A 260,183-nucleotide genomic window follows, 5' to 3' on the forward strand; every position below is an offset into this window, starting at 1 on the left:
ACAATTCCGCTGCGGAGCATAGGCTGCGGAGCGGAATTTGGTGTCCGCAGCATGCTCTGTCTGTTGCGGAGCAGTGGCGGACTGGTTGCGGACTCATGGCGGAATTTCTCCATTGACTTCAATGGAGAGTCAAAATTCCGCAATGAAGTCCGCAGATCTTATGTGTGCTGCGGAGCATATTGTTTTTACTACCATGACATTTCTTCATTCTGGCTGGACCTATGTATTTCTAGGTCTACAGCCAGACTGAGGAAGTCAATGGGGCTCCCGTAATGACGGGAGCGTTGCTAGGAGACGTCTGTAAATAGTCACTGTCCAGGGTGCTGAAAGAGTTACGCGATCGGCAGTAACTGTTTCTGCACCCGGGACAGTGACTACCGATCTCAATATACATGTATCTGTAAAAAAAAATATAAGTTCATACTTACCGAGAACTCCCTGCGTCTGTCTCCAGTCCGGCCTCCCAGGATGACGTTTCAGTGTAAGTGACGGCTGCAGCCAATCACAGGCCAAGCACAGGCTGCAGCGGTCACATGGACTGGAGCGTCATCCAGGGAGGTCGGGCCGGATGCCGAAAGAGGGACGCGTCACCAAGACAACGGGCGGTAAGTATGAATTTCTTTGACTTTCACTAGGGAAAGTGCTGTCCCTTCTCTCTATCCTGCACTGAATAGGGAGAAGAGAAGCACTTTTCCTGCAGTCCGCAGCGGCCAGTCCGCATCAATTTTCTGCACATTTTGTGCAGATCCGCTGCAGAATCTGCAACGCAGATTCTGTGCGGCATTGATGCGGACAGTTGCGGAGGAATTCCGCCATGTGTGGTCATGCCCTAACAACTTTTTTAAAAACTTTTGACATGTCAGAAGTTTTGATCAGTGGGGTCCGAGCACTGAGACCCTCCACTAGTCGCTAAAACGAAGCAACAGAAGTGCTCGGGTGAGCGGTGTGCCGCTTCAATTCTGTTTGGCTTTCCTTGGAGCAGTGTACGGGCTCAATAGAAAGTCTAGGAGTCCGTACACCGCTCACTCGGCTGAAAGTCGATCATAAATGAAGCGGCACAGCGCTCACCCGAGCACTTCTGCTGCTTCGTTTTAGCGATCGGTGGGGGCCTCAGTGCTCGGTCCCCCACCGATGAAAACTTCAGACATGTAACTATGATATATAAAGATATCTATTACTGCGATTGGTGCAAGTTTTAATTACTTTTTATTGAAAATGATTTGTACTTTTTGAGATACAGCTGCTTTGTATCCTGTATACAGAGCAGCTGTATATAGCGCTGAGACCTGAATCCATTAAGTCGCCTATTACCGATCACATCTAAGTTATGAACTTAGATGTGGTTGGTAACAGCTCAATCCTGCAGGACCCGCTGACCTGACGGATACAGGATACAGCGCTATATACATTATATAATATATTTATTTTAATTAGCGGGGGCAGGTTTATGGGGAAGGATTAGGGCCTGTTCACATCAGCGTTGGCTTTCCGTTTCGGGGTTCCGTGGGAGGTTTCCGTCGGGTGAACCCTGCAACGGAAAGTCAAACTGAAACCACAGCTTCCGTTTCAGTCACCATTGAAATCAATGGTGACGGAAACATTGCTAATGGTTTCCGTTCGTCACCATTCCGGCAGGTTTCCGTTTTTGTGACAGAATCAATAGCGCAGTCGACTGCGCTAATGGTGACGGAAACGGAAGCTGTGGTTTCAGTTTGACTTTCCGTTGCGGGGTTACCTCCAACGGAACGCCAGAACGGAAAGCCAACGCTGATGTGAACAGGCCCTAAGGCTTCTTTCACACTAGCATTAATATACGTTTACCTCTCTTCGGTCAGAGGAAGAGAGGATCGATACGTTAAACGGAAAGCAACGGTTCCATTAGAATTACCATTGCTTTCAATGGTAATTCTTTTGTATCAGTTGCTTTCCGTTTGTCTCCGTTCGCTAAGTTTCCGTTTTTTTTTTAACCCCTTCCCGACATTTGCCGTACATGTACGTCATGGAAAGTACTGACTTCCCGCATCTTGCCGTACATGTACGCCAAATGTTTGGGACCGGCTCAGAAGCTGAGCCGGTCCCATCATCACCGGATCTCAGCTGTATCTTACAGCTGACATCCGGCTGTAACGGCGGGGACCGAAATTAGCTTCGATCCCCGCCATTAACCCCTTAAGTGCAGCGCTCAAACGCGATCGCTGCACTTAAGGTGTTTGCAGCTCATCGGAACCCCAGTAATGAAATTGCCGGGGTTCCGGTGGCTGCAATGGCAACCGGAGGCCTAATACTGGCCTCCCGGTCTGCCTAGCACCGAAGCCGGTCAAGATCCGCCCGGCGGCGGAGCCTGATCGGCTTCCGTAGCTGCCGGCAAGATGGCGCCGGGTCAGGAGCTGATCCGGCGTCATCAGCGGTGGAAGTCAGCTGTACTGTACAGCAGACATCCACCTGTAACGGCAGGAACCGGAGCTAGCTCCGATCCCTGCCATTAACCCCTTCGATGCAGCAATCGAAAGCGATTGCTGCATCGTAGCGGTTACTAGCAGATCGCCAGCCCTGACAGGCAATCGGGACTGGCGACTGCTGTTATGGCAACAGGAGACACAATGGTCTCCTGCTCTGCCATTACGGAAGCCGATTTAGGCCCCGCCGGGAGGCGAAGCCTAATCGGCTTGCTGTCAGTGAATGACTGACAGATCTAATACATTGCACTACATAGGTAGTGCAATGTATTAGAAAAAAAAAATCTGACCGTTGGAACTTCAAGTCCCCTAGTGGGACTTGAGAAAAAGTGTAAAAAAAGTATAAAAAAGTGTAAAAAAAAGTGCACAAAATAAAAGTTTGAAAACAGTAAAAGTTTCAAGTAATCAAATAAAACACAATCCCCCTTTTACTCTTATCAAGTCCTTTATTATTGAAAAATAATAATAAACCATATGTATTTGGTATCGCCACGACCGTAACGACTGGAGGTATCAAAATATTATATTATTTATTGCACGCGGTGAACAGCGTAAAAAAAAACGTAAAAAACGTTACCAGAGTTTCTGTTTTTTGGTCACTTTGCCCTACAAATATTAGAATAAAAAGTGATCAAAAAGTCGCACGTATCCAAAAATGGTACCTATAAAAACTATAGCTCGTCCCGCAAAAAACAAGCCCTCATACACCTCCGTCGACAAAAAAATTAAAAAATTATGGTTCTCACAACTTGGCGACAGAAAAAATACATTCTTTTTACAAAAGTAATTTTATTGTGCAAAAAGTTGTAAAACATGAAAAAGTTCTATAAATTAGGTATCGCCGGAATCGTACTGACCCGCAGAATAAAGTTAACATGTAATTTATAACGCATGGTGAACGCTGTATAAAAAAAAACCGAAAAAAGCTGTGCCAGAATTGCGTTTTTTTGTTTACCTGGCATCCCAAAAAATAGGATAAAAGGTGATCAAGAAGTCGCATGTACCACAAAATGGTACCAATAATAACTACAGCTCGTCCCGCAACAAACCAGCCCTCATACCGCTACGTCTATGAAAAATAAAATTAGTTATGGCTCCAATAAGTCAGGAAATAAAAAAATATGCAGTTGTGCCCGAGGGGAACATTTCTTCTGTTTGAAGAGGCGATTTTTCAAGGACCTAAAATTAGGGAACCAGGAAAGGGAGGGCCCAAACATATCTGCTGGAAGCGACGGTGCCTGTATTATACCAGGACAACACTTTCCCAGCAAAATTCCCCAAACTACAAAGGTGCGGAGTGTGGACCAAAAGGGGGATAAGAAATGACACCATTTATCAGTGCGACACTGGCCTGTGCAGAAAGGATTGCTTCACAGCGTAACACACATCTATGGATTATTTTATTGTTTTTTTTTTACCCCGTTATTATACCACCTGACTATGCCCCTTATATACTCCGCCCGGCTTACATATACCCCCACATTATAAACGGAAACACCAGTAAGACTCCAAACAAAACTACTACCAAGCAAAATCCACGCTCCAAAAGCCAAATTGCATTTCCTCCCATCTGAACCCTACAGCGTGCCCAAACAGCAGTTTCCTTCCACATATATGGCATCGTCATACCCGGGAGAACCCTTTTAGCAATTTTTGGGGTGTGTGTCTCCAGTGGCATAAGCTGGGCACGACATATTTGCCACTGAATGGCATATCTAGGGAAAAATATAAATTTTTAATTTGCACCATCCACAGCGCATTCATTTATGGAAAAGATCTGTGGGGTGAAAATGCTCACTACACCCCTTAATAAATGCCTTGAGGGGTGCAGTTTCCATAGTGGGGGTCACTTCCCAGGGGTTTATTTTTATTATTTCACATCTGAGCCTCTGCAGTTGTGAACCAATACTTTGTAAATCGCCAAATTAGGCCTCAATTTTACATGGTACGCTTTCACTCCTGAGCCTGGTCGACTGTCCAGGCAAGAGATTAGGGCCACATGTAGGGTGTTTCTAAAACCAGGAAACCCAGCATAATAATTAGAGAGCTGTCTTGTTATGGTGGCACAAGCTGGGCACCACATATTGTCCACATATCTGTGGAAAAAATCCCATTTTCACTCTGCAACATCGAGTTCACACTAATTTCTACAAAACACCTGCAGGGTTAACATGCTCACTACACCCGTAGGTAAATGCATTGAGGGGTGTAGTTTCCAAAATGGGGTCACTTCTGGGGGGTTTCCACTGTTTTGGGCCCACAGGCGCCCAGAAACCAATCCAGAAACATCTGCACTCCAAATGGCGGTCCTTCCCTTCTGAGCCCTGCCGTGTGCCCAAACAGCAGCTTATGACCACATATGGGGTATTGCCGTACTCGGTAGAAATTGCTTTACAAATGTTGGGTTCTTTTTTTCCTTTATTTGTTGCGAAAATGAAAAAATTTGCGCTAAAGCTACGTCTTATTGAAGAAAAAGGATTGTTTTTATTTTCACTGCCCAATTCTAATAAATTCTATGAAACATCTGTGGGGTCAAAATGCTCACTACGCCCCTAGATGAATTCCTCAAGAGGTGTAGTTTCCTAAATGGTGTAACTTTTTGGGCGTTTTCATCGTTTTTTCCCCTCAGGGGCTTTGCAAATGTGACATGGCCGCCGCAAACCATTCCTGCTCAATGTGATCTCCAAAAGCCAAATAGCGCTCTTTCCCTTGTAAGCCAAGCCGTGTCTCCAAACAGCCGTTTATTACCACATGTGGGGCATTGTTTTACTCGGGAGAAATTGCTTTACAAATTTTGTGGTGCTTTTTCTCCTTCAGTCCTTGTGGAAATGAGTAAAAATAAGCTAAACCTACATTTTCTTTGAAAAAATGTTGATTTTTATTTTCAGGGCCTACTTCCAATAATTTCTGCAAAAAACCTGTGGGGTCAAAGAGCTCACTATACCCCTAGATAATTTCCTCAATGGGTGTAGTCTCCAAAATGGGGTCACTTGTGGGGGGTTTCCACTGTTTTGTCTCCTCAGGGACTTTGTAAATGTGACATGGCCTCCGCAAACCATTCCTGCTAAACTTGAGCTCCAAAAGCCAAAAAGCGCTCTTTCCCTTCTCAGCCCTGCCGTGTCTCCAAACAACCGTTTATTACCACATGTGGGGCATTGTTTTACTCGGGAGAGATTGGTTTACAAATTTTACGGTGCTTTTTCTCCTTCAGTCCTTGTGGAAATGAGAAAAAATTAGCTAAACCTACATTTTCTTTGAAAAAATTTAGATTGTCATTTTCAGGGCCTATTTCCAATAATTTATGCAAAAAACCTGTTGGGTCAAAACGCTCACTATACCCCTAGATAATTTCCTCAATGGGAGTAGTTTCCAAAATGGGGTCACCTGTGGGGGGTTTCCACTGTTTTGTCCCCTCAGGGGCTTCGTAAATGTGACATGGCCTCCACAAACCATTCCTGCTAAACTTGAGCTCCAAAAGCCAAATAGCGCTCTTTCCCTTCTCAGCCTCGCCGTGTCTCCAAACAACCGTTTATTACCACATGTGGGGTATTGTTTTACTCGGGAGAAATTGCTTTACAAATTTTACGGTGCTTTTTCTCCTTTAGTCTTTGTGAAAATGAGAAAAAAAATCGCTAAACCTACATTTTCTTTGAAGAAATGTTGATTTTCATTTTCACGGCCTACTTCTAATAATTTCTGTAAAAAAGCTGTGCGGTCAAAATGCTCACTGTACCCCTAGATAATTTCTTTGAGGTGTGTAGTTTCCCAGATGGGGTCACTTTTGGGGGATTTTGACTGTTTTGGCACCGCAAGAGCCCTTCAAACCTGACATGGTGCCTAAAATTTATTCTAACAAAAATAAGGCCCTAAAATCCACCAGGTGCTCCTTTGCTTCTGAGGCCGATGCTTCAGTCCAGTAGCACGCTACGGCCACATGTGGGATATTTCCTAAAACTGCAGAAACTGGGCAACAAATATTGAGTTGCATTTCTCTGGTAAAACCTTCTGTGTTATAAAAAAAATTGTACTAAAAATTTATTTCTGCAAAAAAATATGAAATTTGTAAATTTCACCTCTACTTTGCTTTAATTCCTGTGACATGTGTAAAGGGTTAAGACATTTTCTAAATGCTGTTTTGAATACTTTGAGGGGTGAAGTTTTTAAAATGGGGTGACTTTTTGGGGGTTTCTAATATATAAGGCCCTCAAAGCCACTTCACAACTGAACTGGCCCCTGTAAAAATGGCCTTTTGAAATTTTCTTGAAAATGTGAGAAATTGCTGCTAAAGTTCTAAGCCTTGTGAGGTCATAGAAAAATAAAAGGATGTTCAAAAAACGATGCCAATCTAAAGTAGACATATGGGTGATGTTAATTAGCAACAATTTTGGGTGGTATAACTGCCTGTCTTACAAGCAGATACATTTAAATTGAGAAAAATGCTAATTTTTGCAATTTTTCGCTAAATTTTGGTGTTTTTCACAATTAAATACTGAACATATCGAGCAAATTTTGCCAGTAACATAAAGTCCAATGTGTCACGAGAAAACAATCTCAGAATCGCTTGGATAGGTGAAAGCATTCCGGAGTTATTACCACATAAAGTGACACATGTCAGATTTGAAAAATGAGGCTCGGTCAGGAAGGTCAAAAGTGGCTAAAGAGGGAAGGGGTTAAAGGAAACAAAAGTGCAGTCTGCAGAACTTTTATTTCCGTTCAAAAGAACGGAAACCTAGTGAACGGAGATGGCTGGAGGTAATGTATATTCATAGTCAGGACACTGCAGTAATGTTATAGTGTGTTTATGTGGCTGCACATAACGATATAGATATATCGCTATGTGCAGTGTAAATGAATGGAGAGAAGTGTATGACGCTGATTGGTCACTGATTGGTCAGCGTCATACACTTCTCTCCCCAACACCCACTTGGTCAAAAAGTAAAGCACGCCCAGTTGTCCATTGAGAAACTCATTAGCATAAAGCTAAAATAGGTCATAACTCCGTAAAAAATTATCATTTTTCTAAATAAAAAACACTGATGTAATCTACATTACAGCGCCGATCATATCATGTACAATATAGGGCACTTATAATGTGGTGACAGAGCCTCTTTAACCCCTTCCCGCTCCTGGACGTACTATTAGGTCATGGCAGCTGTATCGTTCACGCTCCATGACCTAATAGTACGTCTCGGCCGTCCTCCCGACACATACAGGAGCTGTGACAGCTGCTGTCTTGTTCAGCAGCTGTCACAGCTCCTACAGCGGGGACCGATCGCTGTGTCCCGCTGATTAACCCTTTAAAAGCCGCGTTCTATATAGATCGCGGCTTTTTAGGGGTTAAGCTGCCATCGCCGGCCTGCTACGCGATAGCGGCCGGCGATGGTGACTATGGCAACCGGACACCAAACAATGGCGTCCGGCTATGCCATAGACGGAAGCCTAGTGGGTCCTGACAACGATTGGACCCACTATGCTTGCTGTCAGTGAGTAGCTGACAGCTCTAATACACTGCACTACGCATGTAGTGCAGTGTATTAGAATAGCGATCAGGGCCTCCTGCCCTCAAGTCCCCTAGTGGGACAAAGTAATACAGTAAAAAAAAAGTTAAAAAAAGATGTGTAAAAATAAGAAAATAAAAGTTTTAAAAGTATTAAAAGTAAAAATACCCCTTTTCCCTTATCAGTCATTTATTATTAATAAAAATATATAAACAAACAAATAAACTATACATAATTGGTATCGCCGTGTCCGTAACGGCCTGAACTACAAAATTATTTCGTTATTTATCCCGCACGGTGAACGCCGTAAAAGAAAATAATAATAAACCGAACCACAATCACAATTATTTGGTCACTTTACCTCCCAAAAAATGGAATAAAAAGAGATCAAAAAGTCGCATGTACCGAAAAATGGTACTGATCGAAACTACAGTTCGTTACGCAAAAAATAAGTCCTCGCACGGCTATATTGATTGAAAAATAAAAACGTTATGGCTCTTAGAATAAGGTAACACAAAAAGTGAATGATTGTTTACAAAACGTATTTTATTGTGCAAACGCCATAAGACATAAAAAAAAAACTATAAACATATGGTATCGCCGTAATCGCATCGCCACGCAGAATAAAGTGAATATGTCATTTATAGCGCACGGTGCACGCAGTAAAAAAAAAAAGAATAAAAAAACAATAGTAGAATTGTTGTTTTTTAGTCACCACGCCACCTAAAAATAGAATAAAAACTGATCAAAAAGCTGCATACACCCCAAGAAAACGACAATGGATTCCTCAAGGGGTCTAGTTTCCAAATTTTGGTCACTTTTGCGGGGTTCCCAATGTTTTGGCACCAAAAGACCTCTTCAAACCGGACATGGTGCCTAATAAAAAAGAAGCCTCAAAATCCACTAGGTGCTCCTTTGCTTCGGAGGCCGGTGCTTCAGTCCATTACGGCACTAGGGCCACATGTGGGATATTTCTCCAAAACTGCAGAATCTGGGCAATAAGTATTAAGTTGCGTTTCTCTGATAAATCCTTTTGTGTTATAAAAAAAATGGTATAAAGAGGATTTTCTGACAAAAAAAAAAATTTAAATTTCACCTCTACTTTGCTCTAAATTTCTGTGAAACACCTAAAGGGTTCATAAACTTTCTAAATGCTGTTGTGAATACTTTGAGGGGTCTAGTTTCTAAAATGGGGTATTTGATAGGGGTTTCTAATATATGGGCCCCTCAAAGCAACTTCAGAACTGAACTGGAACCTAAAAAAATAAATAAATGAGGCAAAACTTCACTTCTTACATTATACTGATAATGAGCCGTGCCCACCCCGAGATGACCCCAGTTTTGACCGTTTGTATAAACGGAGACCCCTATTAGACCGTTCCAGTGCCCGGTTTTCCCAAGCATTCACCCCCGAGAAGTGTATTTCTATTGATGAGTCCCTGGTACATTTTAAAGGGAGGGTTCAATTCCGCGAGCACCTGCCGGGTAAGAGGGCAAGGTATGGCGTGAAGATGTATAAGCTGCGAGAGTGCATCCGGGTATACCTACAGGTTTAGGATATATGAAGGAAAGGCCACCCCCAAACCAGACTGCATCCTGGACTACAATAGGTACATGGGAGGGATGGACCTGTAAGATCAAATCCTGAAGCCCTACAGCGCCATGCGGTGTGGTATAAGAAGCTGGCCGTGCACATCATACAGATGGCTTTGTACAATTCGTACGTGCTACGTCGATGTGCAGGCCAGAGGGGAACTTTCCTGGAATTTCAAGAGGTGATTATCAAGAACCTAATCTTTAGGGACCAAGAAGGGGGGGCACCCAGTACTTCTGGAAGCGGGGCCACACGCATCGTACCAAGGCGGCAACACTTTCCAGGAGAAGTTCCCCAAACTGGCAAGAAGGGAAAAAGTCAAAAGAGGTGCAAAGTCTGCTATAAGAGGGCGATAAGGGATGACACAATATATCAATGTGACACGTGTCCCGAATAACCAGAGCTCTGTATGAAAGTCAGTTTTAAAATTTATCATACATCCCTTGGTTTATAATTTACCCCAATTGTACTTACCCTGATGCACTCCGCACAGCTTATTCCCCCTCGTCTTTCCCCTCTGAGCCCTGCTGTGTGTCCAGGCAGCTGATAACAGCCACATGTAGGGTATTGCCATACCCGGGAGAACCCACATTACAGTTTATGGGGTGTAGGTCTCTGGTCAAAATGCTCACTACACCTCTAGATGAATGCCTTAAGGGTGTAGTTATTAAAACGGGGTCACTTCTTGCGGGTTTCAACTGTACTCTACCTCAGGTGCTTCTGCATACATGACTTCGCACTAGAAAATCCCCAGTAGGCCAAATGGTGGTCCTTTCCTTCTGAGCCCTCCCATGGGCCCAAACGACAGTTTATCACCACAAATGGGGTATTGCCGCACTCAGGACAAATTGGGCAACAAAATAGAGTATTTTATTTCTTGTGAAAATAAGAATTTTTGAGCTAAAATGACATATTATTGGAAAAAATATAGATTTTTTTAATTCCCAGCCCAATTCAAATAAGTTCTGTGAAGAAACTATGGGGTCTAAATGGTCACATTACCCATAAATGAATTCCTTGAGGGGTGTAGTTTCCAAAATGGGGTCACTTCTGGTGGGTTTCCATTGCTTTGATACCTCTGGGGCTCTGCAAATGCGACATGGCACCCGAAAACCAAACCAGCAAAATCTGTACTCCAAAGAACACACAGCGCTCCTTCCCTTCTGAGGCCTCCCATGGGCCCAAACGGAAGTTTATTGCCACAAATGGGGTATTGCTGCACTCAGGAGAAATTGGGCAACAAAATTGAGTATTTTGTTCCTTGTGAAAATAAGAAATTTTGATAAAAAATTACATCTTATTGGAAAAAATGTCATTTTTTTAATGTCACAGCCCAATTGAAATAGGTGCTGTGAAAAAACTGTGTGGTCAAAATGCTAACAACAACCATAAATGAATTCCTTGAGGGGTGTAGTTTCCAAAATGGGGTCACTATTGGGGGATTCCTACTGTTTTGGCACCTCAACACCTCTTCAAACCTGGCATGCTGCCTAAAATATATTCTAATAAAAAAGAGGACTCAAAATGCACTAGGTGCTTCTTTGCTTCTAGGGCTTGTGTTTTAGTCCTCGAGCGCAGTAGGGCCAGATGTGGGACATTTCTAAAAACTGCAGAATCTGGACAATACATATTTAGTAGTGTTTCTCTGGTAAAACCTTCTGTGTTACAGAAAAAAAAATGAATAAAATTGAAATTCAGCAAGAAAAATGAAATTTGCAAATTTCACCTCTACTTTGCTTTAATTCCTGTGAAATGCCTGAAGGGTTAAAAAACTTTCTAAATGCTGTTTTTAATAATTTGAGGGGTCTAGTTTTTAAAATGGGATGTTTTATCAGGGTTTCTAATACATAGGCCCCACAAAGCCACTTCAGAACTGAAGAGGTACCTTAAAAAAAAGGCTTTTGAAATTTTCTTAAAAATATGAGAAATTGCTGTTTATGTTCTAAGCCTTGTAACGTCCAAGAAAAATAAAAGAATGTTCAAAAAATGATGCCAATCTAAAGTAGACATATGGGAAATGTGAACTAGTAACTATTTTGGGTGGTATAACCGTCTGTTTTACAAGCAGATGCATTTCAATTCTGAAAAATGCAATTTTTTCAAAATTTTCTCAAAATGTTGAAATTTTTCACCAATAAACACTGTATATATCGACCAAATTTTACCACAAACATGAAGCCCAATGTGTCACGAGAAAACAATCTCAGAATTGCTTGGGTAGGTTTAAGCATTCCGACGTTATTACCACATAAAGTGAAATATGTCAGATTTGAAAAATGGGCTCTGAGCCTTAAAGGAACAGTGTCACCACAAATATTTTTTTAATATGTTAAAGATGTTAGTGCTTTATTAAAAACGTTTGGATTAATTTGTGTGTTTGTGTGTTACTTTTTCTTATTTTTACACTTTTTCTTCCCTATGGGGGCTGCCATTTTTTTTTCCATTTCTGTATGTGTCGATTAACGACACATACAGACATGGAATACGGCAGCTCCAGTCCCATAGGGACTGCGAACGGGGCCCGTTCCATCCACTATCATGTACGCCGCTGTGTGGGAACGGCGCATGCGCCGCTCCCACACAGTTCAATTTGAAATGCGCGCCGTCCGGCGCCATTTTCCTGGGGACCGGAAGTCGCGGCCGGACAGTAATATTACTACTTCCGGTCGCGGCTTCCGGACTTGTGCACATGGAGCAGAGGCAGCAGACGGAGCGGATGGACCGGAGGGAGCGGCGGCGACTGGAGCAGGTAAGGGATTTCTATGTATGTTTGTGTTTCAGTGTGTGTTTACTACTGTATGTAAACCTACTACACTGTGTGTTAGCTCAAAAAATGGCGACACACAGTGTAGGAGGTTAGACCGTTCAAACCCCTCGTTTCTCCCGGCACTAGCCAGGATAAAGGAGGGGGGGATTCTGAGAGCTCACTAGAGCGAGGGATTTTTACCCAATTTTGCAGCATAAAGCAATGTGGTTGCTTTACCACATGCAATGCTGCAATTTTGGGAATGGCTCCATCTAGTGACCAGCAATGGGAAATATTATAAATTAGAATCCAATTGAATCCAATTTATAATATTTCCTGACTCGTGAAAAAAAATAAAAAAATTAGAACAATGTTTAATCACCTACACACTAATTGTTTAACTAAAAAAAAAAACATGTTTTGCTGGCAACACATTCCCTTTAAGGCCAAAACTAGGCTGCGTCCTTAAGGGGTTAAGGCTCTACTTGTGCCAATTTATGTGTATATTTATTCCCCTACTTCACTTATCACATTATTTAGATCATACATAGATCATACCAACTTCTGTGGATGTATGCATTTTATATTATTACATCTTTTTTCCTCAATTACCATATACTAATGTTTATGTACACTCTGTGAACAGGCTGACACAATTTTTCTGCATTGTATGACTCATTTTTAATAATTTTTTAGTAAAAAAATGTTGTATATATTGTTCAATAAAGTGAGGTTTTTTTCAATTTTTTCTCTTTTCAATTTTCATGACATTTGTGCATTAATTGACCTCTTTTTGTAGGCATTTATTTTGTTTAAGTAATAGCATAATATGTGACTTATTCGAAGTTATTAAATTGCCTATAAAAAAAATATTCGAACCCCGGTCTTGCAAAATCTGTTGATAAAATGGATTAAAACCAGTTGTCCCTAAGCCTTGTACCCTGCATTGTTTCTTATGTACCTGGTGATACCTTCCTAGTACCAAGTCATATAAAAATATAGAGAAATTTGAGAGGCAACAGCCCCATTGGCAGTTTTGAGATGGAGTTGTCCAATCCTGCACCCAGTGGCGTAGCTATAGGGGTCGCAGCGGTCGCAATTGCGACCGGACCCCGAAGCCAGGGGGCCCGCGGCCCCCCACACCACATCAATAGAAAGTTACTATAGTAACTCGGGCAGCGGGCCCCTGTTACTATAGTAACTGACAGTACTTACCTTCCTGGTTCCGGAGCGCAGCGGAGGTCCTGACGTCACAGTGCTGTGCGCAGCGCATGCCGTCACAGCGCTATGCGCCGTGCACAACATTGTGATCCCGGATAGAGTCAGGACAGAACTTCCGCCGCGGCTGAAGAGGAGGGTAAGATTAATATCCCTGTCTGCTGAAGCTGATTGGCGGGGTCCGGGAGCCGGCCAATCAGCTGTATTGAAGGGGCCGCAGCACTCGTACGAGAGCTGCTTCCTCTTCATTCTGGTCACTTGCTCACACTGAATCCATGTCGGCGATTCACAGTCTGAGCGAGTAAGGTAAATGACAGAGAAACAGCTCTCGTACGAGTACAGCGGCACCTTCAAAACAGCTGATTAGCGGGCTCCCGGGAGAGGGACCCTGACACATCAGCTATTGATGGCCTATCCTGAGGATAGGCCATCAATGTTTAGGGACTGGACAACCCATTTAAGCCTTCGATGTAGCAGGCTTAGAAGGCCCATGAGACAGGATCACAGATTGTTTGATGCCGTCTGCTGGGCCCTGTATCTAAGCCAATCACATGGTAGGCTTAGCTACATGACCCATGTGTGATCCTATCTGATGGGCCCTGTATATAAGCCTATCACACGGTAGGTTTAGATACAGGGCCCCAGCACACAGTAATCTCATACTGTATAAGATTACTGTCTGCTGGACCCTGTATCTAAGCCTACCTTGTGGTAGGCTTAGATACAGGGTTCCACAGACTGTATCACACATGGGTCCTGTATCGAAGCCTAACACATGTGTTACTAATAGTTTTTTGTGGTTTTTCTTACAGGTTCGGTCGTTGGACTACGTCGGATTCGAGGACTACTTCGTTGACGGCTTTTTTTTTATTATTAATAAAATGGTTAAAGAGGGTTGTGTGGGTTTTTTTATTTCAATAAAATATTTTTTATATGTCTTTGTGTTTTTTTTTCAAACTATATTACTACCGCCTTAGTAATGGCCGCCGGCTGATTGACAGCGTCCATTGCTAAGGCGGGTCTTAGTGTTAGCCGGTGCAGAGGCTAACACTAACCCCCATTATTACTCCGGTAACCATCGCCACCAGGGGTGCTGGGAAGAGCCGGGTACGATCCAGTAACTGACCATCTGTAGTGATGGTCGGGCAATGGGGTGGCTGCAGGCTGGTATTATCAGGCTGGGAAAGGCCAGAAATAGTGGCCCTTCCCACCCTGGTAATGCTGCCTGCTGTTGCTTTATTGTATCTGGCTGGTTATGAAAAATGGGGGGTACCTCACGTCATTTTAAAAAAATAAAATAAAAAATAATTGGAAAGAACGATGTGGGGTCCCCCCCAATATTCATAACCAGCCAGATACAACACAGCAGCAGGCTAGAATTACCAGGGTGGGAAGCGCCACTGTGTTTGGCCTTCCCCAGCCTAATACTACCAGCCTGCGGCCACTCTGGTGCATGACCGTCACTACAGATGGTCGGGGACTGGTTCGTACCCGGCTCTTCCCAGTACCCCTGGTGGCCAGTGTTAGCGTCTGCACCTGCTAACATTAAGCCCCGCCTTAGTAATGGAGGTTGTCAATCAGCCAGTGGCCATTACTAATAAAGTTTGAACTTGTAAAAAAAACACAAACACAAAAATAATTAGTAACACATAAAGAAGCAAAACAATTATTATTCTTACCTTTCCTGGGTCCAGCGCTGGAGTCGCAATGTCAGCAAGCTGGACCCCATATCTAATCCAATCATGTGTGATACTGTCTGCTGAGCCACTGTATCTAATCCTATCATGTGTGATACTGTGTGCTGAGCCACTGTATCTAATCCTATCATGTGTGATACTGTCTGCTGAGCTACTGTATCTAATCCCATCATGTGTGATACTGTCTGCTGGGCTTTATATCTAATCCTATCATGTGTGATACTGTCTGCTGAGCCACTGTATCTAATCCTATCATGTGTGATACTGTCTGCTGGGCCACTGTATCTAATCCTATCATGTGTGATACTGTCTGCTGAGCCAATGTATCTAATCCTATCATGTGTGATACTGTGTGCTGAGCCACTGTATCTAATCCTATCATGTGTGATACTGTCTTCTGAGCTACTGTATCTAATCCCATCATGTGTGATACTGTCTGCTGGGCTTTATATCTAATCCTATCATGTGTGATACTGTCTGCTGAGCCACTGTATCTAATCCTATCATGTGTTATACTGTCTACTGGGCCACTGTATCTAATCCTATCATGTGTGATACTGTCTGCTGAGCCAATGTATCTAATCCTATCCATAGTTTATAGGGTCGCAGTGCTATAGATATGCTATGCTGTCTCCTATACACACACACACATATTTTTTTGGGGGCGGACACATATGTATTGAGGCTATTTCCCCTGACATTTTACGTCCTTAGTGACGCCCCTGGCTGCTAGTACTGCACTGTTGGGCCACTTAGGAGACCCAGCGATGCAGCTGAAAGCTGCGGACCGTCGACCATGAAAAGTTTGCGGGGGGGGGGGGGCAATGAGAACTTTTGCAACGGGGCCCATGAGCCTTTAGCTACGCCCCTGCCTGCACCTCATGTTTCCTGTTGTGGCTGGGCCCATCTGATGATTTTCTATTCTTCTGGTGGTGGGTCAGACCTACTCTGATTACAGTACATCTTAAAAACAGAAGATGGTCAAATATATTCTAGGTACCGATCAGAACAGCAGTAAGATCCAATAATATCTTGCCATTTTTGGCTGTTTAGTAGAGAAGCATTGTCAGGCTGTTTTAATGTTTCCCTTGTACAATATAAGGCCAGCAGTTCTTCCACCTTTAACCCCTTCCCGCCGGATCACGTATATATACGTCATTAAAATCGGTGGCTTACCGCATTTTCACGTAAATATACGTCATGGAGATGAAGCTGGCTCAGGAGCTGAGCCAGCGACATCACCACCGGGTGACAGCTGTATGTTACAGCTGGCACCCTAAGGTATCGGCCAGGACCGGAGCTAGCCTCCGATCGGACCGATTAACCCCTCACATGCTGCGTTCAATAGAGATCGCAGCATGTGAGGAGTTTATAGCCACCGGCACCCCAGCAACGTGATCGCTGGGTTGCCGGTGGCTGCAAAGGCGATCGGAGGGCTAATGCTTACCTCCCGATCAGCCTGTAACGGAATCCTCTTATGCCCCGTCGTCGGCGGGGCCCAGGAGGCTTCCGGTAACATCGGCAAGATGGCGCCGGCTCAGCTTCCGGCTCAGAAGCTGAGCCGGCGTCATCAGCAGTGGGTGTCCGCTGTATGTTACAGCGGACACCCCGATCTATCGCCAGGAACCGGAGCTAGCTCCGATTCCTGGCATTAACCCCTTCGATGCAGCGATCCATTGTGATCGCTGCATCCTAGAGGTTTGTAGAAAATCGGCAGCCTTGCCATGCGATGGCAAGGCTGGCGACTGCTACCATGGCAACAGGAGCCCTAACAATGGACTCCTGTCTGCCATTACGTAAGCTGATTAGGCCCCGCCCAGAGGCGGAGCCTGATCGGCTTGCTGTCAGTGAACAACTGACAGTTCCAATACATTGCACTACATAGGTAGTGCAATGTATTAGAACATCAAACAAATAGTTGGACATTCAAGTCCCCTAGTGGGACTAAAGAAAAGTGTAAAAAAAAGTGTAAAAAAAGTAAAAATAAAAGTTGGAAAACATACAATAAAAGTTTCAAATAATAACACAAAACACAATCGCCCTTTTTCCCTTATAAGTCATTTATTATTGAAAAAAATAATAAAGCCATACATATTTGGTATCGCAGCGACCGTAACGACCTGAACTATAAAATTATTATGTTATTTATCCAGCGCAGTGAACGCCGTAAAAAAAAACCTCAAAAACACTGCCATAATTACTGTTTTTTTGGTCACTGTCTTCCAAAAATTGAAATAAAAAGTGATCAAAAAGTCGCATGTATCCAAAAATGGTACCGATAAAATCTATACCTCGTCTCGCAAAAAAAAACAAGCCCTCACACAGCTCCATCGATGAGAAAATGTAAAAGTTATGGCTCTCACAACTTGGCGACAGAAAAAATACATTCTCTTTCCAAAAGTAATTTTATTGTGCAAAAAGTTATAAAAAAGTTCTATAAATTTGGTATCGCCGGAATCGTACTGACCCGCAGAATAAAGGTAACATGTAGTTTATAACGTACGGTGAACGGTGTATATAAAAAAAAAAGTGGCACAAGCTGGGCATGACATTTGACACTGAATTGGCATATCTAGGGAAACTATTTAATTTGTACCTTCCGCAGCGCAATCATTTATGGAAAAGATACGTGGGGTGAAAATGCTCACTACACCTCTTAATAAATGCCTTGAGGGGTGCAGTTTCCAAAATGGGGTCACTTCTCAGGGGTTTCTTTTATTATTTCACATCAAAGCCTCTGCAATTGTGAACCAATACTTTATAAGTCGCCAAATTAGGCCTCAATTTTACATGGTACTCTTTCACTCCTGAGCCCTGTCGAATGTCCAGGCAAAAGATTAGGGCCACATGTAGGGTGATTCTAAAACAGGGAAACACCGCATAATAATTGAGAGCTGTCTTGTTATGGTGGCACAAGCCGGGCACCACATATTGGCGTATCTAAGGAAAAATTCCCATTTTCATTCTCCCACATCGTGTGCACACGAATTTCTGCAAAACACCTGTGGGGTTAACATGCTCACTACACCCCTAGGTGAATACCTTGAGGGTGTTGTTTCCAAAATGGGGTCACTTCTGGGGGGGATCCACTGTTTTGGTCCCACATGGACTTTGCAAATGCAACATAGCGGATAAAACAGATAAAAACAAGGACATTTATGCAAAAACACCGAAAAAGGCCATACTTACAAATGGACACAGCCAGGACCTGGCTGTGTCCATTTGTAAGTATGGCCTTTTTCGGTGTTAATGCAACATAGCGACCAGAAACCAAATGCAGCAAAATCTGTACACCAAAAGCAAATGGCGCTCCTTCCCTTCTGAGCCCTGCCGTGTGCCCAAACAGCATTTTACGACCACGTGTGGGGTATTGCCGTACTCCAGAGAAGTTGCTTTACAAGCGTTGGGGTTCTTTTTTTCCTTTATTTGTTGAGAAAATTAAAAATTTGGAGCTAAAGCTACGTCTTATTGAAGAAAAAGGATTTTTTTTATTTTCACTGCCCAATTCTAATAAAATCTATGAAACACCTGTGGGGGCAAAATGCTCACTACACCCCTAGATGGATTCCTCAAGGGGTGTAGTTTTCTCAATGGAGTCACTTTTTTGGTGTTTTCACTGTTTTGGTCCCTCAGGGGCTTTGCAAATGCGACATGGCCGCCGCAAACCATTCCTGCTAAATTTGAGCTCCAAAAGCCAAATGGCGCTCTTTCCCTTCTAAGCTCCGCCGTGTGTCCAAACATCCGTTTATTACCACATGTGAGGTATTGTTTTACTCGGGAGAAATTGCTTTACAAATGTTGTGGTGCTTTTTCTCCTTTAGTCCTCGTGGAAATTAGAAAAAATTAGCTAAACCTACATAATCTTTGAAAGAATGACGATTTTTATTTTCACGGCCTACTTCCAATAATTTCTGCAAAAAACCTGCGGGGTCAAAATGCTCACTATACCCCTAGATAATTTCCTCAAGGGGTGTAGTTTCCAAAATGGGGTCACTTTTGGTGGATTTCCACTGTTTTGGCACCGAAAGAGCCCTTGAAACCTGACATGGAGCCTAAAATATTTTCTAATAAAAAGGAGGCCCAAAATCCACTGGGTGCTCCTTTGCTTCTGAGGCCGGTGCTTCAGTCCATTACCACACTAGGGCCACATGTGGGATATTTCTAAAAACTGCAGAATCTGGGCAATAAATATTGAGTTGCGTTTCTCTGGTAAAAACTTCTGTGTTACAAAAAAAATAGAATAAAAATGAATTTCTGCAAAAAAAAATGAAATTTGAAAATTTCACCTCTACGTTGCTTTAATTCCTGTGAAACGTTTAAAGGGTTAAGAAACTTTCTAAATGCTGTTTTGAATACTTTGAGGGGTGAAGATTTTAAAATGGGGTGACTTTTTGGCGGTTTCTAATATATAAGGCCCTAAAAGCCGCTTCACAACTGAACTGGCCCCTGTAAAAATAGCCTTTTGAAATTTTCTTGAAAATGTGAGAAATTGCTGCTAAAGTTCTAAGCCTTGTGATGTCATAGAACAATAAAAGGATGTTCAAAAAACGATGCCAATCTAAAGTAGACATATGGGGGATGTTAATTAGCAACAATTTTGTGTGGTATAACTGCCTGTCTTACAAGCAGATACATTTACATTTAGAAAAATGCAAATTTTTGCAATTTTTCACCAAATTTTGGTGTTTTTCACTGGTAAATATTGAATTTATCGACCACATTTTTCCACTATCATAAAGTCCAATGTGTCACGAGAAAACAATCTCAGAATCACTTTGATAGGTAAAAGCGTTCCGGAGTTATTACCACATAAAGTGAAATATGTCAGATTTGAAAAAATGGGTCTGGTCCTGAAGGCCAAAATGAGCTTGGTCCTGAAGGGGTTAAATAATAACATTTTGCTGGTTACAGATTATCCAGCAATAGGCACAAGCCACTGTCATTGAGCCGTCACATTTCATCAAATATAAAATTCATCTCAATTACAGTTTTCTAGGCAATGATAATGAGGGCAAATAGAAGAGTGGCATAGGGCAATGACAGGGAGAGCACATCACAGGAGAGCCGAGTGTTGTTGCTCATATTGCAGATGGTCACTATTTTATACAAAAAAAACTTTCTCATATCCTATAGCCATATTATGCATAGATTAGATCTGTGATTTGGGCTGTGATCACATCCAAGAGAATATAGTGTAGCTTTATAAGTAGTTAGAAGTACGGTATATTCTAATAGGCTGACGATTAGAGGATACCATGATCTTATACCTTTTTTTTAGAATCCCCTTGATCAACAACTAAGTGAGCCATCTGCTGAAGAGCTACTTCTGCACCATCCGCTTTAGATAATCCTTACTTTTTAGAAAGGTCCCTTGACAATAAGCTGATCATAACGCGTTCCCCTGCTGGGATTCCAAGCAATCAACTAAAATCTGTAGGGGAAACAAGGCGGTAAGTGTCCAATTTCCCTGCAGCGCCACCACAGGGAAAATTGAGCATTACACAGTGCCTATTTAAATAGTTTGGTTCTCTGGTCCTCCAGAACTAGAGATGCTCTTTGTATACCCTCTCTACTCAGGACAAGAGAAGGGGATCCTGAACAGGAACCCCTATATCAACTCAGATTTACCTAATAGGGTATATGAAATTGGGAGTTCGTAACTAGACAACCCCTTTAATGCCTTCGGTAATTTATCATTACTTTCTCCATCCTGGAGAGCCCCTCTAGACGTTTTTGTATGTATAATTTTTATTATAATTGCTTTATCATATTTTTATTATTCAACACCTCTAGCCCTAGGACCCAGCACAGAGATACGAGGGGCAGGTCAAGCAGTAGTTGGTGCTGAAAGCATGTGTGTTTGAGTCTGTTTTCTTCCTGTCTATTTTAAGACTCCTCTTAGTCAGGAGAATAGAAGCCACTGACTGCTCCTGTTGCTGCAATGACACCAGTCTCTCCGGGGAGTTCAGGAGAGAATTGATCTTGGGGAACACCTCAGCACCCCACAGAAGAACTGCCCAAAGAAGAATGGAAAGCTTGTGCCCTGCTGAGTCTGATAGGGCTTCTGAAGTCTCCTTCTGTCTAGAGGAGGATGTCTCTCCTGAAACTGTCCTCAGCAGTGAAGAAGCCAAGGATCTCACACAGAGGTACGCTGGCCCCAAAATATGCACTTGGATGTGGGGAGCACTGCACCTGTCATAGTAGCACCACTAAACCTTATAAATCCTCTAAACAAACAGTTGCCTGGGTGTGAACTCTGTTACTTCAGAGCTTGTTCTGTCTGTGCAAAGGTTTTTTTTCTATTTAAAGATGCATCTGAAGTGACAGCTGGGGAATATTTGCCTGCCCCTCCCCTGCCATTCTGGAAGCTGATCAAATAAGGATCCTATGCTATCATCTGTGATGTGCCAGTGGTGTAATGCCCGCAGCTGAGATTTTGGTGACATAATTTGCACTATACACATATCCGGCATTGTGTCATAGTTTATGTATTTGACCTTTCAGCTTCTGCACTGATCGATCTATCTATCTATCTATCTATCTATCTATCTATCTATCTATCTATCTATCTATCTATCTATCTATCTATCTATCTATCTATCTATCTATCTATCTATCTATCTATCTATCTCTATTTGTCTATCTCAGGGGTCTCAAACTTGGGCGGGTAAATGGGCCGCACATAGAAAAAATGTGAAGTTGACGGGCCGCATTACTTTCAAATTTGATACAATACAAAATTATTGTTAATCACTTAGTTATTTGAACAACTATAACAATGCTACATTACTATAATATGACTACATTACTATAACAATACCACATTACTATAATACTACATTACTATAATACTACATTACTATAATATGACTACATTACTATAAGAATACTACATTACTATAATAATACTACATTACTATAATAACAATGCTACATTACTATAACAATGCTACAGTACTATAATAATACTACTTTACTATAACAATACTACATTACTATAACAATACTACATTACTATAATAATGCTACATTACGATAATATTACATTACTATAACAATGCTAAATTACTATAATACTACATTACTATAATACTACTACTACATTACTATAACAATACTACATTACTATAGTAGTACTACATTACTATAATAACAATACTATATTACTGTATTAATACTACATTACTATAGCAATAATAATACTGCATTACTATAACACTACTACATTACTATAACTACTACACTTCTATAATAATACTACATTACTATAATAATAATAATACTACATTACTATAACAATACTACATTACTATACTAATACTACATTACTATAACTACTACACTTCTATAATAATACTACATTACTATAATAATAATAATACTACATTACTATAACAATACTACATTACTATACTAATACTACATTACTATAATAATACTACATTACTATACTAATACTACATTACTATAATAATACTACATTACTATAATAACAATACTACATTACTGTATTAATACTACATTACTATAGCAATAATAATACTGCATTACTATAACACTACTACATTACTATAACTACTACACTTCTATAATAATACTACATTACTATAATAATAATAATACTACATTACTATAACAATACTACATTACTATAATAATACTACATTACTATAACAATACTACATTACTATAATAATAGCGCTAGGTTTAAACTCACCGGAAATTTGTGAGTTACTCCATGTGCTTATTTTAACAATCCAGTTTTCCCGTTTAAGTGTCACTAAATGCAGTCTGGCTGCTCAGTTGGCAGCGTTTGGCAGACAAGAATGTCAATATTGGGCAGCCCCTGCAACAGTGCCCTCTGTAGATACTGCTACAGTGCCCTCTAGATAATGCCACAGTGCCCTCTGTAGATACTGCTACAGAGCCCTCTAGATAATGACACAGTGCCCTCTGTAGATACTGCTACAGAGCCCTCTAGATAATGCCACAGTGCCCTCTGTAGATAATGGCACACACCTACCTGTAGATAATGCCACAATGCCCTCTAGATAATGCTACACACCTACCTGTAGATACTGCCACGGTGCCCTCTGTAGATACTGCCACGGTGCCCTCTGTAGATACTGCCACAGTGCCCTCTGTAGATATTGCCACACATCCACCTGTAGATAATGTCACAGTGCCCTCTGTAGCTGCCACACACCTACCTGTAGATAATGCCACAGTGCCCTTTGTAGATACTGCCACAGTGCCCTCTGTAGATACTGCCATAAAACCCCTTCGTAGATATTGCCACACACACAACTCATTGTCTATGTTGTTTGTCCTCAGATATGGGTATGTGTTATATGGTTTGAAAGGGAATCCATCACAGGCTTTATGCTGCACTATCTGAGGGCGCCATAAAGTAGTACCAGAGGCCCTGAATCCAACAATTTACTATTTACTTGTCAGTAATCCATAGATAGTTTTTGTAAACTAGCTGTAGCTCATGAATACAAGCTGCACGAGAAAAAAAGATTTTTACAAAAACTACGGATCGTTGACAGGTATTCCTATTTGTATAAAAATTTAATTCATTAATACAATTATAAGAAATTATTTTTCCTCTCATCATCACTATCTTAAATTTTCACATTGACTTTGTTCCAGTTTAAAGGAAGCTGTAAACACTGAGGAAGTGAAACCCAAGCTCCAATGCCTCATGTCAAATCCAGCCTTCTCTATGGTCACAGTTCAGTGTGAAGACAGTGGGATACATTGGGAGACCAGCTCAAGTCGATGTTCCACACCATGGGCATCAGAAGCCAGCACCACCTCAGATGTCTACAGCATGGAAAGTTCATCTGCTGGAACCCCTCCTGGCAAGGTTATCTTCATTATGGATGAGGGCAAGATACGGAGAAAGAGAGTCAGACCTTCAACCTCAGCAAAGTTTGCCCGCCAGTCAGCGCATCATAAAAAGAGCGCTGAAAATCCCAAAACATCTGCTGATAATATGGGGGAATCTTTCAAGCAAGCCCTGGAAAAAGCCAAACGTCACCTGTCCACCCACACAGAAGAAGCTGGCACTGCTGATTGTTCTACAAAGGATACTGAAGACAGTACAAGAGAAACCACCAATGTACCAGAAGAAGACTCAAGTTCAGAAAATAAACCACCAGAAGAGAAAACAGAACCTGCCGCAGCTGAAGCCTACAACATCTTACCAGACAAGCTATCAGAAGAACCCACACGTACTATCCCAGGTAAAGGCCAAAACTGAAACTTAATTTTCTAATATCATCCATTAATATCTGATTTAGAAAAACATATGGGGTGAACATAAATAACATGGTAAATGATCTGTCAAAGCAGAAAGACACTATCTTGTCTAATCTCATTAATCAAGTGAAGAAGTAAACAGTTCAGCCTTTTTATGAAAGACTGCAAATTGCATGTCAGACCAAGTAAGGTTTCATTTTTCATATTTTCTTGTAACACCAGACTAATAGCCGATCCGTTCCATATACGCCTGACATCTCATGCAATGCCATATAAATCACATATTATGTTATCAGTGCAAAATGACATTAGACCAAGAAAAAACTGCAAATAATATTTATAATGGTCATTCATTTCAAAGTTCTGGATGAACAAATACTTGCACTTAAAGACTCTTAATCCTTATATACTGTGTGTATATATATGTATATGTATAAAATTTTTTTTATTGTTCCTTAGTTTTATTCAGATGTTAGAAGACAGTAGTGCCAGTTACATTAATGAAATTATATTATATTATATGGGCTCACCAGCAATAATACCTACCTTAATTATCGCACTGTGCAATCACGATAGATGGCCAGATAAATGGCCATGTACATAATCACTTTTGAGTCCTGGTATTAGGGTATATTCTCACGATGAGGCTTAGGTGCAGCAGAGAGCCACAACGCAGCTAAACCACACCACATCTGCATGCCGGTACAGTTTTACCACAATCACGGTTTTTCTCAAATCACTAAACAAATGTGAGTGATTATTATGGGGCGTTCACAAGTCTGCTACATTCTCAAAAACTAAGAGGCAAAACAGTATGTGGTTCTGCTGTGAATTACTGTGCTTTATAGGCGAAACATGTTAAAGACCAGTGAAAACTGTGCAGCAATAAAATACACTGAAAAACCATCATAATTCGCTGTAAAACCTCACGCGGCAATTTATTGCTGTGTGTGAATACACGCTAAGATATGACTGCAGCAGTGTATGGATGTTTTATTACTATAGTACTATGAATATACAGTAGGTGAGTAATTTAGGTGAAAACAGTTGAAAAGTTTACATTGTGTTTTGATGATCACACTGATGAAAAGACTCCTAGTTTGGTCGGATTATACACCCAATCCATTATTATTATTGTCCATCAATGGCTTATGTGTAGAAAACCCAATTAGCTATATTGTACCAATGCCTTTTTCCAGGCACTTTGTACAGAGGTCAGCCTATTTGCAGCATACCTTACACACAGGCTCATATTTGGAGCCATACTGTAACGACGGGGGTAGGGAAATGAACAAGTGAGCCCTAATCTACCCGCCACTCTGTCCCTGCCTACTTGCAACGACCCGCCCTAGGCGACGGGGTACAACTGGGCGGCGGTCCCTACGCTCAGTAAGTGCACGAGACAAACATACAAGGGAATACAAAGCAAAGGGAAAGGGGCAGTTCCCCACGGCAACACCGTGAGCAACCAGAGTGGTGAACGTGCCAAGTCAAACCAGGAGAGCACGAGGTACCAAACGCAGAGCAGGAGAGTAGTCAATAAGCCAGGGTCAGTATGGAGCAGGATCAAATAGTTGGAGCTGTAGCTGGGCCAGGAAACCACACGGAAAGAATCACAAGCAAGGAGGAACAGGAAAGGCAGGTATAAATAGACAGAGGGCGGGAGCTAGCTGAGTCTGGCCCGGCTGCGATAGGCTCTCCCACTCCTAAGCCTGACAGCCTGAGTGGTGGAAGCTGGAGTCAGTCTCAGAGACATAGACTCAGGTGAAGACTGATTATCTATGGGCATTAACCCCGAAGCTGTGCCTGGCAGATCCTTTACAGTACCCCCCCTTTTATGAGGGGCCACCGGACCCTTTCTAAGTGGACCTGGTTTATTGGGGAAATGAAGGTGGAACTTCCTGACCAATACCCCAGCGTGAACATCCCGGGCGGGTATCCAAGTCCTCTCCTCAGGCCTGTATCCTCTCCAATGGACCAGGTACTGGAGGGAGCCTTGGACCATCTTGCTGTCCACAATCTTGGCCACCTCGAATTCCACCCCCTCAGGGGTGAGAAAGGGAACAGGAGGTTTCCTCGAGGGAGCCAAGGACGGGGAGCAGCGTTTAAGGAGGGAGGCATGAAACACGTCGTGTATACGAAAAGATGGGGGTAACTCCAGCCGGAAGGAGACAGGATTGAGGACTTCAATGACCTTATACGGCCCAATAAACCGGGGAGCAAACTTCTTGGACGGGACCTTAAGATGCAAGTTCCTAGACGATAACCACACCAGATCCCCGACCATAAAAAAGGGGTTAGCAGAACGTTTTCTATCAGCCTGAGTTTTTTGTACGCTCTGGGACGCCTCTAGGTTCTTCTGAACCTGGGCCCAGACTGCACAGTTCCCGATGAACGACCTCTACCTCGGGATTGTTGGAACTACCAGGTGAAACGGAGGAGAACCGTGGATTAAACCCAAAATTACAGAAAAAGGGGGAGACCCCTGACGAGTTACTGACCCGGTTATTAAGGGAAAATTCAGCGAGGGGAATGAATGAGACCCAATCATATTGACAGTCAGAGATAAAACACCTTAAATATTGTTCTAGAGATTGATTAGTCCTCTCGGTTTGGCCATTGGTTTCAGGATGGAAGGCAGAGGAGAAGGACAGATCAATCTCCAACTTTTTACAGAAGGCTCTCCAAAATAAAGAAACAATATTGACAGGGACCCCATGGAGACGCAGGATGTGTTTGACAAACAAGGTAGCTAACGTCTTGGCGTTGGGTAGTTTCTTGAGGGGCACAAAGTGGCACATCTTACTGAAGCAGTCTACTACCACCCACACCACCGACTTGCCTTGGGGTGGAGGAAAATCGGTGATAAAATCCATGGAGATATGTGTCCAGGGTCTCTGGGGAATGGGCAACGAACGTAGTAAGCCCGCTGGTCGGGACCTGGGAGTTTTAGACCTAGCACAAACCTCACAAGCGGCGACGTAGGCCTTAACGTCTTTAGGCAACCCAGGCCACCAATAGTTTCTGGCAATGAGGTGTTTGGTACCCAGTATGACTGGATGAACAGATAGTGCGGAGTCATGATTTTCCCTAAGTACCCTTAGCCGGTATTGCAGGGGAACAAACAGCTTGTCCTCAGGATGGTTCCCGGGAGCTGAACCTTGATCAGCCGCAATTTCAGAGACTAAATCAGAATCAATAGAAGAAATGATTATACCGGGAGGCAAAATACAAGCAGGATCTTCCTCCGAAGGAGGGCTGGCCATGAAGCTACGCAACAGTGCATCGGCCTTAATATTTTTAGACCCAGCCCTATAGGTAACCAAAGAGTTGAATCTGGTAAAAAATAGCGCCCATCGAGCTTGTCTCGGGTTTAGCCTCCGGGCAGATTCTAGGAAAACCAGATTCTTGTGGTCGGTAAGGACCGTTACCTGGTGCCTAGCCCCCTCCAGGAAGTGGCGCCACTCTTCAAATGCCCATTTAATGGCTAAGAGTTCGCGGTTGCCAATATCATAGTTACTCTCAGTGGGCGAAAACTTCCTGGAGAAGTAGGCACAGGGGCGGAGATGGATGAGGGACCTGGTACCCTGGGACAAGACAGCCCCCACTCCCACCTCGGATGCGTCAACTTCCACGATAAATGGCTCCATTTGGTTGGGCTGAACCAGCACCGGGGCCGAGATAAAGCACTTCTTAAGGACCTCAAAAGCCTGGACAGCCTCTGGAGGCCAGTGGAGGAGATCAGCACCTTTGCGAGTGAGGTCCGTAAGAGGCTTAGCGATGACCGAGAAGTTAGCAATAAATCTCCTGTAATAATTAGCGAACCCCAAAAAACACTGTAACGCCTTCAGGGAGGCAGGTTGGACCCATTCCACCACAGCCTGAACCTTGGCGGGGTCCATGCGGAATTCATGAGGAGTGAGGATTTGACCCAAAAATGGTATCTCCTGTACCCCAAACACACATTTTTCGGTTTTTGCAAACAGTTTGTTTTCCCGAAGGACCTGGAGCACCTTCCTGACATGCTCAATGTGGGAGGACCAGTCCTTGGAAAACACCAGTATGTCATCAAGGTACACTACAAGAAATATCCCCAGGTAATCTCTCAAAATCTCATTTATGAAATTCTGGAAGACCGCCGGAGCATTACACAACCCAAAGGGCATGACGAGGTATTCGAAATGACCTTCGGGCGTGTTAAACGCAGTCTTCCACTCATCCCCCTCTTTGATGCGGATAAGGTTATACGCCCCCCGTAGATCAAACTTAGAGAACCATTGGGCCCCCTGAACCTGATTAAAGAGATCAGGAATCAAAGGAAGGGGATACTGGTTCCTTACAGTGACCTTATTCAGGTTACGGTAGTCAATGCATGGCCTAAGACCACCATCCTTCTTCCCTACGAAGAAGAAGCCAGCACCTACCGGAGAAGTAGAGGGGCGAATGTAACCCTTGGCCAGGCATTCCTGGATATACTCTCTCATGGCTTCACGTTCGGGACAAGAAAGATTAAATATCCTACCCTTAGGAAGCTTAGCTCCTGGTACCAATTCGATAGCGCAATCGTATTCTCTATGAGGAGGTAACACTTCGGAGGCCTCCTTAGAGAAAACATCAGCGAAGTCCTGAACAAACTCAGGTAGCGTGTTCACCTCCTCAGGGGGAGAAATAGAATTAACAGAAAAACATGACGTCAAACATTCATTACCCCATTTGCTAAGATCCCCAGTATTCCAGTCAAACGTGGGATTATGCAACTGCAACCAGGGAAGGCCTAAAACCAAATCGGACGATAATCCCTGCATCAACAGTACAGAGCACTGCTCCAAATGCATGGAGCCAACAAGGAGTTCAAAAACAGGGGTATGCTGTGTAAAATGACCATTAGCAAGAGGAGTGGAGTCGATACCCACTACCGGGACAGGTTTAGGCAAATCAATCAAAGGCATAGCTAGAGACATAGCAAATTCCACAGACATGATATTAGCAGACGACCCTGAATCCACTAAGGCACTGCCGGTAGCAGACCTACCACCAAAAGAGACCTGAAAGGGATGCAAGATTTTATTACGTTTCATATTTACGGGAAATACCTGTGCGCCCAAGTGACCTCCCCGATGATCACTTAGGCGCGGAAGTTCTACGGCTGCATTCTTACGCTTAGGACAGTTGTTCACTTGATGCTTGTCATCCCCACAATAGAAGCAGAGACCATTCTTCCTGCGGAACTCTCTACGTTGACGGGGGGACACGGAGGCCCCGAGTTGCATAGGTACCTCTGAGTCTTCCGGGGAGGAACGAAGCAACGGAACCTCGGAAGGCATCATGGGGGAGTCGGAGGAGAAAACACATAAACGTTCACGTTGTCGTTCCCTGAGACGTCGGTCAAGTCGTACCGCTAAAGCCATAACCTGGTCTAGGGAGTCAGAAGAGGGATAGCTAACTAGCAGGTCTTTCAGGGCATTCGACAGACCCAACCTAAACTGGCACCTTAAGGCAGGGTCATTCCACCGAGAAGCTGCGCACCACTTCCTAAAGTCAGAACAATACTCCTCAACAGGTCTCTTACCCTGACGTAAAGTCACCAGCTGACTCTCGGCAAAGGCAGTCCTGTCGGTCTCGTCATAAATGAGTCCGAGAGCAGAAAAGAAACGATCAACGGAGGAAAGTTCAGGGGCGTCAGGAGCCAAGGAGAAGGCCCACTCTTGGGGCCCTTCCTGGAGCCGGGACATAATTATACCCACCCGCTGGTTCTCAGAACCTGAGGAATGAGGCTTTAAGCGAAAGTAAAGCCTACAACTCTCCCGAAAGGAGAGAAAAGCCCCCCGGTCCCCTGAGAACCGGTCGGGCAACTTGAGGTGGGGTTCAAGAGGTGAGGTGAGGGGGACTACCATGGTAGCATCAGGCTGGTTGACCCTCTGAGCCAGGGCCTGGACCTGTAGGGAGAGACACTGCATTTGCTGAGCCAGGGTCTCAAGGGGGTCCATAGTAGTGACAGGGACCAGGGTAGACTAGGTATGGGCTTGTGATTAAGTAACGACGGGGGTAGGGAAACGAACAAGTGAGCCCTAATCTACCCGCCACTCTGTCCCTGCCTACTTGCAACGACCCGCCCTAGGCGACGGGGTACAACTGGGCGGCGGTCCCTATGCTCAGTAAGTGCACGAGACAAACATACAAGGGAATACAAAGCAAAAGGAAAGGGGCAGTTGCCCACGGCAACACCGTGAGCAACCAGAGTGGTGAACGAGCCAAGTCAAACCAGGAGAGCACGAGGTACCAAACGCAGAGCAGGAGAGTAGTCAGTAAGCCAGGGTCAGTATGGAGCAGGATCAAATAGTAGGAGCTGTAGCTGGGCCAGGAAACCACACGGAAAGAATCACAAGCAAGGAGGAACAGGAAAGGCAGGTATAAATAGACAGAGGGCGGGAGCTAGCTGAGTCTGGCCCGGCTGCGATAGGCTCTCCCACTCCTAAGCCTGCCAGCCTGAGTGGTGGAAGCTGGAGTCAGTCTCAGAGACATAGACTCAGGTGAAGACTGATTATCTATGGGCGTTAACCCCGAAGCTGTGCCTGGCAGATCCTTTACACATACACTGCACAAAAAGAGGTAAAAATCTAAATATCAGTTATATTGGTATTTTCAAGCAAATGTATGAATACAGCAAACCCTTCTATGGTATTTTAATCTTTTCATGATAACTCTCGCACCTATAACTAGTGGCAGACTGACAATTTTGGCATTAGGACAGTGCCCAAGAGTCATGTCTAGAAGTGGCCCATATTCCCTTAGTTATTTAGAACATTTATTAAAGGTTAAGTGTCAGGTCGGGGGAAAATCAAAATAGAAATTCAAGTAAATAAGTGCTTTTAAAATGCATTTTATTTACCCAAATTAAGTGTACAATGGCTACAAATGTTGAAATATTTCACTTTACTCATAAAGTGTTAAATACACCGTGGCAGGAAACTTTTTCTTGAATTTTTCGAATGCTTTTCATTGTCTTTTGTAGTGTGATATCACGCTGAAACAAGTTATCAGAGTCAAGTCAAACTTTTCTGCATTTGTATAAGGGTTAATAAGGGACCCATGACCTAAATCCCTCTTAGTCAACCCCTGTCTATAAGTTGCCAAGGTATTAGGTTCAATGGTTTAGTTTCTTAATGCAGAAGTAACCTAGAGTGAACTTGGTTGTAATGGAAATGAGGAGAGGGGGTGCCATCAGAATTGGTATTTTTTACCAGTAAACATTCATTCCACTTCCATGTTTCATTTCCAAACATTGTAGGAGAGAAACAAGTCCTGGTCCTCATACATTTCTCCATACATGCACCAGTGGCCTGTTAATCAGGCAGAATGGCATTTTTTCTAACAACTGATCATAAGATTTGCCGGACATTAATCAACCACCATGCCAATATAGAGTTTTCTAAGTCATTAGCAGCCCCGTAGTTATATTGAGTCCAAAATATCTAAGAAATCTGCTCAAGAAAAGGACAGCATGGTGTCACTTGCATTTATGCTTATAAATTCTTTATTACTGTATTATATTCCAGAGTCTGACAGTACGTCCAAGCCAACTGAATTAAACAGTGACCTTGGTGGATCATCCATGGGCCCAACAAAGAGTGTACCAGAAAAGCAATCCGTGCCAGAGCCAGTGAAGCAACTTACACAGAAAAACACCACCCGCATCACAAAACCAAACGGACGTTTCCCACAATCATTAGCTGAAAATAGAACTGAAATGATATCAAGTAAGCATGATATTGACAGCTACCCGCCATATGTCCTCATAGATTTAAGCACTGTTTTAGAAAACATAGATAAATTATGTAATCCCCAAAAAGATGCTTCACAACAAAACGAAAATGACCCTCCTAACACACAATCAAACGTGTTTAGTATCGTTTCAGATGGGTCAGAAATATTAAACATCTTGGCCCCGGATCTTATATCTTCTATAGACCAGGAGGCCAGCAAAGAGATGGAAGATAAACTAGAGTACTTGGAGGAAAACCCCTTCCTCATACCTAAACAGCCCTGTACTGAGGATGTGTCATCACCTTATACTTATGAGGAAACTGCTCAAAACGTTAATGAGACAGCACAAGTAGAAAATATACAAAATAAACAACTAAATAAAGCTGTCAATGATATGGATTACTTTGAAAAATTTACTTTAGTTGACACCAAGATACCGATAGATCCTTCCTTTAAAAACTCAAGTCAAGATCGTGAAGATATTAAACTTAAAGGAGAACAACATGGTCCTTCCATTGAAAATGAATCATCCATGGAGGATGACTATTACCTACTGCAAAGTTTGGATGAATCATTCTATGGTGTATCTTTAGACGAGAATGCCATCATACTACAAGAGGCTGCTAATCCAGAAAAAGCTATTAAAGGTGAACATATGGAAAAAAAAGATAAAGAAATGAAGACAAATGGGGTATCGTTATTTAGTTCTGAAGAAGGGGTATTGACCAAGTCATTTTTTTTCCCAACTTCTTACCCAGTGAACGCAGAGCTACTAGAAGAACCGCCTGCCTTGGCTTTTCTTTATACAGATCTTTATGAACAAGCAAGAGGATGTAAAATGAAAGAGGAACTTGACCGATCAGATGCAGAAAGTACCAGTTCTGTAAAAACTTTCCATAGCCGAACTTCAGATGATGATGGCACAGGAATATATTTTGAAAAATTTAACCTCAAGGATGAGATCCCAGCGGGAGGTGAAAAATCAGATGAAGATGACTTCTATAGCGACGAAGGCAGTGAAGAGGAACAGTATTTAAGTTACGAAGCTTTGTCGCAAGGGTCACTTGATAAGGACACAAATCAGAAAGAAATATTCCTTGAAGACAATAAAGTACCTTCACTACCGGAAAGTGTAGGTGATGTGCAAAATGTTAATGTGGCTCTGAAAACATCCTATGGTCTTCAGCAAAAAGTGAAGATAGAAAATCAATATGAACACAGAGAAATTAAATCATTGCACAAAGACGAAGTCTGGCTGGATGACCAATCTAACTTGGTCAATAATACTAATAAAGTTCCACCAACAGATAACGGGCCAGTATCCGTGACTACAGAACAGAAGTGTTTAGGAGATGAGGAAAATATTGAGGATTTAGATTATGTAATTGTGTCCCCAGATGATCTTGATGAAGATGACATTTCCTTAAAGGATATAACGTTTGAAGATCAAGAATCTTTGGGACAGGAAAGTAATTTATTTTTGGATGCTGTACAACATGTCACACCTGAACATGAAGAATCTGGTTTTGACATAATGGAAGATGAGAAAAAATCAGAAGATGTGTTGTTAGAAACCCCTCAATCTGAGGACAGAAGGGCGCAGATTGATACATATTGCAACACATGTAAAATGCCAATAGTTGCCATTGATAAGGTCTTTGGCGACCACAAGAACCATGATGTCAATACATTAGACACGACGGTAAATGAAATGACGGTGAGTTTTTTTTACCTATCTATATATCTATTATAATTTTGATATGATTGACTAAACATTTTTCTTTTGCAGTTTGTTTTGATAAACGAGGCCATATTTGTATTTTTCTCATTCTACTTTTTTGTTATATTGGAGTTCACAATATATTACCCTATTTTATATACATATGTATATATATATATACACTAGAGCCAATTTCATACGAATTCATTATCCTATCAGTATGTATTTGGAGTGTGAAAGGAAACCAGAGAACCTAGAGGAAACCCACAAAAACATGGGGAGAACATACAAACTCCATGCCTGTGTAGAGCATCACACCACATCACTCCCTAACTTATACTCTATATTTTCCTACGTGCCTATGGCAGAGACAGCATTATAAAGCACAATCTAAACTGAACTGTATCTTATACAGATAACACTTGTGACAGAGGAGGAAGTGGGAAACGAACAGAGGCAGTATTAAGTGCGTCTATGGCTTTTTGTAGGCAAGAAGAAGGAATGCACGTTATAACATAAATGACCACTGGTTTAGTACATGTTCTGGAGTGATGGTCACCTTTGAGTCACATGACTGGATAGTGTTATACCCGGATTGACATAAGAGCAACAAGTTTCTATATGTTGTTGAATGTTAATAGTACAATACCCTTTGATGGTGCTATCATCTAGAGAAATACGGCAACATTTTTGGGTCCATATTACGGCTTCAACACCTGGACCCTGTGCTGTTCTGCAGAACCAAACTTAGATCACCAAAGACTCTTATGGTGATCTAAGTTCAGTTCTGTAGAATTGTGGAGGGTTCGGGTGTTGCAGTTGTAATTAAAAACCTAAAATTCATCTGTACTACATCCATCCAAAAAAGGCCTCACTTAAATTATATCAGCTATATTATGTTACTTGTTACACCCTTGCAAGCTCCCACATCTCTTGCAAAAAAACTAGTGGGCCAGTCGACGTTTCTTGTGAAAGTGTATGTCTATTTACTGTCTCTATTGTACCTGAGACTGTAATATGGACATTTCTTTTTTTTTTTTACTACTTCTTATGACAACTTTGTGTTTTAAATACATCATAAGAGTGGTAAAGCATGTATAAGCCTATGATTACTTAGGTGAACAGATATTCTTGATGTTGCCTTGTCCTGATTCTATTGGCACGCATAGTGAAGCCTGAAACCAACATTGTATTTTTAATAAGTGAATGATTTATTTGCAGAGTCATCTAGAGGATCTCCTGGAGAAACTGCAGGAAAGCTCACTGAAGACAGAAGATTTTGTTACTAGAGTAGAGGCATTGTTTAATGAGGTTGAAGTAAGTATGTATCTTACATTATTTTCACTGTTCTGAAGGTCAATGAACCTTTCGTGTAGTGCAAGAAACGGGTGACGGGTGCAAAACAACAGAAAACTTTTGTGTTGTCCATCTTTCATTACTCATACAATGCCACTATAATAACGGATTTATGTTATGGGCTATGAGATATTGTACAGTGTTCTGGCATTTCACTGCAGAAAAAAATACATTTACACTCAACTGAAGATACTAAAACATCATCTACATCCTTAGCACAATGTTTCGATATCTCCTGCAGATTGTTACATTTATAACAGTCCTACCTCTGCCCCCCAATCCATACACAGGATGCCGGCAGGACTGTAATTCACCTTCTATCGGCTGAGTTTAAATAAGACGTCCCCCTTAATATGTTCAAATACTACAGAGAGTGACCACATTTCATTACAATTACACACTAGTGACTTTTTCTGCTTCTTTTAGATGACTAAGATGGTACAGCTCTGAAAACTTTCCATACTTTGTTAAAGGAAGCTTGTCAGGAAAGTTTTTTTTTAATGAATTGACATGGACTGTGATATTTCAAGTAATGACTTTGTGCAGTGGCGTAGCTAGGTGGGGCAGGCAGGGCGCAACTACGATGTAGTGAAGGGGGGGGCGCCACAGAGCAGCCGTATCAAAACAGCTGATCGTTGCTGTAGCTGCCCGGCATACAGGGCGCCTATCAGTAGCGATCAGCTGTTTTGATACAGCTGCTCTGCCACAGTCCCATTTTCTCAGGGCCCCCTACTGCTATGGGGCCTGTGCTGTCCCCCACATTCTATTTATGGGGGCCCCGATGCTAGCGACTGCCACATTCAATTGTATCTGCGTCCTCAGGATGCAGATACAATTGAATACTATGGCGGAGCAGCTCCTTGCTTCGCCATCTCTAGGCTACAGGCTATATTAGGCCTGTAGCCTATAAGACGCAGGCTGGCGTGATGACGGTACTTGATCACGCTGGCCTACGCAATGGTCTCGGACCAGGGAACGGGGCTAGGTAAGTCATTTGTTTTAATTTCTTTCTACATGGGGGGGGCATCCACAGGGGGGCTGTGTAACACCATCTACAGGGGGGGCTGTGTGGCACCATCTACAGGGGGCTGTGTGGTACCATCTACAAGGGGGGGCTGTGTGGTACCATCTACAGGTAACGGGGCTAGGTAAGTCATTTTTTTTAATTTTATTTCTACATGGGGGGCTGTGTGACACCATTTACAGGGGGTTATGTGGCACCATCTGCAAGGGGGCTGTGTGGCACCATCTACAAGGGAGGGCTGTGTGGAACCATCAGTTCAGCTCCAATGATTCCAATGAAACATAAAGTGTCTCCTTTAATGGATTGGAAGCCGAGTTTATTAGCCAAGTGGGCCAACAAAATAGACATTTGTTCTTCAACATAACATAATATTAATTTTATTATAAACATTGTTATATAGTTTATCTCTATGTTAACCTAAACATTGATTTCAATAAAATGTTTCTATTGGAAAATGCCATTAGTTGGTTTCATGAAGCCACTGTACCGCAGATTTCAATTGTTTTTGGTGGTCTGCTGCACTATTCTACCTACTAAACCCTGGTTGGTCTCATCCTCTTTGCTATTATTGGGGGGTGAGAACCTATGCAGGAATCCTATCTCCAAACAAGGGACTGAAGAAATTGCTAAAATATCTTGTGATTCCACATGGAAGGTGAAACAAACACTAGGCCCTTCTGGGTATTTTTATTTTTTTTATTTATTTATTTATTTTTTTCTGGTTTGCTAGAGTTTTGCAATGTACATACCGATTATGAAAAGTTCTCGAAAAAACAGATTCCTTTGTTTTTCGAATAATTTTTTTGCCAAGCCATCCACTGTCACTTACTTTCTTCCAACTAAATTCTAAGAGTACAGCAATTGACATAATCTGTATTATCTAAATAGAAAAACTGTTCAGAAGCTGAGAAATATTTGGCAGCCGAAAATGAAAAAATGGTTCAAAAAGTGATTGACCAGCATAAAGAGAAGAGGGAAGGTTTTGAGGAAGTGAAGAAGATGAAGATGGATTACTTATATGATCAGATGGTCAGTTTCCAGCAGAGTGTCGATTCAGCAAAGGAAAATCTGGAGAAAGTATCTAAGGAGCTTGATGAGCTGGATCCTGTCATATTTTTGAGTGTAAGTCCAGCCCATATGTATGGTGTTTGCTGTAGCAATTTTACAATTATACATTAACATAATCCTTAAATTATACGTGTGCTATACCATACTGAATCCCACCTTCCATATATTATATATAAAAGCCACTTCAGCATATGTGTAAAATATGTACAACTAGTTCCTGTATGAGATATTACCAAATGACATCATGTTACAAGACCTCATGTAATAAGGACTTCTGTGCCTATGCACTAATGAAAACATTTACTCCCTTGCATTATTTTTGTCATATGAATATTGCTTAGGCCCAAATCTTCATCCTTATCATTGTTCGCAACCCATGTTACAATATTCAAGGCTGTTGATGTAGTGGGAAACTTTGGATCCGCTCAGTATCCCTATCACAACATTGAACCCGCAAAGCACAGACAGGGCAGAATTGCCATTAGGACTCTGGCATAGACGTGCTGCATTCACCATGGCTGTTACTCACAGAACGACTTTAAAGGCTGTGTACGTGTTTCAGCCATTTTTTTTTTTTTTATCGCTCCAATGCATCTGAAATAAAAAAAAATGTGCAAATAGTCTTGATTCAAAATATCCTACCATTTTGTATATATAGTTCTTATAGTAGGTCAGATCCTGCAGTCACGTTCTTCTCCCGTCTATTTGCCCCCCCTCCTCTATTGTCTGTACATTAACAAGAAGCAGGGGGCAGATGGAAGGGTGTAGCACATGACTGCAGGATCCGACTACACAGGGTTTGTTTGTAGTCTGTAATCATGGAGACACACAGGTCTGCATAGGAGCTGTATACTCAAAATGGGAGGGTATTTTAATAAAGACTATTTGCAAGTTGTTTATTTTTTTTATTTTAGATACATTCAAGGAGTAAAATCTTTTTTTGCAAAAGTGGATATAGCCTTGAGGAACAATTTAAAAAAATGATCGATAACTTTTTTCCTTGAAAGAAGAATATGTCACTGGAGAACAATTTCTACTTTTTTGGAGGTTACATTTCTTGTGATTTGTTTCAAGACTGCTGACTCTCGCTAAGTGTACCATCAGTAGTCTGGGGATAATAACTAGCCGTGCCCCTCTGCTCTGAGCGACGGCTCTAGCGGTCTCCTGATTGGCCGCTATTATTTTTTGGTGACTGGTCTGATTACAGTATCAGTTAATATAGATACAATAAAAGTTATACTTACTATGTTCATGGCCAACTATTTTATAATAAGTGTGCATTAATGAGGATCGGGTCTTCTCAACCTTTTTCTACTGGGGCCCCACCAGCCAAAACATAGAGATGTATGTTGCTCAAGTGGTTAAAGTCAATGCCTAATTTACCAAGTCCCCACGCTCACATATTTGCACACAGCATTGATATATGTAATATTATTAATATTGGACCATATTTAACACGTCCGTCTTTTCTTAATTTACTGTACATTGTATACACAACTTTACCCCATCCTAATAGAAACATATGTAGAGTATTTGTAGAAATACAATTAATATATGTTTGATTCATAAATCTTTTCCATATTTTTATCTTTCTAGACTCATGATGATATCAATGGAAGGTACGGTTACTCTTGTTTGTACTGTTTGAAGAATTTTGTTTTCAGAACCTAAGGGTATGTTCAAACGGTAACGCAAAATACGTCTGAAATTACGGAGCTGTACTAGTTTTTCGCGGCGTCCATTACGGATGTAATTGGAGCTCTTTTTCAATGGAGTCAATGAAAAACGGCTCCAATTATGTCCCAAGAAGTGACATGCACTTCTTTGACGCTGGCGTCTTTTTACGCGCCGTCTTTTGACAGTGACGCGTAAAAATACACCTCGTCTGCACAGAACATCGCAAAACCCATTGAAATCAATGGGCAGATGTTTGCAGACGTATTGGAGCCGTTTTTTCAGGCGTAAATCGAGACGTTAAACGCCCGAATTACGTCTGAAAATAGGCCGTGTGAACATACCCTAAGACTAAACTTTAGGCTGGAATCACACACGCAGTTTTTGTGGCAGTTTTTTTTTTAGCCAAACAGGAAACGATAAAGAGAAAAGGAAACATGTAAAGGACACATTTTTCCACGCACACATTTCTTTTCCGCATTTTAAAAAGCATTTTAAAAAACATCGTGTTTTAATGGAGTTTTTTTTTGCATGCGTTTTTGGGGGCTTTTTTTTATATTTTGTAGATGTGTTTTTAAAGTTCTAAAGAGAAGCCTATGGAAAAAAATACCATAAAAAAATGCCATACCTAGCGCATGCTGCGTTTTGAAAAAAATACCAAAAATGTTACAAAAACTTCACAAATCAAAACGTTGTGTGTGTGGCCATATATATTCTCTTATTTTATTATAGACTTTAAAGTAACAGCTGGCCGCAGCATTTCTAGGCAAAAAAAAACGTGGAAATAGCGCAGAGAAAAACCAAACTAAAAAAGCGAATAAGCGCTGTGTGTGAATTAAGCCAAAGTTAAAGGGGTTGTCCGGTTCCACCAAATTAATATAATTTTTTTTTATAATTAAAAGCTGTACAATTTTTTTTTATAGAATTTTTGTTTTAATTCCTCCCAGTTTTCAAGATATCTGCTTGTTGTTATTCCGTGGTAACATTTATTGTGCATGGTCATGTAATGGACACACAGGTAAACGGCTCATTACAGTTAAGTCGGACTCACACGGCTGTGTTTGGTTCGTGATATACGGACCGTATGTTGGCCGTATTTCCCGGACCGACCACAGTTCAGGGAACCGGGCTTCTTCTATGATGCTAGGAGTCACTGCCTCAAACATGATTACAGTACGGGACAGTATTCCCGCGGAGAGGCAGGGACTCTTAGCATCATCGCTAACTACAGTATGATGCTAGGAGCCCGGCTTCCTGAACTGTGGCCGGTCCGGGACATATGGCGAGCATATGGTCCTTATATGAGTATGTGTATTAGAGCTGTGTCATCTAACTATCCCAGGACCTATGTCAATCACATGACCATGGACAGAATTTTATCCACTGGAAGTAAACAATGAATGTTCCTACTGGATAACAACAAGCAGAGATCTTGAAAACCACGAGGAATAATTACAGAAAGTATATTGGAAAATTTTATAACTTTTAATAACACATTTGCTGAAACCGGACAACCCCTTTAAGCAGTGGCGGACACAGACTGCAAAAGGCCCCTGTGCAGATAATGTGCCAGGGCCCCCCCCCCCCCACCCCGCAAACTTCTCATGGCCGACGGTCCGCTTTCAGCTGCATCGCTGGGTCTCCTAAGTGACCCAACAATGCAGCACTAGCAGCCGGGGCGTCACTAAGGCTGGGTTCACACACACACTATTTACGGACGTAATTTGGGCGTTTTAGCATTGAATTACATCCGAAAATGCGGCTCAAAAGCGTCGGAAAACATCTGCCCATTCATTTGAATGGGTCTTACGATGTTCTGTGCCGATGGTCATTTTTTTTTACGCGCCGCTGTCGAAAGGCGGCGCGTAAAAAACTGCCTGTCACTTCTTCAGATGTAAATGGAGCCGTTTTCCATGGACTCCATGGAAAACCAGCTTCAATTACTTCCGTAGTGGACGCAGCAAAAGACGCCTGCACATGCCATTACGGCTGAAATTACGGTGCTGTTTTCTCCTGAAAACAGCACAGTAATTTCAGCCGTAACAGACGCTGCCGTGTGAACATACCCTCAGGGCTTAAAATGTCCGGGAAATAGCCCCAATACATATGTGTCCGCCCCAAAAAAAAGTGTGTGTATAGGAGACAGCATAGCATATCTATAGCACTACGACCCTATAAACTATGGATAGGATTAGATACAGTGGCTGAGCAGACAGTATCACACATGATAGGATTAGATACAGTGGCTCAGAAGGCAGTATCACACATGATAGGATTAGATACACAGCTCAGCAGACAGTATCACACATGATAGGATTAGATACAGTGGCCCAGCAGACAGTATCACACATGATAGGATTAGATACAGTGGCTCAGCAGACAGTACCACACATGATAGGATTAGATACAGTGGCTCAGCAGACAGTACCACACATGATAGGATTAGATACAGTGGCTCAGCAGACAGTATCACACATGATAGGATTAGATACAGTGGCTCAGCAGACAGTACCACACATTATAGGATTAGATACAGTGGCTCAGCAGACAGTATCACACATGATAGGATTAGATACAGTGGCTCAGCAGACAGTATCACACATGATCGGATTAGATATAGGGCCCAGCACAGTATCATACATGATTGGATTAGATACACAGCTCAGCAGACTGTATCACACATGATAGGATTAGATACAGGGCCCAGCTCGCTGACATTGCGGCTCCAGCGCTGGACCCAGGAAAGGTAAGAATAATAATTTTGCTTCTTTATGTGTTACTGATTATTTTTGTGTGTTTGTGTTTTTTTTACAGGTTCGGTTGTTGGACTTCGGATACGAGGACTTCAATGACGGCGTTTTTTTTATTCTCAATAAAATGGTTAATGAGGGTTGTGTTTTTATTTCAATAAAAAAAAATTCTATGTGCTTGTATCTTTTTAAACTTTATTATCACCGCCTTAGTAATGGCCGCTGGCTGATTGACAACCTCCATTACTAAGGCGAGGCTTAATGTTAGCCGGTGCAGAGTCTACACTAACCCCCATTATTACCCCGGTACCCACCGCCACCAGGGGTACTGGGAAGAGCCGGGTACAAACCAGTACCCGACCAGCTGTAGTGACGGGCAGGCACCGGGGTGGCCGCAGGCTGGTAGTATTAGGCTGGGGAAGGCCAAAAACAGTGGCCCTTCCCACCCTTGTAATGCTGCCTGCTGCTGCTGTGTTGTATCTGGCTGGTTATGAAAATTGGGGGGGACCCGACATCGTTCTTTCCAATTATTTTTTAAATGACGTGGCGTCCCCCCCATTTTCATAACCAGCCAGATACAATAAAGCAGCAGCAGCCTAGCATCACCAGGGTAGGAAGGGCCACTGTATCTGGCCTTTCCCCTCCTGATAATACCAGCCTGCGGCCACCCCAGTGGCCGACCATCACTACAGATGGTCAGGTACTGGATCGTACCCGGCTCTTCCCAGCACCCCTGGTGGCGGTGGGTACCGGGGTAATAAAGGGGGTTAGTGTTAGCCTCTGCACCGGCTAACACTAAGCCCTGCCTTAGCAATGGATGCTGTCAATCAGCCGGCGGCCATTACTAAGGCGGTAGTAATATAGTTAAAAAAAAACCACAAAGACATAGAAAAAATATTTTATTGAAATAAAAAAAAAAAACACAACCCTCATTAACCATTTTATTAATAAAAAAAAAAGCTGTCATCGAAGTAGTCCTGGAATCCGCCGTAGTCCAACGACCGAACCTGTAAGAAAACACACAAAAAATGATTAGTAACACATGTGTTAGGGTATGTGCACACACACTAATTACGTCCGGAATTGACGGACGTATTTCGGCCGCAAGTACCGGACCGAACACACTGCAGGGAGCCGGGCTCCTAGCATCATAGTTATGTACGACGCTAGGAGTCCCTGCCTCGCTGCCGGACAACTGTCCGGTACTGAAAACATGATTACAGTACAGGACAGTTGTCCCACAGCGAGGCAGGGACTCCTAGCGTCGTACATAAGTACGACGCTAGGAGCCCGGCTCCCTGCAGTGTGTTCGGTCCGGTACTTGCGGCCGAAATACATCCGTCACTTACGGACGTAATTAGTGTCTGTGCACATACCCTAAGGCTTAGATACAGGGCCCATGTGTGATACTGTCTGTGGGACCCTGTATCTAAGCCTACCACAAGGTAGGCTTAGATACAGGGTCCAGCAGACAGTAATCTTATACAGTATAAGATTACTGTGTGCTGGGGCCCTGTATCTAAACCTACAGTGTGGTAGGCTTAGATACAGGGCCCAGCAGACAGGATCACGCATGGGCCATGTATCTAAGCCTACCATGTGATTGGCTTAGATACAGGGCCCAGCAGACAGCATCACACAATCTGTGATCCTGTCTCATGGGCCCCCTAAGCCTGCTACATCGTAGGCTTAGGGGTTGTGCAGTCCCTAAACATTGATGGCCTATCCTCAGGATAGGCCATCAATAGCTGATGTGTCGCCCGGGACCCGCAAATCAGCTGTTTTGAAGGGGCCGCAGCACTCGTACGAGAGCTGCTTCCCCTTCATTTCACTACTCGCCCACACTGTGAATCGCCGAAACCGATTCACAGTGTGACCGGAATGAAGTGACAGGAATGAAGGGGAGCAGCTCTCGTACGAGTGCTGCGGCCCCTTCAAAACAGCTGATTGGCGGGTCCCAGGAGTCGGACCCCGCCAGTCAGGGCTATCTTACCTTCCTCTTCGGCCGCGGCGGGAGTTCTGTCGTCTCGATGCTGTGCGCGGCGCATAGCGCTGTGACGTCATGTGCTGCGCACAGCGCCTGACGTCAGGACCTCCGCTGCGATCCGGAACCAGGAAGGTAAGTAAAGTATGTTACTATAGTAACAGGGGCCCGCGGCCCGAGTTACTATAGTAACTTTTTATTGATGTGGTGCGGGGGGCCGTGGGCCCCCCTGGCTTCGGGGCCCGGTCGCAATTGCGACCGCTGCGACCCCTATAGCTACGCCAGTGGTCCACGGGCCTCTGTCTCAGTCCTCAGCATCGCGCAGCTGAGAACTGAGTCGGCCAGCAGAGGAACGGGCCCCCTTCCCACGCGGGGCCCTTGTGCAGCTGCACCGGCTGCACATGCGGTATGTCCGCCCCTGCCTTTAAGACTTAGGGTATGTTCACACGCACTGTTTTCAGACGTAAATCGGGCGTTTTATGCCTCGAATTACGGCTGAAAAAACGGCTCCATTACGCCTACAAACATCTGCCCACTGCTTTCAATGGGTTTTACGATGTTCTGTTCCCACGGGGTGTAATTTTACACGTCGCTGTCAAAATACGGCGTGTAAAAAGACGCTCGCGTCAAAGAAGTGCATGTCACTTCTTGGGACGTTTTTGGAGCCGTTTTTCATTGTCTCCATTGAAAAACAGCTCTAATAACGTCCGTAAAATACGCGGTGAAAAACGTGAGTTGTTAAAAAACGTCTGAAAATCAGGAGCTGTTTTCAGGCGAAAACAGCTCCATAATTTCAGACATATTTTTCTACTGCGTGTGAACATACCCTAATATGTCTCCTCTCTTTATTTCAATTCCTGTATTTGCTAAAGAAAAAAAAATGCCACAAAAGCTGCATGTGTGATTCCAGCCTTAGCTTTCACATGTGGCAGATTTCGTGCAGATATGTCTGCGACTGTTCCATAAATCCATGCACACGCTGTAGAAACAGCCATATTAAGGGCCAGTTCACACAGAGTTTTTTTACGTGTTTTTTCACGCAGAAACCACTTTGGAAAACACGCCAAAAAACGGCTGAAAATGCCTCTTATTGATTTCAATTTGAGGGGGAGGCTGTTTTTTCCCACGATCGGAAAAACCGTCTCCCGGGAAAAAGAAGCGACATGCCCTATCTTCGGGTGCTTACGTCTCTGACCTCCCTTTGATATCAACGGGAGGCAGAGAAAGCGTATTTCGCTGCGTATTTTGCCCGCGACGATCAATGGCCGGGGCGAAAACCGCAGTGAAAAACGCGGCAAACGGCATGCAGGCAGATCAAAATCTGCCTCAAAATTCTGTCTGCCTGCAAAAAACTCTGTGTGAACATAGCCTAACATGTACGGGAAAGATTTAAAAAATTTTAAGTTGCAGAAATTTAAATCTGGTGCATAAGAACATATCCTTCCAGGAGTCTGCACAATGGAGTAAGTGTACTATTTCACTGTTAGGGCATGTTAGTGTTCTACTTCACTGTTAGGGTATGTTCACACATAGCACATATGCTGCGTAAAGTACACAGCGTATCCTCCCTGGCGGTAGCAGTGGACTTTCAGGCCGAAAAACTGCACCAAATTGTGGTGCGGTTTTTCGGCCTGAAAGTCCACTGCGGAAAACTGCACGTTAAAAAAAACAAAAAGCACATACTTACCTTCTGACATCCTGAAGCCCGGCCTTCTGGGATGCCGCTTTATCCCATGTGACCGCTGCAGCCTGTGATTGGCTGCAGCGGTCACATGGGATGAAACGTTATCCCAGGAGGAAGAAGCACAGAATTGCTGCTACTGAAGTATGCTGCGGATTTTCCGCAACTAAATCAATTGTGGAAAATCTGCAGTATTTACGCGACATGTGAACTTACCCTTAGGGTAAGTTCACGTGCGTCAGATTTGCGGCGGAAAACTCTGCAGCAAATCCAACCCAGATACCGCCGGCAATTTCAGCCGAAAGTCAGCACCAAATTGTGTTTGATTTGGTGCAGATTTTCGTCCAGAATTGCCGCTGTGGCGGCGAAGAGGGGATTAGAAAAAAGACCACACTCACCTCCCCTGGTGTTCCCATAGCGACGCCTCACTGCTCCCTCGTCTGGTCTCTGGTCTCTGTCATCCCATGTGACCTCTGCAGCCAGTTAGTGTTGCAGCTATGGTAATACGCTGCAGATTTTCCGCAGCAATTACACTACGTGTGAACGTAGCCTAATGAGTATGTAGGTTTTGATCAGGTTTTTTTTAATGCCGTTTTTGAAACCAAAATCAGGCATGGATCATAAAGAGAGAGAAAGTATAAAGGACAGATAATATTTCTCCTCTTATTTGAATCCATTGTGGCTTCAAAAACTGCATAAAAAAACCTGATGAAAACCTGCACGCGTGAATACACCCTAATATTCGCTCTATAGTAAAAATAAAAATCTATATAGCTACTGAACTGTTTATTACTTCACCCCATATTTGTATCATTAACTAACCATAAAACACAATAGGGGTAATTTATTAAAGGCTTTACGGCAGTTTTTTGGTGATAAAAAGTCGCAAATTATGATGCACACATAATTGCGCAATGATTTGTGGCATAGAATTTGCACAGATAGCCGAAGATGTGACAAATTTATTAGGAGGCGTGCTCAAATTTCGAATTTCTATTGTATTTCTGTAGATGCAGGATATCTAGTAAAATTGTCTAACTGGTGAATTAGAATTCATTAATGGTTGGAAAATTTTGGGGATTCAGATATTTTTTTACTAGCTTTTATTCATAGTTGGTCCCAAATTCCTTATGGGAGTAGACAAGTCAGAGACAGGCATTCTATGGGGCAGATTTGCTATTCAAATTGAGACAGAATCCTGGCACACATGCCATGCACCACATTTCTTACCCATTTGGGTGACCTCACACATAGCAGATTTGTTGTAGATTTTTCGCAGCATTTCCCCCTTCTACATTAAAAAGGATAAAATCTGCAGGGAGCATCCAGAACAGAATGAGCATGCTCGGATTTGAAAATCTGCAGTTTGCCTGCAAGTCTTCCGCTTCAGATTTTAAGCCCGCAAATCCGGATAGACACTCCGCTACCTGTGCAGAGGATCTGATTTTTACAAGGTGGATATGGCTTGGGCAAACAGGGTGCGTGACTTAAATGCGTGGCAAAAGTTTGCGCGCAAAAAAACTAGCATGAACTAAGCTAACCAAGAGGTGGAGGAAGAGAAACGTGTCTAACATGTCTAGAAAGACGCACCAAATTTATTATACATCGTGCACCACTGTGATAAATTTGTCGCATCTTACACTGTCTAAATCTTATACAGTATTAGTAAGTTTGTCCCTATAAGTGATGAATATATAAGGTGAATATGATGAATATATAAAGATGAATATATACGGTGAATATGATGGAATATATAGGGATGGATGGAGGGGGAACTGGGAATAACAGTTCTTTCCTAATACTAGATGACAGACAATCCACGAGAAATTGGCACATTGGCGAGTGATTTTCTCAAGTCTTGAGAGAGGTGTTCTATGATGAGCCCTTCAGCAAATTAGCTGTTGGGGAGCAAGGGGTCCATTTACTAATCTGGCAAGAGGGCCTCTGTTATCTGCGTCTACCTATGTGCCAGACAGTTTATCTGGAGGAAGGAAAACTGTCCATGAATTTCTGCAAGCCCCTTTTAGATGAATGGAACAGTTGCAGAAATTCTGCAACAAATCTGCCATGTGTGAACATACCCTAAGGCCAGGATCACACAAGGAGTTGTGATGCTGTTTTTGTGGCAATTTTTAGCTCACTCTTTTGAACCAAAGCCAGAAGTGGATCCAAAAAGACGGAAAGGTATAAAGAAAAGACTGATGCATTTTTTTTTTCTTTTGTCCACACCTGTGTTTTGCTCAAAAAACGGATCCAAAAACTGCCACAAATATTACATGCAAAATATGTGTGTGATCCTGGCCTAAAAGTCTCCAATGAGTAGACTCCTGTGCATGCATAATTAATAGCAGAATGTGTATTAGTCTTTTAGATTTTTGGATAAGCTTTTAATAGTGTCTGAGGATTTGATCATAGTTCAGTAAAATTCCTTTGAATCTGGCCGCTACAGGACCTTATAGGTTGCCGATTTTCAAATATTACTAATAATTAGATGGTCATAGAAATTATATATAATTTATTTTTAAGGGTAAAGAACCTTCAGAAAGACAGGCATAAATGCTAATATTCAATATGACACTATTCCTGTTGATAAGAAAAAAATCTCCTACTTATCTGCTAAATTTTGTAGTTCTGTGTGCGATTTCAGAATTTTTTGACTATTTGACACCATATCAAAGGAATTTTACTGTATCGGTTTTGTACTATCTGAAAATAACTAGTACAGTCCAACTATTTAACTATTTAATGGGGAATCTCAGCTATTGTGTGTTTAGCTATATATATATATAAAAAGATATCTGTGTTTAATCATATAGGTTACTTAAAGCGATAGAGAACACAGTGTCACTAGACAAGATGCCCAGCGCATTCTCTCTCTTTGATCATATTGCCACTAAGTCCTCGAAGGCCAATCTGAAGAAAGTCAAACATTTGCCAGGTATGAACTGTACTTGACTTATTGCCATACATTGAATATAAATTACTGTGTTATATATGCATCATATAAGAAATGGGGTAAAGATCCCATGGTGTCCAGGTTGTGTATGCTAGCAGCTATGAAGCATATAAGAGAGGACATCTGTCAGTTGTGACATGACTCCAGGACTTGTCACTTTGAAACCATGAGCTTCTTAGCAGACTTCACATTCTAATTCTAGAAGCCCGATATGTAAGATAACCTGTTTGGAGTCACAAGATATTGGCCGGTGCAGCTGAAACACATTTATCGAGCACACTTTGTTCAGTGTGTTTCACATGGTGAAGATTTGTTGAGAGGGGAGAACTTATTACAACGCTGTCTATTCTAACCAGTTACTCCTTAATCTCCTTTTCTTAGTACAGAACATGACTATAAGAGACTTTGTGCAGTTATTATTAAAACTAGATCCAAATGCTAAAAATTCCATAACCGATTTTCAATCCCCACCAATAAGACAATATATGACAATATATTTGGATGTATACCAGCCACCATACCGTCCAGGTTTCTGACAGTGAGAAGAAGTGTGTTGTCTGCTGAGTCCTGCAATCTAGTAAATCTTATATTTATATATGTATATATTGCGACATTGCTCTGATAAATTGTGCGCATATTGCTTGAAAATAGCCATACTACAGCTATTTAATGCATATAGTGCCAAGTTTGTGCCACGTGTTGTCCAGAGAAATAGAGCATACAGTGCACAGTTAGTAATATTCATGTCTCAGATACATAGTATATACTATGCTGCCCAGAAAGTGTTATACACAGTCGAGTCACGTTATTATGACCATCTCCTACATTCGACGTTGCCAGCACGTAGCCCATGAAGGAAGTAATGTGTTGTGGACTGGATTAGTGGGTATACAGGGGTAGGATTCAAATTTTTAACAACAGGTTCCCTGTTTTGCAGACAAAGATATACGCGTGTGTGGGGGGGGTCACAGTGTTTTGCGGTGTATCGCGCCATGGAAAATTATTCTAATAATAAAATAAAACAATTACAATATTCCAAATACGCCCTATATTAAAGTGGACTCTATATAAAGAAATTCGCTGTCCAGAATGTTGGTATAGACCTATATACGCACATTCAATATCCTAAGAGTGCTCAGACCATTTAGTTAGGCTATGGACTGTGAGAAGGGTGGAGGAGAGTGCGGCGTGCGCAGTAAGCCGTAAGTACTCTCCCGGCTAATGCACAGATACGGTTCCAGGAGCAGGCTCAGTACATATATATAGCACCAGAACCAAGCTAGCTCAGTACATATATACAGCACCAGAACAAAGCCAAGTACATAAATACAACACCAGAAAAAAGCTCAGTACATATATACAATACCAGAACCAAGCTCAGTACATAGATATCCAAGAAGAGAGAACATGAAGCAGCACTCAAAAAGAGGAAATTTATTTATCCAACATAGGACCGCAACGTTTCAACGTTTTCAACGTTTCAACGTTTTCAAGCAATGTGTTAGGAATACATATGTATAAATAGAGGGCACAGCCCAAACAATCAGTGCAATAAATCAGTATGTGATAGTACAATAATTACAATTTTTGTTAACATCCAATCATATAAAGTGATCAGTGACATAAAAATATGTGATATTAGAAATAAGACATGGTATGGCATATTCCTTTTCATAAAATATAACATCCACTGTTAGGGATCTGCCAGGTACTACGTCTAGGTATACTCCTGGGATTAATCAATCCACACCTGAGGCCAGACCTCTTAGACTGACACCGGCTCCCACCAACCAGGGTGGCAGGCTCAGGAGTGGGAGAGCCTATCGCGGCCTGGTCAGTCGGAGTTAGCTCCGCCCCCTGTCCATTATTACCTGCCGTGTTCTCTTCCTCAGTGCTTGTAATTCTTCTGGATTCCTGGCCCCACTGCTGCTTGCTCCAGCCTGCTTCTGCCGTGCTTCTGCCTTGCTGCAGTTCCACTTAACCTGCTTCGCTTTGCCCCTGGCTTGCTTCCTTCTCCGTGCTCACGTTGGTATACTCCACTTCATCCTGGTCCTGACTACTCATTCACCGCTCCGTTTCCTCGCGGCGTTCCGTGGGCTACTGCCCCTTTCCTTGCGTGTTCCCTGTTTGTTCTCCCGTGCACTTAGACAGCGTAGGGACCGCCGCCCAGTTGTACCCCGTCGCCTAGGGCGGGTCGTTGCAAGTAGGCAGGGACAGGGCGGTGGGTAGATTAGGGCTCACTTTCCCTTCACCTCCTTCCTGCCATTACATCCACGTTGCACAAAAGGTGTTTAAAAATTAATTGAATATAAACAATGTGATTATTAAAAACACAGACAGCTGGCACTCACCAATCTAGAAAAAAGGGAAATCTTTATGGCTGGACTCATATGTGTTGCATATCTTCCATTATCGGCATTCTAAACCTCAAACTGTGCATGCCTCTATCTAACCCACCGATTGGGTCAAAGTGCACATGTGATCAATGGTCGTCAAGACAACAACGTCAGTACATATATACAGCACCAGAACAAAGCTCAGTACATATATACAGCAGCAGAACCAAGCTCAGTACATATATACAGCACCAAAACAAAGCCAAGTACATAAGTACAACACCAGAACCAAGCTCAGTACATATATACAGCACCAGAACAAAGCTCAGTACATAAATACAATACCAGAACCAAGCTCAGTACATATAAAGTGCACCAGAACCAAGCTCAGCATATAAATACAGCACCAGAACAAAGCTCAATACATATATACAGTACCAAAACCAAGCTCAGCATATAACTACAGCACCAGAACCAAGCTCAGTACATATATACAGTACCAAAACAAAGCTCAGCATATAAATACAGCACCAGAACCAAGCTCAGTACATATATACAGCACCAGAACAAAGCTCAGTACATATATATTCTCACCAGAACCAAGCTCAGTACATAAATACATCACCAAAACCAAGCTCAGTACTGTATTTATGTACTGAGTTTTGTTCTGGTGCTGTATATATGTACTGAGTTTTGTTCTGGTGTATATATGTACTGAGCTCTATTCTGGTGCTGTATATATGTACTGAGCTTGGTTCTGGTGTTGTATATATGTACTGATCTTGGTTCTGGAGTTGCATATATGTTATGAGCTTCTCTTTGGTGGTGTTTATATGTATTGAGCTTGGTTGTTATGATGTCTATATCGCGAGAACCAAGCTCAGTACATATATACAGCACTAGAACCAAGCTCAGTACATATATACAGCATCAGAACTAAGCTCCGTTCATAAATACAGCACAAGCACAAATGCAGCTCAGTACAGAGATCATTTGAAAATTCAGTTTAACCCCTGTCATATAAGTTTGTACGGCATAAAACTACAGCTCCCAGTATAGCCAGAAGGATGGTAAGGATATTCCAGGGTGTTGTTGTTTCACAAAAAAGAACCCGATAGTACTAATCAGTCACAGGGAGAATAAACATTTACATTTAATGACTCACCAGTGACGACTTCTCAGATTGGAGTCGTTCTTTTTCTCTTTTCTTTGGTTCTCTATGATGACTTCTCCAGGCCACGACCCATTTCTGTAGTTTGCCGCTCAGATGTCTTCAGCTTCTCACTTTTCCAACATTTCCGCACCTATGAACGGAGATAAACATCTCATGGTGCCGCACTCTATGCTCCTAAATATAATAGTATCATACACTGTGCTCCTAAATATAATAGTATCATATACTGTGCACCTGAACATAATAGTACTATACACTGTACTCCTGAATATAATAGTACTATACACTGCACTCCTGAATATAATAGTACTATACACTGTACTCCTGAATATAATAGCACCATACATTGTATTCCTGAAAATAATAGTGCTACACACGATGCTGTGTATATAATAGTACTATACACCGTGCCCAAGAATATAATAGTACTATACTGTAAAGGATCTGCCAGACACAGCTTCTGTGTAGACGCCCGTGGTTAATCAGTCTGCACCTGCTCCTAAGTCTGATAGAGTGACTCGATCTGCTACCACTCAGGCTGGTAGGCTCAGGAGTGGGAGAACCTATCACAGCCTGGCCAGACGGTTCTAGCTCCCGCCCTCGGTCTATTTATACCTTCATTTCCTGCTTGTCTCTGCCTGTGACTCTTTCCTGTTTCCTGGCTCTGCTGCTCCTGCTATCATTATTGACCTTGCTTCATTTTGACCCTGGCTTTACTGACTACGCTCCTGCTCTGCGTTTGGTACCTCGTACACTCCTAGTTTGACTCGGCTCGTTCACTACTCTTGTTGCTCACGGTCTTGCCGTGGGCAACTGCCCCATTTCCCTTAGCTTCTGTGTACCCCTGTCTATTTGTCTGTCGTGCACATATTGAGCGTAGGGACCGTCGCCCAGTTGTACGCCGTCGCTTAGGATGGGCCGTGCAAGTAGGCAGGGACTGAGTGGCGGGTAGATTAGGGCTCACCTTTCTGTCTCCCTACCCCGTCATTACATATACACTGTGTCCATGAATAAAATTGTGTCAAACACTGTAAAGTAATTCACCACACACAGGGCCTTTTACACCTGCCGATATTCAGCCGATGCAGCGAGCGCCGATCAACGATACATAGTTTGCTCCTGTCACACGGTGCTATGGATGGGGACGAGTGGTCATTACTCTGAACACTCTTCCCCATACATTACCATCATGTCGTGAGCGCGTCTCCCTGTTTACACAAGGAGATGTGCTGCCGACAACGATAATGTTTTATTTTTTTAAGACGATATGACCAGCAGATGATCGAGCATTTGATCGTTCATCTGCTGATCGCTGCCCTGTTTACACAGGGCAATTTTCGGCAAAGAACATTCTAAGAACGCTGCACTGCCCGATAGTTGCCCAGTGTAAAACCCCCTATAGTGCCTCTCATAGAGCCCCCTGTAGATAGTGCTCCCCATAGTGTCCTCTGTAGATAGTAGCGTTCCCTGTAGTTAGTGCCCCCTATATAGTCCTCCCCTCTAGTTAGTGCCCCCTATATAGTCCTCCCCTGTAGTTAGTGCCCCCTACATTGCTCTCCTGTAGTTGTTTTCCCCTATATAGTCCTCTCCTGAAGTTTGTGCCCATATATAGTCCTCCCCTGTAGTTATTGTCCTCTATATAGTCCTCCCCTGTAGTTATTGTCCCCTATGTAGTCCTCCCCTGTAGTTCGTGCCCCCTATATAGTCCTCCCCTGTAGTTTGTGCCCCCTACAGTGCTCTCCTGTAGTTTTTGTCCCCTATATTGTCCTTTCCTGTAGTTCGTGCCCCCTATATAGTCCTCCCCTGTAGTTATTGTCCTTTATATAGTCCTCTCCTGTAGTTATTGTCCCCTATATAGTGCTCTCCTGTAGTTGGTGCTACCTATATAGTCCTCCCCTGTAGTTGTTGTCCCCTATATAGTCTTCCCCTGTGGTTAGTGTCCCCTATATAGTCCTTCCCCTGTAGTTATTATCCCCTATATAGTCCACCACTGTAGTTATTGTCCCCTATAGTTAAGGCACCACAATAAAAGGAAAAAAAATATTATATGCTTACCTGTCCTGTTGCCGCGCCATCCTCCAGTGACGCAAGTCCTTCAGCGGAACGACGCAGTGGCACGATGAGGTCGCAAATACAATTCCCGTTGTTCCCGTGCCCTGCTACCTGCATCCTGTATTCCGTGTTGTAGTTGTTTCTGTGCCCGCTATAGTGTTTAACTCGAGTTCTGCCATGTCTGCTGTGTTACACCACGTCTGGTGTCATCTGTCTCCTCTGCATCACCTGCTGTCAAGATCCCATCTGTGCCTAGCCGTTGCTACTGTCTGGTCTATCACAGGTACCCTTGTGCTTGGACTATATATAATAACTTGGTACACTGTAATTTGGCCAGCTGCCATCCCGCTACAGTGGTGCGGCCCAGTGGGTCCACGCACCCACAGATCGTGACAGTACGCTCAGGCCATGGACCCCGCTGGTCAACCCAAGACCATGACGACATCACAAGCCATTGAGGCAGACATACGAGGCCTTTGATCACAACAGGACCAACTCCTCCTGCCGGTGAATTCCATTGCACATCAGCTGGATGTGCAAGCTGCAACTGCTACAGCACCTGCTCTTGTTGCTCCGGCTGTTCCACCTGCTACACCGCCTGTCAGTGCAGGTGCCGACTTCTGATTCTCGCTACCACTACCCCCTTGCTCTGATGGAGACGCGAGGTCCTGCAGGGGATTTCTAAACCAGTGCCAGATCCACTTCAGCCTACATGCCGGAGCATTTCCTTTCGATGGTGTTAGGATTGCATTCATAGTCTCTCCTGGCTGGCAAAGCCCTGGCATGGGCGAATCCCATCTGGGAACGTCAAGGACCAGAGACCCGTGACTTACAGTGCTTCCTATAAACTTTCGACACAGTATTTGAGGGACCTAGACGAGTCTCTTCAGCAGCTGCATCCCTGCTGACCCTGCACCAAAGAGACACCTCTGTGGGCGAGTACTTGATTCAGTTCCGTACCCTGGCGGCAGATTTGATCTGGAACATCGACGCCTTTTTGGCCACATTCTGGCAGGGTCTATCCTCTAAAATCAAAGACGAGCTTGCCGCTTGAAACCTGCCCTCTACCCTAGATGAACTCATTCTTCTAGCAACCCGGATTCAGGAACAGTCTCAAGAGGTACGCCGGTCCAGAAGACTTCCTAGGCTGGCTCCTACATTTCAGCAACCCGTGTTGCCCTCATTCGCTACTCCACCTGAGGAGCCCATGCAAGTAGACTGCCTCAAATTGCAGCCTCGGAGGCCATTTTGTACGTCTGTGTCCCCAAAAAACAAAAAACTCCAGTGCCTAGGTTTGGTTGGAGAGACAACCCTAGGCGGAAGGGCGCTAAGTAAAAGACTCTCCCAAATTGTCCATCCCGCTGACGATAGTGTCTGGCGAAAAGACGCATCGGGTCTCTGCCTATCTGGACTCAGGATCCGCAGCAAACTACATTCCAGCAAGATCTAATGGATCATCTCCAGTTGCCCACTATTCCTCTGGAGACCTCTTTGGCTGTTGCCTCGGTGAATGGTCTTCCTCTGCCCGATCCGATCGTGTCTGAGACCAAGCCACTGAAACTCCAAGTTGGAGCTCTTCACATGGAACTTATTACATTCCTTGTCTTGCCTAAAGCCATCAATCCTGTTTTGCTGGGTCTGCCTTGGCTCCAGTTGCATGCTCCAGTCTGGGATTGGAATTCAGGAGAAGTTCTCTACTATGCTGTGTTACCGTAGGGTGTGCGAGCACTCTCGCGCCGGGCCCTAAAGGGCACATGTAAAACATCATTAATTAGCCCATGATCACCCTGGACTATAACAAGGGCCCTGCCCCTTTGCTCATTGCCTGAGCGTTGTTCGTATCCCTCTGTTAGTCTTGCAAATGGTCCCTTATTGTTATCCTGTTCCCGTGCCCTGCTACCTGTATCCTGTATCCCATGTTGTAGTTATTTCTGTGCCGGGTATAGTTTTGAACTCAAGTTCTGCCATGTCTGCTGTGTTACACCACGTCTGGTGTAATCTGTCTCCTCTGCATCACCTGCTGTCAAGATCCCATCAGTGCATAGCCGTTGCTACTGTCTGGACTATCACAGGTACCCTTGTGCTTGGACTATATATATTAACTTGGTACACTGTAGTTTGGCCAGCTGCCATCCCGCTACGGCTGTGCGGCCCAGTGGGTCCACACACCCATACCCGCTATGCATCCCCTCACCACATTTTTCCACCAACTCCAAGGACTCCCCCCGCCCATTCAATTCCCTCAAGCAAAGCCAAACACCAAATATCCACCCCGACATCATTCAGGTGAACTCCATCCTTCCAACAGACAGCACCCTCACCAGCCTCCGGGTCCAAATGCTGCATGCAGATAGCATCATTACGGGTGACAAATCCTGAACACCTCATAGCTGACTTTTAAGCTGGCTTTTTAAACACTCTTAACCGATCGAGCAACCCACCAAGTCTTACGTGGTACTATGTCAGACCAAACCATGATGACATCAAGGTGCAGGGACCACAGATGCAACAGATCCTGCTTCAAGTCCCTGACAATTTCACAGAATGGTCGGTCCCTGAGATTGTTACCCCCAACGTGCAGGACAAGCATGCTGGAAGCTCGGTCCAGCAAGGAATAGGCCTGAAACCCGGGCAGAACCCTACCCCAAGCCATGCCACGGAAACCAAGCCACCGAGTCATAGCGCTATGCGAAAAACCTAGCTGTCACCCGTTATGCCATAATCCGCCCGGATGGCACCCCAATTAATGTAGGTGTGCCCCATGATCCCAATGAGGCATGGGAAAACAGTATAACCAAAAAATAAAAAGACATCCCGCCACCTCTCAGCGAAAGAAAAAGGAAAAAACAACACATCCAGAAAAGAATCGCAACGATTCCCAACAACCAGTCCGCCGCACCCCAGCCTCATCCAACCCCCACCGAACTGCCTCAGGAGCCGCGCTAATACGATACGAGTGAGAAGAAAAATTTGTCGCTTCTATTCACCCAAATTCCAATCACCGCTTGAAAACTGAACCAAACTGATATCTGGAAAGGATAGGGCCATCTGCATGCCGCAAGAGAGTTACCTGAACCACGCATCCAAACATCAAACTCACGGAGACAACTGACCAGGCAAACATCCACCCTCGGTACCGCAAAGAGCTCAACCCTCCTACCTCATCCAAGCTGATCCATTTTTGAACGGCACAGACAAAATTCAACACGGACGGTATAAAGGTCCTGCAATCAACCCCCAAAACGTTTTGTGCTTGAAGATACCAGCTCACCCAACCGGAGGGCACCAAAAAATGCAAGAGAGAAGGCCAAATGAAAAAGCCGAACCTCATATGGAGAACGGCAAACTGATCCCAACAACCCACCCAATTGTAGAAGCAAGTGGAAATAAACAGGGTGCCTGCGATCCTGACACGCCCTACCCTTACGAACACAACTTCAAAGCCTGCCCAACAAGGAAATCCTTTGTGACATCTCTGCATCTGTTAAGCTTGAAGCCGAAAGTGAGAGCGGCCACAAAACGATTAATACGGGACACGGACAAACCTGTCTCAGCCCCGTGACCCATTAGGAACAATAAAGCCCACCAACCTGTCCTCATCCGAGGTAACATCTCCAAGCTACCGAACCCATTCCTCCCAGAAGAACAGACAACAAAAATTCATTTTTATATATATATATATATACACTAGAAAAAGTACCCGGCGCTGCCCGGGTCTAACGTGTCGGTCTGTCTGTTTGTGTGTTCATTGGATTTGTTCCAAGGGTGCCCAGGAGGCCAATCCATGCTCTCATATTTTCTTGTTTTACTGGGAAATCGCTAGTAGCCCTATATACCCCGGCAGTTACATACTCTTTATTTAAATGTTAACTTCCTAAATTCCTAACAGCTAAACTGATAGGAAATGGAGTCATAAGACTTTGACCGAGCCTGTTGATTAACAACATTGGCAGTTTTATTACAAGTTGGCCATAGACTATGGTTGGATCATTATTGAAAACAGCATCATGCATGAAAGCCCACTCATTAGCACGCTGAACATGATGTGCTCTATCAGCTTGCTGACTGGCCTGGGTTCGGGCAGGAGTCTCTGCGCTTCTGAAAGCCACCTGTCTGACCTGTTGCTGAGGAGTTTCAGAAGCCCGAACAGCAGTATGGCGCATTTGATCAGCTTGCAGTTGGGCAAGAGGAGTCTCTGCAGCTAGTAATGCATTTTTTCTCCTGGGCATCAGTAATCTAATTGGTTGCTATGGGTAACCACTCCCCTGTACCTTCCCATCTAGGATTATCTTGTAAAGTGCACTACCTGCTACTGCCAGATAAAAACATCTTTATTATAAAAGCAAATGTCTGTATTCGCTTTTATAGTATTGGATCGTGATCATGTGATAATAGCTGATAACAGAGAACAACAGCAAAGTCGGGACCTTTAAGAAAACCTTCCTGAACACCCAATGTACCTACAGTATGTGCCAAATTTGGGGTCAGATAGTTCAGGTGTTTGGATGCCTATAGAGGACAAACAGACATTGACTTTTATAATATAGAATAGCAGAGTTACCCGGCTCCACACCTTCCCGGACACCCGATGTACCTATGTTCCAAATTTAGGGTCAAATGGTTCAGGTGTTTGGATGCCTATAGAGGATAAACAGACATTGACTTTTAATATAGAATAGCAGAGTAACCCGGCTTCACACTGGTCCATTTGTTTGTTGTTTGTGTGTGTGATTAAAAACGTTATTTCCTACTGATTTGAAGCCAACATATCCAATAAAGTCCAAGTGTAGGGTTCCTTTTTGGAGGAATGACTGGTCTGAAAGGGGTTCAATTTCTGAGAATGCTGAAAGCCACGGGCTTGGTTCTGTTGAGAGATTTCAGCAGCACAGGCAGCAGCCATGTGCTTTGCCACAGGCGTCTTTCGTCTAAGTGCAGGGTTCCTTTTTGGAGGCACGACTGGTATGAAAGGGTTTCAATTTATGAGAATTCTCAAATCCAGTATAGGTACAGTTCCTTTACAGCGGGTAACACGTTGAGTAAGAAAAATGGCTTGGTTGTTATGGAAACATGGTCTAAAATTGTGTGTATGTGAGTGAGGCTAAGAATGAAGGACCTGCGAGCTTCTATTGGCTAATACAGGTCATCTGATGTGATATGAAGGTTCGTGATGTGGAAGCAAGTGGTGCCATATTTGCTTTCATGAATATGTAGAGAACGGTAGGTCCTAGAGAGCTGAAACCTTTAGAAGCGCGTGATTTACTTATGTGCCAAGTTTGGTGCAGATTTGTCTAGTCGTTTCGCCATGCATAAAGAACAGACATCAGACAACAGAAATCCATATTTTTATATATATATATATATATATATATATATATATATATATATATATATATATATATATAAAGAAAGAAAATTTGCAGCACTCCAATGTGAAAAAAGTGGTGGTTTATGCAATCCAAGAACAACAGCTGTTCTTGGATTGAATAAACCACCACTTTTTTCACATTGGAGTGCTGCAAATTTTCTTTCTTTATATACTACTACACGTCCGAGGATCGGGACGTTTTTGCTAGGCACCTGATCGATCGATTCTGTGTGAGTGCTGCTGCTTTCTTGTTTGCTATATATATATATATATATATATATATATATATAGAGAGAGAGAGAGAGAGAGAGAGAGAGAGAGAGAGAGAGAGAGAGAGAGAGAGAGAGAGAGAAAAATATAAGAGAGGTTCTCTCTTAAAACACTGATAGGTAACACTGCACAGAGGGCCAAACTGTGTCCAAATAGTGCCAGAGATACCAAGATCCAGTGGCGTAACTACCGCTGTAGCAGCCATAGCGGCTGCTACGGGGCCCACGGCATGAGAGGCCCGTGCTGCCAGCCGGCACGGGCCCCCCATGCCTGGAGACTCCGCTAGCAGCCGCTATGGCTGCTACAGTGGTAGCGACGTCACATTCAATAGTGTCTGCGTCCTTTGGACGCAGATGCTATTGAACAATATGACAGAGCAAGGAGTATCTCCCTGCTCTGCCATAGGCTACTGTGGCGTAGCTCTAGGGGTCGCAACGGTCGCAACTGCAACCAGGGCTCCACAGGGCCACCGTAGCCACACAGCGCTGACCGCGCTAGTCCTAAATCCTGAATGCTGGAGCAAGGAGCTAAAGGCCCCTTGCTCCAGCATTCACTCTGCTGTGAGCGGCTCAGCGCAGGCAGACGCGATGTTGTGACGTTGTCGCACCTGTATGCGCCGAGTTACTCACAGCACAGACCGAAGGAGAAGGATCCTCCACCCATTGTGGGAACGGGGATAGGTATGTAATTATGTTATTATTTTTGTATTAGGCACTATGGGGCATTAAACTGGGTAGGGAAGGGGGGCTGATATGATGGCAGCTATAGGAGCATTTTACTATATGAGGGGCAATATACTGTATGGGTGGCATTATACTGTGGGGGCATTATACTGTGAGGGCAGCTATGGGGGCATTATATTGTGGGGGCAGCTATGGGTGGCATTATATTGTGGGGGCAGCTATGGATGGCATTATACTGTGGGGGCAGCTATAAGGGGCATTATATTGTGTGGGAAGCTATGGGTGGCATTATACTGTGTGGGCATTATACTGTGGGGGCAGCTATGGGGGCATTATACTGTGGGGACAGCTATGGGGGGCAATATATTGTGGGGCAGCTATGGCTGGGCATTATACTGTGTGGGGCAGCTATGGGGGGCATTATACTATGTGGGGCATTATACTGTGGGGATTGCTATAGGGGGCAATATACTGTGGGGGCAGCTATGGGAGGCATTATACTGTGTGGGGGAAGCTATGGGAGGCATTATACTGACTGGGGGCAGCTATGGAGAGCATTATACTGTGTGGGGGCAGCTATGGGAGTATTATACTGTGTGGGGGCAGCTATGGGGGGCATTATACTGTGTGAGGCAGCTATGGGGAGCATTATACTGTGGGGGCAGCTAAGGGGGTATTATGCTGCATGGAGGCAGCTATGGGGAATTATGCTGTAGGGGGGAATTTGTTTGGGCATTGTACTGCATGGGGGCATCTGTGTGGGCATTATACTGTATGGTGGCAGCTATGGGGGCATTATACTGTGTGGGCTGAACCGGGTGTATATGGGCAGGGATTGGGTGGGATTAGAGGCGTGGCTTAAAAATGTTCCCACTGCGCGCCGCATCGATTCTCACTATTTGTGATACTTGAAAGTGTAGAACTGTCCACAGGGGGGAGGGGGTTTGTATAGCACTGTATGGGAAGGCTATATAGCCCTGTCTACAGGGAAGGGCTGTATAGCACTGTCTACAGGAGGGGGCTGTATGGCACTATTTACAGGGGGCACTATCTACAAGGGCGGACTGTGTGTGGCACCCAGGGGAGGGGGGCTCAGTCAAAAGTTTTCTATGGGGCCCATTGTTTCCTAGTTATGCCCCTGCCAAGAACAGTCCAATTTAGACCTATTAACTCCCTATGGACACTTGTAACAAATCCTCATTAACCCTTTCATGACCAAGGGTCATTGATGCCCTTGTGTCCAGGTAAAATTTTCCATTTTTGATATGTACTACTTTAAACGATAATATCTTTTGCAACCTCGTTGAATATCACAACTATTTTTACTTTGTTTTTTACAAGACTTATGAGGCTTTCATTTTCTAGATTTAGTTTAATTAATTCCATGTTTAAAATTATTATTATGAGCAGACAAATCACTAAAAATGTTAAATAAAACTATTTTTGATTTTTTTTTCTATATATTTGTCTATATTATATGTAGTGCCTATTTGCCCATGTAGTACACAGTGCCCATTTAGATATCGCACAGTAGGTAAGTAGTGCCCATATAGTGCCACAGTGCCCATGTAGATAGTGCAAACACCTCCTGTGGATATAGCACTTGTCACGGTGGGTGTGTGGACCCACTGGGCCATACCACCATAGCGGGACAGCAGCTGGCCAAACAGGATACCAAGGCAAAGTCAATAGTTCGAATAAGGGTACCTGTGGCAATAAAGACAGTAGAAATGGCAGGCTTGAATGGGACCTTGGCAGCAGGCAGAAACCAGGCGCGGTGAAATACAGCAGGCGTGGTATACGACACAACACGACTCCAATTCTCTACGGCACAGGAACAAGGTAGCATGGGATACAGGATACAGGTAGCAGGAATGGGAACACTGGGAACTGGAAAACACTAAGGGACCATTTGCAAAGACTAACACGGGTAAACACAACAAAGCTCAGGCAATAAAGGGAAGGGCAGGGCCCTTCTTATAGTCCAGGGTGATCATGGGAACAATCAGTCAATCTAAAACATGTATGTGCTCTGGCCCATTAAGGCCGGGAATGAGCTCGAGCGCACACCCTATTGGTCACTGCAGGACAGGACGGCCACATGGGCTGACATCTCTAGGGAGGAAGACGTCTGCAGGATGATAAATGTCTGCGGTCTGCGACTTCGGACATTACAGTATCCCCCCTCTTACGCACCCTCTTCTTGGGGCCAGAAAGAGAGAGGAACTTCTTAATGAGGGAAGGAGCCTTGACGTTCTCCTCTGGCTCCCAGGACCTCTCTTTTGGACCAAACCCCTTCCAAACCAACAAGTAAAAGGCTCCTCTTATCCTCTTGAATTCCAAGATCTCCTTGACCTTGAATACATCGGCAGAACCGCTGGGGGCAGCTGCAGGGCTAAGAGTCTTAGATTAGCGGTTTAGGACCACAGGCTTCAGAAGAGACACGTGAAAGGAGTTGGGGATTCTGAGGGTACCGGGCAGTCAAAGCTTAAAAGACACCAGGTTGATACCCTGGAGGATCTCAAAGGTTCTCAGGAACCTGGGAGCGAATTTGCACGACGGCACCCTCAGCCGGATATTCCTTGAGGACAGCCAGTCAGCTGCAGGCACCTGGGACGTAGCGGACACAGGGAGAGGAATTCGTGGATGTTGGCCATAGACAATAAAGAACGGTGTAGAAGCAGTTGACTCACTTGTGTGGTTGTTATAGGAGAACTCGGCCCAAGGAAGAAGCTGCATCCAGTCATCATGCTGCCTGGAGATGAAGCGTCGTAGATAGTTCTCCATGATTTGGTTGATCCTCTCGACTTGGCCATTGGACTGGGGATGGTAGACTGAGGAAAAGTCCAACTTTACATCAAGGAGTTTGCAGAGGGCTCTCCAAAATTTTGAGGTGAACTGAACAACCCGATCCAACACAATACGCAGAGGTAAGCCATGCAGGCGAAAGATGTGTTGGATGAAGAGGTTGGCCAGTTGAGAAGCAGATGGTAGACGGTTAGCCAAACAAAATGAGCCGTCTTCGAGAATCGGTCCACCACCACCCAGGTTGCACTTCATCCAGCAGAGGGAGGCAGGTCCGTGACAAAGTCCATTGCGATATGCTGCCAGCGAGCATTGGGCAGATGCAGCGGCTGGAGCAGGCTTGGAGTGAGTAACCTTGTTAACCGTGCACACCGTACAGGATGACACAAAGTCCATGATGTCTTTGGGCAGCGTGGGCCACCAGAAATGACGTGCAATCAGGTCTCAGGTCTTACGGGCACCCGCGTGACCTGCCAGTCTGGAGCTGTGTTCCCAGCGGAGGATTCTCTTTCTGTCTGCCAAGCGCACTAAAGTCCTCCCTGGAGGGATGTCTCTTACTTGCAGGGGGTTGACCGAGATAATGCAGTACGGATCAATGATATTTGTGGAGACTCCATGGTGTCCTCTGTGTCGAATGACCTGGACAAGGCATCAGCCCTCTTGTCATTACGGCGGTAGTGGAGCTCAAACTGGAACCAGGCAAAGAACAGCAACCACTTGGCTTGACGGGGGTTCAGTCGTTGGGCCGTCTGGAGATAGGTGAGGTTCTTGAATTTCAGTAAATATCAGGATGGGATGAACTGTGCTCTCTAGTAGATGTCTCCACTCCTCCAGGGCCAATTTGATGGCCAGTAACTCCCGATCCCCAATCGAGTAGTTGCGCTCTGCAGAAGAGAAAAGTTTAGAGTAATAGCCACATACCACTGCCTTGCCCTTGGGACCTCTCTGGAACAGAAGTGCGCCAACACCAACAGAGGCCTCCTCCAACGAAAACTGTTGAGATACATCAGGATGATGGAGGGTAGTGGCTGAAGGGAAGGTACTTTTCAGGCTATTAAATGCCGATTCCGCTTCTCGAGTCCACACCTTGGCGTTCATGCCTTTTTTGGTGAGGGTGGAGATGGAAGCTGTCAGTGAGGATAAGTTTGGGATGAACTGCCGGTAGAAAAAGGCGAATTCCAGGAAACGCTGTATGGACCTTAAGCCTTGAGGACGTGGCCATTCCAGGACGGCCTTCACCTTCTCAGGATCCATCTTGATGCCTTGATCCGAGATGATGTAGCCCAGGAAGGGTAGAGCATTTCTCTCAAACACGCACTTCTCCAGCTTGGCATACAGGAGATTCTCCCTTAATCTCAGCAAAACTTGACGCACACGTCGATGATGAGTCGTTGGGTCTGGAGAAAAAATTAAGATGTCATCGAGATTTTCCACAACACAGACATAGAGGAGGTCACGGAAGATGTCATTAACGAACTCTTGGAAGACCGCGCGAGCGTTACACAGACCGAAGGGCATAACCAGGTATTCATAGTACCCGTCTAGGGTGTTAAATTCCGTCCTCCATTCGTCACCCTGACGAATCCGGATTAGGTTGTAAGCCCCACGCAGGTCTAGCTTAGAAAAAATCTTGGTTCCTCGTATGCGGTCAAAAAGTTTAGTTAGCAACGGATATCTATTTTTGAACGTGATCTGGTTGAGACCCCGGTAGTCGATGCAGGGTCGAAGAGATCCGTCATTCTTTTTGACGAAGAAGAACCCGGGGAGGAGGATTTTTCGTATGAAGCCCCTCTCCAAATTCTCCTTAATATAGACGGACATACACTGAGTCTCTGGCAAGGAGAGAGGGTATACCCTTCCACGGGGAAGGGTTGCATCAGGAATCACTTCAATAGGGCAGTCATACACCCGGTGTGGGGGCAGCGTCTCCGCCTCCTCCTTGCTGAAAACATCCGCAAACTGTGAATAGTGAGAAGGCAATCCTGCCAATGACTTAGACTGGGGAGGCTGGGCCGGATGAATCTGCCCCAGGCAGCGGTTGAGGCACTTGGAACCCCACTGGAGAACCTCTCCAGAATTCCAGTCCAGAACTGGGGTGTCACAAGGGGTCTGTGGACCCACTGGGCCGTACCGCCATGGCGGTAAGGCAGCTGGCCAACAGGGTGCAGGTGAAAGTCTATAGTTCGTATAGGTACCTGTGGCAGCTCAGACAGCAGCAGGGCAGGCTCGGCTAGGACTAGGCAGCAGGTAGACGTCAGGCAAGGTAAAGCAGGTCAGACGTGGAATACAGCACAACGCGACTTTGGCACAGAACAGTGCTCGACCAGGATGGTATGGAATGCAAGGAACAGGAACAGGTACAGGAAACAGGAAACACACTAGGAGGCCATCACATAGACAAACTAGGAAACATCAACAACGCTCAGGCATAGAAGCAGGGGGCTGGACCCCTCTTATAGTCCAGGTACTCACGGGTCAAATTTCATCAAGAAGTCCGATACGCGCGCTGCCCCTTTAAGAGTGGGCATGAGCGTGCGCGTGCACCCTACGGGATCCGGCTGAGGTGAGTGGAAACGAGCGCTGACGTCTCCTGAGGAGGAGGCTGGGGCCAGCGCTTGCCAACTCGTGGCTGCGGCTGTCAGGAGGGGATTGGAGCTGACAGCCCGCAGCCAGGGACATTTCAGTTTCCCCCTCGTACGCCCCCTCTTCTTGGGACCAGAGCGAGAGAGAAATTTCTTCAGAAGAGCAGGAGCATTGAGGTTCTCCTCTGGCTCTAAAGACCTTTCTTCAAGATCAAACCCCCTCCAATCCACCAAATAAAAGGTCTTTCCTCTCACTTTTTTGTTGTCCAGGATCACCCGAACCTCAAAAGGTGTCTGAAGGGCCAACGGAGGCAACCACAGGGCTAGGAGTCTTGGTGTAGAGGTTCAGAACCACTGGCTTCAGGAGGGAGACATGGAAGGAGTTGGGGATCTTGAGGGTAGGAGGCAGCCAAAGCTTATATGCGACAGGGTTGATCTGCTGTAGGATCTTGAAGGGTCCGAGGAACCTGGGAGCAAATTTGCATGATGGCACCCTTAGTCGGATATTCCTGGAAGACAGCCAGACCCTTGTGCCAGGAAGAAACTGAGGAGGTTCTCTTCTTCTTGTGTTAGCAATCCATTTCTTGCGGTCGACTGCCATTAGGATGGAGGATCAAGTCTGCTGCCAGATCTTTAGGAAGTCTCTAAAAGCGGAGTCAGCCTCTGGAACCTCTGAAGTATCGGGCACTGGGAGAGGAATTAGTGGGTGCTGGCTGTAAACAATGAAGAACGGCGTATTCCTTGTGGACTCGCTGGTGTGATTATTGTAGGAGAATTCTGCCCATGGGAGCAACTGCACCCAGTCATCATGCTGCTTGGAAATTAAGTGGCATAGGTAGTCCTCCAAGATCTGATTGATCCTCTTGACCTGACCATTGGACTGAGGATGGTAGGCTGATGAAAAGTCCAATTTCACACTGAGAAGTCCGCAGAGGGCTCTCCAGGACTTCGAGGTAAACTGAACCCCCGATCAGACACAATATGCTGCGGCAAGCCGTGCAGGCGAAAGATGTGTTGGATGAACAGCTTGGCCAGCTGAGGAGCAGAAGGAAGACCGGTCAGAGGAACGATGTGGGCCATCTTCTAAAATCGGTCCACCATCACCCAGACAGTACTGCATCCAGCAGAGAGAGGCAGGTTCGTAATAAAGTCCATAGCTATATGCTGCCAGGGAGCATTGGGTACAGGCAATGGCTGGAGCAGACCAGCAGGTCTGGAGTGAGCGGCCTGGTTGCTGCACACACAGAACAGGAAGAAACGAAGTCCATAATGTCCTTGTGCAGCGTGGGCCACCAGAAATGACGAGCAATCAGATCCTGGGTCTTACGGACCCCCGCGTGACCTGCCAGTCTAGAGGAGTGTCCCCAGCGGAGGATTCTTCCACGATCAGGAATGTCCGCAACTTGCAGGGGATTGACAGAGATAATGCAAGATGGATCAATAATATTCTGTGGACTCTCCAAGGTGTCTTCCGTCTCGAAAGACCTGGACAAGGCATCGGCCCTCAGTCTTGTCGGCCGGGCGATGATGGAGCTCAAACTAGAACTGTAAAGGATCTGCCAGGCACGGCTTCGGGGTTAACTCCCTTAATTAATCAGTCAGCACCTGAATCTACATCCCTGAGACTGACTCCAGCTTCCACCACTCAAGCTGGCAGGCTTAGGAGTGGGAGAGCCTATTGCAACCTAGCCAGACTCAGCTAGCTCCCGCCCTCGGTCTATTTAAGCCTGCCTTTCCTGTTCCTCCAGTGCTTGTGATTCTTTTTCGTGTGGTTTCCTGGCCCAGCTACAGCTCCTTCTATTTTTGATCCTGCTCCATACAGACCCTGGCTTACCGACTACTCTTCTGCTCTTCGTTTTGTACCTCGCACACTCCTGGCTTGACTCGGCTCGTTCACCACTCTGGTTGCTCACGGTGTTGCCGTGGGCAACTGCCCCTTTCCCTTGCTTGTGTTCCCTTGTATGTTTGTCGTGTTTGTCGTGCACTTACTGAGTGCAGGGACCGCCGCCCAGTTGTACCCCGTCACCTAGGGCGGGTCGTTGCAAGTAGGCAGGGACAGAGTGGCGGGTAGATTAGGGCTCACTTGTCCGTTTCCCTACCCCCCGGTCATTACATAATCACAAGCCCATACCTAGTCTACCCTGGTCCCTGACACCACTATGGACCCCCGTGAGACCCTGGCTCAGCAAATGCAAGGTCTCTCCCTACAGGTCCAGGCCCTGGCTCAGAGGGTCAACCAGCCTGATGCTACCTTGGTAGTTCCCCCCACCGCACCTCTTGAACCCCACCTCAAGTTGCCCGACCGGTTCTCAGGGGACCGGAGGGCTTTTCTCTCCTTTCGGGAGAGTTGTAGGCTTTACTTTCGTTTAAAGCCTCATTCCTCAGGTTCTGAGAGCCAGCGGGTGGGTATAATTATGTCCCGGCTCCAGGAAGGGCCCCAAGAGTGGGCCTTCTCCTTGGCTCCTGACGCCCCTGAACTTTCCTCCGTTGAGTGTTTCTTTTCTGCTCTCAGACTTATTTATGACGAGACTGACAGGACTGCCTTTGCCGAGAGTCAGCTGGTGACCTTACGTCAGGGTAAGAGACCTGTTGAGGAGTATTTCTCTGACTTTAGGAAGTGGTGCGTAGCTTCTCGGTGGAATGACCCTGCCTTAAGGTGCCAGTTTAGGTTGGGTCTGTCGAATGCCCTGAAAGACCTGCTAGTTAGCTATCCCTCTTCTGACTCCCTAGACCAGGCTATGGCTTTAGCGGTACGACTTGACCGACGTCTCAGGGAACGACAACATGAACGTTTATGTGTTTTCTCCTCCGACTCCCCCATGATGCCTCCCGAAGTTCCGTTGCTTCGTTCCTCCCCAAAAGACTCAGAGATACCTATGCAACTCGGGGCCTCAGTGTCCCCCCAACAACGTAGAGAATTCCACAGGAAGAATGGTCTCTGCTTCTACTGTGGGGATGACAAGCATCAAGTGAACAACTGTCCTAAGCGTAAGAATGCAGCCAGAGAACTTCCGCGCCTAAGTGATCATCGGGGAGGTCACTTGGGCGCACAGGTATTTCCAGTAAATAGGAAACGTACTAAGATCTTGCTTCCCTTTCAGGTCTCTTTTGGTGGTAGGTCTGCTACCGGCAGTGCCTTCGTGGATTCAGGGTCCTCTACTAATATTATGTCTGTGGAATTTGCTATGTCTCTTGCTATGCCTCTGATTGATTTGCCTAAACCTGTCCCGGTAGTGGGTATCGACTCCACTCCTCTTGCTAATGGTTATTTTACACAGCATACCCCTGTTTTTGAACTCCTTGTTGGCTCCATGCATTTGGAGCAATGCTCTGTACTGTTGATGTAATGGCAGGAAGGAGGTGAAGGGAAAGTGAGCCCTAATCTACCCACCGCCCTGTCCCTGCCTACTTGCAACGACCCGCCCTAGGCGACGAGGTACAACTGGGCGGCGGTCCCTACGCTGGCTAAGTGCACAGGAAGACAAACAGGGAACACGCAAGGGAAGGGGCAGTAGCCACGGAACGCCACGAGGAAACGGGGCGGCGAACGAACAGTCAGGACCAGGACGAAGTGAGTACACCCGAGCGGACACGGAGACAGAAGCAAGCCAGGGCAAGCAAAGCAGGTCAAGCAGAACTGCAGCAAGGCAGAAGCACGGCAGAAGCAGGCTGGAGCAAGCAGCAGTGGGGCCAGGAATCCAAAAGAATTACAAGCACTGAGGGAGAGCACAGGGCAGGTAATAAAGGGCAGGGGGCGGAGCTAACTCCGAGAGACCAGGCCGCGATAGGCTCTCCCACTCCTGAGCCTGCCACCCTGGTTGGTGGGAGAAGGTGTCAGTCGAACAGGTCTGGCCTCAGGTGTGGATTGATTAATCCCAGGAGTGTAGCTAGATGAAGTACCTGGCAGATCCCTAACAGTACTCCCCCTTTTATGAAGGGCCACCGGACCCTTACTAAGGGGACCCGGTTTAGTGGGGAAGAGGAGGTGGAACCTCCTGATCAATACCCCAGCGTGAACATCACGGGCAGGTACCCAAGTCCTCTCCTCCGGCCCGTATCCTCTCCAATGGACCAGGTACTGGAGGGAGCCCTGGACCATCCTACTGTCCATAACCTTGGCCACCTCGAATTCCACCCCCTCAGGGGTGAGAACGGGAACAGGAGGAATCCTCGAGGGGGACCAGGACGGGGAGCAGCGTTTAAGGAGGGAGGCATGGAAGACGTCATGTATGCGAAAGGATGGGGGGAGCTCCAGACGGAAGGATACAGGGTTGAGGACTTCAATGATCTTATAAGGTCCAATAAATCGGGGAGCAAACTTCCTGGACGGGACCTTAAGGCGCAAGTTCCTGGACGACAACCAGACCAAATCCCCGACGACAAACCGGGGGTTAGCAGAACGTCTACTATCCGCCTGAATCTTTTGTGCGCTCTGGGACGCCTCTAGGTTCTTCTGAACCTGGGCCCAGACAGTGCACAGTTCCCGATGAACCTCCTCTACCTCAGGATTATTGGAACAACCAGGGGAGACGGAGGAGAACCTAGGGTTAAACCCGAAATTACAGAAAAACGGGGAGACCCCTGACGAGTTACTGACCCGGTTATTCAGGGAAAATTCAGCAAGGGGAAGGAATGAGACCCAATCGAATTGACAGTCAGAGATGAAACACCTTAAATATTGTTCCAGGGATTGGTTGGTCCTTTCCGTTTGGCCATTGGTTTCGGGATGGAAGGCGGAAGAGAAGGACAGATCAATCTCCAACTTTTTACAAAAAGCTCTCCAAAATAAGGAAACAAATTGTACCCCTCTGTCAGAAACGATATTGACTGGGGCCCCATGGAGACGCAGGATGTGTTTCACAAACAAAGAAGCTAACGTCTTGGCGTTAGGTAGCTTCTTAAGGGGCACAAAGTGGCACATCTTGCTGAAGCGGTCGACTACCACCCACACCACCGACTTGCCCTGAGATGGAGGCAAATCGGTGATAAAATCCATGGAGATATGGGTCCAAGGTCTCTGGGGAATGGGCAAGGAACGTAGTAGGCCCGCAGGTATTTTTGATCCTGCCCCATACAGACCCTGGCTTACCGACTACTCTTCTGCTCTTCGTTTTGTACCTCGCACACTCCTGGCTTGACTCGGCACGTTCACCACTCTGGTTGCTCACGGTGTTGCCGTGGGCAACTGCCCCTTTCCCTTGCTTGTGTTCCCTTGTATGTTTGTCGTGTTTGTCGTGCACTTACTGAGTGCAGGGACCGCCGCCCAGTTGTACCCCGTCGCCTAGGGCGGGTCGTTGCAAGTAGGCAGGGACAGAGTGGCGGGTAGATTAGGGCTCACTTGTCCGTTTCCCTACCCCCCGGTCATTACAAGAACCTTGTAAGGAACAGTGACCACCTGGCCTGACGAGGGTTCAGCCGTTGGGCCGTCTGGAGGTAGGTCAGATTCTTGTGGTCTGTAAAAATCAGGATCGGATGAGCTGTGCCCTCTAGTAGATGTCTCCATTCTTCCAGGGCCAATTTGATGGCCAGTAACTCCCGATCCCCAATCCAGTAGTTGCGTTCTGCGGAAGAGAAGAGCTTAGAAAAATATCCACATACCCTTGACTTGCCCTTGGGACTTTTCTGGAACAGGAGTGCACCAGCACCGACAGAGGATGCGTCCACCTCCAAAAAGAACTGCAGAGAGACATCCGGATGATGGAGGATAGAGGCTGACGTGAAGGCACTCTTCAGGCTATTGAATGCGGACTCTGCCTCGGGAGTCCACACCTTGGTGTTCATACCCTTCTTAGTAAGGTTAGAGATGGGAGAAGTCAGTGAGGAAAAGTTTGGAATAAACCGCCTGTAAAAATTAGCGAATCCCAAAAAGCGCTGTATGGCCCTCAAGCCCTTAGGACGTGGCCACTCCAGGACAGACTTTACCTTCTCAGGATCCATCTCAAGATCTCGATTCGAGACGATGTAGCCCAGGAAGGGTAGAGCATCTTTTTCAAACATGCACTTCTCCAACTTGGCGTACAGACGATTCTCCCTTAACCGTAGCAGAACTTGACGGACATGTCTCTGGTGCGTCATAGGATCTGGAGAAAAAAATCAAGATGTCATCAAGGTAGACTACTACACAAACATAGAGGAGGTCACGGAATGTCATTCACAAACTCCTGGAAGACCACGGGAGCATTATACAGGCCGAAGGGAATTACTAGATACTCATAGTGTCCATCACGGGTGTTAAATGCAGTCTTCAATTCATCAACCTGGCGAATACGGACTAGGTAGTAAGCCCCACGCAGGTCTAGTTTAGAAAAAATCTTGGCATCACGTATATGATCAAACAGTTCAGAGATCAATGACAAGGGATATTTATTCTTCACCGTGATATGGTTGAGACCTCGGTAGTCGATATAAGGACGAAGAGAGACAACTTTCTTTTTGACAAAGAAGAACCCGGCTCCTGCCGGGGAGGAAGACTTTCGTATGAAGCCCCTCTCAAAGTTCTCTTTCACATAGGCGGACATGGACATAGTCTCTGGCAAGGAAAGAGGATATACCCTACCACGGGGAAGGGATGCACCAGGGATCAGTTCGATAGGGCAGTCATATGCCCGATGTGGAGGCAATGTCTCCACCTCACTCTTGCTGAAGACGTCCGAAAATGCAGCATAATGACTCGGCAATCCTGCCAATGACTGAGGCAGTGAAGGCTGAGCCGAACTAATCTTCACCACGCAACGACCTTGACACTCAGGTCCCCACTGGAGAACCTCTGCAGAATTCAAGTCCAGGACTGGGGCATGTAATCGTAGCCAAGGCAGGCCCAGCAACACAGGGTTAACAGCTTTGGATAGCACAAAGAAAGGCAGAAGTTCGGAGTGAAGGGCTCCCACTTGGAGCCTCAGCGGCTTGGTTACAGCTATAACTGGGTCTGGCAGAGGTAGTTCATTCACTGAAGCAACTGTCAACGGGTTCTCCAGAGGGGTGGTGGGTAATTGCAGAAGGTTCACCAAGTCTCACGGATGAAATTAGCAGCAGATCCAGAGTCCAGATACGCAGAGACCTGATGCGTTTTCTCGCCAGACACTATGGTCACAGGTATGGACAATCTAGACGGAAGTCCATTCTTACCCAAGTTTGTCACTCCTAGCAACCCTAGGTTTTGGGATCTTTGGGGACACAGGCACACGAGATGGCCACCGAGGCCGCCAATAAAGACAGAGTCCAGACGTGCGTCTGCGTTGTCTCTCCTGGTTGGATAACTTACACTGGTCCATTATTACCGACTCCTTAGGAGGATCGACATCTGAGGACGGCAAGGGTTGCTGCAAAGTAGAGGCCAGACTGGGAAGAACTCCCTCCCGTCGAACCTCTTGGAGGCGTTCACGGATCCGTATATCAATCCGGGCAGACAGAATGATGAGGTCATCCAGGGTAGATGGCAGATCCCGAGCGGCAAGTTCGTCCTTAATTCTAGAAGCCAGTCCATGCCAGAATGCAGCCACCAGAGCCTCATTGTTCCATAACAGCTCTCCCGCCAGGGTGCGGAAGTGGATGGCGTTCTCACTCACGGAGGTGTCTCCTTGGTGTAGGTTAATCAAAGAGGCCGCTGCAGATGAGACCCGTCCAGGCTCCTCAAACACCATGCGAAAAGTCCGGAGGAAGGCGTGGAAGTCACGGGTGTCTGGTCCTTGTCTCTCCCAGATGGGGTTCGCCCATGCAAGAGCCTTGCCGGTGAGGAGAGAGATGATGAAAGGTACCCTTGCGCCATCAGACGAAAATGGCCTATTATACAGGCTGAAGTGGATCTGGCACTAATTCAAAAATCCATGACAGGTACTTGCTTCTCCATCATAGCGGTCAGGAAGTGGCAAAGAAACACGCGGGTCAACACTGCCAAGAGGTATAGTCTGAGGATCAACACTGCCAGGAGGTGTAGTAGGAGGAACAGCAGCTTGTGCCTCCTGCCGACATGCAAGAATGTTCAACGCCTGGAGGAGTTGGTCCTGTCGAGATCGGAGGTCCAGCATATCCGCTCGCATCTCCTGTGACGTCGTCATGGTCTTGAATCGGCCAGATGGGTCCATGTCACGAGGGGTCTGTGGACCCACTGGGCCTTACCGCCTTGACGGTAAGGCAGCTGGCCAACAAGGCGCAGGTGAAAGTCTATAGTTCGTATAGGTACCTGTGGCAGCTCAGACAGCAGCAGGGCAGGCTCGACTAGGACTAGGCAGCAGGTAGACATCAGGCGAGGTGAATCAGGTCAGACGTGGCATACAGCACGACACGACTTTGGCACAGCACAGTGCTCGACCAGGATGGTATGGAATGCAAGGAACAGGAACTGGAACAGGTACAGGTACAGGAAACAGGAAACACACTAGGAGGCCATCACATAGACAAACTAGGAAACATCAACAACGCTCAGATATAGAAGCAGGGGGCTGGACCCCTCTTATAGTCCAGGGTACTCACGGGTTAAAGTTTATCATGAAGTCCGGTATGCGCGCTGCCCCTTTAAGAGCGGGCATGAGCGCGCGCCCTACGGGACCCGGCTGAGGTGAGTGGAAGCGAGCGCTGGTGTCTCCTGAGGAGGAGGCTCGGGCCAGCGCTTGTCGACTCGTGGCTGCGGCTGTCAGGAGGGGATTGGAGCTGACAGCCTGCAGCCACGGACATTACATGGGGCATGTAGTCGGAGCCAGGGCAGGCCCAGCAGCACAGGGTTAATGGCCTTGGACAGGACAAAACACTAGATGAGCTTGGAATGAAGGGCTCCCACTTGGAGCCTCAGTGGTTTAGTCACAGCCACAATTGGTTCTGGCAGAGGCAGTCCATTCACCGAGGCAACGATCAAAGGCCTCTTCAGGTGGGTTGTGGGCAACTGGAGAAGATCCACCAGGTCTCTCTGAATGAAGTTAGCTGCAGAGCCAGAGTCCCGATAGGCAGAGACCCGATGCGTCCTTTGGCCGGACACTATGATCACGGGGATGGACAATTTAGAAGACAGTCCTTCTTCACCCAGAGTTGTCTCTCCAACCAACCCTAGGCTCTGGGGCTTTTGGGGACACAGATGCACAAGATGGCATTCAAGGCCGCAATACAGACAGAGTCCCGAGGTGCGTCTGCGTTGTCTCTCCTGGGTAGACAGCTTGAGATGGTCCATCTTCAAAGACTCCTTTGGAGGAACAGCTGATCATGGCAGCAGGGTTTGCTGCAATGTAGGAGTCGGACTAGGGAGTCCTCCCTCCCAATGAGCCTCTTGGAGCCGTTCCCCGAATCCTTATGTCGATCCGGGCGACCAGAAGGATGAGGTCAACCAGGGTAGATGGCAGATCTCGGGCGGCAAACTCATCCTTAATCTCAGGGGACAGTCCCTGCCAGAATGTTGCCACCAAGGCCTCATTGTTCCATAACAACTCTCCCTCCAGGGCGCGGAAGTGAATGGCGCCCATGGAAGTGTCTCCCTGGCGAAGGTTCAGCAGGGTGGCAGCTGCCGACGAGACTCGTCCAGGCTCCTCAAACACTGTGCGAAATGTCCGTAGGAACCACTGGAAGTCACGGGTCTCTGGTCCTTGTTGTTTCCAGATAGGGTTCACCCATGCTAGGGCCCTGCCAGTGAGGAGAGAGACGATAAAAGCGACACTTGCGCCGTCCGTAGAAAATGCTCTGGCGTACCGACTGTAGTGGATCTAGCACTTGTTCAGAAATCCCCTGCAGGTCCCCGCGTCTCCGTCATAGTGATTAGGTAGTGGCAGAGAAAATCGGGGGTCAGCACTGCCAGGAGGTGTAGTAGGAGGAACAGCAGATGCAGAGGCAATAGGAGCAGGTGCTGGGGGAACTGCAGCTTGCATATCCAGCTAATGTGCAATAATGTTCAACACCTGGAGGAGTTGGTCCTGTCGAGATCGGAAGACTAGCATATCCGCTCGCATCACTTGTGACATCGTCATGGTCTTGGATTGACCAGCAGGGTCCATGGCCTGAGCTTACTGTCATGGTGGGAGTGAGAACACTAAGGGACCATTTGCAAAGACTAACACGGGTAAACACAACAAAGCTCAGGCAATGAAGGAAGGGGCAGGGCATTGTCCTGGGTGATCATGGGAGCAATCAGTCAATCTAAAACATGTGTGTGCTCTGGCCCATTAAGGCCGGGAATGAGCTCAAGGGCGCACCATAGTGGTCACTGTATGACAGGACAGCCGCATGGGCTGGCATCTCTGGGGAGGAAGACGTCTGCAGGATGATAGGAGTCTGCGGTCTGCGACCGTGGACGTTACAGCAGTACACCCACATGTAGATAGCACCACACCCCCTGTAGATAGCACTACCCCCTGTAGATAGCACTACCCCCTGTAGACAACACCCCCTGTAGATAGTGCCATCCACCTTCAGATAGCGCCACCCCCTGTAGACAGAACCAACCCCCCTGTAGCTAGCACCATCCCCCCTGTAGATAGCACCAGACCACCCCCTGTAGATACCGCCACCTAAGCTTCCTCTAGAAACGGAATCCCCGGTCAGAGTGAATATATGGACAGTGACGTTAGGGGTTCCCTCTAGGAGTAGAGTGCCCGGCCAGAGTGTTGCCGACACCGGGAATCCATGCTATCTACAGGGGGAGTGCTATCTACAGGAGGGGTGATGCTATATGCAGGGGGGGTGACACTATCTTCAGGGGGGATGGTGCTATTTACAGGGTGGATGGAGAGACGTCGGGGGTTCCCTCTAGGCATGGAATCCCCAGCCAGAGCGCTTTGACCAGCAATTCTGCTCCTAAAGGGAGATTAGGTGGCGCTATCTACACCGGGGTTTGCGCTATCTACAGTGGGGTTTTGTGGGGTGCTATCTACATGGTGGATGAATTCCAGGGATCTCATAGCCCCGGCAGACATGAGAGTGCAGCGCTGCTTAAGGGTATGTTCACACGGCAGCGTCCGTAACGGCTGAAATTACGGGGCTGTTTTCAGGAGAAAACAGCTCCGTAATTTCAGCCGTAATGGCATGTTGAGGCGCTTTTTGCTGCGTCCATTACGGACGTTAAATGGAGCTGGTTTTCCATGGAGTCCATGGAAAATGGCTCCATTTACGTCTGAAGAAGTGACAGGCACTTCTTTGACGCGGGCGTCTTTTTTACGCCCCTCCTTTTGACAGCGGGCCGTAAAAAAAATGACCGTGTGCACAGAACATCGTAAGACCCATTCTAATGAATGGGCAGATGTTTGCCGACGCTATCGAGGCACATTTTTGGACGTAAATCGAGGCGTAAAACGCCCGAATTACGTCCGTAAATAAGCCGTGTGAACATACCGTTACACTGAAGCTGCACTGCACACATTAAACCGCGTTACAGACTGCCAACGTTTATATATGTGACAACTGCACGGGGCATCGGCAGTTGGAACATATATAGCTGTATGGTTGTTGCGGAGAGGTTAATATTATTATTATTATTTTTTTTTTTTTTGTGATTCTACATACACTAGTTATTGTCTTGCTAACCATAGTTTTACTAATGGTGACTCCGGAAAGATTTTTATAAATTGAAGGATCACTGCATTGAGATATTGTAAAGCTTCTTGAGGACCCTGATATCCTTTGGTTTCTTAATTTTATCACTCTCTTATCAGGTCCCAGGAGTACGTCCAGCTTGTATTCCTGGGTAATATCTTGTATGGCCTCATTAACAGAGGCTACTGGTATTACTGGTCATATTTTGCTGTTCTTTTACCTGTTTACTCAGCAGTTACCCACAAGTGTAATAGATATTATCCATAATACTTGTACGTCGTGGCTCTGTATTGCTGACAGCTCGAGTTTTTCAGCTGCATTCCATGTATCACAGATCCCCAGACTATTAGTTTATTGTAATATCCTTGGCCAGAACGCTTTTATAAATCCCCACTGTGATGTGACATTTGTTAAATAATTGTATATATGAACTTTACAGCACTTTCTTGATGGCAGCGGCACCGGCAGCATCTATTTACCCCGTGTCCTTTCATCTTTACTAGACAGCTATAAAGCTTTATCTTCCCTTATTACTAGGATTTTTGGGCTAAGGGCACCCCTGTGCCCAGTTCAAGTGTTGTGATAAGCAGAATGTGTATTATATTATTAGAATAACAAGTATCTAACCTGCCTTTTATCTGAATGTGAGGTAAAATTAAATAAATATAAAGGCTTTATAAAGGACACAACTTCAGAGTAATTTCAATATAGTTTCAACTTTAATATATTTATATTATATCCAAGGGTGCACATACCACAGATGCAGACCATGCAGCTACTATAGGGCCCCTGGAGAGAGGGAGCCTAGTCCAGGTCGGTTGCATCCCTTATTTTAATGTGTGGTGAGAACATTAGATACCTTCTGGAAAGGCCCTACAAACAATGATGTGGGGAATTAACCCAAGGGTCATGGAAAGGAGATGGGATAAAATTAAAACACAGCCCATCTGTCCTAGATGATGACGACAATATTTAATAATTGTTATGTGACAGTCTCACCCTTTAGTACATTCCTGATCTTATTCATTCTGATAATAGAAAAATGCATTTACCCGAGATGTTGATTTGTGTTTTTCATTTAAATTGAAAGGATAACACAACTGAATCGCCCTCCAGAACTATTGGGGGCAAGATGACTGGAATAGCTGCATCCTAATAGTAGGATTCGTTGAAACATAAAATATATGCACAAAAGTATTGGGACACCTACACATTACACCTACAGGAGCTTTTATGACATCCCAATATAAATCCACAGGCATTAATATATAGTTGGTCTCCAAACCCCCCCCCCCCCCCCCCATTACCTGTAAAACATCTTCCACTCTTCTGGGAAGGCTTTCTACAATATTTCGGAGCGTCTCTGAGAATTTTTGGCCATTCATTCAGAAGAGAATTTGTGAGGTCAGGACTAGGCAAACTCCTGAAAAACAGCTCCATAGCATTATCCCCCCTCCACCAAACTTTACAGTTGGCACAATGCAGGTAACGTTGTCCTGGCATTCACCAAAACCAGACTAGTCCATCAGACTGCCAGATAGAGAAGCGTGATTCATCACTCCACAGAACACGTTTCCACCTCCCCAGAGTCCAGTGCGGCGTGCTTTACACCACCCCATCCGACGCTTGGCATTCTGTTTGGTGATGTAAGGCTTGTATGCAGCTGCTCTGCCCTGGAAACCCATGGCATGGAGCTCCCGGAACGCAGTTTTTGTACTGATGTTAATGCCAGAGGAGGTTTTACTCTGCAGTTATTGAGTTAGCTGAGCATTGGCGACTTTTATGCACTATGTGCCTCAGCACTCGGCGACCCCGCTCTGTAATTTTACGTGGTCTGCCACTTAGAAGCTGAGTTGTTGTGGCTCCTGAATGCTTCCACTTTCAATGCTGTACTATGCAGTGATTAGTATGTAAGTGGAGGAAGTATTCTCACCCATGGTCACAGCCATACCCTCTTATTTGAGGGACACCAAGGACACCAAGATCCAGGAGATCTCTGTCACACCTACCACAATGATAGCGAGTATCGATGTAGAGTCCTTATATAATAACATTAAGCACGATCTTGGTGTGGTGGCCATTCATATTGTCAGTCAGAGATAAAACACCTTAAATATTGTTCTAGAGACTGATTAGTCCTCTAAGTTTGGCCATTAGTTTCAGGATGGAAGGCCGAGGAGAAGGACAGATCAATCTCCAACTTTTTACAGAAAGCTCTCCAAAACAATGAAACAAATTTTACCCCTCTGTCAGAAACAATATTGACAGGGACCCCATGGAGACGCAGGATGTGTTTGACAAACAAGGTCTTAGCATTGTGTCGTTTCTTGAGGGGCACAAAGTGGCACATCTTATTGAAGCGGTCTATGGAGGCAGATCGGTGATAAAATCCATGGAGATATGGGTCCAAGGTCTCTGGGGAATGTGCAAAGAACATAGTAAGCCCGCTGGTCGGGAGCTGGGAGTCTTGGACCTAGCACAAATTTGACAAGCGGCGACGTAGGCCTTAAGGACTTTAGGCAACCCAGGCCACCAATAGTTTCTGGTAATGAGTTGCTTGGTACCCAGGATGCCTGGATGGCCAGATAGTGCAGAGTCATGATTTTCCCTGAGTACCCTTAGCCGGAATTGCAGGGGAACAATCAACTTGTTCTCAGGAAGGTTCCCGGGAGCTAAACCTTGATCAGCCGCAATTTCGGAGACTAAGTCAGAATCAACAGAGGAAATGATTATACCTGGGGGCAAAACACAAGCACGATCTTCCTCTGAAGGAGGGCTGGCCATGAAGCTACGCAACAGTGCGTCAGCCTTAATATTTTTAGACCCAGCCCTATAGGTGACCAAAAAGTTGAATCTAGTAAAAAACAACGCCCATCGAGCTTGTCTCGGGTTTAGCCTCTGGGCAGATTCTAGGAAAACCGTTACCTGGTGCCTAGCCCCCTCCAGGAAGTGGCGCCACTCTTCAAATACCCATTTAATGGCTAAGAGTTCACGGTTGCCAATGTCATAGTTACTCTCAGTGGGCGAGAACTTCCTGGAGAAGTAGGCACAGGGACGGAGATGGGTGAGGGACCTGGTACCCTGGGACAAGACAGCATCCACTCCCACCTCAGAGGCGTCAACCTCCACGATGAATGGCTCCATTTGGTTGGGCTGAATCAGCACTGGGGCCGAGATAAAGTACTTCTTAAGGACCTCAAAAGCCTGGACCGCCTCTGGAGGCCAGTGGAGGAGATCAGCACCTTTGCGAGTAAGATCCATAAGAGGCTTAGTGATGACCGAGAAGTTAGCAATAAATCTCCTGTAATAATTAGCAAACCCCAGGAAGCACTGTAACGCCTTCAGGGAGGCAGGTTGGACCCATTCAGCCACAGCCTGAACCTTGGCAGGGTCCATGTGGAATTCATGAGGAGTGAGGATTTGACCCAAAAATGGTATCTCCTGCACCCCAAACACAAATTTTTTGGTTTTAGCAAAGAGTTTGTTTTCCCAAAGGCCCTGGAGCACCTTCCTGACATGCTCAATGTGGGAGGACCAGTCCTTGGAAAACACAAGTATGTCATCAAGGTACACTACAAGAAATTCCCCCAGGTAGTCTCTTAAAATCTCATTTATGAAATTCGGGAAGACCGCGGGAGCATTACACAACCCAAAGGGCGTGACGAGGTATTCGAAATGACCTTCGGGCGTGTTAAACACAGTCTTCCACTCATCCCCCTCTCTGATGCGCATAAGGTTATAAGCCCCCGAAGATCAAACTTAGAGAACCATTGGGCCCCCTGAACCTGATTGAAGAGATCAGGAATCAAAGGAAGGGAATACTAGTTCCTTACAGTGACCTTATTCAAGTTTCGGTAATCGATGCACAGCCTAAGACCACCATCCTTCTTCCGTACGAAGAAGAAGCCAGCACCTACCGGAGAAGTAGAGGGGCGAATGTAACCCCTGGCCAGGCATTCCTGGATATACTCTCTCATGGCTTCACGTTCGGGACAAGAGAGATTAAATATCCTACCCTTAGGGAGCTTAGCTCCTGGTATCAAATCGATTGCGCAATCGTATTCTCTATGAGGAGGTAACACTTCGGAGGTCTTTTTAGAAAAAACATCAGCGAAGTCCTGAATAAACTCAGGTAGAGTGTTCACCTCTTCAGGGAGAGAAATAAAATTAACAGAAAAACATGACGTCATGCATTCATTACCCCATTTGGTAAGATCCCCAGTATTCCAGTTAAACGTGGGATTATGCATCTGCAACCAGGGAAGGCCTAAAACCAAATCGGACGATAATCCCTGCATCACCAGTACAGAGCACTGCTCCAAATGCATGAAGCCAACAAGGAGTTCAAAAACAGGGGTATGCTGTGTAAAATAACCATTAGCAATTGGAGTGGAGTCAATTAGGTTTAGGCAAATCAATCAATGGCATAACTAGAGACATAGCAAATTCCACAGACATAATATTAGCAGAAGACCCTGAATCCACGAAGGCACTGCCGGTAGCAGACCTACCCTCAAAAGAGACCTGAAACGGAAGCAAGATCTTATTAGGTTTCATATTTACGGGAAATACCTGTGCGCCCAAGTGACCTCCCCGATGATCACTTAGGCGTGGAAGTTCTTCCGGCTGCTTATTCTGATGCCTAGAACAGTTGTTCACTTGATGCTTGTCATCCCCACAGTAGAAGCAGAGACCATTCTTCCTGCGGAGCTCTCTACGTTGTTGGGGAGACACGGAGGCCCCGAGTTGCATTGGTTCATCCAAGTTTTCCGTGGAAGAACGAAGCAATGGAACCTCGGGAGCCATCATGGGGGAGCCAGAGGAGAAAGCACAAAAATGTTCAAGTCGTCGTTCCCTGAGACGTCGGTCAAGACGTACCGCTAAAGCCATAATCTGATCTAGAGAGTCAGAAGAGGGATAGCTAACTAACAGGTCTTTCAGGGCGTTCGACAGACCCAATCTAAACTGGCACCTCAAGGCAGGGTCATTCCACCGAGAAGCTACACACCACTTCCTAAAGTCAGAACAGTACTCCTCAACGGGTCTCTTACCCTGATGTAAGGTCACCAGCTGACTCTCGGCAAAGGCAGTCCTGTCAGTCTCGTCATATATGAGCCCGAGAGCAGAAAAAAAAAGATCAACAGAGGAAAGTTTAGGGGCGTCAGTAGCCAAGGAGAAGGCCCATTCTTGGGGCCCGTCCTGGGGCCGGGACATAATTATACCCACTCGCTGGCTCTCAGAACCTGAGGAGTGGGGCCTTAGACGGAAATAGAGCCTACAACTCTCCCAAAAGGAGAAAAAAGTCTTCCGGTTCCCTGAGAACTGGTCAGGCAACTTGAGGTGGGGTTCAAGAGGTGAGGTGGGGGGCACTACCAGGGTATCACGCTGGTTGCCCCTCTGAGCCAGGGCTTGGACCTGTAGGGAGAGGCCCTGTATTTGCTGAGCCAGGGTCTCAAGGGGGTCCATAGTTGTGTCAGGGACCAGGGTAGAAAAGGTATATGGGCCTGTGATTATGTAATGACGGGGTAGGGAGACAGACAGGTGAGCCCTAATCTACCCACCACTCAGTCCCTGCCTACATGCACGGCCCGTCCTAGGTGACGGCGTACAACTGGGCGACGGTCCCTACGCTCAATATGTGCACAACAGACAAACAGACAAGGGTACACAGAAGCTAAGGGAAATGGGGCAGTTGCCCAAGAGTAGTGAACGAGCCGAGTCAAACCAGGAGTGTACGAGGTACCAAAAGCAGAGCAGGAGCGTAGTCAGTAAAGCCAGGGTCAAAATGAAGCAAGGTCAATAATGATAGCAGGAGCAGCAGAGCCAGGAAACAGGAAAGAATCACAGGCAGAGACAAGCAGGAAATGAAGGTAAAAATAGACCGAGGGTGGGAGCTAGAACCGTCTGGCCAGGCTGTGATAGGTTCTCCCACTCCTGAGCCTACCAGCCTGAGTGGTAGCAGATCGAGTCACTCTATCAGACTTAGGAGTAGGTGCAGACTGATTAACCACAGGCGTCGACACAGAAGCTGTGTCTGGCAGATCCTTTACAACACTTTTCTCAGATTTTATGGAGATTCTGAATATCAATACCATAGGGATGAAATTCACTCATGAAATACATGGGAATGAAATCCGTTTTCTCGATTTAAGGGTCTCCTTGGACCCTGGTGGCAGTGTCCATACTAATATATTCCGCAAGGCTACAGCTACGAATAGCTTTCTACACTGGGAGAGTTTCCATCCACGTGTACTGAAGAAAGGTATCCCGATAGGGCAGTAACTTAGAGCGAGGAGGAACTGCTTTGATGAATATACTTTCCAATCTGAGTGCGATACTCTTTATCATAAATTTCTTGCACATGGTTACCCAAAAAAAACTTTACATAGAGCCTATGCCAGGGCTATGGTACTACAAGAAGTTAGCTACTGTATGGTAAAGGCAGAGGATCTAACAAATCTTAAACCTTTATCAGGTGCATAGGGAATTTTGATGTTTGTTCCCCCAAAATTTTTAACGTTCTACAAAAACATTGGCCCATTCTGAAAGCCGATCCTAATTTAAGAGATGCTATAACTATCATCCTGAATATTACATACTGAATAGGAAAATACCTTAGAGAATTTTTGGCACATAGTCACTATTCTAAACCATCCATTTCGCTGAGCACTTGGCTCCCTTCTACTATAAAGGGGTCCCCCCTTGTGGTAGATGCTCCTTCTGTGCTTTGATGCCTACCACTAAGAGATTCTGTAATCCTCTCGATGGGAAATCTTATATTATCAAACAATTCATAAACTGAAAGAGCAGTGCAGTTGCGTACACTGCTAAGTGCCCATGTCTGAAATTATACATGGGTAAGACTATACAGCAACTGAGAAGAAGGATCTCTAAGCATATCAGTACCATTAATAATAAAGAAGACACTCCAGTACCCAGGCATATGAGATGCATACATGATGGGAATTTTAAAACCCTCCAATTCTGGGGTATTACCCAACTCAAATTGGGCCGCAGAGCTGGAAATTTGGACAAAAAACTTTTGCAGGAGGAAGCTCATTGGATCCATAGGCTCAGTTACATAGTTACATAGTTAGTACGGTTGAAAAAAAGACACATGTCCATCAAGTTCAACCAAGGGATGGGATAAGGGAAGGTAAAAAAAATTCTATACATAGGAGCTAATATTTTTTGGTTCTAGGAAATGATCTAAGACTTTTTTAAAGCCATCTACTGTCCCTGCTGTGACCAGCTCTTGCGGTAGACTATTCCATAGATTCACAGTTCTCACAGTAAAGAAGGCTTGTTGCCTCTGCAGGTTGAAACTTTTTTTCTCCAGACGGAGGGAGTGCCCCCTTGTTTTTTGAGGGGGTTTTACATGGAACAAGTTCCTTGAGCCCAAATGGCCTCAATGAGGGTTTCACCTTTATAGCCTTTCTTTAAGCAGATAGCTATAACATACTCTACTAATATAGTATTACTAATATTCGTGACCCTCTACCATTCCTTTTACATATCCTCCTGGTTGTCACTCACTGATTATAATACTGATTTTAATATACATACATTATAGATCTTAGTTATTTCCATATGACTATTATCTTTAGCTGTGTATGCTTAACTTAAATTCATAACCACCTTTCCATTTATTCTTCCTTCTCCTACTTTCCCCATTAACCTCCTTGCTTGATAATTCATTTTCACTCGGAGCTTGACTCTACACTATTAGTCTTAGTCCATATTCTTGGGAATAATCTGTAAGTACTTCGACATGCGCATTACCAATGCTTATATGTAACTCCGTTGCACTTTCTATTTTAAGTCTATTGACATGCGTAAGAGACACTTACCTAATATATTTAATTATTCTGACATGCGCATTAAGGGTATTTTGATACCTATATTCTAGAGTCTAGACGCTTTTTTCTATATTAGCACCCTATCGCATGATACTCCATTTTGATTAGCGAGATGTAGAGCCCTGTCTGTTATTCTGATATTTTTAAGTGTCCTGAAATGCGCAGTAACAGCATTTCGGTACTTATGTTTTGGACACGTTTGCTTTGCATTAATACGCAGGCGCACGGCTCTCTTCATCGATTGGCTAAACTCAGAGCTTTTCTGATTGGACAGATGACCTGCCTGTCTTTTTGCTTATGGGCTTGTCCCTATACTACCTTTGTCATTGGCTCACACCCACTAATACATCATTTGGAGGTTGTATAAGGGGTCGGACTGGAGCACGCCCCATTAGCCCCATTCAAACCTCTGAAGACGCTACGTTGATAGCGAAGCATGTCGCGGGGGCTTTTCTTTTCATTTTAATTTCAACGCTTAGCTGATAGCTAGACAGAAATTAATATATATAGAGTCAGCGGTAGCACAACGTTCCGCAGCCGCTGTCCTAACACTCGCACACCAGGTCATTTCCAACCAAGTGTATTTTGGCAACATGCCATACTAACTCGTTACTGTCAGCTAGCGTTGGCTACTTTTAATCGTGTGGTTATTGTTAGTTTATAAGTATCCAATAAAAGTTATATTTTATTACCAACCTTATTTAGGTAGCCGGAAAACCGGGTTACTTTTTGCCTAATGGTAAATTAGTAATTTTTTGAATAATTGCAATGCCTGCCAGCTGCTAGGGCCTTTCCCTTTTTCCACTTTGCAATAATAACACTCACAGTTGATCGTGGAATATCTAGAAGGGAAGAATTTTCACGAACTGACTTGTTACAATGGTGGCATCCTATTACATTACGACGCTCCAATTTAAAGAACTCTTTAGAATGACCCATTCTTTCACAAATGTTTGTAAAGGTAGACTGTAGGGCTAGGTACTGGATATTATACACCTGTGGCAATGGGACAGAATAAAACACCTGAATTTAATCATTAAGAAGAGGTGTGTCCAAATACTTTTGTCCATATATTGTATGTGGGTGTCAATGCCTTTTTTACTTAGATGTTATGACTGTAAGAATAAAGCTCTCCTTAGGGGGTATCATAATATTTTTACATTTTTATACTTCAGTTCCTCAGACACCAAAGTTAAAATCCCAGGAGCCCAATTCTGCAAACAGCAGTTCTATTACTGTGTACTGGACAATGAGCGAGGAAGACATCATTGACTGTTTTCAGGTGTACTGCATGGAGGAGCCTCAAGGGAAAGGTGATGATAACGGTAAGCTAGAAAAGTGTTATCATTAATCATCAGTCGGATGGTTGTCACTATTCATGGCAGTTGTTCGATTTTAAGGGTAGCAAAGTAAAATATGGATGCATGGAAGACTGAAATTATCCAGAAGAATTAGTCTGTTGGGTGTGTTTTTAATGTATGCTCTTCTACTTTATATACATATCTCCTATCTATCTATCTATCTATCTATCTATCTATCTATCTATCTATCTAATATCTCAAAATTAAGCAATAAATTAATGGTGGAAAAAAATAGGACCAATGTAACGGCGCTTCTGAAAATGTAAAAGATTTATTAATATAATAGGCTACTCATTTAGACTCAGGACATGTGTCTTCATCAGGCCAAGAACATGCACTAATAGCAATGACAACTTATATACACAAGGGCAGAAAAAAACAATCAATGAAAAAAAAAGGGGGGGCAGGAAAGTTCAAGGAACTATTAGTGCATGTTCTTGGCCTGATGAAGACGCATGTCCATTGTGTAAAAACACGTAGCCTATTATATTAATAAATCCTTTACATGTTCAGCAGTGCCGTTACATTGGTCCTATCTTTTCACCATTAATTTATTGTTTGATATCTGGCGGTAACCTTTCGTTTACTGGTTCGGACCCTGGCAGCAGCTGATTTTCCTGTTCCAAAATAACCTGCACGCAATTTAGTTGTGTCTGCACAAGCACTTCTATTGCAGTGGAAATTGCTACGTGGCTGGAAATTGTTTCAATACCTGCATCAGTGTTGTGCCTGCAATTGCACAACCATTCAAGGTGAGCATACTGACTTTTTTTGCCCTCCTTGACTTTTTTATCCTTGGGTCATCTGCACGATGTGGCGCCTTGTGTTGTCTCTTTCTCTTTGCTTTTATATCTCCAAATTTTCCAACCTGGCTGATCACATTTTCTACAGATAGAAGGCTGCTTTCAGCTATTGAGAACGATTGTTTGTGTTAATTTTACAAGCAATGGTCGGCCGAAATGCCCAAAATTGCCCATTTTGGATGAATTTTCTCTTATGTGTATGGCCAGCTTTAATGTAATATACTGTAAATGCTTAATCCAACATCTTTTTACATTCCACGGCACTGTATGAGGCTCTGCTGTAGCTCGATGGTTAGAACTGTCGCTGTGCGCCAGAACCACATTTTGACAATTTGTAAATCAATTCTCAATCTGCCTGCTTTTAGAATACATTACATCTATTACTTCCCTTCCCCCGCTCCATTCTTCCCCTCTGGTACTATATGGTTGAGGATTGGAGAATTAAGTATATGAATTTGGCAATTCTTGAAGTATAGGTTCGAAATTGACGAGGTTTCTCTGGTTTCCTTACACACACCAACTAAAGTACTGATTGACGTTACAATAAACCTTGACTTCCAAAATTCCACCCTGCATCTTCACACAGAGGAAAAAAAAGAAAAATACATGACCTCATATAGTCCTTATATGTAATGTTTACCTGGAATCCTGTGAAACACAATCCATTTACTTGTGCTGTAATTCTGTATAAATAGCAGTGAGATTTATAGTTGTCTGTTGTATCATCTTATAACTCTAGGTCTACTGGAGGAGTACAGAGTCACAGTGAAGGAAAGTTTCTGCAACTTGGAGGACCTTGAGCCAGATAAATGTTACAGTGTCTGGGTTATGGCTGTGAATTACACTGGCTGCAGCATACCCAGCGACAAGTCAATATTCAGGACTGGTATGTGCAACACTGATCCTATTAACACTTAGGAACATTGCTAGAAGGAATGGAATACCAATTAGATCTTTAGAGATAAGACTCTTGATAAATTGTATACGTTTTGCAGATGTAATTTCTACAGCAGTAATTACACTAGTTGCATGTCTTGAACATGGGTTCCTTGCAATCCCGCATGATTAAAAGGGAAATTATGGGAGGATATGAGCATGCACAGAAAAATTTAAATAATTTGGCATGTGGGTGCTGGATTATCAAATTTGTAAGGCTGTTAATCTGATTTTAAAGGAATACTTCAGGCAGAACGGATTCACTGTGTTATGTCTTGTGCAAAGCCTGAGTGGACGGTGCGTGACATAGGGATTTACAGAACACCTAAGATAGAATCCCCATGTTATGCATCACCCCCTTAGGCCCTGCACTAGACATGACACCACGCATCTCTTTTGCTTGAAGTTCAGTCACTTTTCACACTCCGTCCCAGTGCTCATAGATTGTCTGTGATGGCAGTGGCATAACTACCGCTATAGCAGACATAGTGGCTGCTATGGGGCCCGCGGCATTAGGGGCCCATGCCACCCAGCCTCACACATAACATTATGGGGTATGTGGCACTATCTACAAAGTGGAGGTATGTGGCACTATCTACAAGGAGAGGTATGTGGCACTATCTACAAGGAGGCGTATGTGGCACTATCTACAAGGAGGTGTATGTGGCACTATATACAAGGGGTGTCTGTGGAACTATCTCCAAGAGGGGTTGCGTGTGGCACTATCTACAAGGAGGGTATGTGGCACTATCCACAAGGAGGTGTATGTGGCACTTTCTACAAGAAGGGTTGCGTGTGGCACTATCTACAAGGGGGTTTGTGGCACTATCCACAAAGAGGGGTATGTGGCTTTATCTACAAGAGGAGTTGTATGTGGCACTATCTACAAGAGGGGGTATGTGGCACTATCTACAAGTGGGAGTATTTGGCACTGTCTACAAGGGGACATGTGCACTCTCTACAAGACGGGTTGTGTGTGTCACTACCTACAAGAGGGGTTGTGTGTGGCACTATCTTCAAGGGGGGTATGTGTTACTATCTACAAGAGGGGTTGTGTGTGGCACTATCTGCAAGGGGGTATGTGGCACCATATACAAGGGGGGGTTTATGGCACTATCTGCAAGGAGTGGTATGTGGCACTATCTACAAGGGCGTATGTGGCACTATCTACAGGGGTTTGTGTGTGGCACTATCTATGCGGAATTATGTGTGACACTATCTACAAGAGGGGTTGTGTGTGGCACTATCTAGAAGGGGTGTTGTCTGTGGCACTATCTACAAGGGGTGTTGTCTGTGGCACTATCTACAAGGGGGTATGTGGCACCATCTACAAGGGGGTGTATGTGGCGCTTTCTGCAAGGAGGGGTATGTGGTACTATCTACAAGGGGGGTATGATGCACTATCTACAAGGGGCATGTGGCACTATCTACAGGGGGTTGTGTGTGGCACTATCTATGGGGAGTTATGTGTGGCACTATCTACAAGAGGGGTTGTGTGTGGCACTATCTACAAGGGGTGTTGTGTGTGGCACTATCTATGGGGGGCTTGTGTGTGGCACTGTCTACAAGGGAGTTGTGTGTCGCACTATTTACAAGGGGGGTTGTGTGTGGCACTATCTACAAGGGGGGTTTTGTGTGGCACTATCTACAAGGGGGGCTGTGTGGCACTATCTGCAAGAGGGGATATGTGGCGCTATATACATGGGGGTATGTAACACTATCTACAAGGGGGGTATGTGGAACTATCTACAGCAGACAGTATCATACATGATAGGATTAGATACAGGGCCTCAGAAGAGAGTATGACACATGATAAGCGTAGATACAGGGCCTCAGCAAACAATATCACATATGATGGGATTAGATACATCATTTTATCATACAGTATTACACATGATAGGATTGGATGCACGGCTCAGCAGACAATATCACACATGATAAGATTAGATACAGCAGTCCAGAAGACAGTATTACACATGATAGTCTTAGATGCAGGGCCCAGCGGACAGTATCACACATGCAGTGGCGTAACTACCGCTATAGTAACCGTAGCGGCTACTACGGGGCCCGTGGCATGAGGGGGCCCATGTCGCCCACCGGCACGGGCCCCCACCATGGCAGGAGGCTCCGCTAGCAGACGCTATGGCTGCTACAGCGGGACGCCACTTACGGCAGAGCAGGGAGGTATCTCCCCGCTCTGCCATTAAACAAAAGACATGTATCCCCTCTTCACAGGATTGGGGATACATGTGGGATCGCTGGCAGCGATAGGGAGAACGGGGGACTGAAAGTCCCCTGAAGTTCTCCATCACAAACCTCGGACTTCCGGGGTCTGTGTCGGCAGCTCCGTAGAAATGAATGGAGCGCCGGTCGCGCTTGTGCGCATGCGTGACCAGCGCTCCTTTCATGTTTATTGAGCTGCGCAGACGCCGGAAGTCAGAGGTTAGTCATGGAGAACTTGGAGGGACTTTCGGTCCCCTGTTCTCCCTATCGCTGCCAGCGATCACACATGTATCACACTGTAGGTCGCATTTTTTGGGGGGGTTGGGGACGCTGTATGGCGTTCCCTACAGGGGGGGGCTTTATGGCGTTCTCTACAGGGGGGGCTGTATGGCGTTCCCTACAGGGGGGGCTGTATGGCGTTCCCTAGAGGGGGGGGCTGTATGGCGTTCCCTACAGGGGGGGGCTGTATGGCGTTCCCTACAGGGGGGGGCTGTATGGCGTTCCCTACAGGGGGGGCTGTGTGGCGTTCCCTACAGGGGGGGGCTGTATGGCGTTCCCTACAAGGGGGGGCTGTATGGCGTTCCCTACAGGGGGGGCTGTATGGCGTTCCCTACAGGGGGGGCTGTATGGCGTTCCCTACAGGGGGGGCTGTATGGTGTTCCCTACAGACCCCCCCCTATAGGGAACACCATACAGACCCCCTGTAGATAACGCCATACAGCCCCCCCCTGTAGGGAACGTCATACAGACCCCCTGTAGATAACGCCATACAGCCCCCCTGTAGATAACACCATACAGCCCCCTGTAGATAACGCCATACAGCCCACTCTGTAGAGAACGCCATACAGTCCCTATGTAGAGAACGCCATACAACCCCACTGTAGATAGCGCCATACAGCCCCCTCTGTAGATAACGCCATACAGTCCCCCTGTGGATAGCGCCATACAGCCCCCCTGTAGATAGCGCCATACAGCCCCCCCTGTAAATAGCGCCATACAGCCCCCCTGTAGATAGCGCCATACAGCCCCCTCTGTAGATGGCGCCATACAGCCCCCCTGTAGATAACGCCATACAGCCCCCTTTGTAGACATCTACAGAGGGGGCTGTATGGCGTTATCTACAGGGGGGACTGTATGGCGCTATCTACAGAGGGGGCTGTATGGCGCTATCTACAGAGGGGGCTGTATGACGTTATCTACAGGGGGGCTGTATGGCGTTATCTACAAGGGGGCTGTAAAAAAGGCACTATCTACAAGGGGGGGAGGGTTGTGTGACACCCAGGGGAGGGGGGGCCCCAGTCAAAAGTTTGCTATGGGGCCCAGTCTTTCCTAGTTACGCCCCTGCACACATGATAGGATTAGATAGAGGACCTTAGCAATCAGTATCACACATGAAAGGAATAGGTACTGTGGCTCAGCGGACAGTATAACACATGATAGGCTTAGATATATGGTTCAGCCGACAGTATCACATATGATAGGCTTAGATACCCCAAACAGCAGACAGTATGACACATGATAGGCTCAGATACAAAGCTCATCAGACAGTAGCACACCTGATAGGCTTAGATATAGAAGCTCAGCAGCCAATATCACACATGATAGAATTACAATGCTTTTGGAAAGTCTTCAGACCCTTTCAATTTTTCACATTTTGTTTCTGTTGAGGCCTTGTGCTAAAATAAAAACTAAATTCAAGTTTTCCCCATCATTCTGCACTCAATACCCCTTAATGACAAAGTGAAAACACAATGTTAGTAATTTTTGCTAATTTATTGAAAGGAAAAACTAAAATATTGCATACTTAGTTGAAGCACCTTTGGCAGCGATTACACCTTCCAGTCTTCTTGGGTATGATGCCTCAAGGTTTGCACACCGGGATTTGTGGGTTTTCTGCAATTCTTCTCTGCAGATCCTCTCAAGCTCTGTCAGGTTGGATGGGGAGCGTCGGTGGACACCCATTTTCAGGTCTCTCCAGAGATGTTCAATCAGGTTCAAGACGGGCTCTGGCTGGGCCACTCAAGGACATTCACAGAGTTGTCCCTAAGCCACTCCTGTGTTGTCCTGGCTGTGTGCTTAGGGTCATTGTCTTGTTGGAGGGTTAACCACCTTCAGCCCAGTCTATGGTACAGAACACTCTGGATCAGGTTTTCATTGACAATATCTCTGTACTTTGCTCCATTCATCTTTCACTCAACACTGACCAGTCTCCCTATCCCAGCCGCTGAAAAACACCCCCACAGCATGATGAAGCCACCACTATGCTTCACTGTAGTAATGGTATTGGGCAGTGCAGAGCAGTGCCTGGTTTCCTCCAGACATGACACTTAGGGTATGCCCAGACGTGGCGGAGTTCTGCATACACTGTCCGCATCAATGCCTCACAGAATCTGCATTGCAGATTCTGTTGCGACTTTGCCTAAAATGGGCATTAAATTGATGCGGACTAGCCGTTGCCTATTGAGGGGAAGAGGGTTTCCCTTCTCTCTATCAGTGCAGGATAGAGAGAAGGGACAGCCCTTTCCCTAGTAAAAGAAAAAGAAATTCATACTTACCCGGCCGTTGTCTTGGTGACGCGTCCCTCTCTTGACATCCAGCCCGACCTCCCTGGATGACGCGGCAGTCCATGTGACCGCTGCAGCCTGTGATTGGCTGCAGCCATCACTTGGACTGAAACGTCATCCCGGGAGGCCGGACTGGATGAAGAAGCAGGGAGTTCTCGGTAAGTATGAACTTCTATTTTTTTTACAGGTTCATGTATATTGTGATCGGAAGTCACTGTCCAGGGTGCTGAAACAGTTACTGCCGATCGTTTAACTCTTTCAGCACCCTGGACAGTGACTATTTACTGACGTCGCCTAGCAACGCTCCCGTAATTACGGGTGCACTCACGTAGTCACCCGTAATTATGGGAGCCCATTGACTTCCTCAGTCTGGCTGTAGACCTAGAAATACATAGGTCCAGCCAGAATGAAGAACTATCATGTTAGTAAAACCAATACGCTCCGCAGCACACATAACATCTGCGGACTTCATTGCAGAATTTTGACTCTCCATTGAAGTCAATGGAGAAATTCCGCAATGAGTCCGCAACAAGTCCGCTACATGTCCGCAACAGTCAGTGTATGCTGCGGACACCAAATTCCGCACCGCAGCCTATGCTCCGCAGCGGAATTGTCCGCAACGTGTAAACGAACCCAACTACAAAGCTGTGGAAGGCAATGGAGAAATGTGTACGCTGCGGATTTCCGCTGCGGACTGTCCGCTGCGGAATTCCAGAGCAATTCCGCCACGTCTGGTCATGCCCTTAGAATTCAGATCAAAAAGTTCAGTCTTGGTTTCATCAGACCGCAGAATTTTGTTTCTCTGTCTCAGAGTGCTTTAGGTGCTTTTTTGCAAACTCCAGGTCGGGCTTTCATGTGTCTGTTACTGAGGAGAAGCTTCTTTCTGGCCACTGCCATGAAGCCCAGATTGGTGGAGTTCTGCAGTGATGGTTGACCTTCTGGAAGTTTCTCCCATCTGCACATGGGATCTTTGGAGCTCAGCCAGAGTGACCATTGAGTTCTTGTTCACGTCTCTGACCAAGTCCCTTCTCCCCCCGATTATCAGCTCTAGGAAGAGTCCTGGTTGTTCCGAACTATGGAGGCCACAGTGCTCTTGGGAACTTTCAGTGCAGCAGACATTTTTTTGTTCCCGTCTCCAGATCTGTGCCTCCACACAATCCTGTCTCTGAGCTCTACAGGCAGTTCTTTCCTCATCATGGCTTGGTTTTTGCTCTGATATACATTGTCAGCTGTAAGACCTTATATAGACAGGGGTGTGTCTTTCCAAACATGTCCAATCAAATGAATTTACCACAGGTGGATTCCAATCAAGGTGTAGAAACATTTCAAAGATTATCTAATGTAAATGAGAGGCCCCTAGAGCTAAATTTCAAGTGTCATAGCAAAGGGTCTGAATATTTATGTCCATGCGAAATTTGAGTTTTTAATTGTTTAATAAATTTGCAAAAATTTCTAAAATTCTGTTTTCACTTTGTTATTATGAGGAATTGAGTGAAGAATGATGAAGAAAAACGTGATATTTTTTTATTTTAGCACAAGACCTCAACATAACAAAATGTGAAAAAAAGCAAAAGGGTCTGAAGACTTTCCGAATGCACTGCAGATACAGGGCCTCAGCAGACAGTATCACACATGATAGACTTACAGTAGATACATCGACTCAGCAGAGAGTGTCCCATGTCCCATCAAATCTTTACAACTGAACTGTAATATTAATTTATATATTTACATTTATTGTCTCCTAAGGCTAACTTTACACTTGAGTTGTATAATCCGTTATTCTGATCTGTTTTTAGATCAGAATAAGGATAAAAATTGATCTGTTAAAAATCCCATTCAAATCAATGGGATTTTTAATTGCATCTGTTCACGTCCGTTATGTTAGTAATCTGTTATTTTGACTGAGCTAAAAGTTCAGAGTACAGGATCTTTACTTTTATGGTTTATTTTTATCATTGGTGTCATTGTAAAATGGATACAAACGGATTGTAATCCGTTTGTATCCGTTATTTTTATTTCATCGGGATTTTTAACTGATCCGTTTTTATCCTCATTCTGAGCTAAAAACAGATCAGAGTAACAGATTATATAACGCAAGTGTGAACATAGCCTAAGATTTAGGAAGACATTCAAACAGCTTAAGGTGTATACACAGCGAGTAATTCAAGGCAGAGGAGCTCAAATAGCAAACAAGTGTGGGTTATGTGACCATAGTGCTATTCCTAGTGAGGTGCTGAGTGCAATATCTGGATGGCACAGCGTATTTTGGCTTGTCATCTACAATTGTAGACTGTGCATTACAATCTGGATTGACTATGGCATTACTCCCTTTAAACACTAGCTTTGAAATGTACACTTGTTTTTTCTTTTACTAAATATTACATGGATACATGCAACATTATGTGACTTTATATACAACTAGCAATTGTACTTTGGTGAAGAGAAGCCTGAGGCTGGGTTCACACACCCTATTTACGGACGTAATTCGGGTGTTTTAACCTCGAATTACGTCCAAAAATACGACTCCAAAGCGCCGGCAAACATCTGCCCATTCATTTGAATGGGTTTTACGATGTACTGTGCCGACGGTCATTTTTTTTAAGCGCCGCTGTCAAAAGACGGCGCGTAAAAAAGACGCCCGCATCAAAGAAGTGCCTGTCACCTTTTGGGACGTAATTGGAGCAGTTTTCCATTGACTCCATAGAAAAACAGCTCCAATTACGTCCGTAATGGACGTTGCGAAAAACGCCTGCACTTGCCATTTCGTCTGAAATTCAGGAGCTGTTTTCTCCTGAAAACAGCTCCATAATTTCAGGCGTATCGGACGTGTACGTGTGACCATACCCTAATGCATATGATGTTATACAACATGCTGGGGGCCAAAAAATAAAAAGAATATGGGGAGGGAATCAAATGACGATGAACCACTTGGAAAGGTAATGCAGACCATAGTGGATGTATGTTGTGTTAGGCCCAGTTCACACAGTTTTTTGCCGCTGATTTTGGTGCGGAAACCACGTCAGAATCAGTGCCCAAAAACGTCCGAAACCACCACCCATTGATTTCAATGGGAGGTGGAGGCTTTTTTTTTCCCAGGAAAAAAAAGCGGCATATGCTTTCTTGCTGCGGTTCCGCCTCTGACCTCCCATTGAAATTAATGGGAGGCAGAAAAAGAGTTTTTCGCAGCATTTTTTGCCCACAGCACTCAATGGCCACAGGCGAAAAATGCTGTGAAAACACTGAGCAGTCACTCCCCTCAAGATTAGTGGGAGTGGATATCACTAGCATATTGTACCTCAGTACTCTCTCCCTATGTAGCATTTGTGGTTTGTCTTCCTCCTGTTGGGAACTGGTGTTAACCTGCCTGTTTGGTAAGTATGGCCTGTTTTTGTGGGTTTTTTTGTATTTCAATTTACACTTCAGCACGACTTCAGAATGAATCTGGTAAAAATCAGAGAATAATTTATACCAGTGACCATAGAATCTTGGGATTAGTCTACTGAAAAGTACCAGTGTTGAACACATAATTAAAGGAGAAGATTAAGCCCTTCGGGACGAAGCCATTTTTGATTTTTCATTTTCGGTTTTCACTCCCCGCATTCCAAGAGCCATAACTTTTATATTTTTTCTGTCTGGGCTTATTTTTTGTAGGAGGAGTTATAGTTTCTTTTGGTACCATTTAAGGTTCCATATAATGTACTGGGAAACTGAAAAAAAATTCTTTGCGGGCTGAAGTTGGAAAAAACTGCGATTCCTCAATTGTTTTTTGGGTTTCGTTTTTATGGCTTTCACCATGCGGTAAAAAGCGTCAACTTATCTTTATTCTGTGGCTCAATACAATTACGGTGATACCAAATTTATATAGGTTTTTTTTATATTTTACTTCTTTTATTGATAATAAACTCTTTGTTAAAAAAAAATGTTTTGTATAGCCACATTCTGAGAGCCATAACTTTTTTATTTTTTCACCCATTGAGCAGTATGACGGCTTATTTTTTGCGGGACGAGCTGTAGTTTTTATCTGTACCATTTTTTGGTATGTAGAACTTTTTATCACTTTTTATCCCAAAAATTTTTAGAGCTAAGTTGACCAAAAAACAGCGATTTTGGCGTTTTACATTTTTATTTTTTACGGCGTTCACCGTGCGCATTAAATAATGCTATATTATAATAGTTCAGACTTTTACGGACGCAGCGATACCAATTTTGTTTTTTTGTTTTTCTTTTCACTACTAAAAACTTTTTTTCACTTTTTTACACGCACTTTATTAGGCCCCCTAGGGAACTTGAACCAGCGATCATTAGGTCGCTGGTACAATATACTGCAATACTAACGTATTGCAGTATATCGTCATTTTTACAGGCTTCTGTTAAGCCCTGCCACAGGCAGGTCTTAGCAGAGGCAGAGTGAAGGCAGCCCTGGGGGCCTTCATTAGGCACCTGGGCTGCCATAACAACCGTTGTCACCCCCGATCTCACTGCGGGTGGGGGGTGATGAGCTGTCAGAGGGGGCCGTCCCCCTCTTTTCAACGCCTCAGATGCTGCGGTCGCGATTGATCGCAGAATTTGAGTGGTTAAACAGCCAGGAACAGCGCGATCGCTGCTCCCGGCTGTTAGTCCCGAGTGTCCGCTGTAAAACACAGCCGACAACTGCAACAAATTGAAAGCGCTCCAAACATCAACCCCCGCACCCGGACGTAATGGCACGTCAGGGTGCGCGAAGGGATTAAAAAAAAACCTGCTGGACTAATGATAGGGAGCATAGGGACCTCCCAGTTTCTGTTCCTAGGACCATGCAAAGAGGTGAGTGTCTCTGATTTGCATTTTAGCAGTAGGTTATATATTGGAAATATTCAAGATAGGTATGCTTGGGGGAAGCCAAAGATGTTTAGGGTAAGGAACACACACAATGTTTTCAGTGCGTTAAGCTGCGTATCCGCCCTGAACACCGCAAGGGAATGCTGTCTGAAAAATGGCACCACATTGTGATGTGTTTTTTCAGGGGAATTTCCGCTGCGAAGCGGCGCCGGAAAAATAAAAACGTTCATACTTACCCCCTCCTTCTTCTCGGCGCATATTCCAGCCTCCTGGGATGACATTGCAGGTAGGCCAGACTGGAGAAGAAGCAGGGACTCTGGGTAAGTATAATTTTTTTTTAATTTTTTTTATTACTTGTCATTTTTGCGGCACATTGCTGTGATTCTGCCGCAAATATCACAACACACACTGCTTTGTTGTCGGTTTAAGCACCCCATTGAATTCAATGGGTAAACCCGCAACAGAAGAGTTGCGTATCCTCAGAATTAATTGACATGCTGCAGTTGAAGTAACCGAACCGCAGGTCAATTTATGCACAGTTTATTTACCGCAGTGTGGGGACGAGATTTGTTGAAATCTCACCCACACTGCTGCTACTGTAATACGCTGCGGATTTTCCACAATTAATCCATTGCGATAAATCTGCAGTGTTTACGCTGTGTGTCCCCCTACCATTAAAGTGTCACAAAAATGATCTTGTGAATAGCAAATTGGTTCTTTCCATCTAACCACATGATTGCTGTCATGAGCAGGCATCAAAAAGACACTTTATTCCAAGTATACGTAACGTTCTTCCACATAAGCTTTATAATAACAGCAGTGTACTATATTGAACAGTGTCCCACATGGTCATCAGGTAGTGCTACACAAAGCTGCAGTGAACTATATTATTGTGCAATGTCTGGTGAGACATAAGGCCTTCTTCAGGTCTCCTAAGAGGTCATTGGATTGAGGTCATTTTGGAGACATTATCCAACATGTTAAAAGATGCCTTAAAAGATGCATAAATCTAATATTGTTGCCATTTTTGCATTTTCTATTGAATTTTTATTAAATAAAAATAAACGTAACAATGAGAGGCAAATAAGATGAGTTAACATCAAAGAATACACAACCAACAAACATAGCATCAGCAATTAAAACCGAAGGTGCCAAAAACCATCAATGCCTAAAAGGCATAAGCAAGGAAGAGTTAAGACCAATGGGGAGGGGGGATGTTGATAGGAGGTTCCGGACTTGAAGTTCTAGGGAGATGACTCTGGAAGGATTTGGATGTGGTCTTAGCAGGGCCTGTAGAAGTTTGAAGAGGCCATTTTTGTTTTTTAACAGGACCAGTATGTCAATGTTTCCTCATAGTCACTATGTGTAGATACTCTGATGTTGTGCGTCTTTGGTTTGTTAATCTACTATTTATCAGAGATTGAATTTCTTAGCTGGCTTCTTGATTGTCCTTCGTGTGTCCTCTTTTAATACAACATCTTAGCACCCCACATTTCTGGCATAGTTCTGGACATCTCCAGTTATTAAGCATTTGAATATCACCTTTGATACAGTACAGTCAGACATTCAGGATATAAATGTTGCCAGTTTCATGTGTCGTTCTGTGAATGGAAACCAACTGTTTTGGTAGAAATATTGTGGACACAATCTATTTGATCAGGGACTGGTAAGGATAAAGGATTTTCATGTAAACCCTACTAGGCTCAAAGGCAGCTTTTCATGGATTAGGAAAGACCTTCCTCGTGTTCCATCAATGAAAGGTATAAATATTGAGAAGTTTGAAAGGAAAAACAATGGTCTAAAAGTAATATTGTAAAATCTAAAACATATCATGTATAAAATATTATATAGATCTAGAGGCAGGAAAAACCTGTGGTGATTGCGTTCAATTGACACTGTAACGAACTGTCAGTTGAATTTGATCATTCCAGGTGTACCAGATATTCCTTTGGTGGTTCAGACACTGTCGCAATAATGGGACCCATTGGTTCTGCAAAAGACAACCCCATTTGTAGCTGACTTTTGATTCAATCACCTGCCACTAGGGTCTTCTTCCCATGAGTTGATTCACAAATAACTTATTTGACCTTATTGATGATAGGTCCTGTATGTACAATGTGAAGAACAAAGTTTATGATGCAATGAAAAATGAACGTGCACAAATTCTGTTTAGATTGAAGTTAGGCAGAAGGAAGCAAAGTCCAATACTGTCTGGATGTAAATAAAAATTTTCCCATTTGCTGGCATGAAGCAAAAACTGTCCAGGAATTGAAACTCGACAGGGGGGGTGGGGGAGGGGCATTAGAAAACGTGGCGAAAATTGCGACTTTTGGGCCATTTCCCTTTTTTTTTTTTGCCACTTTCAGAGCTTAGCGAAAAGGGTCGTGGCCACCACCAGCGCCACACATTTACTATCATTTCAGAAACAGGCCTAAATTATAGCCAGACAGGAGCTGGCCTGGATTTCATTGCATGGACAGCCGAACACGTGGCAAATTTATTAAGAGGTGTGTGCATCTTAATAAATTTGTGGGATCTTCCTCCCACTTGTTTTTTTTTTTTAAAGACTGCTCTTAATACATTTCCACAAAAGTGTAATAGATTGTTGCAAAACTTTCATCATAGGATGAAAAAACATTATTTACATGAAACTGGACAACCTCTTTAATGGGGCAAAATAGACATTAAACTAAATAATACTTTTAAGGGTGCAAAAGAGGTCCATTGTTCATTCTCCATTTGTTTTCAGCAGTTACAAAAATCCAATATACTGCTATATCTGTCTGGAACCCCTTTGTCTGTCTAGACATAACTTTACATCCTTATTGTTGCTTGTTTTTGTTGCCCTGAGACGTAATCCAGCTCTGCGGTGCCCTAACTTGAGCACAGTGTTATCTAGAGACTAACGCTTGTGTCTGTGGAAACCCCCTTTAACACCATGCCAACATCCATTCCATAATAATCCCCATAACTTCCCCTGCAATGTATACAATAATGTGGTTCTTGATTCCCTAAAATGTCATTCTATTTAACTTAATTACATTTTATGCCAGCATGTAAGAAACAAAAGTCCCTTGTTGACTCACCCAACACATCTGATACTGTTGTTCATCAGATAATGTAGTTGTGGTGTCAGGGCTTAGCACATCATCCACTTGGCCAACTGATGAACATTTCTTATAGCGCCTACACTGATATGTAGTAGAGTACAAGACGACAGACTTAGTATTCATCGTCTTTTCTTATTTTCAGTTGTGCCTTGATGATTTGGAGTAACAAATCTAGTTAGCTTACCCAGGACAAGATTTGCATGGAGTTTGTATGCTCTCACAATGTTTCATCACATCTTAAAGGAAAGGTCCACCTTGACAACCTTTTTATTTTATTTTATTGTTCCAATGCATCTAAATGAAATAACTTTGCAAATAGTCTTACAAAATGTCCTACAGTTTGGTGTTTCTTGCTATGCTATGTCTCCATGGTAACAGACTACAAATAAATCCTGTGTAGTCTGTTCCTGCAGTAATGCTCTCTTCCATTTGTCCTCTAATTTTTACTGACATACATTTGGTAGGTTTTTAATTAAGACTATTTGCAAAGATGTTTCATTGTTCATTTAGGTGCATTGTAAAATGTAAAATTGTTATGAAGAGGGACATAGGTTTTAAAGATATGGATACTAATGATGGACTTTAGGACTCATGCACATGACAATGCTGTATTGTAGACTCTGTTGGGGTGTGGGTATTCTTGCCGTCATAAACAGTCCTCACTCAGGATTTCGCAAACAATGCTCGTATTTATTTTGAGCAAATATAAAACAAAAGTAAAATAACAACAAAAAGCCGCTACATTAGGGATTAAATTGCAGCTACCTTCATATCAAGCAGCACCCCAATCCTCCACTCATATGTCCTGAACTGAACCTGTCCCACCCTCCTCTGGGTTCACTTAAATACACAATATTGTATTTCCCAGAACTCTACAGTCTTAAAGACACACACACATTTGTTTACATTTCAAGAACATACATATTATACATAAACCATAAATTATACTTATTCCATACTGCCATTCCATACTGCCTGTCTCCTTTTAAAATGAAAAGGAGCTCACAATCTCTATACACATAACCAAATCATACAAAAGAAACCTACATATACTTTGGCTGCTGCTCTGCCTCACCGGGCATCAATCAAGTGCATCCTATAGAAATCCAGCACCCCCTCCATTCAGGTTTAGTCACATGCAGGTAATGCTGTGTGTTAGTGGGGAATGCTGAATCAGTTTGTCTGTAGAAATAATAGTGGACAGCGACAAAGGGTTTGCTGGGCAGCAGGTGAAAGAGCAAAGAGAGAGAGAGATACAGACAAGCTAATTCACTATTCAGCCCCTCAACAGAACCATAGGCACGCCATATGGTGCCTTTGGGAGGCTTTGTATTCTGTCCTAGATACTTTTAGATGAGAACAACTCTGTAATACAGCATGTGAAGGAGCATACCATAATTTGTTTTGTTTTTTGCTTTTAGAAAAACCTTTGTGTACAATTAGAGGCACAAGGAGATAAAGTTTAGGGCCATAAACTTCTATTATTCTATGTTTCAATAGTAATTATATGTAAAAACGTATGTTTTTAAAGAGGACCTGTCACTAGGTCGTATAAGTTGAACTGGTTAACTGACCTGCATCACACTACCATTGCATACTGGAACATAAGAATACAACCTACTACAGCCATGTACATGAGGTCTAAGTGTGTATCCTGACCTGACTGAAGTTGAGAAATTAGATTGTGAGCGCCACAGGGACAACTGTAAAGTAAATCAATGTAACCTGTGTACAGTACTGAGGAATTTGTAGCTCCTTATAAAAAATACTTTATTGTCATGTTGAGATTATTTGTTTAATATATTTTTCTTGTCCAGCTCCTTCCACCCCTGTGATTAAAGCAGAGGAGTGTACAGTCTCCTGGGACACGGCGATCATCAGATGGAGCACATCACATTCAGAATCCACAGAGTCCTTCACACTGGAATGGTGCAAACAGTACTCTTCAGAAGGAGAAGGGCTCAGGTAAACACTAATAGTACAGAGTATATATACTATAGGATCTGCTATAAAATGTACCTGGTAACCCTTAACCGGTTAAGGACACGGTCAATTTTGGCCTTGAGGACCGAACAATTTTTTTTATATTCCCCTCTTTGCAACCCGGCGCTTATAACTTTTTCATTTTTTGTCTGATGTAGCTTTATGAGACTTTGTTTTTTTGGTACACTTACATTATCGTTTAATTTCTATACATTTTTATTTTGGCAAAAACGTAGAAAAAAAAGCAGTTCCGCTGCAGTTTTCTTTATTTTTTTTTACACCATACACCGATCATCATAAATAACATTACACATTTATTGCACAGGTTGTTACGGACGTGGCGATACCAAATATGCGTTTATTATTCCATGTTTTGGGACTTATATTTTGAAAACTTTATTTATTGTAAAACGTGTATTTCTGTGTATTTTTTATACTATTTTTTGTTTTTATTTAACAAAACTTTTTTTTTATTAATTCACCTTTTTTTTTTCATTTTGATTTTTAAACTTTAATGTACTGGCATTTATCTATATGCCAGTACATTAGCCTGTGTACTGATTGTACACAGGAAGTTGTTAGGACATACCTAAGTATGCCGTAACAACGGGAAATATGGTCAGACAGCCCTAGGGTCCTTCAATAGACCCTGGGCTGTCTGCCCATAGCAGGTATAGCCATTATCAATACCTATAAAGTCCAGGCCAGACAGAAAACCTGTTTCAGCAATAACATCCATATACAGTGAAGGAAATAAGTATTTGATCCCTTGCTGATTTTGTAAGTTTGCCCACTGTCAAAGTCATGAACAGTCTAGAATTTTTAGGCTAGGATAATTTTACCAGTGAGAGATAGATTATATAAAAAAAAAAAAAGAAAATCACATAGTCAAAATTATATATATTTATTTGCATTGTGCACAGAGAAATAAGTATTTGATCCCCTACCAACCATTAAGAGTTCAGCCTCCTCCAGACCAGTTACACGCTCCAAATCAACTTGGTGACTGCATTAAAGACAGCTGTCTTAAATGGTCACCTGTATAAAAGACTCCTGTCCACAGACTCAATTAATCAGTCTGACTCTAACCTCTACAACATGGGCAAGACCAAAGAGCTTTCTAAGGATGTCAGGGACAAGATCATAGACCTGCACAAGGCTGGAATGGGCTACAAAACCATAAGTAAGACGCTGGATGAGAAGGAGACAACTGTTGGTGCAATAGTAAGAAAATATAAGACATACAAAATGACTGTCAATCGACATCGATCTGGGGCTCCATGCAAAATCTCACCTCGTGGGGTATCCTTTATCCTGAGGAAGGTGAGAGCTCAGCCGAAAACTACACCGGGGGAACTTGTTAATGATCTCAAGGCAGCTGGGACCACAGTCACCAAGAAAACCATTGGTAACACATTACGCCAAAATGGATTAAAATCCTGCAGTGCCCGCAAGGTCCCCCTACTCAAGAAGGCAAATGTACAGGCCTGTCTGAAGTTTGCAAATGAACATCTGGATGATTCTGAGAGTGATTGGGAGAAGGTGCTGTGGTCAGATGAGACTAAAATTGAGCTCTTTGGCATTAACTCATCTCGCCGTGTTTGGAGGAAGAGAAATGCTGCCTATGACCCAAAGAACACCGTCCCCACTGTCAAGCATGAAGGTGGAAACATTATGCTTTGGGGGTGTTTCTCTGCTAAGGGCACAGGACTACTTCACCGCATCAATGGAAGAATGGATGGAGCCATGTACCATCAAATCCTGAGTGACAACCTCCTTCCCTCCACCAGGACATTAAAAATGGCTCGTGGCTGGGTCTTCCAGCACGACAATGACCCGAAACATACAGCCAAGGCAACAAAGGAGTGGCTCAAAAAGAAGCACATTAAGGTCATGGAGTGGCCTAGCCAGTCTCCAGACCTTAATCCCATCGAAAACTTATGGAGGGAGCAGAAGATCCGAGTTGCCATGCGACAGCCTCGAAATCTTAATGATTTACAGATGATCTGCAAAGAGGAGTGGGCCAAAATTCCATCGAACATGTGTGCAAACCTCATCATCAACTACAAAAAACGTCTGACTGCTGTGCTTGCCAACAAGGGTTTTGCGACCAAGTATTAAGTCTTGTTTGCCAAAGGGATCAAATACTTACTTCTCTGTGCACAATGCAAATAAATATATATAATTTTGACAATGTGATTTTCTGTTTTGTTTTTTTTATATAATCTATCTCTCACTGGTAAAATTAACCTAGCCTAAAAATTCTAGACTGTTCATGTCTTTGACAGTGGGCAAACTTACAAAATCAGCAAGGGATCAAATACTTATTTCCTTCACTGTACGTCCATACTGGATATAGAATACCTATGAAGACATATATAGACAACAATACTAGAAGTGTAAATAACCATAGTACAAGTAAAGCACAAACCAATATCCCAAAAATATCTTTATTTGGAAAATATTTAAAAACATACATAGACCATCACATACAATATAAAATAACACATAATAAAAATGTGGTAGCGGCATCTAGGAGTAACAAATGTATTATATTTACAGCCATTGAATCAAACAGTGTATTGTCAAGGTATTGACAATACTGTACAAGAATACCTCAACAGTTAACGGTATACTAAATATGTACACACTGGACAAAAAATACAAATGACAGTGTCAGAGAGACTGATCCAAGATATAAAAAATATATAAAATCAGGATCAGATCCATGTCAAATACCAACCCATATTCTGCATGTCTGCCCCTAAAGGAGTCAACCACAGACCACACCAAGACACAACCGGCGTAGAGAAGAGGTTTCTCTTGTCTCCGCTGATAGAGCGGGGCTGCGGCTGTGTATTACAGCCGCTGTCCCACTCATCGTGGCGCGCGGACACTGGCTGTAACACAGGACGAGAAAACTCGTCCTAATGCGCCAAGTACCCGCCGCTCAGCACGAGTATTCTCGTACTGTGTCGGCAACCAGTTAAAGTGCATTGGTATATTTTGTAATAATCTCTATGATCTCTATGAAAATCTCTCTGTAATACCATTCCTCTCAGGTCTGTGGCTGGAATCAAAGATCAACAGCTGCGGGTTGCCCTACAACCAGGAGAGAACTATTTTTTCTATGTAAAAGCTGCCAATACCTTTGGGTCAAGTGAACAAAGTGAAGCTGCTCTAATATCTACCAAAGGTAAGAACTTCACTGCACTGGCAGTAATTCTGTGACTTTTACCCATTTGTAAAACACTTTGATATCACAATGCTCTTTTTACCTGCATTTTTAACAACAATTTAAGAAACATTTTTAAGATTTTCAAATAGCCAACCAGTACTACTGAAGTAGTTCACTAATTTTATTATCTGTCAGTTACTTGCCTCAATTTATCTCTTCATGACAAAATTCTGTTGCTGCCACATGCAGTCCAAACGGCAAGGCCAAAGCCACATGGTAGGTCACAGCATTAGGGTTCATGCACATGGCAAACTGAACCTATAGGGTGTCACATGGATTCTCTGTGTGTCCATATTACAGACCAGGCATAGTGTACCACTGTATGGTGCCTCCATGAGATTTGCTTTTAGGGGAGAACATATGACAGATCATGCCACAATTTTTTCTTCTTGAATCCGTGAGAAAAAAAAACTTGTGTGTGCCTCTAGGACCGTAATTATAGGGGATGCAACCGGGACTTGGAGCTTAAAGGGGCCCAAAAAAACTTTCTCTGCCCCATATGAGGAGACCAATGCTACAAATAACGCTTGATAGTTTGGGGGCCCTGTTACAGATTTTTCATTGGGGCCCAGGTGTTTCGAGTTATGCCTCTGCCCATAGCAGGCTATGAGCCTAGTATTACGGATCTGTTCTGCACGATCAGTAATATGTCAGTGTGCATGAGCTTTTGTCTGACTGTACATAAAAACAATACAATGCAGGTATTTGAACATGAATTCTGTAATAGGGAGGAGAAATATAAACATTCTGTCGTTTATTTTTGCAGGTACCAGATTTCACTTACTAAGAGATACAGCTCACCCAGCCGTGGACTTGTCACCAGATGGGACTGTGATTAGCATTGCAGAGCAGAGTGAGATTATTGGGTTGGTATCCCTTTACAAAATTCATATTGCTGAATACATTAGATGATAAGCAGAAAATGAAATTCTGCATGTGATTCTAAGTGGCCGTTCACATATATCCGTTGTCCCTTTCAGTTACCCTCCGTCGTGTTGTAGAAATGCCAAAGGGAAACTGATGCTAGAACGGAACCCATAGCTAAGAAAATGTTCAGAGTTAAAATGATATTAAACAAAATATTATGTAGCACAGACATTATCACAAAAGTCAATGCTGGAAAATCAAGTCACCCCCTAAAACTAAATCCCCCTGGAAAATATTGCATGCGGAGGGGAGAGAGAAACAGAAAAAGAAAAAATAATAAAATAAAAATAAATATAAAAAACAAATATATATATATATATATATATATATATATATATATATATATATATATATATATATATAATACAAAATTATAATAAAAAAAGAACATTACTCCTCAAACAACTATTAACACAACCAGCCCTAAGGTCTTTTTCTGTTCGGGGGATAGTTCCATTATCCAACTGTTCCAGGTCATATAAAAAAAAAATCCCCTTCCTCTTTACTTATTGTCCAGTAATATGATCTTTCTAAAAGCATAGCTTGGGACAATGCCACAACAAGTGGATGAAATCCGCTTGATGTATACCGCATTTTTGACAATTATCATTATTCTTTAACCTTTAAAAGCTTCAATGTATAATAAAGTCTCTGATTGATCATAAAAAAAAAAAATTGGTGATCGTGATTCAATGATGCTTCTCCGATATGTTTATAAACTAACCCCCAATCGATCCTAATCCCAAGGTCCTTATCCCAGTTTCTTTGTGATTTAATATGATTCATCCCCTAAAAGGAATGTTTTATATAATGAGGACAAAAGTCCTTTCTTATTTTTTAAACATTCTAATGATTGAAAAGGTGTAAGAACAAACCGTGATTTATATTTAACCCCTTAATGACCAAGCTAGTTTGAACCTTAATGACCAAGCCAGATTTGTCAAATCTGGTATGTCTGACTTTAATAGAGAATAACTCTGCGAAAGTTTTGAATATCCAAGTAATTCTGACATTGTTTTTTCCGTAACATGTTATACTTTATTTTAGTGGTAAAAGTAGACTGATACAATTTGCGGAAATTAATTAAAAAACAGAAAAATTTAAGAAATTTTGTAAAAATTTAAATTTTTCCCTATTTTTAACTGCAATATGTCACATATGTACACACATACTGTACAATTTTTTTAATTAAATATGTATTTCCATCTTTTTACTCTATTTTGGCAGCACTTTTGAAAAAATAAAATACATTTTCAGCAATTTAGAGGACTTACAAATTGAATAATAATTTTATACATTTTGAAGTACATTTTGTTTTCCTGCACCAAGCCAGGTTTTCAGAGGCTCATAGGTCTCAGAATGATGGAAACCCCCACAAATGACCCCATTTAGAAAACTAGACCCCCTTAAGGTATTTATCTAGGGGTATAGTAAGTATTTTGACCCCACAGTTTTTTGCTAAATTTAATACATAGCAGGTGAAAAAAATAAAATTTCACTTTTTTCATAAAAGTATCAGTTTGAAAACCGATTTCTTTGTAAAGCGACCATGAGAATGAAGAAACACACCACAAAATCTATCACCCTGTTTCTCCTGTTTTCAAAAATACCAACATTGTGGCCCTAATGCGTTGCCTGGACACACGGCAGGGCCCAAAAGGAAGGGAGTACCCGGAGACTTTCAGGACTCATATTTTGCTTGAAAACGTTTTAGGCCCCACCGTACATTTGGAGAGGCTTTAAGCTGCCAGAACGATAGAAACGCCCCATAAATGACCCCATTTAGAAAACTAGACCCCTTAAGATATTTATCTAGGTGTATAGTAAGTATTTTGACCCCACAGTTTTTTGCTAAATTGAATACATAGCAGGTGAAAAAAAAATAATTCACTTTTTTAATAAAAGTATCAGTTTGAAGACCGATTTCTTTGTAAAGCGAACATGAAAATGAAGAAACACACCAGAAAATCTATCACCCTGTTTCTCCTGTTTTCAAAAATACTCCCATTGTTGCCTCAATCTGCTTATTAGACATGTGGCTGGGCCAAAAAGAGAGGGGGCACCCTTTGGCTTTCAGGGCACAATTGAATAAATTCTAGGCCCCATATCATGCATTTAGAGGCATTGAGCTGCCTTAACAAAAAAAAAAAAACACGCAGAAATGACCCCATTTTAAAAACTAAACCCCTAAAGGTATTCATCTAGTGGTGTAGTGGGCATGCGGACCAAAAATTTTTAAAGGAGGAAATAATGGGTATCATTTCAGACACTATGGGTATATAATGTTTTCTTCAAATTCTTATTACGTTTCCACATGAAATAGAGGAGACGTGGTAGAAGGTTATTTTGTTAGAAATATGCCACATTAATAAATTTGTGCGGCATATAGAAGAGAAGTGAAGCCGTGTATTCATAACGGATACATGTTGTTATAGACGTATTTGCCTGTACTTATGACTATGCCTTGCTGAAGAAGCAGTTGGTGCCATTATGATGTCATTGTGGACAGAATTCTGTCCTAATATAAAATCAGTCAGAGAGGAAAAAATAAACTGTACTGGAGTGACGGGCAATATCTTCAAACAAATGGAGGAAAATGTATCCAACTATGTTGCAAACTCGAGTCTGTTCACTAGATAGAAGAACAGATTTTTAACTGCAATATGTCACATATGTACGTACACACATACTGTACAATTTTTTAAATTAAATATGTATTTCCATCTCTTTACTCTATTTTGGCAGCACTTTTGAAAAAAATAAATAAATTTCAGCAATTTAGAGGACTTACAAATTGAATAATAATTTTATACATTTTGAAGTACATTTTGTTTTCCTGCACAAAGCCAGGTTTTCAGAGGCTCATAGGTCTCAGAATGATGGAAACCCCCACAAATGACCCCATTTAGAAAACTAGACCACTTAAGGTATTTATCTAGGGGTATAGTAAGTATTTTGACCCCACAGTTTTTTGCTAAATTTAATACATAACAGGTGAAAAAAATTTAAATTTCACTTTTTTCATAAAAGTATCAGTTTGAAAACCGATTCTTTTGTAAAACGAACATGAAAATGAAGAAACGCACCACAAAATCTATCACCCTGTTTCTCCTGTTTTCAAAAATGCCCCCATTGTGACCCTAATGCGTTGCCTGGACACACAACAAAGCCCAAAAGGAAGGGAGCACCCAGAGACTTTCAGGACTCATATTTTGCTTGAAAATGTTTTAGGCCCCACTGTACATTTGGAGAGGCTTTGAGCTGCCATAACGATAGAAACTCCCCATAAATGTCCCCATTTAGAAAACTAGACCCCCTTAAGGTATTTACCTAGGGGTATAGTAAGTATTTTGACCCCACAGTTTTTTGCTAAATGTAATACATAGCAGGTGAAAAAAATAAAATTTCACTTTTTTCATAAAAGTATCAGTTTGAAGACCAATTTCTTTGTAAAGTGAACATGAATATGAAGAAACACATGCCAAAATCTATCACCCTGTTTCTCCTGTTTTAAAAAATACTCCCATTGTTGCCCCAATCTGCTTATTAGACGTGTGGCTGGGCCAAAAAGAGAGGGAGCACCCTTTGGCTTTCAGGGCACAATTGAATAAATTCTAGGCCCCATATCATGCATTTAGAGGCATTGAGCTGCCTGAACAAAAAAAAAAAAACCACGCAGAAATGACCCCATTTTAAAAACTAAACCCCTAAAGGTATTCATCTAGTGGTGTAGTGGGCATGCGGACCAAAACATTTTTAAAGGAGGAAATAATGGGTATTATTTCAGACACTATGGGTATATAATGTTTTCTTCAAATTCTTATTACGTTTCCAGATAAAATAGAGGAGACGTGGTAGAAGGTTATTTTGTTAGAAATATGCCACATTAATAAATTTGTGCGGCATACAGAAGAGAAGTGAAGCCGTGTATTCATAACGGATACATGTCGCTATAGACATATTTGCCTGTACTTATGACTATGTCTTGCTGAAGAAGCAGTTGTCCCGCATCTGTGCCATTATGATGTCATTGTGGACAGAATTCTGTCCTAATATAAAATCAGTCAGAGAGGAAAAAATAAACTGTACTGGAGTGACGGGCAATATCTTCAAACAAATGGAGGAAAATGTATCCAACTATGTTGCAAACTCGAGTCTGTTCACTAGATAGAAGAACACCTGCAGGGCTGTCAAGACAAGGTTTTTTTTTTCAGTGACTGGTTGTACAACGTCTCTTTGGCTCCATCAATCCTTATGAGGGAAGAATGTGCCAAGTGACGCGGTACACCATAACAGGCCCCTGCCCGGCAAGGTAGGAACCGCTATGTCCACAAAACAACCAATCACCTACAGAATATATAAAGGGGCAGTGTCCAAAACCGTCTATAGGAACAGTAAGGGTATGTGCACACGATAACTGCAATTACGTCTGAAAATACGGAGAGAAAAAGGGAAAACAGCCCCTGATTTTCAGAAGTTTTTTGAGCAACTCGCGTTTTTCGCTGCGTTTTTTACGTCCGTTTTTGGAGCTGTTTTCATTGGAGTCTATGAGAAAACGGCTCCAAAAACGTCCAAAGAAGTGTGCCGGAACTTCTTTGACGAGGCAGTCATTTTACGCGCCGTCGTTTGACAGCTGTCAAACGACGATGCGTAAATTACAGGTCGTCGGCACAGTACGTCGGCAAACCCATTCAAATGAATGGGCAGATGTTTGCCGACGTATTCGAGCCGTAATTTCAGGCGTAAATCGAGGCATAATACGCCTCGTTTACGCCTGAAAATAGGTCGTGTGAACCCAGCCTAAAGGATCACTAATCCCCAAAATGATGTCAGTATTTCCAGAAGAACTGTAACAAAGCCCATGGTGTATTGATAAGGAACAGCTCGATTATTAGAGATCCTCCAAAAAAAAAATATCATGCCCATATCACGGTACAGAATTAGGAATGTAACAGCTGTATGTGGCAGGATACAGTCATAAGAAAAAGGAAATACATCCCCAATTTATTCTTGTAACCATTGCTAAAATGCACGACTTCCACTAATTCAGGGGCGGCACGGGCCGCAGGTGCTGGATTTATCTACTATTAAATACAATGCCCACATTTATTTTTTATTTCAAGAACACTTGTGGGGTCCATGTTCTGAATAGACAGATGTGGGCTCCTGCACAATAAACAGTATTCATTTGTGAGTGATCATGTACAGGATTTAATTGTCCAAGAAATGTATAAAAAAATTAAAAAGGGGAAAATTTGTTTTACAGTCTGAAATAAATACTTTACTACCTCCCCGTGAAAATCCCTCCCTCCCTTGGAAAGCCCAAAAACTAAACAAAAAATATGAATAAATGAAATTGACTCCCTAAAATGAATCCCCCACCCCACCCTTTTCGGTGTTCCCTAAATTATATATAAAATCAATAATTAGAAACAGTGTGATAGGTCTCAAAACAGGGGAAGTTGCACAGGCCTGGATTTGAAGGGCACATGGGGCAGTAAAACCGGGTATCCCTCCTCCTTCCATGTTTACTGCACACCCGGCATCTCCTTTGGGGGTATTCCTTATTCTCAGTGGCAGAGATGGGGTGAAGGAAGTGGCGCTCAGTGAGCCTTTTGACATCCCCTGACTCAAAGGATTCTCCAGGTGCGGGGGAGTCAAACAGGAGGTACTCTATAACTTTCTCCTGATAATGGAGGAAACTGAGCGTTCCCTGGGTCTTATAGAGCACATAACTATTGTAAGTAGCCATTTGGATGAGGTAGATCGCTACCTTTTTATACCAGGCCCTAGTTTTGCGCTTGACCAGGTACGGTTGTAGGACCTGGTCAGATAGATCGACTCCCCCCATGAACTTATTATAGTCCACCACGCAAACCGGTTTCCTCTTATCAGAGGTAGCTCCCCTCTCTCTTACTGCCACTGTGGTGTCCTCATGCACGGTGGTCAGCATGTAAACCTCCTTTTTGTCACTCCATTTGACAGCGAGCAACTGGTTGCTTGCAAATGAGAGTGTCGCACCCCTTTCTATTCGCCTGGACACCAGTTGTTGAGGGAAGCCGAATCTATTTTTGCATACCGTCCCACAGGCCCCTGTATTAGCAGCATGGAGGGACTTATACAGGGGGACACTGGTGTAATAATTGTCGGTGTACACATGGTTACCTTTCTGTAGGAATGGCACCATGAGTTCCCAGACAATTTTCCCACTAATGCCAACATCCTCTAGGTATCCTGGGGGATTAAGGTGGCGGTCCCTGCCCTCATATCTAAAAAAGGCACAGGTGTAGTAGCCCGTTTCGGGCTCTTTTGGAGGGGATGTATTGGCGAAACGATAGACGGCCTTTGAAGGACATAAGGGACTCGTCTACCGCTATTTTTTGGCCTGGGGTGTACAAATTTAGAAATAACTCAGATAGGAGGGAGATGAGGGGCCTTAACTTGTTGAGGCGATCATGGCCTGGGTCACTTCTTGGGGGGATTTGGGAGTTGTCTGAGAAGTGCATGAAATGCATTAGAGTCTCATAGCGCGTTCGGGCCATGACAGCAGCAAATACAGGCGTGCTATGGATAGCGCTGGTACCCCAGTAGGAGCAGATAGAAGGTTTTTTTACTATCCCCATGTTTAGTGTAAGTCACAAAAAAAAAATTAATCTCACAGACGGTTGTGGGGATCCATCCTCTGGCATAGTAAAACCTGGGATTTTGGGTGACAAATTGCCTGGCTTATAAATTTGTCTGCTGGACAATTCGTTCCAGGACCTGATCGCCTATAAACAAATGAAAAAAATTATAGGGGGTAAAATTTGCGACATCAGAGTTGATGCCTGGAGTCGCTGTAAATGGCGGAATTTGGGGGGAGAAAGAAACTGCAGGATCCCACATTGCGGGAGGGACTGCATTACTAGGCCCTGCTCCTGACCCTTCACCAGTGACAGCTGCGTCCACCACCATAGGGCTGGGGGGTCCAGTGGCAGAAGCAGAACTTGTGTCGCATTCTGAGACAAGTTTTGCTTCTGACGCAGTGTCCGTACCGCTCCCGGAACTGCTAGAGCACAGCATGGCGTATTCTGCGGCTTCTGCAGTTCATTTTTTTTAACAGTAAACTAACAAGTTAATTTTTTTTTTTTGTATTTTACATTTTTTTTTTTTTTTTTTTATATATATATAATATAGACACAACACTAACAGAAAAAAATATGGTAAACCGCAGTTAATAACAGCAACTAAACTAAATCAGCGGGAAAAATAAAGGATTACGGAGATAACAAGTAATTACGGGTAATCTGGGGTGATTACGGGTAATCTGGGGAGTGATTATAGGTAATATAGGAACGCTGGCAAATATGTGGTGTATTTCACAGTATAATACAGCACAAGATTTGCATAGTATTTCTCTCTCTCCTCTCACAGATCAACTACAGTGAGAGGAGTGAGGGAAAGAGCACAAATCCTGTGCTGTATTTTGAAAATAGAGGACTATGGTCACTGTGATAGGTATATCACAGTGACCATCTGATCAGGGACCAATTATAAGGGTCCCTGATCAGTTTCTATTTACAGGCAGAATAGCTGCCTTACACTGACAGTGCATGCGTGCGCCATTTTTCTTTTTTTTCCCGGCAGTTAGGGGTGGGGGCACGGGGGGGGGGGGACGACACGATCGGTGGCAGCGGGGGCCTAACAAGTAGTTTTTTTGTTGTTTTTTTTAATATGTAAACTAAACGGATCACATGAGTATATTCGTTTTTTGCAAGGTCAGGCTAAGTAGGTGATCATTATTATTGCCCAAAACAGACATCCATTCACACACCATTCACACATGTGAATTAGACAGCAGTGTCCGATATCTCCATCCACCTAGCCCATATCTTCCCGAATTTGTCGGGGCACCTTCTGCTAATGTATAACTTCTGATACAAGGGTATATACTTATTTACCAATTGCAACCAATGTTCTAGACTAGGACACACCGTGGCCTTCCATTCCATAATCATGATTTTCCTCGCACAGAACAAAACAAATCTAAAAAATATTTTGTCATAATAGCCTTGTACTATCTCATTCATAATGCCCAAGAGGCACACCTGAGGAGAGAGAACCCGGGGAAACTCAAATTTATCATGCAGAAACTCTACAACCCTTGACCAGAATAGCGAAATCCTAGGACAGGACCATACACAGTGGAAGTACGTAAGTCTAACCGGAGTATAGTAAATTCTGTGTAAGAACCGCGACTGTATTAAAAAGTCTCGAGCACTAGTAACTGAATCAAAGAATGAGAGCTCTACCTCCCTCCACTCCTCCTCCGACAAATCAGGGATAACTCTCTTCCACCCTAGGAATGCCCTATCAAAGGGACGTTTTACAGAGTACAGCAACAAGGCATAGATCTGAGTAAGGGTCTTAGGAAGGTCTGGGGTGCCGAGCAGGTCCTCCAATCTGGAAAATCCCAAAGCTGGCATGACAGATCAAAACTGGGCCAAGCAGGCATGTCTCAATTGGAGATAATGATAAAAAGCCTTCCTCGAGACCCCAAACCTCTCCCCAAGCTCAGAGAAGGAGACAAAACTACTGTCCGAGTATATTTGGCCTAAAAATGAAACCCCTACCCCAGCCCACATCGTCGCTCCCAGCAGGGACACCAGTTGAGGCAGCCTTGGATTGTTCCATAACGGAGTCCTAGGGGAAACAGAAGAATCCCCATCATCCCGTATTAATAAATGCGCCTTCTTCCAGGCATTAACTATAGTTTTTAATGGTAATGGAGCCCGACACGAGGATTTAAACCTATATAAGAAGTTGGTAAGACTCTCATAGGAGGACATAAGTGCTCCTGCCAGCGCCGTGGCCGCATTACTTAAGTCAATGTCAATCCACCAGCTGCGAAGCCAAATAATATAGGTAAAGGTTGGGTGCCGCCACCCCCCCCCATACTCCTTGGGGCCTGCAGAAGACTGAGACTAAACTGAGGTGTACACCCCTGCCAGTAAAACCCACGTAAAACCCCATCCAGTTGTCCAAAAAATAGTTTGGGCAAAATAATCGGACAAATATGGAGGAGGTAAAGAAATTTGGGCAGGCATATAATTTTGAAAAGATTTATCCTACCATATAAAGAGAGGGGGAGGTTCCTCCAAGAGTTTAGCTGCTTTTCAGTAGAGGCCACCAATGGACATAGTTCACGAAAACGTAACAGATTAAGGAAAATCCATACCCCAAGAAACGTAAACTGAGATACGACCTGTGACGGGACAGGGAGCGATAGTCTGCACATAGAGGAAACATAACCGACTTGGACCAATTAACCGACAAACCTGAGAATGCCCCAAAAGTGTCAATCAGCTGCAGAAGAGAAGCCAACGAAGGACCATCATCCGCCAAGTACACCAAAGTATCATCTGCATATAGGGATATTTTCTCAACTAGGGGAATGCCTAACTGCCAGCGCCAGAGGCTCAATCGCGAGAGCAAACAACAAAGGGGAAAGTGGACACCCCTGGCATGTACCTCGACCCAAAGAGAAGGGTTTAGAGACATCCAGATTTGTTCTCACCCTAGCGACAGGCTGTTCATATAACAGACGGACAAGAGCAATAAATCCTGGACCAAAATTTAAACGGGAAAGCAGTATCCAGAGATATCTCCATTCAACCGAATCAAAGGCTTTATATGTATCCAGAGAGAGAACAAACCCAGGGGAGGCATCGTATTGTGCAGCATCAATATTAACCCCTTCCCGACATTTGACGTACATGTACGTCATGGAAAGCATTGACTTCCCGCAAAATGCCGTACATTTACGTCAAATGTTTGGCACCGGCTCAGAAGCTGAGTCGGTGCCATCATCGTCGGATCTCAGCTGTATCTTACAGCTGACATCCGACTGTAATGGCGGGGACCGAAATTAGCTTCGATCCCCGCCATTAACCCCTTAAGTGCAGCGCTCAAACGCGATCGCTGCACTTAAGGTGTTTGCAGCTCATCGGAGCCCCAGCAATGAAATTGCCGGGGTTCCGGTGGCTGCAATGGCAACCGGAGGCCTAATACTGGCCTCCCGGTCTGCCTAGCACCGAAGCCGGTCAAGATCCGCCCGGCGGCGGAGCCTGATCGGCTTCCGTAGCTGCCGGCAAGATGGCGCCGGGTCAGGAGCTGATCCGGCGTCATCAGCGGTGGAAGTCAGCTGTACTGTACAGCTGACATCGAACTGTAACGGCAGGAACCGGAGCTAGCTCCGATCCCTGCCATTAACCCCTTCGATGCAGCAATCGAAAGCGATTGCTATCGTAGCGGTTACTAGCAGATCGCCAGCCCTGAGAGGCAATCGGGACTGGCGACTGCTGTTATGGCAACAGGAGACACAATGGTCTCCTGCTCTGCCATTACGGAAGCCGATTCAGGCCCCGCCGGGAGGCGAAGCCTAATCGGCTTGCTGTCAGTGAATGACTGACAGATCTAATACATTGCACTACATAGGTAGTGCAATGTATTAGAAAAAAATAAATCTGACCGTTGGACCTTCAAGTCCCCTAGTGGGACTTGAAGAAAAGTGTAAAAAAAGTATAAAAAAGTGTAAAAAAAAGTGCAAAAAATAAAAGTTTGAAAACAATAAAAGTTTCAAGTAATCAAATAAAACACAATCCCCCTTTTACTCTTATCAAGTCCTTTATTATTGATAAATAATAATAAACCATATGTATTTGGTATCGCCACGACCGTAACGACCTGAGGTATCAAAATATTATATTATTTATTGCACGCGGTGAACAGCGTAAAAAAAAACGTAAAAAACTTTACCAGAGTTTCTGTTTTTTGGTCACTTTGCCCTACAAATATTAGAATAAAAAGTGATCAAAAAGTCGCACGTATCCAAAAATGGTACCTATAAAAACTATAGCTCGTCCCGCAAAAAACAAGCCCTCATACACCTCCGTCGGCAAAAAAATTAAAAAGTTATGGTTCTCACAACTTGGCGACAAAAAAAATACATTCTTTTTACAAAAGTAATTTTATTGTGCAAAAAGTTGTAAAACATAAAAAAGTGCTATAAAATAGGTATCGCCGGAATCGTACGGACCCGCAGAATAAAGTTAACATGTAGTTTATAACGCATGGTGAACGCTGTATAAAAAAAATGAAAAAAGCTGTGCCAGAATTGCGTTTTTTTGTTTACCTGGCATCCCAAAAAATAGGATAAAAGGTGATCAAAAAGTCACATGTACCCCAAAATGGTACCAATAATAACTACAGCTCGTCCCGCAACAAACCAGCCCTCATAGCACTACGTCTATGAAAAATAAAATTAGTTATGGCTCCAATAAGTCAGGAAATAAAAAAATATGCAGTTGTGCCCGAGGGGAACATTTCTTCTGTTTCAAGAGGCGATTTATCAAGGACCTAAAATTAGGGAACCAGGAAGGGGAGAGCCCAAACATATCCGCTGGAAGTGAGGGTGCCCGTATTATACCAGGACAACACTTTCCCAGCAAAATTCCCCAAACTACAAAAGGTGCGGAGTGTGGACCAAAAGGGGGATAAGAAATGACACCATTTATCAGTGCGACACTGGCCTGTGCGGAAAGGATTGCTTCACAGCGTAACACACATCTATGGATTATTTTATTTTTTTTATACCACCTGACTATGCCCCTTATATACTCCGCCCCGCTTACATGTACCCCCACATTATAAAACACCAGCAATACTCAAACTAATATAGTACCAAGCAAAATCCGCTCTCCAAAAGCCAAATGGTGCTCCCTCGGCTCTGAACCCTACAGCGTGCCCAAACAGCAGTTTCCTTCAACATATATGGCATCGTCATACCCGGGAGAACCCTTTTAACAATTTTTGGGGTGTGTGTCTCCAGCGTCATAAGCTGGGCACGACATATTTGCCACTGAATGGCATATCTAGGGAAAAATATAAATTTTTAATTTGCACCATCCGCAGCGCATTCATTTATGTAAAAGACCTGTGGGGTGAAAATGCTCACTACACCCCTTAATAAATGCCTTGAGGGGTGCAGTTTCCATAATGGGGTCACTTCTCAGGGGTTTCTTTTTATTATTTCACATCTGAGCCTCTGCAGTTGTGAACCAATACTTTGTAAATCGCCAAATTAGGCCTCCACTCCGCATGGTACTCTTCACTCCTGAGCCCTGTCATATGACCAGGCAAAAGATTAGGGTCACATGTAGGGTGTTTCTAAAACCGGGAAACACCGCATAATAATTAGAGGGCTGTCTTGTTATGGTGGCACAAGCCGGGCACCACATATTGGCATATCTATGGAAAAAAATCCCATTTTCACTCTGCAACATCGAGTGAACATTAATTTCTACAAAACACCTGCAGGGTTAAAATGCTTACTACACCCCTTGGTAAATGCATTGAGGGGTGTAGTTTCCAAAATGGGGTCACTTCTGGGGGGTTTCCACTGTTTTGGGCCCACAGGCGCCCAGAAACCAATCCAGCAACATCTGCACTCCAAATGGCGGTCCTTCCCTTCTGAGCCCTGCCGTTTGCCCAAACAGCAGTTTATGACCATATATGGGGTATTGCCATACTCGGGAGAAATTGCTTTACAAATGTTGGGTTCTTTTTTTCCTTTATTTGTTGAGAAAATGAAAAAATTTGCGCTAAAGCTACGTCTTATTGAAGAAAAAGGACTGTTTTTATTTTCACTGCCTAATTCTAATAAATTCTATGAAACATCTGTGGGGTCAAAATGCTTACTACACCCCTAGATGAATTCCTCAAGAGGTGTCGTTTCCTAAATGGAGTCCCTTTTTGGGCGTTTTTATTGTTTTGTCCCCTCAGGGGCTTTCAAATGTGACATGGCCTCCGCAAATCATTCCTGCTAAATGTGATCTCAAAAAGCCAAATAGTGCTCTTTCCCTTCTAAGCCCTGCCGTGTGTCCAAACAGCCGTTTATTACCACATGTGGGGTATTGTTTTACTCGGGAGAAATTGCTTTACAAATTTTGTGGTGCTTTTTCTCCTTCAGTCCTTGTGGAAATGAGAAAAAATTAGCTAAACCTAGATTTAAAAAAAAAAAAAATGTAGATTATTATTTTCAGGGCCTACTTCCAATAATTTCTGCAAAAAAACTGTGGGGTCAAATCGCTCACTATACCCCTAGATAATTTCCTCAATGGGTGTAGTCTCCAAAATGGGGTCACTTGTGGGGGGTTTCCACTGTTTTGTCCCCTCAGGGGCTTCGTAAAAGTGACATGGCCTCCGCAAACCATTCCTGCTAAATGTGATCTCCAAAAACCAAATGGCACTCCATCCCTTCTAAGCTCTGCCGTGTGTCCAAATATCCGTTTATTACCACATGTGGGGTATTGTTTCACTCGGGAGAAATTGCTTTACAAATTTTATGGTGCTTTTTCTCCTTCAGTCCTTGTAGAAATGAGAAAAAATTAGCTAAACCTACATTTTCTTTGAAAAAATTTAGATTATCATTTTCACAGCCTACTTCCAATAATTTATCCAAAAAACCTGTGGGGTCAAAACGCTCACTATACCCCTAGATAATTTCCTCAATGGGTGTAGTTTCCGAAATGGGGTCACTTGTGGGGGGTTTCCACTGTTTTGTCCCCTCAGGGGCTTTGTAAATGTGACATGGCCTCTCAAACCATTCCTGCTAAATTTGAGCTCCAAAAGCCAAATGGCGCTCTTTCCCTTCTAAGCCCTGCCGTGTGTCCAAATATCCATTTATTACCACATGTGGGGTATTGTTTTACTCGGGAGAAATTGCTTTACAAATTTTGCGATGCTTTTTCTCCTTTAGTCCTTGTGGAAATGAGAAAAAAAATCGCTAAACCTACATTTTCTTTGAAGAAATGTTGATTTTAATTTTCACGGCCTACTTCCAATAATTTCTGTAAAAGACCTGTGCGGTCAAAATGCTCACTACACCCCTAGATAATTTCCTTGAGGTGTCTAGTTTCCCAGATGGGGTCACTTTTGGGGGATTTTTACTGTTTTGTCACTGCAAGAGCCCTTCAAACCTGACATGGTGCCTAAAATATATTCTAACAGAAATAAGGCCCCAAAATCCACTAGGTGTTCCTTTGCTTCTGAGGCCGGTGCTTCATTCCAGTAGCACGCTACGACCACATGTGGGATATTTCCTAAAACTGCAGAAACTGGGCAACAAATATTGAGTTGCATTTCTCTGGTAAAACCTTCTGTGTTATAAAAAAAATTGTATTAAAAATTTATTTCTGCAAAAAAATATGAAATTTGTAAATTTCACCTCTACTTTGCTTTAATTCCTGTGAAATGTGTAAAGGGTTAAGACATTTTCTAAATGCTCTTTTGAATACTTTGAGGGGTGAAGTTTTTAAAATGGGGTGACTTTTTGGGGGTTTCTAATATATAAGGCCCTCAAAGCCACTTCACAACTGAACTGGCCCCTGTAAAAATGGCCTTTTGAAATGTTCTTGAAAATGTGAGAAATTGCTGCTAAAGTTCTAAGCCTTGTGATGTCATAGAAAAATAAAAGGATGTTCAAAAAACGATGCCAATCTAAAGTAGTCATATGGGGGATGTTAATTAGCAACAATTTTGTGTGGTATAACTGCCTGTCTTACAAGCAGATACATTTAAATTGAGAAAAATGCAAATTTTTGCAATTTTTCGCAAATTTTTGGTGTTTTTCACAATTAAATACTGAACATATCGAGCAAATTTTGCTAGTAACTTAAAGTGCAATGTGTCTCGAGAAAACAATCTCAGAATCGCTTGGATAGGTGAAAGCATTCCGGAGTTATTACCACATAAAGTGACACATGTCAGATTTGAAAAATGAGGCTCTGTCAGGAAGGTCAAAAGTGGCTAAAGAGGGAAGGGGTTAAGAAACAACCTGTGCACATTAATATCCGTACCCTTCCCAGGCATAAAGCCTGTTTGGTCAGGATGAATGAGGGATAGTATAACTTTGTTTAATCTGGTAGCTAATATTTTGGCAAGTATCTTGGCATCTGAATTAATCAGCGAAATGGGCCGATATGAATCAGGAAGAGTCGGATCCTTCCCAGGCTTCAACAACACCACAACTAGGGCCTCTCTCATAGATGCAGGCAGAACCCCCATCTCCAGAGCAGCAGAATAGACTTCCTTAAGCCTGGGCACCACAACCTCACAGCTATCCTTATACCAATCAGCCCCCAGACCGTCAAGTCCCGGGGTTTTTCCAGATGGCAGCAACTGAATTGCACTAGTGATATCCTCCTCTGTAAGCGGGCTGTCCAACTCCTTTGCCTGCTCATCAGTCAAACGCCATAGGGGGAGGTCATCTAAAAAGAGCTCTATATCCTCCGGAGGCCCACTACATCTGGAGCTATATAATTCAGCATAAAAATCACCAAACACTTTATTCAAGTCTTTAGGGACAGTACACAGAGTTCCCGCAGAAGAAAGAATAGATGGAACAACAAGTAGTTTTTCTTATCTCCTCTCACCAAATATACATGGTGAGAGGAGATAAAAAACTAATTTACATCGGCACATACATTGTAATCGCCGGTATGGGGACTGCAAACAGCGGTCCCCAGTCACTGCTCCAAGCCCTCAGCTACCTCCGGCAGCTGAGAGGAGGGAGCTAAACCTCCCCCCGGCGGCGCTACTTTATTCCGATGCAGTGACGTAGAAAGTCTATTGCATCGGAATAAAGCCCGTTAGTGACCGACGTAGAAACACTATGGGCCGGTCACTAGCGGGTTAATGGTCAAAAAGGCGTGTTTAATTAGAAAATATCTAAACAGACCATAATCGGGGACCTTGTACAGTCTCTGCAGTTCCGTAAAAGTTTTTAGTTGTGCATTATTAAAAACAGTTAGGTCCAGATTTATTAGGACAGTGACACAATCTTCATGATTTGGGATCTGCATGCCACCACATTGGATTTGAAAGAAAACAATTGAGATGCAATTGAAGTGTAGACTTTCAGGTTTAATTCAAGGGGTTGAACAAAAATATCCTGATAAACGTTTAGGAATTGCAACCATTTTTCTATACAGCCTCCTCATTTCAGGGGCTCAAAAGTAATTGGAGAAATTAACATTACCATAAATAAAATGTTTTTTTTAAATACTTTGTAGAGAACCCTTTGCAGGCAATGACTGCCTGAAGTCTGTAACCCATGGACATCACCAAACGCTGGGTTTCCTCCTTTGTGATGCTTTGCCCGGCCTTTACTGCAGCTGTCTTCCGTTGTTGCTTGTTTGTGGGTCTTTCTGCCTTTAAAGGCAATGTGTTGCCAGAAAAACATGTTTTTTTTTTTAAATTAAACATTTAGTGTGTGGGTGATTAAACATTGTTCAAATTTTTTTTATTTTTTTCACGAGTCAGGAAATATTATAAATTGGATTCAATTGGATTCAAATTTATAGTATTTACCATTTCTGGTCACTAGATGGAGCCATTCCCAAAAATATGTGGTAAAGCAACCACATAGCTTTTCTGCTGCAAAATTGGGTAAAAAGCCCTCGCTCTAGTGAGCTCTCAGCATCCCCCCCTCCTTTACCATATTGTAAATTAGCAAAGACTTGGCGGACATTCTTTACCATAACCCTGCTCCAAATAAACCAGGTCTTGTCCGGGTGAATTATACTATTCATTACCTTCATCAGTCTGCCGGCCAGAACCTTGGCCTACAGCTTGATGTCAGTACTCAACATTGAAATAGGCCGGTACGATTCTGGCAAGAGAGGGTTCTTATTTTTCTTAGGGATCACAATAATTTCTGTGGCCTCCATAGATTCAGGAAGCCTACCGCTAACATAGGAAAAATTAGCTGTTTCCACTCGAATCGGGATTCATTTATCCTGGTATAACTTATATAGTTCAAATGGAATTCTGTGTTTCCTCACAGATTTGTTACTTGGCGTTTCCAGCAAGGACACTCTCAATTCCTCCGATGTTATCGAGTGGTCTAACATTGATCTTTGTTCGTTATCAATATTAGGGAATTCCATTCCATCCAGATAACTATCTATGCTATCCTCAGAGTCTTTTAACCTAGAGCGGTACAGGTCTTGATAGAATCCTCTGAATTCTTCTACTACTTCCCTAGCGTCATGAGCAAGTTGCCCCTTTGTATTTTTAATAGCGGAAACAGAATTAGAAGGCCGTTGGTTACTTACAATATGGGCCAAAAGTGTACTTGATTTGCTAGCTTCAAAATAGTATTGTTTGCAACTCAAAAGAATTTCTGATTGTGCTTCCTCCTGTATCAAGTTTTCATATTTCATTTGGGAGACTTTCCATTGAGGTTCAGTAGCTTCTGAAGGATTATGTACATATTACCTTTCATCCTCCTCTAGTTTTTTTTTTAAAATAATATCTCTGAATATACTTTCTTTGCTTAATAATATTTTGTTTTTTTAAAACAATTCCCTTAATGTATGCTTTTAGGGTATCCCATAATATCGCTGAATCTGGGTAACCCGAGTTGACTTCCAGAAACACTGACAATTCATTATCTATCTCGTCTAATGAAATTTTTACCAAGACTGATAGAAAAATCTTATATACCTTAGGCTATATTCACACAGGCGTTGCACATCTCGGATGTAAAAAACGGTAGTTTTTAACGTCCAAGGTGCGTCCGTGCTCTGCGCTGCGGGATGCGATATCATGCATCCAACATAGACTAGAGTCTCAGGGATGCGTGAAGTGTGAAAAAATAGGACATGTCCTATTTTATCACGGACCCTTCATGCGGTCCGTTGAAACAACGGCCGTGTGAACGGCCACATTGAATTATATAGGTCCATGTGACGGACGTTGTTTCAATAAGGCCTTACTAACCCGTCTAGGACTCAGATCAAGCCCGACCAAGAGGAGCATAGTCTGAAACCCCACACGGTTCATAAGACTTTCTTTATATACTTCAACATTAGTTCATTAGTTCATTAATGAACTTGTAAAGCATGAACATTTTTAGCATGTTGGCTCCTCATCCACCATATATCATGCCAGCCCAGTTCAGATGTTAAACATATTAACTTAGTTGCTGACCTTTGTGATATTATTGGATTTTTCCTGAATGGATCTAACTTGGCATCCATGACTTCATTGAAATCTCCAATTATTAAAAAGGGGCGTTTTGGTTCCGATATCAAATATTGCAAGACCACCTTGATCACACATGACGAAAAGGGGGGTGTATACCACTGCAAGAACACCGATTACTCCATCAAAACATCCATAAAGGATGATATACATTTCTTCTGTATCGATAAGGGTGTCTTATGGAAACTCCCCTGGAAAAAGACGTGTATACCGAATGGTAAGACTGGGCTATCCAGCCTCTCTGAAAGCTGCTAATTTTATCTTTGACCAAATGGGTCTCCTGAAGACATATAATAGCTGGGAAGTAATTCCTAATTAAAGAATCTCTGTCACCACATTATAAGTGGTCTATCTTGTACATAATGTGATCCGCGCTGTAATGTAGATTACAGCAGTATTTTTTTATTTAGAAAAACGTTCATTTTTTACAGAGTTATGACCTATATTAGCTTTATGCTAATGACTTTCTTAAACGGTCATTTAAAACGAGATTATGCTTGCCTTGCTGTAAATCTTACACAAACGTTAGCGAAGTGTCAGGATTCTGAATAGACATCACGTCCTGGCTGGAGGTGATGTCTATTCATTGTCAGGACACTTGGGTAACGTTAATGTGTGTGTATGTGGCTGCACATAGTGATCTAGTAAGATTACTATGTGCTGTGTAAATGAATGGGGAGAAGTGTATGACGCTGATTGGTCATCGTCATGCACTTCTCTCCACAACGCCCAATTGGTCAAAAAGTAAAACACGCCCAGTTGTACATTAAGAAAGTCATTAGCATAAATCTAAAATAGGTCATTTATAACTCCATCAAAAATGATTGTTTTTCTAATTAAAAAACACTGCTGTAATCTACATTACAGCGCCGATCACATTATGTAAAAGATAGGCCACTTATAATGTGGTGACAGAGCCTCTTTAAGTTAAAGATAGTGTACCTCTTTAGTCTTGCAGTGGCCCCCCCCCCCCCCCCCCAATGTTCCATGACACTATTTTCAGCATGGTTCCGCTTTATAAATGGCCAACAGAGAAGAAAAAACGAAATACAATTTAAAAAAAAAAGATCCTCTCTCATCTCGCTCTACCATCTCTCCCCCCATGCAAACAAAGGTAGATAAATTAGGACACCACTAGGGGACCCAGTATACCAATAATAATGGTGAAAAACATAAAAAAGATTAAAAGTTCGGCCATTGCTGCCGGCCCCCCCACTAAGCACCCATAGTGATCGTAAACTACGGATTTATATTTAGAACCCTTTAGAGTCCAGCCAGTGATCTGCCTCCATTGCTGATTGAAAAAAGATCATAGTTCCTTCGTGGGAGATGTTTAATTTTGCTGGATATATAAGCAAATATTGATTATTTGCCTTGAACAATCTCCTTTTGGTCTCAAGAAAGCTTAGCCTGAGCTTATTTGTTGCCATAGAGAAGTCAGGATAGATAGAAATCCAGGCCTCATTAGAAAACAAATCTCCCTTTTTCCTCTTTTCCTGGATAATCGCATCCCGATCCAGATGACATAATAATTTTAACTAAATAGGCCTAGAGGAGGCACCTGCTGATCTAGATTTGACCGGGAGCCAGTGGGCTCGTTCTACACAAAAATTTTTAGAAAGGGACTCTGGTCCAAAATCCATTCCTGAATACATTTTTCACAGTCTTTGTTTTCCACCCCTTCGGGGAATCCCACAAATTTCAGATTATATCTCCTAGCTCTATCCCCCATATCCGTAAGCTTATTTTCTTGGAGTTTAACATCCTGTTTAAGTTCCGTAACCTCCGTTGATAGTACGGCCATAGAGTCCTCCAGGAGGGAAATCTGCCCTCAGCCTCATCAATTCTATTGCGAATTACCAACACATCAGACTTTATTGATGAAATATCGAGTTCTATCCCATCCAACTAAACATGCAAGCCCGTAACTTTACAGTCTGTTCCTTTTTAAAGCCTTAATGACCGCCGATAAGCCTTATCACGGCGGTCATTAGTGGGCTTTATTCTACAGCGCCGCCATTCCACGGCACTGCATCAGAATAAAGTAAACAGAGCATCGAGTTGTCAAATCTCCCTGCTCTTAGCTGCCAGATGTAGCTGAGGGCTGGGGGCGTCCCTGCTCAACCGGTTGAGATCGATATTAGTATCGATATCACCCGTTTAACCCTTCAGATGCGGTGCTCAATAGCGTGCACCGCATCTGAGTGGTTTTGGAGAGAGGGAGGGAGGGAGAGAGTTTTGGAGAGAGGGATAAGATCGCCGAGTGTCTGTGTCTCCGATGGCAGCCGGGGGGCCTAATAAAGGCCTCCAGGTCTGCCTGTAGTGAATGCCTGCTAGGCTATGCCAGAGGCATGTCCTAGCAGATGCCTGTCCGTTTTAAACGGACAGGCAGTAATACACTGCAATACAAAAGTATTGCAGTGTATTATAATAGCGATAGGATGATCGCATATTAAAGTCCCCTAGTGGGACTAGTATAAAAGTTAAAAAAAGTTGAATAAAGTTAGTACAAAAAAAATAAAAAAATGAAAGACCCACTTTTCCCCCTTACAAAATGCTTTACTATTAAAGAAACACAATAAAGCAAAAAAGTTACACATATTTGGTATCGCCGCGTCCGTAACGACCCTGACTATAAAGCGGTTACATTATATAACCCGCTCGGTGAACACCGTAAAAATTTCAATAAAAAACAATGGAGAAATTGCTGTTTTCTGTTAATCCTGACTTTAAAAAAATGTGATAAAAAGTGATCAAAAAGTCGCATCTACTCTTAAATGGTACCAATAAAAACTACAAGTCCCGCAAAAAAAAAGCCCTCATACAACTTCATCGGCGGAACAATAAAATAGTTATAGCTCTTCATATATGGAGACGCCAGAAAAAATAATTTTGAAAAAAAGTGTTTTTACTGTGTAATTAGTAAAACATACAAAATCTATACAAATTTGGTATCTTTGCAATCGTAACAACCCGTTGAATAAAGTTATTGTGTTATTTATACCACACGGTAAACGACGTAGACTTAGGGCACAAAAAAAGAGTGGTGAAATTTCAGGTTTTTTTCTATCCCCTCCCAAAAAAAGTTTATAAAAGTTAATGAATTATATGTACCCCAAAATGGTGCTATTAAAAAGTACAACTTGTCCCACAAAAAACAAGACCTTATACAGCTATGTCGACGCAAAAATAAAAAAGTTATAGCTCTTCAAATGTGACAATGGAAAAACGTAAAAAATGGCTTGGTCATTAGGGCCCAGAATGCAAGCAGGGGGAAGGGGTTAATGTATTTAGTATCTCCTGTAGTATCAGAGGGTTATCTAACCCTTGGGGTTCCGTTTGAGACCCTGGATTAGTATCTGAGGTATCCACAATAATAGGTGTGACCACTTCTCCTAAAGAGCGTATTGAAGTAGTACCTTTATCTCCTTGCTTAGGTGTTAAAGCAGGCAAAGTTTTATTTGTTGTTTATATGCCAGAAGACAGCGGGGAGCTAAGAAATTTATCCAAATTTTGGGAGTTTTTCTCTTTCTCGGATTCTAGTAGACAATTCCCCAACCTGTGTTGAAAATTGCCCTTTTCAGGCTGTTTTTCAGCCGGCATATTCAGGGCGTTTATCTTCCCTATATAAAAGCTCCGCAACTCAGGAGCAGCTCAGCAGCAATGGAGAAACTTAGCAGCAGTGGAAAAGTTTAGCAGCCGTAGCAGAATTCAGCAACAAGGAAGAGACTCAACAAGGAAGGAGGAACTCCGCAGCGATAGAAGAGCTCCACAGCAATGAAGGCGCTCAGCGGCGTTGGAGGAATTCTGCAGCCATGGAGGGTCTCGACAACAGTGAAGGATCTCACTGGCAATGAAGACACACATCAGAGGTGGGGGCACACAGCAGCAATGGAGGAACTCTGCAGCAATAGAGGAACTCAGTCGCAATGGAAGAGCTCAGCAACAGTAGAGGTGCTCAACGACAGTGGAGGAACTCGGCAGCGAAGGAGGACCTCAGCAGCAATGGAGGAACTCGGCAGCAATATAGGAACTCGGCAGAAATGGAGAAACTCTAAAGCAACGAAGGAACCCAACAGCAATGAAGAAACCCAGCAGCAATGGAGGAGTTTGGCAGCAATGGAGGAACTCAGCAGCCATAGAGGAAATCAGCAGCCATAGAGGAACTCAGCAATCATGGAGGAACTCAGCAATGGTGGAGGAACTCAGCAACGGTGGAGGAACACAGCAGCCATAAAGGAACTCAGCAATGATGGAGGAGCTCAGCAACGATGGAGAAACTCAGCAGCCATAGAGGAACTCAGCAGCGATAGAGGAGCTCAGCAATGATGGAGGATCTCCGCAATGATGGAGGAACTCGGCAACGATGGAGGAACTCGGCAACGATGGAGGAACTCAGCAACGATGGAGGAACTCAGCATCTGTGGAGGAACTCTGCAGCAGTGGAGGAACTCTGCAGTAATGTTGGATCTCAGCAGCAACGAAGGCATCCTGCAGCAGTGGAGGAACTCCACAACAATGTAGGAACTCTGCAGCAATGTAGGAACTCTGCAGCAGTAGAGGAACTCAGCAACAATGGAGGAACTCAGCAACAATGGAGAAACTCTGCAGCAATGGAGGGGCTCCAGAGCAAATGAAAGAAACCAGCAGCAATGAAGGAGCTCAGCCACAATGGAGGAACTCATCAGCAATGGAGGAATTGTACATTGCTGGAGGAGTTTAGCAGTAATGGAGGCACACAATGAGTGATGAGTAAATGCAGTACAATGAGATTAGCATAAGAAACGCCTAGGAATCTTAAGCAAACACCGCAGTTAATAAGGAAGCAGGTAGCTCTCCGTAGTGTCCCACTTGGCATACACTTCCAGCATACTCCTCCAGCCCCATCAAACAGCCACCAGAGTCCCACAACAAACTTGCCTGTGCATACTGAGTCCCGCCGAACCTCACCGCATACCTGCAGCAAACACCATGCTCTGAACAGGTGAGGATGGGAGAGACGAGAGAGCTCACGGACGCTCGCTCACATGATCATCCAGCGCCGTATCCTATCTTAATACATTGTAGCCAGATGAACGCTGGGTGCTGCCGAGCAAAATTTTGTGCCACCCATGCCCCCCTGCAGATAGCGCTACCCCACCCCTGTGTATAGTCTTACCCCATCCCTGTAGATAGCACCACTGTAGCTCCTTCTAGCAGCGGAATCCCTGGCCAGAGCATAGCCAATGCTGTAGCCGGGGATTCTTTCCAGGAGGGGAGGAGCCCCTGATGCCACAGCCCATGTATGGACAGTGACGTCAGGGGCTACTCCTGGAGCATTGCTGACGCTCTAGCCGGGCAGCAGGAGCTTAATTTAGTGCCACACATGCCCCCCTGTAGATAGCTCAACCCCCCTGTATATAGAGCTACCCCCCTGTAGATAGCGCCGCTGTAGCTCTCTCTAGCAGCGGCCAGAGCATTGCCGATGCTGTGGCCAGGGATTCTCTCCATGCGGAACCCCTGATGCCACAGTCCATGTATGGATAGTGAAGTCAGGGGCTACTCCTGGAGTGGAATCCCCTGCCAGCAGAGCGTCGGCAACACTCTGGCTGGAGATTCCGCTTCTAGAGGTAACCCCTGACATCACTGTCCATATATGGACTGTGGCATTAGGGGCTCCTCTTCCTGGAGAGAATTCAGCATTGGCAATGCTCTGGTCGGGAATTCCGCTGCTAGAGGGAGCTACAGTGACGCTAACTACAGGGGAAGGGGGTAGTGCTATATACAGTGGGGGTGGCACTATCTACAGAGGGCGTGGGTGGCGCTATCTACAGGGGGGCGTCAGTGGCGCTATCTACCGGGGTGTTGGTGGCGCTATCTACCGGGGATGCTGTGTGGCGCTATCTACAGGGGGCTCTGTGGCGCTATCTACAGGGGGCTATGTGGCGCTATTTACAGGGGTCTGTGTGGCACTATCTACAGGGAGCTGTGTGGCATTATCTACAGGGGGTACTGTGGCATTACCTACAGATGGCACTGCGCCATTATCTACAGGGGGTGTGTGGCACTATCTACAGGGCACTGCAGCATTATCTACAGGGTCTGTGTGGCACTATATACAGAGAGCAGTGAGCCGCCAGCTACAGGGGGCGGTGTGACATTATCTACCGGGGGTGTGTGGCACTATCTACAGAGGGCACTGTGGCATTATCTACAGAGGGCACTGTGGCATTAACTACACATAAAATTCATCTGTTTTTAAAAATTCGTCAAAAACGGAAACACGGACACGGAACGGATGCAAAACAGACCGAGACTGACATTTTTAACGTCCGACACCCGGACACTGTTGTGTGAATAGAAACAACAGCAATCCCAGTGTGGTGTGGGATTGGGTAGCTGTAGGGTCACACGCTGCGGTCACGGTTCACTTATGTTGTGTTTTTAAACCGCAGCAAGTCATTTTTCAATAGAAGTCGATGGTGAAATGTTTGTTATGGACAGACTGCTGCTGTTATATTACAATGTGTGTTTTGTGCAGTTAACTGCATCTTCATAATGTCCGACTGCATGCAGTTAACCCCTTAAGGACGCAGCCTAGTTTGGGCCTTAAGGCTCAGAGCCCATTTTTCAAATCTGACATATTTCACTTTATGTGGTAATAACGTCGGAATGCTTAAACCTACCCAAGCGATTCTGAGATTGTTTTCTCGTGACACGTTGGGCTTCATGTTCGTGGTAAAATTTGGTCGATATATTCAGTGTTTATTGGTGAAAAATTGCAAAATGTAGAGAAAAGTTTGAAAAAATTGAATTTTTCAGAATTGAAATGCATCTGCTTGTAAAACAGACGGTTATACCACCCAAAATAGTTACTAGTTCACATTTCCCATATGTCTACTTTAGATTGGCATCATTTTTTGAACATTATTTTATTTTTCTTGGACGTTACAAGGCTTAGAACATAAACAGCAATTTCTCATATTTTTAAGAAAATTTAAAAAGCCTTTTTTTTTAAGGTACCTCTTGAGTTCTGAAGTGGCTTTGTGGGGCCTATGTATTAGAAACCCTGATAAAACACCCCATTTTAAAAACTAGACCCCTCAAAGTATTCAAAACAGCATTTAGAAAGTTTTTTAACCCTTCAGGCATTTCACAGGAATTAAAGCAAAGTGGAGGTGAAATTTGCAAATTTCATTTTTCTTGCTGAATTTCAATTTTATTCATTTTTTTTCTGTAACACAGAAGGTTTTACCAGAGAAACACTACTAAATATGTATTGTCCAGATTCCGCAGTTTTTAGAAATGTCCCACATGTGGCCCTACTGCGCTCATGGACTAAAACACAAGCCCTAGAAGCAAAGAAGCACCTAGTGCACTATAAATGACATATTCACTTTATTCTGCGTGGCGATACGATTACGGCGATACCAGATGTTTATAGTTTTTTTTATGTCTTATGGCGTTTGCACAATAAAATACGTTTTGTAAACAATCATTTACTTTTTGTGTTGCCTTATTCTAAGAGCCATAACGTTTTTATTTTTCAATCAATAAAGCCGTGCGAGGACTTATTTTTTGCGTAACGAACTGTAGTTTCGATCAGTACCATTTTTCGGTACATGCAACTTTTTGATCTCTTTTTACTCCATTTTTTGGGAGGTGAAGTGACCAAACAATTGTGATTGTGGTTCGGTTTATTATTATTTTCTTTTACGGCGTTCACCGTGCGGGATAAATAACAAAATAATTTTGTAGTTCAGGCCGTTACGGACGCGGCGATACCAATTATGTATCGTTTATTTGTTTGTTTATATATTTTTATTAATAATAAATGACTGATAAGGGAAAAAGGGGGATTTTTACTTTTAAAACTTTTATTTTCTTATTTTTACACAACTTCTTTTAACTTTCTTTTTACTGTATTACTTTGTCCCACTAGGGGACTTGAGGGCAGGAGGCCCTGATCGCAATTCTAGTACACTGCACTACATGTGTAGTGCAGTGTATTAGAACTGTCAGCTACTCACTGACAGCAAGCATAGTGGGTCCTGACGTTGTCAGGACCCACTAGGCTTCCGTCTATGGCATAGCCGGACGCCATTGTTTGGTGTCCGGTTGCCATAGTCACCATCGCCGGCCGCTATCGCGTAGCAGGCCGGCGATGGCAGCTTAACCCCTAAAAAGCCGCGATCTCTATAGAACGCGGCTTTTAAGGGGTTAATCAGCGGGGACACAGCGATCGGTCCCCGCTGTAGGAGCTGTGACAGCTACTGAACAAGACAGCAGCTGTCACAGCGCCTGTATGTGTCGGGAGGACGGCCGAAACGGCCGTTACTCCCGAGACGTACTATTAGGTCATGGAGCGCGAACGATACAGCTGCCATGACGTAATAGTACGTCCAGGAGCGGGAAGGGGTTAATGACTGCGCTGCAAAAGTTGTTGCTGAACTGCTTGCGTTCTTGCTAACAGTTCTGCAATGCATTGTAATGAACTATATACAGGAAGCACCTAACAAACTTCAACACAGGTGAAAACTATGTCCATCAATTATTTCCTTTAAAAACGCAACAGAACTGCAGCATTAATTCACACGAGCGTATTTCACGTCCGTCTTACGCGCGTGAAAATAATGCACGTCACACGGACCTATGCAAGTCAATGGTGCCATTCAGACATTCAGTGTTTTTCACGCAGCGTGTGTCCGCTGCGTGAAACTTACTGCATGTCCTATAATTGTGTGTTTTTTGCGCATCACGCACCCATTGAAGTCAATGGGTGCGTGAAAATAATGGACGGAATGTATGGAGTGCCTGCCGGCAAACAGAGCCCTTGTTTCCCAACTACCAAAATTAAAATAACAAGTTTTATTTGGTATAGACGACCATAAACAGACTACATAAAGGTTAAAATTCCTGGTCCATTGCTGATTGAAATCAGCATAGTGCAATGTGTAGACACTCGAAAAAGCAAGGTGCTAGCGACTGCAGACCGCAACACCACGCTGTAAGTTAAATTACTAGAGAATCAGCAAGACCAGAGGTTAAAATTCAAAAAAGCCCCCCCGACATGTTTCGCTACCGACGTAGCGTCTTCAGGGGTATCGGGGTTAGTGGTCACGCTTTTTTACGCGCGCACACGTTCGTGTGATATAAGGCCTTACAGAGACAAAAAACCGCATGCAGTTGACCACATGCGGTTTTCAAACGCAGCAAAACCACGTCAACCACGCACTGTGTGGCCTTACCCTAAGGGTGCCAAAAACTATCTACTCCCTGAACTTAGGGCTAGTGTTTGGCATCTTTGCAGGTTCACAAGGCTGCTTTGAAGATTTGATCTTAGGTGAGGTCAGTGAACAGCAGCAGCCTTCTGGGCTCTCTGATGGTTCTGTAGTAAAAATTGTGAAAAGCCTAATGGCAACTGATAAATTTTTGCATCAGTTTTTACATCAGTTGTAATCACTTGAGAGGCAAAAAACTGATGGGGATGCAACTGATATATGTGCATGCACCCTAATCTGGGTCTTTTTATGATATTAGTGGATCCAAAATCATTATCATTTTATTTACTCCATCTCTTCCCGAAATTCAAATGAATCCAAAGTTTGTTTTGTCAGGTGACTAGGACTAAAGATGATTTTACACAGCCCAGATACTGGCCCGAAACAAACGAGTGCTCATCAACAATACAGCGCGTCGATCAGCACTCGTTAGCTCCATTCACATGGATGTGTCATCTGAAAATGACCTATTGTTTAACCCCTTAAAGAGGCTCTGTCACCACATTAAAGTGGTCTATCTTGTACATGATGTGATCGGCACTGTAATGTAGATTACAGCAGTGGTTTTTATTTAGAAAAACGATTATTTTTGACGGAGCTATGACCTATTTTAACTTTATGCTAATGAGTTTCTTAAAGGACAACTGGGTGTGTTTTACTATATGGCCAAGTGGGCATTGTGGAGAGAAGTGTATGATGCTGACCAATCAGGGTCATACACTTCTCTCCATTCATCCTGACAGTGAATATACATTACCTCAAGCCAGGACGTGATGTCTATTCAGAATCCTGGCACTTCGCTAACGTTTCTGTGAGATTTACAGCAAGGCAAGCGTAATCTCGCGAGATTACGCTGTAAAATTTCATTTAAAATGAGATTACGTTTGCCTTGCTGTAAATCTCACAGAAACGTTAGCGAAGTGTCAGGATTCTGAATAGACATCACGTCCTGGCTTGAGGTAATGTATATTCATTGTCAGGACACTGCAGTAACGTTAGTGTTTGTGTATGTGGCTGCACATAGCGATATAGCTATATCGCTATGTGCTGTGTAAATGAATGGAGAGAAGTGTATGACGCTGATTGGTCACTGATTGGTCAGCGTCATACACTTCTCTCCACAACGCCCACTTGGCCAAAAAGTAAAGCACGCCCAGTTGTCCATTAAGAAACTCATTAGCATAAAGCTAAAATAGATCATAACGCCTTCAAAAATGATCGTTTTTCTAAATAAAAAACACTTCTGTAATCTACATTACAGCGCCGATCATATTATGTAGAAGATAGGCCACTTATAATCTGGTGACAGAGCCTCTTTAATGACCAGGCCATTTTGCGTGTTAATGACCAAGGATTATTTTTTGCTTTTTCACGGTCGCATTCCAAGAGTCGTAACTTTTTTTTATTCTGTCGACATAGCCGTATAAGGGCTTGTTTTTTGCGGGACGAGTTGTATTTTGTAATTGCACCGTTTTTAGATGCTTATAATATATCGATTAACTTTTATTAACTTTACTGTAGGAGAGAATTGAAAATAAGCAGCTATTCCAGCATTGATTTTCACGTTATAAATTTACGTCATTTACTATGCAGCGTAAATAACATGTTAACTTTATTCTATGGGTCAGCACGATTAAGGGTAAGATGTAAAGGTTTTATATGTTTTCCTACGTTTGCACAATAAAAACCCTTTTAGAAAAAAATTACTTGTTTTTGCATCGCCGCATTCCAAGAGCCGTAACTTTTGTATTTTTCTGTCAATGTGGCCGTATGTAGGCTTGATTTTTGCGAGCCAAGGTGTAGTTTTCATTAGTACTAGTTTGGGGTACATAGGACTTATAGATTAACTTTTATTTAAAAAAATTATGAGGAGAATGGGAGAAAAGAGAGAATTATGCCGTTGTTTTTTGCATTTTTTTTTGGACGCCGTTCATCCGGCGGTTTAATGAATGTGTTAATTTTATTGTTCAAGTTGTTACGATCGCAGGGATACCATATATGTGTATGTGTTATTTGTTTTGACACTTTTACTAAATAAAACCACTTTTTGGGCAAAAAAAGTAGTTTTATTTTATTTTGCCTGTAAAAAAAATTTTTGTTGTTTTCACAGGCCTTATTTATTTAACTGCTTTACATTTTTTTTTTTTTAGTCCCACCAAGGGACTTCACTATGTGATCTATACTTAGTATACCAAAACATTATTGCCTGTCAGTGTAAAACTGACAGGCAATCTATTAGGCCATGCTGGAGGCATTTGCTGAAGGAAGAACTACGGGACTTTGTTAGGCACCCGGCTGCCATGGAAACCCGACGGTGACCCGCGATTTCTTTGCGGGGGCGCCGATGGTTGACAGAGGGAGCTCCCTTCCTCTGTCAAACACATTAGATGTCGCTGTCGCTATTGACAGCGGTATTTAATGGGTTAAACTGCCGGAATCGGAGCACTGGCAGTACCCCCGCGATCAGAGGACGGATATATCCATCCTTTTGCGGGAACTAGCTCCTGCACAGGACGGATATATCCGTCCTTCGTCGTAAAGGGGTTAAAGCAAGTTTTTATGTTAAAACATATTTTTCAATATTTTTTTTTTATTTTTTTATTTAATTTTCTATGTCATTAAGTATATCAAAAAATAATCCTAAAATCTTGCAGTTTCCTTCTGGCCACTGAGCCTCACAATAGACTGACCCTTCCTGTTCTGTAGAGATCACTTCTCAGCAGTCATCTCATTATCATCACAGGCAGGATTACAATGAAAGGTAACACCTACTCTATATGTAGATAGAATCCACCATTGACAATAGGTTATAGACACAGCTCCCCTCCTCCCTCTCCCTGCAAAGTGACCTCTGCACAAGGCAGAAATCTGTCCCATAGAAGTCAATGGGACACCTCCTGTTCACAGGTTCCTATGGTCCATGTGGCTGCTGTAAAATATATGTCTAAATGCTGTTAACAGCTCAGGAAAGATGGCTACCCCCATAATCATGCACACAAAACAGACAAAAAATGTACAATGAAAAAATAAAAATAGTTTAGAAAAAAAGAATATGTTTCACTATCTAGTTTTAATTGGGAAAAATAGGTAATACATTCCCTTTAATGTATAGGGACAAACAATCCCTAACAACCATTCGTCCCATACATTTAAATAATATCAGCTGCACATCGCCCTGTTTACACAACTAGCAAACAATTTTTGGCCACATAAAAGATCTGATCAGCCGATGAACGCTTATTTGCCCGGTCATTGACCCGGATAAAAGGTGCATTGTACAAAACGGTATGGCCTCCATGCCACAAGTTCCGTCGGGTGCCCTATGTATGGAGCTATTATCCCCTAGAATTAATGCTCCACTACATAAAAGAAATCTATGGATATTTATGAAAATCTATAAAGTATGAGTGTAAGTTATAACAAAAGGCAATTCAACACTGTAGTCCATGGCAATTTAAGGGGGCATGTGTGAAGTCATGAAGACTGAAGAGTATCCCATATAAGCCACTTCGAGTCGCAAAAGTAACTGGTAACATTAACATATGTAGCATACAAAGCCTTGCCCCATGTCAGCTTTTTTGGGGATCTGCTCAGTGGGCAATATTAATGCCATATATTTCTACACTTGGAAAAATTTGAAACAACATACACTTAAGGGGGGATTCACACGAACGTGTATTCGGTCCGTGCGGGCCGCGTGGTTTTCACGCGCCACGCACAGACCAATACAAGTCTATGGGGCAGTACAGACAGTCCGTGCTTTTTGCGCAGCGTTTGTCAGCTGCGCAAAAAACGCGACATGTTCAATATCTCCGCGTATTTCGCGCATCACGCACCTATTGAAGTCAATGGGTGCGTGAAAACCATGCAGGTCGCACGGAAGCACTTCCGTGCGAACCGACTGAAACAGCGCACCAGCTGTCAAAAGGATGAATGTAAACAGAAAAGCACCACGTGCTTTTCTGTTTCCAAACATCCAAACGGAGTGTCTTTTTAGATGAGCGAATCCGGACAACCGAACCGAACCCGGCAAAAAAATTTCCGGTACGCGACGTCAGGAGATAGTCACTTTCCAGGGTGCTGAAAGAGTTAAACTGTTTCAGCACCATGGACAGTGACTTCCGATCCCAATATACACGAACCTGTAAAAAAAAAACAAAGTTCTGACTTACCGATAACTCCCGGCTTCTTCCTCCAGTCTGACCTCCCGGGATGACAATTCAGTCCAAGTGACAGCTCCAGCCAATCACAGGCCAAGCACAGGCTCCAGCGGTCACATGGACTGCCGCGTCATCCAGGGAGGTGGGGCCCGATGTCAAGAGAGGCGCGTCACCAAGGACGCGTCACCAAGGCAACGGCCGGGAGGGAAGTTCTCGGTAAGTACGAACTTTTTCTTTTTTTTTAACAGGTTGCTGTATATTGTGTTCGGCATTCACTGTCGAGGGTGCTGAAAGAGTTACTGCCGATCAGTTAGCTCTTTCAGCACCTTGGACAGTGACGGGCGTCGACTAGCCTCATCTCTATGATGGCGGCTGCGCGAAAATCACGCAGCCGCGCATCATACACGGATGACACACGCAGCTGTCAAATGGTTTTTGCGCGCGCAAAACGCTGCATTGTTTGCGCGCGCAAAAACGCAACGTTCGTCTGAATCTGCCCTAAGAGCGATTTAAAAACAACATGGACACTCTCTCTTGTATAGTCCCTTGATCAGTTATTCATACACCAGAGCTGTGGGAATAGTCAGTCATTGCAGAACTGCCGACCTTGGGACATAGGTATGGTGTGCGGAGTGGTTTTCAAAAGCCCATGTACACATAGCGGAAAAATCCTGCACATTATTATGTCAAAGTGCAATGGATAAAATCCAGTGTATATCCGCAGCAAAATCTGCATTAAACATAAATACCATTATATTTGAAGGAAGCTAATGGTTCCAGAATGCCTCATTACCAGCAGCCTATTACCCACCGATGGGCTTCCTCTGTGGCTAGTATGTTTTTGTACCCAAGCCACGTGAGATACCATGCAGCGTATTATGGAGAAAAAATTTTAAGTGAGAAAAATGTCTAGGAATTTATTTTTTATGCTTTGCTCTATCTGCTGGATTAATATTTAGACTGGTTACTATGGCTGTGGAAGCTGATACGTCATTTCCTTTTTTCATCTTTGCAGAATTCCTTTAATTCTCGGGGAGCTGCTGCCGGCTAAAGGACAACATTACTGGGAGATGATGGTTACAGAATGCAGTTCATACAGCGTTGGTGCAACATTTCATCCTTCTCCAGATGAATCTGCCACAACACAAGACAGTACATCATGGTGTATGCAGTGCTCCAGCTCCTGCACAAGGTAATAGTCTGCTTTGTAACACAAGATATTGAAATACATTGCACTTCTGTTACACAGCAAATTACACGGCACTGAAAATCCACAGCAATTCACAGACATGTGGATGGGGCTTTAAAAACTCTATCCTTATATAATGGACAAAATAAATGCGCAATTGAGCGCATGCTCCAGATTTTCTAATCCACAGCATGTCAATTCTGTTGGGCATGTGTCGCAGATTTTTACCACAATTTTCAGCACAAGGGCAATGATGAATGATGCAACCACATAAGTATGTCACATGACTGCATGGACATGACATCACAAGGACAGATTTTATTCATTGCCGAATTCTTGGAAGCCCCTGGAAGGAATGCATAGTTCAAATTCGCATGCAAAATCTGCATCAAATTTTGGATGCAACAAATGCAGATTTTGATGCAGATTTGCAGCAAAATCCGAAGCAGAAATAGTCCAAAAGCAAAGAAATATTCCAGCTTTTGTCCACCATCTTAAATGTAGAACTTGCCCAGGCATCAGAAAGGTTGGCGTGGCCAGATTGCATCTGTTAGATACATCTGCAGGGAGGGGCATAAATGACCGGTTGGCGCGAGTCTTACATCATTCAGAGGAGGCAGTCAGGGGGTGATTTAGTCCAATTGCACATGACCGAATGCCACTCGGTCATGGCATCCGAGTGGCACCCAATAGTTTTCATGGACCCATTCATTTTAGTGGGTGAATCGGGTGCGTGAAAACAGACTCTCTGATACGTGTAAAGATAGGACATGTCCTAGCTTTCCATGGATCACAGACGGGACTCGGGTGGCACACACGGTCATATGCATTAGGCCTAAGTGACAACAGCAGAATACGCAGGGCTATGCGGAATTGCAGGTGTCTTCCAGTACATTTCTAGATTGTTGCCTTAAAATGGCCCAGTCACATTCTGCCTGAATTTATTATTCAGTAACCTACAAGAGACAGTGACATCACACAACACGATTATAGGTGAGAATTTACATGGAAAACTTTCATTCTCACTGGAGTTTCCCTTTAAATGTGATGAGTGAACGCAGCCAAATGAGCCCATGAGAGCTAGTTATTGTTGTGCCTGATGTGCTTTAGTGAAAAACTAGCCTCTCAAAAAAACAGAATAAATAAACATAAAAGAAAATGCTCTGGGCCATGATTTCCCCTTAGTAAATGGGTTCTATGGATGGCATCATGTTATTTAAAAGGTTTTAGGCTTAACAATTGTGAGGATGTGATCCATCATTAATGAAAGCCCTGCGGAAATAGCTGTACTGTATTGTTCATTGGTTAAACACATAAAAACATATATTTACTGTGCATAGACCACAGGTGAACTATTATTTGTTGCATTTATAGGGGTTTCCAGAAATGTGGTCATGGGTAAAGGCTGTCCTTGTGATGTCATGTCCATGCAGTCATGTGACATATTTATTTGATTACATCATCCATCATTGCCCTTGTTCAGAAGGCTCTGAAACGCACAGGTCCACACAGAAGCAAAGCCCATGGACAATGTTACATGATAATAAGGATGACCTTTAGGCTGGGTTCACACGAGCACATTAACGTCCGTAATGGACGGACGTATTTCGGCCGGAAGTCCCGGACCGAACTCAGTGCAGGGAGCCGGGCTCCTAGCATCATAGTTATGTACGATGCTAGGAGTCCCTGCCTCTCTGCAGGACAACTGTCCCGTACTGTAATCATGTTTTCAGTATGGGACAGTAGTTCCACGGAGAGGCAGGGACTCCTAGCATCGTACATAACTATGATGCTAGGAGCCCGGCTCCCTGCACTGAGTTCGGTCCGGGACTTCCGGCCGAAATACGTCCGTCCGTTACGGACGTTAATGTGCTCGTGTGAACCCAGCCTTACCTTTATGTAAACCATATGGCCACAAGTTTTGTATAATGTCTAACCTAAAAAGGACATACACTACCTTTTATCAGACAGTGCTATGAATATAATACAGTACTGTCTATAACATGCAGATATTTCCTTTTCCAGCTTTTCTTACAGATTCCTTCACAATGAAATATGGAGTGAAGTTCATTTAACGGAGCCGCCAGTCCGGGTCGGGATTCTCCTGGACTACAGGAAGGGGAGACTGTCTTTCTACAATGTCCAGAAGGGGCAGTTGCTGTTCACCTTTAGACACAAGTTTACAGAGGCAGCTCACCCCACATTTGCCTTGGAAGCCCCTGGAGAAATTCACCTTCATACTGGAATCGAACTGCCTCATTTTGCCAAGCAGAGCTAGCACCCAACTCCCAGAGGTGTTCAAATGCTTAAAAGCCATAACTTGTGTTTACTAGCCCCTGCTTTATAGCAGAGTCACTGTGTGCGGGGATATAGGGGAATAGTACAATTACTGTTAATATTCGACATAGCACAAACCTGATTTTTATGCAAACATGGTTTCTCTGGGGGGTTGTTTTTGAATTGTTTTTCTCAGCTTTTCTTCCAGGTTTATGTAGGGCAAGCTGGACATTATCAGTAATGGTGGTAGGATCAGTGAGAGTGGGTAGGATTTCTGATCTCTGCATAGAGAACTGTGAGTAGTTCAGATCAATAAAGCCTAAGCAAAACTCTTTGAAGAGAGTAGATTCATGTAATTAGATGTCTTAATGCCAATATCTCCTGTTATCCTAAGGAAAAGATCATTAACACTTAGCAAGGTTAAACTGAACTAAGCGGATATTCTGACTGAACTCCGCTCAGACTTTTTAACAAACTTGACTATGAGAGAAAATAAATATATTTTCTGAATAATCGGAAAAGCCTAAAGGAAATCTCCACCTTTTAACATCATGTTGTTTTTATGTCCAAATTTCTATGCTGATTAATTTCTTAATACTTCCTTATAGCAGTCAATGCTCCATTTTTCTCATACAGAGCTGTATGGACATAGAGTCAAATTATAAAATTCTGGCTGCGTGAATCCACCACTAGAGGGAGTGTAGGCGCTTAAGGCATACTTATTTAGCAATCGAATGTACAGTAAGCTCCTATGCTCCCCCTTGTGGTGACTGCAGACAGGCAGAAATTTCTCATTCTACTGTATTATCTATGCAGAAGATTCAGAGTTCTGTATCAGAAAAAACGAGCTCTGACCACAGTAAAGATATATTAAGAAATCAATCGACAAATTAATTTGGATCTTTTTAGATTATTAAATCAATTATTTTTTTTCGAGGGCGGACAATTGGAAAGTAAAGCCGATATATTACGAATTTGCTATATTTCACAAAAGGATGTCACTTGTCTCTGGTAGTCTTGTCCTAGTATGCAGTGCCCACCAAAAGTTCCAGAACAACATCATAACTTTTGAACGGCTCGAGGTAGAGGGTCGAAATTTGGTGGGATTTAATGGGGTCATAAAATCTACCAGTTAACGCCAAAAAAAAACACCCGAGGACGGGGGCAGCAAAATCTTAAATGGCACGGGGGGTCGAGTGGGGGCTCATTTGAAAGCTCTTTTCAATCCTAAAACGAAGCTGCAAACGATTTTGAGATAGGATTTTTTTTTCGCTGAGATATTTAACGTTAAAGTTATCATCTTCATTATCGGATACCGCCAATGTTAGCATTACCCTAAAATGTTAGCATTACCCTCAAATGTACCGCGCAGAGGTCGCACGGTCGGATTTACATCTCATCGGGGTGCTAGATTAATGTGAGTCCCCTTGCCATACATAACAATTACTGTATTAAATCAAATGTTCGAACTGATGTCCTTCAACAACTTGACAGTGTCCTAAGCGAACGTAAAACGTGTCGATAACGTTATTTATAACATTTAGCGTGATTAAATTTGAAATGTTCACTATTCTTTCCCGCAGCTCGTCTAAGTTTGCGATCCTAGTCTCATAGACTTTACTTTTTAAATACCCCCAGTAAATAAAGTCTAATGGGGTCAGCTCTGGTGATCTCGGTGGCCATTCTATCGGGCCTCTTCTACCAATCCATTGATCAGGAAAATTATCGTTCAGAAGATTTCAAGCTCGCAGAGAAAAATGAGCCAGAGCTCCATCCTGCTGATACCAAACATTGCGTAAAGCTTCTCCAGCAATATTTTGAATAGCCGGTATCACTTGGTTTCTTAGCAAATTGCAGTAATTTTCTGCATTTATGTTTCCTTCAATGAAAAACGGTCCGACAATATGATTGAGCAATATTCCGGCCCAAACGTTAACCTTCTGAGGCTACTGGGTAGAGATGAGCGAACTTATGAAAAGTTTGGTTCGGCTAGTTCGCCGAATTTCACGAAAAAGTTCGATTCGGACCGAACCTGTAATTTCCGTGCGCCGAGCATGGTACTGTCCAGGGTGCTGAAAGAGTTAATGAGCTGCAATTTTAATGTAATAAAAAAAATATATAAATACGTTCATACTTACATTCCTCCTGACCGGCCTCCAGCGATGACGTTTCATCCATGTCGCCGCTGCAGCCAATCATAGGCTGTAGCGGCGGTCACGCACGTCAGGATGACGTCAGAAGGCCGGCCTCCAGGGATGATGCTTCATCCCACGTGACCGCCTCTGCAGCCAATCACACGCTCCTCTCCTGAAATACTCTGTGCTGCGCTGCCTTAAACTCTGTGGACAGGTCAGGATCCTGTTTCTTTTAAATGCTGCTGGGGAACCCGCTCGATCCACTATATAAGGCTGCGCTACAGTGCAGCATTTAAAAGAAACAGGATCCTGACCTGTCCACAGAGTTTAAGGCAGCACAGAGTATTTCAGGAGAGGAGCATGCAGATTCAGTGCTGCTGTGAACTCTGCTCTTACCATTACGTGGCTCTCAGTCTGTTACCTCTCCTCCACTCCTGTCCTCAATAACACCTTCACATGATTGGCAAGTCACCACGTAATGGTAAGAGCAGAGTTCACAGCAGCACAGAGTATTTCAGGAGATGAGCGTGCGGATCTTGTTCGGGGTGGTGACTTGCCAATCATGTGAAGGTGTTATTGAGGACAGGAGTGGAGGAGAGGTAACAGACTGAGCTACATAATGGTAAGAGCAGAGTTCACAGCAGCACAGAGTATTTTAGGAGAGGAGCGTGCAGATTCAGTGCTGCTGTGAACTCTGTTCTTACCATTACGTAGCTCTCAGTCTGTTACCTCTCCTCCACTCCTGTCCTCAATAACACCTTCACATGATTGGCAAGTCACCACGTAATGGTAAGAGCAGAGTTCACAGCAGCACAGAGTATTTCAGGAGATGAGCGTGCGGATCTTGTGCGGGGTGGTGACTTGCCAATCATGTGAAGGTGTTATTGAGGACAGGAGTGGAGGAGAGGTAACAGACTGAGAGCTATGTAATGGTAAGAGCAGAGTTCACAGCAGCACAGAATCTGCACCCTCCTCTCCTAAAAAACTCTGTGCTGCTGTGAACTCTGCTCTTACCATTACGTGGTGACTTGCCAATCATGTGAAGGTGTTATTGAGGACAGGAGTGGAGGAGAGGTAACAGACTGAGAGCTATGTAATGGTAAGAGCAGAGTTCACAGCAGCACAGAATCTGCACCCTCCTCTCCTGAAATACTCTGTGCTGCTGTGAACTCTGCTCTTACCATTACGTGGTGACTTGCCAATCATGTGAAGGTGTTATCGAGGACAGGAGTGGAGGAGAGGTAACAGACTGAGAGCTACGTAATGGTAAGAGCAGAGTTCACAGCAGCACTGAATCTGCACGCTCATGTCCTGAAATACTCTGTGCTGCCTTAAACTCTGTGGACAGGTCAGGATCCTGTTTCTTTTAAATGCTGCACTGTAGCGCAGCCTTATATAGTGGATCGAGCGGATTCCCCAGCAGCATTTAAAAGAAACAGGATCCTGCCCTGTCCACAGAGTTTAAGGCAGCACAGAGTATTTCAGGAGATGAGCACGGCCGGCCACGGGCAGCCGGTCGTTTTTCCGAGCCGTGCTCCCATTATAAAGTATAGGAGCACAGCCCGAAAAATAAAAAAATAGAACATGTTCTATCTTTTTAACGGCACGGGCACCTTCCCGTGAGAAAATGGGAAGGTACCCGTGGCTAACAGAAGTCTATGAGCCCGCTATTTCGGGTCGTAATTACGACCCGTAATAACGGGTGTTTTTATGGTCGTGTGCATGAGGCGGTGACTACATATGTGCACCCGTCATTACGGCAGCGTTGCTAGGCGACGTCAGTAAATAGTCACTGTCCAGGGTGCTGAAAGAGTTAACTGATCGGCAGTAACTGTTTCAGCACCCTGGACAGTGACTACCGATCACAATATACATCAACCTGTAAAAAAAAAGACGTTCATACTTACCGAGAACATTCTGCTTCCTCCAGTCCGGTCTCCTGGCCGTTGCCTGGGTGACGTTACAGCCCATGTGACCGCTGCAGCCAATCACAGGCTGCAGAGGCCTCTGCAGCCAATCACAGGCTGCAAAAACCTCTGCAGCCAATCACAGGCTGCCGCGTCAGAAAAGAAGGTCGGACTGGAGGAAGAAGAGGGACTTGTCACCAAGACAACGACCGGGTACGTATGAAATGCTTTTTATTTTATTTTTAATCAGCAGCCTCTTTTCTCTATCAGTGATTGATAGAGGCAAGTGGCTGCCGATTTGTATAATATTTTTGACCGGGTTCGTTCAAAACGGGTTCGGCCGAACCCGGTGAAGTTCGGATTCGCTGCGAACCGAACTTTTCCTGATGTTCGGACCGAAACTGGGTTCGGTTGTCCCGGTTCGCTCATCTCTACTACTGGGTATGACTGTCTCTCATCCGATGTGGATTTTCGTCTGCCCAATACCTCATGTTCTGTCGATTTACAGAACCGTTTAGTTCAAACGTAGCTTCATCCGAAAAACAGGCCCAGTTGAAAATCTGATGATTAGCACCAAATCGTGTCATCATTGTATCGCAAAATTCCACTCTTCTGTCATAATCCTCTTCGGATAGCTCCTGAACTAGACGTATTTTATAAGGATGATAATGATGCCTCTTCAGAATTCAACAGACTGATGTGGCGCTGATATCATTTTGTTGTGCTTCACTCGAGACAGATGTATGAGGATTATCATGTATAGTGAGCAGAACATCTAAAGCTTTTTCATCATTACTAGCATGTTTGGGTCTTCCGGATCTTGGTGCGTCTTTAATTGAACCGGTTATTTCAAAACAGTGAACAGTTCTTTTAACAGTTGACAATGAAATTGGATCACGGATAGGATAAGTGGCATTGAATAAAGCCGCTACTTCTTGATAGGATCTTATTTTTTCTTCGCCATACCCTCTCATCAATAAAGTGATCCTTTCCGTTTTGGTCAAATGCATTTTGTGATATGACAATAGAAATGTACAAAAATGAAAATTACTCTCCGAATTCGCGCTCTCTGAAATTCACAAGCGACTACCGAAATGTGTACACATGAAATCATGTTATTGTATGTTATCATGTTATCTCCGATTGTCTAATCGTAGACAAGGTCCATTTTGTATCGCCGAGACCGATTGGAATAATACGTAATTTAAAGTCACATTGATGTGACTTTCCCAAGCTCACACACACACACACACACGCACATGCGCCCACACACATATAGGATTTTACCCGTGCGGTACATTTTGGGTAATGCTAACACCGGGGGGGTGTTTTTTTGGGGCGTTAACTGGTAGATTTTATGACCCCATTAAATCCCACCAAATTTCAACCCTCTACCTTGAGCTGTTCAAAAGTTATGAGGGTGCTTCGGAACTTTTGGTGGGCACTGTATAAAATTGTAAGAGGCTACAAATATAATCCAAATCCAGACCAATCCTAAATTTAAAAATATTTAGAATAGATAATTTTGCATTTGAAAACCAAACCTGATATTTTTATATGCTGTAAAACATTTCAAAGAGAAACAATTATTTAATGGCAATTTCCTAGCAGTAGAAAAAAAACATTTAAAGAAAAAGTTTACTTTTTTTGATGAATTGTGTAAAATATATTACTCTGCACCAGCTTGCATTTCATAGAAACTGACAGTAATTGGAGCCATTTTGAATAATTAAAGGAGAACTAGCTTTATATAACAAGCTTTATATCAATGTCCCTTTACTATTACAGATGTGGGAAGGCTGCTATCATTTTTCTGCAGTGTCCCTATGACAACACTTTCTGCCTTGTACTTTGGTAGTTGTTTTTTATAGGGGGGTAAATTTTAATGATTAAAGTCTTCATCCACATCATTGCCCACCTCCTAACTGCCTTAAATAGTTAGCATTTGGACATTGATGTCAATGGAAATTTGGATCCACAAAATGTCCATATGCCAACACTAAATCACCAGGACACAGGGCAGGAATTGTTGTAATGGGGAACTATAGCAGAGCAGCTGAAGGCATCAGACCTGTAACCTGAAACAATAATACCTCTGTATAGGAATAAGGTAATTGAAAAAGGTTTATTCATCTTTATGGGCTAGCAAAAGTGTTTGTCTATAATGTTTTTGACTGTTCTCCTCTCAGTTATGTATAAACCCACTGATAATAATTTTCATGGGTTATTTTTGGTTTTGCGTTCGTTTTGTTTCTATTATTAGTCTGAACGAAGGCTCTCACATGATTTTAATCAGAGTTGAGCAGCGACCCTGGCACCGGAGATCGGGGCAGAAGAAACAACAGGAGGACAATTCCTTTAAAGTGAAGCTCCATTTTTTAATTAAAAAATATACTGTTGAAGGTAATATCATAGATGAGGGCACACTCCTTCTATTCTTTTATTTTACAAGTTGTCGGTGCAGTCGTGATGAGTGAATCGTTTTACCCAATCAGCCTATTCACAGATTAACCCTCCATAGAATACAATAAGAGAATTGTTTTGTCTATTATTTTGTTAAATTCTCCAGAAGCAAATATCACATGGGCTAATGGCCAGCGAATCACAAACCAATTTGCGAATTGGCATAACTCGAATAGGGCCAATAATGTGCTCTTCTCTACAGTTAGCTCCATGACCTTTATCACGGGGCATGTGAAGAGGGGCAATCTGTTTTTATCGCTCCTTTGAACCAGATGTCAGCATTTTTGGTACACATGAGAATCTGTCAGCAAGAGCATTAGCAATTGCTGATAGTTTCCTACCATAGAAAGGAATTATATGGGCTTGCGAAATTAGACTGTTAGCTCTTGGACTTATTGTGTGCTGGATTTCTGCTGTTAGCACTAGAATCCACCAGGACCAAAAAGGGCTGAGAGCAAAAAACAAAACACATCATATATGATGTTCTGCAAAATGGCTTAAGTAGCCCAGAAGTGGAGCTGCATTTTGAAGACTAACATCAGGTTATATATTTAGTTACTAAAAGCTATAACATTGTCAGGTATGTATCAATGAACATTGGAAAGTGATATGACTGGTGTAATGTGAAAGGAGGAAGGCCCTCTTTAGGTGTTCAGCATTCTTCCGTCTTAGAGCTTGTTCACACTTATACGTGGTTACTGTCAGGAAAACTGATGCCTAAACTAATCACATTTTTTTCAGTCTGAAATTAAATAAATAAAAAATGTAATCTCCTTAGCCTAAAAACGGACACTTTGTCAAGATTCACAGTAAGACTAGGTTCACATAGCGGGTTTTGCTTGGTGGTTCCCGCCGCAAAACCTGCTGCAATATTATTCCTGCCATTAGCAGGAAGATTCCTACTCCCATTCACTTCAATGGGAGGTTTGGGCGGAATCCGCCCGAAGATCAGGCATGACGCCTGTTTCATCCGCTTGCTGAAAAAAATCAGCTAGCGGGAAAAAGAAGCGTCTGCCTCCCATTGAAATGAATGGGAGGCAGAATTTTGCAACGGGTTAGGACACAAAAATTGCTCCCTGTGAACATAGCCTAAGGCCTCATGCACACGACCGTAGTGTTTTTCTGGTCCGCAAATTCCAGGACCGTGTTCCGTGAAATGTAATCCGCAGTTCATCCGTATGTAATCCGCAGTTCATCCGTATGTAATCCGCAAAATGCGGATTAAAAAAAAAAAGCCTAGGTAAAACAGGATGACGACAGAACTCATTCCCGGTCGTCGCCTAGCAACATTTCCGCAAACTGCGGATGACACACGGAGGTGTATCCGCAATTTCCACGGGCCCATTGACTTCTATTGGCATGTCCGCATCGAATTTGCGGCCCGTAATAAGACATGTCCTGAGTTTCTGCGGCACGGATTTGCGGACATGCGGAGACCCGTGAAAACACGGATAGTGTGTATGGGCCCATAGAAATGAATGGGTCCGCAATTCTCCCGTGGATTTGCGGGGGAATTGCGGACGCAAAAACACGGTCGTGTGCATGGGGCCTAACAGCTTGTTGTCTGTTTCTAAGGAGCCACTGACAGAATCTTTTGATATTGATGGAGAACAGTCTGTCATTCCCTTCCAGCCAGGATTTTTTAAGATTACATGGGGATTTTTGATTAACAAGTTGTGTTAAAATTGCGGCATTACTGCAACATCACCCAGTCAGAATTTTTTACAATGATCGGAAAGTGGCCCGTGACCTTGTTTCGGCATAAGAAAACAATAGGGAATTAATAAGGCCACAATCTTACCCCTACTTCCAGGTGACCAGAAGTTGCCATGTAGTCCTAGCTTTGAAGGCAGTGTAAACTGATCCCTTACCTGAACAAAGCCTTACTCTGCAGATCTGATCCACTGCCATGACAGCAGAGCAAACTTTGAATGTATGGATAAATAAATGACAATTGAATTAAACGTGCTGTGTTCTGTTTGCATTATTTCGATATTTTAGATTGCTGTGAGTGGGTTCTTTATACTGGTTCAGAGTAATGCATCTGCCACAATCTAGAAGAAAGAGAGGACAGTTTCTTTTTACAAATATATAAGGAACTTTTATATTTCTCTTTCCTACACCATGCCTTATGCCACACTATTGAAGTAAATGACCAAGCTTTGCTTCTGGCCAGTAAATGGCACAAAACGTTATGGGACTTTGTAATGTACATCTTGTTCCAATGCATTTGAGATGTTGGAGGCCGGTATGAAGCTGCAGTGCTTATTTATACACACACTAACATGCAGCCTCAGTCTTGAATAACTCGACTCATTGGAACATGATGTGCATTATAAAGTTCCGCAACTTATTGTGCTTGAAGTTATAAAAAGAGAGTCATAGCTTTTGTTACTTCCATACAGAATATAAAAGATATGCAGGCCCAGATTATCATTGAAGATCCAGGCCCTGGCCCTGGAAGGTCAGAAGTGGGTATATTCCGGACAGTTAGGGGGTAGCAGGCCTGTGCAGGATAATGAAGTTTGGCTAGGACACCAGACTGGAGTAGTGCAGTCGTCTTGGACACTGGACTTGGCTAGGACACTGGACTCAGATGGTGAAATCGTCTCGGACACATAGCTTTGCACGGGCACCGGACACAGATGGTGAAGTTGTCTTGGAAACTTGGTTTGGCATGGGCACCCGACACAGATGGTGAAGTCGTCTCGGACACTCGACTTAGGCACTAGAACTAAACAGATACAGGAAACAAGATTCAGGATACAGCTAAGGAACCATTTGCAAGACAAACGTAGGGAAGACACAACATTGCTCAGGCAGGGAAGGAGTGGGTAAAGTTCCTTTTAAGGTTCCAAGTGTCAGAGGATAGGTTGAGGAAGGATTTCCTGGTGCGCACGCTGGCCCTTTAAGAGCGGGGGCGAGCGCACCCTACGGGCATCAGCCGATAAGGAGAGCAGTTCGTGCCTGCATCTCTGAGGAAGGAGATGCCGGCAAGTCTTCAGAGATCTGCAGTTGCAGCTGCCGGTAAGTGGAAGATGCCGGACGTCCGTGACCGCAGTCATTACACGTGCTTACTTCTAGTGCTGTATATATGTGCTAAGCTTTGTTCTGGTAATGTATATATGTACTGAGCTTGGTTCTGGTGATGTATTTATGCACTGAGCTTGCTTCTGGTGCTGTATGTATGTATTGAGCTATGTTCCGGTGCTGTATTTATGTATGAGCTTGGTACTGGTTCTGTATATATATATACTGAGCTCTGTTCTGGTTCTGTATATATGTACTAAGCTTGGTTCTGGTACTGTATGTATGTTCGGAGCTTGGTGCTGGCGCTGTATTTACATATGAGCTTCGTACTGGTTCTGTATATATGTACTGAGCTCAGTTCTGGTTCTGTATATATATGTACTGAGCTTGGTTTGATTCTGAATATATGTACTGAGCTTGGTCCTGGTGCTCTATTTATGTACTGAGCTGTATTCTGGCGCTGTATTTATGTATGAGCTTGATACTGGTTCTGTATATATGTACTGAGCTCTGTTCTGGTTCTGTATATATGTACTGAGCTTTGTTCTGGTAGTGTATTTATGTACTGAGCTTGGTTTGATTCTGAATATATGTTCTGAGCTTGGTCCTGGTGCTGTATTTAGCTTGGTCCTGGTGCTGTATTTCTGTACTGAGCTTGGTCCTGGTGCTGTATTTATATACGGAGCTTTGTTCTAGTGCTGTATGTATGTGCTGAGCTTTATTCTGGTGCTGTATTTATGTACTGAGCTTGGTTCTGGTTCTGAATATATGTACTGAGCTTTCTTCTGGTGCTGAATATATGTACTAAGTGTTATGGCTGCTGCCGCTCACCCTCGGCGAACACCCGCGACCACAACTTCCTGGCCGTCTGCCAGCGTCCTCCTCCCCGGAGATGCCGTCTGGCGCGGCCTTCCCTTCCTGGACTATGTGATAGGGCGCGCTCAGTCCCGGCCTTAAAGAGCCAGCGCGCGCACTCCCTAAAAGTTCCCTATCCTATCCCCAGTGCACCCTGGACTATAAAAAGGGCTTCGCCCTCCCACTCCTTGCATGAGCGTTTTTTGTACTTTGTACATGTTCGTATTGCAAATGGTCCCTAAGTGTTTTCCTGCTCCAAGTGTTCCCGTGCCCTGCTTCCTATCTCCTGTATCCCATGCTGTGTTTCGTTCCTGAGCATGCCTTGTATCGGAGTCGTGTTGTGCCGCCTGCTGGATACACCACGTCTTCTGTCATCTGTCATCCCCGGTGCCATCCGCCACGTTTGGCGTAACCTGCTACACCTAGCCCAAATCTGTGCTGGAGCCCTGCCGCTGTCTGGACTATCTCAGGTACCCTTGTGCTATGAACCTCTTCCACAAGACTTAGCATAGACTGTGAGTTGGCCTGCTGCCTCTTCGCTACGGTGGAGCAGCCTAGTGGGTCCGCATACTCCGAGAGCGTGACACTAAGCTTGGTTCTGGTGTTGTATTTATGTACTGAACTTGGTTATAGTGCTGTATATACTGTATGTGCTAAGCTTGGTTCTGAATATATGTACTGAGCTTAGTTCTAGTGCTGCATATATGTACTGAGCTTTGTTCTCGTACTGTATTTATGTACTGAGCATGGTTTCATGTTATGAGCTTGGTTCTGGTGCTGTATTTACATACTGAGCTTGGTTCTGAATATATGTAATGAGCTTTGTTCTGGTGCTGTATATATATACTGAGCTTAGTTCTGGTATTGTATTTATGTATTGAGCTTTGTTGTAGTGCTGTATATATGTACTGAGCTTTGTTCTGGTACTGTATTTATGTTATGAGCTTGGGTCTGGTAATGTATATAGGTTATGAGCTTTGTTCTGGTGCTGTATATATGTACTGAGTTTTGTTCTGGTGCTGTATATATGTACTGAGCTTTGTTCTGGTGCTATATATATGTAATTAAATTGCTAGTAACCTTTAGGCAACAGGAGTAGCATAGAATTCTGCTTGCCAGCAATTTTCTTATAATCCAATTATTTTTTTAAGAAAGGAGCGCAAAAATAGCGGTTTGCATAGGGTGCCGTCTAATCGAAGGCCGGTCGGTCCTCCCCGTGCTGGTCCTTCCCCCATTAGGGCTTGTCCACACACAACAGAATTCCGTTGAAAAACGCAGACATTCCGCTTCGGCAAAAACACACAATTTCCTGCATTTTTTATGGCAGAAATGGTGCTTAATTGTTGTATTTTTCCGAATGCAAGGAGATGGTGACATCTCCTTTGAAAACGCAGCAATTCTATCCACATTCCGCAGCAGGAATTGACATGCTGTGGTCCGAAAAATACGCACCATAGGTCAATTTCGGCTTGGAATTTTTACGCAGCATGTGGATGAGATTTGCTAAATCTCACCCACCATGCTGCTACTGTATTCTGCTGCGTTTTTCCCATCCGAAATTTTGGACTGAAAAAATGCAGCATGTGGACGAGCCCTTAATGACCCCGTCAGGGGAGTTATTGTGTATAGTGTGGATCTAGGCATGCTGGGACATACAGTTCCACTACTGCTAGTTATATTTGTTTTTAATCACAACTAATTCACAAATAATATTCTGACTTGTTCAGGTATCTGTGGTCCTCCATTAATAAGTTTGTATGGTACCTGTCGCAGGCGCTTACTATACTTGTCCCATTCTTGTGACGCCTTTATTTTTTGTTTGGAGTTGGTGGAGGGCTCCGATAAATTAACTGCTCCCTCCATATCCTAGACACCCTAAATCTGGCCCTGCAGATATGACATATTTTAAGCCTTGTGTAAGGGTCCTACAGCCATGTCTTCCTGAGTAAACATCTGTGAATGTTATTTGTCTTGTGATATCAGCTGTCACTATCATTGCCTTACAGCTGATTACTGACTTCTGCATATTTCTTCCAAGTAGTGATACACAGCCGTATGAATGCAGTTAAGCAGAATTTTCTGACCTAATTCTATTAACATCCTGCTTCTTGGTGCCATTTATATGTGTATAGTGTGTATACAGGTAATATCCAGTTTGTCATTTGATGTAACTTTACATAGGCCTTCTGGTAATACTACTGTCTTATGTTTACTCAAAGATGTATCATGATGCACAAATGGTACAGTCCCAAAAAATGGGCGTTGTATAAAATTGAAATAATCCCCAGAAACAGCACCAATCTTGTCCATAGTCTGTGTTTGGTATTGCAGCTCAGCTAGTGCTACTTCTGGGAAAAGAGCAAACTTTTTTTTTTTTCTAGTCTCATACAACCCCCTTAAAGAGGTTCCCCGAGTATTTTATTTTTTTCTAAGACAAAGTAGAAAAATACAAATGAATGATTACATTTATTTCTTGACCCAAACCTTACTATCCACAGTGAAAAGGAGGGGAAAGCCAGATTTAAACATGGACAGATCCCCATATTCAATACATTGGAGAAATGAATTCATCAGATTACACCGTGTTCCAAATTATTATGCACATTGGATTTAAGTGTCATAAACATTTAATTATTAGTTTTTCAATTAAACTCATGGATGGTATTGTGTCTTAGGGCTCTTTCGATCATTGTAATCAATCTCAGACACCTGTGATAATTAGTTTGCCAGGTGTGCCCAATCAAAGGAAAACTACTTAAGAAGGACGTTCCACATTATTAAGTAGGCCACAGGTTTCAAGCAATATGGGAAAGAAAAAGGATCTCTCTGCTGCCGAAAAGCGTGAAATAGTGCAATACCTTGGACAAGGTATGAAAACATTGGATATTTCAAGAAAACTTAAGCGTGATCATCGTACTGTGAAAAGATTTGTGTCTGATTCAGAGCACAGACGGGTTCGTTCAGATAAAGGCATAATGAGGAAGGTTTCTGCCAGACAAATTAATAGGATTAGGAGAGCAGCTTCTAAAATGCCATTGCAAAGCAGCAAACAGGTATTTGAAGCCACTGGTGCCTCTGGAGTCCTGCGAATCTCAAGGTGTAGGATCCTCCAGAAGTTTGCAAGTGTGCATAAAGCTATTATTCGGCCACCCCTAAACAATGCTCACAAGCAGAAACGGTTGCAGTGGGCTCAGAAATACATGAAGACTAATTTTCAAACCGTGTTGTTTACTGATGAGTGCCGTGCAACCCTGGATGGTCCAGATGGATGGAGTAGTGGATGGCTGGTGAAAGGCCACCATGTCCCAACAAGGCTGCGATGTCAGCAAGGAGGTGGCGGAGTCATGTTTTGGGCTGGAATCATGGGGAGAGAGCTGGTAGGCCCCTTTAGGGTCCCTGATGGTGTGAAAATTACCTCTGCAAAGTACGTAGAGTTTATGACTGACCACTTTCTTCCGTAGCAAAATTATCTTCATGCATGACAATGCACCATCTCATGCTGCAAAGAATACCTCTGTGTCATTGGCTGCTGTGGGCATAAAAAGAGAGAAACTCATGGTGTGGCCCACATGTTCCCTTGACCTCAACCCTATTGAGAACCTTTGGAGCATCCTCAACCAAATATCTATGAGGGTGGGAGGCAGTTCACATTAAAACAGAAGCTCTGGGAGGTTATTCTGACATCCTGCAAAGATATTCAAATAGAAACTGTCCAAATACTCACAAATTCAATGGATGCAAGAATTGTGAAGGTGATATCAAAGAAGGGGTAATATGTTGACATGTAACTTGGCCTGTTAAGTTTTTTTTGATTGAAAGAGCTTTTGATTTCTGTAAATATGACCTCCTGATGCTGCAAATTCAACAAATGACCATTTTAGTTCTCTTTACAACCTTTAAAATGTTTTGATCTCTGTTGTGCATAATAATTTGAAACAGGGCATTTTGAGTTTTTTACTTCTAAAAAAAAATCTGTTATTATTAGGAGATTTGTTCAATAAAATTTGCATTATACTCCAACGGTTGATGGCTTGAAGATTATACTGACTGTCATTTGCATAGACTATTTAGGAAAATCAGCAAAAAATAAAATGTTCACAGATTCATGCCAAGCAACGGCAGGGCGTGCCAAAGTTCCCTGCATTTAACACACAAGATGGATTTTAATGGACCATTTAAAACGGAAGCACAACGTCCATTTAAAACAGAGCAACAGAACAGATGCAGAGTGACAACGGAAACCACATGGATGTCACAACGGACACACGGATCAGTTTTAAACGGACGTTATAACGGTGAAGGATGTGTGCATGAGGCCTAACAGAACCAAATGTACGACAAATTTTTTCCTCCTTTCTACCATGTTGAAATTCCCTTATCAATGAGTCTGTTGTAATGTATTGAGAATGTAAGGAGGAATCCTCCAGCTCACCATTTAGCAGGATTTGACTGCGGGCAGCGCCAGGATCGCCGCGACGACACACGGCGTTGAAACAGGAAAGAAGAAAGAGGCGATGATCCAGCGCTTGTTAAACTTTTAAAAATGAAAGAATTAGTTTCAATTTTATTCAAAATTCTTAAGAACAGGAGATAGCTTCCAGGTACAGGGAGGTAAATCGGGGATGTTTTCCTACGCGTAGGAAAACATCCCCGATTTACCTCCCTGTACCTGGAAGCTATCTCCTGTTCTTAAGAATTTTGAATAAAATTGAAACTAATGTTTCATTTTTAAAAGTTTAACAAGCGCTGGATCATCACCTCTTTCTTCTTTCCTGTAATGTATTGAGCCAATGGCTCTATAATAAGAGAAAATAGGAAGGGATATAGAGTTCAGTCCTTTCTAGTTTCTCTGTGAAGTTGAAAGTATTCAGAGGTAAGTCCGCTTAGCATAATTCTTGCTCGGAGATTGGCATACAACAGACTGATCCATTTTGCAGAATTAGGAGAGAGAGAAAGAGATAGAGAGAGAGAGAGAGAGGAGAAAGAGAGAGAGAGAAGGAGAAAGAGAGAGAGAGATAGAGAAAGAGAGAGTGGTTTTTTTTTGGAGGGGGTTTGGGTCACATGACTAACGCCATGTTTAGTCATATTCAGTTATGCCAGTGGATGCATTACACACTACTAATCTGTGGGCTATACCATTCTACTTTGATGAGGGCCACAAGCACTATAATAAATGTATGTGAGCAGAATTTTTATTACAAGTATATTAGAAAACAATATAATTTCCTATTCTACAAATAAGTAAAACAAATAAATAAAAACTGGACAACCTTTTTAAGGATCAAAACTATATTAGCCTCTTGTATGGAGGGGGGTAATTGCCCTTCCTCAAATGCCATGTTAAATGAAGACAAGAGGTGTCCCGCTATCTCTCCTTCATATAACTTAGAGCTCAGATGGGACGCCATCTGTACCTGGTGCTTTATTTTTTGCTGCTTAGTTCATGGCTTCCCTCAATTCTGCAATATTCAATGGGGCCTCTAGTAACTCTTATTCTTGTTTCTTGAACTGGGGTGAAGTAATGCTTGCTAAATAATCTTGGATACTTTTCCTCATCTAGCTGGGTTGAATAAACCTTCTTATGATATTGCATGAATGTCTGCAAAATCTTTTCATTCATCAGTCTACCATCCCTGCTCTTGACTGCTCCTATGTATCTGGCCCCTTGTTGGGCTTAAACTAGATTCGCCAGCAGTTTAATGGGGGTGCCAATCTCATACATTATCTATGTCAAGAGAACATGGCTGTATTAACCCAGAGAGATGACGCTAAAAGCATATTCTACTCTAATTTCATTTGAGATCGAGGAATGCTCCTTAATAATAGATAGCCAGTGTGGGTTAATTTTAATTTCCCTAGAAATTTTTAATGGGCCAAGAGGGAGGATAGCTGACACGGAGTAGTGGTGCGAAAAAACTCTGGGATGATAAGTGACCTGCCCTGACCTGCAAATACTAGATTCATCCTAGACATGGTATTAAAAGCCTTTGAAAAGCATAAATATTGACTTTTATTTGTATTTTTCACTCTCCAGGGATCACAAAAGCTCACTTCCCTCATTAGTTGATTCACTAGGGGAAGGGACATTTCCTGCTTTACATCTATCCATTCCAGTATCTAATACATTATTAAAATACCCAATAAAAGCACAGAGACATCCAACTTATCTGAAAAAAAAAAACATTTTAATCAAAAATAACGCTTTGGAGGAGTATGGAAGAGGAATATATACCGCGACTAGAATCCACGAGATTTCCACTGTTACACACTGCAAGAACACGTATTGTCCATCTTCATCTATTTTTACCTTATCAATTTCACAGTTAATCTATAATCGGTTAGTACGCTTACCCTATGTAAATAAGATGTGTATACCGAATGGTAACTTCCCCACCCAACGATCATATAATATACCTATTGTTTCCATAATAAGTTGTATCTCCACTAGACACACAATGGTAGGAAGGTGATCCCTCAGTGCATTAAATATAGCCAACCTATTCAACCTATCATTAACTCCCCTAACATTCCATACTCGAACCTTCATACTCCTAAGAACGAAAGAAAAAAGAAAAACAAACACGGATGTTTTTCCTCAGCTGATGAACGATTTCTCTCCCTCCCCTATGGCACGCTGGAAGCGGGACCCAAGGTGGATCGTCCTGTTCCTGGTTGGTGGTAGGGGGTCCAGTCCAGGCCTAGCATTCTGAGTCCTCCATGTGCTTTTCGTTTCCTGAGACTCCTGTGGGGTGAGCTGTGGCGTGGGTCAGCTTGGCACCGCTTTCTCCCTCTCCCCTGACGCGCTGAAAGTGAACCTGATCAGCAAGCGAGACATCGTCCTGGTTCTCCTGCTCCTGACCATTTGGCAATCCGTGTCAGGTGAGAAGTGGTGTGGCTCCCCTTCTTTGTTGGGGCTGTTGGGCTACTTGTTGCCGGACTGTGGGAGAAGATAATGTTGGGGGCTATAGCCATTTGTACTGTAGCAAAACGGCCTCAAGGAACTATTTTCCTCTGTGTTGACGTTACTTCAGGAAGAAATCCCCCAGTTACTCCTGGACTAATATACTCCCCCTTTCTTTCCTCTGCACTGGATGGGCTGACCATTTGCTGAAGAAACAACGTTTTTACCACTGTATGCCTTCACCGTTGTATGCCTTAACCCCTGTTTGCATTCCTGCTCTGCAATTTACCAAGTACCCTTGTGGATTTGATCAATGAGACCTCCCGCGACACAACACTGCAACCGTGGAACATCTTCATTAAGGACTGGGTGAAAAATTAAAAAATGTCTGCGTCTATATGACGTTCCCTTTGATAATTTCCATTTTTGGTGTCTATATGACATGCTCTTTGATAACTTACTGATGTCACTGTGATAGTTATAGAGATCTGTCCCTGTTATAGCAGAGGGAGGATACTGTGAGTAGAGCAACTGTATAGGGAAGCTTAAACACGTTTAAGTGTTGCTGCTCCAACAGAATGACGAGGAAAAAAGAAGAAAACAAAGATGAAAACACTTTACCTCCTAAATATAGGCGCTCAGTGGGTGCCGATTCTACTCCAGATTGTCTCAAAGTAAGGGGAGAGAGAGAGAATAAAATGGGCCGCTACCTTAATTTTCCTATGAGAAATAGAGGAGGAAAAGACCAGGAAACGCTTCCTAGGGCAGCAACAAGAAGGCTGCAGAGTTTGGAGGGGACAGAGGAGGTAACTATGGATATCATTGAGGGTGTGCAATAACATTTAGAGAAAAAATATTCATCACCCGGGAAAGAACCTACGCTAAGCGATATCCTTGTCGCTGTAAAGGGTTGCAACTCCTCAATTAAAGACGCCACTATGCAGGTAGCAGGATTAAAGGAAGATGTCGCAATAAATTTTTTGGTGATGTATCAAAAATAAGAAAGCTGGTATCAGAGTAGGAATATTGGCGCATTTAAATTCTTCTAACTCATTGACCCAAAAAGTCACAATTGACTGCTCAAGGAGAATGAATATCAGGCGCTTGGGATTCCCAGAATGGTCAGAGAATAGAAATTGTTTGTCCTTTATCTAATCCTGGGTGAAGGAAAATATGGGGAGGAAAACCTCTCGAAATTATTTACAATACAGCACACCCATCAGGTCCCATCCAGACCACCTCACTCAGCTATGCCACCTAGACCCATACTATATTAAATGCTCATGTATACAGACAAAGAAGCTATTTTGAGTAAAGTGAGAGAGCTATCTTTAACCTATAATGGGAATGAGTATATTTTATTCCCTGATTTTTCTCAAGCAACACAAAAAAACAGAAGCAAACTGTAAAGGATCTGCCAGGCACAGCTTCAGGGTTAACTCCCATAATTAATCAGTCAGCACCTGAATCTACATCCCTGAGACTGACTCCAGCTTCCACCACTCAGGCTGGCAGGCTTAGGAGTGGGAGAGCCTATCGCAACCTGGCCAGACTCAGCTAGCTCCCGCCCTCGGTCTATTTAAGCCTGCCCTTCCTGTCCCTCGGTGCTTGTGATTCTTTTCGTGTGGTTTCCTGGCCCAGCTACAGCTCCTTCTATTTTGATCCTGCTCCATACAGACCCTGGCTTACTGACTACTCTTCTGCTCTTCGTTTGGTACCTCGCACACTCCTGGCTTGACTCAGCTCGTTCACCACTCTGGTTGCTCACGGTGTTGCTGTGGGCAACTGCCCCTTTCCCTTGCGTGTATTCCCTTGTATGTTTGTCGTGTTTGTCGTGCACTTACTGAGTGCAGGGACCGCCGCCCAGTTGTACCCCGTCGCCTAGGGCGGGTCGTTGCAAGTAGGCAGGGACAGAGTGGCGGGTAGACTAGGGCTCACTTGTCCGTTTCCCTACCCCCCGTCATTACATAATCACAAGCCCATACCTAGTCTACCCTGGTCCCTGACACCACTATGGACCCCCGTGAGACCCTGGCTCAGCAAATGCAGGGTCTCTCCCTACAGGTCCAGGCCCTGGCTCAGAGGGTCAACCAGCCTGATGCTACCTTGGTAGTTCCCCTCACCTCACCTCTTGAACCCCACCTCAAGTTGCCCGACCGGTTCTCAGGGGACCGGAGGGCTTTTCTCTCCTTTCGGGAGAGTTGTAGGCTTTACTTTCGTTTAAAGCCTCATTCCTCAGGTTCTGAGAGCCAGCGGGTGGGTATAATTATGTCCCGGCTCCAGGAAGGGCCCCAAAAGTGGGCCTTCTCCTTGGCTCCTGACGCCCCTGAACTTTCCTCCGTTGATTGTTTCTTTTCTGCTCTCGGACTTATTTATGACGAGACTGACAGGACTGCCTTTGCCGAGAGTCAGCTGGTGACCTTACGTCAGGGTAAGAGACCTGTTGAGGAGTATTGTTCTGACTTTAGGAAGTGGTGCGTAGCTTCTCGGTGGAATGACCCTGCCTTAAGGTGCCAGTTTAGCTTGGGTCTGTCGAATGCCCTGAAAGACCTGCTAGTTAGCTATCCCTCTTCTGACTCCCTAGACCAGGTTATGGCTTTAGCGGTACGACTTGACCGACGTCTCAGGGAACGACAACGTGAACGTTTATGTGTTTTCTCCTCCAACTCCCCCATGATGCCTCCCGAAGTTCCGTTGCTTCGTTCCTCCCCAAAAGACTCAGAGATACCTATGCAACTCGGGGCCTCCGTGTCCCCCCAACAACGTAGAGAATTCCGCAGGAAGAATGGTCTCTGCTTCTACTGTGGGGATGACAAGCATCAAGTGAACAACTGTCCTAAGCGTAAGAATGCAGCCAGAGAACTTCCGCGCCTAAGTGATCATCGGGGAGGTCACTTGGGCGCACAGGTATTTCCCGTAAATAGGAAACGTACTAAGATCTTGCTTCCCTTTCAGGTCTCTTTTGGTGGTAGGTCTGCTACCGGCAGTGCCTTCGTGGATTCAGGGTCCTCTACTAATATCATGTCTGTGGAATTTGCTATGTCTCTTGCTATGCCTCTGATTGATTTGCCTAAACCTGTCCCGGTAGTGGGTATCGACTCCACTCCTCTTGCTAATGGTTATTTTACACAGCATACCCTTGTGTTTGAACTCCTTGTTGGCTCCATGCATTTGGAGCAGTGCTCTGTACTGTTGATGCAGGGATTATCGTACGATTTGGTTCTAGGCCTTCCCTGGTTGCAGTTGCATAATCCCACGTTTGACTGGAGTACTGGGGAGCTAACCAAATGGGGTAATGAATGTTTTACGTCATGTTTTTCTGTTAATTCTATTTCTCCCCCTGAGGAGGCGAACACGCTACCCGAGTTTGTTCAGGACTTCGCTAATGTTTTCTCTAAGGTGGCCTCCGAAGTGTTACCTCCTCATAGAGAATACGATTGCGCTATCGAATTGGTACCAGGAGCTAAGCTTCCTAAGGGTAGGATATTTAATCTTTCTTGTCCCGAAAGTGAAGCCATGAGAGAGTATATCCAGGAATGCCTGGCCAAGGGTTACATTCGTCCCTCTACTTCTCCGGTAGGTGCTGACTTCTTCTTCGTAGGGAAGAAGGATGGTGGTCTTAGGCCATGCATTGACTACCGTAGCCTGAATAAGGTCACGGTAAGGAACCAGTATCCCCTTCCTTTGATTCCTGATCTCTTCAATCAGGTTCAGGGGGCCCAATGGTTCTCTAAGTGGGATCTACGGGGGGCGTATAACCTTATCCGCATCAAAGAGGGGGATGAGTGGAAGACTGCGTTTAACATGCCCGAAGGCCATTTCGAATACCTCGTCATGCCCTTTGGGTTGTGTAATGCCCCTGCGGTCTTCCAGAATTTCATAAATGAGGTTTTGAGAAATTACCTGGGGATATTTCTTGCAGTGTACCTTGATGACATACTGGTGTTTTCCAATGACTGGTCCTCCCACATTGAGCATGTCAGGAAGGTGCTCCAGGTCCTTCGGGAAAACAAACTGTTTGCCAAAACCGAAAAATGTGTGTTTGGGGTACAGGAAATACCATTTTTGGGTCAAATCCTCACTCCTCATGAATTCCGCATGGACCCCGCTAATGTTCAGGCTGTGGCGGAATGGGTCCAACCTGCCTCCCTAAAGGCGTTACAGTGTTTTTTGGGGTTCGCTAATTATTACAGGAGATTTATTGCTAACTTCTCGGTCATCGCTAAGCCTCTTACGGACCTCACTCGCAAAGGAGCTGATCTCCTCCACTGGCCTCCTGAGGCTGTCCAGGCTTTTGAGGTCCTTAAGAAGTGCTTTATCTCGGCCCGGTGCTGGTTCAGCCCAACCAAATGGAGCCATTTATCGTGGAAGTTGACGCATCTGAGGTCGGAGTGGGGGCTGTCTTGTCCCAGGGTACCAGGTCCCTCACCCATCTCCGCCCCTGTGCCTACTTCTCCAGGAAGTTTTCGCCAACTGAGAGTAACTATGATATTGGCAACCGCAAACTCTTAGCCATTAAATGGGCATTTGAAGAGTGGTGCCACTTCCTGGAGAGGGCTAGGCACCAGGTAACGGTCCTTACCGACCACAAGAATCTGGTTTTCCTAGAATCTGCCCGGAGGCTAAACCCAAGACAAGCTCGATGGGCGTTATTTTTTACCAGATTCAATTTTTTGGTTACATATAGGGCTGGGTCTAAAAATATTAAGGCTGATGCACTGTCGCGTAGCTTCATGGCCAGCCCTCCTTCGGAGGAAGGTCCTGCTTGTATTTTGCCTCCAGGTATAATCATTTCCTCGATCGATTCTGATTTAGTCTCTGAAATTGCTGCTGATCAAGGTTCAGCTCCCGGGAACCTTCCTGAGAACAAGCTGTTTGTTCCCCTGCAATTCCGGCTAAGGGTACTTAGGGAAAATCATGACTCCGCACTATCTGGTCATCCAGGCATCCTGGGTACCAAACACCTCATTACTAGAAACTATTGGTGGCCTGGGTTGCCTAAAGACGTTAAGGCCTACGTCGCCGCTTGTGAGGTTTTTTGCTAGGTCCAAGACTCCCAGGTGCCGACCAGCGGGCTTACTGCGTTCGTTGCCCATTCCCCAGAGACCTTGGACACATATCTCCATGGATTTTATCACCGATTTGCCTCCATCCCAAGGCAAGTCGGTGGTGTGGGTGGTAGTAGACCGCTTCAGTAAGATGTGCCACTTTGTGCCCCTCAAGAAACTACCCAACGCCAAGACGTTGGCTACCTTGTTTGTCAAACACATCCTGCGTCTCCATGGGGTCCCTGTCAATATTGTTTCGGACAGAGGGGTACAATTTGTTTCATTGTTTTGGAGAGCCTTCTGTATGAAGTTGGAGATTTATCTGTCCTTCTCCTCTGCCTTCGATCCTGAAACCAATGGCCAAACTGAGAGGACTAATCAATCTCTAGAACAATATTTAAGGTGTTTTGTCTCTGACTGTCAATATGATTGGGTCTCATTCATTCCCCTCGCCGAATTTTCCCTTAATAACCGGGTCAGTAACTCGTCAGGGGTCTCCCCCTTTTTCTGTAATTTTGGGTTTAATCCACGGTTCTCCTCCGTTTCACCTGGTAGTTCCAACAATCCCGAGGTAGAGGTCGTTCATCGGGAACTGTGCACAGTCTGGGCCCAGGTTCAGAAGAACCTAGAGGCGTCCCAGAGCGTACAAAAAACTCAGGCTGATAGAAAACGTTCTGCTAACCCCCTGTTTATGGTCGGGGATCTGGTGTGGTTGTCGTCTAGGAACTTGCGTCTCAAGGTTCCGTCCAAGAAGTTTGCTCCCCGGTTTATTGGGCCGTATAAGGTCATTGAGGTCCTCAATCCTGTCTCCTTCCGGCTGGAGTTACCCCCGTCTTTTCGTATACACGACGTGTTTCATGCCTCCCTCCTTAAACGCTGCTCCCCGTCCTTGGCTCCCTCGAGGAGACCTCCTGTTCCCGTCCTCACCCCTGAGGGGGTGGAATTCGAGGTGGCCAAGATTGTGGACAGCAAGATGGTCCAAGGCTCCCTCCAGTACCTGGTCCATTGGAGAGGATACGGGCCCGAGGAGAGGACTTGGGTACCCGCCCGGGATGTTCACGCTGGGGTATTGGTCAGGAGGTTCCACCTGCGTTTCCCCAGTAAGCCAGGTCCACTTAGAAAGGGTCCGGTGGCCCCTCATAAAAGGGGGGGTACTGTAAAGGATCTGCCAGGCACAGCTTCGGGGTTAACTCCCATAATTAATCAGTCAGCACCTGAATCTACATCCCTGAGACTGACTCCAGCTTCCACCACTCAGGCTGGCAGGCTTAGGAGTGGGAGAGCCTATCGCAACCTGGCCAGACTCAGCTAGCTCCCGCCCTCGGTCTATTTAAGCCTGCCCTTCCTGTCCCTCGGTGCTTGTGATTCTTTTCGTGTGGTTTCCTGGCCCAGCTACAGCTCCTTCTATTTTGATCCTGCTCCATACAGACCCTGGCTTACTGACTACTCTTCTGCTCTTCGTTTGGTACCTCGCACACTCCTGGCTTGACTCGGCTCGTTCACCACTCTGGTTGCTCACGGTATTGCCATGGGCAACTGCCCCTTTCCCTTGCTTGTATTCCCTTGTATGTTTGTCGTGTTTGTTGTGCACTTACTGAGCGCAGGGACCGCCACCCAGTTGTACCCCGTCGCCTAGGGCGGGTCGTTGCAAGTAGGCAGGGACAGAGTGGCGGGTAGACTAGGGCTCACTTGTCCGTTTCCCTACCCCCCGTCATTACACAAACTCGTGGAACTTAAAAAACGAATGTGCTTGCGTGGTCTACAATATGCAATGATTTACAAAGCTTAGCTGAAAGTCATATACAGTGTCCAAATTAAAAAAAATTATTTCCCCAAAGAAGACTCAAAATGGCTAGACGAGAAGGGGTTTAAAGAGGATAGGTTTAAGATATAAACAAAATGTATTTTTACAAAAATATACTTGGTACTTGCAATGTGAGAAAGAAAGACCTGTCAAGGCCATGTGGCCCTAATTCCAGGGGCATATCTAGGGGGTGCTTCTGGCGTATGTGGGTACTGGGTGCCAGGAGGTGCACGAACAAGTTACTTTGCTTTGCCCAGGGTATATAGAAACAAGGCCTAGGGAAGCTAACTGAACCATTGCCCCATGTTGAAGAAGAGCCGAGCTATGCCTCATTCAGTATGAATGCTGTTTGATTTGAAGACCTGAATAATCTGAGACAGATGCACAAAACAACTGTTGGGGTAAGACCACACGGTGCAGTCACTGTGCGTTTATGTTGCTTTTTAAACTGCAGCAAGTCATTTTTCAATTGAAGTCAATGGTGAAATTTGTGTTATGGACAGACTGCTGCGATCAGGGCTGCCATCAGAAATTTCTGGGCCCCATACAGCCAATTGGGGCGGGCACAAAGTAAAGGGGTGGGAGCTAAGGCAGCGGTGAATGCCAAACTAGTAGGGTCTCTTTGGAGGGGCAGGGCAGAGACAGCTGGTGGGTATCAGTGGACAAGGTGGAGAGACTAAGTGCCAGGGCTCAGTGTGGGAAGGAGGAGGGGATTTCTGGGAGAACAGAAAGTGGCATGGGTGGCGACACCGGGCATGAGGGTGCCCGTGCCACCCGTCGGAACGGGCCCCCCCACATGGCCGGTGGCGTACTATAGCAGAGCAGGAAGGTATGTCCCTGTTCTGCAATCTACTAGTGCCACTATAGCTCCCTGAAGGAGCAAAATCCTTGTGTGGCCGGGATTCCGCTCCTGGAGCGCTCCACTTTATTCCTCTGTCCGTATATATGCAGTGACATAAGGGGCAACTTCTGAAGGGGAATATCTGTCCACAGCGTTGCCGACTATGTGACCGGGGATTCCACTCCAGGAGAGGCCCTTGACGTCACTGTCCAAAATAGACACAGAAGACAGGGGCTTCTCCTGGAGTGGAATCCCCGCTCACAGCGTCGGCAATGCTGTGGAAGGGGATTCTGCTTCAGGAGTTGCCCCTGATGTCACTGTCCATATATGGACAGAGAAATCTAGCGGAGCGCTCCAGGAGCGGAATCCCCAGCCACAGGGGGATTCCGCTCCTTCAGGGAGCTACAGTGCCACTATCTACAGGAAGTGGTGGCACAACCTACAAGGGCGCTGTGTGGCACTACCTATAAGGGGGCTGCGAGGCACTACCTACAAGGGGGCTTTGCGGCACTACCTACAAGGGGGCTGTGCGGCACTACCTACAAGGGGGCTGTTCGGCACTACCTACAAGGGGGCTGTGTGGCACTACCTACAAGATGGTCAATTTACTGTGTGTGCTGGGCTGATGGTTATTTTACTGTGAGGGGGGGCTGATGTTAATTTTACTGTGAGTGGGGGGCTGATGGTTAGTTTACCGTGGGTGGGGGGCTGATGGTCATTTTACCGTGAGTGGCGGGCTGATGGTCATTTTACTGTGAGTGGGGAGCAGATGATTATTTTACTGTGAGTGGGGGGCTGATGGTCTTCAAGTGGTTTCCACCTCTGAGCTCAAATTGAAATTAATAGGAGGCAGAAAATACCTGCGGCGCCTGAGCTTTTTTTCCTGCGTCTTTTGCATTCGCTTCAACAGCTTAAAAAAAAAAACGTCAAACAACGCTGTCACTTCCTGAAGGAATTTTGAGGAAGATTTTTTTTGCATTACAAAAAACGCTGTGTGAACATACCCTAAGGGTGTAGTGCTTGTTTTTAGCCATTTTCTGTCTTTCTCTAAACAATTTTTGGTAGGGGTGCCCTGAGGAAATTTTATTTTTCCAGTGGTGCCTCGAGTCCGAAAATGTTGGGAAACTCTGTACTAGGCTACAGGATCCTGCCAGCCGACGCAAGGGTCGTGGAGCAGCTCAGTTCATTGTGGGAACGGGGCCTAGGGAAGTACAATTATTTTTTTTTGGGGGACTGTCTACAAGGGGGAGGTGGGGTGCTGTATGGCACTGTCTACATGAGGGAGGTGGGGGGCTGTATGGCACGATCTACAAGGGGGAGGTGCTGGGGCTGTATGGCACTGTCTACATGAGGGAGGTGGGGGGATGTATGGCACGATCTACAAGGGGGAGGTGGGGGGCTGTATGGCACTGTCTACAAGGGGAAGTTGGGGGCTGTATGGCACTGTCTACGTGAGGGAGGTGGGGGGGCTGTATAGCATGATCTACAAGTGGGAGGTGGGGGGATGTATGGCACTGTCTACATGGGGGAGGTGGGGGGGCTGTATGGCACGATCTACAAGTGGGAGGTGGTGGGATATGGCACTGTCTAAAGGAAGGCTGTATGGCACAATCTACAGGGGGCACTATCTACAGGAGGGGGCTGTGTGTGGCAGCCAGGGGAGGGGGGCATTATACTGTGTGGGGGCCACTAGGCGGACATTATACTGTGTAGGGGTACTACATGGGGCAATATACTGTGTGTGGCAGCCAGGGGAGGGGGCATTATACTGTGTGGAGGCCACTAAGCGGACATTATACTGTGTAGGGGCACTACAGGGGGCAATATACTGTGTGTGGCACTTAGGGGGCATAATACTGTGTGGGCACAATTAGAGGACAAATTACTGTGTCCTTGAAGGGGTTATAATATATTATTATTATACAGTATGGAGGGAACTAAAGGAGCATTATACTGTGGGGGGCAATATACTTTTTTTTATGGGGCTTTTTTTTATGATGGGGTGTGGCGCCGAAAGATAATCTCGCACTGGGCGCCATCTATCCCAAGGCCGGCCCTGTTACTACCCACCACAGGTTTGAAGGCTATGTAAACCTTTGAATGCGGTTTTTGTTGTTTTACCAGTCTGTTTGGTGCTACTTTGTAAATACTTTTTATTAAAAATTATTTTTACTTTATGAGATACAGCTTCTTTGTATCCTGTATACAGAGCAGCTGTATTATGAACTGAAACCTTTATCTGTCAGGTCAGCAGGACTGACGGGTTCAGTGTCAGCGGGTCCTGCGTGTCCCTGTTCATAATTTAGATTTGATCGATAACAGGAGGATCCTGACCTGCCGACACTGAACCCGTAAGTCCCCCAAATCTGACGGATACAGATCTCAGCGCACGATACAGCTGCTCTGTATACAGGATACAAAGCAGCTCTATCTCCAAAAGTAAAAATAATTTTTAATAAAAAGTATGTGTTCATAGCCATTAAGATCTCTCCCCCTCCCCCAGGTATCCTCTCTCCTTCCTCTACCCCTCCCTTCAGATATCCTCTTTTCCCCCAGTTATCATCCCCCTATTATAATGTCTCCTTTAGTGTTATCCACCCTCCATTATTATCTCCTACCAACTACACCATCATCTTCCTGTCCCCATTGTCATCTAAACCCCCTCCCACCCCCACCCCCCATAGAAAGCAAGTGTCTTACCCAGGTCTGTATGACATCCTCCGGACACTGAAGCACCACATTGTATCACTAGCAGCAGCTCTACAACGGCTCTTATCTCTTATGCTGTGTAACGGGGCAATAAACCTGTCTTCTCCCTCTGCTATACAACACAGGAGATAAGAGCTGCTGCTGGTGATACAAGACCATGAAGCAGAGCTGAGAGGGTATAGTACCTACATGGGTAACATTGGTTTTTATTGGGGGGATGTAATGTGAGGAGGCACCGGGCAGCAGCAGCCTGACACAGACATCACATTCTCACTGTGCCAGAAGTCTTTTGCTGCTGCTGTTGCTGCTTGACGCCTCCACTGCATTCAAACCTCCCGCTGCCTTCATGACGTCTCCCCTACTTGTCTCCTCCACAAACGCTGTCACGCCGCTGTGGAGGAGGAGTGGCGGGCACTATGTGAACAGCGGGCCCTTATGATTTTACATTGATGCAAAGAACGGACCCCGGCTCCGTGATGGGACCTGTTCCTTTCACCAAAGTGAAATCATAAGGGCCTTTGAGCAAATTAATTCCAGCAGTGGAGCGCGGGCCCCCGTTTTTTCAAATATATGACCGGGCCCCTGACGGCAGTAGCGCCAGTACTGCCCTGATGGCGGCCATGGCTGCTATTATATTACAATGTATTTTTTGTGCTGTTAACTGCATCTTCATAATGTCCGACCGCATGCAGTTAATGACCGAGCTGCCAAAGTTGTTACTGAAATGCTTGCGTTTTTGCTAACAGTTCTGCAATGCATTGTAATGAACTATATACAGGCAGCACCTAACAAATTTCAACACAGGTGAAAACTATGTCCATCAATTATTTCCTTTAAAAACGCAACAGAACTGCAGCATACAGAGACAAAAAACGCATGCAGTTGACCGCATGTGGTTTTCAAATGCAACGAAACCGCAACAAAACCGCGTCAACGACGCACCGTGTGGCCTTACCCTAGGTCAGTTATAAAAAATGGTTTTAACATAAATATAATTGTTTCAATTCACAGCTATAACATACATCAGCGCCTCTTTATCTTATAAAGCTGAGTTCACACAGAGTTTTTTGCAGGCAGAAAATTCTGCCTGCACACCGTTTGCGGCATTTTTTGTGGCATTTTTCACTACCGCCCATTGAGCGCCACGTGTAAAAAATTCATCAAAATACACTTTCTCTGCCTCCCATTAATGTCAATGGGAGGTCAGATGCGTAAATAACCGAAGATAATGCATGTCGCTACTTTTTCCCGCGAGCATTTTCTACCGCTCGCGGGGAAAAAACGCCTCCGCCTCCCATTGAAATCAATGGGAGGCATTTTCGGGCGTTTTGTGGCGCATTTTACGACGCGGTTTCCACATAAAAAAAAACTCTGTGTGAACAGGGCCTAAAAGTGCAGGGTTTATAATATTCTGCAGTTTTAGGAATATTATCATTCATCAGAAGAGGTTTTAAAAACATGTCCCCAAAAGACGCAGACTAATTTTCAGCATAAAATCCAACCAAGTGATGTCTGTTTGTTTTATCCTATTACCACTAGATGTCAGTATAACATTACTATACCTTTTTCATTATATTAGTGCTTATAAAAACTAAACAATAAATAAAACAATCTCATAAAAAATTAATAATATGATATTTAGAACATTGCACTGTGCACAGTTTTTACTTTATACTAGTTTACTTCCTTCTAGGTGCACATGTCATTTGCAGGAGATATTTATATGCAGGCCATGTACTCCATGTGCCGTCACTCTCAGCAGCATCCAGGATCAGTATAATAGAGTAATACCAAAATACACTGCTATCTAGTGCTTAGTGGTTTCAGTTTGCTTCCGGAGTTCCTGTCCTTGTAGCGTCCTAGGAAATTGGGCACGAGGAAAATGCCTAGTTTGCAGCACCCTAAAACCAGCGCTCGTGGCATCACTCTAAACTCCATGTCTCTTGCTTCCTCCTAGCAGCACTGTTGGGCAGGGCCATCATCAGGGCAGTACTGGCAGTAGTGCTGTCACGGGCCCGGCCAGAAATGTTAAAATTAGGTGCCTGCTCGCCATCTGCTTCGTTTATATGGGTGTAATTGGACCACTTGATTTTATTGGTGAAAGGAAAAGGCCCCATTGTGCAGCCAGGGTCCTTTCTTTCAACCAAAGTAAAATCATTGGGGCTAAAATAAACAAGATGACATGACAATCATCGGCACCCCACAATCGCATCGCGGGAAGGATATGCAACGTCAGAGGAGGCACGCCGTTTCTAACGGCTTAGATGCATTTGACCGCGGCATCTAAAGGGTTAAACGAGCAGGATACAGTTTGTTATACTAAAGTGTCAGCTGTTTCATCCAGCCGACACGCTGAACTTATGGAGTGGGCTTAGCCCATAAGCCCGTTCTATACTCCACAACCCGACCTCCACCGTATATATATATGGCGGATGTCGTGAAGGGGTTAAACTATCTACTGACTGCTAACCACTGACCCCTTTCCCCTATCAGAGTGTAAACTGTTTTTCCTCTCTGCCATCCTCTCTTCCCCCTTTCCTGTCACTTACTGTGTGCCATCTGTCCCCCGCGGGAGCCCCTGCCAAGATGTGTCTCCCACTTGCCACCCCAAAGCCCCTTTGTTTTTTGTGTGCCTCCCAGCTTTCTTGCATATTGCCCTGCCTCTTTGTCTCCCCTCTGCCTCCTTGGGTCTCCCCACTGTCTCCTTGCATCTTCCCCCTGCCTCTTTGCGTCTCCCCCGTCTCCTCGCGTCTCCCGCTGCCTCCTCGCGTCTTCCCCCTGCCTCCTCGCGTCTTCCCCCTGCCTCCTCGTGTCTTCCCCCTGCCTCCTCGCGTCTCCCCCTGCTTCCTTGCATCTCCCTTTTACCGCCTTAAGTCTCCCCCCTGCCTCTTTGTGCCCCCCCACTTGCCTACTCTTTCTCCCCCCTGCCTCTTCGCGTCTACTCCCTGCCTCTCCCCCCAGCCTCCTTGGGTCTCCCCTCTGCCTCCTTGGGTCTTCCCCCTGCCTACTTGCGTCTCCCCCCTGCCTACTCGCGTCTCCCCCCTGCCTCCTCGCGTCTCCCCCCGGCCTCCTCGCGTCTCCCCCCGGCCTCCTCGCGTCTCCCCCCGGCCTCCTCGCGTCTCCCCCCGGCCTCCTCGCGTCTCCCCCCTGCCTCCTCGCGTCTCCCCCTGCCTCCTCACGTCTCCCCCCTGCCTCGCGTCTCCCCTCTGCCTCCTTGCGTCTCCCCTCTGCCTCCTTGCGTCTCCCCTCTGCCTCCTTGTGTCTCCCCTCTGCCTCCTTGTGTCTCCCCTCTGCCTCCTTGTAGACAAGAAGACAGAAGCAAGGGAGCACAACCAAATAAATGGGAACTTTATTCACCCAGTGCAACGTTTCAGTCCAACAGGACCTTTCTCAAGCAAGTCCTGTTGGCAGGGGCTGATTGGCCATTGTAATTACTGGGAGGATTCCCGGTGGGCCGCTCGTTTAATACATAGTGGGCTGCTCTGACACTGGCCGGGACAATGTGCGCCTGGCCGGGCAAGGAGAAAACACTAATAAATGTGAGCGCAGAGGATGAGCCGCCCATCACTCCTCTGCGCTCACATTTATTTGTGTTTTCTCTGCCCTGCCAGGCGCACATTGTCCGGGCCAGTGTCAGCATTATGAACGGACCTGCCCCTGGCGCTGTGGCGCACACAACGACCTGACGCTCGTAAGGCAAGCGTCAGGACGTTCTGTGTGGAGCTATCGCTGCCGTCAAGCCCCTAGACTAGAAGCTGATTACTTGTGTATGGGCTGACATGATTTCTGTACCAGGGGATGATATAACTTATGGAACCTAGGGGCTGATTATTAGCCCCAAGTACAGAAATCATGTCAGCCCAGGGTAGGGGATACATGTGTGATCGCTAGGAGTCTGGCCGTTGGGACTCCCAGCAATGAGGAGAAGGGGGGATTGAAATTCCCCTGAAGTGATGCTCCCCATTCATCTCTATGGGACTTCTGAGAACGCTCTCTACGGCAGCTCCATAGAAATAAATGGGGTGCCGTCCGTTTATGCGCACCAGAGCTGCATTCTCATCGAGCACTTCAGTCGAATTTCGGTCCCCCATTCTCCTCACATGTATCCCCTATCCGACAAAATTGCTTTTTTTTCCATCCCCTCCTTCCACAAAAAATGTGATAAAAGTTAATCAATAAATCCCATTTACCCAAAAATGATACCAATTATAACTACATCCTATCCCGCAAATATCAAGCCTGCATACGGTTACATCTACAGAAGAATTAAAAAGTTATGGCTCTTTGAACACAACGACGCAAAAACAAATTATTTTCTATTAAAAGTGTTTTTATTGTGCAAAAGTAGTAGAACATGAAAAAAGCCTATACATATTTAATATCACCGGAATCGTATTGAACCATAGAATAAAGGTAACATGTTATTTGTGCCGCACGTTGAACGGTGTAGATTTAAAATGCTAAATATCATTGTGGAATTGCTGGTTTTTTTTCTCCATTCCCCCTCCAAAAAGTTAGTAAAAGTCAAAATGGTTCCATTAAAAAATACAACTCGAAATTTCAAGAGGGCTGTTCTCATCACACATTTGTCACTTGGCATAGCGAGGGCATTACCTCAATATCGGACTTGTTGCATCCTAGACAACAATATACGTTGCTGTCTCTTTCAGATCTACAAATTAAATTCCCAAATGTGTCTCTTATAAATTCCTACCTTCAGCGAGGTATGTGGAGATGTGGCTTAAAGTAATACATAGAGCATACCTGACCCCGCAGAGGGGACACAGAATGGGGGTATACACATCCTCCAACTGTTTTAAGTGTGGACAATCGGAGGCTAACCTATACCACTGCAAGTGTATGTGCCCGCAGATTCAGGGATTTTGGGAGAGAGTTAAAAAATTTGCATTGGATAATATGTCGGGACCTTTCCCTTTCAACTCCACGTGAGCACTTTTGGGACATATCGAGTTGGATACACGGGAACACACTAAACAGGAGATTCGCATACTACACATAATAGCAGCAGCAGGTAGGAAAGCAATATTGCAGGTGTGGAATCATTCACAGGCACCGACTTTGCGCATCTTTTTGGATAAGCTGTCCTTTATGATGAAAATAGACTGGGTGGAAGCATCACATCACAAGGAAAAAAGGTACAAACATTTTTTCAGATATGGGGGGGATACATAACGTTATTGCCTCAACACATCAAAGATAAGATACGCACATGTTTTCACCCAACAACCTGGTACTAGAAATAAATACTGATGGGGGAAGTTCCGTTGTGATGTCCAGGAACGTACTCCAGAGGTTCTGGGGAAAGGCATGGAAAAGACTGGTAGGGATTGTGGGGTAGGGGGAAAAATAACATTTTTGGATGAGATAGGCGGTAGGCTAATGTGTGTTGATTTTTGTTCAGTTAACAGCTGTTCATTTCAGTGTATTTCGGGTGATTTGGTATGTAATGTAAAATTATAGCTGTCGATTTATGGGATAACGGGATGATGGCAGGGGGAGTGGCAGCCATGCTGGGAACTCATTATTGTGCTGGGGTTCACGGAACTGGAGCCGCTGGCTTATACTAAGCGGATACATATAATTCAGATAGTTAAGTTTGATATGACAGATGCCCCGGTCAATTGTCCTGCAGTAAGCGACCTTAATGTCGGAGGTTTATATCTGGGTACGCTTGGCTGGAGCTCCACTGCGCCTTATTATGACATTTCTAATATTAGAGGTTTGGAATGGATACTGTATTGTTGTTAAAATGTTGTAAATTGAATAAAAACAACTTTGAAAAAAAATAAAAATACAACTCATCCCGCAAAGAACAAGTCCTCATACATCCACGTTGACGGAAATATAAAAAAATGTATAGCTCTTTGAATGCGACGATGAAAAAATTGAAAAAAAATCATTTGGTCAATAAAATGTCTCTCCAATGTTACTTTCCCACCCGATCTGACATCGGGAGTGAAGAGCTATAACTGCACGCTGAGCAGTGCAGTTATCGAGGCAACCATACGACGCCCAGCGAGTAACGTGCATGGGTCCTACTTTAATTACTACGACCTGTGCATGATACTCACAGGGCGTTGTATGGTTGCCTCGGTAACTGCACTGCTCAGAGTGCAGTTATAGCTCTCCACACCCGATGTCAGATCGGGTGGGAGAGTAACTTTGCAGGTACACTTTTAAGGCCAAAACAGGCTGGTCACTAAAGGGTTAAGAGGCTTTAGGCTACAGCATTTCATTTTTATGGCACTCTAGTCTAAGTGCCCAAATAGGTTTACACTGACAGGCACAATACGCCGCGATCAAACGATGGCCTCTTCAAGTCCCTTGCGGAACTAATAAATTTTGTAAATAACAATTCAATAAAGTGCTATGCAAAAAAAAAATTCTAAGTAAAATAATTCACATGTTTGCCTAACCAAATGCCTTTTTTATATATGTGTTTTTTTCAACTGGCCTACCAAAAAAACGAGGAAAAATCTGATCAAATCAATTATGGCTGATTTTTGTCCCATATATTTTAGAGTCACAGAAGCCGCTGCAGAACAGTACTCCTAGATGGGACACGGCTAGATTGCGCCTCTGATCTGCAGGAAAGTTCCCAATGGTAAGGACTACTCAAGCATGGAACAGTGGAGACATGATGTATATAATAAATAGATTGGAACTCATGAAAAAGAGAGAGTCAGAGCAGGAATGCACCACTCTATTAGGCAAGGACCACATACTACAGTGGTGCGCTCCGACCTGGTCTGTGCCTCTTGCTGCCGTACACTATACTGGCTGGCTGCTGCCTACTAGCTCAGTAATGCCTCAGAGGATTCCCGCCCGGCTATTTTAGATAAATCATATTATTAAAGGGGTTTTCCTACAATCATCGATAATAATTTATCAACAGCATAGTTGATAATTGCCTGATCGATGGGGTTCCCACTACTGGGACCACCACCAATCCTGAGAACTGGGGTTAGCCCCGCCTACTGCCAATTTGGACCCACCCACAACCTGGGGCCACTTTTACTTTATTTTCCAGGGCCTCTTTAAGTTCCCAAACCGCCCCTGCCTGTTGGACTGAAACGTCACACTGGGTGTAAAAAGTTCACTTTTTTTGGATGTGCTGCCTTGCTTCTGTCTTCTTGTCTACCGAAGGGGACCTCGGTTCAAGTCCTATTGAGGCCTGCACCCATATCATAGAATTCCAGTGCTGTGATACTTTGTATATCCCCCGCCTCCTTGTATCTCCCCTCTGCCTCCTTGAGTCTCTCCTGCCACCTTGGGTCACACCCTGCCACTGCTTCCCACATCTTAGGGACAGTGGCACACTCCCCTCTATACGGACCATTTTTTTTATAATTATTTGGAACTAGGCAGTTATATATTGGATTTGATTTACAGCATGCAAAGGCCCGATTTGTTAAAAAAAAAAAAAGTCCATACTCACCTCCCCTGGCATTGCCATAGCGACAATTTCTTGTTCCATTGGCTGTTCTCAGTGCTGTTGTCCTTCTAGGATGATGCTACATCCCATGTGACTGCTGCAATGGTCACATGGGACGCAGCGTCATCACAGGAGGCAGGCTGTGCGGAGACTCGATGTGAGGAACAGGGACGCATTGCTGTAGCAATGCCACGGAAAGTGAAAATGTACTTTTTTTCACCTCTGGATACACTGCAGACTTTTCCGCAGCATATACTACCCGTGTGAACTTAGCCTTAGGGTACACATACACGTAGCAGATTTGTTGCAGATTTTTCTACAGCAAATCTGCACGTTACAAATCCGCTACATATGCAGAAAGCATTACGGATGTTCATAGTGAATTTTACCCTTTTGTTGCGTGGGTACTCTTTATGTTTTATTTACCTACATAGATATTGTCAATTTTCTATTTAGTTGTGGTGCAGCCATATTGGTTGTCTAGCCTCCTTCAGTCAAAACGAGCACTGACGGGACTATCTTCTATTGGGAGTAGTTCTGCTCACTTTCACCAATGCCCCACCGGAACCGGTCACATTGGCAGCCTCTACTCCTCTTTTGCCTTCCACCACATCAAACTCCACCAGCTCTCCACTCCAGAGGCTATGAGAACACTTGCGTGTACCATCCCGCTTTATAGCAGTCCAGTGGACAAACATCACTATTGATGTCGTTCCGGTGAATAATGCTGTATCCTTTGCGTATGTGGAACCACCTCAATGTCCCTTGTACCCTGGTGTAAAGAACTCCCTTTCCGGTTTGACTGAACTGCAGATTCATCGGCTGACTTGCCAGCGCCATCGAGCAGCGACTTATCTGTGCAAGGCCATAGATTGGTCCCTATTTGGGTTTTACACAGCTCTGCCCACAGCACTAGTACCTACTCGTTTGATGGGAGCCATTTGTTCTATACGGCCACTTGGGACCCAGCATTCCCTGACGATATGTCCAAGCCGATTCCACCTCCAGCACAAGGGAGACAAGGCTGCACGACCCCTGTATCTATGGGCCCGGTCTCCAATACTTGCATTTAAATCGGCCAATCTCTGCTGCAAGCTCTTTCACTACGTCTACAATTTCTTTATCGAATTCCAGTAGGAACACATGTCCCGGTCATCGGCCATTGCTGACTGCGCCATTTTCCTCTGTGATTCTGTAGACTACGCAAAAAAATGATGTGGTGGTTCTTCAATAGTCACAGACGGCTGTAGTTTAAATGGGTTTTATTAAAACAAGTGGCATAACAACAAGAGCGGTCCTTAACCGGGGTTGGGCTCTCCACTCTGCAGGAGTTGACACCAGGTCAGCTGCGCCAAAGTGACTGCAGGCTCTGTAGCCTGTTCCAGCCGTACCGCTATGAGTCACTGAGGGACTACCCTCTACCCACAGCCTGCCCTGCTACGCCTAGGGTGCACGAGTCACTTTGGAGGAGGAATGCTCTGCGCCTCTGTAGGTCAGGGCGGCTGCTACTTTCATGGACCCCGATTCCCTTGGCTGTGTACGAGCAACGTGCACGTCGTGTACTGTTTACACAACTCTCGGAGAATGGTCCAAGGCCACGGAGTGACACGCTCACACAGTTCTAAGTCCAAGTCTTTGAATAGGGTACCATCTCTTTAAGGACAGCTCAAAATTATTACAGTTGCTTCACATTAATTCACCCATTAACAGGTTTCTTCTCAATAGTGCAGTAGTACAGGCAACAGTCATCTTCCTACTTATCTCTCTTGGGGCATGCCCCAACATGGACACCTCTATCTACTTCCTCCTTCTACTCACAGGGAAGCCTCCTTGTTCCCCCACAGTCCCTCTCTTGTAGGGAGCAACTCCATCCTGCAGCTTCTTGCCAGGCTCAGGCGCTGGGAGGCCATACTCTCTCCCTACCAACCTGCAGAAGTTCTCTCTGACTCCCATGTGTGCTACACACACACTCCCTTCTACTTCCTGCCAGAAAGCTCTATCGCTATCAGTCACTCATACTGCAATGACACCTAGTGGCTGCAGATGACATGGCAGGCATACAACAGATAACACAGATAGAAATATCACTTCACACAGGAGGGAATACAGAACCCAGATATCAACAAACATGGAGTTCGCACAGGGCAGACTGTTCAATTTAAAGGCAGGAAAAAATGGACAGAGGCAGCACTTCCAAAAGTAACAACTTTTTATTCACCCGTGCAACGTTTCGATCAAACAGGAACTTTCTCAAGCATAAAACAAACTTCAAGTCATAGGTATATAAAGGCTCACAGAGTCAAATATTAATCAAACAGTGATTAAGACAACAAACAGTATAAATCTAACTGCATACAGTAAAAGATGCAATCTAAAAACACAAGCATTGAATAGAGGTGATAATGCATACATATATAAAAATGATGTGAATACCTATACCAAAACCAGGCCAAATATTCCATATAATGATCTATATATATCAATATATAAGCACAAGTCGTCATCTTACTGTCCGGCAGCAGCTTCCGGTCCACATGAAAATGGCGCTGGATTTCGCTGTGCGAACGTGCTTCGTTTTGGTCTGTGTGGAGCGTATGCTTCTGAGAATGGAACGGCTCCCGTTCGCATTCTCTATGGGGTTGCATGTGCCGTATTCCATCTCTGTATGTGTCGTTAATCGACACATGCAGAGATTAAAAAAATTATGGCAGCCCCCATAGAGAAGTAAAAGTTTGAACACAGTAAAAATTAGACAGTGACATCACTAAAAAATACATTTTTTGTTTGTATTTTATTAAAAGCAATATAATAAAAAAATAAATAAAATCATGACACCTTACCTTTAACCCCTTCAGGACTGAGCCTGTTTTGGCCTTCAGGACGAAGCCGATTTTTCAAATCTGAAATGTGTCACTTTATGTGGTAATAACTCCGGAATGCTTTTATCTATCCAAGTGATTCTGAGATTGTTTTCTCGTGACATATTGTACTTTATGTTAGTGAAAAAATTTGGTTGATAAATTCAATATTTATTTGAAAAAAACACCAAGATTTTGAGAAAATTTGCAAAAATTTGCATTTTTCTAAATTTAAATGTATCTGCTTGTAAAACAGCTAGTAATACCACACAAAATAGTTACTAGTTAACATTTCCCATATGTCTACTTTATGTTTGCATCGTTTTTTGAACATTCTTTTATTTTTCTACGACGTTATTAGACTTAGAATTTTAGCAGCGATTTCTCATATTTTCAAGAAAATTTCAAAAGGCGATTTTTACAAGGACCAGTTCAGTTCTGAAGTGGCTTTGAGGGCCTTATATATAAGAAAGTCCCCATAAATTACCCCATTTTGAAAACTGCACCCCTCAAAGTATTCAAAACAGCATTCAGAAAGTGTTTTAACCCTTTAGGCGTTTCACAGGAATTAAAGCAAAGTAGAGGTGAAATTTACAAATTTCATTTTTTTTTCCACAAAATTCATTTGTAATAAAAAAAATTCTATACCACAGAAAGTTTTACCCGAGAAATGTAACTTATTATTTATTGCCCAGATTCTGCAGGTTTTAGAAATATCCCACATGTGGCCCTAGTGCGCTAATTTACTGAAATACAGGCCTCAGAAGCAAAAGAGCACCTAGTGGATTTTGGGGCCTCCTTTTTTTTAGCATATATTTTAGGTACCATGTCAGGTTTGAAGAGGTCTTGTGGGGCTAAAACAATAAAGACCCCCAAAAGTGACCTCATTTTGGAAACTACACCCCTCAGGGTATTTATCTATGGGTACAGTTAGCTTTTTGAAACCACAGTTTTTTTGCTAAATTTATTTGAATTAGTATGTGAAGATGAAAATCTACTTTTTTGCTGAAAAAACGTAGAAATGTTTAATTTTTTCAACTAATAAAAGATAAAAAACACCCCAACATATGTAAAGCAACTTCTCCTGATTATAGCAATACCCCATATGTTGTAATAAACTGCTGTTTGGACCCACAGCAGGACTCAGAAGGGAAGGAGCACCATTTGGATTTTGAAATTCTGATTTTGCTGGAATAGTTTTCAGTGCCATGTCGCGTTTGCAATGCACTGGAGGGAACAAAATAGTGGAAACCCCTGGAAAGTGACCCCATTTTGGAAACTACATTCATCAAGGAATTTTTCTAGGGGTAAAGTTAGCATTTTGACCCCACAGTTGTTTTGCTGAATTCATTGGAATTATTCTGTAAAGGTAATTTTTACAAGGAATAAAGGAGAAAAAGCACCCCAATATTTGTAAAACAATTTCTCCCGATTACGGAAATATGCCATATGTGGTAATAAACTGCTGTTTGGACCCAGAGCAGGGCTTAGAAGGGAAGGAGTGCAAATTTAGCGGAAATGGTTTTTGGGTGCCATGTCGCATTTGCAAAGCCCCTGAGAGGCCAAAACAGTGGAAACCCCCAAAAGTGATCCCCATTTTGGAAATTACACCACTTAAAGAAACTATCTAGGGATATTTGCAGGATTTATTAGAATTAGGCCGTGAAAATGAATATCAACATTTCTTCCACTAAAATGTTGCATTTTTTCAATTTCACAAAGGATAAAGGAGGAAAAAGCTGCCCAACATTTCTAAAGCAATTTCTCCCGAGTACGGCTATACCCCACATGTGGTCATAAATGGTTTTTCGTTAGAAAGTAATTAACCCTTTCTGGACTGATCCATTTAATTTCTTTTCCTTTTTAGTTTTTACCTCCCGGGTTTCCAAGAGCCATAACTTTTTTATTTTTTTCTCCACCGGAGCTGTGTGAGGGTTTATTCTTTGCGGGACAATCTGTAGTTTTCATTGGTACCATTTTGGGTACCAGAAATTTTTTTGATCACGTTTTATTCCATTTTTTGGCAAGCAAGGTGACCAAAAACCATCAATTCTGACAATGTTTTTTATTCTTTTTTTTTATGGCGTTCACCCAGGGCTATAAATGACCATTTTACTTTATTCTGCGGGTCGATACGATTACGGCGATACCATATGTATATAATTTTTTTATGTTTTGCAGCGTTTGTGCAATAAAATCACTTATTTATAAAATAAATTATTTTTTGTGTCACCATATTCTGAAAGCGATAACTTTTTATTTTTCAGTCCAAAAAGCGGTGTAAGGGCTTGTTTTTTGCGGGATGGGTTGTAGTTTGTATTGGTAGCATTTTGGCGTACATGCGACTTTTTGATCACTTTTTATTGTATATTTTGGGAGGGTTGGTAACCAAAAAATTGTGATTCGGGCACTGTTTTTCGTTTATTTTTTTCGCGGTGTTCACCGTGCGGGAAAAATAATATTATAGTTGGGGTCGTTATGAATGCGGTGATACCAAATATGTGTACTTTTTTTAACGTGTTAATTTTTTTCCTATAATAAAAGACTTATTATAGGAAAAAAAGCATTCTTTGTTTATGTCACTTATAACTTTTATTTTTACACTTTTTAAAAACATTTTTATTATCTTTTTTTTACTTTTTTTACTTGTCCCACTAGGGGACACTTAGACTTGCAGCTCTGATCGCTGCTGGAACACATTACACTACACACGTAGTGTAATGTGTTCTAACTGTCACACTGACGGGAAGCATCGGAGGACCGGCCGGAGGCTGCTCCTCCGAGGCTTCCGTACATGGAAGCCCGGAGGCCATTTTCTGGCCTCTGGTTGCCGTGATAAGGATCGCCAGCCCCCGCAAATGCATGTGGGGGGCTGCCGATCCGCTCTAAACCTCTTCAATGTGGTGATCGCAATTGACCACCGCATCGAAGGGGTTAATTGCCGATTTCAGCGGCGACAGGCCGCTGATTGGAAATGGGGAGAGCAGGGCAGACACCCTGCACAGTTAACCACCGTTGCGGTGTAGCGCCGCGCAGTGGTTAACTGTTAAAGCGCGGACGTAACTGCACGCCCAGGTGCGCGAAGTTACTGCTCACCTGGACGTGCATTTACACCAAGGTGCGGGAAGGGGCTAAGGTTGTCTTCAAAGTCAATGCAGTCATCAATTGATTGATACATAGATTGTGATTTTCTGTTCCTCTGATGTGCCCTGTATGGTCTTCACATGTTGTCGATTTCTGTATATGAATCTGAACACACATACAACGACCATATGTTTACTGCAATATATGGGATTTTTTAATATTTATATATTTCTTAATTTTGTCATTTGCAGATCCTATTTACGGATTGGACTGTCTCCTCTGTCTTTCGGAGTCCTTATATAGCTACTCTAGTAGTTCACATCTATGGCATCCTTTATTAACCCCTTCCCGCCCAATCACGTACAGTGACGTGATTAAAACTGGTGTCTTAACGCATTTTCACGTTACTGTAGGTGATGGAGATGAAGCTAGCTCAGGAGCTGAGCCAGCGACATAACCGCCGGGTGATAGCTGTATGTTACAGCTAGCACCCTGAGGTATCGGCCAGGACCGGAGCTAGCATCCGATCCGGTCGATTAACCCCTCAGATGCTGCATTCAATAGAGATCGCAGCATGTGAGGAGTTTTTAGCCACCGGCACCCCAGCAACGTGATCGGAGGCCTAATACTTACCTCCCGCTCTGCCAGCAACGGAAGCCTCCTATGCCCCGCTCGGCGGCTGGGCCTAAAAGGCTTCCGGTACCATCGGCAAGATGATGCCAGCTCAGCTTCCAGCTCAGAAGCTGAGCCGGCGTCATCAGCAGTGGGTGTCCGCTGTATGTTCCTGGCATTAACCCCTTCGATGCAGCAATCCATTGCGATCGCTGCATCCTAGAGGTTTGTAGCAAATCGTCAGCCTGCCATGCGATGGCAAGGCTGGCGACTGCTACCATGGCAACAGGAGCCCTAACAATGGCCTACTGTCTGCCATTACGTAAGCTGATTAGGCCCCACCCAGAGGCGGAGCCTGATCGGCTTGCACTACATAGGGGGGACTAAAGAAAAGTGTAAAAAAAAATAAGTGTAAAAAAAGTAAAAATAAAAGTTGTAAAACATACAATAAAAGTGTCAAGTAATAAAATAAAATACAATCGCCCTTTTTCCCTTATCAAGTCATTTATTATTGAAAAAAATAATAAACCATACATATTTGGTATCGCTGCGACCGTAACAACCTAAACTATGAAAATATTATGTTATTTATCCAGCGCAGTGAATGCCGTAAAAAAAAACCTCAAAAACACTGCCATAATTGCTGTTTTTTTGGTCACTTTGTCTTCCAAAGTTATGGCTCTCACAACATGGCGACAGAAAAAATACATTCTTTTTCCAAAAGTAATTTTATTGTGCAAAAAGTTATAAAAAAGTTCTATAAATTAGGTATCGCCGGAATCGTACTGACACGCAGAATAAAGGTAACATGTACTTTATAACGCAAGGTGAACGCTGTATAAAAAAAAAAAAAACTATGCCAGAATTGCTGTTTTTTTGTCACCTTGCCTCCCAAAAAAAGGATAACAAGTGATCAAAAAGTCGCATGTACCCCAATATAGTACCAATAATAACTAGAGCTCGTCCCGTAAAAAAAGAGCCCTCATACCACTACGTCGATGAAAAAATAAGATAAGTTAAGGCTCCAATAAGTCAGGAAAGAAAAATATTCAGTTGTGCAGGCCCGAGGGGAACATTTCTTCTGTTTCAAAAGGCGATTTATCAAGGCACTAAAATTAGGGAACCAGGAAGGGGAGGGCCCAAACATATCTGCTGGAAGCGAGGGCGCCCGTATTATACCAGGTGTTAGAAGAATTTTCCATACTTTATCAATAATGATTCAAGTTTTCATCCCAATAAGAGTTTTATTCACACCGGTGTGGAGACAAATATCTGGCTTCATTCCATAAGCACAGGTTTATATACACATATCAATGTATATTGCAGTACAGACCAACTGAAAACCGTTTGTGGCTTTCCTGTCACATGAAATGTTAGACTTCAAAATGAGATTAGGTCAGTTGGACTTCCTCTGAAGATTGCAATCTTTATTAAGAAATCCAACAGTCTCACATGCTTAAGAATATAACATATTTAACCCTTTGTTAACTAAAGCATTTTCTGAGAACCCTGCATGCACATTTAATATCTATTACATGAAGAATAAATTTAAAATAAAACTTTTCTAACAATCCCTCCTGTTATAAATGTATCAAGAAATGTTTTGTGAGATTATCCAGGACAGGTTCTCTTCTTTTAAATCTCTTGGCACATTGTCTTTGTCACTGAGGTCTCAATTAACCTTTTGGATCAATCCTCTTATGCAGGGTATCGCACAACATCCACAAACAGTCAATATACTGGCAATAACGGCAATGGTCATAAGTACAGATGTTACAAGGCCAGTCCATTTTCCAAACTACTCCTCAATCCATGAGGTGAAGATGTCATTTATTCTGGAGTTTTCCGCAAGCTCTTCGGACAGGGAATTGAGTCTTTCAAATGCCTTGGTAATACTTTCATCAGGAGCTGTATTATTTGGAATAAAAGTACAACAGAAGATTCAAACATTTTGCAAACACCCCCTTTTCTGCTAGTAACATATCCAGGGCAAATCTATTTTACCATGTCATTAAAGGTGTAGGTCCCAACTGATCTGCAATGCCCTTTATTGCATCTCTGGTAAAATTATCAAATCTCTGTTGATTGTTTTAAATATAATTAATCCAGTCGACATTCTTATTTATCGTAGACCACCAGAAAAATACAGACTCGAAGCTTGATGCAATCTGATTTTGGGCCTTAAACTCATTTGGCACCCCACAGGGTACTCCTACTTCATCTATGTATATTCTATGGTCAAAGGAACTTCCATGGATAGACCGCTTATAGCGATTCAGATAGTCTCCAGGGCGTTTTCTCATTCTCTGAAACTCAGGTGCTAAAAACAAGTGGAATGGCATCAGAAGCTGAACCAGAGTACAGCTTCCCCGTCACTAGGCCAGTAGCCTCCACATAGCCACCAGAGATCAGTCCTTGCCCTTGTTTGGTTGGTAAACCAATTAGAGGAGTAATTACCATTATCGGTCACAAAACTCTTCAGTGAGGTTCCCCACATTCTTACCTTGCCCATTCCTCAGAAAGCAGGTGTAGTTGCCTGGGTAAGCAACTACTAAGGGGGGGATTTCATCTCTCCCCACAGGTGGGTACAATAAAGAGAATGTCTTACATAATTTATCCCCTGGATTATATGATGCATTATATAAAGATAACACGCATTGCAGACCTTGTGGGTTCTCCTTTTCTGATAGCCTGAAAGGTATAGTAGCCATATGTGGCCTGGCTTTTTGCACAAGCAATACAGTTAGTTCTATTATTTGGATTGCAGTGTATCTCATCCAGGCTAATCATTCATGTTTATCACTGTAACCTGTTTCTAATGTCAATTTATCTTCATAAATAAAGTTGGCCAGATAGACTATAGAGGGTAGGTCTATCTTTGGAACTAAAAAAACTTTCAGTTGCATCCCTTTTCTTAACTTAAATAAATAAAATTCCCTATAGCATCCGTACCTGAAACATCAGTTCCTATAGCATATAGTCCCTTATCCTTTAAATTAGGGTATTTACAGAGATAGTACAAATGTATTTATCTGAATATGCTAGTTTGTAAGCTATGTTTCCATCCTTGCATTGATCTATAACACAGCGCAGAAATCTATTTCATACCTTGCAGTCTTACCTTCAGTGAAATTAAAATATTTAACTCTCCAAGCTAAGTCTTTAAGGAATCATACTCTGACCCTGTTTCCCAGGGATCCCATACCTTAGGTTAACACACCTTGGACCCCCATAGGATACCAAGAATAACTAATAACATTTTGCCCTGTCTCCCCCCAGGCTCTGGATGTTTTCTTCACTGAAGATTGAGACCAGTCACTTCTAATAAATGACCACCCTTTGTTATCAGTCTTTTGTAGCCTAGGAGGATAGTGGCAATTCCCTAACTACATTACATTGTGATAAGTGTATCCAAGAGGTACGTTCGGCTATCTTTAAGGCCGTAGGTGTGGTAAGCAGAACCTAATATGATCTTTTCAACAAAAATATCCAATTTCCTGACTTCACAGGTTCAGGTTCAGGTACAGGTACAGGTACACCTGGAATACAATTAGAGATAGAAACTTCCCTGTTGGTTAGCATTTTTGCCATATATTCAGCAAGTGTAAAATAAAACTCTTCATCCATCCTAGAGAATGGATTTAACTGTGGTATTACAAATAGTCTATCCATTTGGTGAATACATCAATAATCACTAAACAATATTTCTTCCCTTTGAGTTTCGCATAAGAACTAAGGTAAAAAATAACTAATTTTAATAACATGCGAAATCACCATTAGTATACTTGTCTTAAAATAATAATATCTTTCTTATTCACTACACAAGAACAAGACGGGTCTCCAGACAAGATGACTGCTGCACAAAATAAATTCATCTAAACATTATTTTAATCACTTTCATTTTTCCCACCTTTTGTTTATTTGAGGACATTTTGTACCCAAACCAGGTACTTAAAATAGGGCTTATCCCCCTTACGGACATTATCTTCTTAGCTTGCTCTACGGTCATACTTGTCCTGCATAATGCCAAAAAGGTCTATACAGTGGCAACAGGTTGAGCCAACTACTTGGCAAATGCCAAGGGAACAGTGTCCAGTCTGTTGGCCACTTTCTCTATATTATGAGCATTCTTTACTGCTAAACCTACTAATATTGGCAATAATCCAAACTTCTCCTACCACGGTACATATTGGTCATAATTGTCACACTGTCACTTACTGTCCTAATGGGACTTTTACCCCTGCAAATATAATAGGTTGTGGGCAGCATCTTTCTCAAACCTAAAGACAAGGAGGTCACATAACCTCAGGGCTCTCATTGCTGCCATGTACTTCTTACTTATGAGTGACAACAACCAGTGACCTTCACCTCATAACTCCACATAAAACACCTCAAGTTGTTATTCACAATACCGTGGCATATTACACACATTATAATTATAAACCTCAGACAATATAAACAATAGGGTCTCAACTAAGAAAATAATACTATCACCAATCTCATGCTATCACCCCTCAGGTTTGGGTCCCATCAGTTCATTGACAAGTCCTGTACATCAAACAAACAAACAAACAAACAAACAAACACCTTTTATATAAGAAAAACTACTCTTTCCCTCTGGACAGGGCACATAGATAATATGTAGTTACTGGGTACATTTTATGTCACACTTGTTGTTACCCTTTTCAGCAGGATTTGTACCTTGATCTGAGCTCATTGTCTGTAACATCTTCCACTCACAGAAATATCCACATACACCACACGTCCCATCCGACAAGTGTCCCAAACCAAATTTTTTCTTACCTATTCTGAGATTCAAATGAACACACTTATACATATACCTAATATCTTAGGAAGTAAAAACAACTTCAATGAAATCCATACAAATATGTTAGAATGGATATTGTGGACATGGGAACTGTCCTCTTTTTGGTTTTACATTCCCCTGTGGATTATGTTTGGCGCATGTTAAACAAGTTATACTAAAAAATTTTAGCGTAGTTAGTAAAGCCATATGCCGTGAACACTTTAGATATGATTTCTACCATCCCCCCTGTTGAGACATGGCTTGTCCGATGGCTCAATGTAGCTTCATATCTGTTGCTGGGTAGGATGTATTTGTTCTTACAAGATCCATCTACAAACAGTATGAGATCACTATTTGGTAATGGAGTATCTTTGAGATCTGATCTTGGGATCACTCTTTCTGCTATGGAGGATAGGCAATCATGTGGTTCACCGTCCTCCGTAGTAGACATCAACGTCGAAAAATCATAAATAACACTAATGTGGCGGAAGCTCTTATAGCTTCTGCGGCGGCTACAACTGATGGAACACAGGGAGGTAAGGCTCTAGCTACTGGGTCGAGTTTTGATGAGTAGTAAGCTAGAGATCTATCCTTTCCCCCATAATCTTGTGGTAGCACTGAAGTCATATATCCATTTTTTTAATCTACAGTTTGCATAAAGTTTTTTCTTTGTTGTTTTTTTTTTTAATAATCAGTTAGTCCAAGCACTGAAGAGCCTACAAGAAGCTGTTTTATCTGAAAAAAATGCCTCTTCATAAATTAAAGACATCAATGGTCCTGTAATAGTAGCCTAATTGGCTATCCAACTTCTGTAGAAGTTGGTCTAACCATATCTTTTTGTCAGAGGTTTCGGTGCTTGGAGTATTACTGACTTTCATCCTTCATACAGATGTTTACCTTCTCGGGTAATAGGGTGTATGGAATGCCTGTGTGATGCCGAGGCTAGTAAGTATATGCCCTAATATTTCTCCTGTTAATTGGGTTCCTCTCTCACTCTCAATTACTTCAGGAACTCCATATCAGCATACTACTTCACTGAGTATTTCCCTAGCAGTGTTTTTAGCTATGTTTTTGGTTACTGGCCATGCCTCAGGCCAATTTGAAAATACGTCAGTACATACGAGGACATATTCATATACACCTACCTCGAGTAGCTGTATGTAGTCCACCTGCAGTCGCTGGAAGGAGTAATCAGGGCGAGGCTTGTGCTTACTGGGTGTTTTTATCATTTTACCGGGGTTGTGTCTGACGCATGTCAGGCAACCCTCTACATGTCGAGCAGCTGCGTTCTGAGATTCAGGTGCAAAAAATAAAAGTGTTGTATTGGTTTGCCTGCTGCAGTCAGAAAGCCTCTTGCGCGCCATATTGTGCCATAATCGTGTGCGACTCCACAGGTGTACCTTGAGTCCGTATAGATGTTCACCCTTTTACCTGTGCTCATCTTACATGCTTCTGTGAGTGCCATGAGTTCTGCCTCTTGGGCAGAGCTGCTGGAGGGCAGTGACTTTTGCAGCAATGTCTTACCTTCCCAGCCTACTGCATACCCGGTGGTGAAATGTCCTGTCTGCTCATTCCAGTATCTGGATCCGCCTACAAAATACTGAACATCATAGTTAGTCAAAGGTTCATCAGTGACACCAGGTAACCCTTGGGCGTCAAGTTACATTAAACTGTGACAATCAGACTCATGTTCCATACCAAACAAGTCATTGTCGTTTGCAGATTCGTACATTAAAGGGAATGTGTTACCAGAAAAACATGTTTTTTTTTAAAAAATTAAACATTTAGTGTGTGGGTGATTAAACATTGTTCAAATTTTTTTTATTTTTTTCACGAGTCAGGAAATATTATAAATTAATTCTAAATTTATAATACTACCCATTTTTGGTCACTAGATGGAGCTATTCCCAAAATTGCAGCAGTGCAACATAGGGTTAAAAGCCCTCGCTCTAGTGAGCTCTCAGCATCCCCCCCTCCTTTATCCTGGCTAGTGCCGGGATAAACGAGGGGTTTGAACGGTGTAACCTCCTACACTGTGTGTCGCCATTTTTTGAGCTAACACACAGTGTAGTAGGTTTACATACAGTAGTAAACACACACAAACACGAACATACATTGAAATCTCTTACCTGCTCCTGCCGCCGCGGCTCCCTCCAGCCCGTCCGCTCCGTTTGCTGCCGCTGGTCCAAGTGCACAAATCCGGAAGCCGCGACCGGAAGTAGTAATATTACTGTCCGGCTGCGACTTCTGGTCCACAGGAAAATGGCGCCGGACGGCGCCAATTTCGAATTGGACTGTGTGGGAGCGGCGCATGCGCAGTTCCCACACAGACGCCATACACGGAAGTCAATGGGACGGGAGCCGTTCGCAGTCCCTATGGGACTGTGGCTGCCGTATTCCATGTCTGTATGTGTCGTTAATCGACACAGACAGAAATGGAAAAAAAATGGCAGCCCCCATAGGGAAGAAAAAGTGTAAAAATAAGAAAAAGTAAAACACAAACACACAAATGAATATAAACGTTTTTAATAAAGCACTAACATCTTTAACATATAAAAAAATAATTTGTGATGACACTGTTCCTTTAAGGAAACTGTATTTATTAATTTAAAACCTGATTTTAGACCGCTAACTTTAATTTCTTAAAAAGTCAGTCTATTTACACAATCTTGTACTTTAGTTCAATGTTCTAGGACTTTTTACACACTAATTTGACTTATAATAATAATTTGAAATTCAATTTATTCAGTTCTTAATCTGGATTGAGAAAAACATCTCACATCAAACAGTACACAATTTTATTTCCTCCTTAGAATAGTCTGCAACACACACCCTGTATACACGGGGACACACACTGTATACATGTCTACATCATACTTCTCGTCATCACCCACCTTACTCATTGCAATGTACCTATCTGTATTACTCTTTATCACTAGTTCAATCACTGTTATCGAATGCTATTATTTTATTCACATACTATACATATCAACATTTATTGACACACTCTTCTATAGTTCTGCTTTTCCAATCATTTCATGGTCTTTCAACCAGCCAGCATTTTGTTCTATGAAAGTTTTTCATCTTGAACTATATAAACAACATTCTGTAAACCTTCTACCTTGTTCTCCTTTGTGGGATTCTTCCAACCGTCGTCTTGCACAATCAAAACCACACTTCTCTTTTTCCTTCACTAAATTATAACATTCAATTACCCTCAAATCCCTTTTAAATCCAAATTTGCCACACCCTTATCATCATCATCATTTTACATTCACCACATCTAATTTGTGCATATACTTAACATCCCCTTCTTAAGGAATATTTTAATACTTTTTAACACAAACAACCACATCCTGAAATTTGTTACCCATGTTACAAGCAGTGTCCTTTTGAAAGGAAATATAATTTAGCAATTTCAGTATGTCTCTCTCTATTTAATGGACATGGTACAAAAAATAGGCAGCACTCCGTTCAAGTAAAGGTGAAAAAGAGGGTACTTTATTGTCCCATAAACAGCAACGTTTCAGCTCCTTCCACTGGAGCCTTTCTCAAGCAACTAACATGTGAGTGATACAGTGTATAAATCCTAGTGTCAATCAACAATCAATAAAAGACCAATAAGGTCAGAACATATAAAAATACATTAATAAAAAAGGAATTTTCAAAGCAGCACACATCAATACAAAAAGTGCAAACACGTCATGTACAATTAAGATGGATACTAGAAAGTACAGAATCTCAAAGCAGCAATCTCTTTAAAGTATCCAATGCATACAAGTGGAAACATCTGTGAAGTGCATATGTGCATAATATAAATAATTAAAAACGGAGATCACCTCATCAAGCCTCCTCATCACGGCGCCGCCATTAAGGAAATCAGAGAGCGCAACTGCGCATGCGTGAAGAATTAAAACGCGTCTAGGGCATCAGAGATATCCAGGATGCAGACACGGCCATCTTACATGTGGGAACAACAAGATAATCGTGTTGAATGTGACGTAAGACCAATAATATATCAATCATTTCCATAAATAGATCCCTTAAAGTGCATGTGCAGTGTACATCTGTAGTGTACCTAGAGATTATGAAAAGAAAAGAAAAAGGGTGTACCACGTAGTGAGCATGTAAGTCTGAACACAGACAGCGACCTCTACAGTAAGTAAAACAGAATGTAAGTGTCAACTAAATTGAGAATGGTAAATGGAAATTAGAAAGAAAGACAGATTGACTTGACTGTATCCTTCTGTCAAAATAAGGCACAGGGAGTACAGGCACCAAAGATACAAAATGCATCTATGTGCTGCAATGTAACCCCAAAATCCTATATATATATATATATATATATATATATATATATATATATAGATTGTTTATAGTAGTCTGTCCATAAAATAACTGTAATTGTAGAAAGAAAAAAAGGGAGAAAAGAGCGAGCACCCACTATGTGACACCCAAATAGAACTGGTATAAATAGATAATAAAACCATTAAAAAATATCTCATATGATGCCCAAAGACACAATACATCATAGAAAATTGATTGATATATTATTGGTCTTACGTCACATTCAACACGATTACCCTGTTGTCCCCACATGTAAGATGGCCGCGTCTGCATCCTGGATGTTGGGCGCATGTGCGGCTGTCACTCAGATATCTCTGATGCCCTAGACGCGTTTTAATTCTTCACGCATGCGCAGTTGCGCTCTCTGATTTCCTTAATGGCGGCGCCGTGATGAGGAGGCTTGATGAGGTGATCTCCGTTTTTAATTATTTATATTATGCACATATGCACTTCACAGATGTTCCCACTTGTATGCATTGGATACTTTAAAGAGATTGCTGCTTTGAGATTCTGTACTTTCTAGGATGCGGATGATTACGGCAAAGGCAAGATCTACAATTGGCAGAATGTGGATACGAATGATGGATCCAGTTACAGAGACAACAGGAGATGAAGAAAATCCACTACGCAAGGGGGTATGATGAATGCGGACTCCTCCTCTTTTTTAGGGGCAACCCCGGTGACTTCCACACCAGCTGGAAACGCACTAGAAGAGGGGGAAGACGGCATCGCTGGTGGCCTAGTACACAGGAGTTACAAACCGAGGCAAATGATGAAGAGAGGAGCGATGGCGTTGAGGAAACGCTAGTGTACAACATTTCCTCTAAGGTACTGTCTGAACCCCAAAAAATGCTTCCGAACAAGGGACTTTCATTTTGTCCTTCCTCGTTGACGGACTGGTTACAGATCGAGACCGATTTATTTCGGTTCTTTAGAGCGTTTAAATTGAAGTTTTGGTTTTCAGATAAAACTGCACCTACACGTAATGTCGAATCTGAATTAAGTCTTAGACAATTGGGTCTATCTAAAGGGAGTAAGTTTGTACCTCCAGTTAATATGGCGGTTATTGAGGCTTTCATCACGGCAGTTAAGGGTGAAATTGAGTTGATTAAAACGGAGTGCATACAAGGTGTTACGTTTAAACGCCCTAATTTAACGTTGACAGAGTCTAGAGCACTAAATGAATTAGCTAGGGATACTAGCATTACCATCAAACCTGCCGATAAAGGTGGAGCAGTGGTGGTAATGGATACTTCATCGTATCTTAGGGAAATCAGGAGGCAACTCGATGACACGGAGATATACAAATGTATTAATTATGACCCTAAATTTGATATTGGTAGGGAGATTAAAAGCATTCTGGTTAAAGCCACGACTGGTGGCATTATTGATGATAATCTGGCCGAGTATTTGTATGTAGAGCAACCTAGAACACCGGTCCTGTACACTCTTCCAAAAATACACAAGTCCCTTGTGGACCCGCCTGGGCGTCCTATCGTCTCAGGAACGGATTAAATTTTTTGCCATATTGCGGTTTTCTTGGATAAGGTTTTGCGCTCCTATGCTACAGAGGCCTCTTCATACATAAGGGATACATCAGATTTCCTCACTAAACTTAGTGGGGTCACTATAACACCAGATAAAAATATCATATTGGTGTCATTTGATGTCATCAATTTGTATACAGTTATTGAACATACTAAGGGTATACAGGCTGTTAAAAAGTTTCTCGATATTTCTGATTTTACACTGGAATGTTGCGATTTTCTCTTACAATTATTGTCCATTATCCTGAGAAGAAATTATTTTCTGTTTGGAGACAATTTTTGTCTCCAATTACAAGGCACAGCGATGGGGTCTAACATAGCTCCCACTTATGCCAACATATACATGCGCACGCTTGAAGAAATTTTCATCTATGTGTCCCACCATTTTGAACATGTTGTCAGATGGTGGCGATACATAGATGATATTTTTGTTATCTGGTCAGGTGACAGTGAGTCACTACATAAATTTCATAACAACTTGAATTCCTTTGATGATAAGGTCAAATTTACTATGGTACATTCAGTCACTGACATCCAATTTTTGGATGTCCTTGTCAAATTGAATGAGAACACCTTTACGACTGAATTATATACTAAACCTACGGACTGCAACAATTTGCTCCTTTTTAGCAGCAATCATCCTCGCAGGATGATTGAGAGTTTGCCCACGAGTCAACTAATGAGGGTTAAGAGAATTGTTAGTGACCCAGTGACTGTCGACAAAACTTTGGATACCATGGTTAGACGATTTCGTACCCGTGGTTATCCAAAGAGACTTCTAATGAAACATAGATCACAACTTGAACGGATTTGCAGGAATGACCTTCTTGTCCCTAAAGATACTAAGACCCAAAGTGAACGTATTCCTTTTGTCTCCACGTTCACCGATCAGAGTAACACAATTTCTGGAGCCATTAGACGACATTGGCCGATGCTAGGTAACTGCCTGACACAGATTCTAAAATTTAACAATTTTCCTTTGTTCTCCTATCGTCGATCCAAAAATTTGAGAGACAAATTGGCTAAGGCCGATTTTGGTTCTCAGAAGTTGGATAGACAATTGTACCTGTCTAAGCCTAAGTTAGGTTGCTTTCCATGCCTGAGCGGCATTAATTGCAATCTCATGCTGAAAGGCTCGTCCTTTACACATCCACATACTAATAAAATTTTTGATATTCGCCATTATCTCACATGCAATTCTGATCACGTTGTGTACGTTTTACAGTGCCCATGCCATCTGCTATATGTTGGTGAAACCACATTGGATTTGAAAACCAGGTTGAACCAACATCGTTACACTATAAGTAAAAAACGTCAGGATTTACCCGTGTCCAAACATTTTTTGGACATGGGACATAATGAACACCAACTTAGATTTTTGATCCTTGATCACATTCCCCCACTTAGACGTGGTGGTAATAGAACCAGAGTATTGAAAACTAGAGAATTGCAATGGATAGACAGGCTTAATACTCTTAAGCCCAATGGTCTTAATGTAGATTTTTCTCTTAGAGGCCTAGTGTGAAGGAGATTGGCCTTTTCCTTTGCTCGGATCCATCTATTTTAGTACTTGACGTTTTTTCATTGGTATACATACATGATATATTTTAATATTTACAGATATTTTATTTGTTTTTCAGATTCTCTCATGTTATGTTGAAGATCACCTCTGGAGTTACAAGTCATCACGAATTTCTATATAATAACTAAGCATTTTTCTCAAAATTTTCTATGATGTATTGTGTCTTTGGGCATCATATGAGATATTTTTTAATGGTTTTATTATCTATTTATACCAGTTCTATTTGGGTCTCACATAGTGGGTGCTCGCTCTTTTCTCTCTTTTTTTCTTTCTACAATTACAGTTATTTTATGGACAGACTACTATAAACAATCTATATATATAGGATTTTGGGTTTACATTGCAGCACATAGATGCATTTTGTATCTTTGGTGCCTGTACTCCCTGTGCCTTATTTTGACAGAAGGATACAGTCAAGTCAATCTGTCTTTCTTTCTAATTTCCATTTACCATTCTCAATTTAGTTGACACTTGCATTCTGTTTTACTTACTGTAGAGGTCGCTGTCTGTGTTCAGACTTACATGCTCACTACGTGATACACCCGTTTTCTTTTCTTTTCATAATCTTTAGGTACACTACAGATGTACACTGCACATGCACTTTAAGGGATCTATTTATGGAAATGATTGATATATTATTGGTCTTACGTCACATTCAACATGATTACCCTGTTGTTCCCACATGTAAGATGGCCGCGTCTGCATCCTGGATGTTGGGCGCATGCGCGGCCGTCACTCAGATATCTCTGATGCCCTAGACGCGTTTTAATTCTTCACGCATGCGCAGTTGCGATCTCTGATTTCCTTAATAGCGGCGCCGTGATGAGGATGCTTGATGAGGTGATCTCCGTTTTTAATTATTTATATTATGCACATATGCACTTCACAGATGTTCCAACTTGTATGCATTGGATACGTTAAAGCGATTTCTCACATAGGCTATGGACTACTAACCTCGAGAACCATTATTCCCAGGTTTTTATATTAAGACATGTGCTTAATATAACTAAGACCCAGTCTTAGTACCTAAGATCCAACTTAGGTTTTTATCACATAACCTTATAACATCTAAATATGAAAAATAATAAAAACACATATATACAAAATTATATTACCGTTATTCAGATGAAAACTCGAATCCTCAATTCTCCTTACTATGTTCTTTTAAAAACCGTCACTCCACCTCGTCCCTCCGTCTGACTGGCCTCTTTTTAATGGTAATTTAACCGGAGGTCTTTGAATTAAGTGAGTATTTTGATGACTCACCCCGTGCACGGTGTAAAGTCCTCGGGTGGACGAGGGTTTGGCGATATTGGTTTCCGGCTTCGAAGGACCAAGATGTTAGAAGAATTTTCCATACTTTATCAATAATGATTCAAGTTTTCATCCCAATAAGAGTTTTATTCACACCGTTTTGGAGACGAATGTCTGACTTCATTCCATAAGCACAGGTTTATATACACATATCAATGCATATTGCAGTACAGACCAACTGAAAACCGTTTGTGGCTTTCCTGTCACATGAAATATTAGACTTCAAAATGAGATTAGGTCAGTTGGACTTCCTCTGGAGATTGCAATCTTTATTAAGAAATCCAACGGTCTCACACGCTTAAGACTATAACATATTTAACCCTTTGTTAACTAAAGCATTTTCTGAGAACCCTGCATGCACATTTAATATCTATTACATGAAGTAAGAATAAATTTAAAATAAAACTTTTCTAACACCAGGACAACACTTTCCCGGCAAAATTCCCCAAACTGCAAAGGTGCGGAGTGTGGACCAAAAGGGGGATAAGGAAGGACATTTATCAGTGCGACACCGGCCTGTGCAGAAAGGATCGATCACAGCGTAATACACATCTATGGATCATTTTATTATTTTTTTTTACCTTATTATTATACCACCTGACTATGCCCCTGATGTACTCTGCCCAGCTCACATATGCCCCACATTATAAACGGAAACACCAGTGATACTACAAACAAAACTATTACCAAGCAAATTCCACGCTCCAAAAGCCAAATGGCGCTCCCACCCATCTGAGCCCTACAGTGTGCCCAAACAGAAGTTTACTTCCACATATATGGCATCGCCATACCCGGGAGAACCCTTTTAACAATTTTTGGGTGTGTGTCCCCAGTGGCACAAGCTGGGCACGACATATTTGCCACTGAATTGGCATATCTAGGGAAAAATTTTAATTTGCACCTTCTGCAGCGCAATCATTTATGGAAAAGACATGTGGGGTGAAAATGCGCACTACACCCCTTAATAAATGCCTTGAGGGGTGCAGTTTCCAAAATGGGGTCACTTCTCAGGGGTTTCTTTTATTATTTCACATCAAAGCCTCTGCAATTGTGAACCAATACTTTATATGTTGCCAATTAGGCCTCAATTTTACATGGTACTCTTTCACTCCTGAGCCCTGTCGTATGTCCAGGCAAAAGATTAGGGCCACATGTAGGGTGATTCTAAAACCGGGAAACACAGCATAATAATTGAGAGCTGTCTTGTTATGGTGGCACAAGCCGGGCACCACATATTGGCGAATCTAAGGAAAAATTCCCATTTTCACTCTCCCACATCGCGTGCACATGCATTTCTGCAAAACATCTGTGGGGTTAACATGCTCACTTCACCCCTAGGTGAATACCTTGAGGGTGTTGTTTCCAAAATGGGCTCACTTCTGGGGGGGATCCACTGTTTTGGTCCCAAATGCGACATAGCGACCAGAAACCAAATGAAGCAAAATCTGCACTCCAAAAGCAAATGGCGCTCCTTCCCTTCTGAGCCCTGCCGTGTGCCCAAACAGCAGTTTATGACCACGTGTGGGGTATTGCCGTACTCCAGTTGCTTTACAAATGTTGGGGTTCTTTTTTTCCTTTATTTGTTGAGAAAATAAAAAATTTGGAGCTAAAGCTACGTCTTATTGAAGAAAAAGGATTTTTTTTTATTTTCACTGCCCAATTCTAATAAAATCTATGAAACACCTGTGGGGTCAAAATGCTCACTACACCCCTAGATGGATTCCTCAAGGGGTATAGTTTTCTCAATGGAGTAACTTTTTTGGCGTTTTCACTGTTTTGATCCCTTAGGGGGTTTTTGCAAATGCGACATGGCCTCCGCAAACCATTCCTGCTAAATTTGAGCTCCAAAAGCCAAATGGCGCTCCTTCCCTTCTAAGCTCCGCCGTGTGTCCAAACAGCCATTTATTACCACATGTGGGGTATTGTTTTACTCGGGAGAAATTGCTTTACAAATGTTGCAGTGCTTTTTCTCCTTTAGTCCTTGTGGAAATTAGAAAAAATTAGCTAAACCTCCATTTTCTTTGAAAGAATGTAGATTTTCATTTTCACGGCCTACTTCCAATAATTTCTGCAAAAAACCTGCTAGGTCAAAATGCTCACTCTACCCCTAGATAATTTCCTCAAGGGGTGTAGTATCCAAATGGGGTCAATTTGGTGGATTTCCACTGTTTTGGCACCGAAAGAGCCCTTCAAACTTGACATGGTGCCTAAAATATTTTCTAATAAAAAGGAGGCCCCAAAATCCACTAGGTGCTCCTTTGCTTCTGAGGCCAGTGCTTCAGTCCATTACCACACTAGGGCCACATGTGGGATATTTCTAAAAACGGCAGAATCTGGGCAATAAATATTGAGTTTCTGCATATATTGCAATATTGCATTTCTCTGGTAAAAACTTCTGTGTTACAAAAAAAAATAGATAAAATATGAAATTTGAAAATTTCACCTCTACATTGCTTTAATTCCTGTGAAACGTTTAAAGGGTTAAGAAACTTTCTAAATGCTGTTTTGAATACTTTAAGGGGTGAAGATTTTAAAATGGGGTGACTTTTTGGCGGTTTCTAATATATAAGGCCCTAAAAGCCGCTTCACAACTGAACTGGCCCCTGTAAAAATAGCCTTTCGAAATTTTATTGAAAATGTGAGAAATTGCTGGTAAAGTTCTAAGCCTTGTGACGTCATAGAAAAATAAAAGGACGTTCAAAAAACGATGCCAATCTAAAGTACACATATGGGGGATGTTAATTAGCAACAATTTTGTGTGGTATAACTGCCTGTCTTACAAGCAGATACATTTACATTTCGAAAAATGCAAATGTTTGAAATTTTTCACACAATTTTGGTGTTTTTCACTAATAAATATTGAATTTATCGACCAAATTTTTCCCCTATCATAAAGTCCAATGTGTCACGAGAAAACAATCTCAGAATTGCTTTGATAGGTAAAAGCATTCCGGAGTTATTACCACATAAAGTGAAATATGTCAGATTTGAAAAAATGGGTCTGGTCCTGAAGGCCAAAATGAGCTTGGCCCTGAAGGGGTTAAATACATATTGTTGCATATTGACATTTGGCTCTTTTGTTATGAGGGTAGTATATTAGGAGACATTGGTGAATATTAGCATGGCGTCAACATCATATATTTCTTTGGGAATATTATCAATTATATTGGGAGTGTTTGTAAAAATAAATGGATAAGGGATACAATAAAAAGTTTTTTTCAAAAAACGTTTTTTCACTAGTAAGGTTGTACTGCTTTGGATGTTTACACATCAAAGCATGTATCCTGATTTTAAATTAGGATTATGACTATAGTTGTACATATTGATCCCCCTCCGCATATTTTTTGCAGCAATAGTAGAACCTTTTAGCTTATCCCCTTCAAGATATTTTTCCCTAGTGATGTCGATTCTTTGCCAGTCTGGTAATGCTTTGCCCCATAGTAATCTTCAAGATCTTTCTCTTTGAGATCGATCTCTTTCCAGCTTTAAAGATGGCCGTCGCACAGTGAGTTATTCACTGCGCATGCGCAGAATATATCTAGTACAATTTGCCAAGATGGCCGCTGTGCGGTAAATGACCTACTGCGCATGCTCGGTAATTATTGCACACAATCTCGCGATATATTGTTTTTGTGATTTTTCTCCTCCCACACATGTGTGACATGCGCAGTATGCACACATGGACGCCAGAATCCATGAGGAGTTTGTCCATCCGGTTTCTGCAGATGATTATCTGCAATCATTTTATTATACACAACTGGGTGAGTTATTATATTATTAATTACACTTTAGAGATTTGGACTGCTTATTGCTATACCAGTCCCTTAACCATCTATTATATATTTTCGAAAGTTTGTTTGAAGCCTGATTGTGAGGCACTAAGGGTATGTTCACACGGCGGGGGTCCGTAACGGCTGAAATTACGGGGATGTTTCAGCCTGAAAACATCCCCGTAATTTCAGCCGTACCGGCATGTGCGGGCGCTTGAACGCCGCGTCAATTACGGCCGTAATTAGCGCTGCTATTCATTGGAGTCAATGAATAGCGGCTCCAATTACGGCCAAAGAAGTGACAGGTCACTTCTTTGACGCGGGCGTCTATTTACGTGCCGTCATTTGACAGCGGCGCGTAAATATACGCCTCGTGTGAACAGACAAACGTCTGCCCATTGCTTTCAATGGGCAGATGTTTGTCAGCGCTATTGAGGCGCTATTTTCGGGCGTAAATCGGGGTATAAACGCCCGATTTACGTCCGTAAATAGGCCGTGTGAACATACCCTAAGCAGCCAGGCAATCGTGTGGTCAATGCTGAGAAATCTCACTAAATTGAATGTAATGCAGGCTGCCTAGTGATACGCTGAGCATCAGCGCCATCGTGTGGTCAATGCTGGGAAATGCACACTATATTCTATTATATATTTTCGAAAATTTTTTGTTTGAAGCCGATTTTTCATTGCTTTAGAATCAGGGAATAGCTATTTTTGATTGGACATTGAACAAAGTTTGCCTCCTTTGCTTGCTCCAGAGTCGGCACTGGAAAGGATCTCTATATCTTAGCACCGGATCAAAAGACAAAAAAACATTGTTTACAAGAATGCGTTGGAATAGAAACTTGCAGTCCTAAATCAATACTATATAAATCTAGAATGAATATATTGCTTCATTTCATTTCTTTTATGCATCCAATAACATTATTTACACTCTCTACCAATTAAATTCATATCGAGAGGTAGCAATTAAATTCATACTTAATAGTGAGCTTTTACTCTATCCATACCGTAAGTTAACCTCCCGAGCAACGCCGGGTATAAAAGCTAGTTTTTATATATGTATGCATTATCACCTCTATTCAATGCTTGTGTTTTTAGATTGCATCTTTTACAGTATGCAGTTAGATTTATACTGTTTGTTGTCTTAATCACTGTTTGATTAATATTTGACTCTGTGAGCCTTTATATACCTATGACTTGAAGTGTGTTTTATGCTTGAGAAAGGTCCTGTTGGACTGAAACGTCGCACGGGTGATTAAAAAGCTGTTACTTTTGGAAGTGCTGCCTCTGTCCATTTTTTCCTGCCTGATATCGAGGACTGTGGACCAGGTCCAAATGAGGCGTGCACCCAGTTGCGGTCCAGTGCTGCGGAATCTCTTTGTGTTGTTCAATTTAAAGGGCCAGCATCACCCCCTTATATGTAATTGATTGAACACACTGACGGAATTAAAGTTTTACCATCATGTTCTAAGAAGATGATAAAAATATGAGAACCAATATGGCTGCACTTGTCACTTCTGTAAAAATGTCCATCACAACTGAATAGAAAAATGACAAAATCTATGTAAGAAAAAGAAACATAATCATAAAACTCTAATTAAATAAGGAAGCATTTTACATTACTGTATATAATTTTATATCCTGTGGTTAATGTCAGCCAAGTGTGGTTAAAGTCATTTACTTCATCTTGAACCTTTATATAAGAACTAAAAATACAAAAAAAGAATATGGGCTGATTATATAATCCTTTCCTCACAAAGTAAGAGAGGATATGGCCTAACTGCTACAGCACATGATGTACACGTAGATTATTCTGCGTTCACCTAAATCCTTCAAGCAGACAAAATGGATTATTATATTAATTTTTATCTCACCTGATATCTACTGCTGTCTCCTGTTTTCAAGTCTGTCCCTGATCCAGATCCTGGTTCTGACTTTGTCTGTTGATCCTGCTTCTGGCCACTGACTACAGACTGAAGCTGATCTGATTCCTTGTGCTAACTCTAGCCGTGATCTCTGACTCAATTTCTGACTGCCAGAGTAAGGGTATGTTCACACGCAAACTCAAAAACGTCTGAAAATACGGGGCTGTTTTCAAGGGAAAGAAAGTAGGGAGATGTTTGGAGGCGTTCTGCTTCCGATTTTTCCGCCGTTTTTCTGGACATTTACGGGCCGAAAAACGGCTGAAAACACTACGTGTGCACATACCCTCAGGGTATGTGCACACACAAAATACAAAACGTCTCAAGATATGGAGCTGTTTTCAAGGGAAAACAGCTCCTGGTTTTCAGAAGTTTCTTAAGCCACTCGCGATTTTCGCAGCGTTTTTTACGTCCATTTTTGGAGCTGTTTTTCTACAGAGTCTATGAAAAACAGCTCCAAAAACGGCTGAAGAAGTGACATGCACTTCTTTTTCGTGGCCGTTTTTAAAAACGGCCGCATAAAAAAAATGGCCCTGTCGGAACATACAGCCGTTTTTCCCATTGAAATCAATGGGCAGATGTTTGGAGGTGTTCTGCTTCCGATTTTTCGCCCGTTTTTTGGACGTTTACGGAAAACGGCCGAAAATAGGCCGTGTGAACTTACCCTTACATGTGTCACCTGCAATTGACACTAGAGGGGTTTCTAAGTACCACCATTTAGTTAAGACTGTTCACAATGGCATTAGTTGTTTTCTGTAAGGAGCTCCAGTATTTTTGATAGCAGGAATCCTGTCAAAAATACTGGAGACCTGACGGACTTCATTATAAGTCAATAGGATCTGTCAGAAATAGGATCTGTCAGAATTCTTTGGGAGCTTTTTGAAAACATATTCGTCATAGCTGTCATGGATGGGTTTTGAACATAAGAGATGGCACTAGTATGGATTATTTATGTGACCATGAGAGAGTGCTCACTACATCATTGAATTTAAAGATGTATTCCCATCTCATAGCTCCCAACTGTCCCGGATCCGGCGGGACAGTCCCGGTTTCTCACCGCTGTCCCGCCGTCCTGGGCGGTCTGAAAAATGTCCCGCTGGGCGCTGCAGCTATATCAAAAAAGCGATTCGCGATCAGCGTCAGAAGGTGGCAGGAGGTCTTGTGGCGGCATTCTGACTGGTGTCGATGCCGGCCCAGGAGTGGACCAGTCCAGTCACCTGACCTGTCATCTGACCTCACCAGTCAGGTGACAAGTCAGGTGTCTGGACTGGTCCACTCCCCGGCCGGCATCGACACCAGTCAGAACGCCGCTGCAAGACCTCCTGCCTTCTCCTAACGATGAGTGACGTGAAGGCAGAGCTGAGAGTGGTAGCAGTAGACTACCTCTACCGCTCTCTGCTCTGGCGGCATTGTGGCACAAAGTACAAGTGGGAGGGGGGTTGTGTGGCACAAAGTATAAGGAGGAGGGGGTTGTGTGGCACTATGTACATGGCGGGGGGGGGGTTGTGTGGCACTATGTACAAGGGGAGGGGGATTATGTGGCACTATGTACAAGGGGGAGGGGGTTGTGTGGCGCTATGTACAAGAGGTGGGCTGTGCGTGGCGCTATGTACAAGAGGGGCTGTGTGTGGCGCTATCTACAGGGGGGCTGTGTGTTGAGCTATCTACAAGGGGGCTGTGCGTAGAGCTATCTACTGGGGGGCTGTGCGTGGCGCGATCTACATGGGGGCTGTGTCTGGAGCTATCTACAGGGGGTGTGTGTGGCGCTATCTACAGGGGGTGTGTGTGGCGCTGCTATCTACATGGGGGCTGTGTGTCTGGAGCTACCTACAGGGGGGTGTGCAGCGCTATCTACAGGGGGGCCATGGGTGGAGCTATCTACAGGGGGGCCGTGTGTGGAACTATCTACGGGGAGCTGTGTGTGGAGCTATCTACAGGGGGTGTGTGTGGCACTATCTACAGGGGGTGTGTGAGGCACTATCTACAGGGGGGCTGTGTCTGGTGCTATCTACACACAGCCCCTCCCCCCTTGTAAATATTACTAACTTTATTTTTTTGTTTTGCAGATTCCGCTGGACTGTGTGGACTACGTCGTAGATTCGTTGGACTACTGCGATGATCTATGTTTTTTTAAATAAAATGGGGAAAGAGGATTGTGTGGGGGAGTTCTTATTTCAATAAAAAAATATTTTCTTATATCTATCACTGGAAAATAATCCTCGCCAAAATACTACATCACAAAAAACATCAATGTATTGTTTTTTATTTTACATTTCTTTGACATAAAATAGGTGACATCTCGTTTTTCTTGCTTGAAACAAAATATGTTGAACTCCAGACACCCAGCCATATGCAATAGAGATCACATAGACAATTATTACTCTGGAAAAGGCCTCTGAGATGAGCAGATACCAAACTAGTCTGGTAAACCACTTAAAAAGACCGCTGTGGGGAAGATTTTAGCTAATATAGCCCTTGTCATTTGTGGAAACTTTGACCAAAAACATGTTGTTTTGAATATAAAAACAGTTAAAACAGTCATATTGTATTATGTAAAAATACTTATATAAAGACAAATGCATCTCACGCATGGAGTCAACAAGAATTCTGCTCTTCTCCCTGGCTGCATAGGCCAGAGAGCTGTTGACTGGCAGTGGTATGAAAGGGTTAACTCCTTTTCCCTCCATTCCTGAGCCAGCTACTGATTGGTCACAAGTTGGTAGGGGGCGTCCGCATGTGAGATGATATATGTGGACGTGGAGGTTGCTCTGTCTCCTGGGATACCTCCACAGCACAGGGCAGACGTTCCCGCCCACCTGCCCTATTTGTAATATATTTTCTATGGTTATGTCTTTTAGCCTGAATGTTTTGTAACAGGCTGTATTTTATATGTTTTGCAGGTGTCACAGCTTGGCGTATGGGAGGACCTTGTCCCTTTCGAGACCGTGGGGAATTCGTAAGGGTTACCAGTCAGAACAACTAGGACATGCCCACCGCAGCTGCGGCAGCATCGGCATGCTTGGTGACCCCAGGAAGTACTATATACGGGCAAGGTTCCCCATATGTTAATTTTGTAATAAAGCTGTGGCCGACCCCACTTTCTCCACAACACTCTGTCTGTGTCTTAGTATTTATGCAGATATTTCGTAGGTTTACCCGTGCAGGCGATGGGAGCGTTTTGTTACAGTTATAATAAGGGCAAAGCCCCACGTGGCGGAATTGCTCTTGAATTCTGCTGCGGACACTCCGCAGCGTTAATCCGCAGCGAAACCCGTTTCTCCATTGCCTTCCACTTCTTTTTAGTAGGCTTCGTTTAGACGAGGCTGAAAATTCCGCTGGGGAGCATAGGCTGCGGTTCGGAATTTGGTGTCCGCAGCATACAATGGATGTTGCGGACCAGTGGCGGACTGGTTGCGGACTCATTGTGGAAGTTCTCCATTGACTTCAATGGAGATTCTAAATTCCGCAATGAAGTCCGCAGATGTCATGCACATGTTATGTGTGCTGCGGATGCGTATTGCTTTTTTAACATGACATTTCTTCATTCTGGCTGGACCTATGTATTTCTAGGTCTACAGCCAGACTGAGGAAGTCAATGGGGCTCCCGTAATTACGGGTGACTACGTGTGTGCACCCATAATTACGGGTGACTACGTGTATGCACCCGTAATTACGGGTGCGTTGCTAGGCGACATCAGTAAATAGTCACTGTCCAGGGTGCTGAAAGAGTTAAGCGATCGGCAGTAACTGTTTCAGCACCCTGGACAGTGACTACCGATCCCAATATACAGCAACCTGTAAAAAAAATAGAAGTTCATACTTACCGAGAACTCCCTGCTTCTTTCTCCAGTACGGCTTCCCAGGATGACGTTTCAGTCTAAGTGACGGCTGCAGCCAATTACAGGCTGCAGCGGTCACATGGACTGCCGCGTCATCCAGGGAGGTCGGGCTAGATGCCGAAAGAGGGACGCGTCACCAAGACAACGGCCGGTAAGTATGAAATTCTTTTACTTTCACTAGGGAAAGTGCTGTCCCTTCTCTCTATCCTGCACTGATAGAGAGAAGGGAAGTACTTTCACCGCAATACGCAGCAGCTAGTCCGCATCAATTTACTGCACATTTTGGGCAGATCCGCCACAGAATCTGCAACGCAGATTCTGTGCGGCATTGATGCGGACAGTTGCGGAAGAAAACCGCCACGTGGGGCCATGCCCTTATACTGTCAGTCATTGAGAAAGGACTAATAATTGAATATGAGACCAAAGTATTGGTATGAAATAAAAGGAAACTGTATAAAGCAAAATAATCCCGGTATCACATTGAAGAAATAAAGTGGCAGAGGGGATATTTTTTAACCCTTTCAAGACCTTGTCACCTTTAGGCCGGTCTCCCACGGGTCGGATACTCTGCGTAAAAATCACGCAGCATATCCGACCTGGAACCTGCAGCACCTTCCGTCGGAAAAATCGGCCACGTGACGCTGCAGCCTGTAATTAAATTCCGCACCGCAGGTCAATTTATTAACGTTTACGCTGCGGTTTTTTTCCTGCAGCGTGGGCGTGAGATTTTCTAAATCTCATCCACTTTGCAGCTACTGTAAATGCTGTGGAATTTCCGCACATAATTCTGTTGCGGAAATTCCGCAGCGTTTACACGGTATATATTTTACATGTATTTTGACACATTTTACACGCCGCAATAAGCATAAAAAATACTGATTAAGCTTACCATTGACTTTAATAGGAATACATCGTTAGTTCATACGGCGTGATTATGTCACACATCTAAAATTAAATTTCGCATCGTGTAGTAACGAAGTGTCATGTAAATTCTTGGGGCGTTTTACACGTTGTGTATTCCATTGAATTCAATGGGAGGCACCAAACACTTGAAGACGCCTCTAAAAACGCTTCAAATACACATTCAAATTTACATATTCATTTAAAAACAACTTTAAAAAAAACACTGATATTTCTGACGAGCATTTAAAGCACGTTTAGTGGTGGCAATTTTTAGCCTCTAAATTACACCATGTATACGTAGTCTATGGGTGAAAAAAAAATTCCCCCATTTCATACTTTTTTTTTATTTTTTTTTGGGGAACACATGGGGGTTTTATGCAATACCAAAACATAACCGGTGTCTTTTCATTGGAGTTATCTGAGATTTTGAGAAATGCAGAAAAGTACCTGTATGTGTCTGGTCACCAGATGAGGCCAACATAACTCAGAAGTCATTATTTTTAATTTTCCTTATGTGTCACCCAGTTCTGTGCAGCACTGCTGTTTTAATGCTGGCAAGACTTGCTGTGGGCGGAATGATCATGTAAAAGACTACAGTTTTCATAATTCCTCTCTCCTCTCACAGACATTGCCTATATTTATGTTATCTGCCTGCATGCCCTTTTATTACATGGTATAAGGTAGTGCTGTAATTACTTACTGTCCTCACACACAACACAGGTTCTGCTAGTGAAACGATCTGCTGCCCAGCATGTGAAATACTACACGAAGGAGAGGGGGAGAGTTGGGAGCCGAGGAGATAAGAGTCATGTGTGACGTTTTGTTCTTCAGAGATAGGAGAGGGGATAACCTTGTGTACAGAATACAAAATGTCAAACAAGCAGGAGATTAGAACCAAGAGCCTGGGCATGTGAATACAAGTGAGACTGGCTTAGGCCATGATCACATGCATATCTTCAGGCGTATCTTGAAGCATGAAACTCTTGTCTTATGCCCCAAAATACACTTGAATATGCCTATGAACAGCTTCCCATTGATTTCCTATTAACCCCTTAATGACCGGCCTTTTTTAAACCTTCATGCGTTTTTCCATCATCGCATTCCAAGAGCTATAACTTTTTTCGTTTTGTGTCGACATAGCTGTATAAGGTCTTGTTTTTTGCGGGACAAGTTGTATTTTTTAATAGCACCATTTTGGGGTACCTATAATTTATTCATTAACTTTTATTAACGTTTTTGGGGGGGTAATGGAAAAAAAATTTTGCAACTCTTTTTTGCGTCTTAGATTTACGCTGTTTGCTGTGTGGTATAAATAACATAATAACTTTATTCAGTGGGTCATTACGATTGTGGGGATACCAAATTTATATAGATTTTGTATGTTTTACTACTTTTACACAGTAAAAACACTTTTTTTTCAAAATTATTTGTTTTTGTGTCGCCATGTTTTAAGAGCCATAATTGTTTTATTTTTATTCCGATGCAGCTGTCTGAGGGCTTGTTTTTTGCGAGACGGCTTTTAGTTTTTATTGGTACCATTTTGGAGTACATGTGACCTTTTTGATGACTTTTTATCAAATTTTTTTCAAGGCAGGATGAACAGAAAACAGCAATTCTGGCATTGTTTTTTATTTCATTTTTGACGGCGTTCACCGTGCGGGTTAAATAACATAATCACTTTATAGGTGGAGTGGTTACGGATGAGGCGATACCAAATATGTGGAAAGTTTTCATTTTTCTTTTTTTCATATTAAAGTATTTTATAAGGGAAAAAGTGTGTTTTTAATTTTTTTTATTTGGGATTTTAATTTATTTAAACTTTATGAAACTTTTTGATAATTTTTTTTTTTTATTCCCACTAGGGGACTTCACTATGCGATCTTCTGAACGCTTTTATAATACACTGCAATACTTCTGTATTGCAGCGTATTATTGCCTGTCAGTGTAAAACTGACAGGCACCCCCTTCAAGGTCATGCCTCAGGCATGGCCTACCAGGCATCCACTACAGGCAGACCTGGGGGCCTTTGTTAGGCCCCCGGCTGCCATAGAAGCCATTAGCACCCTGCGATTACTCATGGGGTGAGAGAGGGAGCTCCCTCCCTCCAAAACCACTTGGATGTGGCGCTTGCTATTGAGCGCCATATCTAAGGGGTTAAACGGGTGAGATCGATGTTGAAATCGATCCCACCCATTAGTGCAGGTGTCCAGCTGTCTTTAGATTGCCCGATACCCGCTTTAGCCGACACAGGACACCCGTGCCGGGCTTATATCAGAGCGCCGTGAAAAGTTGGCGCTCTGGCATAAGCAACAGTCGCCGTGAAAAGGCGTATTGGCGGTCGTTAAGGAGTTAATGGGAAATACACCGAGTAGTTGTGCGCGTATTTTTTATGTGGCTGAATTTCATAAAATGCTTCGTAAAACAAAAAGTGACCTGACACATTTTAAAGCATTTTACAAGCTTTTTTTTTTTACCATTTCCCACTTTAAAAAATGCTTTGTAACTACGCCTTATGTTTTCTCGTATTTTTAAGCCTGAACAAATGATGTGTGAACATGGCCATACAGAGGTGTCTAATCTACTGAAGGTACATTAGTGAGTGATAGATCTTCCTGTATATAAACCATCTGCATATACTTTTTAAAAACTGGATAACCCATGGGGAAGTGTGGAAAAATGGCGAGAAAAATGCAAATTTCCTTCTTTTTTCTTTTTGTAATTTATTATTATTAGTTAAACCAGACATATATTTAACAAAATAATCCCCGTTCTCTCCTGTATATAGCAATATAAAATATGTGTACTTTGCCCAACCTACATCATCAATATAATGCCAGAGAACACAGGTCTCCATTTTTATTCTAGCGCCCCTCCTGTCTTTAAATGGTATGTGCGATCTGTAAATGGACGCAAAGCACCTGTGTACAGAAATTTTTAAAGTAGGCATTACACCAGATAGGGACAGGGCTAGGGAGACCAAAACTAGTGACAGGTAATAATTTGTGTGGATTTAATAGAACATATATTCTGTGAAAGGGATGCATTATTATATGGGTCAATAACATCCTTGTAAAATGCGTCCATGTCACAGAGGATAGACCCTGGCAGTGTCTGTAGGTTGAGGTAGGGGTTAGAATTTTATTTTTTATTTTTTTCACAGGCTTTTTTTTTAATTATTATTCTTTGTAAAAAAAATTGCATTATCTTTTTAATTTTTTAATTTTTACTATTGACATTTTTTTCCCTCTGGGGTTGGAGAAAGATGGGGTAAAATGATGTGCATTGTCCCAGCATTCCTCTGTATGTAGATACATCTATATATATATATATATATATATATATATATATATATATAATGGGCTATTCTTTATCCCTGCTAAATACGTGTCCACGATTCACAGTGAGCAAGAAGAAATGAAGAGGAAGCAGCGCTCGTACCAACACTACGGCCCCTTCAAAACAGCTGATCGTCGGTCCCGAAAGTCGGACCCCGACCCATCAGCTATTGATGGCCTATCCTGAGGATGGGCTATCAATTTTTAGTGGCTGGAAAACCGCTTTAAGTGTATGGCCAGGGTTTGTTTGTAATCTATAACCATGGAAATACATAGGTCTCCATAGGAGCTGTAGACACAAAACAAAAGAAGATTTTAAATCAAGAATATTTTTAGAGTTGCTCTAAATACGCTGGAGAAATATGAAAATAGTTGCTAAGGAAGGGTCACAGGGAATTTTATAGCCCAGGGACCCCAATAACTGAGAACAAGCATAAAAATGGGCATTACATTTTTTTTGTAGCAAAAGCAAAATTATATAGAAAGCAACAAATAAAGCAAACACTGTATCATGCCCACACGATAAGTAGCCAGATGGGTGTAATAACGCCACTTCCTAGTGATTAACTGCGCAGCGAGGCATTCTGAATGCAATATCAGAAGATTTAGAAGTTATCCCTAAAATTCACAATGATTTTGAAAATTTTTTAAATACACACAGATAAAATATGGGGTAAGAAGACAAAAACAGAGAGTGATATTGGGGGATTACAAACTGAATAAAAAAAGGAAATTATCACAAAACACTGGAACAGTCTTTATGGGGGGGGGGGGGAGAAAAAAGCAATTACACCCTTGTTTTTTGGGATTTTTTATGTCATTCAGTGTGTGGCGAAAGTCCTACATTGCACTACTACTGGGTTGCAATGTATTCTGCCTGTCAGTGTTAGGGTATGTGCACACACACTAATTACGTCCGTAATTGACGGAAGTATTTCGGCCGCAAGTCCCGGACCGAACACAGTGCAAGGAGCCGGGCTCCTAGCATCATACTTATGTACGATGCTAGGAGTCCCTGCCTCGCTGCAGGACAACTGTCCCGTAGTGTAATCATGTTTACAGTATGGGACAGTTCTCCTGCAGCGAGGCAGGGACTCCTAGCATCGTACATAAGTATGATGCTAGGAGCCCGGCTCCTTGCACTGTGTTCGGTCCGGGACTTGCGGCCGAAATACGTCCGTCAATTACGGACGTAATTAGTGTGTGTGCACATACCCTTACAATGAAAGGTGACCCATTAGGGCCTGCCTTACCGCCTAATAGGCACAAAGACATGGCAGGCCTGGGGCCTTACTCTAATCATGGCAATTGCAATGTGATGTCGGCTGTACAGTATATTACAGCCATCATCACTGTGCTGTAGATTTACAGCACAGTGAGGTAAGGCCTTTTTGCCTGTGATGAAGGGGATAATAAGGATATCTCAACTATGACAACCCCCTTTTCAAATGATGTCTGCTGGGCAGGGCTGCCATCAGGAATTTCTGGGCCCCATACAGCCAAAGAGATTGGGGGCAGGCAATGGAAAGTGTGGCGCTCACAGTGGTATGATAGATGCAGTAACTGATTTTGTTACGGACATCAAGTTACAGTGGATCAAACCATGGAGCAGTCAGTGAACAGTTGATAGCCTAGATTTTATTGAATTCAGATAAAACATATGGCATACAATGGAATACGTTGCCTGGGGAATGGCCCTGGGAAACTCCTGAAGTCACTGTCCATAAATGAACAGAGACGTCAGGAGCTTTACCTGGGCCAAAGTCTATGAGCAGAGTGCTTGTGATGCTGGGGACTCCGGCATTGGGAAGCTCCTGACATTACTGTCCATATAGTGTTGTCAGGAGCGGTACTTTTTTTTTTTTTGCAGGATCTCTCAGGATGGAATAGCAGAGTCTACTACGCTATTCCATCCTTCAAAAAAAAAGTATACCAGCCGACGGAGACCAAAAGGACATAATGGAGCACTGTGAACACACTTATCGTGTACGTCGGGAGCTTTTCCGACGTACAAGATAAACGTAGGGCGATAACACGATGTGGAGGGCGGCTTAAGAGAAAGTGAAGCACTTGTGAGGATGTAAGATGCACTAAGGCAGGTAAAAAAAATTCTTGTGTTTCGAATCGCAGCTTTTCCGCCGCAAAAATAGCAACATCTGCTATTTATTGCGGGTTTTACCTCCCCATTGAATTCAATGGAGAAAACCCACAACAGAAAGCAGCGATTCTGCAACATAAATGGACATGCTGCGGATTAAAAAAAACGCACTGCAGGTCAATTTATCAACAGTTTTCTAGTGCATTTTTTTACGCAGCGTGTGGATGAGATTTGTTCAAATCTCATTCACTCTGCTGCTACTGTATTATGCTGCAGATTTTCTGCAATGAAATCCATTGCGGAAAATCCATAGTGTTTATGCTACGTGTGAATTTACCTTTACAGATTTTGCTAAGGATTTGCAGCAAATTAACCCTTTGCACTGTAAAGGGTGAAATGCGTGGCAATTTTTCAACATAATAGACATGCTGCTGATTTAACAATCAGCAGAATGCCCTAAAGCCCATGCATATATATTTTTTTCTGCTGCATGTGAATAGGGTTTTGAAAACCCCATTCACATAAATTGTATTGTAATTTTTAGTGGATTTTCAGCACGCAATCAGCACCGAAAATAGGAGACAAATCCGCCATGTCTGAAGTGGCCTTAAGGGGGTTTTACAATGGGTGATTATCGAGTAGATGAGCGTTCATAGAATGCTCGTTGCCCATAATTGCCCTGTGTAAACAGGGCAGAGATCAGAAGCTGAACCCGCAAACGCTCAATCATCTGCTGGTCGTATAGTTTTAAAAAAGTAAAATATTATCGTTGTCGGCAGCACATCTGTAAACAGGGAGACACGCAGCCTACATGATAACGTATGGGGATGAGCGATCGGAGTAAGGACCGCTCGTCCCCATCCATAGGTCCGTGTGACAGGAGCAAACGAGCGCCAATCAACGATGCCTCGTTGAACGGCGCTCGTTGCACTGGCCGGTTATCGGCTGGTGTAAAAGGGCCTTTAGGGTCTATTCACACAGTGCAGTCAAATTCCATTTTTTGCCAAGATTTTTGCAAAAACGTGATTTGACTGCACTGTGAGAATATAGCATTCACTGTTTTCTGTGATATTGAAATTGTGCTCCCACAAAATATCTAAAGGTTAGAATTCACTGAAGTAATTAATGAGTACAATTTTTAATTTTTATTAGAGAACTCTCTAAAAACAGGGGTACAGTCACCACTGTGAAAAAAGCCCCACCGTGTTTGTTTCAAATCGTATTAAATTGTAAATAACAATCTCCAGTTCATTTGTGAACCCTCCTCTGATTGTACTTGTAAGATATAGATTGGATCAGCGTTTAACATTGGTGTGTCAGTGTATGGGAACCTGCAAAAACACTGGAGCCTGCTGTTACCGCTCCTAAATCCCCCAGTGCTGGGGTTACCCAACGATACCACTGTCACCTACGCTATAATCCCTTCTCCACTGACCCTACGTTTTTCTGTATACTAATTCATCAGGGGTCTATATTTGTCAAAGTCTAGCCAAAGCGCCAGTGATGTAGAACTGTAACAGATATTCTGTTACACACGGAAGCGTGCTCGCATGGATATCAGCGGCTCGCTTCACTACAAACTCAGAGTTAATATAATTAATATTCCTCCCCCTGGGCAGAGGCAAAGCCTCGAAAACGGCCAATCACTGTCGTCCACGTCAGCCGCAACGTGCGGTCATGTGACTCCCGGCACGTGACATACCCGGAAGTCTAGCACCAAACATCGTGTCCGACGCGCAAGCGCAGAGAGAGGCCAAGGAGTGCATCTCATTAATGCCCAGAGCCCTCCCATCTAGGGGACGGAGCTAACGATACTTGCATGGGAATGAAGATTACTGTCCAACTCACAAACAGCAACCTGGCAGCCATACATCTAATAGACACTCTGTTAACACATTAGTGTAGATCAGGGGTCTCAAACTCGGCCGGGTAAGTGGGCCGCATATAGAAAAAATGGGAAGTTGACGGGCCGCATTACTTTCAAATTTGATACAATACAAAATTATTGTTAATCAATTAGTTATTTGAACTACTATAACACTATATTACTAGAATAATAATACTACATTACTATAATAATACTGCTAGGTTTAAAATTTGAGATATTTCTCCACGTGCTTATTTCAACAATCCAGCGTTCCAGTTTAAATGTCGCTAAATGCAGTCCGGCGGCTCAGTTAGCACACGTCAAGATTGGGCAGCCCCTTTTTAGATAGTGCCGCAGTGCCCTCTGTGGATGCTGCCGCAGTGCCCTCTGTGGATGCTGCTGCAGTGCCCTCTGTGGATAATGCAACACACCCCTAGATAAGGCCACAGTGCCCTCTGTAGATAAGGCCACAGTGCCCTCTGTAGATAAGGCCACAGTGCCCTCTGTAGATAAGGCCACAGTGCCCTCTGTAGATAAGGCCACAGTGCCCTCTGTAGATAATGCAACACACCCCTAGATAATGCCAGTGTCCTCTTCAGATACTGTCACACACCCACTTGTAGATAACGCCACAGTGCCCTCTGTAGAGGCTGCCACAGTGCCCTCTGTAGAGGCTGCCACAGTGCCCTCTGTAGAGGCTGCCACAGTGCCCTCTGTAGAGGCTGCCAAAGTGCCCTCTGTAGAGGCTGCCAAAGTGACCTCTGTAGAGGCTGCCCCAGTGCCCTCTGTAGAGGCTGCCCCAGTGCCCTCTGTAGAGGCTGCCCCAGTGCCCTCTGTAGAGGCTGCCCCAGTGATGTCAGGGGCTTGCCCAGAGCTGGAGTCCCAGGCAGAGCGCTAGTAGGCTCTTCCTGGGACTCCAGCTGTGCTCCTGACATCACTGGGACTCCTGCTCTGGGGAAGCCCCTGACATCATTGTCGATGTATGGACAGCGATGTCAGAGGCTTCCCCAGAGTCCCGGAGCAGAGCCGATAATAGCGCTCTGCCCGGGACTCCGCTCTGGGGAAGACCCTGACACACTGTCCATATATGGGCAGCGATGTCAAGGAATTCCACAGAGTCCCGGAGCAGAGCCGACACCAGCGCTCTGCTCCGCTCTGGGCAAGACCCTGACACACTGTCCATATATGGGCAGCGATGTCAGGGAATTCCACAGAGCCCCGGAGCAGAGCCGACACCAGCGCTCTGCTCGGGACTCCGGCTCTGGGGAAGCCCCAGACATCGCTGTTCATATATGGGCAGCGATGTCAGGGAATTCCACAGAGTCCCGGAGCAGAGCCGACACCAACGCTCTGCTCGGGACTCCGGCTCTGGGGAAGCCCCAGACATCGCTGTTCATATGTGGACAGCGATGTCAGGGAATTCCACAGAGTCCAGGAGCAGAGCCGACACCAGCGCTCTGCTCCGCTCTGGGCAAGACCCTGACACACTGTCCATATATGGGCAGCATTGTCAGGGAATCCCACAGAGTCCCGGAGCAGAGCCGACACCAGCGCTCTGCTCGGGACTCCGGCTCTGGGGAAGCCCCAGACATCGCTGTTCATATGTGGACAGCGATGTCAGGGAATTCCACAGAGTCCAGGAGCAGAGCCGACACCAGCGCTCTGCTCCGCTCTGGGCAAGACCCTGACACACTGTCCATATATGGGCAGCGATGTCAGGGAATTCCACAGAGTCCTGGAGCAGAGCCGACACCAGCGCTCTGCTCTGGACTCCGGCTCTGGGGAAGCACCAGACATCGCTGTTCATATGTGGACAGCGATGTCAGGGAATTCCAGAGTCTCGGAGCAGAGCCGATACTAGCGGCTCTGTGTCCCGCGGGCCGCAGATGACAGCCCCAGGGGCCGCATGCGGCCCGCGTGCTTGAGACCCCTGGTGTAGATGAACAGGCATAGTATTTTAGTACATGAGCGATATTTCGAATATAATAATACATGAATAAACGAACAGATCAAACATCTAAGAATAGGCTAAGATGATTTTGAACATGATGGAAGCAAAGATTATTTTTCTGCTTCTGATGGCACTCTCAGATAAAGCAGGTATAGTTCGTCTGCTCATTTAGACCCACCGGCTGTGTACATGCCAGTCTGTAGATCCACTGTGCCTCCTTCCTAAGAATAAGATTGTCCCAATCTCCTCCACGTTTTGGAGGTCGCACCAGTTCAATCGCCTGAAATCTCAAGCATTCTGCTCTACCATGGTGTTTAGCATGTACATGCTTGGATATAGGGGTGTCTCTCATATTTGTCACATCTCCTACATGTTCCCTAATTCGACGCCGAAATTGTCGAATCGTTTTACCCACATAATTTAGTGGGCATGGACATGTGATGAGGTATACCACTCCTGCTGTTTTACAATTCACAAAATCTCGTATATCATACTCGATTCTGGTGGTAACACATTTGAATTTTCTCCCATTCTGGATAAAATTACAAGCTCTGCAACTACCACATTTATATGTGCCTGGAACCTTCCTATCCAGCCATGTTCCTTCGTGTGGTATAGGCTTAAAGCAACTTTGCATTACCCTGTCCCTGATGTTTTTACCCCTACGAAACGTAACTGATGGCTGGTGAGTGATCTGATCCACCAGGTCCATATCTGCACTGAGGATATGCCAGTACCTTTTCAGTATTGTCATAATTTCTGATTGTTTGGAGTCAAAAGTGCCTATAAGTCTAGTGATATTTTCCTCTTTCCTTTTCTTTGGAACTAACAGACCTGTCCTATCAGAGGAGTCTCTCGCCACCTCATAGGCCTTTTGAATTACTCCTTTAGGAAAACCCCTATCCTTAAGTCTAGAGGCAAGATCCTGTGACTGCAGCTCAAAATCGTCAAGGGAGCTACAATTCCGACGAATTCTCATGAACTGGCCTCTAGGGATACCTCGTTTAAGGGGATAAGGGTGACAACTGTCCCACTGCAAGAAACTATTGGTTGCTGTCTCTTTCCGGTGTACTTTGGTACAGATTGTACTTTCCTTTGTTTTAGTGATCTCAAGATCTAGAAATGATAGCGCTTGACCTGCCTAGGTAGAGTCGTGTGTTAACCTTAAACCATACTATCCCCCACCCCCATTTAGTAACGACACATGACACCGAGGTTGGATGTGAAATGGCCACAGCAGCCGTTTATTAATTTCACAGTTTTATAAAAACAATTTAAATCCGAAACATTCGGATAACTAGTTAGGAATCCACCAGAGAATTCCTCCTAATAATTCACATGACCCAACATGGGTCAGCATCATAAATAACAATTAAACGTTAACATTAACCCGAGCAGAGGAAGTCCTTGAAGCCCCTTCAGATGTTCCTTTCAAGAACACACCGAATTAGCCATCTGCAAACCACTAATTACCTCCAGCCGTAAACCAGCTCGGAAGCACCGTTCACCTCTGCAGATGGCTCCAACCACTAGAAGTCCACTTCAAGGGGATAACACCCGATGAAGCCCTCAAGTGATATACCGACCACTAGAAGTCCACTTCAAAGGGATAACACCCGATGAAGCCTTCAAGTGACATACCTTCTACCAGAAGACCACTTCAAAGGGATAACACCCGATGAAGTCTTCAACCATGTACCTTTTTTGGGGGACGCATACCCCCGATGCGACCCCCCCACCATTTTGTACTGACTGGCCTCAAGGACTCCCCCCGCCAGCTGCCATGACAACAGAACCTACTCCGGAAAAAAGAAAAACATGTTAAATAAGCACACAAAATAAAACAAAACGCTCATAGACAGACGTACATAAGACCTAAGGAGTAACAAAACAAGGGTGGGAGGGTGGGAGCTTTGCTTAATGTGTGTTACTCCTCCCGCTGCTTCCGGCTCAATGCCGAGAAACAGCGGGAAGCGCAGTAACGGCCCCCCCGCCCCCCTTAACTCCTCCCCGTCCCTCCTTCAGCTCCTTCAACTTTCCCTGACCTCGTAACATTAACCCTTTCCCTACCAGGACGGTCATGTCGGCTTCCCTTAAGCCTGCAGCTGCGTCCAGCCTCTTCTTGACCTGCCTAGGTAGAGTCGTGTGTTAACCTTAAACCATACTATCCCCCACCCCCATTTAGTAACGACACATGACACCGAGGTTGGATGTGAAATGGCCACAGCAGCCGTTTATTAATTTCACAGTTTTATAAAAACAATTTAAATCCGAAACATTCGGATAACTAGTTAGGAATCCACCAGAGAATTCCTCCTAATAATTCACATGACCCAACATGGGTCAGCATCATAAATAACAATTAAACGTTAACATTAACCCGAGCAGAGGAAGTCCTTGAAGCCCCTTCAGATGTTCCTTTCAAGAACACACCGAATTAGCCATCTGCAAACCACTAATTACCTCCAGCCGTAAACCAGCTCGGAAGCACCGTTCACCTCTGCAGATGGCTCCAACCACTAGAAGTCCACTTCAAGGGGATAACACCCGATGAAGCCCTCAAGTGATATACCGACCACTAGAAGTCCACTTCAAAGGGATAACACCCGATGAAGCCTTCAAGTGACATACCTTCTACCAGAAGACCACTTCAAAGGGATAACACCCGATGAAGTCTTCAACCATGTACCTTTTTTGGGGGACGCATACCCCCGATGCGACCCCCCCACCATTTTGTACTGACTGGCCTCAAGGACTCCCCCCGCCACCGCGAAACAGGCCTTGACCACCTTAAGCCTGTGAGTTCCTCCACACCACCACCGCCCTTTCTATGCCTTCTGCTATAGCCAAGCTCCAAATATCAATGCCAACCTCGGTCAGATGAACCCCGTCACTCCTCCAGAAATTCCCCAATCCTGACTCCAAATCCCTATGCCTCACGCAAATGCCCCCGTTCTTTGCCACAAAACGGGACACCGCCCGGTTAACTTTTATCCGAGCCTTATTGACTCTCTCCACCGATCTAGCTAACCGCCAATGCTTCCTTGGGACTATGTCCGACCACACTACCACCAACTTGGGATAAGATACCCACAAACACAACAAATCATGTTTGATATCCCGCACCAACTCACGAAAAGGGCGGACTCCTAAGTCATTCCCACCCACGTGCAACACTAAAACCTCCGGAACCCTATCAAGCCGCACATATGTCTGGAATTCCGTCAACACCCTGTTCCACGACATACCTCTAAACCCCAGCCAATGCACAACCGCATCCTGTCGCGGAATGCGCAACTGGCGACCATCCGGGCGGACGTCCGCCCTCAAAGCCCCCCAGTGCACGTACGAATGACCCATCAACCACACCAGACAAGGAGGCGAATCTGAAACGGAAAACACAGTTAGGCACCACCATATAACATTTGCAAGCATAAACAACAAAATTACAACATATGGGGGCGGACATAGGACTTAAACCTTTTAGACTCCCAACGACCAATACGCCTCACCCCCTCATCATCCAACCCCCAGCGCCCTGCTTCCGTTGCTGCGCCAATCCGGAAGGAATGAGATGAATATGAGCCTGCTGCAACCCCAACCGCCGTCAAACATTTTTTAAAAACAGCTCCAAACTGAAACCTGGACAAGAACGACCCGTCCACATGACGTAACAAAGGCAAATCTGGAGACCCCCTGTTTTTTGTAAAACCCCGCATGCACTCTACTGGGCACATGACCGACCCCGGGAGAGCGAACAAAACTATCAGTTTTCCCTTCCCTAATTGGTCAGTTTTTGATCTACGCAACCATACCTCCAACCGATCTGCAAAAAGGCTCACCTCCCCAGATCTCAGCCCCCCTGCCTGTTTAGTACTTGGCGACACCAACTCACCTACTCTAAATGCTCCGAAGAACGCCAACGAGAAAGCCAACCGAACCAAATCCATTTCATCTGAAGAACGACATACCGATGCCAATGAACCGCCCAACAAGCCCAGCAAAGCAAACGACACCGGCCTTCTACTATCCGCCTCCACCCTACCTCTGCGCAACCCCTTCAAAGCCTGCGATACCAGAAATTCCTTCGATACATCCCGCAAGCCCCGCAACTTAAGCCCAAACGCCACCGCGGATATAAACCGGTTCACCTTCGCTACTGAAAACCCCCCCTCCCAGGCATCCCCTAACCAATACAAAAGTGCCACCAACCTGTCTCTATCCGTATTGACATCACCCAACTCTCTTACCCACTCCTCCCACTGCCTCCAACAAGCAGCATAAGCCCTCCACGTCGTGCGCGCCAAAGACCTTTGTAACAGCTGCTCTACGGGACCGATACCAGATCCCATAGATGATCCGGACACGCCAAACCGAGACGTTCCGCTCCCGGGGCCAATTCCCGAAACCGGTCCCACTGCGAGCGAGAAAGAGCATCAGCAACACAATTCCGTACACCCGGGACATGCACCGCCACCACCCACGCGTTCAGCGACAAACACACCAACACTAAATGTCGCAACAATTGAACTACCGGAGGAGAGGACGCCGTGATGTTATTAATGGCAAGCACGACCCCCATGTTGTCACAGTAAAAACGGACCTTCTTATCCCTGAGCCTGTCCCCCCAAATGGTAGCCGCCACCACGATGGGAAACAGCTCGAGCAGGGCCAGATTCCGCGTCAATCCACTGGACACCCAGCTAGCCGGCCATTGACCTGCGCACCACGGACCTCCCCCGTAAGCTCCAAAGCCACCCGCCCCAGCCGCATCTGTGAAAATATTCAGATCACTCGTATCCTGCGCTGGGGCCATCCATAGCGAGCGACCATTGTACTGGCCCAAGAAGTCATCCCAAACCTGAAGATCAGCTCGGTGCTCCTCCTTGAGCCTCACAAAATGATGCGGCGCCCGCACTCCCGCCGTTGCCGCCGCCAACCTTCTACCAAACACCCTCCCCATCGGCATAATCCGGCAGGCGAAATTCAACTTCCCCAGCAGCGACTGAAGCTCCCTCAGCGACATTTTCTTCCTTCTACAAGCCCGTCGCACCTCCAGCCTCAAAGCACCCAACTTATCCGCCGGGAGCCGACACTCCATTGCCACCGAGTCAATTTCGATTCCCAAGAAAGAAATCGTCGCTACCGGGCCCTCCGTTTTTTCCGGCGCCAAAGGGATCCCAAAATCCCTCGCCACCTTCTGCAGGGCATGAAGCAAGTTACCGCAAACCGGCGAACCCCCCGGGCCAACGCACAAAAAATCATCTAAGTAATGGATCAACGAATCGACCCCGGATACTCCCCTCGTTACCCACTCCACGAAGCTACTAAACGCCTCGAAGTATGCACAAGAAAGAGAACACCCCATCGGAAGGCACCGATCCACGTAAAAGGCCCCATTCCAAAAACAACCCAACAGCCGTTGGCTTTCTGGATGGACCGGCAACAACCTGAACGCCGCCTCGATGTCGGTTTTTGCTAGCAGCGCCCCCGGACCCGCAGCCCGCACTAACCCCACCGCCTTATCGAATGAGGTATAAACTACGGAACACAACTCATGATCAATCCCGTCATTTACCGACGAACCTTTGGGATACGATAAATGTTGAATCAAACGAAACTTTCCGGGCTCGCGTTTAGGGACAATACCCAAAGGGGACACAACTAAATCTTTTACCGGCGACTCCACAAATGGCCCCGACATGCGCCCCAACGAAACTTCTTTTAACAACTTTTCCGACACGACTTCCGCATGCAAGTAAGCCGATTTTAAATTTCTCCGCGTAACCGGAACCTCATAAGGAGGCGGAGGAATAACAAAACCAACACTAAACCCTTCATAAAGCAACTTAGCTGCCGCCCTATCCGGATACTCATTTAGATAAGGGGCCATCCTTTCCACCCTCACCGGCGACACCCCCTTGACCAGCCCCGTGCTGGTTCCCGGACCTCTTTTTCCGCAGACATTTTGCCGCCCCGTGTGATGCACCATTACACTCGGAGCACACGTGCTTGAACTTGCACGTGGCCCCAAACTTGCACTGGCCTTCATTGAATTGCCAGCAAAACCCCGCCTTTCCCCCGCCGCTTGGTCCACTCTGACTAGTCTGGCCTCCCTGGCCACCGCTCCCGGGAAAGGGCTGCCTAACCGGAGCCGTAACCCGTAACCAGAGAGCAATATCCTTCTGGTCCCACCGAATCGCCGGCCGAACCGCCTTCCGCTGACGGAATTGCTCATCATATCGCAGCCACGCCTGACCCCCATACGCCCTATGAGCCTCCCCAATAGCATCAAAATAACAAAATAACGCCGAACAATTTTCCGGCGCCTTTTCCCCTATCACACTAGCCAATATGGCGAACGCCTGCGACCAATTAACGAACGTCTGCGGGATAAGCCTATACCGCCGCCGTTCCTCCTCGTCCTTTTTACTCTCATCCCGCTTGCTCTTATCCAAATTGAATTTAGCCAGCGGCAAGAGAGAAAAAATTTCAACGTATTCATCTTTCCAGATCCGATCACGCACCTCCTGCTTTAAATGCGCCCCCAACGGACCCTCAAAACAAACATACACCTCCCCCCGAGCACGATCGTCCATGCGCACTCGATCGCCGTCCTTCTGTGCCTCAGTCTGCACCGACACCGCGACCGCCTCTCTAACCGCCACCACAGGACGCGCCTGCAACGATCCCACGTCCCTGGGGCCTTCCCAAACTACCGCAGGGGACACTTCCGTTACAACCGGCGCCGCGGCCCTATCAAGGCGCCCCACCAGCTCCCGTAAGCAACCCACTAAATCTGCCAAACCCGCTCCGTCGCGTCCGCCCGCGCCACTACCGGCCCCCGATGCTATGCTAGCAGCCCCCCCGCCGACACCCGACATAAAAATCGCTGGATAAGACAATAATGGAGTTATACACTCACCGGGCTGCACAGGCGCTGTGTTCCCGTCAGCCGGACCATCCTGACCTCGACGATAGACGTCCAGTTCACCTTCCTCCAGTTCTTCTCTCGCCGACGACTGTCCCTCCCAACGACATCTTCGGAAAGGGGATGAGGACGCGCTGACCGATGGGCCGGCAACCTGCCGCCCGACCGCCGGGACCCAGACTTCCGACCGGACCTGTTGCCTCGACGTCGCTGCAGATCTAGTCGTCCGTCTAGACGATCCTGACGAAGCCTGCCCCCTGGCCGGAACATCACCATGCGGGGCGGCCGTACCTTGCTCTCGACATCTTCCATCTGATGGGGGAGGGGTGACAGGGAGCCCGGCCTGCGACTCCCTGCTTACCGCCGGACCCCGTCGCGGCCTGGGATTCCTGCCAGGACGCAGGGCCTGGGAAGGGGCGGTCCTCCCAGCTGCCTGGCCTGCAGCGTCCGGGATCGGGCTCCCTCTGCGACGCCGTGTCCGCGGGACTACCTCCGGACTAAGGCGCTCTGGAGGTCGGGACCGCCGAGAGGGACGGGTCGACACAGCCTGCATCGCCGTCACCCCTGCCACCGCTCTCTGCCTGCCCAGCGCAGGAGCGGTTGTTGCCGACTCCCCCCCCGCCGCCATAGCCATGCTCGTAGGGGGGCCGGGGGAGGGGAGCCTGTCCCTTACAACAGACCCCGAACGCCGTGCCCGACGTGGCGAAACGGCGTCCGGCATCCGCGTTAATGCAGCCACGGTCTCCTCCAGCCATCCGGGACCGTGGTGCACAGCAGCGGCGCGCAGCCGCTCTAAAATCAAGGCCTCTGCCATTACTAAAAAACCGGGCAATGGGGAGCTTTGCTTAATGTGTGTTACTCCTCCCGCTGCTTCCGGCTCAATGCCGAGAAACAGCGGGAAGCGCAGTAACGGCCCCCCCGCCCCCCTTAACTCCTCCCCGTCCCTCCTTCAGCTCCTTCAACTTTCCCTGACCTCGTAACATTAACCCTTTCCCTACCAGGACGGTCATGTCGGCTTCCCTTAAGCCTGCAGCTGCGTCCAGCCTCTTCTTGATCACTGATCTCACTTGTGAATCTAAGCCCTAAATCATTCCTATTAAGAGCTAACACAAAGGCACGGAATTCTTCAGCAGTGGAATTCATGTATTATTATATTCGAAATGTCGCTCATGTACTAAAATACTATGCCTGTTCATCTACACTAATGTGTTAACAGAGTGTCTATTAGACGTATGGCTGCCAGGTTGGTGTTTTTGAGTTGGACAGTAATCTTCATTCCCATGCAAGTATTGTTAGCTCCGTCCCCTAGATGGGAGGGCTCTGGGCATTAATGAGATGCACTCCTCGGCCTCTCTCTGCGCTTGCTTGTCGGACGCGATGTTTGGTGCTGGACTTCCGGGTATGTCACGTGCCGGGAGTCACATGACCGCACGTTGCGGCTGACGTGGACGACAGTGATTGGCCATTTTCGAGGCTTTGCCTCTGCCCAGGGGGAGGAGTATTAATTATATTAACTCTGAGTTCGTAGTGAAGCGAGCCGCTGATATCCATGCGAGCACGCTTCCGTGTGTGTAACAGAATATCTGTTACAGTTCTACATCACTGGCGCTTTGGCTAGACTTTGACAAATATAGACCCCTGATGAATTAGTATACAGAAACGCGTAGGGTCAGTGGAGAAGGGATTATAACGTAGGTGACAGTGGTATCGTTGGGTAACCCCAGCACTGGGGGATTTAGGATGGTAACAGCAGGCTCCAGTGTTTTTGCAGGTTCCCATACACTGACACACCAATGTTAAACGCTGATCCAATATATATCTTAGGCCTGATTTACACGAGCGTGTGCGTTTTGCGCACGCAAAAAATTCGGCATTTTGCGTGCGCAAAAGGCACTTAACAGCTGCGTGTGTCACCAGTGTATGATGCGCGGCTGCGAGATTTTCTCGCAGCCGCCATCATTTTGACACTCCGTTTGGATGTTTGTAAACAGAAAAACACGTGGTGCTTTTCTGTTTACATTCAGAGTTTGACAGCTGTTGCGCGAACCACGCAGTTCGCACGGAAGTGCTTCCGTTCGACCTGCGTGGTTTTCACGCACCCATTGACTTCAATGGGTGCGTGATGTGCGAAAAACGGGGAAATATAGAACATGTCGTGAGTTTTACACAGCGCACTCACGCTGCGCAAAACCCACGGACTGTCTGCACTGCCCCATAGAGTAATATAGGTGCGTACGACACGCGTGAAAAGCACTCGCGTCGCACGCGCGTATATTACGCTCATCTAAATGATGCCTTACAAGTACAATCAGAGGAGGGTTCACAAATGAACTGGAGATTGTTATTTACAATTTAATACGATTTTAAACAAACACGGTGGGGCTTTTTTTACAGTGGTGACTGTACCCCTGTTTTTAGATAGTTATCTAATAAAAATTAAAAATTTTACTCACTGTGAGAATATAGCCTAAAAGCACTGGTTTTTTTTCATGTTTTGTGCCATTATTTTTTTTATGTCATTTTTGTAATCGCGGCACAAATAAGGCGGTTTTGCAGAGGAGATGCTGCTGAATAGTTTCATTGCTCTGCCATGAACTTTTCCCACTTCAAGCACTCTCAAACTGGGAGCCACAACCAGTAATATGCCACACGCTTAAACAATATTTAAAGGCTTAGTCTCCCCTGATGACTCTGTTGCCTGGAGGAAACACGTCGGGAGCATCTTTCCAAACTTGAGGATGTGAACAGGATTCCATCTTAATCTATTCAACTCGATTCAGAGAGACCACAACAGGAACGGGTAGGGGGGTATATACAACAAACCCCATAGCTACTACAAGTCCTTTTTCATATATGTGGGAAATGTATTAGGATTGATACTTTGGAATACCAGCTCTCAAATAACATTCTATCAATGTTTTATACATGTTGCATAATTTGTGGCTTTTTTCTTCATACAACATGAGGGTTAGGCTGGATTCACATGAGGTCATTACGTCCGTAATTGACGGACGTATTTCGGCCGCAAGTTCTGGACCGAACACAGTGCAGGGAGCAGGGCTCCTAGCATCATAGTTATGTACGATGCTAGGAGTCCCTGCCTCTCCGTGGAACTACTGTCCCGTACTGAAAACATGATTACTAAGGAAAAACCTTGAACTTATAATTTAGTCTTACAGGTTTTTCAATGCATTGACCTTCATGACAAGTTAATTAGACATCTCATGGGTTTCTGTGACCACCATGGACATTGAGAATAAATTGTTCGCAGCTTTGAGAGCTGACCATGCAAAACTCCACTACACTGGGATCAAAGGGAGTTATTATAGACTAATCAAGAAGTTCTGTCACATTATCTCCTAGCATCATTGGGGTTGGCCCCCAATATATATTAATGCAAATATCAAGTCAGCATGGGGGAGGGGCGTTAAAATTCCCTTCCACATCAGGTCCTAATAAAGGACATAACATTTAAAAGAGCATTCCTTGTAACCAGCTAAATGAACTTGTATGTAAAGTAAAATATATACCATGTACATTTGTTCCTATTTATCTTAAAAACATCTGGGAATGTCATTGTCCGCCTGATCATTCATTCTTCAGCTGTTTACGTCTTGCCCCTATTGAATAACATTGGCCATACATTGTCCTTCAGATGAAAGACAATTTAATGTTTATAGGACCTTTACACTTGTTCACAATAACACTTCTAAGCTGGCAATGAAAGATGAGACAGGCCTCCTCGGCAATGTTCTGGCAGTTTTTCAGCATTTTATGTGAGCATTTGATGTCAATTAGCCATGGACCATTCTAAAGTTACACAAAGGCATCTGAATGACACATACAATAAATCGATACCTCTGCTAAGCATTCCCAAGATAAGTATTTTCCTATGAAATCTATGTCCAGTGTCTCTAACTTCTTGTCAACACATTAAGGCCGTGTTCACACATTGCAGATTTGTTTCAGATTTTTCATGGTTTTTTTAAGCCAAAACCAGAATTGGATCCAAGACAGGAGGAACTTTAAGACCTTCCTTTATATATTTCTTCTTTAGGTTTAGTTCCTTGTTTTGGCTTAAAAAAAACATGCAAAATCTGTAGCAAATCTTCTCTGTGTAAACAAGGCCCTAGGCCGGGTTCCCACAGGTCGGATACGCTGCGTAAAACTATCCGACCTAGAACCCGCAGCACATTTCGACAGAAAAACCGCGGTGCAGTTTTTCGAGCGGAATTTCCGCTGCGGAAAGCAGTGCTAGAAAAAAAAATGACAACATGTAGAAAAGAAGACGGCACGGCACTTACCATTTACAAAAGGTTTCTCTTTATTCCAAGATTGAGGCAGGCAACACGGGATTCAAAAGTGGCTCTGTCTTCTGTATTGTCTGCATTTTTTCCACATCGTGGGCAGTACGACTGAAATCAGTTCCATTCATCTGAATGAGGTTGTTTCTGCAGCAGGTGTATAGATTTCTGCAAGTACCATTCAGATGAATGGAACTGATTATCAGTGTCAGAAAATTTCTGCAACAAAATCTGCGGCATGTGACTGCACCCTTAGGGGGGATTCACACGAACGTGATTTTCGTCTGTGCAGCCCGCGTGGTATTCACGCGGGTCACACGGACCTATGCAAGTCTATGGGGCAGTGCAGACTGTCCGTGAGTTTTGCGCAGCGTGTGTCCGCTGAGTAAAACTCACGACATGTTCTATATTTCGGCATTTTTCGCGCATCACGCACCCATTGAAGTCAATGGGTGCGTGAAAATCACGCGCACCACACGGAAGCACTTCCGTGCGACGCGCGTGATTCGCGCAACAGCAGTAAAAGAATGAATGTAAACAGAAAAGCACCACGTGCTTTTCTGTTTACAAACATCCAAACGGAGTGTCATAATGATGGCAGCTGTGCGAAAAGCACGCAGCCGCGCATTAATATGAACATGACACACGGAGCTGTCACGCTGCTGCCACGCGCGCAAAACGCTCACGTTCGTGTGAATCCGCCCTAAAGCTGGGTTCCCACCGGTCGGATACGCTGCGTAAAAACTGCACAGCGTATCCGACCTGGAACCAGCAGCACATTGTGGTGCGGTTTTTCAAACTGAATTTCCGCCTCGGAATGCAGCGCTGGGTTAAAAAAAAAAAAAAATGACCATGCTTACCCTCTCCCTCTCTTCTGTGCGTAGTCTAGCCTCCCAAGATGACATTGCAGGCCATGTGACGCTACAACCTGTGATTGGCTGTAGCGGTCAGGTGGGATAAAACGTCATCCCAGGAGGCCGGTCTGCAGGAAGAAGGGGGGCGCTCTGGGTAAGTACGATTTATTTATTTTTTCCTGAGTTGCGACTTTTCCACTGCAAAAGTCACAACGCTTGGCTTTCTGTTGCGGGTTTTGCATCCCTATTGAATTCAATGGGGAAAACCCGAAACAGACAATCAAGAAAAACGCAACATAAATTCACATGCTGCAGAATTCAATTCCGCACCGCAGGTCAATTTATTAACGTTTACGCTGCATTTTTTTACTGCAGCGTGGACATGAGATTTTCTAAATCTCATTCACTTTGCTGGTACTGTAAATACTGCGGAATTTAGAAATCCATTGTGGAAACTCTGCAGCGTTTACGCTACGTGGGAAGCTGGCCAAAGGCTTCCTTCACACACACTTTTTGTGTGGCGTGTTTTTGGCCCAGAAAAAGGCATCTAGAATATTTTTGGTGATGTTTTTCTGCAAATATTTTGTTTGTAATGTGTTTGATAATTACCTATTGACTTCATGCTAACATCTGCCAAAAAACGCCACAAAAAAACTGGCATCCTTTCTAAAAAAAAACCTGAAGTGAAGCCACCTATAGACATATTAGCTGGGACCTATCTACAAGTTATTTTGGTTTCAATAATGGTCATGACTACAGAAAGAGACAATCACTCCTTTACTATACTTCTATATCCACATAGATGTGCTTCCCAGATGTGCGCAGGGTTTCCGCTCCGATGAATGTAAATCTAAAACAGGAAGAGGGTTCCCGGCTCAGACTCGCCATGAGGCAGAATGCATTTATTCTATGGAAAACAGTTGTTTTCTGTCTCTACACAACTTCCACTTTAACTGAAACTTGTACACGAGATGATGCAGACTTTGTAGGCTTTGCCTTTAATCATGCCAGGATGCGATGTCTATTTACACTCCCGACACTTCGGTAAAGTTTGTGTGGGACTTAATAGCTACACAGCGTGATCTCGCGAGATCACACTATGAATGACAGCACAGCGAGATCATGCTGTGCAGTGATTAAGTCCCACACAAACTTTACCGAAGTGTCAGGAGTGTGAATAGAAATCGCGTCCTGGCTGGAGGTGATGTCTATTCACTCTCAAGACACTTCAGTAAAGTTAATGTGGGTGTATGTCACAGTACAGCATGATCTCGCAAGATCACGCTGTGTTGAGTACAAATGGACATGAATGGAGAGAAGTTTATGACGCTGATTAGTCAGCGTCATACACTTCTCTTCACAATGCCCACTCGGTCAAAAGTAAAAAAACGCCCAGTTGGGCATTAAGAAAGTAATTAGCATAAATCTAAAATTGCTCATAACTTGATCAAAAATGATCGTTTTTCAAAATAAAAACTACTGCTCTTATCTACATTACAGCGCTGATCAGATTATGTAGGAGATAGGCCACTTATAATCTGGTGACAGAGCCTCTTTAAAGTATCTACTTGGTCCGCACTCCAGAGATACATCACCAGCAATTTGTTACCCTTTTATGCAATGCTGACAACACAATAAAATGCCATGAGTCCATGATTATCCAGCTTACTGTCTATACTAGATAATAACTTCTCTATATTCTTCCCTAATGATCCGAGGGTTTAGTGTCCATCTCTGATGATCCTGCGGTTTAGCCTAAGGGTATGTTCACACGCACTGTTTTCAGACGTAATTCGAGCGTTTTACGCCTCGAATTACGCCTGAAAAAACGGCTCCATTACGCCTACAAACATCTGCCCATTGTTTTCAATGGGTTTTACGATGTTCTGTTCCCACGAGGTGTAATTGTATGCGTCACTGTCAAAAGATGGCGCGTAAAAAGACGCCCGCGTCAAAGAAGTGCATGTCACTTCTTGGGACGTTTTTGGAGCCGTTTTTCATTGACTCCATTGAAAAAAAAGCTCCAATAAGGTCTGTAAAATACGCCGTGAAAAACGCGAGTTGTTAAAACAGCTCCGTAATTTCAGACGTATTTTGCTACTGCGTGTGAACATACCCTTAGTCTTTCCTTGGTTTTATAGCCATTCTGTAATCCATTGTTTTAAAGATATTACCCATAAGGCAACAGCTCCTTATGGCGTCGGTCGAAAACTGAGTTGAAATTGTGGCAAATTGGAAAGAAAGTTGCAAAAATATAGAAAAATATGAATAATAGTAAAACAATGAGTTGAGACGCACTAATAACACAGTCTTATAATTACCTGCAGACGACAAAATGTTAACATGGAGCCCTAGCCTAATATTGTGCCAGACACTAAGCTATAGTATATGTATATAACATCATGACATTACAGTAACTACTGTTACCACAGTGCCCATGGTCTCTACAGTCTAGCAGAGTTCAGCACTGGAGATTTCAGTTGGGCAGAAGCCCAGTAGTAACATCCATAGTGGTCTGGGGGCAGTGAAGGGGTTGTAATATTTTATTATAAACCCCTTCCCTAGAACGCCATGGATGTAAATATAAAATCCCTTCACTGCCCTAAATCACAAGGGATGTTACCATTAACTTTTTCACTACCCAAGACCACAAGTCATGCTAGCAAAAGTTGTAGGGGAATTAAGATTATCCAGACTTTTTCTGAAAAAAATAACAGCAAAAAATTTTTTTTCTTCTACAATCACAATTTTATATATGAGAACATGTAAGTTGCAGGAGTGCTGGCGGAAGGGGGCCCACATACTGTTTTTGCGCAAGGACACTTGTTTATGTCCGATACTTTCAGAAGCAATATAGGATCGATCATTTCGATTGGGTCAGATGTGTCGTATTCTGGGAGTCATGAGCAACACAAAAGATACCCCCAGGCAAAACTGGGTCAACCTTGGCTATATAATATCTTGGGAGTAAAATAAATAACAAGATAAAGACATACATAATTAATGTTTTATCGCAAGTTGTTTTAGGATCTCTGGCTAGGAGAAATCTGTACATGGCCAACACAGGTCAACGTAATTGTTAAGACAAATTGCCTAAGAAAGAGTTTTAACTGTATGTTATTTGACACTTACTTTAGAATATAGCTTTAAGGCCTCATGCACACGACCGTATTTTTTCCCACCCGTAAATACTGGCGTAAATACGGGTCCGGTGTCACACGTATTCGACCCGTTTTGCACCAGTATTTACGGACCCGTGCCCGTAAATATGGGTCCGGTGTCACCCGTATTTACGGGCACGTTTTTGGTGGCAAAATAGCACTGCACTAATCGGCAGCCCCTTCTCTCTATCAGTGCAGGATAGAGAGAAGGGACAGCCCTTTCTGTAATAAAAGTTAAAGAAATTCATACTTACCCGCCGTTGTCTTGGTGACGCGTCCCTCTCTTCACATCCAGCCCGACATCCCTGGATGACGCGGCAGTCCATGTGACCGCTGCAGCCTGTGATTGACCTGTGATTGGCTGCAGCGGTCACATGGGCTGAAACGTCATCCAGGGACGGCCAGGACGTCGGGCCGGATGTTGAGAGGGACGCGTCACCAAGGCAACGGCCGGGAGACCGGACTGGAGGAAGCAGGAAGTTCTCGGTAAGTATGAACGTCTTCTATTTTTATTTTTTACAGGTTGCTCTTTATTCTGATTGGTAGTCACTGTCCAGGGTGCTGAAAGAGTTACTGCCGATCAGTTAACTCTTTCAGCTCCCTGGACAGTGACTACTTACTGACGTCGCTTAGCAACGCTGCCGTAATGACGGGTGCACACATGTAGCCACCCATCATTACGGGAGCTCCATAGACTTCTATGGACTGTCCGTGCCGTTGTTATGGCCTGAAATAGGACATGTTCTATCTTTTTTAACGGCACGGGCACCTTCCCGTAAGAAAACGGGAAGGTACCCGTGGCCAATAGAAGTCTATGAGCCCGTTATTACGGGTCGTAATTACGACCCGTAATAACGGGAGTTTTTACGGTCGTGTGCATGAGGCCTAAGGCAAACTAAGGTTTAGATGTTTTTAACCCTTTAATGACAAGGCCAATTTTCGTTTTTTTCCTCCCGCCTTCCAGAAGGCATAACGTTTTTATTTTGTTCAGTCGATGTAGCCATATGAGGCCTTGTGTTTTGCGGGACGAGTTGTAGTTTTTCATGGCGCCATTTAATGTAACATATTATGTACCGGGAAGCTGAAAAAAAAAATCATTGTAGGGTGAAATAGGCAAAAAAAGCCATTATTTTTGGGGTTTTCTTTTTATGGCGTTCATCGTGTGGCAAAAGCGACTTTCTTCTGTGGTTGATACGATTACAGTGACAGCAAATTTATAGTTTTTTTTTTTTCAACCACTTTTACAAAGAAAACAACTATTTATAAAAATTTGCTTTGTGTCGCTATAGTCTGAAAGCCATTAATTTTTAGATTTTTCGTCGATTGAGCGGTATGAGGGTTTATTTTTTGCGTAACGAGCTCTGGTTTTCATTGTTACCATTTTGTGCTACATGTTTTTCATCGCTTTTTATTCAATTTTTTTGGAGAGCTAAGTTGACCAAAAAACAGCAATTGTGGCGCTTTGTTTTTATTGTTTTGATTTTTACAGCGTTCACCGCGCTTGTTAACTAAAGTTATATTGTAATAGTTTAGACTTTTACAAACGCAGCAATATCGGTTATGTTAATAATTATTTCCTTTTACATTGCACTTGATGTTTTTTTTTTAAACTTTTAATATTATTATTATTGTCTTCATTTTATTACACAGCTAACACTCAATGAGTCTGGAGCACGCTTAGTCCGTGAGGGCTGTAAACGTCCCAAAAAACGGCTGAAAAAATCGTAAGCAGAACGCCTACAAACATCTGCCCATTGATTTCAATGGGAAATACGTCGTTCTGTTAAAACGGGGCATTTTTTTACGCCTTATTTTCAAAAAACGGCGCGTAAAAAGACGCCCCGTAAAAAGAAGTGCATGTCATTTCTTGAGTCGTTTTTGGAGTCATTATTCATTGACTCAATAGAAAAATAGCTCCAAAAACGTCCGTAAAAAATGCTAGTTTAATTAAAAAACGGCTGAAATTCCCTTGAAAACAGCTCCCTATTTTCAGCCGTATTTTGTTAAGCGTGTGAACATACCCTTAGGCCTGATTTACACGAGCGTGTGCTTTTTGCGCGCGTAAAAAACGCAGCGTTTTGCGTGCGCAAAAGGCACTTGACAGCTCCGTGTGTGATCCGTGTATGATGCGCGGCTGCGTGATTTTCGCGCAGCCGCCATCATAGAGATGAGGCTAGCCAACGTCAGTCACTGTCCATGGTGCTGAAAGAGTTAACTGATCGGCAGTAACTCTTTCAGCACCCTCGACAGTGAATTCGGATCACCATATCGAGTAACCTGTTTAAAAAAAAAGAGGTTCGTACTTACCGAGAACTTCCCGGCCGTTGACTTGGTGACGCGTCCTTGGTGACGCGCCTCTCTTGACATCTAGCCCCACCTCCCCTGATGACGCGGCAGTCCATGTGACCGCTGCAGCCTGTGCTTGGCTTGTGATTGGCTGCAGCTGTCACTTGGACTGAATTGTCATCCCGGGAGGTCAGACTGGAGGAAGAAGCTGGGAGTTATCGGTAAGTCAGAACTTTTTTTTTTTTTTACACGTTCACATATATTGGGATCGGAAGTCACTGTCCAGGGTGCTGAACCAGTTTAACTCTTTCAGCACCCTGCACAGTGACTGTCTCCTGCCGGGTTCGGTCAAAACAAGTTCGGCCGAACCCGGTAAACTTCGGTTCGGTCATCTGTTAGACACTCCGTTCGGATGTTTGTAAACAGAAAAGCACGTGGTGCTTTTCTGTTTACATTCAGTTTGACAGCTCTTGCGCGAATCACGCAGTTCGCACGGAAGTGCTTCCGTGCGACCTTCGTGGTTTTCATGCACCCATTGACTTGAATGGGTGCGTGATGCGCGAAAAACGCAGATTTATAGAACATGTCGTGAGTTTTTTTCAGCGCACTCACGCTGAGCAAAACTCACGGACTGTCTGCATGCCCCCATAGAGTAATATAGGTGCGTACAACACTCGTGAAAAGCACGCGCGTATATTACGCTCGTGTAAATGAGGCCTTATAGTAATGATTTGAATACATGGTAAGGTGGTAATTACAGTTATGTGACGAGAAAGGAATTTAATTTACAAAAGACAACTGTCTGCAGGAAAAAAACGCCTATAGTGTAGATTCAAAGAGTCCACCCTGGAATGTCACTAAAATTCTAAGAAAACTCACATATTTTATTACCAGAAACTATCAGCAGACAGACAAATTAGTCAATCAGGAGTAATTGGAAATGGCATTTCCAATGTAAATATAATAAAGCAGCAGCCAGATGAATATTTTGTATGAAGGAAAAATAGGAAATGTAGTAGATTTTAGGTTATAAATGTTCCTTCAGTGGGTAGAGAAATTGCCTATGACATTATATATAAGATGTTGGCCAAACATGTGCCCCGAACCCCTCATAAACAGGAACATTTGGCTTGGCCAAGCATGCATGTTATTTCTATAGGGTGGATCAGTAGCTGCCAAGCACCTCTGATGCCACACATCTCTCAGGTAAACAAAGTTAACACAGGTTAAAACCAAACATTAAGGCTGGGTTCACAGCGTTTTTCGCCCGCGGCCATTGAGCGCCGCGGGCATAAAATGCAGTGAAATACGCTTTCTCTGCCTCCCATTGATGTCAATGGGAAGTCAGAGGAGTAAACGCCCGAAGATAGGGCATGTCCCTTCTTTTTCGCGCGAGCCGTTTTTTCCGCTCGCGGGAAAAAAAACACCTCCGTCTCCCTATGAAATCAATGGGAGGCATTTTCGGACGTTTTTCTTAGCGTGTTTTGGGGCGCGGTTTCCGTGTCAAAAAACTCATCAAAAAACTCAGTGTGAACCCAGCCTAAAACCCACTGCCTAATATTCTGCAGATCCCCCTCATTTTGACAAAACAGCTCTGACCCATCGGCGCATGGACCCGACAAAACCTCTTAAGATGTCCTATGGTATCTGTCACCAAGATGTTAGAAGCAGATCCTTTAAAGGAACAGTGTCACCACAAAATGTTTTTTAATATGTTAAAGATGTTAGTGCTTTATTAAAAACGTTTGGATTAATTTGTGTGTTTGTGTGTTACTTTTTTTTATTTTTACACTTTTTCTTCCCTATGGGGGCTGCCATTTTTTTTTCCATTTCTGTATGTGTCGATTAACGACACATACAGACATGGAATACGGCAGCTCCAGTCCCATAGGGACTGCGAACGGGGCCCGTTCCATCCACTATCATGTACGCCGCTGTGTGGGAACGGCGCATGTGCCGCTCCCACACAGTTCAATTTGAAATGCGCGCCGTCCGGCGCCATTTTCCTGTGGACCGGAAGTCGCTGCCGGACAGTAATATTACTACTTCCGGTCGCGGCTTCCGGACTTGTGCACATGGAGCAGCGGCAGCAGACGGAGCGGATGGACCGGAGGGAGCGGCGGCGACTGGAGCAGGTAAGGGATTTCTATGTATGTTTGTGTTTCAGTGTGTTTACTACTGTATGTAAACCTACTACACTGTGTGTTAGCTCAAAAAATGGCGACACACAGTGTAGGAGGTTAGACCGTTCAATCCCCTCCTTTCTCCCGGCACTAGCCAGGTTAAAGGAGGGGGGGATTCTGAGAGCTCACTAGAGCGAGGGATTTTTACCCAATTTTGCAGCATAAAGCAATGTGGATTGCTGCAATTTTGGGAATGGCTCCATCTAGTGACCAGCAATGGAAAATATTATAAATTAGAATCCAATTGAATCCAATTTATAATATTTTCTGACTCGTGAAAAAAAATAAAAAAATTAGAACAATGTTTAATCACCTACACACTAATTGTTTAACTAAAAAAAAAAAAACATGTTTTGCTGGCAACACATTCCCTTTAAGTCCTGTAAGTTGCGAGATAGAGTCTCTATGGAGTGGACTTTGTTTTTACAACACATCCCACAGATGCTCAATCGGATTGAGATCTAGGGAAATTGGAGGCCAGGGCAACAAGCCTAACAACTATTTTTCATGTTCCTCAAACCATCCCTCAGCAACAGGGGTGTAACTAGGAAAAACTGGGCCCTATAGCAACATTTTTACTGGGGCCCCCTCTCCTGGGTGCCACACACAGCCGGCCCTTGTAGATAGTGACCCCCTGTAAATTGTGGCATACAGCCCCCTCCTGTAGACAGTGCTATACAGCACCCGCTGTAGACAGGGCTATACAGCCTCCCCATACAGTGCCATACAGCCCTACCTGTAGACAGTGCTATACTTTCAAGTATCACAAAAAGGGAGACTCGATGTGGTGCGCAGCGTCAATTTTTTTTCTTTTAAGCCACGCCTCTAATCCTACCCAATTCACACCCATACACACCCGGTTCAGCCCACACAGTATCATGCTCCCATAGTGCCCCCACACAGTATAACGCCCCCATAGCTGCCACCATACAGTATAATGCCCACACAGATGCCACCAGACAGTATAATGCCCACACAGATGCCCCATACAGTATAATGCCAACACAGATGCCCCCATGCAGTACAATGCCCAAACAAATACCCCATGCAGCATAATACCCATAGCTGCCCCACAGTATAATGATCCCCATAGCTGCCCCATAGTATAATGCCCCCATAGCTGCCCCCACACAGTATAATGCTTCCCATAGCCGCCCCCAACACAGTATAATGCCTCCCTTAGCTTTGCCACAGTATATTACCCCCCACAGCAGCCCCCACAGTATATTGCTCCGCATAGCAGCCCCACAGTATAATGCCGCCTATAGCTGCCCCCACACAGTATAATGCCCCCCATCGCTGCACCAACAGTATAATGCCATCCATAGATGTCCCCATAGTATAATGCCCCCCATAGCTGTTCCCACAGTATAATGCCCCCCATAGCTGTCACCACAGTATAATGCTGCCCATACAGTATAATGTCCACCATAGCTGCCCCCACAGTATACTGCCCCTCATATAGTAAAATGCTCCTATAGCTGCCACCATATCAGTCCCCCTTCCCTACCCAGTATAATGCCCCATAGTACCTAATAGAAAAATACTCATATCCTTCCCCTCCGGTCTGTGCTGCGAGTGACTCGGCGCAGACAGGCGCGATGACGTCACAACATCACGCCTGCCTGCGTCGAGTCGCTCATGGCAGAGTGAATGCTGGAGCAAGGAGCCGTTGGCTATGGGGGCCTGTGGGGCAATTGCAATCAATGCGACCCCTAGAGCTACGCCACTGCTCAGCAATTTTTGCAGTGTGGCAGGGTGGATTATTCTGCTAAAAGAAGCCACTACCATTAGGGAATACCATTGCCATGAAGGGGTGTACTTGGTCTGCAACAATGTTTAGGTAGGTGGTGTGAGGGTCAGTTGACACGACGGATTTTGCTTGGCGGGTCCCGTCGCAAAATTACTCCTGCTGTGGGCAGGAAGATGCCCCTTCCTATTCACTTCAATGGAAGGTTCAGGCGGAATCTGCCCAAAGATTGGGCAGGATGCTTCTTTATCCCGCTAGCTGTAAAAATCAGCTAGCGGGAAACAAATTGGGACATAATCCGCCGCAAAAATTCTGCCGTGTCATCATGCCCTTAAAGTAACATCCACATGAATGCCAGAACCCAAGGTTTTCCAGCAGAACATTGCCCAGAGCATCATACTGCCTCTGCTGGCTTGCCTAGCTCCCATAGTGTTCCTGGTGCCATCTCTTCCCCCAGGGAAGCGACGCACGCGCACCCGGCCGTCCACATAATGTAAAAGGAGACGTTATTCATCAGATCAGGCCACCTTCTTCCCATAGTACACCCTAGAGCTTTCTCTTCCCCAGGTTGATGACACACATGCACCTCGCCGTCCACAGGATGTAACACATGATTTGCAAGCTGTGATGCACAGTGTGTTCTGACATCTTTCCATCATAGCCAGAACTAACTTTTTCAGCAATTTGTGCTACAGTAGCTTTTCTGTTGGATCAGACCAGACGTGCTAGCCTTTACTCACCACGCACACCAATGAACTTTGGGGGCCCATGACCCTATCACCGGTTTACCGGTTTTCCTTCCTTGGACCACTTTTGGTAGGTACTAACCACGGCATACCGGTAAAACCCCACAAGACCTGTCATTTTGGAGATCTGAAACGGTCATCTAGTCATCACAATTTAGCGTTGCCTGCACCTACTTGGATTTGTGCACAATGGTAGTTAAGAGCAATACTTGAAAGCCACGTGCATCATAGGACCTTAGGTCAGTGTTTCCCAACTGGGGCTCCACAAAACCTTAGGGCTCTATGGAACTTGGTCAGGGGTTCCCCAGAAGACAGCAGCATGTAGACTTGTCAATTTTACAGTAGGGATAGACTAATTTCATCCTGCTCAGATACTTGGCAAAACAGTCAACAAATCTGGCCAGAATACTGTGCTAGGCAAGAATAATAGCCTGCTTCATCTGCCATTTCACCAAGATTCTTTAGTTAGGAATGAAATTAGGGCTTTCCTATAGTAATAAGGTTGGGAATCACTGCCTTTGTTTTTTTTTTTTATTAATTTCCATGCAAGGCACAGCCTTAAAACCAGCTATGAAATATGGTAATACATGCATTTTGCACAATGGGGTACATCTCTCTGAGAAATTTTGAACAAATTGTAAATATGCTTTAATATAATACAAACAGTTTATATTCAATTAGCACCATGTAACTATTTCTGAAAGAACATCAACAATGCCATGAAATATATTAATTTATTAATAGAAATATTACATTTCAAGATCAATTCAAGATCTTTTTTAATTTCCTGTTTTCCATGTTATTTGATCACTACAGCTGACAGAGTTTTTGCCTTTGAAGATAGAACAGCAAATCCCAGTATGTTAAATTTCAATGATTTGCAAATTTACAGAAGGAATGTATTTTACAGTGCACATTCCAACCAGCAAATCTGATCTTAATAGATCAGATTTGCTGGCATATGCACGCTCCATATGTTATTAGACAGTGGAGAAGCTATACATTGTAACTGTAACATGGAAGTTGACCAGGGGCGTAACTAGGAAAGACTGGGCCCCATAGCAAACTTTTGATTCGGCCCCCCTCCCCTAGGTGCCACACACAGCCCCCTTGCAGATACAGCCCCCCTGTATATAGTGACATACAGCCCCCCCTGTAGATAGTGACATACAGCCCCCCTGTAGATTGTGACATATAGCCCCCCTGTAAAAAGCACCCCCCCCCCCAAACAAATAAAACAAAAAATATATATATTTGGATGAATGGAGATTCTCCAAACCATCCTCAACGTCGACGGGATCCATGTGTAGGCCGGCGTGATCCAGTGACGTCATCACGCCGGCCTGCGCAGGGATCCAGTACCTGCGCCTGATTGGTTGCAGGCCGAACATGGCCTGTAGGCTGTAGCCTAGTAAATGGCAGAGCAGGGAGATATCTTCATGCTCTGCCAAAGTGCATTTTCCCCAACTTTCAAGTATCACAAAAAGGGAGAACCCCATAGCTGCCACCATACTGTATACTGCCACATAGATGCACCCATACAGTATAAAGCCAACACAGATGCCTCCATATGGTATACTGCCCACGCAGATGCCCCCATACAGTATAATGCCCACACAGATTCTCCCATGCAGTATAATGCCCATACAAATGCCCCATGCAGTGTAATATCCAAACAAATTCCCCATACAGCATAATGCCCCCATAGCTGCCCCAATGCAGCATAGTGACCCCATAGCTGCTCCATACAGTATAATGACCCCATAGCTGCCCCATACATTATAATGCCCCATAGCTGCCCCATACAGCTTAATGCCCCCAAAGGTGCCCCAATACAGCATAGTGCCCCCATAGATGCCCTTATACTGTATAATGCCCCCTTAGCTGCACCTAGTGCCAGTGCCTTGTAGATAGTGACACAGTGTCCATATAGATAGTGCCAATGTAGATAGCACCAGTGTCCCCTGTAGATGGTGCCCCCATTTAGCGCCACAATGTCCATGTAGATAGCACCAGCGCCACCCGTAGATAGTGCCATTGGGACTCACTCTAGGAGCAGAATCCCCAGCCAGAGCATACGCCGGGGATTCCGCTTCTAGAGGGAAGCCCTGATGTCACTGTCCATATATGGCAACTGGGATTCTGCTCCAGGAGCCACTGACGTCTCTGTCCATATAGGAACAGTGACGTCAAGGGCTTCCCCGAGCAGAGTACTTAAAGTAGCTCCTTCGCTCTGAACTAATTCTTAAGCAGGGAGCAGATGGACGCAGATACAGTTGACAACAGATACTGAATCCGGGACGGTTGGGAGGTATAGTATTCAATAGTATCTGCATCTTAAGGATGCAGATACTATTGAATGTGGCGTCGCTACCAGTGTAGCAGCCACAGTGGCCGATAGCGGCGCCACTGGGCATGAGGGGGTACGGGCCCCGTCATACTTAGGGCCCTGTAGCAGCCGCTTTGGCTGCTACAGCAGTAGTTACGCCACTGCACTTGGCCATATCTTATATATTCCAAACTATATTTAGTTATTGCAAAATGTATCGTCCACCTGGCTATTAGTAATAAAGATCAACTAATTATGGTCTTTACCTAAAAGTTCCCTTAGTACTGTTAGACACATATAGGTCTATGTGGCCCCAGGACACAACGCTATGAATACTAGTTGCACTGTAGAGACAGATGGCCATATAGTTTATAAGGCAAGTTAAAATTTTAAAGTTATAGAATAGAGAAGTTAAAGGGGTTCTCCATGACATTACCATTGATGGCCTCTCCTTAGGATATGCCAGAGGCGTAACTAAAGGCTCATGGGCCCTGGTGCAACAGTCGAATAATACCATACACAAATCTTGCTGAAATAATTCTGCAACAAATAATTTTTTTTCACCAAATCTGTCAACAGAACCTGACACACGGAAGGGAGGGGAGACAATTAGAAAAGCGGAAAGCTGCTCTCCTAAATGTGGTGTAAGCCAGTCTAAAACTGTGATATCCACCCTAAAATTATACAACATATACACTTTTATGTAAAAATAATATACACGCACTACTACATACATTGTTCAAATAATACTGCCCTAAAGACAATTTACAGACAAATACACAGAAGAATGCAAATACAAACACAGGTTCACTAACTTTCCTGCTGGTATGTTGGGGCTGGATATCCTGGTGCCTATTGATCGCCTGGTGAGTATGAGGTCAAAGGAAGCCCCAGGACAATTGAGAAAGGAAATAATAATATACCTATATCAAGCAGCAGACTTCCTCCTCATGAGGCCGGACTCTACAGGTTATAATTGCTCTTGGCTGGCACATTAAGGCCACTCAGTGTACGGTCAACACATAGAAAAAGTCAACCGCTTTGTACAGACTGTGGAGCGGATCACAATCCGCTCCACTGTCACCTACATATGGCACCAATAGTTAAAGTTTAAGTTCATGCTTTGCAGTTAAACTTTAAGGGTATGTTCACATGGCAGCGTCCGTTACGGATGAAATTACGGGGCTGTTTTCAGGAGAAAACAGCTCCGTAATTTCAGCCGTCATGGCATGTTGAGGCGCTTTTTCGCTGCGTCAATTACGGACGTAAATGGAGCTGTTTTTCCATGGAGTCAATGGAAAACGGCTCCATTTAACATCTGAAGAAGTGACAGGCACTTCTTTGACGCGGGCGTCTATTTACGCCGCGCCCTTTGACAGCGGGGCGTAAAAAAAATGACCGTCGGAACAGAACATCGTAAGACCCATTCAAATGAATGGGCAGATGTTTGCCGACGCTATCGAGCCGCATTTTCGGACGTAAATCGAGGCGGAAAACGCCCGAATTACGTCCATAAATAAGCCGTGTGAACATACCCTTAGTTGTGAGGAAGTGTCCAAGTAGTCAGTCTTTTCTCCCATGCTCTATTTGCTGACAGGGGCACTGCACAGGATGTCGAGGAGGACATAGGAAGTTTTAAGTTGTATGTGGCCCCTAAGCAACACTTCTATAGCTACACCACTGCTGATCAGCACAACAAAGGGTCGTCTACTTCATTTTTTGCACAGGCACAGTAGCTCAACCCAGTACGAGTGACTGGTACTAAATATCATACCGGTAGCGAATGGGACAGGATCCAGTAGTAGCCATCTTTGCGACCCCCAACTATCTATGGTTCCATGATTCCAATTTAGCTTTTGAAGCCAGTGATAGAAAAGAAGAGGAGAAGGAGGAAAGACATGGCCATGCATATACTAGTACGTGGCTTTCTCCCTTGTCGGAGAGATACGGAGATGGCCATACATGCTTGACACTAAAAATGCTCCACTGTCAAGATGTTAAATGGACAATGTGATCATTTATAATGGATGTTTAATAAGCAGGAGTTCTGGAGCATTGGCTTCTGGATTATTGGAGCATTAGGCTTCATTTACACGCGCGTAATATACGCGCGTGCGACACGCGTGTCGTACGCACCTATATTAGGCTATGGGGCAGTGCAGACAGTGCGTGACATGTCCTTTCTTTGTGCGCTGTTCGCGCATCACGCACCCATTGAAGTCAATGGGTGCGTGAAAACCACGCAGGTCGCACGGAAGCACTTCCGTGCGAACTGCGTGGTTCGCGCAATAGCTGTCAAACTCTGAATGTAAACAGAAAAGCACCACGTGATTTTCTGTTTACAAACATTCAAACGGAGTGTCATAATGATGGCGGCTGCGCGAAACTCACGCAGCCGCGCATCATACACTGATGACACACGGAGCTTTAAGTGCCTTTTGCGCACGCAAAACGCCGCATTTTTTGCGTGCGCAAAACGCACACGCTCGTGTAAATCAGGCTTTACTGTAATAGTCTTACAGTGATATAGCAATTGTTAGTGATCCAGCTTCCAGCTGTAGATGAATATTGCCAAGAATAAAGGAAACCGATCTGATTGGTTTATTTCCCGAATGCAATGTCCTATGTGAATATTATGTTACCCAGATTTATATTGCACTCCCTCATTAGATGATTCACCAAAGCCCTGATTTCATAACCAGACTTCAAGAAAAAACAAACCACTTGAAGAATCACAGGAGTCCGACACCTTTTCCTGATTACTTGTTGTTGAGACAACTGGGACTGTTATTATAGACCATTTGCAGCAATCTCTTGTTTTTTTCTGTATCAAGTTAAAACAGCCATGATATATTTTCCATGGTCTGCAAAATACAAGACAAACAGAACCCAACACAAGGGTAAAGCCTGTCCCTGGGAGGAGGGAGAACAGACATCCTCTACCTTCCATCACCCTCTGCACTAACAAGTTTGGCATGCAGTAACACAGTCACAATGGTAAACCAATCATCTCTGATCGAAGCCTGGAATTATATGTTTCCCATTCAAGCCATGATTTGTAATCCACAAAACAGATGTCTGTGACAGGAGATATAGAATGGATTATAAATGACATGTTTTGATTGCTATGCAATAATCCAGTCTCGATATACAATGAAATACACAGCAGAACACTGAATAAGTATAACATACATCCGTACAATGCTGTTCCCTTGTCATGTACTCATCTTCCGGGAATGTTCTATGGCAAATACGGTAAAGTTCTTTTAGGCCTTATTCAGACAGTGCGCTCAAGTCACGTTTTCACGACTTGTCAGAAAATGTGTCAAAACGCCTATTTTTTTTTGGCATAAACAGTGAAATTGCTGCATTTTGCCTTGATTTCACGGTAGTTGAAGCAAAAAAAAAATCATCATGACCACTACATCTCAATATTATATATATATATATATATATACACACACACAAATATATATATATATATATATGTATATATATACTTAGTCGAGCTCTTCGTGATCTAAATTTCAACACTAGTCTAATTCAACAGACTAGCCCTACAGCCAAAATCTGCCAATTCTCTGAAACTTTTTATACCCTGCAAAATTTACAAATGGAAAATGGGTACAACTCCATAGCTCCCAACTGTTCCAGATCCAGCAGGATAGTCCCAGATTCCGGGTGGTGTCCCGCTGTCCCAGGCAGACGGTGGCATGTCTCTGAGGACGCAGATTACGTTGAATCAAATGGTGGAGCAGAGAGCCATCAGCTCCCTGCTCCACCATTCACTATGTAACACTAGCTGGCCCTATGAAGGCATTATACTGGGTGTATAGGACACTATGTGGAGAATATACTGTGTCTGTGGGAGGGGGTAGCTATGTGGGCATTATACTGTGTTGGGGCCACTGTGGGAGCATTATACTGTGTGAGGGCCTCTGTGGGGGCAATATACAGTGTAAGGAGGCATTATGGGGCATTATACTGTGTGGGGGGACTATGGCGGCATATTGCATGGGAGGCACTATGGGGGCATTATACTATGTGGGCTAAACTGAATGTGTCTGGGGAAGTATTGGACGGGGATAGAGGCGTGGCATAACATACAAAAAAATTAACCGCCACACTTCACTTGCTGCAGAAGTTGCCCCTCTTTACAATACTTGAAAGATGGACAATCTACATCTCTCCCTCTTGGGGAATGGAAGTAATGCTGTAAAATACATTAGCCATGCAAATTGGATTTTTTTTTGCTATTTTTTTTTTCTAGCCCTGACATTACTGAGTGTAAGCCACAGTGGTTCTCTTAACAGTGTGTGCCAGCCCAAATGCCCTCATTCCAGTAGTAAAATACATGTGCTGTGCAAACTTTTTTTTTTAGCCCCAAGATTCCTGCCACTGAGGTTCTTTTAACAGTGTAGCTTGGCCACAGATGCCACCCATACAGTACCTACCAGAGATGCCCTATCACAGAAGCCCAAATACTATGTTTTGCTCATATGCCCTCATTACAGGTTCCCCAGGTTTTGGATAATCTCTGCTTGGGACCCCTCTATATCACAAGGGCATTTGGTTAGGGGTTGTATTTATGAGGCAGCCCCTAAGGAAGCCGCCTTTTTAGGACCCGTAAAGTGTCTGTTTCTCACAGTGCAGGCTCTGATGTACTTATCTTCTTGTGCAAATGAGTATCTGAGCCATCCTCTTCTTTTTCTATCCTGTTAGATCTAGTTGAGGGCCTGTTCTCTCTCTCTCTCTCTCTCTCTCTCTCTCTCTGTACAAGCACTTCTATTATATAGTCAGAGACATCATTGGACCCCCCACAGGATCATGGAGATCAAGCATTGTCAGTCACTGACTACGTTGTCTGTTGCTAGGCAGCTGCCCCTACTTATTCAGGTGCTGCCCAGCATGCATAATGCTTTTATGTATGACTCTCTAATAAATATATATAATGGGAAATTCCGTTTTTGCTGGAGTATTCCTTTAACATTGTGTGAAATGTCTTGAAGTTGCTATACTTTGTGGCATCTATAATGTACATGTAAGTCAAAATAGTTTACTGATGTTAAATATATTGGGCTTGTATCAGTGGCATAGCTACAGGGGTCGCAGTGGTCGCAATTGCGACGGGGCTCCGAAGCCTGGGGGGCCCGCGGCCCCCCCGCAACACATCAATAAAAAGTTACTATAGTAACTTCGGCCGCGGGCCACTGTTACTATACTAACTGACAGTACTTACCTTCCTGGTACCGGAGCGCAGCGGAGGTCTTGACGTCACAGCGCTCTGCGCAGCGCATGACGTCACAACGCTATGCGCCGCGCACAACACTGTGATCCTGGATACAGTCAGGACAGAACTTCCAACACGGCTGAAGAGGAGGGTAAGATTAATATCCCTGTCTGCTGAAGCTGATTGGCGGGGTCCGACTCCCGGGAGCTGGCCAATCAGCTGTTTTGAAGGAGCCGCAGCACTCATACGAGAGCTGCTTCCCCTTCATTCCGGTCACTTGCTCACACTGTGAATCCGTGTCGGCGATTTACAATGTGAGCGAGTAAGGGAAATGAAGGGGAAGCAGCTCTCATATGAGTGCTGCGGCCCCTTCAAAACAGCTGATTGGAGGGTCCCAGGAGACGGGAGAGGATAGGCCATCAATGTTTAGGGACTGGACAACCCCTTTAAGCCTAAGCAGGCTTAGAGGGCCCATGAGACAGGATCACAGATTGTGTGATGCTGTCTGCTGGGCCCTGTATCTAAGCCAATCACATGGTAGGCTTAGATACATGGCCCATGTGTGATCCTGTCGAATGGGCCCTGTATATAAGCCTACTACACGGTAGGTTTAGATACAGGGCCCCAGCACACAGTAATCTTATACTGTATAAGATTACTGTCTGCTGGACCCTGTATCTAAGCCTACTTTGTGGTAGGCTTAGATACAGGGTCCCACAGACCGTATCACACATGGGCCCTGTATCTAACCCTTGTTTTTTGTGTGTTTTCTTACAGGTTCGGTCGTTGGACTACGTCGGATTCCAGGACTGCTTCGATTACGTTAGGAGACCCAGCGATGCAACTGAAAGCTGCGGACCGTCGGCCATGAGAAGTTTGCGGGGGAGGGGGCAATAAGAACTTTTGCATCGGGGCCCATGAGCCTTTAGCTACGCCCCTGGCTTCAACCGTATCTAAGTCTTGAAAGGGGGGGGGGTAAACTAGTCATCCAGAGATCAGCATGGTCCAGCCACTGGCATTAGGAAGCTTACAGATGTACTGTTCTGTACTAACACTTTGTACACTACATTCTGGATACATACATAACCTTATGTTGTATCTTCAGTGGGAGGTAAGTCACATGAAAAGATAATCAGTTCCCATATTACAGACTTCATGATCAATTATTAGCACAATTGAATAGTAAATTATAAAAGAAACAGAAATTTATATCATTACATATTAAAACTATTTTATCCATCACTTTATCTTATCACTTTACCACAAAGACCGTATTCTACACTCATTGCAACTAGGGCCGCACCGTCCATGAGGCGAGATGAGCATCTCGACGCAGGCGACGGCCTGCTGCTTCTCTGAGGAGGGGCGGTGGCGGCGCCACTGAAACCAGCCGCCTCCACCCCCTCCTGAACTATAATTGTACCTGTGCTTGGATACAACTACATGCATAAGTGCTGAATAGCGGGGCACGGAACGCTATTCAACACCTTTCAATAACATAAGCGTAGTTGAATGACAGGGCAAGGCAGCCTGACAATCAGCGCCTCTTACACAATGACAGGGCAAGGCATGCAATGACAGTTGAATGACAGGGCAAGGCAGCCTGACAATTAGCGCCTTTTAACAATGCAAGTGGCGCGATGACATCATTGCACTGCTTGGGTAATTCAGCCCCATCAGACCTGCTCAGAAAAGAGCAGGCCTGCATTGCAAGAGGACGGCACGGGAATGGGTTTAGGTGAGTAGGCTTTTACGTCTGAAAAGACAGACTGTTTTCAGGAGAAAACAGCTGCGTCGTTTCAGACGTAAAAGCTCCTCCTCGTAATATGCGAGGAGTCTTTGACGTTTGTAATCTTGAGCTGCTCTTCATTGACTTCAATGAAGAACGGCTCAAATTACGTTGCAAAGAAGTGTCCTGCACAGCTGTCAAACGGCGATGCGTAAATGACAGGTCGTCTGCACAGTACGTCGGCAAACCCATTCAAATGAATGGGCAGATGTTTGCCGACGTATTGTAGCCCTATTTTCAGACGTAAAACGAGGCATAATACGCCTCGTTTACGTCTGAAAATAGGTCGTGTGAACCCAGCCTAATGGTGATGGAAACGGAAACCTATGGTTTCCGTTTGTGTCAGTCAGGGATCCATTCTGATGGAAAGCTCAGATGGAATGTCGGAATAAAGCCCTGACAAAGATGTGAACGAAGCCTAAGATCAAAGTTGTTCAGTTTCAATACTGTAACTAAATGATTGTTCTGTGTATACATTGCATTTAGAGCTTTTATTTGCAAGGCCAGTCCGATAAGAATTAAAGGGGCATTACAGTTTCAGCAAATAAAGCTCATTTTCGGTGTATAATGAAAATGTTGACAAACTTCCAATATATGATTTGGATCATTTTATCAGGGTTTTCAAGATCTCTGCTTGCTCTCATTCAATAGGAACCTTCATTGTTTACTTCCAGCGGCTAAAAATCTATCGATGGTAATGTGATGGACACATAGGTGCTAGGATCGTTACAAGACAAAGCTATAATAGCTGTACTGTAACAAGCTGTGCACCTGTGTCCATCACATGACCAAGAAAGAGTTACAATTAAAGGTTTCTGTTTAATGACGGTAAACAGAGATCTTGAAAACGGTGACAAATTGATAGAAAAAATATTCTAAAACTGTGTAAAATTATTTTACAAATAACTACCTTTAATTTTCTGAAACTGGAAGCATGAATAACCAATATAAGTGACATTAGAAGCTCTTTTCCATTGTTTTGCCTATACACAGCCCTAGAAGACTTTCAGGGTATGTTCACACGAGGGCGTCCGTAACGGCTGAAATTACGGGGATGTTTCAGCCTGAAAACATCCCCGTAATTTCAGCCGTAACGGCATGTGCCGGCGCTTGAACGCCGCGTCCATTACGGACGTAATTGGCGCTGCTATTCATTGGAGTCAATGAATAACGGCTCCAATTACGGCCAAAGAAGTGACAGGTCACTTCTTTGACGCGGGCGTCTATTTACGCGCCGTCATTTGACAGCGGCGCGTAAATTACGCCTCGTGTGAATAGACAAACGTCTGCCCATGGCTTTCAATGGGCAGATGTTTGTCAACGTTATTGAGGCGCTATTTTCGGACGTAATTCGGGGCAAAAACGCCCAAATTACGTCCGCAATTAGTGCGTGGGAACATACCCTCAGGGCAAATCTGGCCCAGCAAACACTGCAGTCAATTCCTCTCGACTTCTTCACAAAAGGCAGTAGATCCGTGCTTTATAAACCCATGCTGGCTTATATTGGATATAAAAAGTCACCGAGTTATTATTATTCCTAAACATAGTTGAATCTTACTGTGTGTTTTGCATTTTATGTAGCTATGGAGATTCTCTAAATTCTGATTTATATGTCTCATGCATTTATTTTTTCACCTTTGATGTAAACCACATTGATTTAATTTCATACATTTCTTATTCACAGGAATAAAATCATTTCAAGGATTCCAATTTATCTTGTGTCAATTTATAGCACAGAGCGATGACCTCAGTCTTATGTAAGCACTTCTTTACATTTTAACATTGAGGTCACCATTCTCATTCGTTTTTCTTATTTGAAATAAGATTTCTAACTTTAAATATCTTTAGGTTCCGCTAAATGCTATATATTCGCAACCAGGGTACCCGTTATACCAGTCAATACAGGGTAAATAAAAATTCATATGGAAATACTTTCCAATTATAAGTCATGATCTAGCTACTGGGCACTATTAGGGCATGTTCACACGTGGCGGAGTTTTTCCGCTGCAAATGTTGGTGCAGATTTGGGGCAATTACGCAACGAATCTGCACCAACATTTGCATATTTGACAGGTAATTCAGACGTTGCAGATATCACAGCGGACTTGCCACAGATTTCAGTTTTTGCATTGCAAAGACTGAAATCCGCAGTGAAATTCCGCTTCTTCTCCGCAACAGACAGTGCATGCTGAGGAGGGAAAATTCCGCACCACAGCCTATGGTCCGCAGCGGAGTTTTCCACAATGTCTGAACTAACTTGCCTAAAAATGTATTGAAACAAATATAAAAAACGGACGCGGGAGAATTCCACTGCGGACTGTCCACAGCGGAATTCCACAGCAATTACGCCACGTGTGAACATGCCCTTAGGTTATGTTCACACGCTTAACAAAAAACGGCTGAAAATACGGAGCTGTTTCAAGGCAAAATAGCTCCTGATTTTCAGCTGTTTTTTTTAGCAACTTGCGTTTTTTATGGCCATTTTTGGAGCTGTTTTGCTATTGAGTCAATGAAAAATGGCTCAAAAAACGGCTCAAGAAGTGACATGCACTTCCTTTTACAACGCTTTTTTACGTGGTCGTTTTTAAAAACAAGCCCTCATACAGCTGCAGCAATAGAAAAATGTAAGTTATGGCTCTCGGAATGCAGCGCCACAAAAATTAAGTTTTCCCATAAAACATGTTTTTATTGTGCAAAGGAACTAACGAGTATGAGTGCTGCCTCCCCTTTATTCCTTATCTGCTCGTACTGTGAAGCGTCGACATGCTTGTAGTGGCGATTCACAGTATTACAGCCTTCTTCCATTTACTTCAATGGGAGGGGGCTGTAGTACTGTAAACCGCCATTACAAGTGTGTCGGTGATTCACTGTACAAGCAAATAAGGAATTAAGGGGAAGCAGCACTCGTATGAGCGGTGCGGCCCCTTGATCGGAGGGAGTCCCGGGAATTGGACCCCGACCGTTCAGATATTGATGGCCTATCCTGAGGATTTTTACAGATTGGACAACACCTTTAAATAGTCACTAACTTTTCAACAACCTTTGCATAAATCAATAGTACACGCAAATATAATAAACTTTGTCATTTATCTTATTATAGAAAATGCGTCTTTCTACACTTATCAGGTCGTCCGTCCCGTCCCCCCCAACTGTTTACTCACTCTGAATTTACTGGAGGACTGAGGGATTAGGTTACAGATGCCCATTGAAGTCTACATAGAGGAGAGGAGGGAGTAGAGCGAGAGATGAAGAGACAAACAGAAACTGCTGCAGCATCCTAGTAAGTATATCTAACCCCAGCGCTGGATTCACATTGCTACATTACTCATTACTGCTGAATAATGTCCTCCATCTCGCTGCTGCTTATATATATAATCTCCAGATATATGTAGGCTTAGTCCCAGTTCTGGGTGTATGTGCAGAGTAGGTCCCACCTATAGAGGACGCTTTGTCATAGCAGGTGGGCCGACACATTTTGACCAAAATGTGCACCAAGAACCTCCTTATTGTAAGAAGATTTAGCAGTAATGCATATTTATTTATATTTAGCGTCTTAGGTGACATTGGTGTTCGCAGTGTGCGGTCTCCATTTTCTTGTGTGCTATACATATATATATATATACATACACTACCGTTCAAAAGTTTGGGGTCACCCAGACAATTTTGTGTTTTCCATGAAAACTCACACTTATATTTATCAAATGAGTTGCAAAATGACTAGAGAATATAGTCAAGACATTGACAAGGTTAGAAATAATGATTTTTATTTGAAATAATAATTTTCTCCTTCAAACTTTGCTTTCGTCAAAGAATGCTCCATTTGCAGCAATTACAGCATTGCAGACCTTTGGCATTCTAGCTGTTAATTTGCTGAGGTAATCGGGAGACATTTCACCCCATGCTTCCAGAAGACCCTCCCACAAGTTGGATTGGCTTGATGGGCACTTCTTGCGTACCAACAACAGCTCTATGGGGTTGAGATCTGGTGACTGCGCTGGCCACTCCATTACAGATAGAATACCAGCTGTCTGCTTCTTCCCTAAATAGTTCTTGCATAATTAGGAGGTGTGCTTTGGGTCATTGTCCTGTTGTAGAATGAAATTGGCTCCAATCAAGCGCTGTCCACAGGGTATGGCATTGCAAAATGGAGTGATAGCCTTCCTTATTCAAAATCCCTTTTACCTTGTACAAATCTCCCACTTTACCAGCACCAAAGCAACCCCAGACCATCACATTACCTCCACCATGCTTGACAGATGGCGTCAGGCACTCTTCCAGCATCTTTTCAGTTGTTCTGCGTCTCACAAACGTTCTTCTGTGTGATCCAAACACCTCAAACTTCGATTCGTCTTTCCATAACACTTTTTTCCAATCTTCCTCTGTCCAATGTCTGTGTGCTTTTGCCCATATTAATATTTTCCTTTTGTTAGCCAGTCTCAGATATGGCTTTTTCTTTGCCACTCTGCCCTGAAGGCCAGCATCCCGGAGTCGCCTCTTCACTGTAGACGTTGACACTGGCGTTTTGCGGGTACTATTTAATGAAGCTGCCAGTTGAGGACCTGTGAGGCGTCTATTTCTCAAACTAGAGACTCTAATGTACTTGTCTTGTTGCTCAGTTGTGCAGCGGGGCCTCCCACTTCTCTTTCTACTCTGGTTAGAGCCTGTTTGTGATGTCCTCTGAAGGGAGTAGTACACACCGTTGTAGGAAATCTTCAGTTTCTTGGCAATTTCTCGCATGGAATAGCCTTCATTTCTAAGAACAAGAATAGACTGTCGAGTTTCACATGAAAGCTCTCTTTTTCTAGCCATTTTGAGAGTTTAATCGGACCCACAAATGTAATGCTCCAGATTCTCAACTAGCTCAAAGGAAGGTCAGTTTTATAGCTCCTCTAAACAGCAAAACTGTTTACAGCGGTGCTAACATAATTGCACAAGGGTTTTCAAGTGTTTTCTAATCATCCATTAGCCTTCTAACACAGTTAGCAAACACAATGTACCATTAGAACACTGGAGTGATGGTTGCTGGAAATGGGCCTCTATACACCTTTGTAGATATTGCATTAAAAACCAGACGTTTGCAGCTAGAATAGTCATTTAGCACATTAACAATGTATAGAGTGTATTTCTGATTAATTTAATGTTATCTTCATTGAAAAAAACTGTGCTTTTCTTTCATAAATAAGGAAATTTCTAAGTGACCCTAAACTTTTGAACGGTAGCGTATATATATATATATATATATATATATATATATATATATATCTCGAGATAGTGGAGTAGGATATTCTCTTCTCTAGGTGTGCTGTGTATGGCAGACATGATAGCAGTTAGGCTCCACCCACTAGCTCATGGAAACTTGAGAATGAAAGAGAGAGCCTGCAGATGGGAAAACTGCATAAAAATGCAAGATACAAGTCATATAATGGTCAGAAAAAGCGTTACTCCTCATGTACATAAATATTGCAGCTTATTCTGAAGTTATCTGAAAGGTTAGGTACACAGTCAGGTGCCCAGTTTCCTAATAAATTTACAATCCTCGATGTCAAGAGGAGACCATTCATCACCCGACTTGTCAGCATTTCTGCACTTACATAATTTCAAATGGTAATTTATCCTTCTACACATTAAAAAAAGGTAGAAAGAATACAGCGATTCTTAACTGTACACATCGCAGAAAATAAGCATATTGGAACACGTATTCTCTTTCAATTACTATAACAAATTCACTACCTACCCTCAGGGTATGTGCACACGATAACTGCATTTACGTCTGAAATTACGGAGCTGTTTTCAGGAGAAAACAGCTCCTGAATTTCAGACGTAATTGCTCGTACTCGCGTTTTGCGGGGCGTCCATTACGGACGTAATTTGGAGCTGTTCTTCATTGGCTTCAATGAAAAACGGCTCCAATTACGTCCCAAGAAGTGTCCTGCACTTCTTTGACGAGGCTGTTATTTTACGCGCCGTCTTTTGACAGCGCCGCGTAAAAATTACAGGTCGTCGGTACAGTACATCGGCAAACCCATTGAAATGAATGGGCAGATGTTTGCCGACGTATTTGAGCCGTGTTTTCAGGAGTGTGAACCCAGCCTTAGATGCCGCGGTCAACTCTAAGGAAATTAACAAAGGGAAGGGGCTCCCTCTATTTCCCATCCGCACCCCCGTAACGCAAAAGCGGACTGCCAATGGTTTTCATGGCAGCCAGGGTCCTAATAAAGGCCCCTAGGCCTGCCGTGTCTTTATGCCTAATAGGCCATGCCCAAGGCCTAATGTATTGCCTGTCAGTTTTACACTGACAGGCTATAATGCTTTGGTATAATAAGTATACCAAAGCATTATAGAAGTGCTCAAAAGACCCCCAGTGGGACTTGCAACAATCTCAAGTTGCCTACAACTTTTTCCCTCCATAGGTTTAGTATGGAGGAAAAAGTTGCGGGGAACTTGAGATTATTGCAAGAATTCTGCTCATGTCAGAATTCGTCATTGTCACGTAACTTTTTGCCCTATAGGGAGACATAAAGGCTACATTAGTTAGGCCTTTAGGACTAAGCATCTTTTTTCATTATTTCATTGTCTCAATCCGAGAGCCATAACTTTTTTGATATTTCAATCAAGGAGGATCGCTGTCTGCCCAAAAGTTGCCGAGGAGTCCTAGCCCTTAAAGTAAAGTCGCACCTTAACCACATTACTTACTTTAAATCTATTTTTTTTTTTTTGTAATATATCTGTTTTCTTGTTTTGCTGTTCTATTATCTTCATTTTTACTATCTGCAGAAAAAAGTTTGCATTGGCGTAAGGAAACTATCAACAAACTGCTATTGGTGGATCTGTTCCTCTCATTATTATGTGTCTACATGATACGTGTCATATGTTAGGCTTCGTTCACATCTGCGTTGGGGTCCCGTTCTGACGTTCCGTCTGAGCTTTCCGTCAGAACGGGACCCTGAACAGACACAAACTGACACGAACGGAAACCAGAGGTTTCCATCACCATTGATGGTGACGAATCCGGTGCCCATGGTTTCCGTTTGTGTCTGTTGTTCACCGGACCCGTCATTTTGCCGGAAGCAATAGCGCAGTCGACTACGCTATTGCTTCCGGCAAAACGACGGGTTCGGTGCAGAACAGATAGACCCCAACGCAGATGTGAACGAAGCCTTAATGACACATTTTGGCTAATTTATTTGGTACAATTTTATTCTTCACTACACATAGCAAAAACAAACTAATAAATAAGCGAAAACAACAAAAAAGCAAATGATATGTTACAGGAATGCAGAACTCCACTTTAACAAATCTGTTCAAATGAAATCAATTAAAATAGACTTTACACTCAATACATGAAAACTGGAAATAATACAGATTTGTAGCTAGGATATCCTTTACCCGGGGCAAGGATTTCGTTTGTTGCCTTAGCCCTATATATAAACACCCTAGTCGAAGCAGAGAGGCCTGATGGCATGCTCGCTGGCACCCAGAATCCCTCCAAGTAATAACTCAAAGTAATAATATTAATAACAATACAGAGTAGTTTTTAAATTTGGTAATTTATTGAAAAATTACAATTGAATATCTTAAACATATATAAATGGTTAATTTTCTGGTAGTCAATGAACAGGATATGAAATCATGCTGTACATGTACTGTATAGTGTTACATTCTGCAGATAAGCTCACACTATTATAAAATATAGTAAAAGGAAAGATTTCTCCTCGCTTCTCTGGGATCAGTTTTTAAAACAGGAAGAAAGGTAAATGAAAAACACTGAGGCCCTATGCACACGGCTGTGCCCGTAATCACGGCCTGTGATTACGGGCATGGCCGGCCGCTGGCAGTCTCGGACAGCCACTCACATTTTATGCCCGTGCTCCCATACAGAGCATGGGAGCACGCCCCATGAAAAGCACAAGAACAGACATGTTCCATAATTTGCGGTACACTTCTACGGCGCGGACACCTTCCCAAATATATGGGAAGGTGTCCGTGCTCAATAGAAGTAAATGGGACCATAATTGCGGACGGTAATTATGGTTGTGTGCATGGGACCTAGTTCAAACAGAGCTTTTTGTCGCGGAAACCGGCAAAAAATTTCCGAAACCGCCTCCCATTTATTTCAATGGGAGGCGGAGGCGTTTTTCATGCCCTTTCTTCTGGCGTTTCCATCTGTGACCTCCCATTGACATCAGTTTTTTGCCTGCGGCACTCAATGGCCGCAGCTGAAAAACGTGGAAAGAGTGCAGGCAGTGCAAAATCGTCCTCAAAATTACATCAGGAATTTTGAGGCAGATTTTTCTGCCTGCAAAAAAACTCTATGTGAACAGGGCCTAAGGCAGGCTTTCTTTTACATACAGTGTATTCCGTCTTCAGTGAAGTTTTTGATGCAGTATTTTTATTCAGACACAGAAGTTGACCTATTCCAGCACAATGCCGTACGTTTACAGCTCTGGCAGTATGGGGCTGAGATGCCGCAGGCTCATGAGCTGAGCCAACGTGATCAGCAGCAGGTGTCAGGTGTAACATACAGAGGCTGCAATCTCCGCAATAGGAGCCAACTCCAATCCCTGCCGTTTAACCCCTTAGATACCGAAATCACAAGTGGCAGCGGGAACACAGAAAGGTAGAACGGGTTTAGGGGGCCTCGTTCTAGAGATAGGTGTGGGTCTCAGAGGTGGGACCCGCATCTATTTGACATTTATGGCATATCGTGTGGATATGCCATAAATGTCCCTGATGGGAAAACCCCTTTAAAGTCTATAGTAAAATATTGTAAAGCCTACATACACTGCGTTTTGGTTTGTGCCATTTTAGTTGAATTTTTAGGGTCAATGACGTTTTTTTTTTATCAAAACATGCTTGGAGATGGTGTTTTTTTTCCATAGGCTACAACAGGCTTTTTTCCATAGAACTTAAAAAAATTACATAATTTAAAAAACGCATTTAAAAAAAAATGGCAATAAAAGCAGATGGCATTTACATTTGTTTTAAAACACTGAATGGAAAAAAGTGTGTACATGGAGGAGGCCTTAAAGAAGCTAAATGGAGAAAAACTCCACCCAAATGAACCTCCAAACCGGTCTCACTGAAAAACGAGAAATCATTAAAAACTTGGAAAAACAAAACAGTGTTCTACGCAAAATAAAAACATTACTGCTCTTCAATACCCAAAAGTATCTACAGCGATCACTGAAACATGTACACAAAGCACAAATCTGAAAGGCCTTTGATACAAATATAAGGATTGTATTCCTGTTGGTCAAATATTTTGTCCATTTTACGGACAATGGGCCACATGTATTAAAGCAGTCACTGACTGTCTGGACATGTAAAGAATGCCTGCATCATTACCATATTTATAAAGATTATGGCTACCTACCACTTCATTAACCAGAGAACAGCTGGAAAGAGGGGCTCTGGCAGACTCAGTGTGATCATGTATTACACAGTTGCCCATTAACATTAGGGAATGCGGTTTTATATTTCAGTGGACATTTGCAGCTTTCCCCAGAAATAACAGCTGAATCCCAGGGATTGGAGCAGTCCGAGCCACAGTGATCAGTTGATCACCTGGGCAGCTGCATTTAGAAATCACTTCGTTTTGTCCACCTTTGCAACCATTTTTTTGTGTCAATGCCTAAAAAAATTAAGCAACTTTGCAATAGATCTTAATAAAAATGTTCTATTCTTTTATTTCTACAGCTCCTATGCAGAACTATGTGTCTCCATGGTAACATACAACAAACAAATCCTGTATAGTCTGATTCTACAGTCATTCTTCCTTCAATTGGTCCCCTACTTATTTGGTAGGAAAGCAAGAAGTAAAAAAACAAAAAGTAGAGAATATAACTGCAGGATCAGACTACACAGGTTTTTTTTTGTTATGTATAGTCTGCATAAAAGCTGTAGAAACAAAAACGGTAGGAAATGTTTTAATTCCGATCTATTGCAAAGTTGCTAAATTTGGCACAACAAAGAAAAAAAATTTGGTTGCAAAGCTGGAAATAGCCTTCAATGCATGTACAACATTTTAACGGTATACAACTTTTAGACAGTCTACACCTGGTAAGACGCATGTTGTGGTCATAGCATTTCACTTATTCAGACATTTGTGCGACATTTCAATATCTAGAATTCACATTAATTAAACAAACCTTTGTGACAATGTTGAGAAGTTGATGCATGCCCAGTAAATTTTCATTTTAAACATGTGCCCTAATGTATCTCCTAAGAAATATACAAATAGCTCATAACTTCAAAAGGTCTATGTGTACTCGGCCTGAGAATTTATTATATGGTATATTACATGCACACAAATATATACAGCATTTACTGCTCAGACACTGGTAAATTACAGACAACATGTAGTGTATTCGTGGGGTAGCAGCTAAACATGTTCAAGTAGAAGCTTGCATTTTCACACTCTTTTCATATAGCCCTTTATAGGAATGGACGGCCTGTTGGGGTTGCATGCATTCAAAGTTTAGAATTAGCTTTAAAAAGCCACAAATTCAGCGTCCGATGTTTGGTGACTAATACACGAGTAAAAATCTGTGTGCCTCGGTATAAAAATCAGAAGAACATGGAGGTACAGTATGGGGTTATAGAAGGCTATAAGTGCTGTATTACGGATCTGTGCCATAAGAACCCCATAATATGGTCATGTGCATGAGGCCTAACAGTGTATCCATGCTCTGTGGTGCCCTTCTAATGGCATGGAAAACCTATTCATCAGACTTTATCCAACAGTTCAGAGGTGGCTCTGGGTTTTAGATAATACGTACCCCATATATCTCTCTGTCTTGTTAAACAAACCTTATAGTGCATAACATTAGGGTTTATAATCACATTACAACAGAAAACATCTACTTTGCAGAATTCATTCTGAATCTGATAAAATAGCAATATACTATAAGTTTTCTAATATATTGTTATCTCTAGATGCAATAAAAACCCAATCCACTGTGCTTTCCTAATAATCCATTGGCAGACTAAGAGCTACATAAAATGGGTTGTTTTCTCTTTCTGTCAATCTTGGAACACTGATGCAGTTGCTATATGGAGATTTGGAAACATCTGTACTTAGAGAATACTATATTATTATAAAGTTCAATATATAACATTATGCAGTAAGCTCCCATGCTCCCTCTAGTGGAGGCTCCAGGAAGCCAGAATATTATCTTTTACAGCTATATCTATGCACTGGATTTGGAGTTCTGCATCAGAAAAAAATTATATTATAATATATATATATTCATATATATATAACACACACACACACACACACACACACACACACACACACACACACACACACACACACACACACACACACACTTTAAGGCCTGTCTACACACAATTAACTTTTTAGCCAATAATAAATGATCTCCAGTTTGAAGAGTCACTGTCAAGGATCTGATGGATCTACGCAGCTGTAAAGGGAGGCTCGATATGAGCGGCGTTTACATTTAGAGATCAATCCACCGATGATAATGATTTTTATGGCAGCACGATCAATCAAGATAAAAGCTTTGACTGGTACTGCAGCTAAGTATCAATCACTTTTCTAATCTAATACAACCCATTTAAAGCGCAGAGTGGTAGCAATAAGGTCATATATT

General features: G+C 43.8%; 1 protein-coding gene across 1 annotated transcript; it reads left to right on the forward strand.

The window, feature by feature from the left end:
* The first annotated feature begins 21,127 nt into the window (after positions 1-21,127).
* CMYA5 (cardiomyopathy associated 5) lies at positions 21,128-143,117 on the forward strand. Its single transcript, XM_075854888.1, has 14 exons — positions 21,128-21,355; positions 23,865-24,460; positions 32,033-33,957; positions 35,182-35,277; positions 37,229-37,462; positions 39,005-39,027; positions 48,314-48,435; positions 86,260-86,409; positions 87,988-88,134; positions 102,717-102,864; positions 105,945-106,078; positions 106,887-106,986; positions 139,570-139,746; positions 141,769-143,117. The coding sequence occupies exons 1-14, from the start codon at positions 21,237-21,239 to the stop codon at positions 142,019-142,021; spliced, it is 4,224 nt and encodes a 1,407-aa protein (XP_075711003.1). The 5' UTR covers positions 21,128-21,236; the 3' UTR covers positions 142,022-143,117.
* Positions 143,118-260,183: the final 117,066 nt, after the last annotated feature.

The sequence above is a fragment of the Rhinoderma darwinii genome, chromosome 1 (assembly GCF_050947455.1).
Source record: "Rhinoderma darwinii isolate aRhiDar2 chromosome 1, aRhiDar2.hap1, whole genome shotgun sequence".
In the NCBI taxonomy this organism is placed as follows: domain Eukaryota; kingdom Metazoa; phylum Chordata; class Amphibia; order Anura; family Rhinodermatidae; genus Rhinoderma; species Rhinoderma darwinii.

Bases quoted from the DNA above. Each gene is read 5' to 3' on its own strand.
- CMYA5 (XM_075854888.1), top strand. From the start codon at position 21,237: ATGGAAAGCTTGTGCCCTGCTGAGTCTGATAGGGCTTCTGAAGTCTCC. The intron at 35,278-37,228 runs GTAAGTATGTAT...TTATCTAAATAG, and splicing joins CATTGTTTAATGAGGTTGAA to AAAAACTGTTCAGAAGCTGA. The intron at 48,436-86,259 runs GTATGAACTGTA...TTTATACTTCAG, and splicing joins GAAAGTCAAACATTTGCCAG to TTCCTCAGACACCAAAGTTA.